The sequence below is a fragment of the Hemitrygon akajei genome, chromosome 12 (assembly GCF_048418815.1).
Source record: "Hemitrygon akajei chromosome 12, sHemAka1.3, whole genome shotgun sequence".
In the NCBI taxonomy this organism is placed as follows: Eukaryota; Metazoa; Chordata; class Chondrichthyes; order Myliobatiformes; family Dasyatidae; genus Hemitrygon; species Hemitrygon akajei.
Window position 1 is genome coordinate 107,073,432 of NC_133135.1, and position 288,358 is coordinate 107,361,789.

The 288,358-nt window shown below is 43.9% G+C and overlaps 1 protein-coding gene across 5 annotated transcripts; it reads right to left on the minus strand.

Moving 5' to 3' along the window:
• Window positions 1–4,672: 4,672 nt before the first annotated feature.
• On the minus strand, window positions 4,673–162,490 carry LOC140737347 (alpha-actinin-1-like). 5 transcript variants are annotated; one of them, XM_073063792.1, is made up of 22 exons: window positions 162,082–162,489; window positions 107,762–107,876; window positions 95,230–95,349; window positions 89,864–89,950; window positions 85,525–85,612; window positions 80,357–80,435; window positions 76,477–76,558; window positions 67,516–67,601; window positions 60,297–60,389; window positions 56,431–56,661; window positions 49,154–49,301; window positions 40,519–40,669; window positions 40,148–40,256; window positions 37,459–37,599; window positions 36,009–36,191; window positions 32,690–32,824; window positions 31,840–32,019; window positions 28,974–29,120; window positions 12,817–12,897; window positions 12,496–12,561; window positions 10,511–10,669; window positions 4,673–7,235 (listed from the first exon to the last, which is right to left on the minus strand). In XM_073063792.1, the coding sequence occupies exons 1-22, from the start codon at window positions 162,205–162,207 to the stop codon at window positions 7,077–7,079; spliced, it is 2,766 nt and encodes a 921-aa protein (XP_072919893.1). In that variant the 5' UTR covers window positions 162,208–162,489; the 3' UTR covers window positions 4,673–7,076. The 5 variants fall into 5 exon arrangements, with proteins under 5 accessions (XP_072919893.1, XP_072919892.1, XP_072919891.1 ...); XM_073063791.1 differs by lacking the exons at window positions 12,817–12,897; window positions 67,516–67,601 and adding an exon at window positions 67,225–67,310 and having other exon boundaries at window positions 162,082–162,490; XM_073063790.1 differs by lacking the exon at window positions 12,817–12,897 and having other exon boundaries at window positions 162,082–162,490.
• Between the last annotated feature and the right edge of the window lie 125,868 nt (window positions 162,491–288,358).

Here is a 288,358-nt window from a genome sequence, read left to right on the forward strand (position 1 = left end):
GAGCGGTGCCTCAGAAAGGTGACAAGGACCTCCCATCAGACAGAGCATGCCCTCTTCTCATTGCTACCATCAGGGACATGTTACAGAAGCCAGAAGGCACACACTCAGTGATTCAGGAACAGCTTCTTCCTCTTTGCCATCCAATTTCTAAATGGATATTGAACCCATAAATTATACCTCACTTTTTATAAGTATTTTTTTTTGGCACTCTTTTAACCTATTTAATATACATATATACTTACAGTAATCTATTTACTTTCTTTCTATATTATCACTGCTGCTGCTAAGTCAAATTTCACAACACATGCCACCAATAATAAACCAGATTCTGATTCCGGGATTGAAAAGATTGTCATATGAGGAGTGTTTGATGGCTCTGGGCCTGTACTCACTGGAGTTGGGAGGAATCTCATTGAAACCTATCAAGTGTTGAAAGGCCTTGATAGAGTGAATTCCTATGGCTGAAGAGTACAAGATTAGAAGGCACAGCCTCAGAATAGAGGGACGTCCACTTAGAACAGATGAGTAACTTTTTTTGCCAGAGGGTGGTGAATCTGTGAAATTCATTGCCACAGGTGGCTGTGGAGGCCAAGTTATTGGGTACATTTAAGGCAGAGATTGGTAGATTCTTGATTAGTTAGAGCATGGAGGGATACGGAGAGCAGGCAGGAGATTGGGGCTGAGAGGGAAAATGGATCGGCCATGATGGAACGGTGAAGCAGATTTGATGGGCCAAATGGCTGAATTCTATATCATATTGGCTAAGATCATGGGCCGAAGGGCCTGTGCTGCAACGTTCTTTGAAACATGTAGAGCAATAATGGGACAAACACAGGTGAATGCGGCTAGCTTAGATGGGACATATGGTGGGCATGGACTAGAGCCCTGAAGGGCCCGTCTCAATATCCTGAAAAGGTGGAAGCTGAGAAGCAGGACCTCAAGGGTAATGATCTTAGGATTGCTGCCTGTGCCACACGACAGTGTGGATAGGAACAGAATGTGGTGGCAGATAAATGCGTGTCTGAAGAATTGGAGCAGGGGGCAGGGATTCAGATTTTTGGATCATTACGACCTCTTCTGGGTCAGGTGTGTCGTGTACAAAAGGGATGGGTTGCACTTGAGTCTGAGGGGGACCAATATTATAGCTGTTGGGAATGGGTTAAACTAATATGGCAGGGAGATGGGAACTAGGATGATAGAGCTGAGGATGATCCAGCAGATTTACAAGTAGATGATGGATGTAACATCAATGTAAGGAAGGACAAGCTCAATGACTGGGTACAAATGCAGACAAAGCAAAGAGTTACATTGTACCAGAGGCAAAATTCAAAAGAGCAAAGAACGCAGGACAGAAGGTGCTGTATTTAAATGCGCGTGGCACTCGGAATAAGGTGGACTAACTGTGGAACAATTAGAGATTGGTCAGTATGACGTTGTGGGCATCACTGAGTCATGGTTGAAAGAAGGCCATAGTTGGGATATACTTTGTATTGAAAGGACAGGCAGGAAGGCATAGGCGGTGGTGTGGCTCTGTTGGTAAAAGATGGAATTACATCTTTAGGAAGAGGTGACATAGGGTCAGAGAATTTTGGATCTTAGTGGGTGGAGTTAAGAAACCGCAAGGATAAAAAAAAATTGTGGGAATCATATATAGGCCTCCAAATAGTAGCCAAGATGTAGGGTTTAGATTGCAAAGGGAGCTGGAAAGGGCATGTAATAAGGGTAATGTCACAATAGCAATGGGGGACTTCAATATGCATGGGGATTGGGAAAATCAGGTTGGTGTTGGATCACAAGAGAGAGATTTGTAGAATGCTTACAAGATAGCTTTTTAGAGCAGCTTGTGCTTGAGCCACTCAGGTAAAAGCAATCTTAGATAGGGTGTTGTGTAATAACCCAGATCTTATAGAGTGGATGGACAATGTCTCCCATCCACACCACGATGTACTGGTTGGGCACAGGAGTACATTCAGCCAGAGACTCATTCCACCAAGATGCAGCACCGAGTGTCACAGGAAGTCATTCCTGCCTGTGGCCATCAAACTTTACAACTCCTCCCTTGGAGTGTCAGACACCCTGAGCCAATAGGCTGGTCCTGGACTGGTTTCCACTTAGCATAATTTACTTATTATTATTTAATTATTTATGGTTTATTTTTGCTATACTTCCACACTGTTCTTGGTTGGTGCGACTGTCTGTAACAAAACCCAATGTCCCTCGGGATCAATAAAGTATGTCTGTCTGTTAATGTAAAGGAACCTTTAGGAGACAGTGATCATAATATGATTGAATTCATACCGCAATTTGTATCAGTATTGCATGGAATAAAGGGAATTACAGAGGCATGAGAGAGGAGTTTACACAAATGGATTAGAGGATACTGGCAGGGATGACAGCAGAGCAGAGATGGCTGAAGTTTCTGGGAGTAGTTCACAAGGTGCAAGATAGGTATGTCCCATTGAAATTGTTCTTAAATGGCTGACAAGGGAAGTTAGGGACTGGATATAAGCCAAGGAAAGGCATATAAGGAAGCAAAAGTGAGTGGGAAGTTGGATGATTGGGAAGCTTTTAAAATCCAACAAAAGGCAATTACATGCCATAAAAAGGGAAAAGATGAAATAGGAGGGCAAACTAACCAATAATATAAAGCCTTTTCAGTTACATAAAGATTAATAGGGAGGTGAGAGTTGATATTGGACCACTGGAAAATGATGCTGGTGAGCTAGTAATCGGGGACAAAGATATGGCGGATGAACTGAACAAGTACTTTGCATCAGTCTTCATTGTGGAAGATGTGTGCAGTGTGCCAAAGGTCTGTGAGCGATGATAAAATAACTCAAAAGTCAGCATGGTTTCTGTCAAGGGAGATCTTGCCTGACAAATCTGTTAGAGTTCTTCAAGGAAGTAACAAGCAGGGTGGACAAAGGAAAGGTAATGAATGTCATTTACTTGGATTTTCAGAAGACATTTGATAAGTTGCCACACATGAAGCTCCTTAGCAAGTTAAAATCCTATGGCATTACAGTAAAGATACAGGCATGAATAGAGGACTGGCTGACAAGCAGGAGGCAGCAAGTGGGAATAAAAGGAGCCTTTTCTGGTCGACTGCCAGTGACTAGTGGTGTTCCTCAGGGGTCAGTATTGGGACCTCTACTTTTCACATTGTATGTTAATAATTTGGATAACAGAACTGATGTATTTGTGGCAAAGTTAGTGGGTGATATGAAGATAGGTGGAGGGGTAGGTAGTGCTGAGGAAGCAATGTGATTGCAGCTGGACTTAGACAAATTGGAAGAATGGGCAAAAAATTGGCAGATGGAATACAGTGTTGGGAAATGTACGATAATGCATTTTGGTAAAAGGAACAATAGTGCAGACTATTATCTAAATGGGGAGAAGGTTCAAACATCAGAGGTGCAGAAGGTGTTGGAAGCCCTTGTGCAAGACTCCCAGGAGGTTAATTGTCGTCTCACCAGAATGCCAGCTGAACTACACCATGATGTCCTGGAACGTTACCATCACCATCTGTACGGGATTTGCAAGGTATTTGACCGCAAGACCCTGAAAAAGATTGCAAGGACTGCAAGAGGATCATCAGGGTCTCCTTCCCACCCACCAGGAGTGCTGTGTACGCAGGGCCAAGAATCCCTCCTACCTGTTCAACAATCTCCTTGATTCCACCCCCCCCCCCCCCCCCCCACTGTCAAGCAAGGAGGCCCACTGCATTAGGACATGGACTGTTAGCAAGGTTTCCCAATCTGGGAGTCCACAGATACCTTGCTTAATGGTATTGGTCCATGGTATTAAAAAAAAAAGTTTGGGAACCCCTGACTGTTAGGCTGGGAAACAGCTTCATCCCACCAAGCCCTGAGGCTACCAAACTCTCTGCCACCACCTAGGTCACATCACTTATGAAGTGCCAGTAGTGTGAAATTGTTGATTTTTTAAACTTGTGTTGTAAATGCACCTTATGCTAAATATCAACCTTCTTGAATATATTTTATTGTTTGTTAATTTACCCGTGGTACAATTACTTTGTGTGTTTGTGAATTATATGATGTGCACGTTGGTCTGGAAGATTGCTTGGCAGTATACGTTTTTTGCGGTTGAATAACAATAGACGTAGAGAGCATTCTAACTGCCTGCATCACTGTCTGGTATGGGGGGCGGGGGTGGCTCCTACATAGGATCAAAGTAAACTGCAGAGAGTTGTAAACTCAGTCAGCTCCATCAGGAACACTAGTCTCCACTATGTTCATCTTCAAGGAGTAATGCTTCAGAAAGGCAGTGTCTATCATTAAAGACGCTTATTACCCAGATCATGCCCTCTTCTCATTGTTACCATCAGGTAGGAGGTACAGGAGCCCGAAGATACATACTCAGCGATTCAGGAACAGCGTTTTCCCTTCCGCCATCGGATTTCTGAATGGACACCACCTCATTTCTTTTTAAATTTCGATTTTTGCACTACATATTTTAATTTAACCACTATATATTTTTTTAAACTGTAATTGAGATTTTCTGTATTTATCATGTATTGCTTTGTACTGCTGCTGCAAATTTAACAGATTTCATGATGAATGCCAGTGATACTGTACTTGACCAGGCTCTGTATCACAAGAAAGAAAAGTGAATGCACCTTCAAAAAGTCTAAAATAACGAGTCTGGGAGCTTATTCTCAAAAATAGTGAAGATTTATTTCATCTACTAGGGCTAAGGTAGCAGAAACCCACTGAAAACACCTTTAGATCAAATACAGAAAGGCAGCCTCTGCTTACCAAGGCAAGCTGGCTACAGAGGGGTATGAAATATTGACAAAATCTCTAATATTCCAGAAAATTCCATTTGTCCATTGAAATGTTTTATTCAGAGAATGTTCCCTCTTTAAAAATTAAGCAGTAATTACAGTCCATGAGAGTTTCAGATGATATATATATTGTATAGCAAATCCCCATATTAATCTAAACAGCAGAAGCCCCTCCATTACCACCAAAACCTGCAGATACACTCCGTCAAGGCCAGCCTATATATCACAGCGACAATAATTCAATGTCTCGGTCCCAGGAGCAAGGAGAATCAAAACTATTAAAAATAAAACCCAGAAAAGCCCCCACCCCCACCCCTGTTTCCACCTCTTCCCCACCCTCTCCCAGGACTTCTTCCTGCAAAAAAAAACACAGTACCTTCACAGAAAAAGCCCAGCTTTGTATTTTTTTAATATTTAAAAAGGCAGTCATTCAAATTATAGATCACTGCAGTATATACACGAAGATTAAATATGGAGAGATAAATATTTTTCCTACCTCAAAAATAATAACCTAGTTTGCCTCTTGGCGTAAGTATTTAAATGGGGGGAAACATTCTCTCCTGGTGCACAATTTTAATTCATTTTGGGGGTCAAGTTACAGATCACCACAGCCAGTAAGGGTTGCACTTTTAGCTTCCAGCATGGGGCTTGCTCCACAACTGCACTGCAAATGTCAGGATGCAAACTGAGACAGTCCCAGCTCATCTCCACACTAAATCACACCACTTAAACCACCCCGCCAACCCATCAATCAACAACTGCACTGAAAACGTCAGGCCGCAAACTGAGACAGTCCCAGCTCATCTCCACACTAAATCACAGCACTCAACCCCCTCCCCCAATCAACAACTGACTCTTTTGTGATGTGCTTCTGGTAGGCATCTCTCAAATTTCCATACAAATTCATTCCTGGCCGTGCAATCTGCATGGCTAACTCTACTCATTGACAACGATTGCAATTTCATGATTTAGGATTAAGCAGATTTGGTCAGAATTTTAGCAATTTTATACCCATCTCCTTTGTTTATTTTTATAACCAATTCATAATAATGATTCGGACTTCCCAGCACAAATCGGCTTAACATGATGTAGAGATTTCACTGGGTACAGGAAGAGGGTAAATTATTGCCTTACTCACTCTACCTTGGAAATGTAACGTGGTAGCAGAACACTCCAGCTCCTACTTCAATCTCTGTTCCACTTCCACACTGCCTCTGCTGCTCTTTCTGTACAATGGTAAGTGAAGCCCAACGTTATTTTAATAAGCTAATCACAATAAATAGTGGGCAATTATACTGGAACTTGGAGCTCCGCTAGACCTCTCTAGTCCCGTGGTTTAGTTAGGAGGCCATCAGAAGAACGGCCACATAACCTGTTTAATATCTACCATCAGCAATTTATTCCACCCCCGCCTCCGTTTTAGAAAAAGGCCACATTTTTAGCACGTGTCCAAACACTCTTGAAGCCTAGATTCAAGGGCAGTGTGGGCAATGCTGGAACACTGAATGACGAAGAAATCGCAAAAGAAAAATCAGATCAGTCTTGATTTTTCAGTAAAAACATTGCCAGGTAACCCCTCCCCCCCCCCAAACCTCCTTTAAAGCATATACTGCACTGTAGAACTAAATACCTTAATTGATTAAAAAAACTGCATTGAATGCATTGTGCTCGTCAATAAATGGTGCGGGTTATTCTAGATATTGGTCGTCGAGAGTACTGATTAAATACCTCTTCAATCACACCTCGATGTGGAGTGCTGGGGGTGGGGAAGGGAGGGAAGCGGGAAGTGAAAGCAGGGGTACTAAATATTCAAAATACAAAAATATTTAGTTTTACAGTATCGAGTATGTGTTGGGAAAATACAAGGGAGTCAGTTTCCTATGGAATTTTTAGAATTTAACATCAAAACCGCCAAATTCTTGTGAGACAGATTCATATGTGGCACTTATGATTAATAGCCGACGTGCTCTGAATGGTGCAACCGTGCAGAATGTTCAGAGAAAATAAAAAGCTTCACTGTTCTGCACCCCAGTATAGAAACGCAAAATGGAAGTTTGCATAGATTTAGGACTAACAAAGTAGTAAGATAAGACACGTTATGGAATGTACAGCAAAGAGTTCCTTGGTAAGAATATACGTCAACTCCAAACCGCCGCCTTACCGCGCTGCTGTGTGCAGGTGGTGGAGGAGAGAGTGCGCGCGCATGCTCTGGGGGAGTTTTTAAAAAAAGAGTGGGCTGGCTATGGGAAAAAAAGAGGCTGTGATTGGATTACAGATCGCTTTCGCCGTACAGAGCTGTGGAGAAAGACATATAATCCAGAGCACCAGGCACTGCATCGGGTCCTCTGTACGGAGCCATCCGGGCAATACAGTATTCAGCTTGGTCAGGGGGTAGCTCCCGGCGTAGCTCCTCTGCTGTGATGTAGTTCTGGAAAAAAAATTAACACAGCTTGTCAGACCCCATCTATTACATCCAATTCTACCCCTTCTCTCTTTTCACTGCTACCAACAGCAAGGAGGTACAGGAGCTTGAAGACACACACTCAATGATTCAACACCATCTTCTTCCCATCTGCCATCTGATTTCTGAATGGACAATGAAGCCATGTACACTACCTCACTATCTTTTGTTCTTTTTGTCCAAATTAAATTAATTGTTTTTATATATTTTTTTCTTATTCTCACGTTTCTATTGCTATGTTAGCACTGTACTGCTGCGACAAAGCAAAGCTGCCCTAAATACCAGCAGCATAACGGGCAGTAAGTGGTTCTATTTCACATCTTCCCTCAACTTTCTACTGGATAGGTAAGCCGTTAGCGTAACACCTTCCAGTGTCAGCTCCAAAGCCGAGGTTCAATTCCCATCACTGACCATAAGGAGTTTGTACATTCCGTGTCTGATGCTTCCACATTCCAAAGGTGTACGGATTCGGGTTAGTGAGTTGTGGGAATGCTTTCTCGGTGCTGTTCCTGCCCCAAGTGGGCTGGCCGTTGACAGAAAAAATGTGTTTCACTGTATGCTTCAATGTACATTTGACGAATAAAGCTAATCTTTATCTCTTCTTCAGCAGGAGTCGGGAGATATACAGCACAAAAGCAGGCCCTTTGATTGGTCCATCATCACCAAGGTACACACTCAAGCTTTGTCCATTTTCCTGTATTTGGCCCAGATCCCTAAATCAGGGGTTCTCAACATTTTTTATGCCATGGATCAATACCATTAAGCAAGGGATCCATGGACCACAGGTTGGGAACCCCTGCTCTAAACCTCACCTATCCATTTACCTGTCCAAGAGTCTTTTAAATATTAGGACTGCTTCTATCATTTCCTTTCACACCTTGTTCCACACATCCCCCACCGTCCGTATGAAGACGTTGTTCCTCATGTACCTCTTACACATGCACGTTCCAGTAATAATACTGGGAAAAGCAGCAATGTATTCATCCTTTCTCTTATGGTGAAAAGCATCTTCTGAACGGTCTCTCTCTGGCAATGTGGCACTCCCTCAGGAAAACCTTTTTTCAGTTAGATACTCCATCTGAACTGTCTCTCTCTGTATTGCAGCATTCCCTCATGACTACCTGTCAGCTGTGAGATGCCTCTTCTGAACTGACTCTCTGGCAATGCTGCGCTCCTACAATAGAACCTCAGACAGTGAGATACTTCTTCCGAACTGTCACTCGCTGGCAATGTGGCACTCTCTCAGGAGTTTCCTGAAGATACATCTCTACCAAAGGAGGTGTAAAGCACTTCTTCCCTCTGCTAGTCTGTAGGTCACCCTTGGGCAAGGTGTAGCATCTGCTTACCCTCCCCACCCTCCCCTGGATCAGGGTCACATGAAACCATGGGAGCAGGTGGTGGACGGTCGTATGAGCAGCCGGTGCAGATCACAAATCCTGGTTATGTGACAACTGACGCCAGGCAGACAATCTCTGAAGAGTATTGATAATGGCTGGGGTCACCCGTCTTGTAAAGACTCTGCCCAGAAGGCGGCAATGGCAAACCACTTCTGCAGAAAAATTTGCCAAGAAGAATGATCAGAAAGACCATGATTGCCCACAACATAATAGTGATGACGATTTTTTTCAGTCTGCCAAGGTAGTGAGGCTGCAGGGGCATCAACAAAATTAATTGCTATTATTTGCCTACAACTGTAGCAGCACCTCCCAAACCTACAAGCTCTCCTAATGAGGATGGCACCAGAGACCTGAGAACAACGTCATCTCCAAGTCACACACCATCCCAGCTTGGAAATCACTGAACCGAAATCCTGCAAGTTCCTGACTTTGGCAGGTCTGCAATAGTTCAAACAAGTGGGCGGCACGGTGGTGTAACGGGTCAGCGCTATGCTTTACAGGACCAGGATACCTGCACAGTCTGTTGTCTTCTGCACTCTGGCTGAACACTCCCATTTGGTGGCCTTTTGTTGATCCTGATATAGTTACTATTTTATAGATTTACTGTGAATGCCCACAAGGAAAAGAATCTCAGGGTTGTATATGTTGACGTATATGTACGCTAATAATAAATTTACTTTGAAGTTTGACTTTGATTCACGCCGATATCTGTACGGAGTTTGTACTTGCTCCCTGTGACCACAGGGGTTTTCTCTAGGTGCGCCAGTTTCCTCCCACATCCCAAGGACATACAAGTTAGGGTTAGGAAGTTGTGGGCAAGCTATGTTGGCACCAGAAACGTGGTGACACTTACATAGAACATAGAATAGTACAGCACTTTACAGGCCCTTTGGCCCACAATGTTGTGCCAACCCTTAAACCCTGCCTCCCATATAACCCCCCATCTTAAATTCCTCCATATACCTGTCTAGTAGTCTCTTAAATTTCACTAGTGTATCTGCCTCCACCACTGACTCAGGCACTGACTTGCGGGCTGCTCCCAGCACGATCCTGATCTGATTTGATGGAAGGTGAAACACTTAAATGTATGTTGCAATGTATATGTGACAAATTAAGCTCATCAGATCTACAGAAGTGGTTTGCCATTGCCTTCTTCTGGGCAGTGTCTTTACAAGACGGGTGACCCCAGCCTTCATCAATACTCTTCAGAGATTGTCTGCCTGGGGTCAGTGGTCACATAACCAGGACTTGTGATCTGCACCGGCGACCATCCAACACCTGCTCCCATTGCTGTAGTGGCAATTCCAGATCACAAAACCACGGGAAGCTTGTTTCTGTCCCTGCCTCCAAACAGAACTGAGCAAAGGCTTTTCTCCGAGGTTCAGATACTCATTTGATTGAACCAAACCAAACCTGTTGGGACAGTTGAAGACATCAAGCAACAACAATATTCAGGCCGGGAGCTGTCCTCCAAATCACCTTTAAATCAAAGGGATTTTTAAAAAATAACTTAACTTCAAAGATGGTATCTGGTCTCCAAAGCAAAAGTTAATAAATCAGCACTTTTAATACACTGGTAAGAGACAGTGTGGCTGATAGCAGATTCCCACTTCACAAAAGATTAGCGTTCTACTTCAAAAACCCATCCGTCTATTCAGCACTTTCAGCTCATCTGTAAAGACTTTACAGATAATTTTAACCTTTGTCATCTGGGTGCGAATTTCAAATGGATTAGTAATTCAAAAGAAGAAAAAGTGCCTTTCCAAACATGTTTCACTTTTAAAACAACAGATTATTCTACCTTGCAGCAAGTTATCTTGGAACTTTTCAACTACAATCGTTTACCTTGTCGCCTGCCAAAATCTTGAAGGAGGCCATGACTTGTTCAGCTGTATCGGTGTCTGTTGTCTCCTGTGACATGAAGTCGATGAAGGCTTGGAATGATACTTCCTCGGTGTTGTTGGGGGCAACAACGCCCATTATGCGCGCAAACTCAGCTTCACCCTGGGGGAGAACAGCAATGAAGTGAAACACAAGAAAATGGGAGTAGGCCCCCAGGCCCTTCAATCCTACCCCATTTAATCTGATCGCAACTGAAATAAAGGCTCGCCTCAACACTTCTGCTTTTTCTTCGCGCCCCTCTATTCCTCAAATCTTTACCCACCTCCACTGAACACTAATTTCCACCACTCTCGCAGGCGGAGAATTCAAGACATTCACCACCAGCTGAAAAAAGAGATTTCAACATATCTCATTTTTAAAGGACCAGCCCCTATCAAGTATGTCCCCTCATTTGAGAGTCTCTCACTTGTAAAAAAAATCCCAATATCCACTCTGTCAAAGCCCTTAGGATCTGATGTTTGAATCAGGTTAATCTCTAGGAGTCCAGGTGCAAACTATTCAGTTCTTTGTTAGGCCAACCCTCCTGTCTCAAGCCTCGCGAATCTTCTTTGTACTAAAACAAGTGTTTGGCAAAAAAACGGCAAGAAGTAAATTGTAGAATTACTTCCTTGCCATCATGACTTGCCCTTATACATGGGAAACTAGGCAGGTCAAATTTAATGCACCAAGGTGCACACTCAGCTGGCCAGTAAGACACTCATTTGGAACTTGCAACTGAGGAATTCCAGACTGCAGTTGACTCTGAACAGAAGCTATGCCAAGACTTTATGGAAAATAGGCAACTGTTGACTAGTCATTGCCACACTGAAGTGAAAATAATATTCTATTTTCTACCCCCCAAATTTTTTGCCATTTTTTATCCAAAATCCTCAACATAATTTGTCCTTTGTTTGAGAATACAGAGGTTGAATTTCATGAATAATCAGCGCTGTCTATGGACTCAGTTTTGTTTTGAATGCTGTTGCTTGCTTAATTGTTTGCATGATTTGTTTTTTTTTCCCTCTTTCTGCGCATTGGGTGTTGGTCTTTCATTTAAACTGGGTTCTTTCAGGCTTCTTGCTTTACGGCTGCCTAAAGGCGAAGAATCTCAAGCTCATATAATTTATACATACTTTGATAATAAATGTACTTCTGAACTTGGGTGTGAAACAGAAATTGAAACAGAGCTTCCCCAATCCATATCTTGAGTATACTTTGCCTTCTTGTCGTCAGGAAATCCATACTGAGCAGGGAGCTTTTTTCACCTCGCATTTCAAGTACAATTTTAGAGAGTAATTCTATTTGGGAATCACACCATGATTCCAGCTTCACCTTACTTCTGAAAAATCTTTAGATTGTCACCAAAGCAGCCAGCCAATAGATTCATGTAACAGTCAGTGCCAAAACATGATATGAATGTCTGGAACCAAATTGACTACATTTCCAGAAATTAGAGTGGGACTCAGCTTATTTGATGCAGGCAAAGATGACCAAGAACTTGGGCAAAAAAAACCTTCAAAATTATTCAGCAATTGAGAGGGGTTTGACAGTAAGATGTCTTGGATTAAATTTTTGCTGAATTTTCTGTTTCATTCCACCTCAAATTTCCTCTTAAACCATCACGCATCTGCAGAGCAGAGACTGCATGTTTAAGTGAAGTAGATGAAAATATCTGCACACTAAAACCAACTGCCTCGTTTTCAGTAGATCTCAAGAACAAAAACTGGGAATGCTTTGAAAGAATAACCCAGTGTGAGGTACTTTGGAATAATTTATCTGGCCAGTTGAAGTTACAAATTATTGCCCAATCTGAAACCTACTTATGTATTGGGCACAAAGAAATTTTACGGTGTGACTGAGTAAGACTACCTTTACAAGAGATTTACTGAACACAGGTCAAACGCCAGGTATTGCTGGCTGAAGATGTGAAGGAGGAACAGGAACCGTACCAGACTGTAGCCCGTAGAGATAAGCAGAGCCCGGAAATCATCAGCGTCCATCAGCCCGGTTCGCTTCTGAGCGAGCAGGAGAAAAATACATGCACACAGAGGGCATGGTACCATGAACAAGGGTTTACATATCAGACGAGACAGGTACAGAACCAAATCCAGAGGAGCAGGAAAAGAAAACACAAATGTAAAAGAACAGGTGAGGGTAATTTAAAAAGGAATTCGGGGACAGGCCAGGACACAGAATCCAGGAGAGAAGTGGAGGAAAAAAAAACATAGTTAGCTATTGACGGACTCATAATTCATTCAAATCATCTATACCTGCTGGTCATTTCCAACATCGTAGCCCAAGCTGATAAGGCAGGCTTTAAACTCTTCAGGTCCCAGTTTCCCGCTATGGTCCTATACGAGGTCGCGGTGCAGACCAGAGCATGCAGGTGACATGATGTGTGCACACACAGTGGGGGGGGGGGGGGGGGGGTAAATCAGAGGTAGGGAGGAATGGAGGGGGAAAACAAGGGGAAAGAGGAGGGCGGCATTTTGGTGCAGTCGGTGATCCGGCACAGCATGCACCATGCACAAAACATGCAGATGGAGAGAAGGGAAATAAAACTGTTAGACAACGAACAATGGAAAACACTTAAATGAAAATCAAATTCCAAACGAAATCATGAATTTAAAACAAACCCCATCTTAAAACAGTACCAAACAATTATATAATGAGCAAGTCAGTAAACATATCACTCTCACTGAAGTTATTTCTGTCACTTTTTCATAAGTTAACTATCTCATTAAAAATTTCAAGAAGTATTTTATACCCATTTAATAAGGATAATATCAATCTCGTCCTTGATCCGTTATTTCAAAATAAAATTAAAACCACATTTGGCAAATCAGTGAACAATCTAAAGTTGTACTTCTAGAATTATCAATGGGCAACATTAAATGGAACAAATGAATGCCTAAAATTAAATTGGACCAAAATTTTAAGGTTAGAAAGCCTGAGGAATGATTGATTTTAACACTACTAATGTGACGGCTGTAATTTGCACTGTGCCAACGAAAGCAAGTATGACCTCAAGGGAATCGGTGAGGTAGAATTCTCTTAAACTCAGTTGCTCAGTTTTAAAATACAGCTCACAGGATTTGAACAATGTACCGTAGCCCACCAGACACTCAAATCATTCAATATCATTTCCCCAAAGCTCTCAATTCCTTGATTTTTCAATCCACCTCCACCTTAAAATCTACCTAATGGTCTGTTCTTCACCATCCTTGGATCCCTTGTGGTGATAGTGGGGGGGGAAGCAACAAATTTCCAAGGTTCATTACCTCCCCGAGGAGAAATTTTGTCCATCTCAGTTGACAAGGTGATGAACCTGCCAGGCGTATTGGTAGGAACAGATATATTGGGGATATTTAAGAAACTTAAATAAGCATATGGATGATCAAAAAATGCTGGGAGATGTGGGAGGGAAGGATTAGATTGACGTTGGACTAGGTTAAATGGTTAGAACAATATTGTGGGCCAAAGAACCTGTACTGTTCTACATGTAGTTACGCAGGATATTGTCATTGAAAACCACGTCCCCTTACCTGGGACTCTCCCACTAGTGAAAACATCTCAACATATTACCTGCCAAGTACCACAACTGTCCCCCCTCCCCATTAGGATCTTGTGTCACCCCTCATTCTTCAAAACTCAAAGAATTCAAACTGAAACTATCCAGAGCAGGGGTCCTCAGACCCTTGCTTAATGGCATTGGCCCATGGCATAAAGAAATGGTTCAGAACCCCTGGTCCGGCTTCTCTTTCGATAGGACAATCGTCTCATTGCAGGAATTGGCCTGATGAATCTACTTTGGACTCCAGTACTACTGTAGGTGCCATGCATGTGTTTTCTATCTGCAGTGTATTCTGTTGCATGTTTATTATGGTAACAAGTCATGTGGATTTGGGGCAGGGAGGCACAGTAAAAGTGAAGGGAATAAGTTACATATGCATGCTTTGTTCTGGGCAGTTTAATTTGGCAACTGCTGGGTGTCATGTCTTTTGTTGACCACTTTATATTGGCTTTGTTACACAGCTTCAAGATTGTTTGTTTCACAAGTTACTAATAAAGCGTCAGTTCATTTCTTCCACTTGGTGGAACATTATTATTGTATGATTGGAAGGTGTGATAACAACTTGTGCTAGGTTGCCAGCAGTGGCATTGGTTTGTTAAATTTGCTGCTAGTAAAGGGACCAAAACACTCAGTATTTCAGCTGTAGCCTCACCAACATCCTGTTAACCTTCTGTAACTCACAAACTAGAACACTCAGTTCCATCTGAACTTCACTTACTTCAGGTCACTTCCCATTTAAAACATCTGTCTTTTGATTTTCCTCACCAAACCACAGACTTTCCTGCATTAAACTTCAGTTGTTAGTTTTTTGGAACATCACCCAGCATCCATTCTGTTCTAGAATCACTGTGGCCTCATCACAACAACCCCTTCCACTTCCTTTCACACTGTCAGCCAGCTCGGAAACTTTATATTTTGTTTTCCCCTCTAGGTCATTAAAGCAAGTAGTCATCAATTGAGGCCAAGAAACAATCACGGGGATACTCCTCTAGTTACATTCCTCCAGCCTGAAAGAACCCATCCACTCCTCCCTAGTGTGACAGACATTTCAGTCCATGCTGACACTTCCTTAGGAGTTCATGAACTTTCTGCGTGACATCTAAAACTTTGACAAACTTTAATAGATGTGCAATGGGGAATATACTGACTGACTGCATCACAGCCTGGTATGGAAACACCATTGCCCTTGAATGGAAAATCCTAAAAAAAAAGTAATGGATACAGCCCAGTTCATCAAGGGTAGAGCTCTCCACTCTCCCCACCATTGAGCACCTCTACACAGAGCGCTGTTGCAGGAAAGCAGCCTCCATCATTAGGGATCACCAGCACCCAGGTCATGCTCTCTTCTTGCTGCTGCCATCAGGTTCAGGGACAGTTTCTACCCTTCAACCATCAGGCTCTTGAACCACAATCTATGGACTCACCTTCAAGGAGTCATCATCCCATGTTCTCAATATTATTTATTAATTATTATGTTGAAGTTGGTGAAGCCTTTCATTGATTCTATTATGGTTATTATTCTATCGCAGACTTATTGAGTATGCCGGCAAAAAATGAATCTCAGGATTGTACATGATGACATGCATGTGCTTTGATAATGAATTTACTTTGAACTTCCTCCAGTAGGTTTGGGCTCTCCGGAGGCTAGTACGATGTGCCACCTTCTCAAATGCCTTTCAAATTATCAATTCTCATTGCCACATCCTCAGAGAATTCAATCAAATTTTTCAAACATGATTTATCTTCCATAAAACTACTTTGACTATATTTAATAATTTACAGCTTCCCCAAATGATTAGTCATTTCCCTTTTGATCTGACTCTAGCATCCTGCCAACAGATGTAAAACTCATTGCTCTGCCTTCCGGTCTTCCTCTCTTTCTGGAAGGAACCACCACTGACCATTTTTCTATCCTTCTGATGCTCTCCCAAAATTTGGAAAGTTTTAAAAACGTTTTCAACCAACAGGCCCACTATTTTTGTCGTCACATCCTTAAAAAAAATCCATCGGGTCCCAACAATTTGTCTGCCTTTAGCCCCATGGATTTCTCTGATGCCTCATCCCTTGCCATTGGGATTTATTTATTTAATTTAATCTTTTTTCTCCACAAATTTCTTGAATTGAGCCCACCTGTAATCTTAGTGTTATTTCAAAGTTCAAAGTAAATTTTATTATCAGAGTACGTATATATCAACATATATATATTGTGTTGGCACTTGAGCAAGGAACTTAACAACACATTGCTCTGTGACGACACTGGTGCCAAGCTGCATGGGTCCTAGTGCCCTTCCCTTGGACAACATCGGTGGCGTGGAGAGGGGAAGGCTTGCAGCTTGGGCAACTGCCGGTCTCCCATACAACCCTGCCCAGGCCTGCGCCCTGGAAACTCCAGGCGCAGATCCATTGTCTCCCGAGACCGACGGATGCCACAACACAACACAACAACATATAACCACATACAACCTTGAGATTCATTTTCCTGCAGGCATACTGAGCAAATCTATAGAATAGTAACTCTAACAGGATCAATGAAAGATCAAGCAAAGTGCAGAAGACAACAAACTGCAAATGCGAATATAAATAAACAGCAGTAAGTAACAGGAACATGAGATAAAGAGTCCTAAAGTGAGATCATTGATTGTGAGAACATCTCGATGAATGGCAAGTGAGTGTAGTTATCCCCTTTTGTTCAAGAGCTTCATGGTGCTGGGGTAGTAACTTTTCTTGAACATGGTATCCTCCATGGTGGAGTGATGCAAAAAAAAAATCATTGGTATGACACAACAGCCATTTCTTTATCAAGCAAGCAGCCTCATTCTCCAGATCTGTTTGCCACAGAAATTTCTGATATCACAAGGCTCTTTAAAAATCAATTTCCACCCTTGTGAGCTGCTTTGTCATTCACTGTATGATGCAAAACTTTACTAGTCACCTTGTATATCCTCCTTTGCAAAATAGAACATTACTCTCCACCTCCTTTGTCAACCAAACTAACCTCTAAGATGTTTTAAAATCTTGCCAAACTTGCTTGCAAATATATTGTTTCTTAAATCTGGAGAAAGGGAACAAGCTTTACTTTTCTAAATCCAATATGGGGACATGAAGAGAGTGAAAGCCTGTCCGTCCTTAAGACGCGAGGCTTGGAGAAGCGACGCGAAAGAGTGTAACATTGGAGCAGCAAGTTGGTCTCTGCTCTCGCTGTTGCAGCAGGGAACTTTCTCTCCCTTGTTAGAGAAACAGCCTGTCTGAGATAGCGAAGTGCTGGTTTGTGAACTGTAGTCTGATGGACTCTGGAGGGGTTGGTGCAGGCGGGGGTGGAAGTGGCGGTTTTAATGCTTTTGCTGCTGCTTGTGCGAAGGGGAGGGGGCTTCGATGTTTCAATCGTTCTGTGGGGTATCTTTGTTTTGTGGATGTCTGTGAGGAGGACAAATTTCAGATTGTATATTATATACATACTCTGATATTAAATGTACTTAGAAAGTTTTGAAAATGGCATTGCAAAAATTCGATGTTGACTAAAACCAAAGGCATGCTGCTATGTCACCCACTTAATGCAAACAATCCCTGCATGAATTTGATGTCCTCTCCCCGCAGCTCTGCTTGGAATTTTCTAAATCCCATATGACCTATACATTAAAATCACATCAACTGAATATTTAAATATGTCATTGGAATATTAAATCTGAGCAAAACTACAATACTGTGCAAAACTCTTAGGTACATATATACAGCTAGGGTGGCTAGGACTTTGTACAGTACTGTATTTGTCATCGTGGAGCAGATAGTGTTTGTAAACCTGGCAGGAGCAAAGGATGTTGGGAATGGTGAGGGTGGAACACCACGATGGGGGCGATGGCGTGGCTGCAGACACACCCAGCCCTGAGACACCAGGCAAGGTCACTTGATCCCAAACAATTGGTTTATTGATCATTACAGAATGTCTCTCTGGTGCCTTCCACGCCCTCCCCTGTCCTTTCCACTTTTCCCAACCATGATTCCCCTCCCCCTGTCACCTTCTCATTCTCAGTCCACAATAGAGAGCCATATCAGAATCAGGTTTATCGTCACTCACACGTCATAATTTTTTGTGGCAGCAGTACAGTGCAATACATAAAATTACTAAGGTACTGTGCAGAAGTTTTAGGCATCCTCACTACATACAAGTGCCTCAGACTTTTGCACAGTACTGTACTTTAAAGAAAGCTACTCCAAGTTTTAGGCACGGATCAGGTGCAGCTGCAGTCCCACTGCATGCCCGGTGGTACTAGTCACTGCAGGCTCAGCAGCAATGCAATACTAAATATACAACCCAAAAGCAATATTTTCTGCATTCTTCTCTGTTTTGTCACTAATTCCACATCTTGCAAAAACAAGGGCTTGGAATACTGACAGGCTCCATAGTAACTCGATAATCACCAAACTTTCTGGCAAGATTTTTGGAATAATAATTACTGGGCAGAGAAACAAAAAAACATCTACTTTAAAGTTGCAGTTAATGGATTCACATATTCACGTCTATTAGACACACTGAAAGGAACTTGGTTAGAGGCCTTGTTCTTAATTTCTTATGCTGGTAATGTTGGAAACCACCGTTTTCTTTTTAATACCACTTTTTATAAGATATGTACTTTTTAAGAAACTCAAGTATTTTCACACTCACTGTTATTCTGCTTTCTGCCAGCTAAATCAGCGGTTTATCACCTTTAATGCTGGAGGAAGTCAGCAGGTTGGGCATACTTCCCATTCTGACGTGTCAGTCCATGGCCTTCTCTACTGCTGCAATGAGGCCACACCCGGGGTTGGAGAAGCAACACCTTACATTCCGTCTGGGTAGCCTCCAACCTGATGGCATGAACATCGATTTCTCGAACTGCCAGCAATTGCCCACTACCTTCACTATTCCCCATTCCCATTTTTCCCTCTGTCACCTTATCTCCTTACCTGCCCATCGCCTTCCTCTGGTGCTCCTCCCCCTTCCTTTTCTTCCATGGTCTCCTACCCTCTCCTACCAGATTCACCCCCTCCACCAGTTTCACCTATCACCTGCCACCCTGTACTTCTTTCACCCCACCCCTAACTTCTTACTCTGACTTCTCTCCATACTTTCAAGTGCTGACAAAGGGTCTCAGACCGAAATATCTACTGTTTACTCTTTTCCATAGATGCTGCCTAGCTTGCTCAGTTCCTCCAGCATTTTGTGCACGTTTTTCTTAATTTCTTCTCTTGGTAATGTTGGAAACCACTATTTATTTTTTAAATATGAGATTTGTAGTTTTTAACAAACTCGTGTATTTCTCACACTTACTGGCAGAAGGCTATATAGCAGCTAAACTGACAGCTTCTCTCCTTTCTCATTGGCCAAGTATCAGCATATTACCCACATGATGTGATTGTTTTAATTATGTAGCCTGTTAGCTAATTCATTCCTATCTAAGGAATTACCTTTCTCTCATCTATGAGAGTGGTAAATTTTTCAGAAGCACTATCTTTTATTCCTTTGTCTTACACCCTTTAGTATTAATTCGCCTCTTAGCATAATTTCTCAGCTCTTTATTCAGTTTGCTTTGTATTTGTTTGTATGTTTGTACTCAAAAACAAACTGTAATCTTGGAATTAAGACAGTTCACCATTTTTGACTCCCGAAGAACCCCAAGGATCGGAAATTAAGCAGAGATCCAACATCACGTTTTGACAGTAAAGGAGAAAAAAATTAACATTCCTTGTTGTCAATAAGAGTAGACTGACCATTTTATGGTTTTAAACACAAGGAATTCTGCAGATGATGGAAATCCAAAGGAATGCACACAAAATTCTGGAGGAACTCAGCAGGTCAGGCAGCATCTATGGAGAGGAATGAACTGTCGATGTTACAGACTGAGACGTAATTATCGGTAAATCAATCCTGACGAAGGATCTCAGCCTGTTTACTGTTTATTTCTCTCCAAAGATACTGTCTGACCTACTAAGTTCCTCCAGAATTTTGTGTCCTGATTTTAAATCCCTTCCTTCCCCCCCTAAAAACAAGGCTTTCCATCAACAATTCTGGTAAGAGTCAAAAATCAGCAGTGAACAAACGTGCCCAGTTATGCCAAGCTGTGTTGACACATTGCGACCAGTTTTTTTTCTATGACAAGACAAACTGAATTTCTGAGTATCTGTTGTTCACATTTTGCATGGATGAAAAATTCTGGTCCTTTCATTGGCCTTTGAACTAATTGAAATGGTCAGTCTTACTGGAATAAAAGCCAACCAATTGGAAGAGCAGAGAATCTATTGTCCTCTTTTTGGCCAAACAATCATGTAGTCTTGAATGAAGGGGATGGGAAGGATGTGGGAAGAGGGGGAAATTAATGTTCATATGGATCCAATTGTTTTACTGCATTAAAAAGTTAATCTTTGTGAAACAAAATATTCAACTTGAGTGTAATCTAATTTCTTACTCTGCTATTGTTCAAAAGTATATACCCAGGAGTAGAATGGTTATTAAAGTAATACAAATGGTCAGGGAGAGCTTTAAGATTAGAGAACTGCAACAATTGGGGAAGTGTGCAATGAAATCCAAATACAGAGTAGCAAAAGATCATAAGGCACAGGAGCAGAATGAGGCCATTCAGCCAAGCAAGTCTGCTCTAACATTCCATTACTGTCCCTCTCAAACCCATTCTCCTGCCTTCCTGTAATCTTTGATGCCCTTACCAATCAAGAACCTATCAGCCACTGCTTTAAATATACCGTGGCAAAAAATTCCAGATTCAGCACCATCTGGCTAAAGAAATTCCTCCTCATCTCTGTTCTAAAGGCACGTATCTCTATTCTGAGGCTGTGTCCTCTGGTCCTAGACTTCCCCCATTAGGAAACATCCTGTCCACACCCACTCTACCTAGGCTTTTCAATATTTGATAGGCTTCGATGAAATCCTCCTCCCCCATTCTTCTAAATTCCAGCAAGTATACACTCACAGCCACCAGACGCTCCCCTCATACGTTAATCCATATACAGCTGGCATACAGTAAACCCGATTAACCCATAACCATTATGCAACATACCAATTTAAGATGACATAAAATGCTTTAAAAAAAATCAAACCATAACTAGAATTACAGCACCAAACTGTTTCCCACTAAGCTATGTTCAACCTACAGCACTGCAGGTCGCGTTACCGCTGTTTGTCAGCATAGGATACAAGAGTATGGCTTCATTTACTCCACAGCTTATTCATTCTTTGCTGCTTTCAACATTTGCTCCAACCCTGTATCGTGTATATTGACCACAAGTAGACACCTGAAATTTAGTGTAAGTTTTCAAAACTAATTACAATAGCCCTCTGGAACAAAGACTGCATTCTCATAGGGAGAATGGGAGTCTTGTGGTAGGGTGGTAGAATAGTATCAGTACCAGGGAATGTAACTGCCCACTAGACTTTAATTCCCTTCCTAGCCCCCGTCGTCACCACCACCACGGCAACAATCCTTGACTTCGTTTCCTACCCATTAGCTGCAAAATTACTTTTTCCTCCAATTAACATCACTCCTCAATTCTCTTCAATCTTTTTTACTCACCACTCACGTGGTCTTGATTCCCTTCATCCTCTCCCTCCAAAACACAAAAATAACCTGCAGTCAAACACTTTGAAACTTCCCCTGCAGGCCATTCCTCTCCTATAACTGGATAGGGTTTTCCACTGTTTGATTTCTGTTAACTCCTGATCCTTAGGGTTCTTCTGGGAATCAGGAATGATAAGTAGAGTGCAAAAACTAAGCAAACTAAATAAAAAGTTAGAAACATAGAAAACACACAGCACAAAACAGGCCCGTCGGCACACAAAATTGCCTCGGGTTACCCATAGCTCCCTATTTTTCTAAACTCCATGTTCCTATCCAGGAGTCTCTTAAAAGACCCTATCGTATCCACCTCCACCACCGTTGCTGGCATGCACTAACCACTCTCTGCGTAAAAAAACTTAACCCTGACATCTCCTGTGTACCTACTTCCAAACACCTTAAAACTGTGCCCTCTCGTGCTAGCCATTTCAGCCCTGGGAAAAGTCCTCTGCCTATCCACACGAAAAATGCCTCTCATCATCTTATACACCTCTATCAGGTTACCTCTCATCCTCCATTGCTCCAAGGAGAAAAGGTCAAACCCACTCAATCTATTCTCGTAAGGCATGCTCCCCAATCCAGGCAACATCCTTGTAAATCTCTTCTACATCCATTCTATGGTTTCCACATCCTTCCTGAACTGAGCACAGTACTCCAAGTGGGGTCTGACCAGGGTCTAATACAGCCGCAACATCACCTCTCAGCTCCTAAACTCAATTTCACGGTTGATGAAGGCCAATGCACCATATGCCTTCTTAACCAGAGTCAACCTGCGCAGTTGCTTTGAGTTGTCCTATGGACTCAGACCCCAAGATCCCTCTGATCCTCCACACTGCCAAGAGTCTTACCATTAATACTATATTCTACCATCATATTTGACCTACCAAAATGAACCACCTCACACTTATCTGGGTTGAACGCCATCTGCCACTCCTCAGCCCAGTTTTGCATTCTATCAATGTTCCGCTGTAACCTCTGACAGCCCTCCATACTATCCACAATACCTCCAACCTTTGTGGCATCAGCAAACTTACTAACCCATCCACTTCCTCATCCAGGTCATTTATAAAAATCACAGAGTAAGGGTCCCAGAACACATCCCTGAGTCACACCACTGGTCACCAATCTCCATGCAGAATATGACCCATCTACAACCACTCTTTGCCTTCTGTGGGCAAGCCAGTTCAGGATCCACAAAGAAATGTCCCCTTGGATCCCATGCCTCCTTACTTACTCAATAAGCCTTGCATGAAGTACCTTATCAAATGCCTTGCTAAAATCCATATACACTGACTGCATCTACTGCTCTACCTTCATCAATGTGTTTAGTCACATCCTCAAAAAATTCAATCAGGCTCGTAAGGCATGACCTGCCTTTGACAAAGCCATACTGACTATTCCTAATCATACTGCGCCTCTTCAAATGTACATAAATCCTGCTTTTCAGTTGTGAAACAATGCTAAGATGGCATTTCTGAAAAATATAGCACTTTTATAGATGAGAGAAATCCCTTAAAGAGATAAATTAGTTAACAGGCTCCAATTAAAACAATTATATCACGTGGGTAATGTGCTTATGAAAAATGAGAAAGGTGATAAACCGTTAGTTTAGCTGCTATACCGCTTTCTGCCAGTGAGTGTGAAAAATACTCAAAATTTGTTAAAAAGTACAAAACTTATAAAAGTTTCTTTTGGTGGGAGCAACTAGTATCAGAGGACACAGAATCAGAATAGAGGGGCATCCTTTTAGAACTGAGATGAGGAGGAATTTCTTTAGCCAGAGGATGGTGAATCTGTGGAATTTGCTGCCGCAGGCAGCTGTAGAGGCCTTCGTTGGATATATTTAAAGTGGAGGTCAACAGGCTCTTGATTAGCCAGGGTGTGAAGGGATACAGAGAGAAGGCAGGAGATTGGGGCTGAGAGGAAAAATGGATCAGTGTGATGAAATGGCAGAGATAACTAGATGGGCTGAGTGGCTTAATTCTGCTCCTGTTTCTTATGGTCTCAAGTACGGAATGTAATATATTCTAGAAAGAATGAGCCAAACAGTGAGTTCTGCATTTTGTTAATCAATTAAAAACATGTTTTTAATTCTAGTTGTTTTGCAGTCATTTATATCAAGACCAGATCAATAAAAGCTTAGGCACACCATTTGTAGATGAGTCAATGATATAAATACATCTACATTTGTCAGTGGTTACCAAACCGCATTAGCTCAGTTTTGTGACTACACAAACCCTCAAAATATGCAGCCAATACCAGCCCTAAAAGATTCCATGATTATTTATTGTTCTAATAATGTATGGCTTTGTCATTCAGCTGGTAAGATTACAACAGAACAGGTTAAAAATGTAGAGAACATTTTAAAAATATATATCTGAGCATCAGGAAGAGACCTTACAAAAAAAGTGTTGAAGCTAGTTAAAATGGTTTTCATAATCCAAGGTCCTGATACACAAGGCAAAAAAAAATTACACCCCATAGTCACTAAAGGGCAGCTGGCTTCCAATAAAACTGTTACAGGAAAGAAGGAAAAAATGAAAAGCATTTTGGCTGAACTACCTCCTTTCTGCTTACTAATTCACTCCCCTCTTTTGATGGTGCTAGTGCTTGGGTGAATTATTTTACAAAGTAGCTAAGTATAAGCTTTGGAGAGCAGAAGCAAGGGCTTTGTGGTGACAGCAGTATTTCATTAGTAGGAAACAAACAAATTATTGGAGTACCTTCTTTCTCTTACCTACTTCTGTTAACAATGGTCAAAACCTAGCAGCTTTCTGTAGTGCACAACTAACACTGGGTCTCCTTCTCTCTCTCTCCCCCTCTTTCTCACTAAGAGGATGTTTCCTATGGTGTAAGTCCAGGACCAGAGGACACAGCTTCAGAATATAGAGGGATGTCCCTTTAGACTAGAGATGAAAAGGAATTCCTTTAGCCAGAGGGTGGTGAATCTGTGGAATTCATTGCCATAAATATCAGTGGAGGCCAATTCATTGCATATATTTAAGGCAGAGGTTGATAGGCTCTTGATTACTATGGGCATCAAAGGTTACAGGGAGAAGGCAGAAGCACGATGTTGAGAGGGATAATAAATCAGCCATGATATCAGGACGGGATAGACTTGACGGGCGAATTGATTAATTCTGCTGCTATGGTCTTATGGAATGCTTTTTGAATGTTAAGGAAATCTCAACTGGAGTTTCAAAAGCACCAGGGATCCCCAAGCATAATGCAATGCCAGTGACTTAAGATGCATACAACAGCTAAGAACTAGTTAAGCCCACTCATTTATGTGCCAAGTTTGAAAAATATCTTGACAACCCAGCGAAGTCTAGTAATTTTTTCCCCTTTGGAACAGAGTAGCTTTTCAACAGCAGAACGAAATTGCTGATTGAGGTAGTAAGATGATGAAATCCCTTCAATGTAACAGACAAATCAGGCTAATATACAAAATACAGGCTTGTCAAGAGATGTCAATGCTGTTAATTATGTAAGATCATACAGAGAAGAGCTCCTGAAATTCAGTGGATACAGATCAAAGATGATCTATACTTGAAACAAAAGACTGGAAGATGACTGAGTTTACAACTTTCTGCAGCTTATTTCAATCCTGTGCAGTAGCCCCCCACCCCATACCAGACAGTGATGCAGCCAGTCAGAATGCTCTCCATGGTATTTCTGTAGAAATTTAAGAGTGCTTTTGGTGACATACCAAATTTCCTCAAACTCTAATGAAAGATAGCTGCTGTTGTGCTTTCTTCGCAGCTGCATCAATATGTTGGGTCCAGGATAGATCCTCAGAGATATTGATACCCACAGGAACTTGAAACTGCTCACTCTCTCCACTTTTGATCCCTCTATGAGGACTGATGTGTGTTCTCTTGTCTTACCCTTCCTTAAGTGCACAATCAGTTCTTTGATCTTACTAATGTTGAGTGTAAGAGTATGTAAATTAATCTGGGTCAGAGGCTCCCAATTCAGGATCCGTGGTGCCCTCACTTTGGTTGTGGTAGACTAGATTTTCTGGACGTGTACAATGCTGAAATACTTGCTCCTGCATGCAACACAGTGTTGTAATAGTGAACTCAGTGCATTTACAGGCAGCAAGTTTCAGCTTGCAAGCTCAGCATACATTTCACCCTGTGGCACTCCTAACACAAACTACAAAGAGAATCAAATCAAGTTTATTGTCATTTAACTACACACATGTAAACTGTCAAATGAGACAATGTTTCTCCAGACCAGGGTGTAAAATACTGAAGTACACAGAACACAGAATAACTTAAGGAAGGAAGGATAAAATCTACAGATGGGTTACAAGTAAATAAACAAAGTGCATAAATTAAATATTGTAAGGTACAGAACAAATTAACCATTGATACTTCGAATACGATGTGACAGGAAATTCAAAAGCCTAATGGTCTGGGGGAAGAAACTGCTTTCCATCCTGAACGTTCCTGTCTTTATGCATTGGAGACTTCTGCCTGATGGTAGAAAGTCAAAGAGGATGCTGGATGGACATGGGATCCTTAATAATTCTAAGGGCCCAATGAACGCAGTGTTCCTGATAAATATCTCTGATAGATGGTACGATCTCACAGACCTTTGTAGGGACTTCTGGTCTGATGCTCAGCTACTCCCACACCAGACAGAGATACGACTAATCAAGGCACCTGACTCCCTAAATTTCTAACCCCAACTGCACACCCAGTCCACAGTCCGGATGCCATCTCTAGCCACAAACCTACCAAATTCCTCAATACATGACCAGCTTCGTTGGTGGTGAACAATCAAGACTGAAATACTTGATTGAGTGCTTTAGATGCCATATCATTTAGATTTCTGAACTGAATACCAATGCAATCAGCAGGAAGTGTGCCTTGCTCCTACACAGCAAATACGTATATACTGAAGTCCTGTCAAATAAAATCTTTCTGATTCATTAACCACAAGATGATGAAAGCTAACAAATGTTTTTTTGAAGTGCTCTGCAAGCCACATAGTCCAAATTCATTCAGAGTGACGACACTGGATACATAAAGGAACCTCCCCCATCCCCAACTACAAAAAGAATTAAACAGCCTTGCTTCAAATTCAGTTTTCTCCATTCAAAATTAAATATTAATCATGTCTCCTACCCACTCATATGCTGCAATGAGAGTTCAGTGCACAACTGCTGTCAGCAGAACCTGAGGTGGAGACGAGGTGGCGTACAGGAGCGAGATAGCTCAGCCGGTTGAATAGTGTCGCAACAAGTTTGCTCTCAATGCTAATAAGACCAAAGAATTGATTGTGGACTTCAGAAAATAGAAGTCAAGGGAACACACACCAGGTCTTATCAAGGGATCAGCAGTAAGCAGTTTCAAGTTCCTGGGAGTCAACATCTCTGAAGACCTATCCTTGGCCAATGTGTGAATGGAATTACAAAGAGGGCACGCCAGTGGCTATACTTCATTAGGGGTTTGAGGAGATTTTGGACGTCCCCAAGGACCAACAAATTTTTGCAATGTACTGTGGAGAGCATTCTAACTGGTTGTATCACCATCTGGTATGGAGGAGCCACTGCACGGATCAGAAAAGACTGCGGAAGGCTGCAAACTCAGCGGCATCTTCAAAGGCAAAGCCTCAAAAAGGACTGTCACCACCGAGATACGCCCTCTTCTCATTGCTACCATCAGGGAGGAGGCATAGGAGCCTGAAGAAACACACTGTTTTAGGAACATCTTCCCACCGACAGATTCCTGAACAATGAACATTACTACACTAGCTTTGCTCTCTTTTTGCACTATTTTACATATATTTATAACTTACACTTTATTTTATGTATTGCACTATACTGTTGCTGCAAAACAACAAATATCATGACACACATCAGTGATTATTCTGATTCTGTACTGTGGAGAACTTCAATGCACCAAGTACCAGATGCCTTGCAAAGCTGATCAGTTAACAGTATTAGCTCCCCACACAGGAGAAGTGGCTGCTATTCCTGCTGACCTGTAGAGCAGACTCACCACAAAAACTCCTACCCTTGCAGTAACCTAAGCAAACAGCTGCCAGAAAGCCACACCCTTGTGACTGCAGCCTGGCAGATTAAAAACACTGCATTCAATAGAAACTCCTCCACTTGCACAGTGATTTGGCTGCACTCAGCTAACCATTGCAGATTATAAATTAGAAAATTCTTTGAGACTGGGCACTGGATTATATACATTTAAACTCTTTAATCCTTTTGATCGTCATAACACATTAATAGGCAATTATTCTACTGGTGAGTTTTTGTGTAAGAAGTGGCCACATCCCCTCTCCAGTCCAAACTTACTCCATAACTCAGTAAATCAACTCCACTTTCCTAACCATTTCCACATAACATCCTCCTACAGCCCATAAACTATGGCAACCCTGCTTACATTCAACATTAGTCCAGAATTCTTAAGATTCACAATCCCAGAAATCCTCATCTCCACAGAGTTGGTCCATCAACTCAGCTCCAACATTTCATCATTGCTGATCCATTCTCCTCTCAGCCCCATTCTCCTGCCTTCTCTCCATAAGCCTTCATGCCCTGACTAATCAATAATCTATTGGGGGGGGGTGCACTGGGACCAGTACTCTCCACTGGTTTGATGTGGCATGGTGTCTGGGCTGGAGTCAGAGCTGCCTCACCAGTGTTCGACGGCGCAAGCTTTGGACCCTTTTATTATGTGAATGTGATATCTTTGTGCTTGTGATTCTTCGTGCTGCACGTGACTGTTGGTACTATGTTTTTCACCTTGACCCCAGAGCAACAAAGTTTGTTTGGCTGTATGCATGGGCATTCATGTGTAGTTGAATGACAATTAAAGTGGAATTGAAATGAAATTAAATTGATATTCTAGACCTCTTGAAAAGAATGTTAATATCATATTTGCCTTCCTCACCACCGACTCCACCTGCAAATTAACCTTTAGCAAGGACTCCCAAGTCCCTTTGCACCTCAGATTTTAAAATTTTCTCTCCATTCATGTACGGTTGAATGACAATTAAACTGGAATTGATTTGAATTAAATTAATTAAGCCTCAAGTATATCTCAGTGCGTACATCTTCAGCATGCTCTACGTTGGAAGTGCAGGTGATACAAGGTTTTTAAGCATTACAAAGTCTATTATAATCAAACTCTTTGCAATTCCATCACGTAATATAGACCCCAGTGTCATAAGCAGCAAGCCACCTTGTATTCATTGCGGTATGCACAGACGCAGTTACAAAACATACCTTGTCAAAGTGATTGAACGATGACCGAAATTCGTTGAGTTGGTCCTGGCTGATGCCCTTTGCATCGCGGGTGAGGATCTGGTTTTCTACTTCATTAATAGTTCTGGCAATCGTTGTCAGCAGCTGTTCCCAGCCAACTCGGATGTGCTTTTTATATTAAAAACAAAAAGCAAGCCAAGGAATTAATATATTCAATTTTGGCAGCAAGTAAATAAAGAAAAATTTCAGATCAAAACAGTACTCCATATTCTACTCAATATGGGCTTTCACTACTCACAGCCTTCCAGATCAAAGATGCACTCTGCCTTTGCTGCATTGAAAAAGCTAGCATTAGGCTCAAGGTGTAATCTATTATCCAAGTATCAATGCACAAAGCAGTGTATAATCTAGAGCTATCAAACTGAGTAAATTTTCATCTGACATTCAAGCGTAAATATATCCACGTATCTGTTGATTAGCATATGTATACTGCAGCACTGTTCTCCAATTTTCCTTACACAAAACATCAACTATACATTGAATACTATGAAACAGCAGCTCACTTGGGTATATTATGAACTCGCAAGTTTACGAACTGAATGCCAAACTATCTTTGAAATTAAAAACCATCTAACCATTACTAACTTGAATTCACCTCAGTTGCCTTAAGCACAGGAAAGACCAAACTCAAACCTGGACAGCGACAATTTCCAGTAGGACTGAAGCTACAGGTTTGATAAGACAGAAGATACATCGCAGAACAGGCCCTTCTGGCCCAATGAGCTGGAATACCCAGTAATCCACCTATTTAACTACAGCTTATTACAGGACAATTTACAGTGACCAATTAACCTACTAACTGGTACAGAAACCTATCCATTCACGGGAAGAACATATAAACACCTTCCAGATGGTGCCTGAACTTAACTCTGAAATGCCCAGAGTTGTAATAGCATTGGGCTAACCGCTATGCTACTGTGGCACCCTAAGTTAAGAACACAAACTTTTCTTCTAAAAAAATTGCAATCTTCAGCACATCAGTAAGCTTCACCTGGATATAAAGGTATCCACTTCTAAGGGCCTTGCTGTAGAAATATAAGAGCAATAAGACACTCACTAAATTAAAGGTCTGAGGAAGTGTGGAGGGACTAGAGAAGCTAGTGGTGATTCCGTAGACCAAAGGAGACAATAATAACAGAATGGAAGTGTTCAAAATTGTGAAGGTCTTAGATCAGACAGTTTAAAAAGTTTGAATCAGACAGAAAAATAAAGATTAAACCGAAATTTAAGAAAATCAGAAAAATTGATGTAGTGTTCGCCAAGTTTGGCAATTAGCTTGCAGACGTTTCATCGGGAGTTGAGAAGACACCCTCAGCATGCGGTTGTTGGTGTTTCTCTCTGGGAGTGCTTGCATTTATACAGCACCCTCCAGAACTGCTCACTTAGAAAAAATACACAGGGGAGTTGGGGTGGGGAAAGACTACTAGGGAGAGGGAGAAGAGGAAAATGTTGCACTGATTATCATTGGAATTCACTGCCTCAGTGTTGGTGGAAGTAGATTCAATAGTATTGCAAAAGGAATCAAGCATGGATATGCTTAAGTATTGCCATGACTGGGTAGTTCAAAGCATCAGCACAGGCATAATAATAGGTTGAATTACTATCTATGTGTATTTCAAACTGATACAATAACTTCCTCAATATTTTGGAAGGGCTCAAACAAATTCTTCAAAACACATTGCTGCTGCTGAAATGTAGCAACAGTGAACGTTCAGGTTATTTAAACTTGCTGTCAAATCTTCAGATTTTTGGTCCATAATCAGTGTTTATTCAGTCCAAGTGGAGAATTAACAGCACTTTATTTTTGCAGTCTGTGCCAGTGGTGTAGTGGTACCACGCCCAGGCTTCGGTGCGAGTGGCCCTGGGTGCAAACCTGGCCAGCTCCTTGCACAAGTTCCACCCATGCTGGGTTGAGAACTGAGCTAGCAACAAACAACAGACAAAATGCTAAAGAAACTGCAAGGCTTGAAGGCGAGGGGAGGGGCTTCATTTTTGCAAAGGGAAAATCCAAGGAAAGACAGGTCAGCAGACTAACCTTCCTCTTGAGAGATAATAATTTGTCATGGAATGTGTATGATAACTCATAAAACAGTTTCACCAGAGGGAGTGGGAAGTAATGCTGGTGTCTATACCAAGCTCCAAAGATTCAGCATCCTGTACTGTGGGCATAGTTCATCATTATTTTGTTTTTATTGTGTGACGTGGGTGATCATGGTCTATGACCATGATTGCTCTTGGCAAATTCTACAGAAGTGGTTTGCCACTGCTTTGTTCTGGGTAGTGTCTTTACAAGATGGATGACCCCCAGCTACATCAATACTTTTCAGAGATTGCATGCATCTGTCATGACATAACCAATGTGACAGCGTTTTTTCGGGTTAGCACTTGTGGCAAATAACTGCAGCCACGGATCTTCAGATCTGAATATGGACTGTAGATTAAATCTAAAATGCAGCTCTGAACAATGGGTTCCTGTGACCGTGAACCACAATAATTGTAAGACCAGACAGTCCAGACAATGCTGATTTGGGTGTCTGTAGCACTTCTCTCCAATTATTTCATTCACATGACAACGACCAGAACTTGTCATATGCACCAGTTGCTCATAAAACTTTCCTTCACCTGCTCCCATGACTTCTCGTGACCCTGACTTTGTGGGGGGGGGGTGTGCCGGCTAAGCAGGTGCTACACCTTGCCCAAGAGTGACCTGCAGGCTAGCGGATAGAGTGAGCACCTTACACATCCTTTGGTAGAGACCTATCTCCTCCCATAGTTACTGATTTTAAATGCAAGATGAACTCATCTGAAAATAGAGCATAATTATTACCTCCATGGTATAATTGGTATGCTTGTTGTCAAAGATGAGGGCCTCTTGAATGAGTTGATGGTCCTGCTCCAGTCTGTCGATATTGGGCTTATAATTGATGATACTGTTCTCATACTGCTTCAGTTGATTTAGCTGATCCTCCAGTGTACCGTGCATTTCAATAGAGATCCGTCCAATCTCCTAATATAAATACACAAAATAACAGTCAACAACTCGTTTTCCACAGCCAGGTGTTACCCTGGTCTTGGACTGCATTGCTGAATATTTTCAGAGTGCAAGTTGTGTAACCTTCCCCTTCACCTGGTCTCACCAATCACTTGTCAGCCTGTCCCTACTTCCCCTCCCCACCACTTTCTCATTCTGCTTCTGACTTTCCAGTCCTGATGTAGGGTCTCGGCCCAAAATGTTGAATGCTCATTCCCCTCCATAGATGGTGGCACCAGTAACTTGTGTGTGGAAATCTTAACTTGACTGACTCCCAGCATAATTCAAGCACAATGGATCTAATTCTTACTACAAGGAACTCTCTCAGATAAGAGTGGTCCATCAGTCCTTCAGGTTCGGGAATTCAGTTCAGGAACCCTGACTGGTCAAACAAAATTATTATGAAAACAGCAATGAAAAATCCTACATCAGAGTGTGACGTATTCCTGAGTCTCTACCCCGTAATGAAAACTGAGAGGAAGTTACTGACACATTGAACACCTGTACACCGCCAGAGATGGAGGAACTTCATTGCTGCCTTAAACGCCAGCAGAGTAACAGACTAACTGGAAACAGAATGATTTTTATTGAAACAGAGAATATCCTCAAAACCAGTAGTTCTGAATGCCAAAAGAATTTTACCAACCTGCATCTTAGTCTGAATCCAGGGACCAACAACATTGGCCTTATTTGCAAACTGCTCACGCAGGTTTTCATTTGATTGCTGCTTGTTAAACTCTGCTTGCAAAGCTTGATCTCGAGCTGGCACCAGCTGCTGAACCTGTAAACACAAACACAGCGGTAAGTTTTGATATTATCAATAGCATATTCATTTGCCCACCCTGCCAAGAATTCCTTCCCTCCACCAAACCTTCGCTCTACCATGATTGTTTTCATGCCACTGCATCTTTCTTTTGATAGTCTCAAGAAGCATTATAGACGATACGTATTCACTTTTGACTTTACCCACGTCACCATAAGTACCTCCACCTTCCAAGTTCCTAGCGTGACACAGAAGCCTAACAGCTAGCTTAACACTTTATAGCGCCAGTGATCAGAGTTCAATTTCCGCTGCTGCCTCTAAGGAGTGTGTATGTTCCCCCTGTTACTGCGTGGGTCTTCTCTGGATGTTCTGGTTTCCTTCCACATTCCAAAGACATACAGGTTAGGGTTAGTAAGCTGTGGGTATGCTAGGGTGACATTGAAGGTATGGCAACACTTCCAGGGTGCAGGTCATTAATGCAAAGAATACATTTAACTGTAAGTTTTGACATACAAGTGACTAATAAAGCTAAGGAGAATAAAGGGAAGGGGTGACAGAGGTAAGTTAGTTAGTGTTTTTTTTTACAGAGTGGTGGTAGAGGCAGATACATTAGGTGCATTTAAGGTACTCTTAAGAGATATGCACTTGGATGATAGGGGGAAAAAATGGAGCGCTATGCATGAGGGAGGGGTTAGCTTCAGAGAGTGCTAAACTTAGTTGGCTCCACCATGGGCACTAGCCTCAGTATCCAGGACCAATGCCTCAAAAAGGCATCAGCCATCATTAAGGGCCCCCATCACCCAGGTCATGTCTTGTTCTCATTGCTACCATCAGGGAGGTGGTACAGGAGGCTGAAGACACACACTCAACAATTCAGGAACAGCTTCTAGTGCTCTGCCATCCGATTTCTGAATGGACTTTGAACCCATGAACACTACCTTACTACTTGTTTTATTTCTATTTTTGCACCAACTTAATTTAATATATTTATTAAATTAATATTAAACATCAAATATATTTATATTTTTCCTCCCTTAATATTATTATTATGTATTGAATTGTACTGCTGCCGCAAGGACAGCTATTTTCACGACATATGCTGGTGTTATTAACACTGAATCTGATCATAGAGTAGATTAAAGGTCAGCACAGCACCATGGGCTGGAGGGCCTGTACTGTGCTGCAGGTCCATCTCAATCTTTTCTATTGTAATGGTACAATAGAAGACCAAGTAGAACTAGTGCCTCACATGTTCGTGACCCGAGTTCAGTGCCGATCTCTGGAGCTGTGTTAAGTCCACACATATTCTCCCTGACCACATGGACTTCCTCCGGCAGTTCCAATCTCTTTCCCACATCCCAATTAACTTGGTTACTATAAACCACCCATAATGTGGTGGATGGCGGGGGGGATAATATCAGGAAGAGCTGATGGTAATGTGAGAAAGAAACAAGTGGGAGAACCATGAGGCAGCAGAGACTTGATGAGTCAAATGGTCTCCTAGGAGCTGTAGAGCCAAACATCAGGTGCCCATTCAGAAGTGGCAGCATCACAGCTGGTAGAGCTGCACAAACAGCATCAGGGGCCTGGTTTCAATCCCAACCTCTGTGTGGAATTGTCACGTTCTCCCTGTGACAGTGTGGGTTTTCTCCTGGTGCTCCGATTTCCTGCTGCATCCCAAAAAGGTGTGTGGAATGGAGGGTTAATTGGCCACCACAACTTGCTATTAATGCACGATGACACGACAGAACCTGAGAGGAGGTTGATTTGAATACAAAGGGAACAAAATGGGGACTGGGATTACTTCATGAACAAGCGATGACTTCCTCCCATATCATAGGAAATATTCTGAGTAATACCCACATCCATGACGTTAGTTTGAAAGGTTGCTTGGAAATTCATTTCAATGGTACAGCTCCAATCAGAAACCAGTGGTCTATAGAGTATTTGAACCCAACCAAATTTTTAATTGGACCCACTTGTTCTTATGAAATCTGCCTACCATAATAAAAGCAAACTTCATTTTATTTCCTCTGAGAAGACCACAACCTTGTTGCTGGGTTTGGAGGTTTGTGTGCCTCAATGACCCAAAGAGCTATGTTGGATGGAGTCCGGGCCTTGTGTTTTGGCTCTTCGTAGGGTCACCCATGCCAAACAGGTCAAAGGGTAGAGGCTAGAGTAAGAGTGGTCCATCAGTCCTCCAGATTCTGAGGTTCAGTTCAAAGCTAACATCTCTGACTGGCCAAACTGTTATGGAAATAGCAATGAAAAATCCTTCCACATCGGAGTGTGATGGTATTCCTGAGTCTCCACACCGGCTTGCATGACTGACAGTAGTGAAAACCAAGAGGAAGCTACTGACATGATGCAGGACCTTACATTGCTGCCCTAAACACAGTGGAGTAATGGGCAGTACAGAAGTTATTTTATTTAGAGATACAGCATGGTAACAAGCCCTTCCCTGTCCAACGAGGCCACACCACCTAATTATATCCATGTGAGCCATATACTTCTGGTTTAAGATGACATTGCTGAATGTGGGCAGCAGCTTAATGCTGGTTTTCAAAGCAAAAAATTCAACTAAATACTTTATTAATAACCCTTTTATATGGAAAATTGTGGGACGAGAGACAAGGGTCGAGTTGGTTTGGCTCTGTGATGTTTCACTCCGCTCTCCTCAGCGCCGAGGTTGTGAACCTGCTCCGGCTGCTACGTGCTTCGTGGCGATTTGCCCCACTATATGATAAACTGAGGCCAAGGCCATGGGCTTGCTCCTGGCTTCGTGTCTATGGACTCAATTTAGTTAGGAATGCTGTTGCGTGCTTTTATTATTTGCATGATGTGTTTTTCTCTGTTTATCTCTACAAGTTGGGCATTGGTCTTTTTTTAAAAATTGAATTATTTCTTGTTTCTTGTTTTGTGGCTGCCTGTAAGCAGACGAATCTCAAGATCGTACAGTTTATACATACTTTGATAATAAATATACTCTGAACTTTGACCAATTAACCTACTAAATTGTGTATCTTTGGAATGCAGGAGAAAACCCACACAGATTCCTTACAGACAGCAGCGTCACTGGTGCTGTATTAACATTACGCCAGCTGCTGTACTACCATGTTTCCCCACTACTTCTCAACAGGAAGAGCATAACCTCTTTTGGTAAGTGTATTTTAGATATTGACAAGCTTTAGGAGTCCCTTACCTTATCCCACTTATCATTAATGTCCTGCGAGGTAATGGACGTGTATGGATTTACTCCAGAGAGTTTAATATTGTAAGACTGAGCAATTTTTGCCATTTCGGTCTGGATACCCAGAATTGCCTCTCGCTCCTTATCGGCATCTGGCAACGTTGCTTTGAATTGCTCGTGCGCCGCGATGAGACCCTGAAAAAAATCAGAGGGAGAAAGCCAATGAGAACACTTGGGCGTCAACATCACTTAGGAGTCTACAGAGATTCAGCATGACATCAAAAGACATTGACAGACTTCTCTAGACATGTACTGGAGAGTGTACTGACTGGCTGCATCACAGCCTGGTATGGATACACCAATATCTTTGAATGGAAAATCCTATAGAAGGTAGTGGACTCAGCTCAATACATCACAGGTAAAGCCCTCCCAAACACTGAGCACATCTACATGAAACGCTTTCGTAGGAAAGCAGCATCCATCATCAAAGATCACCACCACCCAGGCCATACTCCCTTCTCACTGCTGCCATCAGGTAGAAGGTACAAGAGCCTCAGGACTCACACCACCAGGTCAGGAGCAGTTGATAACCCTCTACCATCTGGCTCTCGAACAAAAGGGGTAACTACACTCACTTGTCCAACAACTGAGATGCTCTCACAACCAATGATCTCACATTAAGGACTCCTTATCTCATTATCTCATGTTCTTGTTACTTATTGCTATTTATTTATATTTGCACTTGCACAGTTTGTCTTCTACACTCTGGTTGATCTTTCATTGATCCTGTTATGGTTACTATTTTAAAGATTTGCTGAGTATGCTGCAGGAAAATGAACCTTAGGGTACGTGGTGATATGCACGTACTCTGCTAAAATTTTACTTTGACCTTTGATGCAGCTACAAAGAAGGCACGACAGCAGCTATACTTCATTAGGAGTTTGAGGAGATTTGGTGTTTCACCAAAGCAAATTTCTACAGATGTACTGTGCAGGGCATTCTAACTGGTTGCATCACCATCTGATGTGGGTGGGTGGGGGGGGCACTGCACATGATCAGGAAAATATGGAGAAAGTTGTAAACTCAGCCAGAAACATCATGGGCACTATTGTCCCCAGCATTGATGCCACCTTTTTGATCATTAAGGACTCCCATCACCCAGGGGATGCCTTCTCAGGGTGGTGGCACAGGAGCCCAAATCTCTCTCTCTCTACATTTTAGGAACAGCTTCTTCTCTCGTCAGATTTCAGAATGGACAATGAACCCACGTACACTACCTCAGTATTTTTGAATGCCTTCTTTTGCACAGCTTTATTGAATTTAATTTCCAATGCTTTTTACTAAGTATAACACTGTACTACTGCTGCAAAATAATAAATTTCTCAACATATGCCAGTGGTATCACATCTGATTCTGACATAAGCCACGCTTTAAACTAATCCATGTCGTTCTCACACTGTACCTGAATCTCTTCAGTAGTGTGGACAATAAACATATCCTGCAGGTCTTCCATTGCGCCCTCCATCCAGTTGTTGAAAGGTGCAGCTCTTTTTGCATATTCCAGATATAATTGGTCAATTGTTTCCTGGAGCTTTTCAGTCCTCTGTTAAAACAAAGTAAGCAAAAAGAAAGTTACACACGCAAAATGCTGGAGGAACTCAGCAGGCCAGGCAGCATCCATGGAAAAGAGTAAACGGTCGACGTTTCAGGCAGAGACCCTTCATCAGGACTCAGTGGAGAAGGAGACAGTAGTCAAGGTAAGAAGGTGGGGAGGAGGGGAGGATGAAGTACAAGGTGATAGGTGAAACCGGGAGAAAGGGGGAGGGGTGAAGTAAAGAGCTGGGAAGTCGATTGGTGAAAGAGATAAAGGGTTGGAGAAGGGGGAATCTGATTGGAGAGGAGAGAAGGCCATGGAAGCAAGGGAAGGGAGAGGAGGGAGATGATGGGCAGGTAAGGAGATAAGATGAGAGAGGGAATGGTGAAAGTGGGGAGGGAGCAGTTACAGGAAGTTCAAAAAAAAACAAATCGACGTTCATGCCATCAGGTTGGAGGCTATTCAAGGTGTTGCCCCTCCAACCCGAGTGTGGCCTCATCGTGGCACTAGCAGAGGCCATGGGCTGATATGTCAGAATGACAATGGGAAGTAGAATTGAAATGGGTGCTCACTGAGTGATTCTATTTTCTCTGGGATCATTGCAGAGCCAGGACTCAAACATATCACGAGGCTCTAATCACCTAAGTACTCATAAACACCAGAATGAAGGGTATCAAATTGGAAGAGTTTGGCTAAATTTTGCTGGATCTTGGAATTAGTGTTTTGCAGTAATACTGCAACATCAGATAGAACTCGGCCATTATTGCCCAGTCTATGTGTAGAATCACAATTAAGCAACATAATGGATTTTCCAAACATGTTGTAGTTCACAGTAGCAATTACAATTTAATTCTTTCAGTACACGCATTTTAGACTAAATAGCTTCAGACACTATTCAAATACAGCCTGGTATGGAAACACCAATGCCCTTGAATGGAAAATACTCCAAAAAGTAGTGGATATGACTCAGTCTATCACTGGCAAAGTTCTTTCCACCATAAAGTACTCATCATCTCATGTTCTCAATATTTATTGTTTATTTGAAGCTAGTCTGATGCTGCCCTCTCAGTGAGTCACCTGCCTACAGGAAAGATGTCAATAAGCTTGAAAGAGTACAGAGAAAATTTACAAGGATGCTACTGGGTCTGGAGGACCCGAGTTATAAAGATTTAAGATTGAATAGGTTAGGACTTCATTCCTTAGAACGTAGAAGATTGAAAGGAGATTTGATAGAAGTATACAAAATTATGAGGGGTACAGTTAGGGTAAATGCAAGGAGGCTTTTTACACTGAAGTTGGGTGGGACTACAACTGGAGGTCGTGGGTAAGGGTGAAAGGTGAAAAGCTTAAGGGGAACATGGGGGCGGTAGAGGACTTCCTCACTCAGAGGGTGGTGAGAGTTTGGAACAAGTTGCCATTACAAGTGGCACATGCCAGCTCGATCTCAAATTACCGTAGATTCCGGATTTTAAGCCGCTACTTTTTTCCCACATTTTGATCAGCTTTGAACACTGCGGCCTTTACTACGGTGCGGCTAATGCATGATTTTTTTTCATGCCGCCAAAAACATTTTGCCTCGTAACAGTAGACCAATAAAATTGATGAGTAGTTCACAGAGGTCCAATGAAATTATACGATAAATCAAGCGCACTTTCACAATTAAATTATTGTAAATCAGTCATTTGTACTCACCCTCATCAACATGGAAAACACTCGAAGAAAAGCATTGTGCTGCCTTTATGACAGTTATTTAGTTTATAATATTTTCGCTTAGTAATTCATTTGTTAGTATGTTTTCTGTACTACTAGACGTCACATCCGGTTTCGCCGCGTCTTGTGGGAAATACCGGTTTGTGATAAACGGGAAGGTGGGGGGGGAGCGGCGGAGCCAAAACGCTGCTTTTAAGTTAAAGGCGATCAATAAATTTTCCTGGTAGGCTGCAGTATATATATTTTTACCAGTCGCTAGGAGATATTGGAATATATATGCAACGTAATTTGTGTGTTACCGATACGTATGTATATTTAAAAGTAGCCATATTACAGGCACGGTTCGAAAAAAAGCATTTGCAATATGTATTTGTTTGTTACCATATGGATTTAATTAAAAGTTAAAAAATCCTCACGTGTAATATCTTTCTGTGTAAATATCTCATATTACAACGTGGGACACCTGCGGCCTAAAATCCGGTGCGGCCTGTACAAGTACAAAATTGATTTTCTTTCTAAAATTAGAGCCAGCGGCTTTTAATCAGGTGTGCTCTGTAGTGCGAAATCTACGGTAAGTCAAGTTTAGGTAGATACATGGATGGCAGGGTTTTGGAAGGCTATGGTCCTGGTGCAGGTTGATGGGAGTAGGCAGTTTAAATGGTTTCGGCATGAACTAGTTGGGCTAAAGGGCCTTTTCCTGTGCTGTACTTTTCTATAATACTTTGATTCTATTAAATGACAATTATGTAGGGAATCCAGGATTAAAATTCCTATTGTGACTGTAGAAATGGATAAACCCCACACATTAAATCCACTACAAAATAAAAGTCAGCAATTTAAGTCTCACCTCCAGGGCATCTCTCCTGCTTTGTGTTAAAGAGCCCAGAGTGTCCCAGTGGTCACAAATGCTCTGGCAGCGAGCATTTACATTGGGAGAATCATAATAATCCAGATCACTACAGAAGGAAAAACGGAAAGATTAATACAAATCTGAGCTAAAACATCACAAGACTCAGGATATTTCTCTTCACAAACATTTGCATACACAATTCAACTTGCCGGAAATGTTCACTTTACTTTTTAAACTCATTACAACATAACTGTTTGCAAATTTCTGTCTGTAGAAAGATCCAAATAATAATGGCATCAGTTACAAAATCTGGCCTTTAATGTTGAATGCAGTGTGGTTGGTGCAAACAATTATATTATTGTACGTACTTGAGCTCTTGTGCGATGGCGGCGATCTGCTCCACTCTGTCTTGGTGGGCTGCCAGATCACTCTCAAATGCTTCATGTTTCTTAAGCAAGGCCTTGATGTCAGCCAGTGCAGCGGTTTCATAGTCTTTCTGTGTCAACATCACTTCTTTATCTACATGAAAAGGAAGCAAAAGTTAACTTCACCTTTCCATCTAAGTATCAAGCAAAGGTACTGATCAAGTGTCAGCTGTAACCTGGTTTAAGGTACAATTATTATCAATGTATGTACACAGAATAAGCCGGCTGGTGATGTAACAACATCAGTACCGGACTTAAGAGGTGAGTGGTCCCATTTGAATCCAACCGGCTCATTGCACGCCTTCCATTCGTGCAGGAGCTAACAACTCAGGCTTCTAAAGCGCAGACAAAATGCTGAGGAAACGGGCAAGGCTGCCACCTGGTGCGCCACAAGGCATGGAGAGGAATAGCAGCAATGCAAAATAGCAAAAAAAAATATTAATCTCATAGATAACTCTATGTGATTAATCTCCAGGCAGCCACGAAACTAAGAAAACCATGGAGCCATTCAAAGAAAACCAACAACCTCCCCTCTCCCCATGCACAAAAAAAGACGAATGACCCAAACGGCAGTAAGAACATCAAAACGTTACCCATGCAACCAAAAAAAAAGGAAAAAAAAAATCGCTCAATTTGAACTACAGTCCAATCCATAAATTATAGATGTTGAACTTTGGTAACATCCTCTGAAGCATCGCGGGAGAGAGAGACCATCTGAACACAGAGGCCTTCCCATGGGAGCAGCGAGTGAGATCTGTCACATGCAGACACCATCTCTGGCAGCAGTGAGCAGGAGGCTGGTAGTCAGCACTGAACACTTGTTCGCCTTCCACATTCGTTTCAACCTTCCTCCATCCTTAAATAGTCGAGAAATGCAGTTGACCGTGGCCTCGAGGCCACTCGCCTCCTGGAAGCGTCTCAAGACAAATGCAATCCAAAGTTGTAATTCTCATTATAGGCATGAGCACAAGAAGCCCAGCTGGCCAGTGGAGTGCTGCATTGTCAGAAGTGCCATCTTTTGGGTGAGAGAGTGACAAGGCACAGCCTGCCCAAAGTTAGAGGGAAACAACCGCATGATATTACATCTAGAAGAACGCACTTAGCAATAGATGGATTGGATCGTCACCGACACCATTTTCAAACACTCCCATTCCCACCTATATGAATGTGAAAGTTAGCAAAGGGCAATTGCTTTGATGATGATAACATTCCAGAATTCCAAAGTGCAAAAGCTTCAGATATGGACGTTCCTGAGGATAAAGCTCACAATACAGGTTCTTCTTTATCTTTGTTCTAATGACTCGATAGTGCAACAGCGATGCCACACAATTACTTTGCACTGTGAAGTTTAGACCCATCCTTAAACTTGTGTTGAGAAGAGCACCAGACACTGTTGTAAATTAGTGCCTGTAGCTTAATCAACATTATCACAACCACAAGCTATTGAGGTGCATGGGAATTTCTGTACACTACTAAATGAAGTAAACATGTTCATGTCTAAATTTTGTATTTGCTTTTAGCTCGGACTCTTTAAAAAGATCAAAACGGTGAGGAAGGCAAATGTGATATTAGCATTCATTTTGAGAGGACTAGAATATAAAAGCAAGGATGTAATGTTGAGGCTTTATAAAGCTTTATGAGTGAGACCTCATTTGGGAGTATTGTGAGCAGTTTTGGACCCTTTATCCAAGAAAGGGTGTACTGACATTGGAGAGGGTTCAAAGAGAATTCATGAAAATTATTCCGGGATCAAAAGGCTTACCATATGAGGAGTGTTCTGAGCCTCTAGTCACTGGATTTCAGAAGAATGAGGGGTGACCTCTTTGAAACCTATCAAATATTGAAAGGTTTCAATAGAGTGGATGTGGAGAGGGTGTTTCCGATAGTGAGGGAGACTAAGACCAGAGGATACAGCCTCAGAATAGAGGGGCGTCCTTTTAGAATGGAGATGAGGAGGAAGTTCTTTAGCCAGAGAGTGGTGAATCTGTGAGATTTGTTAAGGCTTCAAAGGGGGTGCAAAGAGGTTTACTAGGAAGCTGCCTGGTTTAGAGGGCACGTGCTATTATGAGAGGGTGGACAAACATGGGTTGTTTTCTCTGGAACAGCAGAGCCTGAGGGGAGATCTGATAGAGGTTTACAAGGTTATGAGAGGCATATACAGAGCAGATATGGAATATCTTTTTCCCAGAGTAGAAATGTCTAATACCAGAGGGCAGGCATTGAAGGTGAGAGGGGGCATATTCAAAGGGGCTGAGGGATAAGTTTTTTTTTATTCAGAGAGTGGTGGATGCCTGGAATGTGCTGCCTGGTCTGGTGGTAGAGGCAAATACATTTTTAAGAGACGTTTTGGATGGGCACATGGATATGAGGAAAATGAAGGGACATGGACATAGTGTAGGTAGGAGGGATTAGTACTGGGGTGTTTTTGATTTGCTTTTTAGCTAGTTCAGCACAACATATAGGGACAAATGGTCTGTTCCTGCTCTATGTTCTATGTTTTATGTTCTGTTTTGTTTTACACTTTGCAATAAAAATACAAAGAAAATGTAAATATAAGTTACGAGCTTTTATCCTTTAAGCTTCCTGCAATCCAGAGGTTTTCCAATATGAGGTCCACAGACTCCTCAGTTAATGGTAAGGCTCATTGGCATAAAAAAGGTTGGAAAAGGTTGACTCTAAAAAGTAGAAAGCAAAACTGGGGTTGCTTTTCTCTGGAGTGTAGGACACAGAGCAGGTGACCTTATAGGGGATTATTAAATCATAAGGGGCATAGACAGGTGGGGCAGCAGGGTAGCATAGTGATTTACAGTACCAATGGCCCAGGTTCAATGTACCATGAGTTGGTAGGTTAACTGGTCGTTGTAAATTTCCTGTGATTGGGATAGGATTAAATTGGGGGTTTGCTGGGCAGTGTGGCTCGAAGGCCTGATTCTGCGGTGTATGTCAATGAATAACTAAAATTTTTTTTTTTTCTCAGGATAGGGGAGTCAAAAACTAGATGGCATAGGTTTAATGTAAGAATCTGAGAGGCAAGTTTCTGCATAGAGGGTGCTGGTTATATGGAATAAGCTGCCACAAGGGGGAGAATTACAACTTTTAAGTCATTTGGACAGATACGAATGCAAAAAGCTTACAGGTATAGAGAACACTGGAGGAGCAGGCTTTTGTGACGAACACTGAGATGGGTCGAGGTCCTTGGTGGGAGATGAAGAGAGAAGACACTGGAGAGAACCAGCTGTAGGATTTGATCCGGTGGGAAAACACAATTCGATGGGAGCCCAAGGCCCGAAGATCAGTGAATATGGCTTTTGGAAGATTTGAGCTCCAACATTTGACTGTTTAATTATAATGGGCCCTTTTTGTTTTTTTCTTTCTTTTCTTTTCAGTTAAGGTCCAAAAATATACTTTCTTTATAGTTGTATGTAGTGTATGATCTGCTATTTCATGCCGACGGGCGATTGCAGGGGCCAGTAAATCACACGGCATGCACACGAACCTGGGTTTGGGTGAGCAAGACATCCCGATCACAGATTTGGCGGTACCAACGGTGTACACACCCTAGACATACGAAGCCTGAGAAAGGTGGGTTTCCTCACCGCGGAGTCCAGTGGCTGTTAGCGAGGGACTAACAAGCTGTTTCTAGAGGTGCCTAGAGGTTTCGTGAGTTATAATGAGCATCTGCTAGTTTAATTTCTTAACATCTGGCAAGAAGCTTGGAGGAGTTCATCAGCCAGCACTTATTTAAAAAAAACATTTCCTAGAGGGACAACTGAGCTGTATATCCAGTGGACTTAAAATCCCCTGGCCCTGAAATTGCAGTCAACAAAAACAAATGGGATTTATCCACCTCAAAGAAAGTGTCCCACTAAACAAGTCACAGTTCTCATGTGGATCTCCCTACACCCAAAATCTGTTGCTTAAATCAGAGTTCTGAGGGCAGTCACTAATATCCAGCAACTGTGACTATTGAAGTAGGTAAGCAGCCAACCTGACAGGCAACTGGAAAACAACCAATTTCATAAACATTTTTACAGTTTACAGAGACAGGCCCTTTGGCCTATCAACCTGCACCAGGACGATAGCCGTCCATACCCCTACCATCCATGTATCCATCCAAACTTCTCTTAAAACATTGAAACTGAGCTCACATGCACCACTTACGCTGGCAACTCGTTCCACACCCTCATGACCCTCTGAGTGAAGAAGTTTCCCCTCAACTTTTGACCTTTCACCCTTAACCTCGAGTTGCAGTCTCACCGAACCTTAGCGGGAAAGAGACTGCTTGCGTTTACCCTATCTACACCCCTCATAATTTTGTATCTCACTAGCAAGTCTCCCCTCAGTCTTCTAGTCAGATGACAATTCACAATAACAACAACTTCCCATCAGAATCTTAGCTGAACTTCATGCAATAGGACATTTTCAGTAGATTTACAGCAAGGATTAAGTTGTCAACTTTAATATTTTCCATGATTGAAGGCTGTAAAAGAGGAAACTGCAGCCAGAAACCTTGTGCTTAATGGTGCCAAGAGCAATTTCATGAAACTGCTATCAGCTACCATTGCTTATTTGCTCAACTTTAACTTCAAATCATTACTTTTTTTTTTGGTCTTTTTGCACTGCTTATTTTTTATATATACTTCTATCATAGCTTACATATGTACTGTATTTAAAATTGGGTATTGCAATGCACTGCAGCTGCAAACCACACAACATATGCTAGTGATATAAAGTCTGATTTTGATTCTGATCACGGCAACATCTAGGAGAGATGCATTATCCATTTTTACGTTTCTGATGAATCATTTCCAGCCATGTTCAGCCTGTACTGATTTGACTGACAGCACCGCCGAGAAGACTTATTTTTGCTTCAGCATGCATAGCTGGCTCTTGTAAGCCAGGGCCTTTACTTCTTTGAACCAGGGTTTAATCTTTCACTTGATGGCATTTGCAGAGCAAGCAATGTATTGTGCTCCTGCCTGTGTCAGAGATTGCTGGATTGTTAATTGCGGCCTTGTAGACTTAAAAGAGATTGATGTATGATTAGCACTTTGTCATAATCTCACCAGCATCCTGCTGATGAGAGTTTGGATTTGTTTCTTGATAAAGAACATGTTACGGTATTGGGAGAGGGGACCAGATTCTCTGGGTCAAGTCCATTATCCCTGGACATCATTTACAGCGTGTAGTCTTGTAACAGGAAATAAATTCAAGTTAATACTCCTAATCATACTCTATCTCATCATCTCACGTTCATGTTATTTATTGCAATTTATATTTGCATTTGCACAGTTTCTAGTCTTCCACATTCCAGTTGATCTTTCAGTAATCCTGTTATAGCTACTGTTCTGTAGATTTGCTGAGTATGCCTGCAGGAAAATGAATCTCAGGGTTGTATATGGTGACATCTATGTAATTAGCTAATAAAATTTACTTTGAATTCTGTACTAATATTTCTGAATACGGTCAAACTGACAAACACCAATTTCCTCACCACTGACAGTTTGTATTTACTTGCAACATAGTTTGCCATCTGACTCATCCAATCGATGCGAATGCTCAGAGCGATTTCATACCCCCCACCCAAAAATATGGTCCTATGACCTAATTTCACCTCTTTTCCCCACTGTTAAAACCTTCTCCACCACACACACTTGGAGCAATCCAGAGTGGCCAATTAACCAACTCATCAGCAAGTCTTTAGGTCTGAAATGAAACCGGAGCAAGAACGGGAAGCAAGCTATTAGCTAACTCGAATCCCTCTAAGTCACGAGGTTTTGTTCAGCTCAGTGCAAGAGTTCTTTCACCTTCTGGCCTGATTTATGTCAGAGCAATTATATCAAGAAATTGGTTAAAGTAAAAATATTTTTGGAAGCTGCTACAAGTAGAGAAGCAGAAGGTGAATCTTCAAAGGGAGATAATTTTGCTGAGGTAATTAAGGACCCGTCATCCTCAGTGGGATAGAAGCTGGAAGCTAAAGCTCAGGGACATGCAAATAATGGAGGAGACTGGATACGTCAGAAAATCCGGTGGCGAGTTCAAAGATTGTAAAATAAATGCACTAGGGATTGAGATTTCAACAGCACACTACACACAGGCTGTATAGTTGAATGGTAATTAAACTGGAAATGCAGCTTATCCTCATCATAACCCAGATCTCACTCTAAGACATTGCCTTTAGTCTACTGAACATTACCCACCCTTTAGACAACTGTTTCCTTTCCCAGGCCTCACAGGGTCATTAACTGCTTCTCTTCCAGGGTGCTGCCAGACTTACTGAACTTCCTATTTCAGATTTCCAACATCTAGACTTTATTTTTGAAGATTACCAAAACCAAAAATCTTAAGTAACACACAGAAAATGCTGGAGGAACTCAGAGATTAGGCAGCATCTATGGAAAGGAATAAACAGTAGGTGTTTCAGGCCAAGACCCTTCATCATGACTGGAAAGGTTGGGGGCAGAAGACAGAATAAGATGGGGGTGGGGAGGGAGACTACAAGCTGGCAGGTGATAGGTAGGTGAGACCAGGTTGGTGGTGAAGTAACCTGCTGCTGGGTGGAATAGGTAAAGAGCTGAAGGAGAGGAATCTAATAGGAGATGACAGTGGACCATGGGAGAAGGGAAATGTGGAGTGGAACCAGGCAGAGGTAATGCTCAGGAGAAAGAGATAGAATGGAACCAGAATGGGGAATGGAAAAAACAGAAAATTGCTGGAAGTTAAAACAATCGATGTAGCTGAGTTAACATTTGTAGCATTAAAATCTATCTTCTGAAAATTACTAGGCTTATAGGAATGCAAAGTGTTAACTGCAACCTGTGTAAAACTGCAAAACGGTCATTTAGAGACAAGAATCCTGTCATGTTAGAATAGCTAGTGTGATAAATATATACAAAAAAACCCACATTAATCTGCTCAGCAGTAAAAGATACAAGAATCTACCATCGCTTTCTAGTCAACAATGGGATAATTCCCAAAACATGAAGCAATCGATTTCCAGATCAATTCTTGTGGAAACTATTCATTTACTTGTAATATCAGATAAAGCACTAGACAGTGGCTATATTTCATTAGGAGTTTGAGGAGATTTGATACATCACCAAAATCACTTGCAAATTTCTACTGATGTACCATGGCAGCATTCTGACAAGTTGCATCATGGTCCAGTGTGGGGGTGGGGGGGGGCTAATGCACAGGACTGAAAGAAGCTACAGAAAGTTGTAAACTCAGTCAGCTCCATCATGGGCATTAGCCTCTGTAGTATGCAGGACATCTTCAAGGAGCGATCCCTCAAAAAGGTAGCATCCATCATTAAGGACCCCATCACCCAGGACATGCCTTGTACTCATTGCTACCATCAGGGAGGAGGTACAGGAGCCTGAAGGCACACACTCAACGATTCAGGAACAGCTTCTTCCCCTCTGCCATCCAATTTCTGAATGAACATTGAACCCATGAACACTACCATACTACTTTTTTTTTAACTACTTATTTAATCTAACTATTTAATATTTATTCATACTGAAATTCATTTTTTCTCTATTATTATGTATTGCATTGTACTGCTGCCACAAAGACAACAAATTTCACGACATATGCCAGTGATATTAAACCTGGTTCTGATTCAATGTTTTCCCCATTGTTACCACAGAAATATTAAGTTTACACTGAGGATCACAGATAAGTTGTTCCCATTCCCTGTGTACTGCACCCTTCAGGTGGTCTCACCCAATGTCAGGAACTGTCACATCGTTAATTACAGTGTTTACTGTTTGGTAGCTGAGATTGTTTCCAGTAGAGAACCGCTGGACAATTTGATTATGAATCCCACTGCAAATCTAACTGAGAGAAAAACAGACTTGGGCTTCAAGTGTCAGTTATGTTTTTAACTTGGGATGACTTAGCAAAATATGCACTATTCGGCTGGCTTGCAACCACAAAGTCATCAATTTTACTGTTTTCCAGTTGGTAGACAAGTAGTTTTTGATTAACACCTCGTGTACAAACTCTGCATGAGGTGATCACTTTAAACCTGCAGACTGCTATACAAAAGGTTAGTGGACTTGGCCCAGTCCATCACGGGTAAAGCCCACACAACCACGGGACACATCTACATGAAATGCTGTCATAGGAAAGCAACATCCATCAAAGATCCCCACCACCCAGGCACGCTCTCTTCTCACTGCTGCCATCAGGTAGAAGATACAAGAGCCTCAGGTCTCACACTACCAGGTTCAAGAACAGTTAATACCCCTTAACTATTAGGCTCTCGAACAAAAGGGGATAACTGCACTCACTTGTCCCATTATTGATATGTTCCCACAACCAATGATCTCACTTTAAGGACACTTTATCTCATTAGCTCATGTTCTCGTTATTTATTGCTATTTATCTATACTTGCACTTGCACAATTTGTTGTCTTCTGCACTCTGGTTGATCTTTCATTGATCCTGTTATACTTACTATTCCACAAATTTGCTGAGTATGCCCACAGGAAAATGAATCTCAGGGTTGTATGTGGTGATATCTATGTACTTTGATAATAAAATTTACTTTTGAAATATGTTGGAACATCACCTTTGGTCCAATCTTCATGGATGGTTGCTTTCTGTCTGAATTTCTCTGCCAAATGATCAAGCCTTTCCAGCCTCCTGATCTCATTCAGTAGCCACTCCTCATAACCTTTTTCGGCCTGCTCCAGACCTTGCCAGGCGGTGTTAATATCCTTTATGCAAAAAAAAGATTTCATTACTCTCCAAATGTTTACAGAATTACTTGCACAGGTATTATTAAATTTAAAATCATACAGAAACACGATTCAAAAGACTAAAAAAACTTCCTTCAGCTATAGCTCGACTAATCTGATACAAGACATATGGTAAAGAGAGACACTGAAAACCACAAGTCAGAAACAGGCCCTTTGGCCTGTTTAATCAATGCCAAGCCACTTAAACTGTCTACTCCCCATTGACCTGCACTGGGCCCATAGCCCTCCAAACCCCTACCATCCACGTACTTATCCAAACTTCTCCTAAATGTTTAAGTAAAGCTCACACAGCCCACTTCCACTGGCAGCTCATTCCACACTCTCACCACCCTCTGAGTGAAGGTTTCCCCTCATGTTCCCCTTAAACTTTTCACCTTTCACCCTTAACCTCGAGTTGTAGTCCCACCAAACCTCAGTGGAAAAAGCCTGCTTACATTTACCCTACCTAAACTCATTATAACTCTGTATGCCTCTATCAAATCTCCCCTCAATCTTCTATGTTCCCAGTTATAAAGTCCTAACTTCTTCAATCTTTCCTTACAATGCAGGTCCTCCAGACAGTGCAACATCCTTGTAAATTTTCTCTGTACTCTTTCAATCTTGTTTACATCTTTCCTGTAGGTAGGTGACCAGAACTGCACACAATACTCCAAATTAGGCCTCACCAACGTCTCATACAACTTCTGGGAAGAGCGTGTAACTGCAGGCTCATGTTCTAAAACTGTCCACCAACAGCGGCCGTGTGGCCACTGGTTTGGAATTGCTGGCCATAATTAGTGAACTTCATTTTGCCACTTCACCCACTAATGCATCAAACCAGATGATCCTTAGTCTCATCTCCAGAAATTTCTCAAATTGCAGACAGTCCCCTGAGAATTTCACAATTACAATTTCTTGAAGTATTTGATCCCTGTGAATAGGCGAAGTAGCCATGTCATGTTGTTCCTTAAGGTTGTTATAGTCGGGGGGATAACCTCCCACTACCTATCAAATACACCCAATGGCGTGCATCTCAAATAGCCTCTGACAACCAACTCCAGTTCCTAGCCTTCACTACAAAGCCTAGCAGAACCGCTTCTACTGGCAGGAGAAGTGGCAAAGGATGATTATTGGCTTTGGGCAACTGGGGCTTATCAGCCGTGGTTGGCAGCTCATCTAGGAGAAGGAAAATTCTGATCTCAAACCCCCACTGCCTTGTGGTTATACCCAGTCATGGGAAAGGCTTCAGGAGTAAATCCAAGAGGGAAAAATCTGGAGCTGGCAGTCTTACTTTGGGTTCATCACTGACTCGCAACTCCTGCGACACATCTGGTGCCAAACGATATTGGTCTCTGCCATTCTTTTGGGTTCATAAGATGTGTAGAGAGGGGGAACTTGCTACATGGTCAACAGCTTCCTTTCCATTGCCCTGGCTTGAGTATCTAGACAGCAAGGATGCAACATCCATGGTCAACCCTGACCAGTGGAGGCCTCATATTAAGTATTACAGCTGCTTCCAAACATCTCTTTAGCCAGAGGGTGGTGCAATCTGTGGAATTCATGGCCACAGAAGGCTACGGGGGTCAAGTCATTGGGTATATTTAAAGCAGAGTTGAATCGTTTCTTGAATAGTAAGGGCGTCAAAGGTTACGTAGAAAAGTCAGCAACTGAAAGATCATGAAACCATAAGATTCAGGAGCAGAATTAGGCCATTTGGCCCATTCAGGCTGCTCTGCCATTACATCATGGCTGATCCATTTTTCTCTCAACCCCAATCTCCTGCCTTCTCCCTGCATCCCTTCATGCCCTGGCTAATCATCAAGCTCTGTCTTAAATATACCCAATTTCTTGGCCTGTGACAACAAATTTAACAGATTCACCACTCTTAAGCTCAAGAAATTCCTCCAAATCTCCGTTCTAAATGAACGTCCCTGATTCCCCTCTATTCTGAGGCTGTGTCCTCTGGTCTTAGATTTCCCCATCATAGAAAACATTCTCTCCACATTCACTTTATCAACATTTGATAAGTTTCAATGAGGTCCACCCACATTCTTCTAAATTTTAGTGAGTACAGGTCCAGAGCCATCAAATACTCCTCCTATGATAAAGCTTTCAATCCCAGGATCATTTTTGTAAACATCCTTCTGAACCCTCGCCAATGTCAGCACATCCCTTCTTAGATAAAGGACCCAAAACTGCTCTCATGGTCCAGCTGAGGCCTCACTAGCAATTTACAAAGCCCCAACATTACATCCTGTGGGTAGTGAGGGGTTGTAGGGGAAAGGGAAATACTCCAATCAGGAATGTCTCTTGTACAAAATCGGCAAAAAAAAGTAAAGAACTATCCCCTTCCCACCCTTGTCAAATTTATACCCAATTCCCAATGACCAATTATTCATTTTAACTATTTTTAAGTGTCACTGGAAACATTTCACTATAAAAAGAATTTATACACACAACCTACTGACTCTCACAGCAAATCTTTCACTATGTAAGGATCACTTTTAGTTTGAGGGTTTAGGGGAAAAAGTTAGTGCACCAAGTATAAAAGTAGTATTAGGTGGTTTTCATTTGAGAAATCCCCAGATGACAATAAAATGCAGCAAGTAAACGGTGCATGTCAAGCAAAATCAGTTACTTCGACTTTTGCAAAAGAACCAGTACAAAGAGCTATTCACTTTTGGATACTTTGTCTCTTATGTAAGAAAACTGGGAGTTTGCTATTTACTAGGAACTTAATGACAGTCACAAACCCTATAGTGACCAGGATGTAGACAGGGCATCCTAATGAATACTGCAAAGTGACTCAGTTGCTGATACCCAAAGCCTTCCACCTACAAATGCATAAATTAGGAGATGGGATGTTCTGTTGAAATTTTGTAAGAGATTGGTAAGGCCTAATTTGGAGTATTGTGTGCAGTTTTGGTCACCTACCTACAGGAAAGATGTAAATAAAGTTGAAAGAGTACAGAGAAAATTTACAAGAATGTTGCCAGGTCTAGAGGACCTGAGTTATAAGAAAAGATTGAATAGGTTAGGACTATATTCCTTGGAACATAGAAGATTGAGAGGAGATAAGTTTTACAAAATTATGAGGGCTATAGACAGACCATAAGACATAGGAGCAGAATTAGGTCATTCGGCCCTTCTGCCCTGCCATTCAATCATAATTGATCCTTTTTTCCCCTCCTCAGCCCCTCTCCCCAGCTTTTTCTCCATAAACTTTGATGCTGTGTCCAATCAAGAACCTTAAATACACCTAATGACCTGGCCTCCATAGCTGCCTGTGGTAATAAATTCCATAAATTCACCATCTTCTGGCTAAAGAAATTTCTGCACATCTCTGTTTTATATGGATGCCTCTCTATTCTGAGGCTGTGCCCTCTTATCCTTGACTTCCCCCACCAAGGGAAACATTCTTTCCACATCTACTCTGTCTAGGCCTTTCAACATTCGGAAGGGTTCGAAAAGTTTCAATGAGATCCTCCCTCTTCTTTCTAAATATCAGCAAGTACTGATGCAGAGCTATCAAACGTTCCTTGTATGATAACCCTTTCATTCCCAGAATCATCCTTGTGAACCTCCTCTGAACCCTCTCCAATGCCAGCACATCTTTTCTTAGATAAGGGGCCCAAAACTGATCACAAAACTCAAGGCAAAGCCTCACCAGTGCTTTATATAGTCTCAGCATCGTATCCCTGCTCTTGTATTCAAGACATCTTGAAATGAATACTAACATTGCATTTCCCTTCCTCACCACCGACTCTACCTGCAAGATAACCTTTAGGGTGTTCTGCACAAGGGCTCCCAAGTCCCTTTGCATTTTAGATTTTTAGATTTTCTCCTCATTTAGAAAATAGTCTACACATTTATTTCTACAACCAAGCTGCATGTCCATGCATTTTCCAACATTGTATTTCTTTTGCCACTCTCTTGCCCATTCTCCTAATCTGTCTAGTCCTTCTGCAGCCTTCCTGTTTCCTCAACACTAACTGCCCCTCTGCAATGTCCACATCATCTGCAAACCTGGCAACAAAGCCATCTATTCCATTATTTAAATCATTAATACACAGCAACACTGACCCTTGTAGAACACCATTAGTCATCAGCAGCCAGCAAGAAAAGGATCCTTTTATTCCCACTCACTGCTCTCTATCAATCAGCCAATGTTCTAACCATGCCAGTAACTTTCCTGTAATACCATGGGCTCTTAACTTGGTAAGTAGCCTCATGTGTGGCAATTTGTCAAAGGCCTTCTGAAAATCCAAATATACAACATCCACTGCATCCCCTTTATCTATCTTACTTGAAATCTCCTCACAGAATTCCAACAGGTTTGTCCTGAAGGAAACCACGCTGACTTTGTACTACCTTGTCACCAAGTACTCCCATCACCTCATCTGTAACAATTGATTCCAACATCTTCCCAACCACGGAGGTCAGGCTAACTGGTCTATAATTTCCTTTCTACTACCATCCTCCTTTCTTAAAGAGTGGAGTGACAATTTAATAGGGTAAACGCAAGCAAGCTTTTCCCACTGAGATTGGGTGGGATTACAATCAGAAGTCATCGGTTAAAGGTGAAAGGTGAAAAGTTTCGGAGGAACATACAGAAAGCTTCTTCACTCAGACGGGGGTGAGAGAGTGGAACGAGTTGCCAGTGCAAGTGGTGCATGTGAGCTCGATTTCAGCACTGAAGTTTTGATAAGTACATGGATGGTAGGGACATGGAGGGCCGTGGTCCTGGTGTAGGTCGAAGGGAGTTGGCAGTTTAAATGGTTTGGCACAGACTAGATGGGTCAAAGGGCCTGTTTCTGTGCTGTACTTTCTTAACACTATTAACTCAGGGGTTCATGGATCCCAGGTTGGGAACCCCCCGCATAAATCATGGTGTGATGAACACTTCCCTTTTGTTTATTTGAGTACAACTCCATCAATACTGACACCTCAGTTAATTCACTTCCTTCCTGAACAGTCACAGTGAACTTCACCATTCCACATCACCTTCCTACCAATTCCTCTTTTACTGGTCTCAAAAGAACCTCCAAGACCACAAACTTGTCGCAGGGTTTGTAGGCTTGCATGCCTCAATGGCCCAGAGAACTATGTTGGTTGGGGTCAGGGCTTTACACTTTGACTCTTGGTAGGGCCACCTATGTCAAAAAGGTCACAGGGTAGAGGCCAATGTAAGAGTGGTCCACCAGTCCTCCAAGTTCAGGGGTTCAGCTCAGGGTTAACAACCCTGACTGGTCCAACAAAACTGTTACGGAAACAGCAATGAAGAATCCTTCTGCATCTGAGTGCAACGATAGGAATGAGTTTCTACCTGGGACTTACATGACTGACAGTAGTGAAAGCCGAGAGGAAGTTACTGACATAATGAAGGAAGCCCTGAACACCACCAGAGATGGAGGACCTTCACTGCTGCCCTAAACACCAGCGGCATAATGGGCAGTAAGTAAGTTGTTCCAAAACAAAACATCCAAATCAGGCTTATCCATGCTAATGCCAAAGGATCATAAGGCCATAATGAAAATCTGACCATTACACCCAGGCCATACTCTCTTCTTGCTGCTGCCATTACATACAAGATACCGGAGCTGCAGACTCACCAAGATCAAGAACAGTTACTACCACACAATCACCAGGTTCTTGAATAAAAGGGATAACTACACTCACTTGCCCCATTGTTGAAATGTTCCTACAACCGATGATTTCACCTTAAGGATGCTTTATCTCATTATCTCACGATCTTGTTACTTATTGCTATTTATTTACATTTGCATAGTTTGTTGTCTTCTGCACTCTGGTTGATCTTTCACTGATTCCCATTGTAGTTACTATCTTATAGATTTGTCGAGTATGCCACAGGGAAATGAATCTCAGGGTTGTATATGGTGACGTATAATGTACCTTGTTAATAAAATTTACTGTGAACTTTGAGATTCCAACTCTCCCCAGACTGCACAAGGGAACACCACTACCCACAGAACCCTTTCAGGATTCAGTACATGGACACTCGACTACCTCTATTTCTCTAGTCGCCAGTAATCCTAAATCTTAAAACCTTAGTGAGGGTGGGGGGTGGGAAGAGAAATGAAAATAACCTTTCTCAGGTGGTTCACGGGTTTGGTAAGTGAGACAGAAGACACTAGTTACGAATAAGCACATTAACCATTTATCTACAAACAGTAAAACACTCGACCAAACATCTAAGCCACCCTAAATTACAAAAACAAGGATACTAAACATTCAGTAACACTTCAAATTCAACAGGCACCTCATTAGATCTCCCCAAGTTACATAATTAAAAACTAACCATTCAACAAACAGATACTTCACTAAGAGTGCATGTGAGCCCTCCTGTATTTTCAGGATAGTTTCCCAATGGTTCTTCAGCACTGGTTGCAACCTCAGCCTGAAGCAGGCCCTGGGGATAAAGGAGAGAGACCGAGCCTCCCGCACCTGTTATTCTTATACCCCGAGGTGCCTGAAACAATATACACAAGGCAACCAATGCGAAAGAGTTGCTGTGATCTTCAAACGGGCCAATTGGTGACCGGCATGGTAGAAAAGGCTTTTGACCAACAAGTAAGCACCACGCACCAGCCCCCCATGACGCAAGGGCAATCGGAGAAAGGTATTAAACCCACATCTCAAAGTCAATGGAAAAAACAATATACCTCACATTGTAACTGATAAGGAAGACACTGTTACATACCAACCAGACATCCCCTCCCCTCACACTGTAACTGATCAAGGAAGTCACTGTTACATACCAACCGGACATCCTGCTACAAGTTTATTCTCAATCTACACCAGGTAAAGAAATTTCAACCAAGAAGCTGCTGAATGTGTTCTAACTGAAAAACTTTTATACAGGAAAAAAAGAATAATTTCAATAGGATATCAAAATACAAGCAGGATTGTATTGTGTTTACAATACAATGTGTAACTGAATGAAGAGGAAGTTAAATTTGTAGTTAGCTGGGAGCAGGTGAGAGGAACAAGAGAATGAAAACTGAAGAGCCAAATTTACACAAGTCAGAAACCATAATTTACCAATTTCATCTGAGCTCAAGTGGATAAAATCTTAAGTATTTCTTACCGAGACCATCTTCCCTTCAGAAGGCATGAATGCTGGCCGATTGCTGAGACGGAGTTTGGTCTGAAGGGTATTGAAGTTGATCTCGAGCTGACACTTCTCCTGTACTTTTGGAGGTTTGTGGACACGCCGGTAATCACGGAAGTCTTCTAGTTTTTGCTGCATGGCTTGCATTGTTTTCTCAGGTTCTCTGTTCTCCAGCCAGGGTTTGGTTTGGCGAATCCATTCCAACAACTGGAAACAGGAAAGAGAAGAAAATGGAAATGTTGATCATATAATAAATACTTAAAAAATTGGGGGGGAAAGGGACAGGAGTCGGGGGGAGGAATTTGAGTTGAGGAACTTGAAATAAAAAGCAAAGTTTTAAACTGTGACTGTAACATTGATACAGTGACTGTTTTATCTCCCCTCCCACTGGAATGAGTGATATCTATCTATCCCTTGTTTGTGTCAGATCACCTGGAGATGTCAAGTTGTTGGAATGAATAGTTTGTTTGCTAGAATGAATGGGAGGGAGATGAGTTGATGCTTGCACATCGGGGGGGAGGGGGGGAGTGGCAAGATCTTTGGGGCTCTTAGTTTTTTTTCCCCCCTGTTATTCATTCTTTGGGTTTTTCTTCTGTTTCGTGGATGCTGCAGAGTGAGAATTTCAGGCTGTATATTGTATGTATTCTCAAATATTAAATGGAACTATTGAACTTCCCCAGCAAAGTGTCATGGCGATGAGAATTCCATCACCTTCCTTCCAATCTCCCTTCACTGACTTAAACAGCTAAATGAGAGCTTTCAGTAATCAAAATGCTTCCTAGTGGAAATTAAGAGATCCAGGATGAGTTCTCAGAACCAAATCTCCCTATATTTATCAAGAGGAGGTTATATTATTTTAAGCCAACAGACACAAAATGCTGGAGGAACGCAGCAGGTCCAGGCAGCATCTATGGAAAGTTAACATTTTGGGCCAAGACTCTGTTTTTTAGGACTGGGAGGGAAGGGGAAAGATGCCGGAATAAAAAGGTGGGTGGGGGTAATGGGGGCTGGAGAGGAAAGAATCAAATAGAAGAGGAGATTGGACCATGGGAAAAAGGGAAGGAGGAGGGGGCCCCAGTGGGAAGTGATAGAAACATAGAAAATAGGTGCAGGAGTAGGCCATTCGGCCCTTCGAGCCTGCACCGCCATTCAGTATGATCATGGCTGATCATCCAACTTAGAACCCTGTACCTGCTTTCTCTCCATACCCCCTGATCCCTTTAGCCACAAGGGCCATATCTAACTATGAGATAGGCATATGAGAAAAGCTAAGAGGCCAGAGAGGGGGAACAGAATATTATATTAATGTTTTTTTTTTCAAATTTTAATTTTTAGAGATCCATGTCATCAGCCAGGCCTGCATTTACTCCTTCTCTCCAATTGCCCCCAAAGTCAGTGGCTTGCTAGATCATTTCAAACTCAACCATCTGGTGAATTTGGAGTCACGTGCAGGCTAGCCCAGGTAAGGGAAGATTTCCTCCCCTTAACTACATTCATGAACAAGATGAGTTTTAATTATATTCTACTAGCTTCTTTTTAAATAAAATAAATTTAATTCTAAGCAACTGAATTTAAATTCCACATTTGGACCCAACACTCTGGATTACGTGTCTGATAAACGTTAGTGGATGTAACATTGAGGCTTTATAAAGCACCAGAAAAGCCGCACTTTAAGTACTGTGAGCAGTTTTGGGGTCCTTATTAAAGGGAGGATCTGCTGACATTGGAGAGGGTATAAAGGAGGTTCACGAGAATGATTCCGGGATGGAAAGGTTTGCCATATGAGGATGGCTCTGGGCCTCTATTCACTGGAATTCAGAAGAATGAAGGCCTCGATAGAGTGGGTGACTCCTAAGGTGAGGGAGCCTAAGACCAGAGGGCACAACCTCAGAATAGAGAGGTGTTCTTTTTAAATGGAAATGAGGACAATTTTTTAGCCAGAGAATGGTGAATCTGTGGAATTCAGTACCACAGGTGGCTGTGGATGCCAAGTCAATAGGTATATTTAAGGCAGAGGTTGATGCACGAAGGGATAAGGAAAGTCGACAGAGACTGGGCCACGTGCGAAAATGGGTCAGTCATGATGAAATGGTGGAGCAGACTCCTTGGGTTAAGTGGCCTAATTCTGCTTGTATCTGAGTAGGTGAGTGTGTGTGAGTGAGTGAGAGAAAGTGAGTGAGTGTGAGTGAGAGTGAGAGAGAGAGAGAGTGAGAGTGGAGAGTGAGAGTGGAGAGTGAGAGAGAGTGAGAGTGGAGAGTGAGAGAGAGTGGGTGTGCATGAGTGGGTGTGAGCGAGTGAGTGTGTGGGAGTGAATGAGAGTGTGTGCATGAATGAGAGTGTGTGCGTGAGTGAGTGAGAGTGTGTGAGTGAGTGAGTGAGAGTGTGTGTGTGAGAGTGAGTGAGTGAGTGTGTGAGTGAGTGGGTGTGCGAGTGGGTGTGTGCACGAGTGAGTGTATGTGTGAGTGTGTGTGAGTGAATGAGTGAGTGTGAGTGTGTGAAAGAGTGTGTGAGTGAGTGTGAGTGAGTGAGTGAGTGAGTGAGTGAGTGAGTGAGTGAGTGAGTGAGTGTGTGTGTGACTGTGTGTGTGAGTGAGTGTGTGTGAGTGAGTGAGTGGGTGTGTGAGTGAGTGAGTGTGTGTGTGTGTGAGTGAGTGTGTGTGAGTGAGTGAGTGTGTGTGAGTGAGTGTGTGTGAGTGAGTGAGTGAGTGTGTGTGAGTGAGTGTGTGTGAGTGAGTGAGTGTGAGTGAGTGAGTGTGTGTGAGTGAGTGTGTGTGTGTGTGAGTGAGTGACTGAGTGAGTGAGTGTGTGAGTGAGAGTGAGAGTGAGTGTGTGTGAGTGAATGACTGAGTGAGTGTGAGTATAAAATAAAATTGCAACTCGTGGAAGAGAAGGTTATTAGCATTTAAATTATGAGACATATAAACATAACAATATAAAAATTCCATCTCCTTCCCTTCACATTAAATCAGATGGTTTATAAATACATCTGTAAAAGTGTAAATTATTAAGTCATGTTCTTTTTGTCTTAACTAGTGGTTACAGAGAAAAAGCACTGGAAAGATTCAAATATTTAAAGACCTAGATAGAGTGGATGCGCAGAGGATAATTCCTACGGTGGGGGAGTCTGAGAGAGGAACAGCCTCAGAGCACAGAGGTGAGGAGGAGTTTCTTCAGCCAGTGGGTGGTGAATCTGTGGAATTCATTACCATGGACGACTGTGGAGGCCAAGTCATTGGGCATATTCAAAGCGGAGGTTGATAGATTCTTGATTAGTCACGGCGTCAAAGATTATGGGGAGAAGGCAGGAGAATGAGCTCAAGTGGGATAATAAATCAGCCATGATGGAATGGTGGCGTGGACTCAATGGGCCAAATGGATTAATTCTGCTACTAGTCTAAAGAATAAAGTCATGAAAAATCCAAAACAGGCTTGTGCATCATCTCCTGCACAATTTGCAGCTCAGTAACATTGAACATGCATTAACATGGATCAGCAAAAATGACAGTACAGCTGTCTTTTTGTTCCACAAATCCTCAATGTAAGATGAGCTAACTGAAATTGTTTTATGCTCCTGCCAAAGCCTTTTAATTGGCTGATGTGTAAAAAAAAAAGCCTCTTGATGGATCAAGCCCGAAAACCAATCCACAAAATATGTTCATTTATTGTTAAGAAATTTAAGACTACTAGCTACTTGAACTTGCTTTTGGTCTGGTTATAAAATGATGACCATCCATAAAATACATTAAATACTTTTTAAAACGAACATGCATTCCTGTAGACTGTGCTCACTGCAAGTCATTCAGTAACAATTATTTCCTTAAAGTACAAATGTGATATACATACATCGCTTGCCAACTTTTCATAATCTTCCATAAGGTGTTCATTCTCTTGGTTAACTGCCAGAACTTTGCAGATCCTGTTAGCTGCAGTCTCGGCCTATCATGAAAAAATACACAGTTAGAGGTGCCAGAAAGCTCAAAATTGTGGAAAAAGTTATGCAAAGCTTGAACGGAATCTCAGATTGGTGAAGTCGTTGGGGCAACAATATCGTGCAATTCCACGTGCAAACATTACATATAGAACTGCCACTCTGCAGGTTATGTAGAAGTGTTGATGCTCACAATGAATTTAGTCCAGATTTAAAAAGTGGTATCAGTGTCATTTAAGCAGACAGAGATGGATCCAAGCGAAAAAATTGAGTGATTTGAAATGGAAGAAGTAAGGTTTTACTTCTAAATAGGCTTTAGATGTATGTAAAGCACTAGATTTGTCCGGGAGGGGCTTGCCTCATCTTGAAGACAGACAGGCAATTATAGATCTGGCTACTTAAGTATAAACATGCATTGTTACGATCAGTGCTATCTTAAAAATGCCACAACACCTATGCCAGTCCTAACTAACATGAGCGTCATGGTAGCATGCAAATGAAGCTCTCAATTTAATACAACTAAACCAAGCTAATGAAAACATGCCAATTGGTGTTCTATTTCATTGGAAATAGCAAAGCAAACTTTAGTCTATTGGTAAGGTTGGCACACTAGTATAGTGGTTAGCACAAAGTTTTACAGTAGAGGCAGCTGTTGCCTGTAATAATGTTGTGTTAACAACTACGTTACTGCTCCTCCTTTTCTATGTACATCCAAGCTCCTACATTGCACAATGCTTAATGCAAGAGTCCTCATTGCAGTACGGCATGAAAATTTGCTCTGCGCTCTTTATAGGGCCTTTATTTTTATTTACTTGTTAAAAAACTGCACAAATAGGCCCTCACAGGCCCTTCAACCCGTGCTGCCCAGCAAACTCCGATTTAACCCTAGCCTAATCATGGGACAACTTACAATGACTAATTAACCTACCAGCCGGTATGCCTTTGAATGGTGGGAGGAAACCAGAGCCCCTGGGGGAAACCCATGCAGATCACGGGGAGAACATACAAGCTCCTTACAGGCAACAGCGTGAATTAATCCAGATCAGTGGTACTGTAAAGCTTTGTGCTAACAACTATTCTACTTCCCAACTTTTTTTATACCATGGCCTAATAACATTAAGCAACCCCAGGAGCTTCAATGCATATACAACGGGTGGCATGGTATATTTCCACCACTGTCTGTAAGGAGTTTGTATATTCTCATCACCACACGGGTTTCTTCCAGATTCCAAAGACGTATGGGTTAGTAGGTTTAATTGGTCACATGGGTAAAATCGGGTAGCAAGGGCTTGTTGTGCCAGAAGGGCCAACTACTGAGCTCTATCTCTAAATAAATTAATAAGGATTGACTAGTTGCCAGCTCACTAACTATTTCAGAATGAATTTGAAGAAAAATTTATTTAAAAGAGGATGAAGTCTTCTGTTGCTTTTTTTTTTGGTTTATATCAGAAACAATTCATGCAGTAAATCAAACCACAACCTTCAAAGCCTGTTAAGAGACAGAAGATGAAGTGGTGGGGGGGGGAGATACGGGTCCAAAAACAGACACTCACAAAAGCACAGTGCCATATCATTCATGCCCAAGAGACAACAGAGAGCAAAAATCAGCAAAGGGAGAAGTCCTTTATACCTGTTAGACCGCAAAATAAAAGTAAAGGCAGAACAAAAGCAGATGAGAGTGGTGTCATCACTGATGGAAACACAAAGGGTCTACACAGGAAAAAAAGACAGCAATGGTTGACAGACGAAAATAAGTTTGAGACTTGTCATAAAAGAAATAAAATTAAATGTAAAGAAACCATTTTTTTAAAATTCAACGCTATCCTTAGGGTTAACAAGATTGGAAATATGCACAGAATGACTTGAACTATTTCTTGAAGACATTGTTTTATTCTATAGATTAAAAAATAGATGGGTGCAAATCAAATTTTGAAGCTCATTTTAAAATTATATCCTTCAAGTTGTCCTCAAGGAACTGCTGAGCATCCTGACAACTATTAAGAGAAATTTATTGAAAGCCAGGTAAAACTATGTTATGTTTATTATAGAGATAACCATTTTTTACCCTGCTGAACTGCGCATCCAATGATGTAAAAGATAGGATTGGAGGATACGTACAATTAGTATCCAATATACAGTGGATTCTGGTTAATTGGGACCAGTATGTTTTGGCCCAATTAAATGGCTGTCCCATTAGCTGAAGTTTCACAGAAATAGTTGCAAAGCTATAAAACAGACAAGCTACCATCTAACTGAGTAACAAGTTATGTATTTAAATAAAACACAAAACAAATTAGAACACTATCAATATTTTATTCATTGTCTGTTACACGCTGGCATTCAGGACAGCAAACAAAGGTCCATTTCTGGGCGGAGTTCAAGGCTTCCTTCATCATGTCAGTAGATTCCTCTCTGTTTTCACTACTGTCAATCATGCAAGTCCTGGGTGGAGACTTAGGAATACCGCTGCACTCAGATGTAGGGTTCTTCATTGCAGTTTCTGTAACAGTTTTGTTTGACCAGTCAGGGTTGTTAGCCCTGAGCTGAACCCTTGAACCCGGAGGACTAGTGGACCACTCTTAGCATGTCCTCTACCCTCTGACCAGGTTGGCATGAGTGAGTCTGCGAAGAGCCAAAGCATAAAGCCGTGACTGCGAACAACAGAGCTCTCCGGGTCATTCAGGCAAACAAGCCTCCAAACCATGACAACAAGGGTGATCCTCTTGGAGAGTCAATATTACTACAATACTATAAACTTCGTAATGGTTACCAACAGAAGAAATTATCAAGTGTAAACTGTTGTGTTCTTTTGATTGACTGTAATTGAGCAAAATCAGCGCAGACACTTAATGCAGATAATGACTGCCTTCATACGATGCTTTTGACAATTACATCCATCATTGTAACATTCAAGATGATTGCCTTCCTGCATGAAGTAATATTGTAATCCAACAATAAGTTACCTGGCATCTTGTGTAGTCACTAGCTCAGATTCAGATATGCACAACTCAACATTTTCGTTTCCTGCATCTTCAAGCCTGAATGCTCGAAACTGCAGTGAGCAAAACAGTTCTGAATTGTCTTGCTGCTTACTTCTCACCAACTATCACTACCAAACTGTACTGCTGGTAACAGGTTAACTCCAAGGCAGAGCTTTGGAGGGTTAATGGCACCTAACAGCGACTCCTTTGCTTGCATCTTCGGAAACAGCTCTTTTTCCACTGTTAATATCTTTATTTTTCCCTTTCAGGGTTCTTTTGAAGACCTTGATCTGGAATTACACACAGGATTCTGTACTTTGTGGGAATGAGACCCATTCTTGGGGTTCCACGACCAGCCGTTATTCGACATGCCAAGGGTTTGGCCTGAGAGCCTTGCTCGTGTTTGGAAGCCTAAGATCTCGGGACTCTGGAGATGGGCGAATCGAGGGTCGGTGTTATGGCACGAGACCCGTACGTCGTTGGGGAGGCCGGAAAATCTTTTGCTGTGGGCCCAAAGACCTGAGGTCTTTATGATCTTTGGACACAGAGCTCGAAAAAAGCAACGAAACGGACTTTTAACATCATAAACCAGCGGGTTGCTGTTAAGTCTCCCCCTCACTGTGAAAATGGGGGACACATCCCTCTCCTTTGCCAGGGAGAGAGAGAACATGTGGCTTGTTGAATGTTGCATGAAATGCAAAGCCTTTGGGGTAACTTTGGTCTGTGCCTTTGCTATTGTTTAGCACACGCTTGGGCTCAGTGACGATATCCATTCGCCTTTTTTTTGCTGGTGGGTTGCTTGCTGCCGCTTACATGCAGGAGGGGGGACATTTAACTGTCTCACATTTAACTGTCATTCATTCTTTGGGGTACTTCTCTGTTTTCATGGATGTTTGTGAAGCAAAAGCATTTCAGGATGTATATTGTATACATTTCTCTGACATTAAATTTGACCTTTGAACACTCACTTCCTTAGCTGCAAGGAGAAGTTGTTCTTTTCTTCCCCAATTACTTTAAGAATTTGGTTCACCAATTTTGAGCAATACAACGGCTTTAAATTTTTTTTTTTAATTTCCATATCTATCTACCAAGGATATTGCACTGGCAGACAGAAATTCCATCTGGATGCTTCTCATTCCACATTAGAGTGTGCTGCACAATTATCAGAAGTAAAAGAATTTTGCTTGATTTCCTCTGTTTGCTCAACACCAACTTCTTAAAAATTTCAGAAGCCATCCACACATTACTAGCAGAGTACTCGAATGGTAAACTATCCAATTTTCTTAGCTCCTTAAAGGCATCCAAGTCTAACACTTCTAATAACCAGTTTCTTTTTATCAGTTGCTGACATGTTTGCACAACACAGTTACGCAAAGAATTCCTTTCTTTTAACCTGCCAGTGTTGTGTGCTTGTAGCAAAGGGAACTGTCCGTCACATTACGATAAAAAAAGGCCTTTTTCGTCAGCATTGCAGATATCATCTGGACAAAATTTCTGAAGTTGGGGAGCTTCGTAGATCTCCGTACTTCTGCACTTACAGTATCAGCACTCCCTTTCTTGCTGTGTGCTTTCTTGAATTTAATGTGGCGCCTAAATTTCCATCGAGACAATCAATTTGTTGCTTTGAAATTTTCATGACCCAGCTTCTTGGCTAGCTCTTCAGACTTGTTTTTAACATCGGTCCACTGACATGCACACCTCATCCAGCTACAATAGAAAACCATTGATTGATGGCCTCCAACATATAAATCCCTATCTTCACACTTTCGATTTTGGGACATCCCCTGCCTTCCCTTGCTTTCTGTCCATTCTTCTTGCAGTTTTCCTTGCTGATGCATCATGAGTGAAATCATAGATTTTAGCACTCCCATTATCACCAGCAGCTGACGATGAGCGGTGTTTGGTCCAGTAGGGTTAATTTTGGGGCTAGTGTCAAATCTTTTTGTGGCATCTTGGCAAAAGTATCAAATATTCTTTAAAGACAAGAAATTTAAAAAATCACTGCTTTTTGAATTGGCCTCCAATGGCCCAAATAGATAAAGTAATACAAGGAACACACAACTGCCACAACTATTCACTCTATGCACAGTGTAGTGTCTAATGGCCACAATTACACGTGACTGTCTCTCTCTTGTCCTAATTAAGCGGCAGTGTCCCAAATAAAGGGAACTCCTGCTATTTTCTCAACTTATTTTCGTCTTCTAAGAGTTGCCTTCAATAAACAGCTGCCCCAATTAACTGATGATCAATTAACCGGAATCCACTGAATTAGAAAAACATTAACAAAGGAAGCTCAGTTTCTGTCAAAAATATATGAGAAAAGACATCACTTAACTAGTGAAAACCTCATTGGAAACCATCTCCATATACAGCACAGTAGCGGTTAGCACAATGCTTTACACTAACAGTGACATGGGTTCAATTCTCGCTGCTACCTGTAAGGAGTTTGTACGTTCTCTCCGTGACCATATTCCTCCAAGTGCTCCAGTTTCCTCCCACTTCCAAAAATGGACCAGTTGGTAGGTTAATTGGTCATTATGAATTGTCCTGTGATTAGGTTGGGGCTAAATTGGGGGATTGCTGAGTGGTGTGGCTCGAAGGGCCAGAGGGGCCTATTCTGAACTGTATGGCAATAAATAAATAAACTGAAATTTGAATCCTTCCTTGAAAATCAAACTCATTTTCCTAAGAACGTCATGCACTGTGCTAGAGTTCATCTCGTTCTGATTCTGACAAAGTAGATCAAACTTAATAGTTCAGTATTTTGGTCATCCATCCATAAAATGATTTCTAAGTGTACTTCATAACTTTTTTCCCCCTGCACTACACAATATAAAGGTTAATATGAAATTTAGTTTTCTGGAATTATGATTTGTAATCTTGAACATGGGAAAATAATAAGCTTCCGAATGTAAACTGCAGATACATAGCAAAAATTCAAGTACTGAGAATCTAGTTAGAAGTTTGGAAATTGGGACAAAGTAGTGAAAGACTATTTTAACAAGCCAGTAAAGGAGCTGGGAAAAACATGCAGACAGTATCAATAAATTCAGATGTACTGCTGTACAGAGGGAAAGATAAAGAGGACAAGAGTTGACTTGAGGTAGTCAATGGGCTTAGCTCAAAATATTACTGCTTTAGAACAGTTCAATTGCAGATAACAACAGCATGCTAACTTACACTCAGTGGCCACTTTACTGGGTACACCTGCTCATTAATATCTAATGTAACAATCGTGTGACAGCAACTCGATGTATAAAAGCACGCAGACATGGTCAAGCGGGTCAGGTGCTGTTCAGACGAAACATCAGAATGGGGAAGTAGTATGATCTAAGTGACTTTGACTGTGGAATGATTGTTGGTGTCAGACAGGGAGGTCTGAGCATCTCAGAAGCTGCTGATCTCCCGGGATTTTCACACTCAGCAGGCTCTGTAGTCTATAGAGAAAAGGCATCCAGTGAGTGGCCTGACGATCTGTGGGCGAGAGCACCTTGCTAATGAGAAAGATCAGAGGAGAATGGCTAGACTGGTTCAAGATGACAGTAACTCAAATAAACCACATGCTTCAACAGTGGTGTACAGAAGAGTTTCTTTGGATGCACAGCACTTCGAATCTCAAAGTGGATAGACTACAGCAGCAGAAGACCATACCGGATTCCACCAGTTACCTAATAAAGTGGTCAATGAGTGTATATGCATACCACATAACCTTAAAAGTGACACTAGTCAACCTATAGAAAATACATTTGCACCATATACAAAGAAATATCAAGTGTGTATCACCTCACAATAAGATACGAGCGCCACAGAAGACCAAAAGCACGCAGGCAGAGAGAATGTTTGCATGAGGGCAAGAGCTCACCTTTTGAGCACCTGAGAAGGCATGGTAGTAGCAGGAAACGTAAGTCATAATAGCCTTTTCGTCTGGCCTGAGAGTGCCTACAATATCTGTGCAGAGAGAAAGTTAGCAGAGTAAGGTTGCATCATGCCACAAGCAGAAAAAAAACAAGTACTCTCATCGTACGGTTTATGCAAGAGCACAGGGGGCAGCATCATGCCTGGAACCAAGAAATTTAAAAATCTGAAGGATAGCTGAAAGAGAAGCGTGAGATCAGTGCTGCAGGAAGAAGGGGGCTCCTTGATGACATGGTACCTTCTGCGCTCCTGAAAAGGCATGGTAGAAGCAGGAGACATAGGTCATGATAGCCTTCTCGTCAGGACGGGCAGTGTTCACAATGTCTGTGGGTAAACAGAATTATTAGAGGCTTCCAAATCAACATCTGGTGCAGGTTATTAAATATTTGCATACTTTTATCCACGGACCAATCAAAATGTACAAATCTTACCATCGTAGAAGGTAAATGCAAATTGGCACACTTACAGCGTTCTACCCCACAAATCTATTTGGAGCCCACAAAATGTTCTATAAAAATACATACAAAACAGCTGCATTTCTCCATTATCAAAAAAAGAACAACATACTGATGAAAAATGAACAAGTGATACACTGGACTCAATAACGGAAACTGACTGACACTGTTAGATATGTGGGTTATGACCAAAGTAAAAATGGCTGGAGTCGCTTAGTACTTTAGTGTAAGGGTCTTATTAGGTGCATCACGAATCAAACTTACAAAAATTAGCAAAATAGTGAAAAGAGAATTTCCAATAATACAGCTACCAGAAAACACAATAATAGCTCCACACTTGTTCAGTGTGAACCAATGGTGGCCCCCATCTCTCTCCCTTACTGGCAATCAGCTCCTTTTCTTTACACTAGGACATACAGTACCACCACTAAGTACCCACAAAGTTAACTTAAAACTACACGAATTAGAATATGATGCATCCCACAATGCAGTTACAATTATATTACAAAATACACAGAACTATCTACCTTAAATACAGTGTGCAATCAACATCTACATACTTACATAGCTCCATCACTACAGAAATAGAATATTCCACCTTGCATGTCGCTAAAGGCACCATAAAGACAACCTGAGCCCATCAGCTCAGTTTAGGACCCATTGTGAGAGTATATGGGGATAGACATTGAAGTACATGCATTCAGCATTATGATAGCAGAGTGACAAGATTGTGTGTATGTGCGAATGTGTATGTGTGTGTGTCAACATGTGTGTTCATCTGTGTGCAGTGTGCTTACTGAGTGCTCTCAGTCACAGACACCAAGGCATTAATTTTTCAGAACACTTTTGTCAAAAGGCATAAACCGCGATTGTGTTCCTAAATCTATAAACGTTGTACAAAATATCTACCAATATGTACTCTGCAGTACTTTCTATTTTCTACAGGAATTGAGGGGAAATTCTCATTAAATAAGTTTGTTTAATCTAAACTCTAAAGCCTCTAGTATAATAGATCCCAATTAGATTCATGACAAAATTAATTTAACAAAACAAAAAGAATTTTGCAGGTGCACTAAGACATTAGTACTTCAAATATTGTCTACTGACACTTAAATCATTGGCCATCTATTAAATTCACCCACATTTAAAAAAATTATGTTGGAACAAAAATTACATATTTCAATATATGGAAAAGGAATAATTGACCTTAACAAAAATATACAATTATACCCAAAACTGTTGCACCACTGAATGCATTGTGCATTCGTTATGTGCCGTGTCGTAAGACGTGGGCAATCAGGCTCTTTCCATGGCCATGATTGTTCTTGGCAATTTTTCTTTACAGAAGTGGCTTGCCTTTGCCGCCTTCTAGGCAGTGCCTTTACAAGATGGATGGCCCTAGCCATAATCAATACTCTTCAGAGATTGTCTGCCTGGCATCAGTAGTCACATAACCAGGACTTGTGATATGCACCGGCTGCTCATACGATCATCCACCACCTGCTCCCATGGCTTCACATGACCCTGATCTGGCGGGGAGGTGGGGTGCTAGGCAGGTGCTACACCTGCCCAAGGGTGACCTGCAGGCCAGCAAAGGGAAGGAGTGCCTTACACCTCCTTTGGTAGGGAAGATTCTGCATCCCACCACTCCACTGAGTGAATAGGTTCACTTAAAAATAGAAAGTGTCAGAAACATTCAGTATCTGTGTTTCTGAACTAAGGAGAAGAAAAAAATTCTAGGTGACATGAGGGGAGCAGAAAGGATGAAGCCAAAGGCATGAATTGGAGAGGTTTGTTTAAGGTGAGTGGAGAGACGTTTGGGGAGGCATCAGAAGTAGTTTTTTTAAATACGGAGAGGAGGTTGGCTGGAACATTCTGCTAGGGATGGTGGTAGAGCCTGATACAACAGTGATGTTTAAGAAAATGAAGGGTTATGGACTATATTGGAGGGAAGAATTACATTGGTTGTTGAGGTTTATACAACTCAGGACAACATTGTGGTTCGATGGTCTGGGATGTTGTTTCATTTGGCCATATACATGCATATGGTTGAAAGACAATAAACTTGAACTGTTTTACGTTTTAGGTCATTCTCCCACTTTTTCAGCAATATTGCATCATCTTGACTTTCCTTAACAAAGTGTTTTCAACCTGACACAGTGACCATTTCCTTCCACAGATGTGCACTTGACCTGCTGAACACGACTCTTTTAAAAACTTGAGAACAGCAACATCTAAAGTTTTCAAAGATTTTCACATTCCAGTATTCCAGTTTATAGACATAATTTATAAGCACATTTGCACAAATGTGTAAAGAGTAAGGTGAAACAAATACAGAAACATGGAAGTTAACCTACATTTTCTACAAATATCTAGGCATACAACATTACACAAGAATAAAACAAATGTATTACATCATAATTAAATAAGGAAAGAATAAACTTAAAAATGTGGTTTAAAAAAACTATAAATTAATTACATTATCAATTCTATTGGATTACAGCAGCCTGCATCAAAAACACAACTCTGCCCTGCCTCGGAGTCTCCAGACAGCTGTTTTTCACATTTTTGCCACAAAGATCCTAATAGTCCAGTGAGATCACCATTTGCAAATTCTGCCAATTAATGGGAAAATATAAACTCTACGCTTGGCTCTTGTAGCCACACCTGTTACAATTTCACTGAAAAGTTTGGGCCTTCCTGCTGTGGGTTGAAGATTCATTACTTTGGCAATATAGATGAAAGGAGTGTGTGTTTTTTTAATTAAACAGGAAACTGTGGTTTGAAATTATAAAATGTTGGAACAGCAGAACATCATGAAGGAAGTAAGAATAACATTAAGCTTAACACCCACTTACAATACAAAATCACCTCTCAAAATTCTTTCAGTAGAAAGGTAGTTTAATGCAACACCCACCACCCCAGCACTAATCCCTGCACTCCACAAGATTGCTGCAATGTCGTCAACTATGTAAAGTAGCTTTAGGTTTGCAGAGTAGCTTAACAGTCTTCAAATCAAACGGAAGGCAGATTTCCCGGCCATACCCAAAAAAAAAATGCAGTCTCACATTCCAGTGAAACTCACGAGCCAAATCTCACCCTTGCCTGGCATCCAGGACTGCATTTCCAACTACTTAAACAGAGTAACAGTTTGGCACAGACTAGATGGGCTGAAGGGCCTGTTTTTGTGCTGTAGTGCTCTGTAATTCTACTATATAACCATATAACAATTACAGCATGGAAACAGGCCATCTCGGCCCTTCTAGTCCGTGCCGAACCGAACATCACATAATGCTTTACAGTACAGACAACCTAGGTTCAATTCCCACTGCTGTCTGTAATGAGTTTTTAATATTCTACCCCATGACTGTGTGGGTCTCCTCCAAGTGCTTCCACATTATAAATTGTCCATTGATTAGGCTAGGATTAAATCAGGGGTTTGCTGGGCGGTGTGGCTCGCAGGGCTCATAGGGCCTGTTCCTCATTGTCTCTCAATAAATAAATAAGTAAACTGAGAGAAATCCATAATGAGTCTACTGGGGAATTCAAGTGCAGGTAAGTTAACATATGTATAGTGCATACATATGGACGATTTAAGAGCTGGGCAGATTGAAAAGGTCGGGGTGACGGGGCCAGAAGTGAGGTAGGGGCCAGTTCAGCTCCCTGCTCTGAGGTTTACTCATCTCTGCACTGAACCGAGGCAGTGGCCTGCGACTAACGGGCTCCTGAATAAGCCGCATTGATGACTTGTTTTGTGTCCACTGACTCACTTTCGTGAGATTCATGGTACCAAAACAAAATCAAGCCCTGGGACACTGAGGGCACTGAGGAAACTGCAACAGGCAGTGATGTAACACAAAACATGGAAACGGCCTCATTCTATCCAAAAACAGAGACACGTGACCAGTGCTTCTGTCCCAACTCTTCACAGAGGAGGGTGTCCTAGGTGTCTTGTGGTTTGATTGATCTGGGTGCTGGGCTGACTTGGAAATGTCCAGAACCAGAGCATTTCAATGCAACAGGGCCCAGGTCCTAGAGTGAGTAACGACTCGATATCTGGACAATTTAAGCACCAGACCAGATGGCTCAAAACGGCAAGGTGTCAGAACCAAAGGCGAGGGTTTTGGCCGGTTCCGCAACGTTTGCTCATCTCTGTGCTGAACTGAGGGGCAGCCCACTCCAGCTGCACGGGGCTTCATGTCTGTGGACTCCCTTCTGTTCTTTTATTGTTTGCACGATTTGGTTTTTTCTCTCCTCTGAACTTGGGTGTTTGTTTTTTTTTTGAATGGGTTCTTTTGGGTGTCTTTGTTCTGTGGCTACCTGTAAGGAGATGATTCTCAAGGTTGAATAAAGTATACATACTTTGATAATAAATGTACTTTGAACTTCATTTCCTTGTTTATCTGTTTGCTTCAGTACCGGAATTGATAAATACTAAAATTTGGGGGGGGGGGGGGGGGGGGGTTGGAAATGGCTCACTAACTAAGTATAAGATTTTGCTACAGCTTTACCGTTAACATTCAGTAAACAGAACAACTTAACCTTTTAGCATCATGTGTATACATTAGTGTGTACTTGGCAGGGAAACATCTGCATCTTCTTCACCTAATAGCATCCATTTCCTACACTAATGATGTTCACAGTTTACTGAAGTCAGTTTAAAGAGCTTCCCGCAAGTGCTGGCATCAATAACTCAATTTCCGAAAAGATTCTTTACGTGGAGTTGACTTGCTCCACAGGCTGCATTCAGAATGAAGGACCAAAATTATTAGATGGGTGGTCTTTCTGATGCAAGTAACAAAAGAATTTCCATGTCATTAATAGACAGCGAATTCCCAAGATTTCACTCTGCAAAGACAGATTAGAAGAATGGGCAAAGAAGTAGCAAATGGAATACAGTGTCGGAAGAATACTGTCATGCACTTTGGTAGAAGAAACGAAAGTGTAGACTATTTTCTAAATGGAGAGAAAATTCAAAAATCTGAGGCGCAAAGAGTCTTGGGAAGTTGTTGTGCAGTGTTCCTTAAAGGTTAATTTTCAGGCTGAGTCAGCAAATGTGATGTTGGCATACATTTCAAAAGGACTAGAATATAAAAGAAAGGTTGTAATGTTGAGGCTTTATAAAGTACTTGTGAGGCCTCACTTGGAGCATTGTGAGCTGATTTGGGCCATTTACCTTAGGAAAGGATGTGCTGACACTGGAGAGAGTTTAAAGGAGGTTCACAAAAATGACTCCTGGATTGAATGGCTTGTCATATGAAGAGCATTTGATGGCCCTGGGCCTGTATTCACTAGAATTCAGAAGACTGAAGGATGAGCTCATTGAAACTTATTCAATGGTGCAAGGTTTCAATAGAGTGCATGTGGAGAGGACAGCCCCTATGGTGGGAGAGTCTAGGACCAGACGACACAGCCTCAGAATAGAGGGGTGTCCATTTAGAATGGAGATGAGGAGGAAGTTCTTTCGCCAAATAATGGTGAATTTTTGGAATTCATTGTCATAGGCAGCTGTGGAAGGAGTTGGGTATATTTAAGGCAGAGGTTGATAGATTCTTGATTGGTCAGGGCATAAAGGGATATAGGGAGAAAGGCAGGAGATTGGGTCTGAGAGGAAAAATCAATTAGCCACGATGAAATGGCGGACAAGACTTGATGGGTCAAATGGCCTAATACTGCTCCTATATCTTATGGCCAACTACCCTAATTCCTTAACAGCCATGTTTTTGCTCCATTAGCATTTACAATCAGAAATTTTTGTGAAATCCTCATTTTTACTGGTAAAAGTACATTGCAGACTGGCACAATAGCATAGTGGTTAGCACAAGCTCTTTACAGTGCCGGTGATTGTCAATCAGTGTTCAATGTCTGCCACTAAGGAGCCTGTATGTTCTCCCTGTGACCACAAAGGTTCCCTCGGGTGCTTCAGTTTCCTCCCACATTTAAGACAAACCGGTCAAGGTTACGGATAGTAAACTGTGGGCATGTTACATTCTTCTGGTTTCCTCCCATATTCCAAAGACCAGGGTTAGGGTAAGGATTCGGGTTAGGAAGTTGTGGGAATGCTATGTTGGCACTGGAAGCATGGCAAAACTTGGGACCTGCTCCCAGTACAATCATCATTGATCTGTTTTGAAGCAAATGACACATTTTACTACATGTGACAAATAAAGCTAATCTTAAAAATCAGTCTCAACATCACAATCAAAGAGCCACAAGCAAGACCACTACAATAATCTAGAGGTGACTTCTTAGAAACAGTGTCAACAATTCAAAGAAATGTCTACATATTTTTGGCAGTGCTACAGAGACAAGGCACATGTACACATTACCTCCTATCACCACAAATATAAGCCACATGGGACACAGACCTCACATCAGGAATAAGATGCAAGTTTCAACTACCCACTTAATCTGCTTGCTTGTATCAATTCATTAGAATGAGGAGGAAAATGCAACTGCCCCAGTGCAGTGGAATTGGGTTCAAAGAGAGAGTAAATCGGCCAGGATGAAATGGCAGAGCAAACTCGATGGGCTGAATGGCCTAATTCTGCTCCTTCATCTCATGGTCTACATGGGGTGAGCAGAACAGGAACATTTAACCTCACAGATGACGATGACTGTGACAAGCTGGGTGGTCTTTAAAATTTGTGCCAGAGAACTTGTGCAAAGCTGCACTTAGGAAAGTAGCAGCCCAAGTTCGGGCTCGAGTTCAGGAAAGCGGCAGTCCACCTGGATGGATGACTGACTTTACTAGATCATCAAGATGTTCAACTCATTTTGTGCAGGAGTACCCTTATGCAATAACTGTATTTTATTTTGTCCCGACCATGTAGGAAAAATATATATTTTTTAAAAAGTGCTTGTTATTTGCATGTTTCTCTCAAAGGACACTTCCCACACACATAAACTGGTTCCATTTCCTCCCTGTCTGCCATTAATAGCTACCAGATTTCACTCATATGTTTTTCCCTGTCTCTAAAAGAATAAAATTTGGAAAAGGTGCCAAGGCAGGGTCCGTGGCTCTGTCTTACAGACCAGAACAGGGAAGAGGGAGAGGGGGGAAATGTTACCTCTTCTTCCATTCCCTTCTCTAGCTTTCTTCTTACCTCTTCTCCTCACTAGCCTTTCACCTCCCCTTGGACCTCTTCCTCCTCCCTTTTTCCACCACTCTGCTCTCCTATCAGATTCATTCTTCTTCAGCCCTTTACTTTCTCCACTTAACACTACACAGATTCTCACATATCCCACATATCACATGTGCTGCTTTGGATTTCCAGTATCTGCAAATCTTCTCATGTTTGAGATTCTGCAGGTACTGGAAATCCAGAGCCAAACACACAAAATGCTGGAGGAACTCAGCAGGCCAGACAGCATCTATGGAAAATGGTAAACAGTCGACATTTTGGGCAAAACCCTTCATCAGGACCTTCTGCAGAACCTCGTGTACATCAAGTTGTACTTCAGGTCTGCAGCTCTGCCTCCTGTCACAAGCCCCCTTCTTTTATTATATATATAAATGGAGTTGAAGCTGTCCTGAGATTCCCAGGAACCAATTTCACAATTATAATGAGGCAGCTAAGACAGTTGTTCTCATGGGAGTGTGGGAAAAGCAAGTGTTTGCAGGCTCTGTAAGCTGCAACGACAGAGCAGGAAGTTGGAAGTCAAGGCTGGAACTTAACTGTAAAGGACAATACTGCCAAGTGAGAATTGCTTTTCATCAAAACCTTTACATAAATGCAAATACCATGAATGCAAACATATGGAATTTTTATTGTATTAAGAAACTCTATTAAAGAAATAACTTCAATTTAAATACTGTATGATTCTCTTAGTTTCTGTTGTCAAACATTTATAGAATATTCAAGTGATACTACTTTTAAATATTTAAGAAAAACTTAAATGTTGATTAGTGTTGAGACACTGGATCCTAACAAACCAAAAGCAAATGTTCACTGCACAGAACGCTCTTGTAGCTGCAATCAGAATTAAGGTAAATACACCACCAAAAAGTATTTCTAATACATATCAATCCAAAAATTGGGGTGGCATGATCGCATAATAGTTAGCACAACACCTCACAGTACAGCGACCTGGGACATGGGGGGGCGGGGGTGGAAGCAAGACTGGGGACTCAATAGCTACCCTCAAGATCTTGGTCATTATTTAAAATTTTAAATATATTACCCGAGTAGTAAAGGTTTAAAAACTGACTTCCTGCTATTTTTCTCACAAACCACTGCAGTTAAGAGGCTAATTACTCGAGGAGTAAAACCTTCATATGAAAATTAGATTTTTATCTAGATTTCTGCAGGGAAAAACACTGGGTGGAGGAGTGCCAAGAAGCCCTCAAGAGCAACAAGCACTAAAAGGCCCATTAACTCTCCTGAAACTGTTCTGAGACAACTATTTGCATTTCTGTAGCTGAGGCTCAAGTTCTTTCCGACATTCCCTACTGGTAAAAAGAATGTGAGTGGGCTGTCACTTGAGCACTAGCCTACAAAGTCTTTCTTGACAATAACCTGTTAGCGCAGAATTAAAATTTAGTGAATTCTACAGTAACAACTTCAGTCTTTATTTCCAAAAACACCCTGCAATTAAAATTGAAAAGCCATCCAAAACTCTTATAAAAATATAGCAAGACCCAAGGAAGAATATTCTGTATTAGTAAACAAATTACAGCAAGCTTGTAAGTGGACACCAAGGATAGCCCCTTCAGTAATCACACACAAAAAAAAATCACTCACCTTCTGCGTCCAACATCTTAGGTATATCTAAATATTTCTCTGCCACTTCGAAGGCATTGTTCAGATTTGAGAGAGGATCGTCCTGTCAGGATGAAAGAGGCACCAAAAAGTCAAACAACCAACATTACAGATTAGAGAAACACCTTTTTCCTCTTTCTCAAACAACCTTCAACATATACAAATTATAATTCAAGCCCAGAGCCATCAAACGCTCCTCATGCGATAAGCCTTTCAATCCTGAATCATTTTCATGAACGTGCTTTGAGCCCTCTACAATGTCAGCACTTAAGGGGTCAAAATTTCTCATTGGTTATTATTCTATTATGGATTTACTGAGCAGGCACACAACAAAATGAATTTCAGTGTTGTATATGGTGACATACAGGATATTCTTTGATCATAAATTTACTTTGAACTTTTGAAGTATTCCCAATTTGATACGCCTAATAGGATGGCAGAGTGGCCAGTAGCTCCAAGTTCAGTGCTCTTCTCCACGTGTTGTTCAATATGAATGCTCACTGATCAACTGGGAGAGGTCAGCAGATGACACACTGATGGCCAGGGGTTGGTGGGGGGGGTGGAGAAGGAGTGAGACAGCAGGATGTTTTCTGGATCCTCTGGTGAGGAAGGTAACTGCAATGTTAGCATTCATTTCTAGAAGACTAGAATATTAAAAAAAGGATTGATGTTGAGCGTTTATAAGACAATGGTGAGGCCTCACTTGGAGCACTGTGAGCAGTTTAGAGTCCCTTATCTAAGAAGTGATGTGCTGACATTGGAGATGGTTCAAGGGAGGCTCACAAACATGATTCTGGGATTGAAAGGGTCGTCATATGAGGAACATTTGATGGCTCTGTGTTTGTACTTACTGGAATTCAGAAGAATGAGGGGAATCTGATTGAAACCTATCAAATGTTGAAAGGCCTCAATAGAATGGATGTAGTCAGGAAGGTTCCTATGTTGGGTGAGTCTAAGCCCAGAGGACAGAAATGAGGAGGAATTTATTTAACCAGAGAATGGTGAATCTGTGGAATTCGTTGCCACAAGTGGCTGTGGAGGCTAAGTCATTGGGTATATTTAAGGCAGAGGTTGAGAGTTTTTTGGTTAGTCAGGGCATGGAAAGAGATTGGGGCAGAGAGGGGAAATGGCTTTATTCTGCTCCTATATCTTATAGTCTTATGGAATCAAAGTTCAAATTAATTTATTATCAGAATACATATGTCACCATATACTACCGAGAATTATTTCAATATTGAGAACTTAAAGGGGTACTCTCTGCAACGTACAAATAGAGTGGCACTGTAGCACAGCAGTTAGCACATCGCTTCACAGTGCCAGCAATCACCCATCGGGGTTCAATTCCTGCCAAAGTCCTTCAGGGGTTTGTACGTTCTCCCCATGGCTCATGGGCTTCATCTGGGTGCTCCAGTCTCCTCTGACATTCCAAAGTTGTAGGGTTAGTGAGTTGTGGACATGCTACATTGGCACCAGGAGCATGATGACACTTGTGGGCTGCCCAGTAAAAGCCTTGCTGATTGATGCAAATGACATATTCTTTTTATTTGTGTATTTATTGTGAAACTGTGTGGAACAGGCCCTTCCAGCCTCGAGCCACACCGCCCAGCAACCCCTATCTAACCCTAGTCCATTCACGGGACATTTACAATGACCAATTAACCTACTAACCCATACATCTTTTGACTGTGGGAGGAAACCAAAGCACGTGAAGGCTACCTTCAGTGTCTACTTCTGCCAATAGTAGTGGATACATCCAGGAACCACGAGAGAAGAGCCTGGCACATCATCCGTAAAATAACCTTCTCAATTTAATCTCTAGTCCTCAGACATTTGTGAAAAAATGTACAGCTAATGAATTTAGTGTCTAGGTGATCATTTCGGAGGGCATTTAATATTCAATCACACACTGGAGGTCAGTGCTCGCACAAAAGCCAGGTGAGTATTGTAGATTTCTCCCCAAGAGGATCAGTGAACCAGAAGGATGTTTATGACAATCTAGCAGTACAGGTTGAATACTCCTTATTTGAAATGCTTGGGGCTGAAAGTGCCTCAGATTTTGAATATAATGAGATGAATTGGGATTGCCATCATTTCTGACTCTGAATTTATGTGCTACTGGTAAGAACTCTGTCTTGTACTTGTTCACCACGCGTATGTACTAATGCGGTTGTTCAGCATGTTAAGATTTTCATTAGCAACAGTCTTGGCAAACTTATAAATGAATTTCTCTGCAGCTTTGTGATCAGCAAATGCTTTATCACCACAAATCTTTAAAAATTTCATGCTGTGTCTTTTTTTAAATTTCTGCAACCAGCCTGCTGAATATCCACAATTATCCACAGTTCATCGCCATAGATCTTTGCTTGTTTCATGATCAGCATACTGCTAAGCGGCACATGCTCACTCTGACGCTGACTAATCCACTCTTTCAATACACTCACTAGATCTTCATTTTTCACTTTATGCCATGTGTTTCTGTTTTTCCATTAACTGCTGTTCATTACTTATCTGAGGTCACTTCTCAGAACTGTCTGTAATACACAGAGATCTGCGCATCACCTGGGAAACTTCCTTGCTCCTTGTGGAATTTTTCTTTTCTGATGGCACGTCAGTGCTCAAAAAAAAAAAAAAAATTTCGGAGATTTTTGGATTTTGGAATTTCGGATAAGGGGTACTCAACCTGTCCTGTAATCAGGAATTTGCAAATTCTAGACTTGTAACTGAAATTTAAATTTCAGAGCTGCCATGGTTATCTGAACTCTTAATCCAGGCCTCTAGACCCACTAGAGTCATAGAAAACTACAGCACAGAAATAGGCCCTTTGGCCCAACTAGTCAATGTCAAACCATTTAAACTGCCTATTCCCATCAACCTACACAGGGATCATAGCCCTCCATATCCCTACTATCCATGTACCTATCCAAACTTATCTGAAAAGTTTAAATCAAGCTCGCATGTGCCACTTAAGCTGGCAGCTCGTTCCACACTCTCACCACCCACAGAGTGAAGAGGTTTCCCCTCATGATCCCCTTAAACTTTCCACCTTTCACCCTTAACCTATGACCTCCAGTTGTACTCTCACCCAACCTCATGGAAAAAAGATGCTTGCATTTACCCTATCTATTCCCCTCATAATTTTGTATGACTCTCAAATGTACCTTCAATCTTCTACGTTCCAACAGATAAAGTCCTACCTTAATCAATCTTTCCTTATATCTCAGGTCCTCCAGACACAACAAAATCCCTGTAAATTTGGTTTGTCACCTAAAACACTTGAAAACTTCTGCAGATGTACCATGGAGGAGAGCATTCTGACTGGCTGCATCTCTAACTGGTATGGGGGGAGGGGTGCTACTGTACAGGATCGAAGAAAGCTCCATCATGGGCACTAGCCTTCATAGCATCTAAGATACCTTCAAGGAGCAGTGCCTCAGAAAGGCGCCGTCCATCATTAAGGACCCCACCACCAAGGACATGTCCTGTTCTTACTGCTGCCATCAGGATGGAGGTACAGCAGCCTGAAGTGATTCAGGAACAGCTTCTTCCCCACGCCATCAGATTTCTAAACTGACACTGAACCCATAAACACTACCTCACTACTTTTTAAAATTTGTTTTTGCACTACTTATTTCAATTAAATTATTTAATATACATATATACTTATTGTAATTCACAGTTTTTTCTCAATTATCATGTACTGCTGCCGCAGAGTTAACAAATTTCATGACATATACCGGTCATATTAAACATGATTCTTATTCTGAATTGTTATAATTTGCACTTCTGTTGAACCTGTAACTAAGATACAAGTTATATGGAAGATTATAAAAAATTACACAATAAGGTTAAACTTGCAACATACCTTCCTCAACTTGTCATAATCAATGAGTTCTGGCCTGTGTCTATGAATGAGGGCATTGAATGCCAGACCATCTTTCCAACTGCAAACAGAATCCAAATTGGTAGTGGCGATGGGGGTGGTGGTGGTGGGGGGGGGGGGGGGAATAGGAAGAGGAGGAAAAAGAGAGGTATATTATTTGTTACAATAAAACTACAAAATGTTGATAAAAAATATTTTTCTTAACATCTTGGGACACATGCTAAAGCTATTCCAGTTACAGAAATTGCTCAGAGTGCTCTACATCAAGGGAAAGACAATGAAATTTAATGAGTATTGTCTGTGTGAACCCATTTACATTTAAGTACATTTCCATTAAGCTCAACATTTTCTGCGAACAGTTGTCCCTTGAAATTGACTTCTGGTTCAAAGCAGAAAGCTAACTCATCTGAAGAGCCCAATGAAACATGCATGTAAATTTGATGACTTTTTTTCATAGAGCCATCACCTAGGGGAAGATCCCTTTCAAAATGGCCTAATTCCCACACCATAACTACAGAACTGCTGCAAAAGAATATAAGCTATAAAACTCTGCAAGATGTTCATGCCGATTGGCCATGCTAAAAGCTGAAATTTGTATTATCAGATCTGTATTTTGTTTTTGCACCTAGTGAGTTAAGTCTGTGTGTACCCATTCTGTTAAAGCAATGGAAAAGTACAGGAGAGAAAATGGCTCCTCAATCTAGTCTCTCTGTAATTCAATAGAATTACAGCAAAATAAAATGTAATAGACTTGCCAGAGGACCACAATCTTGTCATGGTTTGGAGGCTTGTGTGCCTCAATGACCTGGAGAGCTATGTTGGCTGGAGTCAGAGCCTTGTGCTTTGGCTCTTGGTAGGATAACCTGTGCCAAGCTGGTCAAGTGCTAGAGGGCAGACAAAGAGTGTCTGGTCCTCTGGGTTCAGGGGTTCAGCTCAGGCACAACAACCCTGACTGGCCAATCAAAATTATTACGGAAACAGCACTGAAGAATCTTTCTACGTCTGCGTGCAACAGGATTCCTGAGTCTCCACCCAGGACTTGCATGACTGACAGTAAACTGAGAAGAAGCTACTAACACGACGAAGGAAGCCGGGAACGCTACCAGAGATAAAGGAACTTCACTGCTGCACTGAACACTAGTGGAGTGATGGGCAGAAGAATTAGAAAATGTGATAGAAACCTGAAATTGTATTAATATATTTTAGTTTAGAAATGAAGGCACGGGGAGCAACAGTACTTTAAGAAAGATTTTGAGCCCAGTTATAAAGCTCCTGAAAGGTATTAAAACCAAACTACAGAGGAGTGCAAAAATCAGATTTGCAGTAACTGACCATTTCCAGTGGAGTTAAGAAACCAAATGGGTGATGTATTACAAGTGAAATATGGAGAGTCCATTTCCTTTAGTCAAAGGATGAGGAGTCATAAATTTTAAATTTATTTTTATTTCACAATGGAATTTTCCCTACAGGCTGGTGCCTGGAGGGAAAAATCAAGATAAGACTGCCACATCTTCAAGAAAAGTATGGATAAGTGATTGGAGGCCCACAGAGATGCTAGTAAGGGGATTAGACGTTCTGAATTGTTGCAGGAATAAACTCAGCACCGTGGCCTCAGAAGTTGTAAACTTTCATGAACATCTGAATTGCATTGAATTGGCTCTATTACATACATCCTTCATGAGGAGTAAAAAACTTTATGTTACATCTCTAAATGTGCAATTTATAGTAATTTATAATAAATAGTATATACAGCAGAATATTCAATGTAATATGAAAATACAGCTGTGTCAGCACGAGTTAAGCAGTCTGATGGTCTGATAGAAGAAGCTGTCCCGGAGCCTGTTGGTCTTGGCTTTTATGTTGTAGTATCATTTCCCAGAATGTAGCAGCTGGAACAATTTGTGATTGGGGTGACTTGGGTCCCCAAAGATCCTTCGGGGCCTCCTTACACACTTGTCTTTGTAGATGTCCTGAATAGTGGGAAGTTCACACCTACAGATATGCTGGGCTGTCCCGCACCACTCTCTGCAGAGTCCTGCGATTGAGGGAAGTACAGTTTCCATACCAGATGGTGATGCAGCCAGTCAGCATGCTCTCAATTGTGCCCCTGTAGAAAGTTCTTGGGATTTGGGGGCCCACACCAAACTTCTTCAACCGTCTGAGGTGAAAGAGGCGCTGTTGTGTCTTTTCATACGCAGCCAGTATGTACAGACCACATGAGATCCTCAATGATGTTTGTGCTGAGGAACTTAAAGCTGTTCACCCTCTCAACCCCAGATCCATTGATGTCAATAGGGGCTAGGTGAATCAATTGCTGTAACTGCATGACCCAACCCATTAAATATTTACAGAACAAAATTCAATGGATGTTCTAAATAGCACTTTTGTAAAAAGCATTCAATTCAGTATCCATATTAATCCGTAATAAACTGTAAGTATTCAGATTACTTTTAATAAATAAAATAATTTCAGATGATGACAATGAGGAGCGAGAGACATCAGTGATATTGCAGCAACAACCTTGCACTCAATGGCAGTAAGACCAAGAGATTGTATGTGGACATCATTAAAGGAACTGTGACAGAACAGACAAGTCATCATCTGGGGATCAGAAGTGCAGAGGGTGAGCAGTTTCAAATTCCTGGGTGTCAACCTCTTTTAAGATTTATCCTGGGCCCAACTTATTGATGCAATTGCAAAGAAGGTACGACAGTGGCTATATTTCAATAGGAATTTGAGAAGATTTGGTATGACATCAAAGAATCTCTACAGATTTCTACAGATGTACTGTTGGAGGTATGAAGGTGCAGAAAGTGGTAAACTCAGCCAGCTCCATCATGGGCACTAGCCTCCCCAGAATCGAGGACACCTTCAAAATGTGATGCCTCAAAAAATGCTGGAGGAACTCAGCAGGTCAGGCATCTATGTAAAAGAGCAAACAGTCAATGTTTCAGGCCAAGACCCTTCTTCAGGACTGAGGAAGGGGGAAGATGTCAAAATAAAAAGGTGGGGGAGAGGAAGGAGGCTAGCTGGAAGGTGATTGGTGAAACCAAGTGGTTGGGAAAGATCAAAGGCTGGAGAAAAAGGAATCTGATAGGAGAGAAGAGTGGACCATAGGAGAAAGGGAAGGGGGGAGGAGCCAAGGGAAAGTACTAGGCAGGTGAGAAGTCGTCAAAGGTCAGAGTGGGAACAGAGGTGAGACAGAGGGTAAACACAAAGTACACTGCAGATGCTGTGGTCAAATCAACACGTACAAAAGCTGGATGAACTCAGCAGGTCGGGCAGCATCCGTTGAAATGAGTGATCAACGGTTCGGGCCGAGACCCTTCGTCAGGACTGAAGAAGGAGGGGGCAGGGGCCCTATAAAGAAGGTGGGGAGAGGGTGGAAAACCAATCAGAGGAAAGATCAAGGGGTGGGGGAGGGAATAGGCAGGAGAGGTGACTAAGGAATCTAAGGGGAAAGCACTATGGGTAGTAGAAGAAGGCAGAGTCATGAGAGAGGTGATAAGCAGCTAGAAGAGGAGACAGAGTGAAGGTGGGATGGGGGAAGGGAGAGGGAGGGAATTTCCAGAAGTTGGAGAATTCGATGTTCATACCAAAGGGCTGGAGACTACCCAGACGGTAGATGAGGTGTTGCTCCTCCAACCTGAGTTTGGCCTCATCATGGCAGTAGAGGAGGCCACGTATGGACATATCCGAATGGGAATGTGAAGCAGAGTTGAAGTGGGTGGCAACCGGGAGTTCCTGTCTGTTGTGGCGGACGGAGCAGAGGTGCTCGATGAAGCGGTTCCCCAATCTGCGTCGGGTCTCGCCGATGTAGAGGAGGCCGCACCGGGAGCACCGGATGCAATAGATGACCCCAGCAGACTCACAAGTGAAGTGTTGCCTCACCTGGAAGGACTGTTTGGGGCCCTGAATGGTGGTAAGAGAGGAGGTGTAGGAACAGGTGTAACACTTACACTTGCAGAGGGTGGAAGTTGTTCACCGGAAGGAGAAATCGATATTCGTGCCATCAAGTTGGAGGCTACCCAGATGGAATACAAGGTATTGCTCCTCCGATTACATAGTTGGATACCAAACTAAAAGTGACCAAAAGTGACCTGTGATATGTTCAATTGCAACTCATAGCAGATACCTTAAACAAATCTTTTGATTGAAATTTACACCGTCCACCTCAGAGGCAAAGTTTACAGAAATGCATAATGAGCTTTGTGATGGTTTCAGGTCCCCAAACAGTCCTCCCAGATGAAGCAACACTTCCTCTATGAACCTGCTGGGGTCGTCTACTACGTTCAAGTGCTTCTGATGCAGCCTCCTCTACACTGGTGAGACCTGTCATAAATTGGGGGGACTGCTTCGTCGAGCACCTCTGTTCCATCTGCCACAAGTGGAACTTCTCAGTGTCCAAACATTTTAATTCCCATTTCCATATGTTGGTCCATGGCCATCTCTTGTGCCAAGATGAGGTCACCCTTGGGGTGGAGGAGCAACAACTTATACTGGAGTCTGGGCAGCCTCCAACCTGATGGCATGAATATCGATTTCTCCTTCTGCTAATTTCTCCCCTCTCCTCCTCTCCTATTCCCCTCTCTGGCCTCTTATCTATTCTCACCTGCCTATCACCTCCCGCTGGGTCCTCTCCTCATATGGTCCTATCCTATCAGATTTCTTCCTCTCCAGCCTTTTACCTCTCCCACCCACGAAGCTCCACCTATCAACTTACAGCAAGCTTCCTTCCCCTCCCCCCAACATTTTTATTCTGGCGTCTTCCTTTTGGTCCTGTTGGAGGGTCTCAACCCGAAACATTAACTGCTTATTCATTTCCATTGTTGCTGCATGACTTGCTGAGTTCCTCTGGCTTTTTGCGCGTGCGTGTTGCTTTACATTTCCAGCACAGGCAGACTTCCTCATGTTTACATATTGCGTAAATTTGTCGCTATTCTGAAAGCTGAGGGAACGAGCATTGAAATGTACAACAGCTGGATTATAAAATAACCATGGCGTTTAAAAGTTTGCATGAACATTAACAGCAGGATGCAAGTAACAGTTACCAACAAACAAAGGCTTTTATCTATCACTCCAGTTTAAGAGATCACATTCCTTCCTCTCTCCCTTCTCTCCCAAGTGATATGTTATGCTGAACACATTACCTGATGTGGAAGTTCTGCACGTTCACATTCTTGTATGGCGCAGTCTTCCTCTGGCACCACAGCAGCAATCCCTCCTTGGCAGATGTTTCTAAAAAGTTTTTTCAGCAGCAGGAAACAACCATTAGAATTGCTAAGCCATTGTAAAAGAGTCCAAAAATAATTAGACAATCAGCTTAAAATGAAAGGTTTGCTGGTTTGCAGTCGGCAGCAAAACAGAGCTACTGTTCAGAGCCACCCAGTTTCCAACTCATTTACATATGACATAGAACACTTCAAATTACAAACTGCCTAGTTACTGATGGCTTCCTGTCAGCTTCATACTTAGGAACAATTTCAATACATTACTTAGTATGGAAAACATCCGTGTAGCAACAAAAGTTTATTCTACGATAAAGGCTCTCATCCCAGTCCCCAGAGTTAATAAAAGTGAATATATAGACCAACAGTTGTAATTGTACAGAAGAATTTTATTGTACTTTTATTCAGTAGAAAACTCGATGCAGGAATATCAGTATTAAGCAAAGGCTACACAGTGGGTTTTCTTTTAAACTTCTATCAAGATACATATTAGTTATTTATTGAGATACAGTGCGGAACAAGCGCTTCTGCCCCTTCGAGCTGTGCTGCCCAGCAATCCCCTGGTTTCATCATAGCATAATCACGAGACAATTTACAAATGACCAATTAACCTACCAACTGGTATGTCTTTGCACTGTGGGAGGAAACTTAAGCGATCACGGAGATAACGTACAAACTCCTTACAGGTGGGAATTGAATCCCTGTCGCCTAGATGTAATGCATAGTGCTAACCATTACACTACCATGTCACCTCACTGAAATCATCAACCTACTTCCAATGTTTCAAATTATTAACTGTTAGTAATGTTGGTAACTACTGTCTTTTTAAAATACTTTTTATAAGACTTGTACTTTTTAAACAAACGAGTATTTTTCACACTCGCTGGCGGAAAGCAGTATAGCAGCTTAACTAACGGTCTCATTTTCCATTGGCTAAATATTACCCACATAATGTAATTGTATTACAATTAACTAATTTACCTCTATGTAAGGTACTTCTCTCATATATGAAAGTGATAGATTTTTCAGAAGCACCATCTTTTATTCCTTTGTCTTAACACCCCCCCCCCCCCAGCATTAACTTCTCGCTTAATATTGTTTCTCAGCTCTTTATTTAGTTTGCTTTGTATTTTTGTTTGTACTCTAAAATAAATTCAAATGTTGGAATTAAGACCGCTCGCCATGTTTGGCTCCCAAAGAACCCCAAGGATCAGAAATTAAACAGAGATCCAACAGGAAGTTCTGACAGTAAAGGGGAAAAAAATTAACATTCCTCCTTGTCAATAAGAGTAGACTGATCAGTTTATAGCTTTAAACACAAGAAATTCTGCAGATGCTGGAAATCCAAAGTAACGCACACAAAATTCTGGAGGAACTCAGCAGGTCAGGCAGATCAATAAATCAATCCTGATGAAGGATCTCCGCCCAAAACTGCGACTGTTTGATCCTCTCCAAAGATGCTGCCTAACCTGCTAAGTTCCTCCAGAATTTTATGTCAGGGTCTTAAATCCTTTCCCCCTCCCCTTAAACACCAGGCTTTCCATCCACAACAATTCTGGTAAAAATCAAAAATCAGCTGTGAACAAACGTGGTCAGTTCTGCCAAGCTGTGTTGACGCATTGCAGCCAGTTTTATTTCTATGACAAGGCAAATTGAATTTCTGAGAATCTGTTGTATACATTATGCATGAATGAAAAATTCTGGTCCTTTATTTGGCCTTTGAACTAATTGAAATGGCCAGTCTTATTGAAATAAAAGCTAACCAATTGTCCTGTTTTTGTCAATCATGAATGGGGGGGGGGGGGGTCAGGAGGAGGGAAAAATTAACATTCGTATGGATTTTACTACATTTTGTTTTAAAAGTGAAGCTTTGTCAAACAAAATATTCTAATTTGAGGGTGTAAACTCATTTCTTCTGCAATTATTTAAGCATACTTTTTAACAAACTCATGCATTTTTCACTCACTGGAAGAAAGCAGTATAGCAGCAAAATTAACGGTTTATTGCCTTTCCCAATTTTTATTGGTTAAAAATTAACCACATGACGCAGTTGTTTTAATTATGTACCCTATTAACTAAGTTAGTTATTTAGTTTGCCTAGTATTTGTATGTTTGTTTGTACTCAAAATAAACTGAAATCTTGGAATTAAGACTGCTCGCCATTTTTGACTCCGCGAAGAATCAGAAATTACACAGATCCAACAATAACAAAGCGAGATTTTTAACTCTATGCCAACACAAATTCAGCAAATAATTAGAAAGTTAAGCAATTATACCAAGCCACACAATTGAACAATCATTGTGCATCACTATATAGCATTTTTGAAGACAAACTATTTCAATATTCTGCCCCTGCCTTACAAGATTGGTTAAATTAAAATACAATCATAGTCAGTCTAGCAAAATGGGAATAGGAAGGTTTCCAATTTAAGTTTATCTGACATCGACCACAGTCCTCCTTCATTGAGATTTTACCGTTAAGCACATCTCTCCTGCACCCCCCTGCCCCCAACTTTCACAGGGATTGCTCCCTACACGAGTCCCTTGTCAACTTGTCCCTCCCCACTGATATCTCTCCTGGCACTTATCCTTGCAAGCAGAACAAGTGTCACACCTGCCCCTACACCTCCTCCCTCACTAACATTCAGGGCCCAAAACAGTCCTTCCAGATGAGGCAACACTTCACCTGTGAGTCCGTTGGGGCCATCTACTCTATCCAGTGCTCCTGGTGTGACCTCCTGTATACCGGTGAGACCTGACATAGATTGGGAGACCACTTTGCTGAACACCTACACTCTGTCCACCAGAAGGAGAGGGATCTCCCTGTAGCCATCCATTTCAACTCCAGTTCCCATCTCCATTCCAACATGTCAGTCCATGGCCTCCTCTACTATTACAATGAGGCCACACTCAGGTTGGAGAAGCAGCACATTGTATTCAGTCTGGATAGCCTCCAACCTGATGGCATGAATAGACTTATTGAACTTCCAGTAATTCCCCCCCCTCCCCCACCACCTTCACTATTCCCCATTCCTCACCCTCATCTTATCTTCTTACCTGCCCATCACCTCACTTTGATGCTCCTTCCCCTTCCTTTTCTTCCATGGTCTTCTGTCCTCTCCTATCCTATTCCCCCTCTAACTCTTTCACCAATCAATTTCCCAGCTCTTTACTTCATCCCCTATCCCTCTCCTGGTTTCACCTATTACCTGCCACCTTGTATTTCTTCCTCCCTTCCGTCCACCTTCTTACTGACTTCCCCTCTTCCTTTCCAGTCTCGACGAAGGGTTTCAGCCCAAAACGTCAACTGTTTACTCTTTTCCATGGATGCTACCTGGCCTGCTGCATTCCTCCATCATTTAGTGTGTTGTGCTTTGGATTTGAAACCAATCTAGTGGATACAAAGCATTAAGCAGATGTGCCAGTGCATAAGAAATTCATCTTGAATCATAAATGAGGTGATAAAAAGTAACAATGAACAAATATAACAAAGAAAACACTGATAAAATGCTGGAGGAACTCAGCAGGTCAAGCAACATCTGTAGAAAAGAGTAACTGGTTAACATTTTGGGCCAAGACACTTCATCAGGACTGAAAAAGAGATGAGAAATCAGCGCAAGATGGGAGGAGGGAAGGAAGTAGTACAAGGTCACGAACACAAGAAAATCTGCAGATATTGAAAATCCATGCAACATACAAAATGCTGGAGGAATTCAGCAGGCCAGGCAGTGCCTATAGGAAAAAAGTAGTTGCCGTTTCGGGTCAAGACCCTTCAACAGAACTTGCTGAAGGGTCTCTATCCAAAATATTGACTGTTCTTTTCCCCCCATCCCCCCTCCATAGATGCTGCCTGGCCTGCTGAGTTCCTCCACTTCATTATGTGTGTTGAGTAGTACAAGGTGGTAGGTGATATATGAAACCAGGAGAAGGGAGAGGGGTGAAGTAAAGAGTGAGAAGTGATTGGTGAAAGAGATAAAGGGCTGGGGAAGGGGGAAGAACACCTGAGGGAGGTGATGGGCAGGTAAGGAGATGAGGGAGAGAAATGGGAAATGTTGAAGGGAACTGGGCCCAGAAGGTTGGCATTAGGTTGGAGGCTACCCAGACAGAATACAAGGTGCTGCCCCTCCAACCTGAGAGTGGCCAAATTTAACAGATTATTTACAATTCCAACACCAAGTACTGACAGCATAAAAGATGCTCACCCACACAAAAATTCAGATTAAGCTAGTGGTTACCGTGAGGTTTTAAAAAATCAGCTTACCTTCAACAGATATGTCCTGAATAGCAAAACGAAGGATGATTGTCCAGATCATACCCAAGGTCATCTTAACATTACCATCCACAATTTCTGGGGGGAAAAAGCACATTAAGGTTTTCTTAAAGAAAACTATACACAGCTCGTCTTGATCAGTAAAAATTTCTAAATTGAAGTAAAAGGTGTATATTTAGACAGGGGTTCCCATCCTTGGCTCCACAGAATCCTCAATTAATGGTGAGGGTCCATGCATTTAAAAAAAGGTTGGGAATTCCTATCTAGAACTTTATGGACTGAGCCAATAGAATATGACACTGTAACAGATCTCAGCAATTCTAAATATATACAGAATATCACATTTCAGAAAATTTACACTATTTAAGAAAAATAAAACCAAGGCACCAAGCTGAGCCAAAATAAATATAACAAAAATTGGCACAGATTAGATGCCTTTTGCAAGATGTCAGATGGAGCACCTCATAATTCACAATTAGAGGAAAGCAGCTTTTCTAGAAGGACAATTAGTCAAGTTCAAGAAACAGCCAAATGTCAATAGAATTTCATACATCCAGGATAAGTGGAAATATCAAGAATAAATGACTACAACACAGGATTACCTAGCTCAAAACCAGAGTGATCCAAAATAAACCTTCACCAATACTTCTACAATTATGAATTAGATGTTAATTTTAGCCAGAGTGGAAAGGGAGAAGTGAATCTTAAAGCTACTGAGACAGTCATTGAAGCAAAACAAAACAGATTCTAACTGCACTTCAAGACAACCATATTCTAAAAGAGAAATCTTCCGCATTTTTTATTTATTTAGTTTTTTATTTGGGCCACAGCAAGTGTATGGCTCCCAGTCAAGATGGCACCTGCATACAACGCCCCTGCAGTTGACATCTTCTAGATAGACCATGAAACCATATATTCCACTTCTGTATTTGTGTTTTTTTCAAAATGTGATTCTGGAACTGATAGAGCCTGTGATTTGCAATTTGGAGACCGTTTGAGTGTTCCAGCACTCTGCAGTCTCCGAGAGGATTCCGGAAGGCAGAAGCAGCGTGCGCAAACCTCATGACGAGAAGGCTGCAGGACGAGGTGTGAGCCAATGTTCGATTCCATTTCGCTGATTAAAGCATCCATTGTTCAAGAATCTAGTGCTTTCCCAACATATATGACGAATAAACTGATGAAGATGGCAGAGTTTGTCATCAAAATGATGGCCAAAATCAATACCTGTACCCAGCTGGAAGCCTGAGAAGAATTTATTCACTTTCCATTGTTCAGCGGTTAAACTGACAAGAGAGACAGAAACATTGAGGCGAATGCGGAGGGTAAGTGCTGACTGCCTGCCTTTTGACTGCTGGTGGGATTGTTCTGCTGCTGGAAAGGGGAGGACTGCTTTTTGACTGCTGGTGGGATCACTCTGCTGCCAGACAGAGAAGCTGTTGCTGTATCTAGAGAATGTTACCAAGGTTTTCTGGATATGGACTTGGACTACAGAGTTTTTCCGGTCTTAACAGTTTTTTTAAAAATTGTGTTTCTTGCCCAATCTTTCTCAGGTTTTTTTCTGTGGGACTGGGATTTGGGGGCTCAATGTGCCTGTTCTATTTTAGTTTGGTTTTTTTGTGCAGGGAGGGGGGATTTGGGGGTCGATGACTGTGTTGCTGTTCTTTCTTGATTTCATGGCTATCTGAGAAGAATTTCAGGGTTGTATTCTTTGACAGTCCTTCTTGCCCTTCAAACCACACCACCCAACACCCCCAACTTACTTACTTACTACCCATTACACCGCTGGCATTTAGGGCAGCACTTTATTAAAGGCCTTCTGAAAACCGAAATAAACAACATCCACAGAATCTCCTTTGTTTATCCTGCCCATTATTTCCTCAAAAAATTCCCCCAACAGATTTGTCAGGCAAGACTTCCCCTTAAGGAAACCATGCTGACTTTGGGCCATTTTCTCTTGTGCCTCCAAATACCCCAAGAAGTCATCCTTCCCCAATGATCCAGAAATCTGAAACCCTACACTAGTTCTCAGCCATTCATTCATCTGTACTATCATCCTATTCCTGCCCTGACTAGCACATGGCACTGGGAGTAATCCAGATTACTACTTTGGAGGTCTTGTTCCTCAGCCTTTTCCCTAATCCCCTATATTCACTATACAGAACCCCTTCCTCCTTTCCACTATATCATCGGTGCCATTGTGCACCGTGACCTCTGGCTGCTCAGCCTCCCTCATGAGAACCTCTTGCAGCCACACTGAGACATCCCGGGCCCTAGCACCTGGGAGACAACACGCCATCCAGGCTTCTCTTTTGCTGCCACAGAATCTCCTGTCCATCTCCCTAACCATCGGGTCTTCCATCGCTATCACTCTGCCTGATTTTACTCTTCCCTGCTGAGCTTCAGAGCTGGCCACGGTGCCATTGGCCTGGCTGCTGCTGCCATGCCCTGATAGGTCATTCAACTTCAGCAGTATCCAAAGGGGATACTTGTCGCTGACAGGAATAGCTACAGGGAACTCTACACCGACTGATTACTCTCCTTACTTCCCCTGGTTATCACCCATTTACTATCTGAAGCCTGCACTCTGGGAATGACCACCTCAGTAAAAGACTCTAAAGTCGTCAGCCTCTCTGATAGTCCTGACTGCATCCCACTCCAGTTCCTCGACCTTGTCAGGAGTTGAGGTTGGGTGCACTTTCTGCAGATGTAGTCACCAGGGAGACCACCAGGTAGTAACCCTGAGTCCCACATCCCATAAAAGGATCATTTCACTGCCTGAACTGCCACCCTGCCTACACTTGTGATGTCTCTGACTTCTCAACCTTAAGATCTAGCCTGTGCCTATTCTTGCCCAAGCTTGTTGAGCCAAAAGCCTATCCATTCTAACTCTAACACTGTCTACTCCAACAATGGCCATTCTACTCAAACCCTGCTTCTTTTTATTGGCCCTTGTTAGTTAACCCTAGTTAAAATTAACCCAAGCAGTCTTCTGCTCCACAGCCAAGTCTAGAAAGGACCCGCTCATTTTTTAAAACTGGCGCATAAAGTCCACAAAGAACTTTCCCCAATTCACTTGGCAATCTCCTGCTCTGCAGATTCCCAGATAACAGATATTATCTGCTAGAGACCATCAGCATCCAAGAGCTTCATTATCAAATTACCTTAACTTCATGCACCAACTTTAGTGGGGCTTCACAACCAACTTCCCTCCATTGGACAAGAATAAATAAATCAGGATTACAAATCTCTGAAGATATGGTGTGATCAGGATCAGTCTGGGTCATGATGTTTCCAGCATGGCTGAAGCTATATTCAAGCATAACCGTTTGGAACACCTCAGTGTTTCAAACTATATACCACAACAAGCCAAACATACGCAAGTAGAAGAGGAAATGCAGCTTCATTGAGATCAAATTTTCAGACAACTTAGCATATTTTAAAAGGGTCAGGACAAAACTGGATTTCATCAGCACAAACAGGCCAAAGACAGCATGGTCTCCCTAAGGAGGAAACCTTGCCTGTCAAATCTGTTGGAATTCTTTGAGGAAATTACATACAAGATAGACAGAGGAGTCAGCAGATTGTTAATACTTGGATTTTCAGAAGGTCTTTGACAAGCAGCTGCACATGAGATTGCCAAACAAGATGAGAGCCCATAGGATAAGATATCAGCAGATGGTAAAGAGTGGGAATAAAGGGGCTTTTTCTGGTTGGTTGCAAGCATCGTTCCACAGGAGTCGGTGTTGGGTCCACTACTTTTCATGATGGAATTGATGTCATTGTGGCCAAATTTACAGATTATACTAAGATAATTGGAAAGGTAGGTACTGTTGAGGGATCAAGGAGTCTAAAGGAGGTCTTGGAGAGATTACAAGAATGGGTAAAGAACTGGCAGATCGAAAACAGTGTAAAGAAATGTATGATCATGTAGGTTGATAGATGGAATAAAGATGTAGACCATTTTCTAAATGGAGAATGAATTCAGAAAACTGAGGCACAAGTGCAGGATTCCCTAAAGGTTAAATTTCAGATGTAGAGTTAGTAAATTAGTAAAAATGTAATATTAGCATTTATTTTGAGAGGACTAAAATATAAAAGCAAGGATGAACTGCGGATACAAGGCATCGGTCAAACCACATTTGGAGTGTAATGAGCAGTTTTGGTGCCCTACACCTAAGGAAGGACGTGCTGGCATTGGAGAGGGTCCAGTAAAGACTTACAAGAATGATTCCAGGAATGAAACAAGCAACATATGAGGAGTGTTTGATGACTCAGGGCCTGTACTCATGAGAGTTTAGAATAATAAAGGGGGAAAGATCTCATTGACACCTACCGAATACTGAAACACTTAGATAGAGTGGACACGGACAGGATGCCACCAACATAGAAGAGCCTAGAACCAACCATAGGGCTCAGAATACAAGGTCACCACTTTAGAACACAGATGAGGAGGAATTTCTTTAGCCAGAATGGTGAATCTGTGGAATTCACTGCCACAAGTGGCTACAAAGGCCAAGTAATTGGGTATATTTAAAGCAGGTTGATTGGCTCTTGATTAGTCAGAGCGTCAAAGCAGGAGACTGGGGTTGAAAGGCAATCCTTTAGAACAGAGATGAGGAGGAAATTAAAGTTGAAGGCAATATGTACTTTATAAGTAAGGGTGACAAAGGTTACAGGGTAAAGGCAGGAAAATGAGATTGAGAAGGAAAACTAACAAGCCATGATCAAATGATGGAGACTAGATGGGCTGAATGGCCTGGCTCTGTTTCTGTGTCTTACAAGACCATAAGACATAGAAGCAGAATTAGACCATTTAACTCACTGAGTCTGCTTTACCATTTCATCATCCATTTTTCTTCTCCACCCCAAAGTCCTGCCTTCTCCCCGTATCCCTTCATGCCCCGCCCAATCAAGAATCTAACAACGCTTCCCTTAAATATACCCATTGACTTGGCATGAACAGCTGTCTGTGGCAACGAATTACAGAGATTCACACTCTCTGGCTGAAGAAATCCCTCCTCATCTCCATTCTAAAAGGACGCCTCTCTATTCTGAGGCTGTGTCCTCTGGTCATAGATTCTCCCACCATAGGAGCCATCCTCTCCACATCCACCCTACCAAGTGCTTTCAAAATTCAATAGGTTTCAATTAGGTCACTTGTCACTCTTCTAAATTCCAGTGAATATATAGCCTAACATTAAGCCCCAATGAAAAGCTGCCAAGTCCAATTCCCAAAAGACTACATTTTCAGTCTAAGGACTGCCGATCTGCTGTAATGCTTATGAACACCACAAATTCCATACCACTTACAGATATAATTACGTCTGTGTTACGTAAATGGGAAAATATTCTCTTACCTTCTGCTCCGATGGAAACTAGCTTCACACCTTTAGATGCGATAAAATCCAAAGCCTTGTTGACATTGTTTATCTTGTGCACCCTCATTTTCCCACGCTCCGGTTTCGGTAATCGCTCCCCTAGGGAAAAGAAGAAGATTGCTTGCATTTTTGTTCTTACTAAATACTAGGCTCAAGATTCAAATGACAAGTAAGGTCCAAAAACTTGTATTAAAAATAGAAACCTCAAGAATTTTGGTTCATTTACTCCAACTACATCATTTAAAACTAAAATGGCAAATAATGATAATTGGGAAACTCACGCAGGCATTATGCATTAATAAGCAGTAGAAAAGCTGCAGATGCTGATAATCCAGAACAACATGCACACAAAAATGGTGTAGGAACTCAGCAGGACAGGCAGCATCTATGGAAATGAATAAACAGTCGATGTTTCGGGCCAGAACTCTTCATCAGGACTGGAAAGGAAGGGGGAAGACACCAAAATAAAAAAGGTGTGGGGTGGGGAAGGATGATAGCTAGAAGGTGATAGGTGAAGTCAGGTGGGTGGGAAAGGTAAAGGGCTGAAGAAGAAGGAATTTGATAGGAGAGGAGAGTGGACCATTGGAGAAAGGGAAGGTGGAGGGGACAAGCAGGCAAGTGGACTGACATGTCAGAACGGGAATGGGAATATCGTCCTCACACGTGGGAATATTGCATTCATATTATCAATTATTTTTGGAAAACTTTGAAACTTTCCCTTTTTGGGAATATATGTAGTCAAAGTTGACAGCAGTGGTAAGTAAATAGTAGGCCTCCGTTAGTCTTGATAGACCATGGATTTGCGCCTTGGAAAGTTTCCAGGGCGCAAGCCTGGGCAATGTTTTTTTTTAAGGAAGACCAGCAGTTGCCCAAGCTGCAAGTCTCCCCTCTCCACACCACCGATGTTGTCCAAGGGAAGGGCATTAAGGTCAGTAAATACAAGGACAATGAAACAAATCAAGATTCCAGGGCTTACAGTGCCTTTCTAAAACCTCAGGACACCCCCCAATGCTTAATTTTTTTTTTTAAATGTATCCTTTCCGATTTCAATACCCTGCTGGACATTAAGAATTTAAAGTACTGTAGGTTTATCCCATCAGCATTGTTGTTGATCATGCTGCTGCTTGCATTGGAGGTGGAGGAGTTGGTGTGTGAAGGGGGGTGCAGTCTAACAATGAGCGATAGTCTTAGTCGCTTTTCTTGTGATCGTAAGACCCTATTGTTAATGTAGAATGAAGCATGTCTGATTCTTTGATTTATCAGCGAACAGTGGGGAAGCTGCGTGGCTTCGATGGTAGTGAGGACTATGCCTCAAGTCGCATTGTTGCCCAGGATAGAGGCAGCGGAGTCGGTATTAGTGTGGCGTGCCAACCAAGCTGGAGTCAGCACAGTCCCCAATGTTCGTTCGGTGGAAGCCATATTGTATTCGATTGCAGACAGCAGCAACATTCATGGACTCAGAGACTTTTTTGTGTGACTGTGTTTTACTGATATCTTATATATGCCTGCTAAATATGTGCCGTGCTGCGCTTGACCGTTAGTACTGTGTTTTGCACTTTGTTCCTAGAGTAACACTGTTATGTTTGGCTGTATTCATGTATGGTTGAATGACTATTAAACTTGAACTTGAAAGATGGTGCCCATTTAATAATTCACCTTATTTAATAATTCATGGCTCTTCAGGATACAATGTAATGTCAGCAAAGATATTGTGCCCAAGTCTTTGGAGCAAGAACTTAAACAACAATCCAACTTGAAATAAATGTACTATCATGGCTGAATCCCAGCTTGTCCATTTAGCTTCCAGCTCTGTTTGGGACAGCACAGAAGCATGGTGGTTAGCACAACACTTTATAGTGCAGGCGACCTGGGTTCAATTCTTACTGCTGCCCGCAAGGAATTTGTACGTTCCCCCCACGAGTTTCCACTGGGTGCTTCGGTTTCCTCCAACAGTCCGGTTGGCAAGTTAATTGGTCATTGTAAATTGTCCCAAGATTAGACTAGGGTTAAATCAGGGGACAGCTGGCAGCACGGCTCAGAGGACCGCAAGCGACTATTCTGCCGTATCCCAATAAATAAATAAATCTCCTTCCCTCCCCCCCCCACACCTTTTTATTCTGCAATCTTCTCCCTTCCTTTCCAATCCTGAAGACGACTCTTGGCTTGAAATGTCAACTGCTTATTCCTCTTCATAGATGCTGCCTGGCCTACTGAGACCCTCCAGCATTTTGTGTGAGAGTTGCTCTAGATTTCCAGCATCTGCAGACTTCACTCATGTTTATTCATTGTTCCTGATACCTTCTCAGCTGTTACAGCTTGCAATGCATGGCAATTTTAGTCAACCACGTTCAAACAGATGAACACGGCCAAGAATTGAATACATCTTCAAAACTATGTTGAACCAAGTCTACACGAGTGAATCTGCAGATGCTGGAAATAAATAAAAACATAAAATGCTGGCAGAACTAAGCAGGCCAGACAGCATCTATGGGAGGAAGTAGTGACAACGTTTCGGGCCGAAACCTGATGAAGGGTTTTGGCCCGAAACGTTGTCACTACCTCCTCCCATAGATGCTGTCTGGCCTGCTGAGTTCTGCCAGCATTTTGCGTTTTTATTGAACAAAGTCTGACAGCTTTCTTTCTAAACAGGATTGGTAAGTATGGTTTCAGCTACAATATCAAACCCCCACCTACTGAGCTGAATCTCAGTCGAGGTGCAAATGGTCACAATGGATGTGAATAAACACAGGTCTGACACAAAGTCCAAACAGTTCTTGTTGCATGGGCGCACATGAACAAGCTTAATAAGTCACAGGACATTTCATTTTACTAGGCCGAGCCAGTTACTTTTCTTTTACTGCCAAGGCTGTCTAGCATTTTATTGGCATAAAGCATCACCGTGCTACTGCTACTAGGTTTGCAATCTGGTTTAAGATTGTGCTGCTAAAGGCAAGTGATTACTTACCAGTGGTTAACAAAACAAAGGACTGAACTAAATATTTTACTAATAACAGTTTTTCTGTAAAAAAAAAATTATGGTAGCAACACCACAAACAATGAAGAGGCAAGCGAAGGCAAGGCTGAGTCAAGGGTAGAAGCAGGCAGGTGCAAGGTGAGCTCAAGGCAAAGTCAGGGCAAGGTCGAAGCATGTTCAAGATGAAGTCGTGGAGAGTGCAGCACAAGAATGAATGGCAGATTCAAGGCCCATTCACCTAAACCGAGTTAAGTTTTGAACGATCTAAACGCCAGGCTGATTTGGAAAGCTCAGGCCCAGAACGTATCAATGGCCTGAGTCTTACAGCGAGAAATGACCTAACATTTGGACAATATAAATGCCAGACCAGTTGAATTGAAATGGCAGGGTGTTGATCCAGAGGCAAGGATCCGGTGAGTCCACTCCACTCTGCACTGCACTGAGGCAGAGGCTGTGGGTGCTCCTGGCTTGGTGTCTGTGAGCTCCGCAACGTTTTACTCCACCATGTGCTGAACTGAGATGGAGGCTGCGGACTGTTCCAGCTGCTCCAGGCTCCGTGTCTGAGGAAATTCTGAATGCTTTTTGTTTATTTCTATTGTTTGCATGATTTGTTTTTTCTCTTTTTGCATATTGAGAGTTTTAGTCTTTTTTTAAATGTGCTCTTTTGGGTTTCTTTGTTTTGTGGATACTTGTAAGGAGAATCTCAAGGTAGTATAACATATACATACTTTGATAATAAATGTATTTTGAAACCAAAGACAAGAACATACAATTCCACGACAAATGCTAATTCCAAAGCAGCTGGGAAATTTAGTTAAGTAATTTACAACTTTAAAAAAATACTAGTACTAAGAATGGGACTGTGAAACTAATGAAATCCTAAGTACACCATATGCTTCAAGAAGGGAACTTAATTGCCCTTTGTATGTCTTATAAGCAACTCCAGCACAAGAATATCTGAGAAAATGGTTGAGCAATCCATTCAGTTGTAGCAATCCTTAAACCATAGTACAAGAATACCTTTGCACAGACACTGACACCAGTCAAAGCACACTGTCAATTTAGGAAAGCACATTCCACACCTGCATCCCAACAGCAAATTATGTGGGCACATACCTGTACTGAGCAAGGGGTACCACAGATTGGACAAGACACGGCCTGGCACTATAATACTCTAAACATTCTCTAAAATGTTTAAAACATTCTCTAAATACTCTAAAAACTCTAAACAATCTCTCCCAAGCAAAAATTTTGCAGCTGACAGGAGTTTCAAGATGAGCTGTCCAAGAAGCACAAAGAAACAGGCAAGGTTGAGAACCAGAAACCAGTGGTTGGTCATAGAAACTGAGTGCAGCAGATGAGACATACATCAAACTGGCATCCCCTCTAAATCAGAAGAAGTCCAGCATTACTGTCAGCTCAGAACTCACCAAAACCACTGGAATTCAACTACACCCTCTACAGTCCAGAGAAGCCTTGTCAGAAGCGGTCTTCGTAGAATAGTTGCTGTGAAAAAGCCATTTGTCTGAAGTGAAAACAAAGCCATGACCCTCATCTACACACAAAAACACAAGGACTGGGGTGCTGAACAATAACAGCAAGTGCTGTGGTCTGACAAGTGCAAATTTGAAATTTTTGGATCAAACAGGAGGTCTATCCGTAGAAAAGCTGGACAGCACTACGTGGACAGGTGTTTGCAACCAACAGTGAAGCACGGTTGAGGTTCCCTGCCAGTTTTGGGCTATATTTCTGCAAATGGAGTTGGTGATCTGGTCAGAATCCTCAATGCTGAGAAGTACAAGTAAATTCTCATCCATCACATAATACCATCAGGGAGCCATCTGATCAGTACCAACTTCCGTCTGCAGCAAAACAATGATCCCAAACACATGGCCAAGGTCATAAAGAACTATCTTCAGTAAAAAGTACAAAGGAGTTCAGCGACAGATGTCATTCCCTCTACAGAGCCCTGATCTCAACATCATTGAGCTATCTGGGAATACCTGGAGAGACAGAAGCAAGCGAGACAGCCAAAGTCCGCAGAAGAACTGTGGGAAGTTCACCAAGATGCTTGGATTTTCTTATAAACCTGCACTGCACCTAACAATTGATGCAGTTCTAAAAGGCAAGGGGTGGTCACAACAAATATTGATTTGATTTAGTTTTTTTTTAAAACTGTTTTCTGCTCTTTATAGTAATTTTTGATATTCACAAACTTTGCATCTCATTTTTTAAAGCATCTTTACAGAATTGTCTTTATATGTGCTGAAGACATTTACACAGTACTATCTGTCTATAAAAAAAATAAATTAAATAAGTAGTGCAAAATGAGAGCAAAAAACATGAGGTAGTGTACATGGGTTCACTGTATGTTCAGAAATATGATGGTGGAGGGGAAGAATATGTTCCTAAAATGTTGAGTGTCTCTCTTCAGGTTCCTATACCTCCTCCTTAATGAGAAGAGGGCATGGCCTGTGTGATGAAGTTCCTTAACGATGGATACAGCCTTTTTTTGAGGTAGTGCCTTTTGAAGACATCTTCAATGCTTGGAAGCCTAGTGCCCATGATGGCGCTGGCTGGATTTGCAACCCTTTGCAGCTTTTAACGATCCTGTGAAGTGGCCCCTTCACACCAGATGGCGATGCAACCAGTTACGATGCTCACCACAGTACACAGATAGAAATTTGTGAATGTCTTTGGTAACACAAAAGCCAATCTAATTAAATCAACTTTTAAATAAAATAGTATGCACCAAGTAGAGTAAAAAGCTAATCAGCGCCAACATCCCAGCATGTTCTATTACTGTTTCTTCTTGGGGCCTTATCTCCCAGTGAAGCATAGGCCATCAATGACCTCTGGGCTCCACCATCCTGTTCTGAGCCAGTGTCTACAGGGTGGATCAGGACTCTCCCCTCGTCTAATTTTGACCTTGACATCCCCCCTACATGTACTTTGGAAATCCCTTTTTTCCTCTTTTTTTGAGGATTCCATTTTAATGCTCCTCTGGTGATACTGGTTGGCTTCCTCAAGTTGTGGCCCATCCATTTCCATTTCCGTTTGCATACTTGTATCTCTATGGATTCCTGGTTGGAGTTTTCCCCACCGTGCCTGGTTGATTACTTTGCCAATCCATCTGACGTTTAGGATCCTTCTCAGGCACTGGTTGATGAAAGTCTACAGTTTTTGTAGTGTCTTCTTTATTGTTCTCTAGGTTTCAGAGCATGCTCTACTAGCTGTGCCTTTAATCAATTTGCTTCAGAACAGTTAGATTACCATTTACCGAACAATGTGGAAAATGGCCCTGTTTAAAAATGAAGCAGGACAAAACCTAAACTGCCAACTTCATAATCTCAGTTAATGGTAATATTTCATAAAAATATTTTGAACCCCTTGTCTAGTGGACTTAATGACCATGGATAATTTTGCTGTCAGATAACAAAAATGTGAACAGTGGTTTTCAAACTTAGGCTCTGCAAGAATCAGTGTAGGAGCCAATCATCTGTTTTCTATCTGCATTGTATTCTGCGTTGCTTGTTTATTATGTTAACTAGTCATGTGTATTGGTGGCATGGTAAAAGCAAAGGGTTTAGTTACATATTCATTCTTTGTTCTGGGCAGTTTAGAGTTGGGGATTACCGGGTGTCATATCTTTGGTTGACCACTTAATTACATTTGAAAACACTTAACTCTACTTAACTTTGCTTAAGTCCACTTAAGTGCATTTAATATTGCTAATTTTAATTTCATCATTTCAAGATTGCATGTTTTGCTCATACTAATAAAGGATTGAATATATTTCAACTTTTTTAACATTATTAAGATGACAGAACACACACTAGACTTCATAGAGGATTCAGAAGTGGAAAGAGTGCGCTATTTCAAGTTCCTGGGTGTCAATATCTCTGAGGATCCAACCTGGTTCCAACAAGTGCAGAGAGAGTTAAAGAAGATCAAGGTGGCTAAAGAGGAATATAGGAGAGAGCTGGAGAACAAACAAGCAGAGCAGCTCACAGGAGGTGTGGAGAGGCACGAAGAGCATCACTGGCTTCAATCTGCCTAGATGTAGATCCTTGGAATGCACCTGTGAATGGGCTAATGGGTTAAACCAATTCTTCAATAGGTTTGAAAATTCACACCCCTTAGCACATCAGTCCAGGTACAGAGGTGCCCAATGCTTCCTCAGCACCAATGCCTCCCCGCCAACACATAGATGTACATCACAGGCTACCACTGTCTACATCCCTTCCTTGCCCTGCACCTACCATCCACACCTCCACATAGCAGCTGCTATCATCCCAATATTTACCTCCCTCAGCCCCTACCTTCCACCAACTGCCCAGTGATCATAGACTCCCCTTCACTGCTAGGCAGGTGAGAAGGGCTCTGGGGAAACTCAGACACGGCAAAGTACTGGGACCGGACGGTGTGAACCTCAAGGTCCTGAGGGAGTGTGCTGAGCAGCTGTGTGGAGTTCTCCAGCACATTTTCAAACCTGTGTCTCAGCCTGGAAAGGGTCCTGACTGTGTGGAAAACATCATGTGTGATCGCAGAACCCAAAAAAGGGTCCAGTGGCCCTGACTTAACATATCACGAAGACCCGTCCTGGCTCACCTCCGACCCCTGGTCAGATCAGTCATTGATCCCCTGCAGTTTGCCTACCAGTAGCACACTGGAGTCAACGATGCTGATATCTACCTGCTGAACAGAGCCTACTCCCATGTGGATAAGCAGGGCAGCACTGTGAGGGTCACGTTCTTAGATTTCTCAAGTGCCTTCAACAACATACAGCCCTCACTGCTGGGAGAAAAGCTCCATTCAATGCAGACTGGCACTTCCATTGTATTCTGGAAAAGACTTCCTGACTGGCTGACTTCCTGACTTCCAAAGGTCATAGTTTGTGCGGCTTCAGAGCTGTGTGTCAGACATAGCTCTAAGCAGCACTGGGATCCCACAGGGGAATGTACTAACTCCTTCCTATTTACCCTGTATACCTCAGACTTTAGATACAACACTGAGTACTGTCAACTGCAGAAATTCTCTGATGACGCAGCAATAGTTGGATGTATAAAGGGAGGACAGGAAGATGAATACAGGGCCCTGGTGGAGGACTTTGTCAAATGGTGCAAGCTGAATTATCTGCAGCACAACATCAGTAAGACCAAAGAGATGGTGATGGACTTTAGGAAGACTAAGCCTCTGTTGCTCCCTGTTACTACTGATGGTGAGGATCTACAAGTACCTGGGGGTGCACCTGGATGAGAACCTTGAGTGAAGCACCAACAGAATCTGTGTACAAGAAGGGACAGAGTTGCCTCAACTTCCCGAGGTCCTTTACGCAGACCTCTACTTCACGTTCTACCAGTCTGCTGTTGCCAATACAATCTTCCATGTGGTGGTGTGCTGGGGCAATGGCATCAACACAGGTGATGCCAACAGACTCAATAAACTGATTAGAAAGGCTGGCCCTATTATAGGAGTCAAGCTGGACACACTGAAGGTTGTGGTACAACAAAGGACCCTACGGAAAATCCTGGCAATTCTGGACAATATTTCTTGCCCTCTGCATGCCACCTTACTGAACAAAAGAGCAGTTTTAGTAATACACCAAGACAACTGCACTGCTCCAAAGAGCGTTATATGAGGTCATTCTTACCCTTGGCCATTAGGCTCTATAATGAGTCAAACTATAGCCGGGGAAGTTATGACCCCTTCCTGTTAAACTTTTTGTGGTAACTTGTTTTTTGTTCTTTCTACTTCTCTTCTAATATTTATATCTCTGCACTTGTAATGCTACTGAGACAATGTAATTTCCTTTGGGATCAATGTAGTATCTATCTATCCATATTGATGCAGCTACAAAGCACAACAGTGGCTATACTTCATTAGGACTTTGAGGAGACTTGGTATGTCACCATAGACACTTGAAAATTTCTACCAAAGTACCGTGGAGAGCATTCTAACTGGCTACATTATTGTCTGGTATGGTGCAGGGGAGAGGTGGTGAGGGATGCCACTGCACAGAATCAGAATAACCTGCAGAGAGTAAACTCAGTCAGCTCCATCATGGGCACTAACCTCCGTAGTATCCAGGACAGCTCAAGGAGCGATGCCTCAAAAAGGCGGCATCCATCATTAAGGACCCCCATCACCCAGGTCATACCTTGTTCTCATTGCTACCATCAGGGAGGAGGTACAGGAGGCTGAAAGCACACACTCAACAATTCAGGAACAGCTTCTTCCCCTCTGCCATCAGATTTCTGAATAGACATTGAACCCACAAACACTAGCTCACTACATTTTTTTTTATTTCCATCTTTGCACTACTTACTTAACCATTTAATATATATACTTACTGTAATTCAGGTTTTTTTTACTATTATTATGTTCTATGTGGTACTAATGCCTCAAAGACAACAAATTTCACAACATATCCTGGTGATATTAAACCTGATTTGGATTAATAACAGACTGATTATTATTTTAATATTATAATTATTATTGGGCATCTCTTCACAGAGCCCTCAGCACATTGGAAATTGCTGGTGCAAGGAGGCAGAGAGCCTCTGACAACATCACCAAGGCATCAGAGAAAGCCTCAAGGTGGCTCTGGATAAAGAGAGCAAGTCCATGGGGATCTGCAGCACATGCTATCTGAACACAAGTCGTGGCTTGATCAACCACAGCTGGGTCGCCAGGGTGAGGGTGTCTGATGTTGAACAACCCGAAGCACACAATGACCCCAGGATACATCACTGATTATGTGTTCAGAGCATCATGAGATATATTTTTCAAATTAGAGTGTGCGTCATACAGGATAACTCCCCATGCCACATGCTTGGTTGAGTTGCTGCTACAATCAATAAAATCAATATCTCGTTATAGCTTTGCCCCAGAAAGATTTTTTTTAATAAAAGCAGAATTCCAGAGGAACAAGAAACTACTCAGCTGACAAGACAGCCATATAATGTGATATCAAGGATTAAGTTAAACTGGTCAATAGAAAAATCAAGAGCAGTGGTGGTGATGAAAGAGGAGAAATCTCATTTACGGGAACACAAACTAGTGGTACAGAGACATGATCCACTGTCACAGATCTCAGTACATGAAGACCGAGAGGACACCACTTTAACCAGGACATCAGAGGTTCTGGCTCAGGCAAACATGAAGCAGGCACGAAAATTTTAAGAAGCATGGTTCACTTCTTATAATTCTGTAAAGAAGCATATCAATATAGATGCCATCTACGTACCCCTAAGAGCCAAAGAAACCTTAGCCAATAGAATTCAAAAGTTAATTGAAGGGGTAGCTACACAGGACCGAGGTATGCAAGGGGGGGGGGGGGGGGGGGGATATATAAACGTGAGCACAACCAGAAAGAAATGGCAACTACACACTGAGATGTCACCTCGGCTAGCTCACTGAACAATGCAATATCAAATGCGTCAACCTGAACTACCAATATTCATCACTGTCCTGGAGGAAAAATAAGTCAAGGATTCCCAGACAACACACACAAAATGCTGGAGGAACTCAGCAGACCAGGCAGCATCTATGGAAAAATACAGTCAACATTTTGGGCTGAAGGGTCTTGGCTCAAAACGTCAACTGTACTTATTTCCCAATAGATGCTGCCTGGCCTGCTGACTTCCTCCAGCATTTTGTGGGTTTTGCTTAGGTTTCCAGCATCTGCAGATTTTCTCTCGTTTAAGTATTCTCAGACGATATTTTTCAGGGCATAATAAAGCAGTTTACCAAACTGAGAATAAATCTCGTGTCTGGTACATACAGCAGTATAGCACAGGAACAGGCCCTTCAGCCCACAATGCTGTGCTAGATCAGCTAAACAGTATAGTAGGCAACCACGGAATCATCAGCCTCTGGGGGACTGTGTCCTCTCCAGGGCACAAGCCTGGGCGAGAAGATTCAAAGAACCGGCCGTTCCCCCTCTCCATGTCACTGATGTAGTCCAAGAGAAGGGCAAGCACTAATACAGCTTGGCATTAGTGTCGTCTCAGAGGTTGCCAAAGCGAAGTTGTAAACAATATCAAACTGCCTCAGGGACCCAGCTCTGGATTTCTTCCTCTGGGTTTAGTCTCAAAGACTATCCCATGGGTGGGTATGGCCACAAAGCAGTGGAGGTTTAAAACCAGGGTTTTCCTTCTCCTAGGAGGGCTGTTGTTATTGGCTGATGAGCCCCACATGCCCCAGTATTTGTTTGAAAACTAATTGCTCCTACCTACAAAATGTCCATATCCCTCCATCTTCCTCAGATTCATCTGTTATAAAATAATTTATGAATATAATTGCATTTTGATTGTTACAATTATTTTGTATGAATAAATGTAAAGTATGAACTTTCTAAACTACTTTTTACTACTGGCAAATTAGTATCTTTTAGATTAGATGGAAATAAAATTATCCATATATAACTGACAATTTAATGTGGAAGGAACTCAGCAAGTCAGGCAGCATCTATAGAAAAGAATAAACAGTTTCAGGCTGAGGTGCTTCAACAGGACTGGAAAGGAAGATGAGAAGTCAGGTTGAGAAGAAGTACAAGATGATAGATGAAACTGGGAGAGGGGGAGGGGTGAAGTGAGAGCTAGGAAATTGGTTGGTAAAGGAGATAAAGAGCAGGAGAAAAGGGGAATCTGATAAGAGAGGACAAAAGACCAGGGAAGGGAAGGGAAGGGAAGGGAAGGGGGAGGAGCACCAGAGGAAGGTGATGGACAGGTAAGAGGAAAAGGCGTGAGGGGGAAACAAGAATAGGGAATAGAGAGGGGCGGATTGCAATTACTGGAATTTTGAGAAATTGAAGTTCATGCCATCAGGTTGGAAGATACCCAGACGAATACAAGGTATTGTTCCTCCAACCTGAGTGTGGCTTCATCCCGGTAGTAGAGACGACATTGTGGAGATGTCTTGGTTCCGTAAGTTCTATGTTCTATGCCTTGCTTCATGCTGGTGAAACTTTAAAATGGTTAATCCTGGTTCATAATAATGGATCATGCTGGTTAAATGGGGAAATGGTTACATCCTTCCTAAATGGGATCACTGGCTTGGATATCACTTTGTAACCACGAAGTCTTCCACAATCGTCAACACTATCAGTCTCCTAAGCAGGTAACTTAGGTTTTTTTCACAAGTTTTCCCAAACAATAACCTTTAGTAGCAAGCACAGGAAAATTTGAAACTCTGAAAATAATTCGGAAAATGTGTAGTTTGGGTGGCTGATGGTTGGATTGAGTTGTTCTCTGATCTTTGCAAGTTACTTGCAAACATTTTGTCACCATGTGAGGAGACATTATCAGCCCGCTGTTCACTAACCCTAACACAATTAAACAGTGCACTGATAATGTCTCCTCATTTGGTGACGAAACTTTTGCAAATGGATTGCCAAGATCGAGAAACAACTCAACCCAACCAACTTGAAACTTAAAAATAGAATTAGATTCATTAATAACCAACCTTAATTGAACACAAATAGATCCAACTGAGAATGGTTCTTATAGGCATAAAAGCAAAATCATTCCTCACCTGATATCACCTCCAAAAGTAACATTAGTTTGAGGCCATCCCTAAAATCTTCTTCAATTACTTCAATTTGTGTTCCTGCCTTCCGTAAATGCGAATTGCACCATGCTGTAAAAGTCTGCAAGAAAATAATACATGTCCAATCAGTATAAACAATATAGGAGGTAACCCACACTTAAATCAACAAATCAACAGGAACTCTGCATTATTTCCCAGATATTATCTTTGGGGGGGGGGGGGGGGGAGAGAGACTGGCATGGGAGGTGGGGATGTATTTCATTGCTATGTTAATGTCATAACAGCCATGGTTTCTATTTGTTCCTTAATGTGGACAACACTGGCAGGAGCTGCCCTTCCTTTTGAATTTATGAGAACAAGGTTCCCACCATTCTACACAATGATAGTTGATGTAATTAGCTTCATGTGGTTGTCTTCAAATTCAATGTTCAAAAGTAAACTTGTTATCAAAGTACATGCATGTCACTATTTACAACCTTAAGATCCATTTACTTGCAGACATTTACAGTAAATACAGAGACATAATATCAGATAAAAGAACATGAGATGAAGAGTCCTTCAAAGAAGATTGTGGGAACAGTTCAGTGATGGGGCAAGTGAGGTTGAATGAAGTTATCCCCTTTGGTTCAAGAGGCTGATGGATGAGGGGTAATAACTATTTTTGAACCTGAATCTTGGGGCTCCTGTACCTTGTTGCTGATGGCAGCAGCAAGAAGAGAGCATGGCCTGGATGATGGGGTCCCTGATGATGGATGCTTTGACAGCATGTAGATGTGCTTAACGGTGGGGAGGTCTTTATTCACGATGGACTGGGTCACTTCCACTATCTTTTGTAGGCTTTTCTGTTTAAGGACATCGGTGTTTCCATATCAGGCTATGATACAACCAGTCAATACACTCTGCACACACATCTGTAGAAGTTTGTTAAGTTTTAGATGTCATGCCAATTTTTTGCGAACTTCTAAGTAGCAATGCTGATGTGCCTTCTTCACAACTGAACTTCCACGCTGGGCAGGGCAGATCCTTTGAAATGATAACACCAAGGAATTTAAAGTTGCTGACCCTCTCCACCACTGATCCCCCAATAACGACTGGCTCATGGACCTCTGGCTTCCTCCTCCTGAAGTAAGTAATCAGCTCCTCTGCAAGAGAAAATCTGCAGATGCTGGAAATCCAAGCAACACACACAAAATGCTGGAGGAACTCTGCAGGCCAGAAAGTATCTATGGAAAGTAGTAGTCAACATTTCGAGCTGAAACCCTTCGGCAGGAACTCCTTGGTCTTGCTGACATTCAGTCAGAGATTGTTGTTGTGGCACCACATGCTAGGTTTTCAATCTCCCTCCTCTGTACTGATTTGCCACCACCTTTGTTTCAGCCAATGGCAGTGGTGCCATCAGCAAACTAAAGTAAGCATTGAAGCTGTGCTTGCCCTCACTGGTCATAAGTATAATGCGAGTAGAGTAAGAGACTAAGCCCACAGTCTTGTGCTGCAACTGTGTTGATAGAAATTATGGAGATGTTGTTGCCAATCCAAACTGACTGGGGTCTACAAGTGAGGAAATTGAGGAGCTAATTGCACAATGAGGTATTGAAGGCAACATCTTGGAACTTATTGACTATTTTTAAAGAGATCATTGTATTGAATGCCAAGCTACAGTCGATAAATCTTAACAGATCAGTTTGCCGAGCACCCAGATTAGTACGTACGCAAAGCAAACCTTTGAAAATGGCCTTCAAACAGCTCATGTTATTCAGTATTGGGCTAGTATGACAATGTAATCTCAAGACACGATTTCCGAGGTAATTCCTGAACTAGCAAACTATTTGAAAACCTGCATAGGTCACTAATGTCTTTCAGAGGAAGTTTGGACTGTGTGCTACTCTAGACCCAGAACAATGCAATTCTTACCACAACCTAAATATATCTGGAACATTCTGGGGACTATGTAATTTGTACTCCTGGGTCCTTGGCTCTACAATGCTCTCCAGGACCCTTACATTCACTGTGAATGTCCCTCCCTGGTTTGACTTCCCAGTTAAGGTCATCTACTTGCGTAACCTTCACATCCCAGCAGTTTCAGGCTACAAAATGGAAGTATACAATCTTAACACAGAGGTACAAACTACAAACTTGTCTTCTTTGTTTAATCTCACACATTAGACTACACACAATTCACTGCTTTCACTTGACAAAGACTGTTTTAGGAGTGAATTAAAACTTCCAGCATCTTTCCTATCTTCATCTCAAGCATATCACCTGAGCATGTAGTTTCCACATTCATGAAAGAAGAATATATCCATTTAAAATAAAACAACACTTTACAGTACCAACAAACTGGGTTCAATTCCCGTCACTGCCTGTAAGGAGTTTGTACGTTCTCCCCATGAATGCTCTGGTTTATTCTCACAGACCAAATATCGGCTGACAGGTTCAATTGTAAATTATTCCACGATTAGGCTAGGATTAAATCAGGGTATTGCTGAGTGGCACGGCTTGAAGGGTTGGAAGGGCCTATTCTGTGCTATATCTCAATAAATAAAATTAAATGTTTCTAAATAAAACATGGAATTTTTTTTAATGCAGATTTATCCTTTACTGGTAGAATATCAAAAGCCAACTGCTATTTAGCCTATTAAATAATGAAGATGAGTATATGGTGTTCATTACAACAGAGCAGGTCAATTCACCTTAAATTGAGTTTTACTGGATCTTTTTTTAAACCATAACGGGCTTTACAGACCCAAAACAAAAAACTGAATACTGAAGAGAATAATAATGTGATTGCATGATTACATTTTACCAATTTAGTTTTCCCAAGTATTCAGAAAGCATTATGCGATAAATCTTTCACACAAAGTAAATATTTCCACCAGACAGCATTCACCATTCATGCCACTTAATTTTACTTACTATAGTCAAATGCACAAAGGCTCTATTCAAATACATATAGTAATCCCATTTAACTAGGGAGTCTGTGTGTGCAGCTTTTGGAGGTCTCTCCCCCTCTCCATTTACCATTATTAGAGACAGAGCGAGAACCTGTGGCATGTTGGAATGAACGATGTTTTTTGGTGGACTCTAAATCATGGTCTCTTTGGGGGCTTTGCTATTGCTTGCTTGTCAGGTTGGGGGGGGGGAGGACTGATGCTTTTGCAGAGGCAGGTGGGGGAAAGCTTGATGCTTTTTGCATGGGGAGAGGCTTTGCAGTTCTAACATCTTTCTGTCATTCATTCTTTTGGGGTTTTCTCTCTATTTCGGGGATGTTGTGTAGAGAGCAAGAATTTGACGTTATATACTGAATACATTTTCCGATATTAAATGGAACCATTGAATCTGCAGTTTTGTGGAATATTCAACTCAGATCAACGACTTTCACAAATAATTTTAATCCTATACACAGTCTCTGTAAAGTGCTACAGAAGTCGATTTTTTTTGGCGAGAACTGCCAACTAAAATCTAAGGTAATTGCTTTCAGGTCAGTACCAATCTCACATAACACAGAGAACACTTAGCTGCTGGAAAGATGGTAGCAATTACATGCATCATAACTGTTAAATCAGATCTACCAGTGCCTCCACTAGTTTCCAGAAAGAATTAAGAAAATACCAGATGTGACAAAGCTTATAACAAACAACAGGTCTTTGAACAGATGTTGATGAAGACCATCCTACTCAGAAACAGCAAGGCATGCTAAGAAATACACATGAAAATTAATATGTCACCCCTTCCCTGCTGTATCCTACTCATTTTCCAGCTTACAGAATCAGAATCACTTTTAATATCACCAGCAAATACTGTGATATTTGTGGCAGCATTACAATGCAATACATGGTAATATAGAAAAAAAAACTGAAGTACATTAACTATATATATATATATGTACATTAAATCGTTAAGTAATATAAGCAGTGCGAAAACAGAAATTAAGGTAGTGAGGTGGTGTTCCTGGGTTCAACGTCCATTCAGAAATCAGATGGCAGTGGGGAAAAAACTGTTCCTGAATCCTCACTGATGATAGCAATGAGAAGAGGGCATGTCCTGGGTAATGGAGGTCCTTAATGATGGATGCCACATTGTTGATGCAGTGCTCCTTGAACATGTCTTAGATACTTCAGAGGCTAGTGCCCATAACAGAGATGACTAAGTTTCCAACTCTCTGCAGCTTACTTTGAACCTGTGCTGTAGCCGCTCATCCCCAATACCCAACAGTGATGCAGCTAGTCAGTATGCTCTCCATGGTAGAAATTAGCAGGTGTTTCATGTGATATACCAAATCTCCTCATGGACAATGATTTATACCTAGGCAACTTGGGCAATGCAATCAATGTTTTGATCAGTATGCTCTATCTGGTGCATTGCCAGCTACATGAAGTTAATATGGCCTAATTCAAAAATTTGAAATTTTGTGACACAGACACTAAAATCTATTTTGTGTTCATTTCTGAAGCTAGTTGGTTGCTTTTATTGTTCGTAAGGTTTATTTTTTTTTTGCACACTGGGTGTTCCATGGTTTTTTTCAGAATGGGTACATTTTGGTGGCTGCTGTAAGGAGATGAATCTCAAGGTTGCATATCATATATATATATATTTTGGAGATAAATGTTATTAATGCATTGTAACTACACCAGATATTTATTCTTCCAAGAGGTCCACAACCTTATCGTAAGGTTTGAAGGCCTGAATGCCACAATGACCCGGAGAGCCTTGCTGGCTGGCCTTGTACTTTGGCTCTTGGTAAGGTCACCCATGCCAAACAGTCAAAGGGTAGAGGGCAGATTAGTCTGCTGGTCCTCCAGGTTTGGGGGTACAGCTCAGGACTAACAACCCTGACTGGTCAAAAAGAAACTCACAGAAACAGCAATAAAGAATCCTTCAACCTCTGAGTACAATGATATTCCTGAGTCTCCACCCAGGACTTGCATGACTGATAGTAGTGAGAAATAAGAGGAAGCTAAAGACACAATGAAGGAAGCCCTGAACACCACTAGAGATGGAGGATCTTCATTGCTGGCCTAAATGCCAGTGGTGTAATGAGCAGTAAGTGAAATATTTAATAGCAAGCCATCTTGTTTTTTGAACAAAGCAGTCTTTAAATGCTGGAATGGGCAATTGAGAGAGAGAGAGACACCCCCCCCCCAAAAAAATATGATACAGGGGACTTCAGGCATATGGCAAAGGGTGAACTCTGATAACAGAGTTTAGAAACCATGGTGAATATTGAAGGAAATGTACTGAAGATCAAGATGCGTATACATGATCATGATTGGGTAGTGCTGGGGCTAAAACGGAGAGGAAGGTTAAAAGGTGATTCAATAATACAACTATTTTAATGGCAGCCTCAACAGAAGGAAATTGGATACCTCAGACTCTCTGGAAACAGCACGAGTGATGTCGTGTACTCTCAATCAGCTCCATTATGGGCACTAGCCTCCATAGTATCCAGGATATCAAGGAGCAATGCCTCAATAAGGCAGTATCCATTATTAAGGATCCCCCATCATCAAGGACATGCCCTCTTCTCATTCCCACCATCAGGGAGCAAGTAAATTGAATTGAATTGAATCTAATTTTTTGGGTAGTTGAATTAAGTTAAAAAATCCATAAATGTATTGGGTGTCAAAAAGATGAGATAGGGAGGAGAAAAGGTATTGGAGGAAATGCTTGCCTTTCACAATGACCTGACAAAGGGGAACTAAGATCAAAGGATGGTCAAGCAAGATCAGAGATTGGAGAAGTCCAACTTGCCCGATAGATAAAGCTCAGAACAGACTCGTCTGGCCCAACGAGCTGCACTGCTCAGCGAACCACTTACTTATTGAGAAGCAGCGTAGAAAGGGCCCTTCCAGCCCAGCAATCCTCCGATCTCATCCTAGTCTAATCACAGGACAATTTACAATGACCAAATAACCTACCAAATGGTCCATCTTTGGACTATGACAGGAAGCTGGAGCACCCAGAGGAAATCTACATGGTCATGGGGTAGAACGCACAAACTCCTCACAGTCAGTAATGGGGATCGAACCCAAGCACCTGTACTGTAAAGTCCCGTGCTAACCACTATGCAACTGTGCCATCTTACTATACCACTTGTCTCTTGATCTACTGTGGTGGTAGATTAGGACAGTAACAACTTTGATACCTACAAAATACAAATGAGGGGAAAAAGAAACATGGAGAGTGGTGAATCCCTTGAGTTAAAGATAGGCACTTGAACTGATATGAATTTAAATTAAATTAATTTAATCTAATCTACTTGATTGAGGGGTGTATGGGGTGTCTAAGGAGGAGTAGCATCTCTGGTGGGGGGCCTGCCAATCCCTTTTTCAGGGCAGCTCGTCCACCTTTGGTCCCCACCTGGCACTCAGCTCTCACCTGTGGCTCCAAGTAGCTGTAACACGTGCAGCAGCCACACCCCAGTAAACCGTCTCAGCAGACGGGCCAAACCAGGTGAGGGCAGCCAACGGGTCTTCGACCCTCTGTGAGGTAGGGAATCGGTCTGTCCCAGCATGTGAAGTCTGGCCCTGACAGATTGAGCGCAGGAGACTGATTAATGGTCATGGTCCAACGGTCAAGAAGGCAGACCAGCAGGCGTTGGTGGAGCGCTAAGAGCACAACAAAACACGTAGACATCCTGGTCATCTACACTGCAGGAGGTGGTAATCTCTTTTAACTCACCCAGCAGAAGGCAAAGGTAAACCACTACTGTAACCTGCCAAGTACATGAATGGCGTGGAGGGAAATCGTCCGCCAACTGGAAATTCCAGATGCGACCTAACGACGACAACGACTACTTTATTGAGCAGTTGAATTGAGTTTAATTGAAGATAAAAATCCATAAACATCGTAATTAAACTCTGAAATCAAAAGCTGTAATAGTGATGCACTAACCACTATGCTAGTGTGGTGCCCACTGTACGAGTGTCCAGTATGAGCACCCATTCCTGCAGCCCATGATTTTAGGAAACAGTGGCAGCTGTTGTTCTATATTGGCATATGGATTCCAAATATCTAATGGCCAAAAAAGGCCACTGAATTCAAAAATAAATTCAGAACAAGGAACATAATAATAAATACAAGAGAGTCTGCATATGCTGGAAATCCAGAGGAACACACAGGGAAAACGCTGGAATAAAAAGGTGGGGGCGAGGAGGCTTGCTGGAAGGTGATTGGTGCAGCCAGGTGGGTGGAAAAGGGCAGGAGAAGAAGGAACCTGATAGGAGAGGACAGTGGATGACAGGACAAAGAGAAGGCAGGGGTCCTGGGAGGAAGTGGTTGGCAGCTGAGAAGTAAAAGGTCAGAGTGGAGAAAAGAAGGGTGGGGGGGCAAGAGGAGGAGTTTGTTTCCCAGACAGAGAAATTGATATTCGTGGCATCAGGTTGGAGGCTACCCAGACAGAATATAAGGTGCTGCCCCTCCTCCCTGAGGGTGGTCTCAGCTTGGCACAAGAGGAGAAGGTAAGACGTTGATTTAAATTTCAGTCAATAATTACTTTAAAACAGCTTCTTTTTTTGTCGTTGCAGAGCAAGATGTTAGGTGTGCTGCCAAGCATGGCAAGTGGACAAAAGAAATAAGGGATTAGTTAGAAGTGGCCTATTTATCATCCTGTGGATTCCAATCAGAGAGCAATATAACAAGCACTTACATCTACATCTAGATGTAAAAACATCTCCTTCATTTCAGTTACAGCAAGAAACCTTTCAAGGCAGCCAGTGATTATAGAGTCAATAATTATTGCAGCTGGTTGTTAATATGCTTCAAGCAAATCAAACAGGTCATCAATGACAGGCAATTCAAAGTACTGCCTAGTGGGACCAGAGAAAAATCACATGGAAGGTATTCAAGGATTTTGTTGAAAATTTTCTTGGCAACTACAGAGCAGCAAACTGCATGCAGCTGGTTGACAACATGCTTCAAGCATACAAAAACCATGAGTGCAACATGTCACTAAAGATTCATTTTCTGCATTCCCATTTGGACGTCTGCAAATCTTGGTGCCTTCAGTGACCAGCATGGTGAAAGATTTCACCAGGGCATGGAGAAACGGTATCAGGGCAACTGGAATCCATCAATGCTGGCTGATTATTGTTGAACACTTAAGTGAGAAGCCTCAGACACTGAGTATGAACAAAAATCATCAACATTTTTAGCTCAGTTGAACTAATGCAAAGCATCATCACAGTTATGCAATCAGGTGCATTATATTGAATAAAAGTTAAATTCTTGTTTTTCCAAATTCCTACATGATACAAGCAGTCTGAAATTATATTTGTGTTCAGCTTCAAGCAGCCTATTATAAACAAAAAATTCTGAGGAAGAAACATTTTCGGAAAAATTTGTTGTCTAGTGTAATTAGAACCAGTAGTGACTTACATTATAACTATTAGTTACAGCAACAGAAAAAAATATACATCCCTAAGAGTTTACAATGAATTGCTCTGAGAATTACAAAACAACACTACATCATATTCAAGTGCCTATAAACCACCCATTAAACCATGTCGAAGAATCTCACATTCCAAGTAAATGAGAGAGAGAGTCATCTCTAAATTCACTTGGTCCACTTTGGACACGTCTCTCCCTTTTGTCTATCTTGCTGTCTCCATCTCTGTCTACTGATTCCTTTTAAATATCTATCCATTCCCACAGCTATTTTGACAATACCTCCTCCCACCCTGTCTCCTGTAAAAATGCCATTCCCTTTCTCAGTTCCTTCGTCCATGTCGCATCTGTTCCCAAGATGAGGCTTTTCTTTCCATGACAGGGATGTCCTCCTGCCTCAAAGAACAATTTCCTTTCCTCACCTGCATCTCAGTTCCCAGGCATCCACACTCACCCCATCCTCCTGATGCCTTACAGCATATATGTCAAACTCAAGGCCCGGGGGCCAAATCCAGCCCGCGGTGGAATTATCTTTGGCCCGCGAGATAATATCTAATTACTATTAAAGCTGGCCCCAGTAATCGAAGTGCCTATGGCGTATGATATGGCTAATGCTGAGTTTATTCAGGTACCAGGTTTTCAGGGTTTTTAGTGTTTATTCGGCAGTCTTGCTCGGCAGTCTTCTTCATAAGAAACGGAATTTGTAAAGTGAAACACTTTGTAGTTATAGCAGAGACTGAGACACATGAGAGCAGGCTGAAAAAACGGAGGCAACGAAAGCTGCGTTCGCACGCGTCCGACTGATCCGGCCCGCATGAAGCTGCATTTTGCTCAATCCGGCCCGTGACCTAAAATGAGTTTGACACCCCTGCCTTACAGGGACAGAGTTCCTCTTGTCCTCACCTACCACCCCAGAAGCCTCTGCATCCACACTTCATTCTCTGGAACTTCTGCCATCATGTCGTTACCTCCCCTCCCTGCACTTTTCACAGGGATTGCTCCCTCTGTGATTCTCTTGCCCACTTACCCCTCCACACTAATCCCTGCAAGCAGCTAAAGTGCTACACCAGATTGTTCACCTCTATTCAGGGCCCCAAATAGTCCTTGTGGATGAAGCAACACTTTCCCTGTGAATCTACTCTATCTGATGCTCCCAATGCAGCCTCCTTTATATTGGTGACAGCTGACATAGACTGGGGTACCGCTTTATCAAGCACCTCCGCTCCATCCACAAAAAGCAGGACTGCTTGGATTCAACCATTTTAATTATTACCCACATTTTAACAGTTAGTCCATGGGTTCCTCTTCTGCCACAATCAGGCCACTCTCAGGTTGTGGGAGCAACACCTCATTTTCCATCTAGGTTTGCCTCCAACCTGATGGCATGAACATCAGATTACTCCAACTTGCAGTAATTATTTTCCCCCTCCCCCTTCTTCAATCCCCCACTTTGGCCTCTTACCTCTTCTCCTCACCTGCCTCTTGGCAACCCTCCTCCTTCCCTTACTCCCACAGTCCACTCCTCTCCTGTCAGATTCCTTCTTTTCCAGCCCTTTAACTTTTCTGCCAATTACCTCCTAGATTCTTACTTCAATCCCCCCTCTCATCCATACAACTAGCTTCACCCATCATCTTCCAGCTTCCACTACCCCACCTTCTACCACTGGCATCTTCCCCCTTCCTATAAAGTCTTGATGAATGGTCTCAGCTCGAAATGTCAACTGTTTATTCATTTTCATAAAAGCCACCTGACCTGCTGAGTTCCTCCAGCATTGTGTCTGGTGCTCTGTAAATATCCACAATCAATTCAGATGAATTGTGTCATGGTAGCGTAGTGGTTAGCACAACGCTTTACAGTACAGGTCACACAGGTTCAATTTCCACCGCTGCCTTGTAAGGAGTTTACACGTTCTGGGTTTCCTCCATGTGTCCTAGTTTCCTCCCACAGTCCAAAGTCATGCCAGTTGGTAAGTTAATTGCTCATTGTAAACTGTCTCATGATTAGGCTAGGATTTCTGGGCAGTGCGACTCGTTGGACTAGTAGAGCCTATTCTGCACTGTATCTCAATAAAATGAAAAACAAACTGATGAAGGTCTCTCATTTTTAAAATAGAAATTAGTGGCAAGTTCTTAACAAGGTCTTTTTCTTCAATGCCTTAGTCAGCCAGCTCCATGGCAAATTTGCTCATTTCATGACTTCCAGTCATAACAATCCTGGTTACAGCATTCTCGGCTGATGAGATCATGGACTGAATTTAAGCATCCAGTGCACCATGTGGTTTTTGCACTAGCCCGCCACCCATGTCATGAAGCAGTTTTCAGGAGCCACAAGGTTTAACAATGTTTTAAATAGTTAAGAAATGCACCCTTCACTAAATATTAGTACAATAGCAATGTCTATGCATTCACCATGTCAAAAGTTACTTGTTTATACTGTACCCACCAAGTAGCGATTAAGTTCAAGGAAAAGAATTCTCCCCCCCACAGCCCCATCTCAAGCCAAACGTAAATTACAATGTTCCGGAAAAGACAGGAATAACAAGTCATTTTTTTATCAACAATTCGTCAGGCACATGATTATAATTTGACTAAGTAGTTGATTAAAATTGTGATGAAGGCAGTTCAACGTGGACAAGTTGAAGTCATCCAACGCCACCAGGAGTGATAATCATTTTCTTAATATTAAGAAAGCAGAAACAAGAGAGTGAAGAGAGACTGCAATACAAATACCGACACTGAAGCCTTGCAGAGAAAATTTTAAAAGACCAAATTTTGGACTTTATTTTCAAGATGATGCTGAAACATAGTAAATGCATTTAAAGGATTCTATACAAATAAAGCACAATCTAATCTTGAGCTGGATCCTTGAGGGGTGGAAATGGGGATAAGCTCCTGGCATCTATTAAATGCTCTCAATGGTGTGCACCTCAAATAGCCTCTGACAACCAAGTGCCACTCCTGGCCTTCACATGTTGCTTAGCTACTAAGCCCAGCAGAACCACTTCTACTGACAGAAGGGGCAAAGGTGGATTACTGGCGCCTTAAAACCAGTTGTATCAGGCAAATGATGCTCATCAGCTGTGGTCAGTAGCTCACCTAGGAGAAGGAAAACTCTAATTTCAAACCTCTGTTGCCTTGCGTCTATATCCACTCGTGGGGAAGGCTTTGGGAGTAAAACCAAGGGAAAATCCAGATCTGGAACCCTTCAAGCAGTCCTACGTTTTGTTCAATGCTGACTATCATCAGATGCCTGGAGAGGGGGAGCTTGCTACATGGGCAACAGCTTGCTCTCCATTATCGTACTGTACTGCCAAAGCTTGTGTACCTAGACAACTAGGACACAATATTCACAGTCAACCCTGACCGATGGAGGCATCAATCTTGGTGCAGCACACTTTTCAAAGCCAAACTTTGCTGTGATTGTGGGATTTTTTTTGCTCTTATACAACTGAGTTATTAAATACAACAGGCTTATTCTCAAAGCCCCAGCTCAGAATGTATTTCCACAGTTTCTCAGAAATTTGGAACACTTCCTCAATGTCTGAACACCAGAGAAGTTAGAACTTACAAAAAATAATTAGCAAACACGAGGAAATCTGCAGATGCTGGAAATTCAAACAACACCACACACAAAATGCTGGTGGAACACAGCAGGCTAGGCAGCATCTATAGGGATGCGCTGTCGACGTTTCGGGCCGAGACCCTTCGTCAGGACTAACCGAAAGGAAAGATAGTAAGAGATTTGAAAGTAGTGGGGGGAGGGGGAAATGCAACATGATAGAAGACCGGAGGGGGTGGGATGAAGCTAAGAGCTGGAAATGTGATTGGCGAAAGTGATACAGAGCTGGAGAAGGGAAAGGATCATGGGAGGGAGGCCTCAGGAGAAAGAAAGAGGGGGAGCACCAGAGGGAGATGGAGAACAGGCAAACAACTAAATATGTCAGGGATGGGGTAAGACGGGGAGGAGGGGCATTAACGGAAGTTAGAGAAGTCAATGTTCATGCCATCAGGTTGGAGGCTATCCAGCCGGTATATAAGGTGTTGTTCCTCCAACCTGAGTTTGGATTCATTTTGACAACAGAGGCAGCCATGGATAGACATATCAGAATGGGAATGGAACGTGGAATTAAAATGTGTGGCCACTGAGAGATCCTGCTTTTTCTGGCGGACCAAGCGTAGGTGTTCCGCGAAACGGTCTCCCAGTCTGCGTCGGGTCTCACCAATATATAAAAGGCCACATCGGGAGCATCGGACACAGTATACCACACCAGCCGACTCACAGGTGAAGTGTTGCCTCACCTGGAAGGACTGTCTGGGGCCCAGAATGGTGGTGAGGGAGGAAGTGTAAGGGCAGGTTTAGCACTTGTTCCGTTTACAAGGATAAGTGCCAGGAGGGAGATCGGTGGGAAGGGATGGGGGGGGGGACGAGTGGACAAGGGAGTCGCGTAGGAAGCGATCCCTGCGAAAAGCAGAAAGGGGGGGGGGAGGGAAAAATGTGTTTGGTGGTGGGATCCCGTTGGAGATGGCGGAAGTTACGGAGAATTGTATGTTGGACCTGGAGGCTGGTGGGGAGGTAGGTAAGGACAAGGGGAACCCTATCCCGAGTGGGGTGGCGGGTGGATGGGGTGAGGGCAGATGTGCGGGAAATGGGAGAGATGCGTTTGAGAGCAGAGTTGATGGTGGACGAAGGGAAGCCCCTTTGTTTAAAAAAGGAAGATATCTCCTTCGTCCTGGAAAGAAAAGCCTCATACTGAGAGTAGATGCGGCAGAGATGGAGGAATTGTGAGAAGGGGATAGCCTTTTTGCAAGAGACAGGGTGGGAAGAGGAATAGTCCAGGTAGCTGTGAGAGTCTGTAGGGTTATAGTAGATATCAGTAGATAGGCCGTCTCCAGAGATGGAGACAGAAAGATCAAGAAAGCAGAGGGAGGTGTCGGAAATGGACCAGGTAAGTTTGAGGGCAGGGTGAAAGTTGGAGGCAAAGTTAATGAAGTCGACGAGCTCAGCACGCGTGCAAGAGGCAGCGCCAATGCAGTCGTCGATGTAGTGAAGGAAAAGAGGGGGATGGATACCGGTATAGCCTTGGAACATGGACTGTTCCACAAAGCCAACAAAAAGGCAGGCATAACTGGGACCCATACGGGTGCCCATGGCTACACCCTTGGTTTGGAGGAAGTGGGAGGAGCCAAAGGAGAAATTATTGAGAGTAAGAACTAATTCTGCTAGATGGAAGAGAGTGGTGGTAGAGGGGATTTGGTTAGGTCTGGAATCCAAAAAAAACCAAAGAGCTTCGAGACCATCTCGGTGGGGGATGGAGGTATATAGGGACTGGACATCCATGGTGAAAATAAGACGGAGGGGGCCAGGGAACTTAAAATCATTGAAAAAATTCAAAGCATGAGAAGTGTCATGAACATAGGTGGGAAGAGATTGAACAAGGGGGGGATAAGACAGTGTCAAGGTATGCAGAAATGAGTTCAGTTGGGGCAGGAGCAAGCTGAGACAATAGGTCTACCTGGACAGGCAGGTGTGTGGATCTTGGGTAGGAGGTAGAAACGGGAAGTGCAGGGTGTGGAAACTATGAGGTTTGTGGCAGTGGATGGGAGATCCCCAGAGCTAATAAGGTTGGTGATGGTATAGGAGACAATGGCCTGGTGCTCCTTAGTGGGATCATGATCAAGGGGTAAATAAGAGGAGGTATCAGAGAGTTGTCGCTGTGCCTTGGCCAGGTAGAGGTCAGTACGCCAGACAACAGCAGCTCCCCCCTTATCAGCAGGTTTTATAGTGAGGTTGGGATTGGTGCAGAGGGAGCGGAGAGCAGAGAGTTCGGAAGGAGTGAGGTTGGAATTGGAACAGGGTGTGGTGAAGTCAAGACGGTTGATGTCCCATCGGCAATTAGCAATAAAGAGATCCAGAGCAGGTAGAAGACCAGAGCGGGGTGTCCATGAAGAGGAGGGTTGAAGACGGGAGAAGGGGTCATCAGTGGGTGTAGGAGAGTCCTTGTCAAAGAAGTAAGCTCAAGAGACAGAGCCGGCGGAAGAAGAGTTCAGTGTCATGGAGTACGCAGAACTCACTGAGGTGTGGGCGAAGGGGGACAAAGGTGAGACCCTTAATGAGGACAGAGCGCTCCGCCTCAGAGAGTTGAAGGTCGGAGGGAATGGTAAAGACCCGGCACGGATGAGAGATGGGATCAGAGTGGGGAGGGAGGCTGGTAGTGTCAGTGGAGAGGGAAAGGTTATTAAAAAATAATTAGTTTTAGTTCATATCTTTGAACAACAGTGGTAAAGATATTTTAGAATTGGTAAAATTCAAAACAGTATGGACATCAACCATCATAAAATTGTGAAATAAATAAATTGAGCAAAATACCAGCCATCTCCACACGCAGAATGGGTATCTCAGAAATTAAAGGTTTATTATTAAAGTAGAGTATTAAATGCGGCTGAGCTACGAGACCAAGTCCCCCACCCACCACCATCAAAGTTCAAAATACATGGTAGTGTAGTGGTTGGCATAATGCTTTACAGTACAGGAAACCCTGGTCCAATTCCCGCCACTGCCTGTAAGGAGTTTGTATGTTCTCCTAATGATCATGTGGGCTGCCCCCGGGTGCTCCGGTGAGCACCTGGAGACTGACCGGTGGGTAGGTTAGTTGGTCAGTGTAAACTGTCCGGTGTTTAGGCTCAGGTTAAATAGGGTGATTGCTGGGTGGCAGGGCTGGAAGGGCCGGAAGGACACATCCATGCCGTATCACAATAAAAAGTAAAACACAAGAAAAATTCTTAAATTCTAGTAACTCCCACATGGACTGCTGGATTAGAATAACTGAAATCATTCTTTCCTATTGACTAAAGGGAGGGATATGGAGAAAACAGGCAAAGCAGCAGTCCAGCACTAATAACCCAATCTACAGACTATCCTTGACAAGAACCAAGGACAATTTACAAATAACACATAACTTCTTTTCAAGTATTAAAAGTAATATTGTTCCTCAGGGTGTAGGAACATTTCATAATCTGTCTGGTTAGCCTCCACCCTGGTAACACGAGGATCGATTTCTCATTCTGGTAAAAACAAAGTTCCTTCCCCCTCCGCTCTTCTTCTATTCCCCACTCTGACCTTTCACTTCTTCTCACCCATCTATCACTTCCTCCTGGGCCCCCTCCTCCTTCCCTTTCTCCTATGGTCCACTCTCCCCTCCTATCAGATTTCTTCCTCTCCGGTCCTTGACCTTTCCCACTCACCTGGCCTCATCAATCATCTTCTAGCTATCCTCCTTCCCTACCACCACCTTTTTATTCAGGCATCTTCCTCCTCCTTCTCCAGTCCTGAAGAAGCAGCTCAGCCCAAGATGTTTATTCATTTCTATGGATACTGAATTAAGACCATAGATAGAGTATTAGGCCATACGGTCCATTGAGTCAGCTCCACCATTTCATCACAGTTGATCCATTTTTCCACTCAGACCAATCTCCTGCCTTCTCCCCATATCCCTTCATGTCCTGACCAATTAAGAAACTATCAACCTCTGCTCTAAGTATACCAATGACTTGGCCTTAACAGCCACCTGTGGCAACGAAATCCAAAGATTCACCACTCTCTGGCTAAAGATATTCCTCTGCATCTTTACTATAAAAGGGCACCTCTCTATTCTGAGGCTGTGTCCTCTGGTCCTAGACTCTCCCACCATAGGAAACATCCCCTCCACATCCATTCTATCAAAGTCTTTCACCAATCGATAGGTTTTAACGAGGTCAGCCATCAAACGCTCTTCTTAACAAGCTATTCAATCCTAAAATAATTTTCATGAACCTCCTTTGAACCCTCTCCAGTGGCAGCACATCCTTTCTTAGATAAGGGGCCCAAACCTCATGAAGTCCTTCAGTCAGTCTGATTTCAGTCTCCCTGATTTGCAACTTCAGAGCTGCAAATCAGGGAGGTCAGGTAAAATTTCTATGGGTTCCAGCTCATGTAGGGGAGAAGGGGAATGAGAGGGCAGATGAGTTGGCAAAGAGGGTGTTAAAGAAACAAAAAATAGAAATGCACATTAGTATCAGTAAAGCAAAGGCTAAGTGTGTAATCTGGGGAAAAATCATCCAAATGTGGCAAGAAAGATGGGACAGAGAGGGGAAAGGGAGGCAATTGTATCAAATACAAAAGAATGTTACAGGTACTAGGGTAGGCAGTGGATACAGAAGAGAGGAAACTGTGTGGACTAGGTTAAGGCTGGGGCACTGTGCACTAAACATTGAAAATGACAGGTTTATGTGAGGAATGTCAGGAAGAGGAGTCAGTAGAACATGTAGTTCTGAGTTGCAGGAAGTATGGGATACAGAGAGAGATGATGAGAATTAACCTAAGGGAATTGGGGGTGCAAGAATTCATATTAAAAGGGTTACTGGGCATGGGTGAGAGGGCACAGGTCAGGGTACTTTTAGCTTTCTTAAGGGATACAGGGGTTTTTTTTATATATAGGATATGATGGCTAAGCAGGAATAGGGTACTAGGATGGCCAAAGAAGAAAGGATAAAGTGTAGATTAGGGTATGTGTGTGTGTGAATGGGTGAAAGGATTTAGAATGTAAGTCTATTGTCTGATCCACACTCCAGAGCAGAAGGTGGCGGTAATGCACCAGTAAGCTGGGTGCCAACCGCCATAAAACAAGAAGAAGAAGAAGAAGAAGGGGTCCAAACTACTCATAATACTCCAAGTGAGGCCTCACCAGTGCTTTAGAAAGCCTCAAGCATTTTGTGTGCATTGCTAACTACTCATTCAGTTTATGAAAAATCAGAATTCAAATTCAGGTAACATGGCTTTTAATCAAAACTTTGAAATGATCAGCTATGTAGTCACTGCCATTCTGCAAAGTGGACTCCTTTTCCCCTAACTGCCCTTTCAGCAGTGTTCATTAGATTTGTCACTTTGCTTCAAGAGGCTAGCAAGTTTCTCAGGCAGTCACTTGTGTATGGAAAATGAGTTGTGAATTGTTATTGGCAATAAGCCAGTTTCCATTCATGGTTAAATGGAATCCCTGTCAGGATTAGCTACTGTGGCCAGCCAAGAACATGGTAGGGTGCCCTTTGAAGGGGAAAAATTTATTTACAAATAAACAGCAATCATATCTAGAGCTCCTGCCCGAATGGAAGTGCCTTAATGAGAATTCATTTCTCTCCACCGATCCCTTTCACAGCCATGGTCAAATAGTCACCTAATATGAATAGATTAATGGGGCAGTGGTTACAATTTATTTATTTATTTATTTATTTATTGAGATGCAGTGCAGAATTGGCCCTTCCAACCCTTCAAACCACACAGCCCAGCAATCCCCAGTTTAATGCTAGCCTAGTCATGGGACGATTTACAATGGCCAATTAACCTACCAACAGGTAGTTCTTTGGACTGTGGGAGGAAACCCGGGCACCAGGAGGAAACCCACACTTTCACAAGGAGAATGTACAAACTCCTTGTTGGCAGTGGCGGGAATTGAACCTGGGTCGTCTAAACTGTAAAGCATTGTGCTAACCATAACATTACTGTGAAGAGAGAAATAGCAGAATTCGAATATTAAAAACTTAACGTGCAGTTACCTTCTTCAGAAGGCACAGCAAGTTTCATGACAGCTATGCACCATGTGCAATTATTAGCAGTATAAAACAACTAATTCCATACACGATTAACTTCATCGATGCCATCTGCACAGGATGCTTTTGAAGGGACTATTTGAAGGAATTGTTATTGATTTTTTGTGCTGGGGAGGATGTGTGGGGGTTAATGGTATTTTGTACGGGGATGGTGATTTGGGGGTTGATGCTCTTGTTGCACTTTGTGCAGATAGAGATGTTTGGGAGTTGATGATCGTGTTGCTGTTCTTTTTTTGTGCCAGGGGTGTGTTTGCTGTTTTCCTTTCAACAACTGCCATGGTTTTCTCCGGATAGCCATGGAACAAAAAAAAAAGAATCTCAAGAGTTGTATACTGCATAGATACTTTGATAATAAATGAATCTTTGAACTTTTTTGGGTAGTTTCACACAGCTTATAACAAAATGTGCTGAGGGGAAAAAAACTAAATTCACAATGGAAAAGGTAGTTTATTCTAAACTAGTGAACAGGATAAGCAAAAGTTTCCAAAAGAGACTTTTCTTTTAAAGTTTCCAATTTAAAGTTGTTACCAAGTATTTAGGGGGCAATGCAAATCTCTGTGGACTATGTGAGTGTGGAGCAGCTACCTCAAGGAGAGCACAATTAAAAGTATTAGTAAAGCCGAATGGAGGAAAGTGCAAAGCTATGACGATACAAAGCTTTGGATATTTCTAATGAAGGCAGAAGTCATAATGGGCCTATTGAGCCTTATTTAACTTTCAACTCAGGACAAATTCAACTGTCACAAATACACACTGAGTTAGCTTTCTACAGATCACTTTTTGCAATAGTTAATTCCAATATTCAAAACCTGCCTTAGAAACCAACACTGTGGCAATGCAACTGGGATAGTACTAAAGGAACTATTTCGAAGTTCAAAGTACATTTATTATCAAATTATGTATACATTATACAACCTTGAGATTTGTCTCTTTACAGGCTACGAAACCAAGAATCCCAAAGACACCTTGACCTTTCTGATACAGCCAGTGCTTAAATTATTGACCAAATACTTCTAAACACTCTGGGGCCTGGACTCCGCCACCTTGATTCGACCTGCACCTGACCTCTCTGATTCAGCTTGGCGCTTAAACTTATAGAACCTGGGATCTTCCTTGCTCTTGGTGACGGGCCCACGGCCTCGCCTCACATTGGTTCTGCTGCATCGAATTGCTTCCAAGTCCAAAAGGAAGCTACAGGCTATTGCTTACCAGAAAAAAGGAGTGATTAACAAAAAAGGTAGTTGTTTTCTTTGTTTCATTGGCTATCAGCCAGAAGTCACTAAGATTCACCAGCACCATTTTAAAATTATATATTTAATGGTGTTTCGGAATACATCAAAGTGAAAAATTTAAGTCATTTTGTGTAAAGGGCATACAAAAATCTTTATTGTAGTATTCAAACAACATTTCTATGTTAATGAAAGTACTGGCCCATCATTATTCCAATAAAGGCTCTCTCCCTCTGTCAGCCAGACAGGTCTCTCACGAGTCTAATAAAAAGCTAAAATATGTGGTTCTGATTTGCACTTTTTCCTTCCATCAGTCCTGCAGTAAGGAAAACTTACTTCCACTCCAGTTACCTGGAATATAAGAAGCTATTGAAGCCAAGACAGATTTGCAAACTTTTTAGATTCAGCTACTGGTGGTCGGCAGGGCAGAATGATTTATGGTACTACTCATTCCTTCCACCAATTACACGAACCTTGCATGCTAATCGGCAATACCATCCCAATGCTCCTTCTTCCCTTCAAGACACACTCACTTAACGTCTATTTTTATCATGTAAGATCATGTACACTTCTAAAAGGTGACACTGAAGAATGCGAAAATAGTTCTTCAGAATAAGGTAATAGTCCCATCCTAGGAATGAGCCTAGTAAATCCCTTCTGATGGACATCAGTGTCCTGCTGAAGGGTTTCAGCCCGAAATGTTGACTGCTCTTTTTCATAAATGCTAACTGGCCTGCTGAGTCCTTCCAGCATTTTCTGTGCATTACTTTGATTTCCAACATCTGTAGATTTTCTCATTTGAAATCCCTTCTGGATTGCCTCTAATGTTAGTATACCCTGTCCTAAATAAGGGAACCAAAACAAATGTGAAGCTGTTCCACCAACATAAACTACATTCTAGAGCTAAGGTGCAACAACACCTTTGCAAAGTGCAGACAACTGCTGGCCTAGTCTCTGCCCCTCCACGGACCCCTCAGTTAATGGTAAGGCTCCCCGGCGTAATAAAAGGTTGGGAATGCATACTTTAGAATAAAGATGTGGAGGAATTTATTCAGCCGGAGGGTGGCAAAACTGTGGAATTCATTTTCAACAGTTGACTGAGGAGGCCAAAATACCAGTTATATTTAAAGCGAAGATTGATAGGTTCGTGATTAATCAATGGTAATGGGGAGAAGGCAGGAGAGTGGGGTTGATAATAAATCAGCCATAATTGAATAGTGGAGCAGAGCTGCTGGACCAAATGGCCCAATTCTGCTTGTGTCTAATGGTTTGAAAATCATGCTTCAATTTCTAGAAATCCACACACCCTATTCTTTATAGGTGGTTTCTAAACTATCACCCTATTCCTGTCACTCTAGTCTTTGGTCTTCGCCGTTCATTTTAAATACTCAGCCTGCATTTTTAAACAAATTAATCAAGATCAATTCAAATGGATGGGCTTGATGGCTCCTTGATTCATTCTTTCTACTCTGAACTAGAGCAGTAGAAATAACGCGAGTTGAAATTCCACTTAAAGCAAGGTCCAAGGAGAGTGTTCAAAATCATTTTTAAAGTCAGGAGGTTATGCTGCAACTTTATAGAACTCTGGTTAGGCCACGTCAAAAGTATTGCACACAGTTCTAGTCACTCCACTATAGGGAGGATGTTGAGGCTTTGGAGAGGGTGCAGAAGAGGTTTACCAGGATGCTGCCTAGCTTAGAGGGCATGTGCTGTCACTAGAGGCTGGATAAACTTGGGTTGCTTTCTCTGGAGCGGCAGAGGCTGATTGGAGATCTGATAGAGGTTTACAAGGTTACGAGAACATAGAGTAGACAGGGAGCATGTGTTTCCCAGGGTAGAAATGTCTAGTACCAGATGGCATATATCGAAGGTGAGAGGGGATAGGTTCAAGGCATACGTGAGGGTGAAGGTTTTACTCAGAGTGGTGGATGCCTGGTATGGTGCAGAGGCAAGTTCAATAGTGGCTTTTAAGAGACACTTGGATAGGCACATGGATTTAAGGAAAATGGAGGGATACAAACAAGGATTAGTGTTTGGGTGCTTTTAATTAGCTTTTCAGCTGATTCAGCACAACACTGTGGGCCGAATGGCCTGCTCCTGTGCTCTGTTGTTCCATGTTCTATGCTTAAATTATAACCCCATTGCTCAATTGTCTTTTCACTGCCTCAAACATTATCGCCTTCTTAGTTAGTTACACAAACTCATTGACTACATGCAAGAAGTAAGCAGAGCTACTGACAAGCATTTGTACAAAAAAAACCTTTTGTTAAACGGCAGGACATTTATTCCACAGCACTGTGTACTCGTAGACTGCCCTGGTATCAATGTCTCAACACATTCCTGTCCAAACCAAAGGAGGGTGTTTCCATTCTCAATGCCTTCTTTGTAGAACATCTGACTGAGGGGGAAAAATATGAGTAGTCGCCTTTCAGTAGTGATGATTTCACAGCCAACCTCAGATTCAGCTATGCAGATAACACCGTCCCTCACAAAAAGCCACTCCCCTCAGGTAATGCTTCAACAAGATTACCTTATAAGGTTAAGCTGCTCACTCTCTGAAGTGAGTATTACGTAATCTAGGTGTGGCATACCAGAAGTAGCTGCTGTACAGCCATTTAATTCAACAAGACTAGTGGTAGACTTCTTACACAATTCAGATGACGAATGTAATGTCTCACGCTACAGTACTTAATAACTTACTCTGGTAAATAATACAACCTTTTTTTTAAAATAAAGGTTTCCACATACAAAGTCAAAAGAAAACACAGAAAGACCGCGGAACCTTGCCACAAGTGTTGTAAATCCATTAGCAGACACCACAGTCTTTGTGCAGAACAAATTGGAAAGTCTCTCAGTATCAGTCACTGAATTTAAAGTCAATTCAACTTTTGAGAACAATTTTACAACAGCAATTCGCAAATACATCAGGTCAAAAATGTGGTAGGTTGTTAGAATCAATTTGCAAGTTAAAATACTGATTAATAAATCTAATATAGTGACTGTAAACAATCATTTTTGGGGGCAAGTGAGAAAAGGTCACCAAGTAACCATGAGAAATAGGAAACAATACCTTAGAGAATAAAACTTTGTCAATTACAACACACCATAAAGGCAAATACTTTCCACCACCCATAAAGATCCTAAACTAGCACTCCTGCATTTGCATCAAACAATATTGCTATAATAAAACTATTCAATTCCATCTTAAAGAGCAAAGTTTTTAAATCTTAACATTATTAGAGAAGCATCATTGCTGCTACTTTAAAAATAAACACCGAGCTGATTCAGCTTAAGTTGCTTAGCAATTGACCATCATGGTTCCAAATAATGTCAGCGCCTGGGCTACAATCAAATCCTCAAAACAATAAAAAAAAAGTTCATGACAACACAAAAGAGTAAAGAGTCAATGTTTTGGGCCAAGACCTTTCATCAGTACCCAATATCTGTCCTGATGAAGGGCCCAAAATGTCAAATGTTTATTCATTTCCATAGATGCTGCCTGGGCTGCTGAGATCCTCCATGGTTTGTGTTTTTTACTGAGTTAAGTATTGTATGTAATTAGTTTTGCTACAACAAGTGTATGGGACATTGGAAAAAAAAAGTTGAATTTCCCCATGGAGATGAATAAAGTATCTATCTATCTATCTATGTTTCTGGATTTCCAGCATCGACAGAATTTCTCGTGTTTGTAATTCGTGACCCTAAGCGAAGAATTAGAGTCAGTCATAGAAAGGTATAGCAGAGAAACAGGTCCTTCAGCCTATCTAGTCCATGCTGTACAATTTAAAATCCGATCAACCTCCACTGGGACCACAGCCCTTCATTTAAACATTGAAATCAAGCTCACACATGCACCACTTGCACGAGCAACTTGTTCCACACTTTCACCGTCTTCTGAGTGAAGACATTTCCCCTCATGTTCCCTTAAACTTTTCACCTTTGGCCCTTAACCAAACTCACCAGTACCGATTCCCAAATTATGACTCACAAGCAAGAAACATTGCTATAAAAATTAGCTGAAGTGGACTTCAATATATAAAAAAACAGCCGCATTCACGAACTGTCTGTCAGAACTAGTTTCCCCCAAATAACACACTCTAAGTGGTGCTACATCCATTAAAAAATGGCAAAAATGAACAGTCACGTGTACTATAAAATTACTCTCCCTGATTTCACTCATCTCTAAGAAAATTCTGCAACTGGAGAAATACAAATCCCTGAGCAGATTTTGTGGAAAATAGGGATTTACAATGTCACTTTTGGCAGCCACAAAAAAAAAAGCTTACTTAAAGATAATCTTTACAACAAAACTTTGGCAGAGGGGGACTTGAATTAGGTTAAATAATAGTTTTTTTTCCCAAAAGTGCTGCTTCCTCAGACTTTTTTTGTTTATGGTAGACTCTTGAAACGGAACACAAATATAATTTCAGACTATTTGTATCACGTAGGAATTTGGAGAATCAAGAAATTAACTTTTATTGCATATAATGTGTTTAATTGCAAAATGGTGCTGACACTTTGCAAAGGTTCAACTAAGCTAGAAATGTTTTTTGATGATTTTCATTTGTATTCATTGTCTGAGGCTTCTCACTTAAAGTGTCTAACAATGATATCCAGCATTAATGGATTCCAGTTGCCCTGATACCATTTCTCCTCGACTGCAATCTCCTGGTGAAACCTTTCACCATGTTCGTCACAGCGCCAAGATTAACAGAGAAGTCCAAATGGGACTGCAGAAAATGAAACTTTATGACATGTTGCACTCATGGTTTTGTATGCTCGAAGCATGTTGTCAACCAGCTGCATGTAGTTTGATGCTCTGTAGTTGCCAAGAAAATTTTCAACATCCTTGAATGCCTTCCATGTGATTTTTTTCTGATCCCACTAGAAGTTCTTCAAATTGCCTATTTGATTTGTGAACCAACAAAAATGCCTTCCTTAATCTTGGCATCAGTCATTCTGACTTGAATTATAAATTGAAATAGCAAAAAATATATTGTATGATAGGGGAATTTCATGGTGAGTTTCATGACCAACATCTCAAAATACATAAGATATACCCAAAAATATTCAGGAAGCAAAATTTTTGTGGTCCAGCAGAACAAGAATGTAGTCACCTTGGACACTTTACATGGTTATGATTAGGTGCTTCCCAACCTCTTCTATGCCATTAACAGAGGGGTCCATGGAGCCCAGGTTATGATAAATATGCTGTGTTCTCTGGATTTAAGTACAAATGGAAGCAAAATATCAAGGGTAGCTGGTCCAGGATTATGTTGCTATCTCAGCAACATCACAAAATAAACTAACTAGTCATCACACTGATTATTGGGACACAATGCCTGCAAATTGTCTGTTTCCCATGTTGTATGTCTGCATTTCATTGATGATAAAAGTATTCTAGGACAACCTGAGATTATAAAAGCTTCCGATACCGTGAACAATGAAACTGAAGTTAGTTGTATACAGTCTTTGCAAAATGGTAAATACATTCAAACCCTTCCCCCGCAATTATTAATTTGAAACTCCAATACAGCGCCTTGCTGTTCCCAAGAAAATTCCGGAAAGCGAACATGTCTTCAGACAGACTCTAAGCTAAGAAACTTTGAAAATGGGTGCGAGTCAATGTTCGACTCCATTTTGCTGGTTAAAATGTCCATTAATCACCAATGAAATCTGAGACATAAAGGAGAATGTGAAAGATGAGCAAGTGTTCAGCGCCGACTGCCTTCATCTTCATCATTGCCAAAAAGTATTTTCCGAGCGGCCTGTCACTGTGTGGCTCACTGTGGCAGGCGGGTAGGCCAATCTGCCTCATGTGGTGTCCATCTCTTTCAATGAATATCAGTGATATCATAAGGTGGTATCATGGTTCTGTGTTTATGGACTGTGGACTTTTTCAGAATTAGTTTTTCTATTCTGTGTTTTTGTTAATCGTCCGGTCATTTTCAGTTTTGTTGTGCGAGGGGAGGGGTCGATGTTCTTAATCCGTTTGTGTGGCAGAGGGGTTTTTGGGGGGGGTTGTTGATCAGGACGCCATTCTTTTATGTGCAGTGGGGTGGAGGGGCAGTTTGATGTTTCTCTCTGAACTTCAATGTTCTTTCTTTGTTTCATGGCAAGACAAATTTCAGAGTTGTATATGGATACATACGTTGGTAATAAATAAACCTTACATCCTCCAAGAGGACCACAACCTTGTCATAGGGCTTGGAGGCTTGTGTACCTCAATGACCCAGAGACCTCTGATGGCTGGAGTCGGGGCTCTTCATAGGGTCACCCATGCCAAACAGGTCAAAGGGTAGAGGCCAAACTAAGAGTGGTCCATCGGTCCTCCAGGTTCAGAGGTTCAGCTCAAGGCTAACAACCCAGACTAGTCAAACAATGCATGTGAGTGCAACGGTATTCCTGAGTCTCAACCCGGGACTTGCATGACTGAGTAGTGAAAACCGAGAGGAAGCTACTAACATGTTGATGGAAGACCTGAATGCTGTATTCATTGCTGGTCTAAATGCCAGTGACATAATGGGCAATAATAATAATACCTTACAGAAAAATGACTGTTTGATGCGCAGTTATATTTAAGGTAAACAAATTCCTAAAGGGTCTTGGCCCAAAACATCAACTGTTTATTCCTCTCCACAAAGGCTGCCTGACCTGCTGAGTTCCTCCAGCTTGCGTGTGCATTGCTTAGATTTCCAGAATCTGCAAAATCATTTGTGTTTATAAATTCCTCCATTAGACTGTAATATGACACTGACCATTTGCCATTCAACACAAGTAAAGGCAATGCTGGGGGAAGAAATGCATTGACAATTCCTCTTTGCCCTAAATCAGGGGTTCCCAATCTTGAATCTACAGACCCCTCCATTGATGTAAGGCTCAGTGGCATAAAAAAAAGTCGGGAACCTCTATTCTAAATTGATAGGATCCTGTCAAATACTGGAAGAGATTGGTGCAAGAAATTTGGACTCAAGAGCTGGATAACAATCATGACTCATGAAAATCTAGAAGAGATAAAGCAAAACCTAATTAAATCTTTTAATGTCAAGGCAGAAGGTAGACAGATCAATTCCACCCCCCACCCCCCGCAAGGCCAGCAAATAGAAATAGATTTAATATGGGATACTAGGACGTATTCTGGAGTAATAGTATATAGCAAATACTAATTTAAATACCAGCCATGAACAAAAATTGTAAATTAAATTTAAAATCCAGCTCTGAACAATAGCCTTCTTGGAGCTGTAGACTGGAGTTGAGTGCCAACCAGGCAATGTTGATTAACATTCATTCTGGATATCTGGAGAGTGGATGCAAAAATAGGTGTTTGCAAACTACATGTAATTCAAAGGAAGTATTGTAGACATATTGTATATATAGAATTGTCCTGCTGTTACCTTTAATCTTCAGCATATAAAAATGTCATATAGTATTGGGTCGGGAGGCCTCTTCCTCCAAGAGGGGGTCGAATTATGGTGCCTGCTGCTTGTTTTGTTGAATAAACACTTTTATATCCACTAGTTTCAGTGTCTCTCTGGTGACATTGTTCACATCATGACAATACCTGGTGTCATTTAATAACTCTGTAATGTCAAATTTAAAGTGTGCACCTGAGAGTCAGTTTTAATAAATGCAGCTGCTATAATTGAAGCTAGTGTGTATCACTAAGTCTAAAACAACCGGATGTACAGGGGAATGGAGGCCGTTTTTAAAGCAGCTCATGTCACTTTATAAGATTACTTACTTGAAGGTCTCATTTTAAAAAAAAGCTCTCTTAAATAGTTAGATTAACAAGCCTTAAAGCATTTACCTCTCCCTTGAAAGACCAAAAATTATATTTGCTAGCAAAATGCCAAGTTTTAAGAACAAAAATACAAGTTCCATGTATTTGCAAATTTGCGTCTGCAGCCTTTGTTCCTTTCCTTGCTCATTCAATTTGAACACTTCGGCAACCCCAATTCTGGACATTTTACCCTCACCCAAGGCTATATTCTACTGCAAAATAGATAGTTCAATACAAAACTGAAGCACTGGTATTGTAGTCATTTAAGTCAATTAAATAAAGATTGTGCCTCTCAAAATCCATCCCTACATCCTTGTCGTGAGAGGTGGAAATGGGTAAGGCCGGCCTAAAGGGCTCTGGTGAAGCTGTACAGTAGATACAATGGATCACAGAAACATTGATGAAATCCAACCATACCATCGACTTCAGAGGACGATGGAGACAGGAGGTCATCGATGGCCTATGGCCTATGCTCCACTGGGACTCAAGGGCCCAAATAAGCTAAAGACCATATGACTTAGCAGCAGAATTAGACTATTCGGCCCATGAGACTGCTACACAAAAATTCTGATAACATTTCAAACTTGAATATCGAATGCCTTTGACTTACTTTTAGAAGACATCCCAAAAGAAGTGATACAGACAGCAGGCACACCAAAATAATTTCTTGGTAATTGTGCACAATATCATGATGTATCACATTTCAAATGTGGTGGCACGGTAGGGTAGTGATTAGCACAACACATTTGAGAACAGGCAATATACATTCTATGACACAGCTATAGAAATTGGTCAAGGTTATAGACCACAAACAAGAGAAAATCTGCAGATTCTGGAAATCCAAGCAACACACACAAAATGCTGAAGAAACTCAGCAGATCTCACAGCATCTACAGAAAAGAGTACAGTTGATGTTTCAGGCCTAGACCCTTCATCAGAACAATGGAGAACATTTGAGAGCTTTTTTTTTAAAAAAAAGAGGCCTTCAAGTAACTAATCCCATAAAGTGACATGAGCTGCTTCAAAAACGGCCTCCATTCCCCTGTACATTTGGCTGTGTCAGACTTAGTGATACACACTAGCTTCAATTACAGCAGCTGCATTTATTAAAACTGACTCTTAGATACACACTTTAAATTTGACATTACAGAGTTGGTGTTAGAAGTGTCCCATAATGTGATGTGAAAAACGTCACCAGATAAACACTGAAACTAGTGGATATAAAAGAATGTTTTCAACAAAAACAAGCAACAGGCCTCATATTGAGACATCCTTAGAAAAAATGCCTGCTTGACGCAGTATTACATGACATTTTTATATGCTAAACATTAAAGGTAACAACAGGACAATTCTAGTTACAATGTAGCTACAATACTTCCTTTGAATTATTTAGTTTTCCAACACCTTTTTATTCACTGTTCCTTGACACCAAAAAAAATTTTTGAGGCATAGTTTGCACCAGGGGCTATAGATGGGTCTCTGGAACTGTTACCAGCCAACCTCAAATCAAGATGTTGGATTTTTTTTTGGAAAAGTTAGTTAAATTAAGAATTCAACAGTATTAACATACAATGGTGATCTTGGTAGGAAATGAATGCAAATGTTCTCATGTTGCCAACTGAACTGCAGAAACAATGAGGTATATTTTCAACTGTATAAGCAACTAGTGTAGGTTTATTGTGAATGATTTGCTGAACTCTATATAGTACAGATTCTTATATATACCATTAGAAAAGCACAAAATAGAGGTACACTTTCTGAAACAAAAAGAGAGGTACTAAATTGCCTTCTTCATAATTGCACTTATGAGCCCAGAACTCTGAAGTGATAACACCTAGGAATTTCAAGTTGCTAACCTTCCCACCACAATCACCTCTAACTTTCCCCAATGAGGACTGGCTCATGGGCCTCCAGTTTCCTCCCCCTGAAGCCATTAATCAGCCCCTTGGTCTTGCTGACATTGAGTAGGAGGTTGTTGTTGAGGCACCACTCTTGCAAGTTTTCAGTCTCTCTCCAATTCGTGGATTTCTCACGACGTTTGTTTCAACCAACAACAATCAGCAAATTTTGAATTGACTTATTTCTTACATCATTCACATGCATGGAGTAAAAATCCTTACATTACGTCTCCATGTAAACGTGCAATCATAGTAATTTATAATAAATCGAACAGTCAATGTTATATAGAGTACATTCAAGTCAGCGTGAGTTCATCAGTCTGAGCCTGTTGGTCCAGCTTTTATGCTGCTGTACCGCTTCGTGGACAGTAGCAGCTGGAGTAGATTGTGGAAAGGATGGCTTGGGTCCCCAGTAATCCTACGGGCCCTTTTTATACACCTGTCTTTGTAAATGCCCTGAATCATGGGAAGTTCACAACTACAGATATACTGGGCTGTCCACACCACTCTCTGCAGAGTCCTGTGATTAACGGAAGTACAGCTCCCATACCAGGCAGTGATGCAGTCAGTCAGAATGCTCTCAATTGTGCCCCTGTAGAAGGTTCTTAGGATTTGGGGCCCCATACCAAACTTCCTCAACCATCTAAGGTGAAAGAGGCACTGTTGTGCCTTTTCACCACACAGCTGGTATTTACAGGCCACGTGAGGTCCTCGGTGATGTGGATGCTGAGGAACTTGAAGCTGTTTATGGCATTGGCGATGAAGTTGTGCTTAGCCCCGCAGTCATAAGTATAAAGCAAGTAAAGCAGCTGGCTAACAGCTTTGAGGTGCACATGTGGTGATGGATATTGGAGATGTTTGCCAATCTGACCTAACTGGAGTCTGCAAGTGAGGAAATCTAGAATCCAATTGCACAAGGAGGAACTGAGGCCCAAGTCTTTTAAGTTTATTGATTAGTTTTAAGGGGATGGTGGTATTGAATGCTGAGCTGTGGTTGATAAAGACCATTCAGGTGTAGGCATCTTTGCTGTCCAGATGTTCCAGGGTTGAGTAAAGAGCCATTGAAATGGCATCTGCTGTGGACCTGTTGCGCCGGTAGGCAAATTGGAGCAGATCCAAGTCACTTCTCAGACTTCAAATTTACGTTGAACTTTGATTTCAGATCAACTATTTTGCAAATGTTCACGGTATCAGTACAGCAAATCCTCAGAAAACCATTAGTTAATTACAGGAATCCAGAAGAATTTACATATGAAATTTGCATTATTAACAACCTGCCATCTGTGCCTTGACGTCATTATAAAAAAGTAGATTTTTAAAGCACTACTTGCCCAGGAACAGCACCAGGGCTACAGATGGCTACAGTTGCACCAGGGGCTACAGTTTTGTTTTGGAAAGTTAGTTAAATCAAAAGTACAACAGCATTAACATACAATGGTGATCTTGGTAGCAAATGTTCTCAAGCTGCCATATGAACTGCAGAAACAAACCATAAGGTATATGTTCAACAACTGTATAAGCAACCAGTGTAGGTTTATTCTGAATGATTTGCTGAACAATATAGTACAGATTCTAATATTTACACCATCAGAAAAGCACACAATAGAAGTACACTTTCTGAAAAAATAATTAGCACTAGTTTCAAACCGAATGAAAGATCTCAGCCTGAACTACCAATTCTTTATTCACCTCCACAGATGCTGCCTCACCTGCTGAGTTCCTCCAGCAATTTGTGTGTGTTGCTCCAGATTTCCAGCATCTGTAGAATCTCATATTTGGGAGACTAGTTTGAGCTTATTGTCTACCCACATTGCACTTTCCAGCTGTAACATTTTATTCTGTGTTCTGTTATTGTTTCCCATTGTACTGACTCTGGCTGGTGGGGTGGAGGTGTAAGGCACTCCTTCCCTCCGCTAACCTGCAGGTCACCCTTGGACAAGGTGTAGCACCTACTTAGTCCACCTCCTTCGCCCCCACCCCAATCAGGGTCACATGAAGCCATGGGAGCAGGTGGCAAATGGTCCCTGCTTATGTCCTGGTTATGCAACCACTGATGCCAGGCAGACGATATCTGAAGAGTATTGGTAATGGCTGCAGTCACCTGTCTTGTAAAGACACTGCCCAGAAGGCAGCAATGGCAAACCACTTCTGTAGAAAAATTTTCCAAGAAGAATATTGGTCATGGACTCTTTATTCCCCTCCACAGTGGCTGCCTGACCTGCTGAACTCCTCCAGCATTTTGCGTTTATTGCTCTGAAACACTAACTGCCTCTCTTTCTATGGATACTGCATCGTCTTTCTAACATTAACTTTGCTGAAGGGTGCTACGTGAAGTGTGAAAACAGTTAAGGGAAGCAGGCAGGGGAATGGAGTCTAGGGGGAAAATGGATCCAGCATGATGAAATGGGGAAGACTCAGTAGACTGAATGGGCCTAATTCTGTTCCAGTCTATCATGGTCAGACATGCTGTGGTTCAAATGTTCAGCCAGAGAAAAAAATTCCCACCCAAAAGCTGTCGATGAACCAGCTTGGGAACAAGCCACAGATGTCAAAGGTCACTTTTTTTTAAAAAATCAGACGTTATCATTCAATAACATTCCAGGCACCCTAAACAGGCAGCCAATCTTGACCATCTAGTGATTACGAAGAACCTCCGCTACTCCCTGAGCCTCAGGTAAAGTAACTATCCAAATTTCTATCCTAATGTATACCACTGGGTGTTGGAAACAGATTAACATTTATTGTAACAGATACATCAGTTTGTACCACATCTCAAAGGAGCCAACAAACATCCAATTCTATTGCATCCCCGTTGACTGTAACAAGCAGTTATCTGAAGGTGTGGATTAATAGTTAGAATTTTAGTCCAATAACGAAGTTAGAAGTTTAAATGCTGTTTTAGAGAACATGATTTGGTTGTGGCAATTATACTGTTTTATATTCAGTGTCAGCACTGGTCTTGTGCACCCAAAGGATTCAAAGTGCATTTATTATCAAAGTATGTGTGCAGTACACAATCCTGAGATTCATCTTGCCCACAGACAGCCACGAAACAAAGAAATACCATGGAATCCTTTAAAAAAAACATCAACTCCCTCTCACACAAAAAAAACAAATTAAACAAATGGCAACAAGAAAGAATGAGCTGAAAAAAAACAGAAAAAAAAATTCAGAGTCCAGGTTCAGTTCAATTTGTTGTTCATCATCTAAAGGCCGACCCAATTCAAAGTTGCCCAAAATAACAGCAGAAAAAGGAGTGACCAGGACACATCAGAACGTGAACTACCGAATTCAATCCACAAACTGCATCAATTAAACCTTACTGCAGCACTACAGCACCATCGAGCAGAGACCTTCATTTTAACGCAGGGACCTTCCCTCGGGAGTGCAGGCCGACAGACAATGACAGAGACACATGCGGACACCTTCCGGCAGCAGTGAGCAAGAGGCTGATAAGATGGTGCCGAACAGCTGTTCACCATCCACACTTGCCTTGATGTTTCAATCTTCCTCATCACTTTAATGGGTGAAAAATGGAGTCAATGACGGGCTCATGCCCTGTCTTAAGCTTCTTGGCCTTGAGGCCACTTGCTTCCTGCAATCTTCTTGGAGACAGCAAATGCCAGATTGCCCAATGGGCCCAAAAGCACACCATCAAACTGTAGATCACAGATTCCAACAGAATCAGAACCACATTATACACCATTATAAAATCTTGGCAGAGATCACCCTAGTCTTTAAAAATATTTATAAAAGCATATCATCTTAACATCCATATACTCAATACAGAAAATGTGTTAATATTCACTCAATTGAAAGGCATTCTGTTAAAAATCACTTTCACATTCTTGAGAGAAAAAATATCTGAGCTACATATTTCTGTAGCTACTGAGCTACATATTTCTGGAAGTTCATACTCTGCAAAGGAATTCCTCTGCTAGAACCCCTGGAATCTGCTCTCAGCTTCTCCAGGGGCCTGGAGGATATACCAGCCAGTACTCAGTGGATTGTGGGATGAATGATGTGCTTGGAAATGCACACGCTTCATATAATATTCAAAATTCTGCTCAGGGTCTTCCGTGAAAACTCCATATTTTTAAGGATGTTACTAACAATTAAAATAAATGAAATGCAAAGATTTTATGCCTTTGCACTGTGACACAACAAATTTCATATCATGGAAAGAGAGAAAACACAAAGAACTGAGCTATCCTCCTTCCCCTGCCCTCCACCTTTTAATTCAGACATCTCGCCTCTTCCTTCTCAGTTGAAATGTCCATAGATGTTGCCTAACCTGCCAAGTTTCTCCAGCATATTGTGTGTGTTGCTTTGGATTTCCAGCATCTGCAGATTTTCTCATGTTCATTACTATAATAGGTTGGCTTTTTGGTAGCTTTCCCACCAACACAGCAGAATATTCAATTTTTTTTTCAGTAACCGGGATATATAACTGCATACATGTTGTTTGTACCCTGTATTTAATGTCGATACTTCTATTTATTTTGTAATATGCTTGTAACTACATTGTGGGGTGCATCATATTCTAATTCATGCGTGGTCTTAGTTAACTTTGTTGGTGAGTAAAGTTGGTATGTCCTGGTGCCTACAAAAATGAGGCAGATTACTTCTGGTAGGAGAGAGAGACCAGGCTGCCAGGAGTTCATGCTGGACAAATAACATGGAGCTATTTATTGTATTTTCTGGTAGATCTCTCTTTGTAAATATCGGCAGTTTTCTTTTCGCTATTGCTCGCAAGTTTTGATTTTTAATGCACCTAATAATCACAAAAGTGCTAAATGACTCCAGCCATTTTTCGCTTGGGCTGTTACTCACAATCTAACACCCCCAAACATTAAATTTGTAAGTTTTAGTATAATTTAGTCATCATTTTATAGGAAACATCCAACAATTCAAGTTAAATTGACAGTGAAAAATGTCACTAACATTTCATTCCTTATAATACATATTAGAATGCAAATTTCTACAAAGAATGCAACTGATTTCTAACTTAAAATTTCCAAAATATAAAACTATAAATCTAAACCACATTTTTGATAGCCAGTCAATCTAATCAAAATAACTTCCTCTCCTATCACGAAAAAGATTTTTCTACACTGTGGTAGAGACTGCCGAAGGTCTGCATGTTAACGCAGTAGCTACAGCTAAGAACCAAACATAGCCTATTAAGGCAGAAAAATTTGAGGCATTTTGTAGGGAAATTCTGTTAATAGCTTCTCTGTGCCTTTGGCTGTAGTTCAGAAGATGCTGGACAAAAGGTGACAGGCTGCACTGAAGCATTGGGGAAACAACATTACAGAATGTTCTGGCAGAGACATCTGGGTATGAGCATTCACTTTCAGCTGTACAACACACAACAACTGGTTCACAAGTAAGACAGATGTATTCCTCTAGCCTGCATTATCAACCTTGTGGCAGTGTTGGCACAATAACCAGCTTCTGGGCTTCAGCATAGCCCAGTGCCAGGAAAGGAGCAAAGGAAATTTATACCAGCTTTACTCTGACTCTCCAACTCAAGCAAGAAACAAACAGTATTGCAATCTATTATATACTGAAGTCATGTTATTAAACTAGCTTTGAAGATGGTGCCACTGAACAACGCAACCAAAAGTGATGTCCTTCAGACAGTTCATGAAACAACTTCCTTCAAATATGATTCTGCTACTAATCGGTGCACAAATTACATCTTGTGGTGTGATTCCAGACCGACTGAGCAGTTTGGCATTTTGTGTCTCCACGGGAGTTTGGCAAAGTTTTGAGCAGAGTGTTCGGCCTTCAGACCAAGGTCAACTCCTTTCCTCGTCGATTAAAACACTGAGCAAGATCAAGATAACAGGGACGAGAGTGAAAGGAGAGCATGTGTACAGCACCATCTGCCTGTGTTTGACTGGTCTCCCTCTCATTCACTGATCCCAGAGGAGGATGCCTGCATTTGACCGACGTCTCTTTCTCTCCATCTCTCTCTCGATATTACAGCAGTCTAGGGACTTGTGAAAGGTTTAATTGACATACTTTGTGGATTGCCTCTGCAGTTCATGTTATATGTGTTTCTGGTTACACTTTTTTTTTAATTGTTATTTTGTGCAATTTTGATCGGGGCGGACTGGCTCTGCAGCCTGCTGAAGGCGAAAGTCACAACGCTAAATTGAACGGCACATTCCAAGACTTTTTCTAATGACTCTATGGTGTGATGTTCTATTTTTTGCACGTTTTTTGCCATTTGTGCAATTTGTTATTTTTTTGTGCACTGGGTGTTTGATGTTCTTTTTTGAACGGGTTCCCTGGTTTTCCTTGTTTCATGGCCATCTGTGGAGAAGATGAATCTCAGGGTTGTACACTGCATAATAGATGATAATGATAAACATACTTAGAATTTTGAATCTTTGATAGCTGCCTTAAAGTTTTTCATTAAAATAAACAATGGCAGAAAATTGCTATATTCAAGTAAAACTTTGTATGTCACACAAGTGTGCAGAAGATTTCAGTTGGGCCAGTGTGCTCACAGCCTATTCAGGAAAAGGACGGTGTTTGCAGTTGTCAGGATACAGGATGCAGTATAAGCATATGGGGGGGAAAAGGGCACTGAATTGTAACAGGTAGGTTAGTGAGAGTACTGCCTGATTGAGTAGTAGGATGCCCCACTGGATCATTGGTGAGTGATTATGGTGTCAGCACACATGTCTCTAAACACTACTTCATCATTTATCACCATTATGTGCCAGGTTGTATGACATAGCTGATCATGGTCTTTGGCAAACTTCTACAGAAGTCTCTTGCCATTGCCTTCCTTTGGGCAATGTCTTTGCAAGAAGGGTGACCCCAGCCATCATCAATACTCTTCAGAGATTGGTGCATCAGCGGCTGCATAACCAGGATTTGCAATATGCACTAGCTGCTCATATGACCATCCACTGCCTGCTCCCATGGCTTCACATCACTCTAATCTTGAGGGGGTGGGGGGGAGGTGCAAAATGGGGGAATGCTAGGCAGGTGACCAAGGGTGATATGCAGGTTAGCAAAGGAAAGGAGCACCTTACACCTCCTTTGGTAGAGACGTGTCTCCACTCCACCGCAAACACAATTGTCTTTCCAGGAATCTACCACATTTAAAGTTAACCCTCCACCCTGGAGTCAGGGAGTTAGGACTAAGCGTTCAAATCTATGCTTTAGATGTGCAAACATATTTAGACAGGTTCATGGATAAAACTGGCTTAGAGGGATAGGAAACAAACTGCCCTACCTCAGGTAAGCACCTTGGCATGGATGGACAATTTGGGCTGAGAAAATTATTTATGTATATAACCAAGGTCTTTTGGTCTGGTTGATCAGATTATTTTTGTTTCAATTTATTGAAATAGAGAGCAAAATAGGCCCTTCTGACCCGCCGAGCCATGCCAGCAATTCTCTGATTTAACCCTAGCCTAATCACAGGATCCACACCAAGGTGAAGTTGTACCGGAGCTGTGTTCTGTCCAATGCCTGTATGAATCAGAATGCTGGTGCATGATAGAGTGACCTTGCCAAGCTTGTCAGAGAGTGACCTTGTCATTCCACACCATGACCCTCTGGAAGATCCTCTGTATTTTCTGGCTATGAAAGATCTCCAACCATGCCCTACTCCTTCAGTGTCACCAAGAGGACACGGCCACAATCATCATGAGGAAATGCTGCAGATTGATTGGGCACGTGATGAGAAAAGAGGGCCAATCTATCAAGACAGCATTTCACTGGGCCCCTGGAGGGCAGAAGAAAGACCAAAGACAAGTTGGCGCTGTACCGTAGAGACAGAAATGAGGACTCTGAACCACACCTGGGGCACAATAGAGAAGGTGGCCAGGGACAGACAGAGCTGGAGGACGTTCATTGCTACTCTGAATGCCAGCGCCGTAACAGGCAGAAATAATAATAATCATGGGACAATTTTCAAATAAACAAATAACCTACCAAATGGTACTTCTTTGGACTGTAGGAGGAAACTGGAGTACCTGGAGGAAACCCACATGGTCACGGGGAGCTCCTCACAGGCAGCAGCAGGAATGTTATCCAGTTGGTTTAATCTTGATAATCAAAACATGGAACAGGGACATTTAGTCAAACTAGCAGCATTAATGTTGTCTATTAAGATCATTGAGATTTTCCATAATGAATCTACATTGTTCTAGTTATTCAATTCTGAATACCAACGACAACAAAATTTTTCAAGTGATGCTTTCTCAGAATTTTATTTGGTTATGATAGACCACTTGAAGCTGAACACAAATAGAATCTTAAACTACTTGTATCTCATAGGAATTTGGAGAAAGAAGAAATTAACTTTTATTGAATATAATGTGGTTAATTGCATAACGGTGCTAACACTTTGCAATAATTCAACAGACCTAAAAATGTTTTGTTGATTATTTTCGTGTGTCTGAGGCTTCTCACTTAAGTGTCCAACAACAATTGATGATTCCAGTTGCCCCAATACAGTTTCTCCATGAATGCAATGTCTTGGTGAAACCCTTCACCATGCATGTCACTGACAGCATCAAGATTTGCAGGGAAGAAATCTAAATGGGAATGCAGAAAATGAATCTTTAGTAACCTGTTACACTTCTTGGATTTGTATGCTTGAAGCATGTTGTCAACCAGCTGCACATAGCTCGGTGCTCTGTAGTTGATAAGAAAATTTTCAAAATCCTTAAATAACTTTTATGCAATTTTCTCCAGTTCTTTGAATTCCCTGTTATCGATTACCTGTTTGGCTTATGGACCAACAAAACTGTCATCCTTAATCTTGGTATTAGTTATTCTGACTTAAATTATGAATTTAAAATCACAAATGTAGACTTTTTTTTAAATGGCATGTGATAGGGGAAATTCAATGGTGATTTTCATGATCAATAGCCCACCATCCTTAAGACACACCCAAAAGTATTAAGGAAGAAAAATCTTGGTTGCCCAGTGTTATTCAATGTTTTATGGTAAGTGCTACAATGCTTCAAATAATACCCATTTTTAAAAGCAAAGAAAATTTAAGCAGGGCTTTCATTTTCAGCAGCTAACGTTAAAGAAACAAGTTTGGGCACCGATGTGTTTAATGGAAATATCGGAACTGCAATAGTTAAATACAAAATACAAGCCACAACTTTTTTCCAGCAGCATCAGTCTTCAATTTAAACCTGTGCATAGGCTAATTGTAATGCAGTGGGATCAGTAATCCCTGAAACAAGAGTGAAACAGTGTATTTAGCAACTTTAAATCCAATGAAATTAATATCCAGAAAGTAACTCAGTTCTTAAAGCATGTCATTTAACTTGCAAATAAAGTATCAGGTACCAATGAGGAAGACGACATTCTCTATAATCAGATCTAGACAGACTGCTGCCATTTTTTTTAAAAAATCAGTAATTAAACATAAATTAAATATTTTGCAAAAAAGAAAATGGGTGAAACTAGCAGCTGACTTAATAATCATTCCTTGGCTTCCATTTATATGTCACACTCCAAGACCAAACTTAGAGCAACCTTGACTCAGCATGAGACTAAATGTGCACTTCAATAATCCATAAATTTCTATTAAGTGTGGATACAAAGTGCTGACGGGCTGCTGATCTCAGTTGAAACTCCCAGACTAAAAAGGTAGGCTTTATTGTATTCATGGAGTTATAAAATCAACAGCACAAGCTTATTAGCAACTTTAAACTCCTGGGTATCATCAACTGTCCTGGACCCAGCACATAAAATTCAATTACAAAGAAAGCACAGCACCACCTCTACTTGCTTAGGAGTCTGCAGAGATTTAGCATGACTTCTAACATTTTGACAACTTCTACGGATGTGTAGTGCAGAATGTATTGACTGGCTGCATCACGGCCTGGTATGGGAACACCAACGCCCTTGAATCAAAAATCCTACAGAACGTAGTAAATTCAACCCAGTACATCATGGGTAAAGCCCTCCCAACCATTGACCACATCTACATGAAACACTGTCATAGGACAGCAGCATCCATCATCAGAGATCCTCACCACCTAGGCCATGCTATTTTCCCACTGCTGCCATCAGGTAGAAGGTACAAGAGCCTCAGGACTCACACCACCAGGTTCAAACAGTTACTACCCCACAACCATTAGGCTCTTGAACAAAGGTGATAACAACACTCATTTGTCCATCCATTGAGATGTTCTTACAACCAATGATTTCACTTTAAGGACTCCATCTCATTATCTCATGTTCTCAATATTTATTGCTATTTATTTATAATTGCATTTGCACAGTTTGTTGCCTTCTGCACTCTGGTTTATCTTCATTGATCCTGTTTATAGTTACTATTCTATAGATCTGATGAGTATGCCCACAGGAAAAATAACAATAAAATTTACTTTTAACTTTAGTAAGAGGGAGATGGAAATCCATTAGGCCTTCTATATAAACAACAATCTAACACAACATTGAATAAAAACAGATGGAATTTTATAATTTAAAACATGCAAGCATACAACTCCCACTTCTTTCTTCAAACTATGTTGGCTACAACCCAACATTCAACTAAGTCAATACAATAACGAGAAGCTCAATTCAGTGCCATTTCTGAGGAGCTTGCAGTATTCAAACTGGGTGCCAAGTATTATTAATCAACAACTACAATACAAAAGCTATTCACTGGATGAACAGTACTTCTGAAACTTTGATATGTGAAAAGGTGCTACATTAAGTAGGCACCAAATGAGGTTAAAAACAAAAGGATCAGTCAGTATCTGCACAAATGCAGCGGTTACATAAAGATGATAAAAATATCTGCTTTAACGTAGGTAAAGTATTGTTCATTTCACAGTACCAAAATAAAAATCAAGACATTGAGAAAGCCGACATTTGAGGTGGTCACTAGAAAAATACCAATAGGCCAGTATTGAATCCATATTAAAAAGTTCTAACAGTTGGATTTCAACAACCCATGGAAGCGATACTCCAATTTCCATTCATTTATTATAGATACAGCATGGAATAGGCCCTTCTGGCCTTCAAGCCACGCTGCTCAGCAATTACCGATTTAACCCCAGCCTAATTTTGGGACAATTTACAATGACCGATTAACCTACCAACCAGTAGGTCTTTGGACTGTGGGAGGAAACTGGAGCACCCAGAGGAACTCACACTGTCAAAGGGAGAACACACAAACGCCTTACAGGCAGTGGCGTGAATTGAACGTGGTTCACAGGTACTGTAAAGCATCATGCTACCTCCACACTACTGTGCCGCTCACAATTATATCATACTGCAAGATCCCATGGCTTATTCATCCAACAGACTTTGATGGAGGAGCATTAAAGTTAAAAGTACATTTATTATCAAGGTATGTACTGGAAATAATATACTTGAGATACGTCTCCTTACAGGCAGCCACAAAACAAGAAACCCAAAATAGTCCATTATAAAAAAGACCAACAAACACACAATATCGAGGGGAGGGGTGTCAGAGAGACAGACATTGGAGGACAAGATACAGTAAGGATACTACTTGGGATGCTCCAGAGATCAATATTATTTCCAATTTGTATCAGCCTGTACTGAAAGACATAACAAATGAGGAAAACAGATTTTTTCTGTTCTGATTCAAATCTCCAGCCTTAACAGCACAATTTAATGTCACTTTCTTTTACTTAAAAAAACAAGAGGGAGAGATTGTTGTACCTGTGAACAAAGTCACCCAAGAGTCACTGAAGCTAGTGGATATGAAAGCCTTTATTCTAGCAAAACAAGTCTACAGGCATCATATTGAAGACTGCTACTTCAGGAAGGCTATTGTTGTACATTCAATCTACAATCCACTCAAACAGGAAGATTGGTTGCTGCTGAAATTAATGTTTATATATACCCTAACTCCAGAATTTACCTGAACAGAGATAACGCGAACTCAATTTATTAGGAGACAGTTTCGAAATGCACCAAATCTCTCTGCTGTTGATTAACACATCAACCAGCTTAATGCCTTGGCACCATCAGCTCAACATATAGGTGTTACAGGTAGCAAAGATTAAAACAAATTATTATAATTCAGACCTTACCCAGTCATTTAAGGACCCAGTCATCATTGTGTCTTTGGAAGTGCTTATATTACCTGTACCAATGCATTGGTTTTGGCTGCAAAGTTTGAGAAAATGCTTTGATGTTTTAGTGCCCGGGTCACAAAGCTACACTTTAAAATAACTCATGTAACTTCATAACCAATTTGTTGAATGCAATTGTGAATTTCCACCAATGTGCCATGGAGTGTATTCTAACTGGCTGCATCACTGTCTGTTATGTGGGGGTGGCGGATGGCTACTGCACAGGATTGAAATAAGCTGCAGAGGGTTGTAAACTTAGTTAGCTCCATCATGGGCACTAGCCTCCCCAGCATCCAGAGTGATATCTTAGAAAGGCAGTGTTCATCATTAAGGACCCCTATCACCCAGGACATGCCCTCTTATCATTGCGACCTTCTGGAAGAACTACAGATGCCTGAAGGCACACATGCTACTTTTCAGAAACAGCTTCTTCCCTGCTATCCAATTTCGTAATGGACACTGAATCCACGAATACTGGCTCACAACTTTTTTTTAATCTTTGCGTGTGGACATTGAAACACTGAAGCACTTGAGATTAAAACGAAATATTAAAATGGCAATGTGGTTAAGTAACTGCCGTTCAACGGCAACCAAACACAAACTTGCCCCTCCTGTTCCCTTCCTGCTACTGATTTGGACTGACTAAGATGTATTGTTCTGGTCACCACACTAGGAAACAATGCGATTATTCTGGAGACAGTGGAGGATTCTGGCCTTTGAACCCATGAACAGTCAGCTGAAAGGACAGTGATGTATGTCTATGACAATTATCACTATCTCCCTTCCCTACCTCAGCATATAATAGTGCAGTTATGAAATTATACACAAACAACTAACTCAGCCTCCTAGGCATGGAGGGGGTGTGGATCAAAGCTACCGGTGAAAGCCTTGCTCTGGAGCAGCTCTTTGGATCAAAAAGTTCAAAGTAAATTTAATTATCATAATGCACCATATACAACCCTGAGATTAATTTTCCTGTGGGCATACTCAGCAAATCTACAGAATAGTAACTATAGCAGAATCAATGCAAGATCAACCATAGTGTAGAGGACAACAAACTGTGCAAATGCAAATATCAATAAATAGCAAAAATAACAAGACTTGTGATATTGAGTCCCTAAAGTTAGATTGGTGGTTGTGGGGCAAGTGAGTGTAGCTAACCTCTTTTGTTCAAGCACCTGATGGTTGAGAGACATTAACAGCTCTTTAACCTAGTGGAGTGAGTCCTGAGGCTCTTGTATCATCTACCCAATGACAGCAGTTAGAAGACAGCATGACCTGAATGTCAGGGATCTCTGATGATGGATGTTCCTTTCCTATGTCAGGGTTTCACGCAGATGTGCTCAATGGTTGGGAGGGCTTTACCCGTGATGCACCGGGCTAAACCTACTACCTTTTTGTAGAATTTTTCCATTCAAAAGCATCGGTGTTTCTCTACCAGGCCATGATGCAGCCAGTCAATATACTGTCCACTACACATCTATAGAAGATGTGTAGTGTAGACTACATTGACTGGCTCCCTTTCCCACTTCAGCACATAATACAGAGACAATGCAGTTAAAAAATTATACAAATGCAACTAACTCAGCCTCCTAGACAGTGGAGGACCACAAGTGAAAGTCTTCCTCTGAAGCAGCCCTCTGGATCAAGAATTACTTACTTTCATAACCAAAAATAGCAGCAGGAATGTGTGACAGGCCCTTCATTAGATGAACCTCAACTTCCACCTTGGTGCAGATAAGTCTCCATTTTTCATCTCAGTGAATGGGCTTCTATAGCCTCAGGTCAAAGAATTTACTACCATCCAAATAAAGAAATGTCTCAACAATTTGTAACTAGCTTACTCGTTATTCTAAGAATGACCCAATTCCAGACAATTTAGCCACAGAAAACATTCACGGCAAACCCTGCGGGAATTTTGTGGCAATGAGATCATTTCTCATTCTGTAAAACTCTACATAACACAGGGCTCTCCCACTGAAGTTGTATAAGACATTGGTGAGGCCTAATCTAGAGTATTGTGTGCAGTTTTGGTCACTTGCCTACAGAAAAGATGCAAATAAGGCAAGAGAGTACAGAGAGATTTACAAGGATGGTGCTGGGTCTGGAGGACCCGAGTTGTAAGGAAAGATTAAATAGGTTAGGATTTTATTGCATGGAATGTAGAAGATTGAGAGGAGATTTGATAGATGTATACAAAATTATGAGGGGTATAGGTAGGTTAAACGCAAGTCGGCTTTTTCCACTGAGGTTGGGTTGGACACCAAGTAAAGGTCATGTGTGAAAGGTGAAATATTTAAGGGGAACAAGAGGAGAAAACTTCTTCACTCAGCAGTGTAGAGCGACCTGTCAGCACAAGTGGAACAGTCAGGCTCGATTTCAATGTTTAAATTAAATTTGGATAGGTATGTTGATGGTAGAGGTATGGAGAGCTATGGTCCCACTGCAGGTCATTTAAATAGTTTGGTATGGACTAGTTGGGCCAAAGGGCCTGCTCCTGTGCTCTACTTTTCTATGACTCGTAGATACCTCTCATATACTGCCTGAGATTCATTATCTTTCAGGCACACTCAGCAAATCTATAGAATAGTAACTATAACAGGATCAATGAAAGACCAACCAGTGCATACAACAACAAACTGTGCAAATGTAAATGTAAGTAAATAGCAATAAATAATGAGAACATGAGATAATGAGATAAAGAGTCCTTAAAGTGAGATCATTGGTTGTAGGAACATCTCAATGGATGGGCGAGTGTAATTAGCTTCTTTTGTTCAAAAGCCTTATGGTTGTGGGTAGTAATTATTCTTGAACCTGGCGGTGTGAGTCCTAAGGTTCCTGGACCTTCTACCTGATGGCAGCAGCAAGAAGAGAACATGGCCTGGGTGGTGGGGATCTCTGATGACGGATGCTGCTTTTACGACAGCAGTTTCATGTAGATGTGGTCAATGGTTGGGAGGGCTTTACGCGTAATGTACTGAGACAAATCCACTACCTTTTGTAGGATTTCAATAAAATAATGATTAAATATCAGTGACCAGAATTCATTTTGAACAACACTGGTATCATATGTTACAGATCTGTTTAAAGTTCACAACCAGGTACTAGAAAAATTCCAAAAAAATGCAAAAGTGGCGTTTCCATGCTGTATTGAGAGCACTACAATATCATTATGATTTTCCCAGATGCACTGAGCAGGGCTGAAAAGCTTGCCCAATTTAAATAGTTAAAACAGATCCTAAGCATATTTTCAAAGACCACAGATTGTCCGCCAGGCAACATTATCCTCTCACCAAACAGCTCTTATTACAACAGCTAGTTAAGCCAATTAGGACCTACTTTAAAAAAAGCTGTTAGTGTCCGAATCTGCAGAGGCAAAGCAAAACCAAATATAAATTTGTCACGAAGAAAAACCTTAATTTTAAAAGTTGACTGACAAACAGAGGAAACGACAGGATGTAGAGTCAGGTATAGCAACTGCCCTGGTGATTATTTTTAAACAAAGGCTTGCAGAGGTTCTAATGGCATTTCAAAATAATTTTAAATCAGCCAATGAAAAGGCATGTGGTTGTACTACATTTTAAGCATCAATTTGCTTCCTCCTCCACATTAACTAAAGTTCAAAGTACATTTATCATCGAAGTATGTATGCAGTATTCATTGAACATAAAAGAGTACAGAGCAGGAACAGGCTGAAAACCTCCTACCTACATCATATTCATATCCCTCAAGCTTCCTTACATCCATGTGCCTATCCAAACATCTCTTAAAAGCCTCTGATGTATTTGCCCCTACCACCATACCAGGAGATACATTGCAGGCATCCACCACTCTGAGGAAAAAAACTTACCCCTCACATACCCCCCCTCACCTTCAATGCATGCCATCTAGTCCTAGACATTTCAACCCAGGGAAACAGATACTCTCCATTCACTCTATCTATGCCTTTCATAATCTTGTAAACCTCTATCAGATCTCCCCTCAGCTGTCACTGCAGAGAAAACAACCCAAGTTTATCCAGCCTCTTGTGATAAACCAGGCAGCACCCTGGTAAACCTCTTCTGGGCCATCCTCAAACCCTCACCATCCTATAGTGGGGCAACCAAAACTCTGTGCAACTAAGATTAGTCTACTCCAGAGAACCGCAAAACAAAAAAAAACCATGGAACCCCATACGTGAAAAAATAAAATCATGCAATCAGCAGCAAGAATCTAATACTAAACTCTAAATATTTTTGCTTTGCAGGATCGGCAAAGAGTACGGCTGTGGAAAATACATCTGGTTAATTCTCCACTTTGTCAGCTAACCCACTTTATACTAGCTCAATCATCCTACATTTGCTATGCTCTTTACAAAGGAGGTACTTAACAGGCGAGGCAAAAAGAGAAGAGGTTAATTGGGCAATGAGGGCTGAGGTACTAAGATTACAATCATATAAACACTACAGGCTGGTTGGACATTGCTTAAATTCCTGGAATTGATTACAGCAATTCAACAAGATTGCAGCTTAAACGATGATGCAATATTCTTTACAAGGTAACTTGGACCTCACAAAGCCTTTTTTTTTGCTGCAACACTATTACTTTGTTCCAAAAGCTTTAATAGGCAGCCAATAGGAATACTTTTCCAAAAATAGGGTTTCCGGAATGACATCTGACTAACGCTTGAAGTATACCACTGAATCATGTTTATACCTGATAAGTAAGGAGGATATTCCTCTCCACACTTAAGGCGCATCAGGCTGCAACCTTGCTATTTCTTTAGCAATTTGTCTGCTGTTTTTCCGCAAGAAAGAGTTGCTAGTTCGACATTCAGCCCCAGCATGGGTGGAAAGGGTGCAAGGAGTCGGCCGGATTCAAACCCGGGGCCACTCGCCTCGTAGTCTGCTGCCAATGCCACTACACCACTGGACAGCTGCAAGTAAGAGTAGAGTAATACAACTCTACCGGCCAAGAGGACAACCACCTTGTTGCCGGGTTTGGAGGCTTGCGTGCCTCAATGATATGCTCAGTATTATTTAATTTTTGTATTTGCACATTGGTTGTTTGTCAATTTTTATGTATAGCCCTTCATAAATACTATTGTTTATTTTACAGTACAAGTGACGTGGGTTCAATTCCAACCACTGCCTGAAAGGAATTGGTACATTCACCCGTTGACTACATGGGTTTCCTCCAGGTGCTTCAATTTCCTCCCACAGTTCAAAGACATACCAGGTAGGTTAACTGGTCATTGTAACTGTCCCGTGATTTGCTTAGGGTTAAATCAGGGGCTGCTAGGCAGCACAGCTTGAAGGGACAAAAGGGTCTATTCTACACGGTATCTTAATAAATAAATAAGTGCAGAACAAGCTGCCAGCTGAAGTGGTGCGGGGCGCAGGGAGCTATGGTCAGGGTCAAATAACAGTTCAGCACAGACTAGATGGGCCAAAAGGACTGTTTCTGTGACTGCAATGTAAACAGCATCCATCAAGGTAGGCAACAAGCATCTTCACAGCAATGACTACATCAACGAACCTCAGGGTTGAATATTGCATACATACTTTGATAATAAATGTACTCTGAAACTCTGAGTTGGCCATTTATGACTGAGATAATAAATTTCTTCAACTGGAGGACAGCAAATCATTGAAAACTCTCCCAAGAGATTTTAGTAATGTCTTGAAATTAACGAGCAACATATAGGGATCAACCAAGTAGAGCATCCACACCAAGGTGAAGTTGTATCGGAGCTCTGTTCTGTCCACACTCTTGTACGGGTCAGAATGCTGGTGCATGACAGACAGTGACCTTGCTAAGCTGTCGTCGTTCCACACCATGAGCCTCCAGAAGATCCTCTGAATTTTCTGGCCAAGAAAACTCTCCAACCACCCGCTACTCTTCAAGAGGAAATGGCCACAATCATCACAAGGAAACATCGGATGAGAAGAGAGGCCCACTCCATCATCAAGACTGCACTTCATCAGAATCCTGAAGGGCAGAAAAAACACAGGAGACCAAATCTAACTTGGTACCCTACCGGAAGGCACGAATGAGGACCCTGAACCACACCTGGCACACAATAGAGAAGATGGCCAAGGACAGAGAGATGGAGGATCATCATTGCTGCCTTAAACACCAACCATTCTTAAAGGAAGATGGCTTCAAGGTCACAATCAGCTACCATGTCACTAAATAACAGAACAATAGGCCAAATGGACTATTTTTGCATCCAATTCTTTTATGTTCCACCCTTGCCGCAATATTGCACACAATCTCTAAAGTTTCCTCCACAAGACTGGGGTTAACCTGCAGGGATAAACAGAGCACTATTGTACACCCTCATTCTAGAACCAAGATAATGCCATCCTCAGTCAGAGATGCAATATGGAGATCACCCATGCAGGTTAATCAGACACATGCCATGAACCAGTTACTGAAGCATACAAGAAACAGACCTTATACAGTACCAATCACCTGTAAGAAAAATGACAGTCTATCACTCTGCTCATGCTCCAGAATATCACCCTGAGGAAAAAAAAGTCCACAACGAGATCCTAAAAAGCATTAAGAAGATTATTCCTCATACCTCAAGAGCCACCTTCTACAGTCAAAAATCACCACCACTGGTTAGAAGGTCAAATGGGGGGGGGGGGGGTCAAACAATGTAACCCATCAAGCACCTCCCATGGTTCATGTCTAAGACTGCTTTAGGTATCATTAGGTATTATCAGCCAGCTCAAAGTTCAAAGTATATTTATCAAATTATGTACACATTATACATCCCTCAGATTCACCTCCTTACAAGCAGCCACAATACAAAAAAAATTTGAAAAAAAATCCAACAAACTCCCAATGTGCAGAGAGAGCAAAAAAATACAAATCATGCAAACAATAAAAGCAAGCAACAGCATTCAGAACAAAAGTAAATCCATAGACAGGAAGCCTAGAGCAGGCCTACAGCGTCAGCTCATCACACAGTGGAGCAAATTGTCACAGAGCTCTCTGACACAAAGCCTGAAGCAGCCCACAGCCTAATGGAGCAAATGTCACAAAACAGCGAACTGAACTGGCCTAGCCCTCGCATCCAGTCCCAACACCATCTGGCCTGGCATTTAAAATGTCCAAACATCAGGTCGTTCCTGTACTAGGACCTGGGTCCTGTCACATTAATATGCTCTGTGCCTGGACCCCGCTACCACTCTTTTCAAATTGGTCTGAAGCTTAGATCAATCAAACTTCACCCTCAATTTAGGTGGAAGGGCTCTAGAGCTCCTCGCAATGACACCCAATCTCCAAGTTATCAATACTAAGCAACTATCATTGACAAATCAGTTTTCTCTACCAAAAGTCAACCAGACACTTTACACTTCGCCAGTAAATCTTCCCCGCCACTGAAAAAAAATTTGCACTAAAATCTGTTTTTATCAGCTGCGTACTTGCCTTTGATTTCACACACTACACCGGATGAAGTACTGACAACTCCAGATCTATGAGAAATTGCAACTTCATAAGATGCAGAGACAAAGTATTAAAAAATTCAAAGTTCAAAGGAGTACATATTTCACATCATTGTTGCTCCTTTCCATGCTTTGTGGCACATCGAGCAGTATTTTTTGCTGTTTCTTTAGTCTTTTTTTGAAAACAAGGCTGAGTTGCTAGCTCAACGCTCAACCCAACACAGACAGAAAGCGTACAAGGAGCTAGCTAGATTCAAACCCGGGACCACTTGCCTCGAATTCCAGTGTAGATGCCACTACACCACTGGCCAGCACATCACTCCATACAACCCTGAGATTCAATTTCCTGTGGGCATACTCAGCAAATCTATAAGAATAGTATCAATAAGAGCAAGAACATTGAAGACAAACTGTACACATGCAAATATGAATAAATAGCAATAAATAACACAAACATGAAACAAGAAGACCAAGTCCTTCCAGTTAGATCAGTGGATATGGGAACATGTCAAAAGATGACTGTAGTTAACCTCTTTTGTTCAAGAGCCTAATGGCTGAGGGGTAGTAACTGTTCTTGAACCTGTTAGTGCCTTATTTTCATTAGAAAAACAAATCAAGAATAAAACACTCCAGCAAGAATGGTCTTAATCAGTGACCTCGTGAATAATGGAAGTGCACATAAGATTAAAATGCACGTTATGGCTATAAACAAATGCTAAAATTTATCACCAATTGTGCTGTTGACCCATCATAAAGTTCTAATAAAAAGCTGACATCACTGCAAACTCGATAACTAGTTGGAAAAAAACAATGATTACTAATGTTACTAATCATGCAACATTGTTGTTTGAATTTCCAAACATTAGCGGCAAATCTTCAACATTAATTGCACACTGATCACAAGTTGTTAGTCACCAGACTTACAAGGACACCAACTGATTTTAAAAAATTGCTCCCTCTGCACTCACACCGACCCCCAACTTCATCTTGCATCTTATCTGGTATGACAGACACAAAGATAAACGCACAAAACCTGCATGTGGTGGTTTAAGATTTTACATTTCAGTCACAAGATGTTTCATAATGAAAAAACATTTTTGCAATGATTAAGTGCACATAGACATCTGGAATTCTTTTTAAAACTCATTCACTAGTTTGTGCCTGAAGTCAAATCTTCAACAAAAGGCAAAACTAGAGTGCAAAGCCTATTAGTTATGACTAAAACTTTGACCGTCACATTTTAAACAGGAAGCAAACGACCCTAACATCTAGTAAAGCCAGAGTTAGACTTTGTTCCCAGTTGCATTTGACTACAAATGTGTTCAAGTACACTATTGGCTTTGAGGGTAAGAAAACAAGACCATTTCCCGACTTGCTTTAGACTTCCACTAAACTGAAAAAAAATTTCTTTAAAAAAAAACACATGCTTGGAAGTTTTTTGACCCCTTGCAAGTACAAAACTAACTTTCTAACCACAATACGAGAAATCCATCTTGCTGAAGTATAGATTTTTCATAAGTTTTAGAGACATCATGTAGCCAGCCTCAAGATGTCAAACTTACTTAGAGTCAAGTTTATTGTCATTTAACTATATTCTGTCAAATGAGATGGCATTTCTCTGGACCGGGCATAAAGAACAGTGGCACACACACCAATTTAAAGGTTAAAATCTACGGACGAATTACGCATAAATTAACAAAGTGCATAAATTAAGTATGGTCAGGCATGTGTTCCTTTTTTTTAAAAAAAGGTTTTTAAATTAGTGAAGAATTAAAACAAGTCAGGAAATGGCCTTGTTTTCTTACCCTCAAAGCCAGGAGAATACTTGGAACACATTTGTAGTCAAATGTAACCTGGAACAAAGCCCAACAGATTAACCAGTGACACTTCGAATGTGATGCAGCAGGGAGTTCAGAAGCCTAATGGCCCGAGGGAAGAAACTGTTTCCCATCCTGGCCGTTCTTGTTTTAATGCATCGAAGTCTCCTGCCTGATGGTAGAAAGTCAAAAGGTATGCTGGATGGGTGGGATATGCAGCACTCCTGATAAATGTCCCAAATGGATGGTAGGGAGACCCATGATCCTCTCAGCCATCCTCACAGTCCTTTGTACAGGCTTCCAGTCCAACGCGCGGATGCTTACATACCAGATGAAGATGCAGCTTGTCAAGACATTCTTATTAGTAAAGATTAGTAAATCCTCAAAACTAATACTGTAGAAACCTTTAAGCAGAGTAGTAACAGTGTATAAGTATTAAACTAAGACTACAGGCTCAATACGATGTATTGTAGCACTAGAAAGTTTGCCCAAAAGTCTCAGTAACTAATAAAACACACATACAGAATGTTAGAAGAACTCAGCAGATCAGTCAGCATCTACACAAAGTTGTGTGCAATCTACTGCGGAAAAAAAGACATTTTAAGTCTCACTATACTGGCAAGCTACCATGTCTGCCGTGGGCATTATAACTGCAGTAACAGTGAACTTCAGACCTGAAGCTCACCATTACCTGGATGACTTCTCAAATTAGTGGAATGACATGGACAAACTAGACCAGAGTTTGTCTTTTATTTGTGGCAGCAGGTCATTGCAATACATAATAATAAACACTATCTATGTTAATTTAAATAAGTAATGCAAAAAATTATGAGGTAGTGTTCATGAATTCAATGTCCATTCAGAAATCTGATGGCTGCTCCTGAATTGTTGAGCGTGTGCCTTCAGGCTCCTGTTCCTCCTCCCTGATGATAACAATGAGAAGAGGGCACTGTCATACCTCAGGGATGTGTGCTTAGCCCACTGCTCTACACCCACAACTATGTGGCTAGGCACATCTCAAATGCCATCAATAAATTTGCTGATGATACGATTGTTGGCAAACTATCAGACGGTGTCAAGCAGACATACAAGAGTGAGATAGATCAGCTGGTTAAGTGGTACACGAACAACTTTGCACTCAGTGCCAATAAGACCAAGGAAATGATTGTGGACTTCTGTACTAGGAAGTTGAAGGAACATACATTATTCCTTATCAAGGTAACAGAAGTGGAAAGGGTGAGCAAGTTCTTGACTGTCAACAGCTCTGAAGATCTATCCTTGGCCCAAAATATTGATGCAATTACAAAGAAGTTACAAAAGCGGCTATAGTTCATTAGAAGTTTGAGAAAACCTGGTATGTCACCAAAGACACTCTCAAATTTCTAAAGATGTACTGTGGAGAGCATTCTAACTGGTTGCATCACAATGTGGTGTGGGGGGGGGGGGGCACTGCACAGGATTGGAAAAAGCCTCAGTTAGCTCAGACATGTCAACTCAGTCAGCTCCATTATGTACAATTGCCTCTGCAGCATCAAGGGCATCTTCAAAATGCGATGCCTGAAAAAGACAGTATCCACCATTAAGGACCCTCACCATCCAGGACATACCGTCTTCTCATTGCTACCATCAAATTTCTGAATGGACATTGAATCCAGGAATACTAACTCAGTACTTTTTCCTCTTTTTGCCCTAATTAATTGTTTATATATACTCATTGTAATTTATAATTTATTTATTACAATGTAAGGCTGCACAAAGCAACAAATTTCATGACATATGCAAGATACATCAAATCAAATTCTGATTTGGGCTTTGATATTGCACAAATATTTTTGTGCTACAGGTGAATGCATGACAATTCCAATGACGTCCTTGGAGAGGGATAAAGGGGATTGTGTAGGCCACTATTTACAAAGACAGGAAAAATCTATTCACAGACAGATTGTGTTCATATTTTCAATTGCAAGCCAGGGAGGGCCATATCAGAAAACTCTAGATTAAAGATATGCATTAAACCCTGGAATGTAGTGTAGTGTCATAAATTAAAAAGACTACACTTTTGATTTACAAAAGATAATTACAATTACTAAACCTCAAGCATAATTTTAAAAATGAATACCAAATTTAGCTAGCTCTACCTTTTAATTGACTTTCACAAACTTCTTCACATTAATCTAGACAGTCAGATGCTGTACTGAAACTCAGTGTTAAGTTAATTCATGCTTTAAAGAAAATTTAAAACATTCACACATTTGCATCAGGAAAAATTTTGGAACAGCAAAAGGTGGAATAGTTATAAACACAAAAGTCTGCAGATACTAGAAATCCAGAGCCACACACACACACACAAATTCTGCAGGAACTCAGTAGGTCAGGCAGCATCTATGGAAATAAATAAACAGCCAATGTTTTGGGTGAGAATGGTCTTCAGGTCTGGAAGGGAAGGGGAAAGATGCCAGGGTGCGGGGAGGATAAACCAGACGATGACAGGTGAAGCCAGGTGAATGAAGTAAACATGTCAAAGGAGAGGAAAATGGACCAAAGGAGAAAGGGAAGGAGGAGAGTCACCTAAAGGTGACAGGCAGGTGAGGAAAAGAATAAAAAATGGTGGGGGGAGAGGTGAAGGAGGCTACCTGGAAGGATATAGGTGAAGCCAGGTGGGTGGGAAAGATAAAGAGCTGGAGTGGAAGCAATCTGAAAGGAGAGAAGAGTGGACGATAGAAGAAAGGAGGAGGGAACCAAGGGGGTGATAGGTGAAGGCAGGTGGGTGGGAAAGGTATAGAGAGGAAGAAAAATGCTAGGACAGGAGAGTGGACCACAGGAGAAAGAGGAGGAGGAGGAGACCCGGGGGAGGTGATAGGCAGGTGAGAAGTGGTAAGAGGCCAGACTGGGAATAAAAGGGGGAAGGGAGGGATTTTTTTTAAACTAGAAGGACACAATATTCATGCCGTGAGGTTGGAGACCTGGAGTACAAGGTGTTGCTCCTCCACCCCAAGGGGTGGCCTCATCTTGGCACAACATAGATTTGCAAGCACTTTATAAACAAATAACCCACTCTATATTGCAGTATCAAATCTACCCACTTGCAATTTGCTTTCCCTGGCTCATATTATAACTCATTGTTATTATTGAAATCACTAAAATGGACTTTAAAAAAAAGACCAGAGTGCTCAAAGATATTTGAAATTAATAAACAACATCCCCTGTATTCCAGACGGAATTTTTAAAAATCTACCCGCTTGCAATTTGCCTGCCTTGGTCCATATTATAGCTTAATGTATTATTGAAACCCCTGAAACCACAACGTACTTAAAAGTTCAGAGTGCTCAAAACAATATTTGACATTAAGTAAAATCCTCTGTACACTAGACAGTACATTGTTGTGTACAAATAACGTTGGTTTGCAATTCAACTTAAACACTAGATCACAAATCTTCAGTGCCCCAGTCTTTGCAGGAGGAGAAAGCAAATGCCGTTCTTAAGTAAGGCGTTGTAAGGGGCGGGGGTGTGGGGGTAAGGAAAGCAAAATCCGATCTACATGCGGTGTACAAGGAGAGTTACTGGAGAAATATTTACAGCTCTGGGTTAACAGGCGTGTCACATAACTATAGTAGTTGCGTGCACGGCCTGTAACACACCTAGAAATTTATGGGAGCTGCAGGAATTTAAGGCACTCTGATTGCAAAGAGCCGATGACGTTTACAGAAGGGTGCAGGCTAAGTACAGTTCAGGAGTTTTCTCATGAGGGGGGAAAGGAGGAAAAACCTGGGGGAAAGGAGGGCAAATTAGGGGAGCAAGAGAGGGCAAATTCTGGGGGGGCAAGAAAGGGGGGCAAATTCGGGGGGGGGGGAAGAAAGAAGGGCAAAACCTGAGAGGGGTGTAAGAAAGGAAGGCAAAACCTGGGTGAGATGCCCCGTCGATGTGCAGAGAAAGAGCCTTGCCCCCATCCCTGGGCCTTTATATACCCTCGCTTACCCTCCCCAGGGTTGCGCGCACCCCCCACTGCTGTCTCACCTTCCGCTGCTGCCGCTCCCAGGCCGGGTCGAGCAGCAGATCGCGGTCCCAGTCCTCCTCAGGCTGCATGTAGTCGCCATGGTTGGGCTGCTGCAACTGCGAGTTGGCTTCGTGGTAGTCCACCATGTTCCGGAGGGGAGGAGGAGGAAGGGGGGCAGTAGCTGCTCCAGGTGTCTCCGAATGTGACACGATTAATCAACAAAAAAAATCACAACCAAACCGAGATCAAAACTCTTTGTTGTCTCCCACTATGTAGTTTTTTTAAATAGACGCACACGGTAGATCAGGAAAGCCCTTTTTTTTCCCCCGCCGGCGATAGCCGTGACAAGCCGACGATCCTCCGCGACTGTCCGCCAAGCAGGCTCTGCGCTCGGCTTCTTGTGAGTGTGTATGTGTGTGTGCCTCTCCACTTCCGCCCGGGGCGCGCGCGCGCGCGCTCTCGTTCGCGCGCACGCACCGCCGCGCGCTCCCCACTCCTGCTGCTGCGGACGGCCGGTCAGGGCGGCGGCGGTGCACACGCTCAAGCTCGCGCGCCAAAAGGCGCCAACCTGCTCGCCGTCCACTCCGGGAGCCCCTTGCTCCTCACTGTGCGCGTGCGCCGTTCCTTATTCCACCCCTCAACCTCACCTCTCTTCCCCCCCTCCCACGACGAGCACGCCGGGAATTGTCCCTCCCCCGTTCTTCACTGTGCGCCTGCTTGGTTCGTTCTCCCCTTTTCTCCTCCCTTCCCCCCTTCCTCCTTTCCCCTCCCTCCCATCTTCCCCCTTCCTCCTTTTCCCCTCTCTCCCATCTTCCCTTCCTCCTTCCTTCTTTTCCCGTCCCTCCCACCCCCCGTACGTGGATGGCAGGCTCCTTAAAGTTATTATATCCAGGAGTGATAATAGGGTCAAGCTCCCACTACTTATTAAATGTTCCCAATGGTGTGCACCTCAAATAAGTCCAGCTCCGGACCTTCACATCAGTCTTAGCAACCAACTAAGTCCATTTCTGCTGGCAGGAGAGGCGGCAAAGATGGGTGACTGACACTTCAAAACCATTCACTCTGGGCAGATGGGGCTCGTCAGCTGAGGTTGGCAGTTTGTCTGCGATAAGGAAAACTCTGATCTCAAACCTACACTGCCTAATGACTATACCCACTCACAGATAAAGCTTGTGAGTGAACCCTGAGGAAAAAAATCTGGAGCTGGAGTCCCTACCTATGAAGAGTTCAATGCCAACTGGCAACTTCTGCAACACGGCTGGTGCCAAACTGCATCGGCCTCTGTCGTTCCTTTGGATTCATCAGCTGCGTGGAGAGGAAGATCTTGCTATGTGGGCCACAGGTTGTTATCCATATTGCGTTGCCCTGGCTTGCATATCTAAACTACTAGGACACAACATCTATAGTTGACCCTGACCAATGGAAGCTTAAGACAGGGAATAAAGTCCTGACCTATTTAACCTTATAACTCAGTCCTCAAGACCCGGTAACATGTTTGTGAATTTTCAGCTGTACTCTTTCAATCTTAGTAGGATCTTTTCTGTAGGGAGATAATCCAAATATAGCCTCACCAACATATTATACAACTTCAGAATAACATACAAACCCCTATACTGAATACTCTGATTTATGAAGGCCAATACGACAAACACTCTCTTTATGGCTTTACCTACCTCTGACACAACTTTCAAGGATTATGGATCTGTAATTTCAGATCCCTTTACTCCACTGCACCCCTCAGTGCCCTACTGTTCACTGTTGTCGTACTACCCTGCTTGTTCTCTGAAACAGCAACACCTCACACAGTGAACTTAGAACATGGAAGTGTACAGTAGAGGAACAAGCCCTTTGGCCCACAACACTGTGCTGAACCAGCTAAAAAGTAAATTTTAAAAACCCTCCTACCTGCACAATATCCATACTCCTCCATCTTTCTCATATCCATGAACCTATCTAAACGTCTCTTAAAAACCTCTAATGCATTTCCCTGTACCACTATACCGAGCATCCACCACCCTCAGAGTAAAAAACTTACCCCTCTCATCCCCTTTAAACTACCCCCCCACTTTCAATGCATGCCCTCTGCATGCCACTACCATTCATGCATGCATGCCACACACACAGACCGTTCCATTCCAACAATGCATTGAGGTAATATGAAAGTAAACAATTATGGAATGCAGAATAAAATATTTTAGTTACAGACTAAAGTGCAGTGAAGTCAGATAATAAGATACAAGATCATAATGAGGTTGATTGGTCAAGAATTCATCTTATTGTTCAATAGTTTTATAGCAGCAGCATTGAAGTTGTCATTGAGTTTGGTAGTTTGTTCCGCCAGATTCCATCTTCTGCATTCTCTTGAACCCCTTCGCAGCCCTCAATCCCGGATCTTTCAGAAATGCCTCTGCTGCTTCTTTTAAATACTCCCAATGATATAAAGTCCACAACTTTCTGGGGTAAATGCTAGACCAACTGGAATGAAAGGCAGGGTATTGGGACCGAAGACAAGGGTTGAGCCAGTCCTGCTCCACAACATTTTACTCCTTGTCACTGAGGCTGTGTCATGCCCCAGCTGCTCTGGTCTTAGTGTCTGTGAGCTTCACGGCAATTTGCCTCTTTGTGAGATGAACTGACACTGAGACTATGGGCCTACTCTGGCTGCTCCGAGCTTCGGGTTTATAAGCTCAGTTTTGTTCTGAATGCTGTGGCTTGCTTTATTGTTTGCAGGATTTTTCTCTCTTATTACACATTGAATGTGGGTCCTTTTTTAAAATTGGGTTCTTTCAGGTTTCTTGTTTCGTAACTGATTTAAAGATATTTATGATACAGCAGGGAATAGGTCCTTTCAAGGATCTGTAAAAGGAAAACAGGGAGGGGGATTGTGAAAATGACCAGAGTGAAAGGGATCCTTAATTATGTTCCAAAGGTAGCAGGAATTGTAGCTGGAATCAATAGAGGGGAGGTTTGCGTAATGGATTGGGCCACGCTTACAACTCACTGTAATTTCTTGTGTTCCCGGATACAGCAGTTTCCATACCAACCTGTGATGCTACAGATAGTATGCTTTCTATGGTGCATGTGCAAAAGTTGGTGTGAGTCATCGGGATGTGCTGAATTTTATACAGCACAGAATATGCCCTTCTGGCCCTTCGAGTATTCTCTCGATTGAACCCTTGTCTAATTGCAAGACAATTTACAAAGACCAACTAACATACCAACTGGTAGGTCTTTGGACTGTAGGGAGAAACCGGAGCACCCTGAGGAAACTCACAAGATCATGGGGTAGCGCGCACAAAGTCTTTACAGGCAGTGGTGTGAATTGAACCTGGGACACCTGTACTGTAAATCATCATGCTAACCATTACGCTACCGTGCTGCCTTATTATAGCCACTTTTCTCTTGATCTGTGGTGCTTGTAGATTAGGAAGGTTACAACTTCAATGCCTACAAAATACAAATAAGGGCAAAAAGTAATATGGAGAGTGGGGAACCCCTAGAGCTAAAGATAGGCAGTTGAATTGTATTTAATCTAATTTATTGGGCAATTGGATTGAGTTTAATTGAAAGTTTAAAAATATCCATAAATGGGTGTCAGAAAGACGAGATGGGGAGGAGAAAAGGTATTAGAGGAAATGCTTGCCTTTCACAATGACCTGACAAAGGGGAACTAAGATCAAAAGATGGTCAAGAAAGATCAGAGATTGGGGAAGTCCAACTTCCTCAATAGATACAGCTCAGAACAGATTCGTCTGGCCCAACGAGCCGCACTGCTCAGTGAACCACTTACTTATTGAGATGCAGCGTAGAATGGGCCCTTCCAGTCCTTCGAGTCACGCCGCCCAGCAATCCTCTGATTTCATCCTAGCATATTCACAGGAGAATTTACAATGACCAATTAACCAGCCAAACGGCACATCTTTGGAATGTGGGAGGAAACTGGAGCACCCAGAGGAAACCCATGTGGTCAAAGGGAGAACGTACAAACCCCTTGCAGGTAGCGGTGTGAATTAAACTTGGATCTCTGCTGCAATAAAGCATTGCGCTAATCACTACGCTACCATGTTGCTTTTCCCTCTTCTGAGGTAATAGATGCATTTCTTAGATGTACAGTAATATACACATAAGTAGACCAGGGTAAATGTTTTGTCATATTTCTGACATGGCAACAGTTGGCACACAGAGTCAAAGAAAAGTACAGCACAGATACAGGCACTTTGGCCTAACTAGTCCGTGCCAAACCATTTAAACTGCCTACTACCATTGAGTTGCACCAGAACCATAGCCCTCCATACCCATACCATCCATGTACTTGTCCAAACTTCTCTTTAATGTTGAAATTGAGCCTGCATCCATCACTTGCGCTGGCAACTTATTCCACACCTGCTGAGTGAAGAGTTTGCTCTCATGTTCACCTTAAACTTTTTCACCTTTCACCCTTAACTAATTACCTCTGGTTGCAATCCCATCCAACCTCAGTGGAGAAAGCCTACTTGAATATACCCTATCTTTTCCCCTCATGTTGTTGTTAAGTGCCATCAAGTCATCGGCGACTCATGGCGACCTTATGGATAGATGCCTTAAGTGAGTTCTGATCCTGACAAAGGCGGCTCATTGTTGATAACATTGCATTCATAGCCGTCCTTATTGTGCCCATCCAGCTGATTGGTGGCCTTCTTCTCTTCCATTGTCCTTCCACCTTGTCGAGCATGATATCCTTTCCCAGGGAGCTGTTTCTTCGCATGATGTGCTCAAAGTATGATAGGCAGAGACTTGTCATTTGAGCCTCCAGAGAGAGACTTGATTTAATTTCATTGTGGACTGATTTGTTTCTTCCGTGAGAGGTCCACGAGATATGAATATTTTTTTCTCCAGCACCACAGTTCAAAGACTTCGATATACTTCCTATCCTTTTCTTTACTGTCCAACATTTGCATCTATATAATTCACAAGTCGAATCTTTGCTTGTAGAGACAGATTCCTGTTCCCGAGGATCTTCTCTAAATCCTTCATGGCTGCTCTGCCAAGGGCGATTCTTTGTTGGATTTCTTGACTGTTTACCACTTCAGTGTTAATCGTTGATCCAAGTAAGTTGAAACAGACAACCACTTCAGCTTCCTCTCCATTGAAATTGAAGTTGGTTGTACTGCCAGTAGTCATAATCTTAGTCTTCTTCAGGTTAAGGTGCATTCGAACTTAGAAATAGGAGCAGGAGTAGGCCGTCGGACCTACATGGCTGATCTGGCCATGGACTCATCTCCACCTACCTGCCTTTTCCCCCTAACCCTTAATTCCCCTACTCTGCAAAACTCTATCCAAACTTGTCTTGTATATATTTATTGAGGTAGTTACCGCTGCTTCATTGGGCAAAGAATTCCACAGATTCACCACTTTCTGGGAAAAGCAATTTCTCCTCACCTCCTTCCTAAATCTACTCTCCTGAATCTTGATGCTATGTCCCTTAGTTCTAGTTTCACCTACCAGTGGAAACAACTTTCCTGCCTCTATCTTATCCCTTTCCTAATTTTGTATGTTTCTATAAGATCTCCTCTCATCCTTCTGAATTCCAGCGAGTACAGTCCCAGGTGACCAATCTCTCCTCATAGCATAACCACCCCCCCCCCCCCCCAATCTCTGGAATCAACCTGGTGAACTTCCTCTGCAACACCTCCAAAGCCAGTATATCCTTCTTCAAGTAAGGAGACCAGAACTGCATGCAGTACTCTTGGTGTGGCTTCACCAGTACCCTGTACAGTTGCAGCATAACCTCTCTGCTCTTAAATTCAATCCCTCTAGCAAAGAAGACCAACATTCCATTTGCCTGCTTGATAGCCTACTGCACCTTCAGACCAACTTTTTGTGATTCAACCCCATCTAGCATCTAAAGGCTATGTTCCTTGATGTTGGTTAGCAGTATTTTCAGGTCTTCTTCATTTTCAGCCAGTATTGTATCATTAGCATAATTTTACTTCTACCAAATCTCTTCTCAATCTTCTACGTTCTAAGGAATAAAGTCCTAACCTATTCGATATTTCCTTATATCTCAGGTCCTTAAGACCCAGCATCATCCTTGTAAATTTTCTCTGTACTCTTTCAATCTAAAGTATTTTACTCAGATGTTTCTTTTTAGATCTGATTGTATGACAACACAACAGACTTAAACAGCTGACTCACATACTCAGAAAATGGGAAACTATTGTTTGATAGTTATTTACCATCCTCAATGATCAGTCACTTCTCAGGAGATCTGTTAAGAGTGATATTATATAATGTCAAGCTTGATTTTTCTTCATTATTATCATTATATGTCATGTGGCATGGGCAATCATGGTCTCATGACTATGATTGTTCTTGGCAATTTTTTCCACAGAAGTGGTTTTCCATTGCCGCCTTCTGGGCAGTGTCTTTTCAACACACACAAAATACTAGACAAACTCAGCAGGTCATGCAGCGTCAATGGAAATGAATAAACAGTCGATGTTTCGGGCTGAGACCCTTCTTCAAGACTAGAAAGGAAGGGGGAAGACATTTTGTATGTGTTGCTTTGGATTTCTAGCATCTACTGACTTTCTCATATCTATAAAACAGAGAAACCCAGGCATTATTAATAATCTTCAGAGATGGTCTGCCTGTCATCAGTGGTTGCATAACCAGGGCTTGTGATATGCACGAGCTACTCATATTACCATCCACCACCTGCTCCTATGGCTTCACTGACCCTGATCAAGGGGGCGGGGCTAAACTGGTGCAAAATCTTGCTTCAGTGTGACCTACAGACTAGCGGAGTGGAGGAAGGCCTTGCACATCCTTTAGTGGAGATCTATCTCCACCATGCAACCCATATCTTTCTTAGTCTTTGGATTATTTGATATTTTTCCTTCCTTTTTTAATTTTGCTGATGCCTGTACTCTTAAGACAGTTCCTAAGAATAGAGAAGGAGGAGTCAATGGGTTGATTTTTAATTTTCTTGCGGTGGAGAGGACTATGTCAGATATTCAGAGCTATTGATAGAGCGAGGAAAAAGGAAAAGTGTTTTCTGCATGACGAGGGCTTGTTCAAGTCAATGTGACAGGTCAGACTGAAGATGTGTAAAGGCACTGAAAAAGGTAACAGACCAGAATCAGGTTTAATATCACCAGAATATATTGTGAAATATGTTGTCTTTGTGGCAGCAGTACATTGTAATACATAATATTAAAGAAAAACGTGAATTACGGTAACTATATATATTAAATAGTTAAATTAAATAGGTAGTGCAAAGATAAAAAAAATTAAAAACCACATGAAAATCATGAAATATGTGAATGAGGCTTTTACTTCCAGAGTCTGCTTTTACTTTCTTCTCAGCTGCTTTCCTTTTGGTTTATATCGCCAACATCACTCAACGACTCTTTATAAATTGAGTTGCTTGGATCGAAGCCCAATGAATGGAACTCTTAATGTACTCTATATATCACCGAGACAGAAGCACACTTTTATAGTGCAAACTGTAGTAATTATCTACTTATAAAACCTAGTTTATATATTCATCTCACTAACATAACTATTTAATGTAATATTCAATAAAACAAAATCTTGGCAAACTCATTGTCTGCCACCTTGTTTATTGTAACTAAAGATTCCGATCTGTCGGTAGCAAAGTTCCACTGCTTAATATCATACATTGCCTCCTTTAATCCTTAATCATATTCTCACAAGATTTCATAGAACACTAGCATCATAAATAGCTTTTGGGAGATTTGTACTTGGCCTGCACATGGGATTGTCATTCTGGGTGGTGCTAATTCATCAAAGGAGATGTAAGCTCTCCCTCCCTCCGCTGCACCTGGACTGCCCCTCCCACCCATGTCCACATTTATCTCAAATGTTCAAATTGAATCCACATGAGAGGAGTTTTGATAGAGGTATACAAAATTATGAAGGTTGCAGATAGGGTAAATGTAAGCAGGCTTTTTCCACTGAGGTTGGGTGAGATTACAACTAGCAGTCATGGGTTAAGGATGAAAAGTGAAAAGTTTAAGAGGAATATGAGGAGAAACTACTTCACTCAGAGGTCAGTGAGAGTGTAGAATGAGCTGTCAGCACAAGTGGTGCATGCAAGCTCAATTTCAGTGTTTAAGAGAAATTTGGATAAGTACACAGATGGTAGAGATATGGTGGCCTATGTTTCCGATGTAGATCAATGGGAGTAGGCAGTTTAAACAGTTCAGCTTGGATAAGATGGACCCCCATCTGAATGAAGAAGTTCCCCCTCACTTTCCCCTTAAAATTTCACCTTTCACCCTTAACCCATAACATCTAGTTCTAGTTTCACCCCAACTCAATGGAAAGAGTGAGAAACATTTTCCAGAATTGCCAGAATTTTCCATAGGGTCCTTTGTTCTACAACAACCTCCAGTGTATTCAGTTTGACTCCTATAACAGAGCCAACCTTTCTAATCAGTTTGTTGAGCTTGTTGGCATCAGCCATGTTGATACCATTGCCCCAGCACATCACCGCATAGGAGATTGTATTGGCGCCAACAGTCTGGTAGGACATGTAAAGGAAAGGCCGACATACTCCAAAAGACCTCAGTCTCCTCAGTAAGTAGAGGCGACTCAGTTCCTTCTTGTACACGGCCTCTGTGTTGGTGCTCCAGCCTCTGTGAGGTGCACTCTGTGGGGGTGCACCCTCAGGTACTTGTAGGTCCTCACCACATCCGTGTCCTCACCACCAATAGAGACAGGGAACAACAGAGGCTTAGTCTTCCTAAAGTCCATCTCCTTTGTCTTACTGATATTGGGCTGCAGATGATTCAGCTTGCACCATTTGACAACATCCTCCACCAGGGCCCTGTATTCACCCTCCCGTCCTCCCTTTATACACCCAACTATTGCTGAGTCAACAGACAATTTTTACTGATGACATAACTCAGTATCTAAAGTCCGAGGTATACAGGGTAAATAGGAAGGGAGCCATTACAGCCTTGTCTGCCACACAGCTCTGACTTGAATTGAATTGACTTTATTACTTACATCCTTCAAATACGAGCAGTAAAAATCTTCACGTTACATCTCTGTTCAAATGTGCAATGTGCAATTATAGTAATTTATAATAAATATTACGTACAACAGGGTAGGCAAAATAACATAGAAATACAGAAATAGAAGTTGATCAGTCTGATGGCCTGGTGGAAAAAGCTATCCTGTTGGTCCCACCTTTTATGCTGCGGTACCGTTTCCTGGATGGTAGCGGTTGGAACAGTTTGTGGTTGGGGTGACTTGGGTTTCCAATGATCCTTCAGGCCCTTTTTACACACCCGTCTTTGTAAATATCCTGAATAGTGGGAAGTTCACAACGACAGTTGTGCTGGGCTGTCCACACCACTGTCTGCAGAGTCCTGTGATTGTGGAAAGTACAGTTCCCATACCAGGCAGTGATGCTCTCGATCGTGCCCCAATAGAAATTCTTAGAATTTGGGGGACCATACCAAACTTCTTCAAACGTCTAAAGTGAAAGAAGCACTACTGTGCCTTTTTCACCACACAGCCGGTATGTACAGACCACGTGAGATCCTTGGTGATGTTTATGCTGAGGAATTTAAAGCTGTTCACCCCTTCAACCCCAGATCCATTGATATCAATAGGGGTTAGCCAGTCTCCATTCCGTCTGTAGTCCACAAACAGCTCCTTTGTTTTTGCGACATTGAGGGGGAGGTTGTTTTCTTGACATCACTGTGTCAGGGTGATGACTTCCTCTCTGTAGGCTGCCTCATTATCATTTGAGATTAGGCCAATCAGCGTTGTGTTGTCGGCAAATTTAATTAGCAGTTTGAAGCTGTGGGTGGTGATACAGTCATGGGTATACAGAGAGTAAAGGAGGAGGCTTAGTAAACAGCTCTGAGGGGCACCTGTGTTGAGGGTCAGGGGCAGAGGTGAGGGAGCCCACTCTTACCATCTGCCGCACAAACTATGGGCTGCCAGGATACAATGGAAGTGCCACCCTGCAGTAAATGGAGCTTCTCGCCCAGCAATGAGGGCTGTACGGTATTGAAGGCGCTTGAGAAATCAAAGAACATGATCCTCACAGTGCTGCCCTGATTATCCAAATGGGACTAGGCTCTGTTCCCTGCACTAGCCTGCAGGTCACTCTTGGGCAAGGTGTAGCACCTGCTTAGCCGGCACACCCCCCCCCCCCCCCCAGATCAGGGTCACGTGAAGCCTTGGGAGCAGGTGGTGGTGGGTGGTCGTATGAGCACCCACCCAGTGCATATCACAAGTCCTGGTTATGTGACCACTGATGCCAGGCAGACCATCTCTGTAGAGTATTGATAACGGCTGGGGGGGGGGGGGGGGGGGTCACCCATCTTGTAAAGACACTGCCCAGAAGAAGGTAAACTACTTCTGCAGAAACATCTGCCAAGAACAATCATGGTCAAAAGACCATGATCACCAGCGTCATATGACACAGCACATAATGATGATAATGGTGTGTCCTGAAAGATCTGATCATGTGACATCTGGTTACATGATATTACTCCTACTGTTTGATCTTGGTTGGGTGCATACTGTTAGATTGGGGTCCAGAATTGTTATTTTTCCTTATATTTTAGCTTTACTATGCTTGCTTGTATTTTTAAATTTCAAAGTTCAAAGAAAATTTTTTTCTCAAAGCACATGCAGTATATGTCACCACATACAACCCTGAGATTCATTTTCCTGCGGGCATACTCAGCAAATCTATAGGACAGTAACTGTAACAGGATCAATGAAAGATCAACCAGAATGCAAAAGACAACAAACTATGCAAATGCAAATATAAATAAACAGCAATAAATAACGAGAACATGAGATAACAAGAGAAAGTGTACTTAAAGTGAGATAATTGGTTTTGAGAACATCTCAATAGATGGGCAAATGAGTGCAGTTAAACCCTTTTTCCATCTTTTTCTATCTTTGATATCTCTTTTCTCGTTGCTGATGGGTTGCATGGCGAACTTTGTGCATGGTCAGGAATTTTGCCTGCATTGGCCTACAAGTGGGATTGAGGTTTACACGTCTGTTTAGAGAATTGTTAGCAGAAAACCACACTTCTAGGAGTTCTCTTGCATGCTCCAGTTTGCTTGTGCCACAACTTTCACTGATGCTCAGTTTGAATCTGTGCCCACCTCGATCTTCAAGGGTAGAGACCAGGGAGAGTTGGTCTCGCTGCTTCACAGCCAGTTAATGTTCATAGATCCCAGTTTAGACAATGTAACAGTGCATTGTCGACCTTAAAGCCATCTTTGTATGAAGTTACGTCACAATTGAGTTTCCGTAATGGTGACCAATCAGCTGATGGAAAGTATATAAAAGCCAAACATTCGAAGGTCACAACACATGTGAACAACGCACTGATGATGTCTCCTCGCATGGTAACAAAATGTTTGTAAGTGAGTTGCCGAGATCGGAAAATAACCCAACCCAACCATCAACTGCCCAAGCTACACATTTTCTGAGTTATTTCAGGAGTAAACAGTCAATGTTTCAGGCTGAGACCCATCATCAGGACTGGAAAGGGAGAGAAGAAGGTGGAAGGAGGGGAGGAAGAAGTCCAAGGTGGCAGGTGAGAGGTGAAACTGGGACGGGGGGACGGGGTGAAATAAAGAGGTGGCAGGTTGATTGGTGAAAGAGAAAAAAGGGCAGGAGAAAGGGGAAACTGATAGGAGAGGACAGAAGATCGTGGAAGAAAGGAAAGGGGAAGGATCACCAGAAGGAGGTGAGGGGTGATAACAGGAATAGGGAATGGTGAAGGAGAGGTGTGGTCAATTATTGAAAGAAGTACATATATTAAAAAAGTAGTGCAAACAAAGAGAAAAAATAAGTGAGGTTATGTTCATGGGTCCAATGTCCATTCAGAAATCGGATGGCCGAGGGGAAGAAGCTGTTCCTGAATCATTGAGTGTGTGCCTTCAGGCTCCTGTACCTCCTCCCCGATGGTAGCAATGAGGAGAGGGCTTGTCCTGGATGATGGGGACCCTCAATGCAGGACTTTGCCTTTTTGAGGCATTGCCCCTTTAAGATGCTTTGTGATCTTCTTTGCTCTTGTAACATATAATAAAACAATTATAAGCAACGAGTTTTATGCCTCAGACTTTCAAAGAACCTTTGGATTGCAATAGCCATCAAGATCCAACATTACTGATACTGGTAACAGTCAGATTTCTTTTATAATCCTGAAGAATGCCGGAATCCACTATTAAGAAAGTAGCAGCAGAGTGTTAATAAAATTATAGGTAAGGCAACTTCATCATGAACTTATGGAAAGTTCACATTTGACAACTGTGCTGGAATCCTTGAGGCAGAACTAGTAAGGATAAACAAGTTGAACCAGTTGATATGACACAGTTGGGCTTTCAAAAGTCCTTCGATAAGACACCACACAAGAGATAGTTAAACAAATTTAGAGCAAATTATATTTGGGAGTATGGTGCTGACATGAAGCCTTAGGTCCCACACCAGCAGGTTCAGGAACAGATGTTACCCCACAACCATCAGGCTCCTGAACCAGTGTGAGTAACTTCACTCACACAATGAGCCTCAGGTCCCACAGCACCAGGTTCAGGAACAGTTATTACCCCACAACCATCAGGCTCCTGAACCGGTGTGGATAACTTCACTCACCACAATGAGCCTCAGGTCCCACACCACCAGGTTCAGGAACAGTTATTACCCCACAACCATCAGGCTCCTGAACCAGCGGGGATAACTTCACTGACCCCAAGATTGACCTGTTCCCACATCATATGGACTCATTTTCAAGGACTCTTCATCCCAGGTTCTTAATATTACTTAGAAGGTTTACTGGGATGCTGCCTGGTTCAGAGGGCATGTGCTATCACCAGAGGCTGGATAAATTTGGGTTGTTTTCTCTGGAGTGGCAGAGGCTGAAGGGAAATCTGATAGAGTTTTGCAAGATTATAAGAGGCACAGATAGGGAGAACAGAGAGTATCTTTTCTCCCAGGGTGAAACATCTAATACCAGAGGGCATGCATTGAAGGTGAGAGAGGCTGGTAGGTTCAAGGAGGATGTGAGGGGTTAAGTTTTTTACTCAGAGAGAGTGGTGGATGCCTGGAACGTGCTGCCTGGTGTGGTGGTAGAGGCAAATACATTAGAGGCTTTTGAGAGACGTTTGGATAGGTACATGGATGTGAGGAAGATGGAGGGATATGGACATGGTGTAGGGAGGAGGGATTAGTGTTTGGGTGTTTTTGATTTGCTTTTTAGCTGGTTCGGCACAACATTGTGGGCCAAATGGCCTGTTCCGGTGCTGTACTGCTCTACGTTCTATGTTCTACTCTTTTATTTATTATTTTTGCAGTTGATCTTCTTTTTCACATTCATTTATCTGTGCATAATTTGTCATTAATTCTATTGTATTTATTTTTTCTACTGTGAATGACTGCAAGTAAATGTATCTCAGGGTAATATTTTGCAATATATACCTGCTTTGATAATGGTAGCATACTGGTTATCCCAAGGCTTTACAGGGTTGATTTCCCACCACAGCCTGTAAAGAGTTTGTACGATCTCCCTGTGATCGCATGAGTTTCCTCTGGGTGCTCTGGTTTCCTCCCACAGTCCAAAGGTGGACTGGTTGGTAGGTTAGTTAGTCAATGTAAATTATCCCATGATTAGGTTAGAGTTAAATCAGGGGTTCCTGAGTGACGCACCTCAAAGTGCTGGAGGGGCCTATTCTCAAAAAAAACACATTTACTTTGAACTTGAACTTTGGTCAACAATCAATACATTCAGGGAATAATAGTTAGTTACTGCCTGTTATACTGCTGGCGTTTAGGGCAACAATGAAGGTCCTCCACCTCTGTTTGTCCTTGCCAACTTCTCCACTGTGCCCCAGATCTGGTTCAGGGTCCTCATTTCTGCCTCTATGGTACAGTACCAAGTTGTCTTTGGTGTCCAGCATTTCCTCCAGGGGTCCAATGAAGTGTTATCTTGAAGATGGAGTTGGCCTCTCTTCTCACCACGTGCCCAATCCATCTCTAATGCTTTCTCATGATGATTGTGGCTGTGTCCTCATGGTTAGAAACGCAAACACAAGGAAATCTGCAGATGCTGGAAATTCGAGCAACACACACAAAATGCTGGTGGAACGCTGCAGGCCAGGCAGCATCTATAGGGAGAAGTACCATCGACGTTCCAGGCCGAGACCCTTCGTCAGGACTAACTGAAAGAAAAGATAGTAAGAAATTTGGAAGTTGGGGGGGAAGGGGGAAATCTGAAATGATAGGAGAAAAACTGGAGCGGGAGGGGTGAAGCTACGAGCTGGAAAGGTGATTGGCAAAAGGGATACAGAGCTGGAGAAGGGAAAGGATCATGGGACGGGAGGCCTAGGGAGAAAGAAAGGGGGAGGGGAGCACCAGAGGGAGATGGAGAGCAGGCAAGGAGTGATTGTGAGAGGGGAAGAGAAAGAGGGGGGAATAAATAAATAAATAAGGGATGGAGAAAGAAGGGGAAGAGGGGCATTAACGGAAATTAGGGAAATCAAGGTTCATGCCATCAGGTTGGAGGCTACCCAGACGGAATATAAGGTGTTGTTCCTCCAATCTGTGTGTGGCTTCATCTTGACAGTAGAGGAGGCCATAGATAGACACATCAGAAAGGGAATGGGTCATGGAATTAAAATGTGCAGCCACTGGGAGATCCTGCTTTCTCTGGTGGACTGAGCGTAGGTGTTCAGCGAAATGGTCTCCCAGTCTGTGTCGGGTCTCACCAATATATAAAAGGCCGCACTGGGAGCACCGGACGCAGTATATCACACCGGCTGACTCACAGGTGAAGTGTCGCCTCACCTGGAAGGACTGTCTGAGGCCCTGAATGGTGATGAGGGAGGAAGTGTAAGGGCAGGTGTAGCACTTGTTCTGCTTACAAGGATAAGTGTCAGGAGGGAGATCGGTGGGAAGGGATGGGGGGGGGGAACGAATGGACAAGGGAGTCACGTAGGGAGCGATCCCTGTGGAAAGCAGGAAGAGGGAGGGAGGGAAAGATGTGCTTGGTAGTGGGATCCCGTTGGAGGTGGCAGAAGTTACGGAGAATTATATGTTGGACAATGTTGGAGATACATTGGAGATCTTTCTTGGCCAGAAAATTCAGAGGATCTTTCAGAGAAAATTCATATGCTCATGGTGTGGAATGATGACAGCTTGGCAAGGTCACTGTCTGTCATGCATTAGCATTCTGACCTGTACAAGAGTGTGGACAGAGCACAGCTCCGGTACAACTTCACCTTGGAGTGGACGCTGTACTTGGATGATCCCCATATGTTGCTCATTGATCCGAGGATGGTGCTAGCTTTACTGAGTCTGCACTGGATGTTGTCTTCGGTCCCACCATCCTGCTGGGCCGGTGGGTGAATCTGCCAGCAATGGGTAAGTCGATGCTATATGCCTTGACGGGAGGAGGAGACTCTTCTTTGAAGGTCATGCTCTCAGTCTTTCTCTGGCAGACTCTGAGTGAAGAATTAGTTAACACAGGGATTAAACCAGCTCATTTTTGGGGCTTTGGAAATCTGCAGTGACGTCTGGAAAAGACACAAAATAGAACCTTCAGTTGCCAAGAGTTCAACACTTCAGAATCAGAATCAGGTTTAATATCACTGGCATATGTTGTGAAATTTGTTGACTTCACAGCAGCAGTACAATTCAATACATAATAATAAAGAAAAAAACTAAATAACAGTAATATTGTGCATATATACAGTATATATAAAATAGTTAAATAAGTATAGCAAAAATGGAAATAGAAAAGTGTTGAGGTAGAGTTCATGGGTTCAATGTCCATTCAAAAATCAGATGACGGGGGGAAGACGCTGTTCTTGAATCATTGAGTGTGTGCCTTCAGGCTTCTGTACCTCCTCCCTGATGGTAGCAATGAGAATAAGACATGACCTGAGTGATGGGGGGTCCTTAACAATGGATGCCACCTTTTTGAGGCACCGCTCCTTGAAGGTATCCTGGATACTACAGAGGCTGGTACCCATGATGGAGCTGACTAATTTTACAACTCCCCGCAGCTTATTTCAATCCTGTACAGTAGCCCCCCTCCACCCCGTCCCCCCACCAGACGGTGATGCAGCCAGTTAGAATGCTCTCCGTGGTACATCTGTAGAAATTTTTGAGTGTTTTTGGAGACATGCAAATCTCCTGAAACTCCTAATGAAATAACGCTTTTCTAAAACACCTCAACTCAAATACTTCCTGTGGAGAAGCATTTCAAGTTCGCACAACCTGAGACCCGTTAGTGGCAAGTTGTTGAGAACAGCTAGAAGGTCAGAATGAAACAGACAGGAAATGATTGGTTTTCTCCGAATACTTTTCACACTTTGAACGAGTACAAGGTACACAAGAAGCAATGATACTTCAATGGAATTTATCAGTCGCAGTTATGTGGCGAGACTAATCTCGTTACTCACGTGTGTTATTTATGGTGCACAGCAGTGCACATTTCATAACTTTCCCTAGGATCTGTCTTTTACCATTTTGGTCACAAACCTCCAGCGCCCACAGATTTTCTCTCACTGCTCCCCCTCTGTGATCTCTGCTGCCCTCGAACTCTTCACACCTTCCCGCTAGCCTCGTTCCCACCCCCCCCCCCCCAGCACCTTTTCATTCAGGCATCTTGCCCCTTACCTCTCAATCCTGAAGAAGGGTCTCAGCACGAAACATTGACTGTGTATTCTTTTCCATAGATGCTGCCTGACCTGCTGAGTTCCTTCAGCATTTTGCATGTGTTGTTTAAGGTTGAAAGAGTGCAGAAGAAATTTACAAGGATGTTGCCAGGACTTGAGGACCTGAGTTACAGGGTAAGGTTGAATAATGGGACTATTCCCTAGAGCGTAGGAGAATGAGGGGAAGTTTGATAGAAGTATACAAAATTATGAGGGGTATAGATAGGGTAAATGCAACAGGCTTTTTTCCACTGAGGTTGGGTGAGGCAAGAACTGGAGGTCATGAGTTAAGGGTGAAAGGTGAAATGTTTATGGGGAACCTAAGGGGAAGCTCCTTCACTCAGAGGGTGGTGAGAGTGTGGAATGAGCTGCCATCCGAAGTGGTGAATGTGGGTTCAATAGAAATATTTAAGAGAAATTTGGAGAAGTAGATTAACGGGAGGGGAATGGAGGGCTATGGTTCAGGTACAGATCAATGGGACTAGGCAGATTAATAGTTCAGCACAGACTAGATGGGCCAAAGGGCCTGCATCTGCACTGTGGTATTCTATGATTCTACTAATCCATGTTTGCATTGAAGAGAATTCATCTATTTGAATTTTAATTGACTTTAGTGAGGTCCTTGTTCAGCCATCACTCCAGTCTGGTTTAAGATTGTTTCAGAATTACTCCTCAATGACTAACACCCTCATTTTCAAATGAATATGAATATGAATGATCTTTATTGTCATTATACATAGATACAATGAAACTCTGTTTGGCTTCCTCTCAGGCAATTAAATAAAGTGGTAGATAAAAACAAGACAGTAATAGAAAAACAGTATTAAATAGATAAGTAGCAGAAAATAAGTTGCAGCAGCACCAGAATGTCACAGTAATGCACAAAGTGCCGTTAGTGCGAGTATTTGAGTCCTTGTGTGTGCTCACAGTTTCAGTCATTGTTCTGTGGGAGTGGTGTGATGGAGGCCACAGCTCTGGGGTAGAAGCTGTTCCTCAGTCTATTTGTTCTGGCTTTTAGTGTCCTGAACCTTTTGCTGGACGGAAGCGGGTCAAACAGGGAGTGGCCGGGGTGTGTGGTTTCTCTGGTTATGCTGATTGCTTTCCTCCTGAGTCTGCCTATTTCCACCTATCGATGCCTCTTCAAAACAAAGCGGGTTCTAGTTTTGACTTGATGAGTGCAGCAGGAGCGAGGAACAGAGGGATCTTGGAGTCCATAATAGATAGCTCAAAATTGCAGCACAAGGTGATTATGTTTTTAAGAAGGCCTGTGGTGTATTGGTTTTTATTCAGGAGATTGAGCCCAGGAGCCATGTTGCAGCTCTCTTTAACCCTGGTTAAACCACACTTGGGATAATGTATTCAATTCTGGTCACCCCATTATAGGAAGGATGTGGAAGCTTTAGAGAGGGTGCAGAGGAGATTTACCAGCATGCTGCCTGGATCAGAGAGCATGTCTTATGATCAAGCTAGGGCTTTTCTCTTTGGAGTGAAGGAGGATGAAAGGTGACTTGATAGAGGTGTACAAGGTGATACGAGGCATAGATCGAGTGGACAGGTAGAGACTTCTTCCCAGAGCAGGTACGACAAGGGATCAGAATTTTACGGTGATCAGAGGAAAGTATAGGAGGGATGTCAGTGGTAGGTTTCTTACACAAACCTGGACTTGGAGAGGGCAGATGCAGCCAGAAACCAAATGGTGATCGAGGTGGCCACAACAACACAATCAATGATGGCTGAGCAGAAATTCATCAGGATGTGCCATGGGATGCTAAGTTTCCTAAACTGGTGTAGGAAGAACAATCCCTGCTGGGCTTTCCTAGTGTGGAGCGTAACGTGCTATTTACTTATTTATTGCAGCTTGGGGTAGGTCCCTCCGGCCCTACGAGCTGCACTGCCCAGCAATCCTCCTACTTAACCCTAACCTAATCACGGGACAATTTACAATGACCAATTAACCTACCAACAGGGATGTCTTTGGACTGTGGGGGGAAACCAGAGCACCCAGAGGAAACTTACGCGGTCACAGAGAGAACGCACAAGGTCCTTACGGGACAACGGCGGGAATTGATCCCCAGTTTCTGGAACTGTAAAGCGTTGTGCTGACCACTACGCTACTGTGCGGTCATCCCACTTCAATGTTTTAGTAAGGGTAGTCCCCAGGGATTTGAATGCCTCGACCAGGGACACAGCCTGACTGTGGTTCTATGTTCCAAAAACCAACAAAAGCATCTTTTCCTGTGCGGGGAACACACGAGTACAAGAAACAGAAACACTGTTCCACCAGTTTGTTAGATCATGACTAATCAAGTCAGCCTCAGTGGCTGTGTTTGATTCAATTCAAGTTTAACTGCCATTCAACCACAGCCAGACGAATCAGCGTTACTCGGGGGTCAAGGTGGAAAACACAGTACCAGCAGTCACACACAGCATGGGGCACGCACAATTTAGCAAGCACAGATGGTATCACATTCAGGCAATAAAAGAGTCCAAAACTTATGCCATCGAACTGTGGGGGGGGGGGGGGGGGGCAGCACTGACTCCAGCCTGGACAGTGGAGCACATTGCCCCCAGTGGAGCGCCTCTGGCCCCGCCGGCCCCCTCCCTCCAGGCAACACCACGGCTTGAGGACCTGTCCTCGCATATACAAGATAAACAAGCACATACAGAAGATCTGCAAAATATGCCTCCATCCATAAAGATAACCAAAGTCTCTTGATTTCTGACTTGCAAATACTTAGCAATTGAGCCTCCGGTGTCAGACTTCCTGTTCACACAGAAGTCAAGTCAACTTTTATTGTCATTTCGACCATAACTGCTGGTACAGTACATAGTAAAATTGAGACAACGTTTTTCAGGACCATGGTGTTACATGACACAGTACAAAAACTAGACTGAACTACGTAATAAAAAAAAACACAGAGAAAGCTACACTAGACTACAGACCTACACTGGACTGCATAAAGTGCACAAAAACAGTGCAGGCATTACAATAAATAATAAACGGGACAGTAGGGCAAGGTGTCAGTCCAGGCTTCGGGTATTGAGGAGTCTGATAGCTTGGGGGAAGAAACTGTTATATAGTTTGGTCGTGAGAGCCCGAATGCTTCGGAGCCTTTTCCCAGACGGCAGGAGGGAGAAGAGATTGTATGAGGGGTGTGTGGGGTCCTTCATAATGCTGTTTCCTTTGTGGATGCAGGGTGTAGTGTAAATGTCCGTGATGGCGGGAAGAGGGACCCTGATGATCTTCTCAGCTGACCTCACTATCCGCTGCAGGGTCTTGCGATCCGAGATGGTGCAATTTCCGAACCAGGCAGTGATGCAGCTGCTCAGGATGCTCTCAATACAACCCCTGTAGAATGTGATGAGGATGGGGGGTGGGAGATGGACTTTCCTCAGCCTTCGCAGAAAGTAGAGACGCTGCTGGGCTTTCTTTGCTATGGAGCTGGTGTTGAGGGACCAGGTGAGATTCTCCATCAGGTGAACACCAAGAAATTTGGTGCTCTTTATGATCTCTACCGAGGAGCCGTCGATGTTCAGCGGGGAGTGGTCGCTCTGTGCCCTCCTGAAGTCAACAACCATCTCTTTTGTTTTGTTCACATTAAGAGACAGGTTGTTGGCTCTGCACCAGTCCGTTAGCCACTGCACCTCCTCTCTGTAAGCTGACTCGTCGTTCTTGCTGATGAGACCCACCACGGTCATGTCATCGGCGAACTTGATGATGTGTTTCGAGCTGTGTGTTGCAGCACAGTCGTGGGTCAGCAGAGTGAACAGCAGTGGACTGAGCACGCAACCCTGGGGAGCCCCCGTGCTCAGTGTGATGGTGTGGGAGATGCTGCTCCCGATCCGGACTGACTGAGGTCTCCCAGTCAGGAAGTCTAGGATCCAGTTGCAGAGGGAGGTGTTCAGATGTTGGGGTAAATTAACCTTTTGCCCTTAATCACTAGTTTTAAGTCTGTCCCCTAGCAATCCTTCCCTCTTCTTGTTCAAAAGGTTCCTTAAGGTTGTGATAGCTGGGGGTGGGTAAGGGGTCTAAGCTGCCACCTACCTAATACCTGCTCCCAATGGTGTGCACCTCATTTAGCCTCTGACAGCTCCTGGCCTTCACGTCTGGCTTAGCTCCTAAACCCAGCTGAAATGTTGCTACTGATAGGAGAATGGGCAAAGGTGGGTTATGGGCGCCTTAAAACCAGTCCCTTTGAGTAAAAAGGGCTTGTCAATCATGGTTAGCATCTCACCTGGGAGGAGGAATTAAACCCTGAGGGAAAAATCTGGAGCTGGAGTCCAACATTGTGTTCAATAATGACTGGCAACTCCTGCAATGCTGCTGGTGCCAAGTCATGTCCGTCTCTGTTGTTCTTTTGGGTTCATTGGATGTGTGTAGAGAGGGAGCTTGCTACATGGGCAACAGCTTGCTCTCCATCTTGTACTGCCCTGGCTTGCGTATCTAGACAGTTAGGACACAACATCCATGCTCCGCCCTGACCAACAGAGGCCTATATGAAATTAAATCAGTGTTCATGACCTTGGTGTTTTGTGACTCTGACGCAAGGTTCAAATATCATTTCCACAAAAACTACATATTTCCAATTTTATAACATTGCTACACTCATAATCCGATGAAACCCACATCCATGCCTTTGTTACATCGAGCCTCACTTTTTCCATCACACTTCTAAATGGTTTCACATATTCTGTCTCCATAAACCCAATGCTATCCAAAACCTTACTGTCTGTATTCCAACTGGTACCAAGTCCTATTCAGCCATCATCTCTGCACTTGCTGATGGACGCTGATCCCCGTTTAAACAACATCAGAATCAGGATTAATATCACCAGCATAGGTCGTGAAATTTGTTAGCAATATCTCATTTTAAAAATTCTCACTTTTGCTTATAAAACTCTCCCTGATTTTATAATTTTTAAATTCTACAACCTTACAAGACAATTTTAGCTGTGGCTTCTCTATCCTTTCTGAATTTAATTGCTCTAACTTGGGTGGCAGGGCAGAGGTACATCTCTACCGAGGAGTTAAAAGGTGGATTTCCCTCCACTCGCCAGCAGGTCACCCTGGGTAAGGTGTAGCACCTGCTTAGCCCCCCCACTCCACCCCGATCAGGGCCACGTGAAGCCATGGGAGCAGGTGGTGGATGGTCATATGAGCAGCTGGTTCATTTCAAAAGTCCTGGTTATGCGACCACTGACGTCAGGCAGACAATCTTTGAAGAGTTTTGATAATGGCTTGGGGGTGGGGGGGGGGGGGTCACCCGTCTTGTAAAGACACTGTCTAGAAGAAGGCAATGGCAAACCACTTGTGTAGAAAAATTTGCCAAGAATAATCATGACGCTTAATAATGATCATGATAATGATGATAACTGGCACCATGTCTTCTGTTGTTTGGGTCTTAAGCTCCTGAGTAGTCTTCCTTGACCTCCTTCCCTCTCATCTCCCCTTTAAAGTGCTTTATAAAAACTATCTTATTAGGTAACGTTTGAACTCGTTTTTGGTTCTCCTAAGATCTCAATGTTAAATTGTGTGTGAAGCTATTCCTCTGGAGCGCCACAAGATGGTTGACCGCCTCAGAGATGTTCAAAGTTCAAAGTAAATTTTAACATCAGAGAATGTACCAACCCTGAGATTCGTTTTCCTGTGGGCACAGTCAGCAAGTATCTATAACAGGATCAGTGAAAGATCAACCAGAGTGCAGAAGACAGCAGACTGCAAAAATGCAAATATAAATAAATAGCGTTAAATAACGAGAACATGAGATAATGAGATAAAGAATTCTTAAAATAAGATCATTGGTTGTGGAGCAAGTGAATGTAGCTATCCCCTTTTGTTCAAGAGCCTGATTGTTGAGGGATAATTACTGTTCCTGAACCTGGTGGTGTGAGACCTGAGGCTCTTGTACCTCCTTCCTGATGGAAGCAACGAGAAGAGAACACGTCTTGGGTTGTGGGATCTCTGACGATGGATGCTACTTTCATGCACAGCGTTTCATGTAGGTGTGCTTAATAGTTGGGAGGGCTTTACCCATGATAGACTGGGCTGGATCCATTACCTTTTGTAGGATTTTCCATTCAAGAGCAATGGTGTTTCTATACCAGGCTGTGATACAGCCAGTCGGTACACTCTCCACTACGCATCTCTAGAAGTTTGTCAGCTTTTGATGACATGCCAAATCTCCACAGACACTTAAGGAAGTGGAGGTGCTGCATGTGATTTCTTCGTAATTATATTTGCATGCTGGTTCTAGGACAGGGCAGGTGCAGTTGAAACTGGAGGTTTTGACCTAGAAACTTGATCACAAAATGTTTTCTTTCAACACTCTCTGAGTGGGAATTAATTTAACCCGGAGTGAAATGCAGTATCAGCCATTTCTGGGTCATTTCACAAAACTCTGGAAAGTTGACTTTGCACTTTCCATGACGTGATTTCTGTCAGCTGCACGTGAGATGATGTTGTTCCTCCTCCTACTATACTTTATTTGTAACATTGTGAGTGACATGACTGTTGTTGAACTTTCCTGAGACAAGCATATTTTACTAATGCAGCAATAGATTGGGATCTATATTAGGCAAGGTTTATTTATTGAGATACAATGCGGAACAGGCCCTCTGACCCTTCAAGCCAAGTTACCCAGCAATCTCCTGATTTAACCCTAGCCTAATCTCGGAACAATTTTCAATGACCAAGTAACCTACCGACTGGTACACCTTTGGAGTGAGGGAGGAAACCGGAGCACCCGGAGGAAGCCCATGTGGTCACGGGGAGAACGTACAAGCTCCTTACAGGCAGTGGTGGGGATTGAACCTGTGTCACCTATACTGTAAAGGGGTGTGCTAACTACTACTTTGTTTATCTTTCCTTCTCATTGTTTCACCTTGGTTTTGCTCAAAGTTCAAAGTAAAATAATGATCAAAGTACATCCATGTTACCATATACAACCCTGAGATACAGTTTCTTGTGGGCATACTCATTAAATCCATAATAGAATCAATGAAAGACTGCACCAACGTAGGTGCTCAACTAGTGTGTAGAAGACAACAAACTGTAAAAATAAAAAAGAAAGAAATAATAATAATAAATAACGAGAACATGAGATGAAGAGTCCTTGAAAGTGAGCCCACTGGTTGTAGGAACATTTTAATGATGGGGCAGTTGAGTGAAGTTATCCGCTTTAGTTCATGAGCCTGATGTGTGAGAGGCAATGACTGTTCCTGAACCTGGTGGAGTGAGTCCTGAGGCTTCACTAATTTCTTCCTAATGGCAGCAACAAGAACAGAGCATGTTGTGGGTGGTGGAGGCCCCCGATGATGGATGCTACTTTCCTGCGATAACGTTTCATGTAGGTGTGCTCAGTGGTGGGGAGGGCTTTACCTGTGATGTACTGGGCCATACCCCCTACTTTTGTAGGTTTTTCCGTTCAAGGGTATTGGTGTTTCCATACCAGGCTGTGATGCAGCCAGTCAATATACTCTCCACTACACATCCATAGAAGTTTGTCAAAGTTTGGAACGATCCTGACCCATCTGCCATCTACAAGCTCACCCTGAGGCCAAGCCGGGGTATACCATTCAAGTATGCGGTTGCCACCATATACACTCTGAATTCCCTGTATAGGATTCTCAACTCATGGTAGCATGACGTTATCACAGCTCAGGGTATTGTAGTCCTCAGTGCAATTCCGCATCCTCTGTAAGGAGTCTCTGTACGTCTTCCCCGTGGAATACGTGGGTTTTCTCTGGGTGCTCTGGTCTCACAGTCCGAGGACATACCGGATAGGTTAATTGGTTATGTAAATTATCCCGTGATTAGGCTGGGATTAAACTGGGGCTGTCAGGGTTTGCAGTGGTGGTGCTGCTCAAGGGGTCTAAACTGTGAGTATCTATCAATAAATAAATAAGTCGATTGACGGATAGATAAGTAAATACATAGAAAGATAAATGAATAAATAGATACACTTGCAAATTTCTACAGATGTACAGTGGAGAGTATTCTAACTGGGTGCATCACCAATTGGTATGAGGATTGGCGGTGGGGGGAAGCCACTGGACTGGATCAAAATAAGCCGCAGAAAGTTGTGAACTCAGCCTGCCCCATCATAAGCACTCGCCTCCCCAGCATCCAGGACATCTCCAAGGAGTGATGCCTCAAAAAGGCAACAGCCATCGTTAGGTCGAGGAAGTCTGCAGATGCCAGAAATCAAAAGCAACGCCTTCCCGATGAAGGGGTGTGGCCTGCTGAGTTCCTCCAGCATTTTGTGTGTGTCGCATCCATCATTAAGGACCCTCATCACCCAGGTCATGCCTGATTCTCATTGCTACCATCAGGAAGGAGGCACAGGAGAATGAACATTGAACCTGTGAACACTGCCTCACTACTTCTTTTCCTCTATTTGCACAATGTAAATAATTTAACTTATTATATAGATATATATATACACGTATATATACTTACTGTAATTTGGAAGGTTTTGTTATCCTGTATTACATTTTACTGCTGCTGCGTAACATCTAATTTCATGATATTAAACCTGTTTCTGATCCAGACCCTTTTGATGTTCAAATTATTACACTGGAAAACAATTTTATTTTAATGTGTTGCTTCCTCAGAAATTTGTATCATGTAGGAACTTGGAGAAGCAATAAAATAACTTTTATTGAATATAATGTGTTTAATTGCATAATGGTGGTGACGCTTTGCAATAGTTCAACTGAACTAAAAATGTTTTGTTGTTGATTTTCATTTGTACTCAGTGTCTGAGGCTTCTCGTTTAAGTGTCCAACAATAATCAGCCGGTATTGATGGATTCCAGTTGCCGTGATACTGTTTCTCCATGACCGCAATGTCCCGGCGAAACCTTTCACCGTGCTCGTCACTGACAGCACCAAGATCTGCAGGGAAGAAGTCTAAATGCAAATGCAGAAAATGAATCTTTAGTGACATGTTGCACTTGAAACATGTTGTCAACCAGCTGCACGTAGTCTGGTGCTCTGTAGTTGCCAAGAAAAATTTCAACAATGCCCTTGAATGCCTTCCATGTGATTTTCTCTGGTCCTACTAGAAGTTCTTTGAATTGCCTGCTTGATTTGTGAACCAACAAAAATGCCTTAATCTTGGTATCAGTTATTCTGACTTGAATTATGAATTAAAATAACAAATATAGGCAATTTCAAAACAATGGTGCATGATAGGGTAATTTCATGGCGATTTTCAAGATCAGCAGCCCAAAATCCATAAGATATACCCAAAAGTATTCAGGAAGGAACACCTTTGTTGTCCAGTGTAATTAGTACCCAGTGCTCAAATGATCATTAGTCACAGGCATGAAAGTCGATGATGCCTAGTTGCTTACAGATATGGTCTACTGCTCAACTGCTGAGTCGTTGTCAATGGAATTGAATACTCTACAGTTAACAGCAAGCATCCCTACTTCTGACATTATGATGATGGTCATTGGGCCAGGTTACTGCCCGAAGTAATGTTCTCTGGTTGACCTCCATCACAATAGTCTTTTCTGCAAAGCATGGCTCGAAGCACTGGGACAATTTCTTTTCAATGCCCATAGATCAGTTTATTTCAGGGCATCTTGATGGCACATTTGGTCACATACTGCCTTGATGTCAAAGGTGGTTACTTCTACATAATTCCTGGAATTCTTTGGTCTTTACTCTGTGTTTGATGTTGGTGGGACTTGCAGTTAGTGCAATCTCATCCTATAAATACTTTTCACATTCTTAAACTTCATGACGAAATAAAACAGTCAGAATCATAAGTAGAAACGGGTTGAATATCTCTGGTGTACGTCACGCCGGCTGGTGGTGTAGTGCCATCCACACTGGACTTCAAGGCGAGTGGTCATGGGTTCGAATCTGGCTGTCTCTTTGCACGCTTTTCATCCATGCTGGGTTGAGTGTTGAAATAGCAACTGAGCCTCGTAAAAAAAAAGACAAAAATGCTAAAAAAAAAATAGCAAGGTTGCCACTCAAAGTGCCACAAGGTGTGGAGAGGACCAAAAAACACAACGTATGTTGTGAAATTCGCTGTTCTTGCAGCATCAGAACAACACAATACATAATAACAGGAAAAAACATAAATTACAGTTAGTATGTATGAATTAGATGAATAAATAGTACAAAACCAGGCATAAAAAAGTAGTGAGGTAGGGTCCATGGATTTAATGTCCATTCAGAAATCTGATGGGTGAGGGGAAGAAGCAGTTCCTGAATTGTTGAGTGTGTGCCTTCATGCTCCTGTACCTCCTCCCTGATGGAAGCAATGAGAACAAGGCAGGATCTGGGTGATGAGGGTCATTAAAGATGGACACCATCATTAGGTTAAAAGTCATCAAAAATGGGTGCATTATTGTACATGTTTTTGGATAAGGGCACAGAAGTATCATAAGACAAGATATAGGAGTAAAATTAGGCCATTTGGCCCATCGAGTCTTCTCCGCCATTTCATGATGACTGACCCATTTCCCTCTCATCCCCAACCTCTTGCCTTCTCCCTGTAATGCTTCATGTCCTGACTTATCAAGAACCTGCAACACACACAAAATGCTAGTGGAACACAGCAGGCCAGGCAGCATCTATAGGGAGAAGCGCTGTCGACGTTTCGGGCCGAGACCCTTCGTCAGGACTAACTGAAAGGAAAGATAGTAAGAGATTTGAAAGTAGGGGGGGGGAGGGGGAAATGCGAAATGATAGGAGAAAACCGGAGGGGGTGGGGTGGAGCTAGGAGCTGGAAAGGTGATTGGCGAAAGGGATACAGAGCTGGAGAAGGGAAAGGATCATGGGACGAGAAGCCTACAGAGAAAGAAAGGGGGAGGGGAGCACCAGAGGGAGATGGAGAACAGGCAGATAGAGAAAAGAAAAAAAAACTAAATATATCAGGAATGGGGTAAGAAGGGGAGGGGCATTAACAGAAGTTAGAGAAGTCAATGTTCATGCCATCAGGTTGGAGGCTACTTCTCCTATCTTTTCACATTTTCCCCTACCCCTCCTACTTTCAAATCTCTTACTATCTTTCCTTTCAGTTAGTTCTGACGAAGGGTCTCGGCCCAAAACATCGACAGTGCTTCTCCCTATAGATGCTGCTTGGCTTGCTGCGTTCCACCAGCATTTTGTGTGTGTTGTTGTTTGAATTTCCAGCATCTGCAGATTTCCTCGTGTTTGCTAATCAAGAATCTATCAACTTCTGCCTTAAATGTACCCAGTGACTTGGCCTCCACAGCTGCCTATGGCAACGAATTCCACAGATTCACCACCCTCCGGCTAAAGAAATACCTTCTCATCTCCATTCTAAATGGATGTTCCTCTATTCTGAGGCTGTGCCCTCTGGTCCTAGACATCCCCAGCAAACAAAGCATTCTCCACATCCACTCTATCTAGGCCTTTCAATATTCAATATGTGAAGGGATTTGGTAATTGGTAATGAATAGGAGAGAAACTTAAGAGAATTTATGTCAAACTGCCACAGGGTGTAGTGTTAAGAACTTCAGTTTCACAGACAGGAAGCAGTAAATCACTTTCTAATTATTGATTACTTGAAAAGTATAACTAAGCCATTGTCCTATGGACACTGTCATGGAGCAATAGTTTACCTTTTTTTAATATACCATTCCTTAGTAGAGGAACGGATCTCAAAGTTCAAAGTAAATTGATTGTCAAAGTATGTTGGGTGGTCGGGAGTTCAGATTTCAATTCCAGCGCCGTCTCGATGGAGTTTGCTCCGCACCTTCTCCCCATCAAGTGTGGGTTTCCTCTGGGTACTCCTGTATTCTCTCACAGTCCAAAGACTCACTGGTTATTAGGCTAATTGGTTATTGTAAACTCCTCCCCACTACCATCCAATTTCTGAATGGACATTGAGCCCATGAACACTACCTCACTACTTTTTATTTCTATTTTTGCACTACTTACTTAATTTAACCATTATAAATACTTAATGTAATTCACAGTTTTTTCTATATTATCATATATCGCATTGTACTGCTACTGCAACGTTAATAAACATATACCGGTGATATTAAACCTGCACTGGGTGTATCTCAAACTGTAAAGCACAGAACAAGCCTTCCCAGTTCACTAAAGCTGTCCGGCTGCAGAAAAAATGTGTTTTTCCAGTTTCTAACCACATTTATTTGGTGTAGCCGTGGGTTGCGTGAGTTATGTACTGGTACATAACAGTAACAAAAGTGCCACTGTACCAACAGCATTTATTTCTGTTTGCATGTTTTGTTGTTCTGATTATTTTCTGTACATTGTGTTTATTTTTTTGCTCTACGTGTTCAAGTGATAGTATTTTTCCTGGATGAGGGTAGTAACAATCTTCCGCACTAAGCACACATGAATACAGATACAAATACCTATGTCGGGCTGCTGTTTACTGACCTCAGCTTGGCGTTTAACACCATCATTCCTACAGTTCTGATCAACAAGCTCCAGAACTTGGGCCTCTATACCTCCCTCTACAACTGGACCCTTGACTTCCTAACCATCAGACCACAGTCTGTGTGGATCGGAAATAACATCTCCACTTCACTGACAATCAACACTGGTGCACCTCAGGGATATGTGCACTACTCTCTCTACACCCATGACTGTGTGGTTAGGGACAGCTCAGATGCCATCTACAAATCTGCTGATGATATACCGAAGTTGGCAGAATCTCAGATGGTATCAAGAGAGCGTACAGGAGTGAGATATATCAGCTAGTTAAGCGGTGTCACAGCAACAACCTTGCACTCAACATGAGTAAAACCAAAAGAGCTGATTGTGGACTTCAGAAAGGGTAAGACGAGGGAACATCATCGAGGGACCAGAAATGGAGAGAGTGAGCAACTTCAAGTTTCTGGGTGTCAGTATCTCTGAGGATCTAACCTGGGCCCAACATATCGATGCAGCTACAAAGAAGGAACAACAGAGTCTATATTTCATTGGGAGTTTGAGGAGATTTAGTAGGTTACCAAAACCACTTGCAAATTTCCTTAAATGTGCCATGGAGAGCATTCTAATTGGCTGCTTCATTGTTTGCTATGGTGGGGGGGGGGGGAGGGCTACTGCACAGCATTGAAATAAGCTGTAGAGAGTTGTAAACTCAGTCAGCTCCATCATGGGCTCTAGTCTTCACGGTATCCAGGACATCTCAAGGAGTGATGCCTCAAAAAAGCAACGTCTATCATTAAGGACCCCCATCAGCCAGGTCATGCCTTGTTCTCATTGCTACCACCAGGAAGGAGGTACAGGAGCCTGAAGACACACACTCAGCGATTCAGGAACAGCTCCTTCCCCTCTGCCATCAGGGAGGAGGTACAGGCGCCTGAAGGCACACACTCAGCGATTCAGGAACAGCTCCTTCCCCTCTCTCAAATGATTTCTGAATGGACGTTGAACCCATGAACACTACTTCATTACTTTTTTATTTCCGTTATTGCACTTCTTAATTTAACTATTTAATATGTACAGTATATATAGTGTTTTGTATTGCAATGTACTGCTGCTACAAATACAACAAATTTCACAACATATGCCAGTGATATTAAACCTTATTCTGATATTTTTTTAGAAATAGTAGAGTACAGCACAGGAACAGGCCCTTCGGCCCACAATGTTGTGCCAAACCAACTAAGAAGCCAATCAAAATCACCCAAACACTAATCCCTCCTCCCTACACCAGGTCCATATCCCTCCATCTTCCTCACATCCATGTGCCTATCCAAACCTCTCTTAAAAGCCTCTAATGTATTTGCCTCTACCACCATTCCAGCCACCCACCACTCTCTGTGGATGATCTTTCTTTGATCCTGTTATAGTTACTATTCTATAGATTTGCTGAGTGTGCCCACAAGAAAATGAATCTCAGGGTTGTATATGGAGACATATATGTACCTTGTTAATAAAATGTACTTTGAACTTTTAAGTACTCCTTATACTATCATTCAACTACAATTCACGATTCAAGGTTGTTTAATGTCACTTCCAGTATACTGGTGTAAACAAGAGCGAAATAATCCGATGCAGCACAGAAAAAAACACAATAATTTTAAAACATACTTAAGTTAACATATATATATATATAAAAATTGATTGTATGTCCATAAAGTGACTGATGGGAAATGACAAAGTAGTGGCGGTGGTAGATATTTTTCCCTCTGAACAGAATCCTTTTCAAAAACAGAGTTTCACTAAAAGAAACTTCACTTTCTCAAATGTTTCAGGTTAAAACATGCATGTATTACTGTCACACCCAAAGGAAGATAATGACATAATGACTACCCGAGTTGCCTGGATACCTGGCTCCAGGCTGGTTAACACCTAAGCAGTCATTGTTGTTTTCTCTGTAACAGCTACTACTGCAAAAGAGAAACAATTTTCATTGGGTGCATAGTCAGTACACAGATTTAAAATAATCGCCAAAGTCATACAGGAGTATTGAGAGATATGTTTTCAAGCAATAATTTTCTAAAACCTGAAATTCACAGTCTGAACTGTGGCATAAACTGATTCAAAGTCAAATTCAAAGTAACTTATTCTGAAAATAAGTGTATGTTACTATATTACTACCTTGGGATTCATTTTCTTGAATTTACTGGAAAATAAAGAAATACAACAGAATTTATGAAAATGTACACATAAACAAAGACTGCCAAACAACACACACAGAGTGCTGGAGGAACTCAGCAGGCCAGGCAACATCTATGGAAAAGAGTAAACAGTTAACATTTCAGGCCGAGACCCTTCTTCAGGACTGAGAAGGAAGAGGGAAAATACCAGAATGGAAAAGGAGGGGGAGGGGAAGGAGGATAGGTGGGAGGTGATTGGTGAATCCAGGTGAGTGGGAAAGGTCAAGGGCTAGAGAGGAAGAATCTGATAGGGAGAGGAGAGTGGACCACTGGAGAAAGGGAAGGAGGAGGGGACCCAGGGAGAAGTGACAGGCAGGTGAGAAGAAAGGGGAGGGAAATTTGTTCACCAAAAAGAGAAATTGAAAATCATGCCATCAGGTTTGAGGGTACCCAGAAAGAATATAAGTTGTTGCTCCTCCACCTTGAAGGTGGCCTCATCTTGGCACAAGAGGTCATGGATCAACATGTCAGAATGGCAATGAGAAAGGGAATTAATATTTTTGACCATCGGAAAATCCCGCTTCTGAGGGGAGTGCTGACAAAGAACCGATGTGCAAAAGAAAACAAATTGTGCAAAAAAGTACTGAGGACATGAGTTGTAGAGTCCTTGGATGGTTGTGGATTCATTTTCGAGTTGTGGTGAGTGAAGCCTGATGGTTGTGGGGTAATGACTGTTCCTGAACCTGGTGATGTGGGACCTGAGGCTCATTGTGGTGAGTGAAGTTATCCACACTGGTTCAGGAGCCTGATGGTTGTGGGGTAATAACTGTTCCTGAACCTGGTGGTGTGGGACCTGAGGCTCATTGTGGTGAGTGAAGTTATCCACACTGGTTCAGGAGCCTGATGGTTGTGGGGTAATAACTGTTCCTGAACCTGGTGATGTGGGACCTGAGGCTCATTGTGCTGAGTGAAGTTACTCACACTGGTTCAGGAGCCTGATGGTTGTGGGGTAATAACTGTTCCTGAACCTGGTGATGTGGGACCTGAGGCTCATTGTGCTGAGTGAAGTTACTCACACTGGTTCAGGAGCCTGATGGTTGAGGGGTAATAACTGTTCCTGAACCTGGTGGTGTGGGACCTGAGGCTCATTGTGGTGAGTGAAGTTATCCACACTGGTTCAGGAGCCTGATGGTTGTGGGGTAATAACTGTTCCTGAACCTGGTGGTGTGGGACCTGAGGCTCCTGTACCTCCTGCAAGAAGAGAATGTGGCCTAGAATCGAGGGGTTCTTTGATGATAGATGCTGTTTTCTGTGGCAGTGCTCCAGGTAAACGTGTTTAATGGTAGTGAAGGCTTTGCCTGTGTTGTGACTCCATAGATGATTTAATAATAACTTCTAAAAGGAATTGGATAAATATTATATAAAGACCAGTAACAATGGGCCCAGTTCAAGTTCAAGTTTATCGCAATTTGACTGTACATATACACAACCAAACCAAACAATGTTTCTCCGGACCAGGGGGCACCCACAACACATACCTTATCTCACAAACAGCACAAAAAAACAAAATATTACCACAATTAAGTTAATAAAATATAATTCCAAATGCACGTGAGGTAGAGAGTAAACAACTGGCTGTCCTGGGGACGAGACCCCGGGGGTGGCAGGGTATTCATTAGCCTCACAGCCCGAGGCAAGAAGCTGTTACCCAGTCTGGCAGTCCTAGTCCTGCTGCTCCTGTACCTCCTTCCTGATGGTAGTGGGTCAAAGAGGTTGTACGATGGGTAGTAGGGACCCTCAACAATGCTTTGGACCCTTCGTATGCAGTACTCCCGGTAAATGTCACAAATGGGGGTGGGGGGGGGAGGAGGGAGATGAGAATCAGAATCAGGTTTATTATCACCGGTGTGTGATGTGAAATTTGTTAATTTAGCAGCAGCAATTAAATGCAATACATAATCTAGCAGAGAGAGAGAAAAAATAAAATAAAACATATTAAATAAACAAGTAAATCAATTACGTATACTGAATAGATTATTAAAAATATGTGCAAAAACAGAAATACTGTATACTAAGAAAGTGAGGTAGTCTCCAAAGTTTCACAGTCCATTCAGGAATCGGATGGCAGAAGGGAAGAAGCTGTTCTTGAATCGCTGAGTGTCTGCCTTCCAGCTTCTGTACCTCCTACCTGACGGTAACAGTGTGAAAAGGGCATGTCCTGGGTGCTGGAGGTCCTTAATAATGGACTCTGCCTTTCTGAGACACCGCTCCCTAAAGATTTCCTGGGTACTTTGTAGGCTAGTGCCCAAGATGGAACTGACTAGATTTATAACCTTCTGCAGCTTCTTTTGGTCCTGTGCAGTAGCCCCTCCATACCAGACAGTGATGCAGCCTGTCAGAATGCTCTCCACAGTAGATCCATAGAAGTTTTTGAGCATATTTGTTGACATGCCAAATTGCTTCAAACTCCTAATAAAGTATAGCCGCTGTCTTGCCTTCTTTATGACTACATCAATGTGCTGGGACCAGGTTAGATCCTCAGAGATCTTGACAGCCAAGAAGTTGAAACTTCTCACTCTCTCCACTTCTGATTCCTCTATGAGGATTGGTATGTGTTCCTTTGTCTCACCATTCCTGAAGTCCACAATCAGCTCTTTTGTCTTACTGACGTTGAGTGTCAGGTTGTCGCTGTGGCCCCACTCCACTAGTTGGCAAATCTCACTCCTGTACGCCCTCTCGTCACCACCTGAACTTCTGGTTGTATTGTCAGCAAATATGTAGATGATATTTGAGCTATGCCTAGCCACACAGTCATGTGCATACAGACAGTAGAGCAATGGATTAAGCACACAGCCCTGAGGAGCACCAGTGTTGATCGTCAGCGAGGAGGATATGTTATCACCAATCCGCATAGACTGTGGTCTTCCAGTTAGGAAGTTGAGGATCCAATTACAGAGGGAGGTACAAAGGCCCAGGTTCTGCAACTTCTCAATCAGGATTGTGGGAATGATGGTGTGAAATGCTGAGCTGTAGTTAATGAACAGCATCCTGACGTAGGTGTTTGTGCTGTCCAGGTGGTCTAAAGCCGTGTGGAGAGCCATTGAGATTGTGTCTGCCATTGACCTATTGTGACAATAGGCAAACTGCAATGGGTCCAGGTCCTTGCTGAGGCTGGAGTTCAGTCTAGTCATGACCAACCTCTCAAAGCATTTCATCAATGTCGATGTGAGTGCTACCGGGCGATAGTCGTTAAGGCAGCCCACATCCCGATGATCGTCTCAGTGGTTTGACTCTCCTCTGTAGGGTCATACGGTCCGAAGCTTGCAGCTTCCGCACCACACAATGATGCAGCCAGACAGGATGCTCCCGATGGTCCAGCAGCAGGCCAAATGGCTTCCTTAAGTACTGGAAGGTTCTAAAGGCAGGGAAAAAGAACAATGGAACAGCAAATTACAATAACTTTAAGGCCACGGCATTTGCAATTGTATGTCACCAAGCCTCTTCCTGAGAGGAAGGTCAATGTGAACACACACATTAAGGGACTGTGACTGTGTGTGTTCTTGGGTGGGTGACGAGCCCACTTAATTCTAGCCTGAGGTTATCACACTCCTTCAAACCTTCTAACTTTCTGAGTATCCAATGAGACCAAGTTACATTTCACTAAAGCTTACATGGCAAAACTGGAGCCTGTGTAAACAGGAGCTGGCCACTGTGTTACCAAAGCTTACAGTCCTGGCGTGCATCACATGCATTACAGTGGGTAAAAGGAACTTGACCTTCACAAACAAGCTTCAAAAGGCATTTCCTGTTTTTGCCATTCCTCATTTTGTTTTTAATTTCTGTAATTTAACAAGAAGCTACCACTTTCATACTGCTTTTGGGACCCAAAGTTTGCACGCTCTGCATGTATTTCCCCTTTAGTTTTGCAGAAATCACTTCATTCCGAAGATGCAAAATGTTTTGCTGAAGCTGTTAGTTTGATTCTTACCCTGGCTCCAAAGTGTTTACTCAGCCCCTGTGGCCTGTGGTATAATGCTAAGAGCAATATATTCCCTGCGAATAGGGTGGGGCCTTCCGCCTTCAAACTGCCCAGAAAGCAGTGGGCAGATTCCTGTGTTGCTGGAGCAAGTCCTAACAGCAGCTGAGGATTCTCCATTCAATCGAGACCTTTAAATTGAATTACATCCTGCTGTTGTTAAATTGCCTGCATAGTCTGTGGTGTGAAGCGGCGGGGGTGGGGGAGGTGGTGCGGGAAGAAAGTCAGTGCTGGACCTGTTGAAAAAACTTCCGAAATGCTTGCAATTATTCAGATTCACAATCAATTCGTTTCAAGTTTAATTGTTATTCAACCATACATGAATACTCATGAATACAGACAAACTGTAGGGTTGAGGGCTAGTAATTGCTCGCACCACCAGATTCAAGAACAGTTACTATCCCTCAACCATCAGAATAAAAGGGGATAACTACACTCATTCTACTTCTGATATTCCCACAACCGATGGTCTCACTTTAAGGGCTCATTATCTCGTTATTTCATACTCGTTACTTATTGCTATTTATTTATATCTGCTTTTTTTAAATCCATTATCCTGTTTACAGTTATTATTCTATAGATTTGCTAAGTATGTGCACAGAAAAAGAATCTCAGGGTTGTACGTGGTGACGTGTGTACTCTGATATAAATTTTACTTTGAACTTTGAACTCAAAACAGACAGCACTGCTTTGGGGCCAAGTTACTTAAAACACATTACCAGTCACACACAAGAACACATTAACAGAATAAAAGATCCCAACGCCACGACCCCCCCCCCCCACCCTCTGCAAAACCACGGCTTGGGGCACAGTCAGTCCTCGCACATACAAATTTTAAAAACCCATATAAAATATCAGTAAAATACAGCACTGCAGAGTATACAGGTATATATTGCAGACCACCCCCATAGCCCACTGATGTCATCTACCTGCCCCCACAACCACTAGGCGACACCGTGGCTTTCAGGCCCAGCCCTTGTATGTACAATCAAATATAGAATGTCAGTAAAAATATGAACACAGTCCATGCACGTATATAGTCCAGACCTCCCCAGCCCACTGAGATCATTTATAGAAAGGCCCCGACACCTGACGCCCGCTATGCAATACCGCGGCTTAGAAGCCCAGTCAAGTAGAATAATTAGTTAAAGCACAGCCAGACTAATATACGTGCATGTAGTCCAGGCCTCTCAGTCCAATTTTGGACTGAAAACTCCTCAGAATCAGAATCAAGTTTAATATCACTGACATATGTTGTTATGCAGCCACTGTACATACATGTAAGCGGTAAGGCATTGTCAACAATCAGGCTTAGGCGGAATGGTCGTCTGAATACTTATTTTATTTATTGTTTATTGAGATACAGTACAGAGTAGGCCCTTCCATCCGTCAGCAATCCTCTCATTGAACCCGAGCCTAATCACGGGGCAATTAACACCGACCAATTCACCTACCAACCTTTGGAACGTGGGAGGACACCCGTGCGGTCACAGAGAGGACGTACAAACTCCTTGGACCTGGACCTGGAATTGGACCTGGGTCGTCTGTACCGTGAAGTGTTGCGCTAACCGCTACTTTGGCGTGCTGCCCCCATCAAAAGGATCAGAATCAGAATCAGGTTTAATATCTCCGGTATATGTCATGAAATTTGTTGTTATGTGGCTGCAGTGCTTTGCAATACTGAATAATAAAAATTGTAAATTACGGTAAGCATATGTGTATAATGTGTTAAATTAAATAAATATTGCATAAAGAGAGAGCAAAAAAATAGTGAGGTAGTATTCATGGGTTCAATGTCAATTCAGAAATGGGATGGCAGAGGGGAAGAAACTATTCCTAAATCATTGAGTGTGTGCTTCAGGCTTCTGCGCCTCCCTCCTGATGGTAGCATTGAGAAGAGGGCATCTCCTGGGTAATGTGGTTCCTTATTGATGGACACTGCTTTTTTCAGGCATCTCTCCTTGAAGATGTCCTGGATACTACAGAGGCAAGTACTCATGATGGAGCTGACTGAGTTTACAACTCTCTGCAGCTTATTTCAATCCTGTGCATTAGCCTCCCCACCCCACCCCCCAAATAACAGACAGTGATGCAGCCAGTTCAGATACTCTCCATGGTACATCTGTAGAAATTGTTAAATGTTTAAATATTTCCATGGCATTCTCCATGCATACTGGCTTCAGACTTGTCAGTCTTTGTAGGTAGCTTCACAATTAATCCATTCTATTTCTCTGTTCTACTGTCAATGCCCGCAACAAAATGAATTTCAGGATTGTATATGGTGGCATATATGTCATCATCATCATCATCATTATATTGTGCCATGTCAGATGACGTGGGCGATCGTGGTCTTTCCATAACCATGATACTTCTTGGAAAAATTTTCTACAGAAGTGGTTTGCCATTGCCTTCTTCTGGGCAGTGTCTTTACAAGACGGGTGACCCCAGCCATTATCAATACTCTTCAGAGATTGTCTGCCTGGTGTCAGTGGTCACAAAACCAGGACTTGTGATCTGCACCGGCTGCTCGTACGACCATCCACCACCTGCTCCCATGGCTTCACTAAGCAGGTTCTACACCTGCCCAAGGGTGACCTACAGACTGGTGCAGGCTATGTACTTCGATAATAAACTTACTTTGAAATTTGAACTTTGATACCTGCTATTCTTAAGTAAATATTAAATTTTTAGGAAAGGTTTAGCAGTTTTCCCTGATACGTTGACAGTGAAATACAAACCATGTTTTATAATTCCGTTTACATCGTAAATTACCGATGCCCTCCGTTGGTCAGGGTCAACTATGAGTGTTGAGTCTTTGCTGTCTATGTGCTATGCAAGCCAGGGCAGTGTGATATGGAGAGCAAGCTGTTGCCCACGTAGCAGGCTCCCCCTCTCCACGCAGCTGATGAACCCAAAGGAAGAACACAGACCAATACGGTTTGGCACCAGCGGCATTGTAGGCCTTGGACTGCTTCAGGGACTCCAGTTCCGGATTTCCCTTCGGGATTTGCTCCTGAAGACTTCCCCATGAGTGGGTATATCTGCAAGGTAGCAGAGGTTTGAGATCAGAGTTTTCCTTCTCTTAGATGAGCTGCCAACCATGACTAACGAGCCCCAACTACCTGAAGCAACTGGGTTTAAAGCACCAGCAACCTGCATTTGCCCCTTCTCCTGTCAGTAGAAATGGTTCTGCTAGGCTTGGCAGCTAAGCCACACGTGAAGATCAGAAGCTGGACTTGGTTGTCAGCGGCTATTTGAGACGTGCACCATTGGGAGCATTTAATAGGCAGTGGGAGATTGTCCCTATTGCCACCCCTGGCTATAACAACCTTAAGGAATCAGCTTAACATTATTGTTTCAGATTTTTGGCAACCATAGTTTTTTCTTTCTTTCCATTGGCTATAATTGAGGCTGTTTCAGAATAACCTCACTGCCTTGTTCCATGTAGATCTACTTTTTCTTTCTGCTGGTTCCCACGCCTGTAACAGAGAACAGTGAGTTCATTATCACTGACTGAACAGAGTGGTGACAAACGTAGGGTAGGGTTTACTTCCTCTCCTGGAGGTGTTGAGTCATGTTGCCTATAGTCAGCGATATAACTGAATGTAAACTTGGAAAGATTTAACACTTACTTCGACTCTCAGTGACCACTTTATTAAATACATCTAGTTGAGTGGTGTCAAAGCAACAACTTTGTACTCAACGTACGGGAGGGGGAGACATTATTTTACCGGAAGGAGAAATTGATACTCATGCCATCAGGTTGGAAGCTACCCTGACAGAACAATAACCCAGAGGCTCCTATTAAGACTCGTTCTTGAGCAGGTTCAGGAACAGTCGTTACCCTTCAATCATCAGGCTTCTGAACCAACGGGGACAACTTCACCCATCTCAACTTTCAACTGAAGCAACCTACAGATTCCCTTTCAATGGCTCTACAACTTATACACATGAGGAAGTCTGCAGATGCTGGAAATCCAGAGCAGCACACAAAATGTAGAGGAACTCAGCAGGTCAGGCAGCATCTATGGAGAAATGAATAGGTAGTTGATGTTCTGAGCTGAGACCTTTCTTCAAAACTGAGGAGGAAGGGGGAAGATGCCAGAAATAAAAGGTTGGGGGAGGAAACAACTCATGCTTTCGGTATTATCTATTTACACATTTACACTTTATACTTGTACAGCTTCTCTTCTTTTGCAAATTGGTTGCTCTTTTCCCTAGTCTCTGTGTGTAGTTTTTCGTAGATTCTACTGCTCTGCTGTGAATACCTGCAAGAAAATTAATCTCAAAATAGTGTATTCTGAAATTAGGTGCCTCAAAAATAGTTCACTTTGAACTTTTGAATTTTGACGGTGTCGTTGTGCACAAGAGAAATGCAAAGCATAAATATGCGAGCAGCCGCATTACTGGCTGTGTCAGGCTGTACAATGTGACTAACCATAAGGAAGTATGCGGATCGCAATGTTAATCAGCATGCATTGTTAACTTGAAACTAGTGCTCCTATTTTGGAGTTCAACTCTCCTCTTAACCTCGCAGAGTCGAAGTTCGACTCGGCAGCAGGAAACCACACTCTCACCCCACTGGCGTCCAGTCACATCAACAGCTTGGAGCTATTTGAAGCAACCCCACCTTCTCAGACAACTCACCCATCCACCCTATCAAGCAGCTCTTGCGGTAAACCGTCCCACAATTTACACAGCTAGATTAGCGTCAGTGGCTCTCGAGCATATGAACTGCTGAAGAAGAAGACTTGAAGGTGTCATACGCCGTTATGTTTTGTAACTGCAAAGCATTAAACCAATTCAAAGGAAGACTCAAGGGTCTGAAATGCAGGTGTAACTTCATGCTTATTTTAAGCGAGACATGGGCAGATTATGTGGTTGCATGATGACGTTCACGGTTCACATATTTATGCATATAACTCGTAATGAATTATTTAAACGAGCAGGAAAGCTTGATCAAACAATAGATTATACGATTACTCAAATGTCACTGAAATGTTAAAGACACAACACCCTCGGCCTCTGACGCTCCAGAGAAATCAACCAATGTTTGTCCAAGTGCTGGAAAATGGGATTGGTGTAGGTCCTTGCTTGGTTAGTACAGACATGTTGGCTGAAGGGTCTGCTACTGACCACAGTGAGAAAATGTGTGGACCAGAATCACCTTTCTTTTACTGAAGTTGTACAACAGAATAGAAAAGCCTCCAAAATATGATGGATGCAGCCCAGTCCATCACAGGCAAAGCCCTCCCCACCACTCAGCACATCGACAAGGAGTGCTGCCACTAGAAAGCAGCATCCATCATCAAGGATTTCCCCCCCCCCCCACCTTCCAAACCATGCTCTCTTCTTGCTGCTGCAATTGGAAAGAAGGCAAGCAAGAACAACTTAGGCCTGTATTATAATAAGTTATTATTTCTTTTATGAATTTGTATTATTATTATTTTTATTATTTTGTTTTGCACAGTTTGTCTTTTGCACACTGGTTATTTGTCAAGTTCAGAGTAAGTTTATTTTCAAAGTACATAAATGTCAGCGAGGCTTTGTCATGGGCAGGTCGTGCCTTATGAGCCTGATTGAATTTTTTGACGATGTGACTAAACAAATTGATGAAGGAAGAGCAGTAGATGTAGTGTATATGGATTTCAGCAAGGCATTTGATAAGGTACCCCATGCAAGGCTTATTGAGAAAGTAAGGCGGCACGGGATCCAAGGGGACATTGCTTGTGGATCCAGAACTGGCTTGCCCACAGAAGACAAAGAGTGGTTGTAGACGGGTCATATTCTGCATGGAGGCCAGTGACCAGTGGTGTGCCTCAGGGATCTGTTCTGGGACCCCTTCTCTTCATGATTTTTATAAATGATGTGGATGAGGAAGTGAAGGGATGGCTTAGTAAATTTGCTGATGACACAAAGGTTGGGGCTGTTGTGGATAGTGTGGAGGGCTGTCAGAGGTTATAGCAGGAGATTGATAGGATGCAAATCTGGGCTGAGAAGTGCAGATGGAGTTCAACCCAGTTAAGTGTGAGGTGATTAATTTTAGTAGGTCAAATATGATGGCAGAGTATAGCATTAGTGACAAAACTCTTGACAGTGTGGAGGATCAGAAGGATCTTGGGGTCCGAGTCCATAGGACGCTCAAAGCTGCTGCACAGGTTGACTCTGTGATTAAGAAGGCATACAGTGCATTGGCCTTCATCGATTGTGGGATTGAGTTTAAGAGCCAAGGGGTAATGTTGCATTATATATGACCCTGGTCAGACCCCACTTGGAGTACTGTGCTCAGTTCTGGTTGCCTCACTACAGGAAGGATGTGGAAAGCATAGAAAGGGTGCAGAGGAGATTTACAAGGATGTTGCCTGGATTGGGGAGCATGCCTTATGAGAATAGGTTGAGTGAACACGGCCTTTTCTCCTTTCTTCCCGATAGAGGTGTACATGATAGTGAGAGGCATTGATCCTGTGGATAGTCAGAGGCTTTTTCCCCGGGCTGAGATGGCTATGAGAGGGCACAGTTTTAAGGTGCTTGGAAGTAGGTACAGAGGAGATGTCAGGGGTAAGTTTTTTATGTAGAGAGTGGTGAGTGCATGGAACGAGCTGCCGGTGAAGCTGGTGGAGGCGGATACAATAGGGTCTTTTAAGAGACTCCTGGAGAGGTACATGGAGTTAAGAAAAATAGAGGGCTATGGGTAAAGCCTAGGTAGTTCTAAGGTAAGGACATGTTCAGCACAGCTTTGTGAGCCGAAGGGCCTGTACTGTGCTGTAAGTTTTCTGTGTTTCTATATACAACTCTGAGATTCACTTACTTGTGGGCATACTCAGTAAATCCAAGAACCTCAGTAGAATCAATGAAAGACCACACCCAACAGGAGGGACAAGCAACCCATGTGCAAAAACAAAAAAATACAAATGAAATAATAATAAATAAATAAACAATAAATATTGAGAGCATGTGATAACAGTGTCCTTGAAACTGAGTCCATAGGTTGTGGGAGTAGTTCAGTGATGGGGCAAGTGAAGTTGAGTGAAATTGTCTCACTGGTTCAAGAGCCTGATGGTTGAGGCGTGGTAACTATTCCTGAACCTGGTGGTGTCAGTCCTGAGGCCTCTGTACCTGTTTCGAAATGGCAGCAGTGAGAAGACAGCATGACCTGGGTGGTGGGTTCCCTGACGACGGATGCTGCTTTCCTGCGACAGTGCTCTGTGTAGATGTGCTCAGTGATGGTGAGGGCTTTGCCTGTGATGGACTGGGCTGCATCTGCTACTTATTGTAGGTTTTTCCGTTCAAGGGCATTGGCGCTTCCACACCAAGCGGTGATGTAACCAGTCAATATTAAATACACAACATACAGTCTGTTTGAAGTTCAAAGTAGATTTTATAATCAAAATACATATGTGTCCATGTATAGACCCACCTCTTAGGCTGTTGGAAGAGGTATTTGCTATAACCAGAGAGTTAATTTAGCAAAATTCTACCAGCCAATGTCCTGCTTCATTCATACTCCAAGGCCAAAGTTGCCCATTACTCTAGGCATTCTGTGGTTTTCAACTTCGGCATTTCAGTCTCCAATGATAAATGTAACATCCTTTTTTGTGTCATATTGGAGGTGTAGTGGACAGTGAGGAATGTTTTCAAGGCTTGCAGAGGGATCTGGACCAGCTGGAAAAATGGGCTGAAAAATGGCAGATGGAGTTTAATACAGACAAGTGTGAGGTATCGCACTTTGGAAGGACAAACCAAGGTAGAACATAAGGGTGAATGGCAGGACACTGAGGAGTGCAGTAAAACAGAGGGATCTGGGAATACAGATACAAAATTCCCTAAAAGTGCCGTCACAGGTAGATAGGGTAGTAAAGAGAGCTTTTGGTACATTGGCCTTTATAAATCACAGTATTGAGTATAAGAGCTGGAATGTTATGGTGAGGTTGTATAAGGCATTGGTGAGGCCGAATTTGGAATACTGTGTGCAGGTTTGGTCGCCAAATTACAGGAAGGATATTAATAAGGTTGAAAGAGTGCAGAGAAGGTTTACAAGGATGTTGCCGGGACTTGAGAATCTGAGTTACAGAGAAAGGTTGAATAGGTTAGGACTTTATTCCCCGGAGCGTAGAAGAATGAGGGGAGATTTGATAGAGGTATATAAAATTATGATGGGTATAGACAGAGTGAATGCATGCAGGCTTTTTCCACTGAGGCTAGGGGAGAAAAAAACCAGAGGACATGGGTTAAGGGTGAAGGGGGGAAATGTTTAAAGGGAACATTGGGGGGGGGGCTTCTTCACACAGAGAGTGGTGGGAGTGTGGAATGAGCTGCCAGATGAAGTGGTAAATGCGGGCTCATTTAAGAAAAAATTTAAGAAAGACTTGGACAGGTACATGGATGAGAGTGGTATGGAGGGATATGGTCCAGGTGCAGGTCAGTGGGACTAGGCAGAAAAATGGTTCGGCACAGCCAAGAAGGGCCAAAAGGCCTGTTTCTGTGCTGTAATGTTCTATAGTTCTATGTTCTATATCCAGGAGGTGCTGCAGTTCTTCATAAAACTGGATAATTTCATCCTCTTTGGTATCTATGGATAGAAGTAAGGAGCATTATACAAGAGGTGACAACAAAAAATATTGCAAACAAAAAGATCAGGAGAGCAAAATGGCTTTCTGCGGAGGGTGAGCAGTGAAGCGAAGCGATGGCCAATGGAGATTGGAACAAGTACCTCCAACTGAACACAAAGTTCAAGAAGAAAGCAAGGAAAGATAAGGAAACTTACTCAAAGGAGCGATACAACAAAGCTAAAGAAGCCAACAGAACTGGAAAAACAAGAGATCTATTCAAGAAGATTAGAGAAATCAAAGGAACATTTCATGCAAAAATGAATATAGTAAAATACAAAGAAGGGAAGGACCTTACAGAAGCAGAAGGCATCAAAAAGAGATGGCAGGAATACAGAGAAGAATTGTACAAGAAAGATCCCAACAGCGAAGATACCTGCAATGACTTCCTTATTGATCTGGAGCCAGACATTCTGGAAAGTGAAGACAAATGAGTGATAGAAAACATTGCCAATAATAAGGCTGCAGGATGTGACAGGATTCCAGTTGAATTGTTTAAAACTTGAAAAGGTGATGCTGTAAAAGTGTTGCATGCAATTTGCCAGCAGATCTGGAAAACCCAACAATGGCCTTTGGACTGGAAAAGATCACTTTATATCTCAATTCCCAAGAAGAAAAATATAAAGGAATGTTCAAATTACCGAACAATTTCACTAATTTCACATGCTAGCAAAGTAATGCTAGCGATCATGCAAGCAAGACTCCAGCAATATGTAGAACGAGAACTGCTGGTTTTAGAAGAGGCAGAGGCACCAGAGACCAAATTGCTAACCTGCGCTGGATAATGGAGAAATCCAGGGAATTCCAGAAAAGTACTTATCTATGTTTTATTGACTACTCTAAAGCCTTCGACAGTGTTGACCATAAGAAACAATGTCAAATCCTTAAAGAAATGGGGATACCTGGACATCTGACCCTCCTTATGAGAAACCTGTATGAAGATCAAGAAGCAATAGTTAGAACTGAATATGGAACGCCAAACTAGTTCAAGACTGGGAAAGGAGTACGACAATTCTGCATACTGTCACCCTACTTATTTAATCTATATGCTGAACATATCATGAGGAATGCTGGTCTAGAGGACTCAAATGTTGGAATCAAAATTGCCGGATGAAATATTAACAGCCTCAGATATCCAGATGATACCACTCTATTGGCTGAATGTGAGGAGGATCTGAGGAGGCTTCTAATCAAAGTAAAAGAGGAAAGTGCAAAATCTGGTTTGTTGCTCAATATTAAGAAAACCGAGATTATGTCGACCAGCCTAATAAATGGAAAGGAAGTAGAAGCAGTGACAGAATTTATCTTCCTCGGTTCAAAGATATCTACAGATGATAACTATTGCCACAAAATTAAACAGCATTTACTTCTGGGGAGGGCAGCAGTGGTAAATTTAGATAAAATGCTGAAGAGCAGAGACGTAACATTGTCTACGAAGATCCGTATAGTCAAGTCTGTGGTAGTTCCAGTTGTGATGTATGGCTGTGACAGCTGGACTATTAGTAAGGCTGAATACAAAAGAATTGATGCCTTTGAACTTGAATGCTGGCGGCAAGTGTTAAGAGTTCGCTGGACAGCAAGAAGATCCAACAAGTCAATACTTGAAGAAATATAGCCCGACTGCTCAGTAGGAGGCTTGATTATGAGACAAAAGCTCAAATATTTTGGCCACACCATGAGAAGAGAGGATGACAGAGGCTGCGATGGATAGATAATAATACTCAGACAACGCACATGACCTTGAGGGATCTTAGAGAGGCTGTTTCCGACAAGAAGGCTTGCTGTGCAGGAGTCCATGAGGTCACAGAGAGTTGGACTCAACTTAATGACTGAACAACAATCATATATGTCACCATTTACAAACCTGAGAGTCATTTTCCTGTGGGCATACTCAACAAATCTATAGAATAATAACTATAACAGGATCAATGAAAGATCAACCAGAGTGCAGAAGACAACAAATAAGACAACAAAGGCAATAAATAACGAGAACATGAATTAACAAACAGAAGATCACTTACAGTGAGATCATTGGTTGTCGGAACATCTCAATGGACAGGCAAGTGAGTGTAGTTAAATCCTTTGTTCAAGAACCTCCCGATTGAGGGGTAGTAACTGTTCCTGAACCTGGTGGTGTGAGTCCTGAGGCTCCCTTAGCTTCTACCTGACGGCAGCAGTGAGAAGAGAGCACGGCCTGGGTGGTTGGGGATCTTTGATGATGGATGCTGCTTTCCTACGACAGCATTTCATGCAGGTATGCTACTTATAGTGACACATCACACAAAATTCTGGAGGAACTCAGCAGGTCAGGGAGCATCTATGGAGAGGAATAAAGACATCTTAGGCCAAGGCCCTTCGTTAGGACTGCCCATGAGGGAGCAGGGTACAGTGAAGTTTAGTGTATTCTCAACAATATAAATTACCATTGCAGTAAGGGCAGCTGCTATTAGACCTTATAAATGTAGTCCTCTCCAGCATTGAGCACACCTACACAAAAGTTGTCGCAGGAAACTAGCATCCATCAGCAAGGCCCCCAACACCTGGGATGTGCTCTTGTCTCGCTGCTGCCATCAGGAAGAAGGTACGAGAGCCTCTGGACTCATACCATAAGATTCAGGAACAGTTATTACCCTACAAATATCAGGCTCTTGAATCAAAGGGGATAACTTCACTCAACTTCATTTGCCCCATCATTGAAATGTTCCCGCAACCAATAGACTCACTTTCAAAGACTCATGTTCTCAATATTTATTGCTTATTTATTTATTAATATTATTTCTTCTGTTTGTATTTGCACAATTTGTTGTCTTCTGTACTCTGGGTGGCCTTTCATCGATTCTGTTACGGTTATTATTCTATGAATTTATTGAGTATGCCTACAAGAAAATGAATCTCTGGGTTGTATATGGTGACATATATGTACTATTATAATAAATTATTTTTGAAGTTTGAACTTCGAATTAGTCGCGATGTGGGAACAAAAGTTGCCATTCCACTGAGTTCTACTGAAAGTGAAGCTCAGTACTTTATACATTCCTCTCTCTACTGCCCATCGCGTCACTGGCAGCAACAAAACTCCTCCATCTCTGGCAGCATTCAGGGTTTCCGTCATCATTTCAGTAGCGCGGTTTTCACTCCTGTCAGCCATGCAGGTTCCGGGTGGAGACTGAGGAATACCGTTATGCTCAGATATAGAAAGGTTCTTCACTGCTGCTTCCGTGACGATTGTGTTTTGACCACTCAGGGTTGTTAGCCCTGGGCTGAACCCCCAAACCTGGAGGACCAGTGGACCACTCTCAGTCTGCCCTCTACCCTTTGACTAGTTTGGTGTTAGTGACCCTACCAAGAGCCAAAGCATAAAGCCTTTACTCCGGCCAACAGAGCTCTCTGGGTCATTGAGGCACACAAGCCTCCAAACCCTACGACAAGGTTGAGGTCCTCTTGGCAGTCTCTCAGATGCACATGCCCCTATTTTGATGAATTGAATCCATGCTGTTGGTCCGGGAGTAATGCTTCAGCTACTGACCAGGCCCCTGGCAATGGCTTTTTTTTTGCGGTGGGCAGCAGGGAGTTCACTCTGTAGATCTCACAGTTGGATCATAAACACAAGAAATTCTGTAGATGCTGGAAATCCTAAGCGTGTCACACAGGATGTTGGAGGAACTCAGCAAGCCAGGTGGCATCTTGGAGGGGAATAATCAGTTGACATTTTGTGACAGAATGGCAAAAAAATGAGTGAATAACACACAGAATATTACACATCAAACCACAGAGTCCTTGAAACAGTGTAAGAGTGTTTAGCTTAGTTCAGTTCAATATTGGCGTTTATTTCAAGAGGAATAGAACATAAAAGCAGGGAGATAATGCTGAGGCTTTATAAGACATTAGTCAGGCCACGTTTGAAGTATTGTCAACAGTTTTGGGCCCCCATATCTCAGAAACGATGTGTTGTCATTGGAGAGAGACTAGAGGAAGTTCACAAGGACGATTCCAGGAATGAAGGCGTTAACATTTGAGGAGCGTTTGGCAGCTTTGGGCCTGTTCTCACTGGAATTTAGAAGAATGCATGGTGATCTCATTGAAACCTACTGAATGTTGAAAGGACTACATAGAGTGGATGTGGAGAGGACGATTCCTATGGTTGCGGGCATTCAGAACTAGAGGGCACACCCTCAAAACAGAGGTAAGGAGGAATTTTTCTTTTAGCGAAAGAGTAATGAATCTGTGGAATGCTCTGCCACAGAGTGCGGGTAAGGCCAAGACTGTGGGTATATTTAAGGTGGAAGTTGATAGTTTTCTAATTGGTCAGGGCATCAAGGGATATGGCAAGAAAGTAGGTGTATAGGGTTGAGTGGAATCCAGGATCAGCCATGTTGGAATTCAGCTCCTAAGTCTTATGGTCTAACCTGAGTATGGCTTCATCACAGCAGTAGAGGAAGCTATGGACTGACATGTTAAAATGGGAATGGGAAGCGGAATTGAAATGGGTGGCCACCAGGAGACACTGCTTTTCCTGCTAGACAGAGTGTAGGTGCTCGTCAAAGCTGTCTCCCAATCTACGTCAGGTCTCATCAATGTACAGGAAGCCACACCGGGAACACCAGATGCAGTATATGACCCCAGTAGACTCACAGGTGAAGTGTCAGCTCACCTGGAAGGATTGTTTGGGGCCCTGAATGGTAGTGAGGGAGGAGGTGTAGGGGCAGGTGTATCTAAGGTATGGCAGGTATGTCACATGCCCTGGGCGCCACTTGAAGGAGGGCACCACTGAGCAGTTCCTATCAAAGTCAGACAAGCCACCCTTGGATAGTGAGAAAAGAATTTTCTTCAGGTGTATGATCTGTCTTTGGTTATCATGGGTGAGAAGCACTAGGATGGCTTTATTTCAGAGCATTGTGTAAGAAGACCATGAAACGTTTCTTCACGAAGAAGAATGAAAGTGGAGCTGAAGGATGGAAGAGACGAAAGTTGGAGGCGGAGGAAGCCAAGAAGAGCAAGTTCTTCATTCCCTTCTTTGAAAAGCCCGGAACAAGTAGTTCGACACGTTCCATGAAGTTGCCTGCACCTTCTACAAGTTTGATAGAATCCGAAGGTGGATCAAGTACGAATATATCACAAGCCAAGGAGGAAGCCAAGTCAGATAAGTCCGAGTATGACGAGATTAAAAGTGAGGCTGCCACAGAGAACATGGACATGACAGGAGGGGAAGACGGTGGTGGTGGTGGTGATGTTGAATTTATTGACGAGATTTTACCTGACGAGATTGAACCTGACGACACTGAAGCTAGTGAACTGGATGGTGTCAAAGAGCCTCGAACTGTCATACCAGAAGTGATTGAATAGCATGACATTGGACTTCTGAAGTTCGACAAGGATACTGGAAAAACAATTCTGCCTGACGCGTTGAGAACAGAAATAATAAAGCTGGGTTCGAAATATTTCTAGAACAGTGAGGGGCCTTTCCTACCAACAAATAACTGCTCAATGAACAAAACTTGGTTCAAGAGAAAATTGGGAAATGGTCGTGGTGAGGAAGTGACTGGTCTATTCCCCTTCTAAAAAGTCTGCATTTTGTATCTACAACACACACAAAATGCTGGTGGAACACAGCAGGCTAGGCAGCATCTATAGGGAGAAGCGATGTCGAAGGGTCTCGGCCCGAAACGTCGACATCGCTTCTCCCTATAGATGCTGCCTAGCCTGCTGTGTTCCACCAGCATTTTGTGTGTGTTGTTGTTTGAATTTCCAGCATCTGCAGATTTCCTCGTGTTTGCATTTTGTATCTGTTGTCTTCTCTATTCTCAGTCAGACCATCAATCCTCATTGGAGCAGGAAAGTGGATTCAACCAGTGGAAAGCACCTGAAAGGATTAGTGTTCATGAAAATGCCAAGAATCATCGGGAATGCTTCACACAGTGGAAAGAAATGGAAAGAAATTTTGCTGGAAACAGAGGAGCTATTGACACGATATTTCAGTTACAGATTGAGAAGGAAAAGCAGAAGTGGCGTGATATCTTGACGAGAATCCTTCACTGCATAAAATTCCTTGCGACTCAGAACCTGGCTTTGCGAGGGCATAGGGAGTCACTTCAGCTAGACGATGACTCCAATGTGGGAAATTTCCTTGGCTTACTGAAACTACTGTCCATCTTTGATCCTGTCAAAAAAGAACTCCTCATCCTGGATCCATGTCTTATCTTTCACCGGGTGTCCAGAAAGAATTTATCCACATGATGGCATCCACTGTTCGCCAGAGTTTACTGAGAAGCATTCGTAAGACCAAGTACTATGGTCTCATGTTCAACTCGACTCCTGAGGTTTATTTTGAGAGGAAAACAGTCCATGTTAGAGAGTCCTTCCTTGGTTTTATCCAGATCAGCCAGAAGGATGCTGAGAGCTTGGTTGAAGACATCTTGAAACAGCTAGGCAAGGACGAAATGGAGCTACAAGATTGCCGGTCACAGTGCTATGACAACGCTGCTGTGATAGCTGGGCACAGAAATGGTGTTCATCAAAGAATAAGTGGGAAAATCAACCTGGCAGTGTTTGTGAATTGCGACAATCACAAACAAATTACTCATTCGCATTGACCATATTCAAAAAAGGCTGCAGGATCCTAGCATGAACTTTCATGATGCTGCCCTGGATTTGAAAGGCCTCTGAGATAATTTTTATGATGAAAGATAAGTGTTGGTCAGTGAGTCACTCAAAGAAGGGGTCAGTCTCTGTCAAGAATGGAATATTGAAGTTGAAAGACTTCAAAGACAGAGACAAAAAAACGAATGGCTGATGAGAAATCAAGAGACGCTGAGTTATCAGTTAAGGAGGAAATGGAAAGAGTCATGAAGGGAACACTCGACCATCATCACAGAGAAATGGACGAAAGGTTTGCTTGTTTGCACAACACTGACGCCAAGTTTGGGTTCCTTCTCAATGTCCAGGGACTGTGTTATGGCGCCAACAGTAACAACTTAAAGAAGAAGTGTGAAAATTTGGGCAAATTGTACAGCTCTGATGTTGATGGACAGCAGCTATATGAAGAAATTTTGGATTGCAGAATGTTGCTATCAAGGCAGGTCAACATGAAAATATCAAGACCTGAAGAGCTTCTTGAATTTATTGTTCAGTATGGAGATGAGAGCATCTTACCCAATCTTCGCATTGCTATTCAGATAATGCTAACCATCACAGTTTCCATCGCCAGCTATGAGAAATCATTCAGCAAGTTAAAACTAATACTTTCATATTTGAGAGCCTCCACGAGTCAAGGCAGACTCTGTGATCTTGCTCTGCTGAGTGTAGAAAGAGAAGAAACTGAAAAAAACTGACTTTGGTCACATCATAGACCGATTTGCATCAGTGAAAGCAAGGAAGGTGTGGCTATAATTTTCATAATCTGTTAATTAAAAGATTAACGAGCTGGACTTGTATTTTTGAGCTGATATTATGGTAAAGTTATTTAAAAGATGGGTGTCAGATATTTGGACAGGGGTGCATTTTCAGTGCTTGCCATAGGCGCTATTTTCTGTAGATACGCCCCTGGGTGTAGCACTTGTTCCATGTGCAAGGATAAATGCCAGGAGGGAGATCAGTGGGGAGGGACGAAGACAAGAAACTGGGGGGAAGGAAAAGATGTGCTTGGTGGTGAGATCCCATTGGAACTGGCAGAAGTTATGGAGCATTATGTGCTAGACGCAGAGGCTAGTGGGTAGTAGACGAGGACAAGAGGAACCCTATTCCTGATGTGGTGGCAGGAGGATGGGGTACGTGCGAAATGGAAGAGATGTGGTTGAGGGCAGCATTGATGGTGGAGAAAGGGAAGCCCCTTTCTTTGAAGAAAGAGGACATCATTTAAGTTCTGGAATAAAAAAAAAACTTGTCCTGAAAGCAGATGCTGTGGAGGTGGAGGAACTGAGAGAAGGGGATGGTATTTTTACAAGTGGCAGTGTGTGAAATGGTATAGTTTCCAGAGAAAGAGATAGAGAGATTGAGAAAGGGGAGGGAGGTGTCGTAAATGGACCAGTTAAATTTGAGAGCAGGGTGGAAGTTGAAGGTAAAGTTGATGAAGTCGACGGGCTCAGCATGGGTGCAGGAGGCAGCACCGATGCAGTCACCGATGCAGTCACCGATGCAGTCACCGAAGCGACATAGGAAAGGTTGGACAGTGATGCCAGTGTAGGCGTGGAGCATAGACTGTACCACATAGACGACGAAAAGGCTGGCATAGCTGCGACTCATGGCTATACCTTTGGTTCGAAGTAAGTGGGAGGAGCTGGAGGAGAAATGATTGAGAGTGAGGACAAATTCTGCCAGATGAAGGAGAGTGGTGGTGGTGGTGGGGAACTGGTTGGGCCTGGCATCCAGAAGGAAGCAGAGAGCTTTGAGGGCCTCCTGATGGAGGGTGGAGGTGTACTGGACAAAGTCATTGAAAAGATCAAGAGCATGTGAAGTGTCCCAGATGTAGGTAGGAAGGGACTAAACCAAAGGGGGATAAAACAGAGTCGAGGCATGCAGATATCATTTGGTGGGGCAGGAACAAGCAGAAACAATGGGTCAACCTGGACAGGTGGGTTTGTGGATCTTGGGTAGGAGGTAGAAGCAGGAGGTGTGGGGAAGGGAACTATGAGGTTGGTGGTGGTGGATAGGAAATCCCCAGAGTCAGTGAGGTCGGTGGTGAAGCGGATGGCAATGGCCTGTTCAAAGGGTAAGTGAGAGGAAGAGCCTGAGAGTGGTCACTGGACCTCAGCAAGGTAGAGGTCAGTCCACCAAATTGCTACAGTGCCCCCCTTATCTGCGAGCTTCAAGGTGAGGTTAGGACGAGTGCAGAGAGAGTGGAGAGCAGTGTATTCGGAAGGACTGAGAATAGAATTAGAGAGAGGAGTAGTAAAGTCAGAACGTTAATGCTCGTCAGCAGTTAGCAATGAGAAGATCCAGAGCAGGCAGAGGACCAGAGCAGGGTGTCCTGGAAGAGGAGTAGGGTTGAAGATGGGAGAATGGGTCATTGGTGAAGACTGGAGAGTCCTTGCCAAAGAAGTAGCTTGGAGATGGAGGCTACAAAAAGAGAGCTCAGTATCGTGGTGGGCGTGGAATGCACTGTGGTGTGGGCGCAGGGGAGAAATGGAGGACAGAACATTCTGCCTCAGAGACAGGAAGGTCAAAGGGAATTGTGAAGACCTGGCACAGATGAGGACTAGGATTGGTGGGGGGGGGGTGTCGAGAAGAGGGTTGATGGTGTCTGAGGAGAGGGGAAGGTAGGGAAGTGGGTTGGGAGGAAAATAGAGTCTCCAAGGACACTGATGCACCATCAATAACTCACGCTGAGATGTAGGAAGCGAGGTATCGGCTTTTATTGACTGGAAGAATGAACAACACTACATCCTGGGGAATGAGGCTGGGCAACAGGCCTCAGTCGCCTTTATACAGGGGTCTGTGGGAGGAGCCACAGGAGCAGTCAGCAGGGGTCTGTGGGAGGAGCCACAGGAGCAGTCAGCAGGGGTCTGTGGGAGGAGCCACAGGGGCAGTCAGCAGGGTCTGTGGGAGGAGTCAGCAGGGGTCTGTGGGAGGAGCCACAGGAGCAGTCAGCAGGGGTCTGTGGGAGGAGCCACAGGAGCAGTCAGCAGGGGGTCTGTGGGAGGAGCCACAGGAGCAGTCAGCAGGGGGTCTGTGGGAGGAGCCACAGGAGCAGTCAGCAGGGGTCTGTGGGAGGAGCCACAGGAGCAGTCAGCAGGGGGTCTGTGGGAGGAGCCACAGGAGCAGTCAGCGGGGGTCTGTGGGAGGAGTCACAGGAGCAGTCAGCAGGGGGTCTGTGGGAGGAGCCACAGGAGCTGTCAGCGGGGGTCTGTGGGAGGAGCCGGGGTCTGTGGGAGGAGTCAGCAGGGGTCTGTGGGAGGAGCCACAGGAGCAGTCAGCAGGGGGTCTGTGGGAGGAGCCACAGGAGCAGTCAGACAGGGGTCTGTGGGAGGAGCCACAGGAGCAGTCAGCAGGGGTCTGTGGGAGGAGCCACAGGAGCAGTCAGCAGGGGGTCTGTGGGAGGAGCCACAGGAGCAGTCAGCAGGGGTCTGTGGGAGGAGCCACAGGAGCAGTCAGCAGGGGTCTGTGGGAGGAGCCACAGGAGCAGTGGGTCTGTGGGAGGAGTCAGCAGGGGTCAGTGGGAGGAGCCACAGGAGCAGACAGCAGGGGTCTGTGGGAGGAGCCACAGGAGCAGTCAGCAGGGGGTCTGTGGGAGGAGTCAGCAGGGGTCAGTGGGAGGAGCCACAGGAGCAGTCAGCAGGGGTCTGTGGGAGGAGCCACAGGAGCAGTCAGCAGGGGTCTGTGGGAGGGGCCACAGGAGCAGTCAGCAGGGGTCTGTGGGAGGAGTCACAGGAGGAGTCAGCAGGGGGTCTGTGGGAGGAGTCACAGGAGGAGTCAGCAGGGGGTCTGTGGGAGGAGCCACAGGAGCAGTCAGCAGGGGTCTGTGGGAGGAGCCACAGGAGCAGTCAGCAGGGGGTCTGTGGGAGGAGTCAGCAGGGGGTCTGTGGGAGGAGCCACAGGAGCAGTCAGCAGGGGGTCTGTGGGAGGAGTCAGCAGGGGGTCTGTGGGAGGAGCCACAGGAGCAGTCAGCAGGGGGTCTGTGGGAGGAGCCACAGGAGCAGTCAGCAGGGGTCTGTGGGAGGAGTCACAGGAGCAGTCAGCAGGGGGTCTGTGGGAGGAGCCACAGGAGCAGTCAGCAGGGGTCTGTGGGAGGAGCCACAGGAGCAGTCAGCAGGGGGTCTGTGGGAGGAGCCACAGGAGGAGTCAGCAGGGGTCTGTGGGAGGAGTCAGCAGGGGTCTGTGGGAGGAGCCACAGGAGGAGTCAGCAGGGGTCTGTGGGAGGAGCCACAGGAGCTGTCAGCAGGGGGTCTGTGGGAGGAGCCACAGGAGGAGTCAGCAGGGGGTCTGTGGGAGGAGCCACAGGAGCAGTGGGTCTGTGGGAGGAGCCACAGGAGCAGTGGGTCTGTGGGAGGAGCCACAGGAGCTGTCAGCAGGGGGTCTGTGGGAGGAGCCACAGGAGCAGTCAGCAGGGGGTCTGTGGGAGGAGCCACAGGAGCAGTGGGTCTGTGGGAGGAGCCACAGGAGCAGTGGGTCTGTGGGAGGAGCCACAGGAGCTGTCAGCAGGGGGTCTGTGGGAGGAGCCACAGGAGGAGTCAGCAGGGGGTCTGTGGGAGGAGCCACAGGAGCAGTCAGCAGGGGGTCTGTGGGAGGAGCCACAGGAGCAGTCAGCAGGGGGTCTGTGGGAGGGGCCACAGGAGCAGTCAGCAGGGGTCTGTGGGAGGAGCCACAGGAGCAGTGGGTCTGTGGGAGGAGCCACAGGAGCAGTCAGACAGGGGTCTGTGGGAGGAGCCACAGGAGCAGTCAGCAGGGGGTCTGTGGGAGGGGCCACAGGAGCAGTCAGCAGGGGTCTGTGGGAGGAGCCACAGGAGCAGTGGGTCTGTGGGAGGAGCCACAGGAGCAGTCAGCAGGGGTCTGTGGGAGGAGCCACAGGAGCAGTCAGCAGGGGGTCTGTGGGAGGAGTCACAGGAGCAGGGGGTCTGTGGGAGGAGCCACAGGAGCAGGGGGTCTGTGGGAGGAGCCACAGGAGGAGTCAACAGGGGTCTGTGGGAGGAGCCGCAGGAGCAGTCAGCAGGGGGTCTGTGGGAGGAGCCACAGGAGCAGTCAGCGGGGGGTATGTGGGAGGAGCCACAGGAGCAGTCAGCAGGGGGTCAGTGGGAGGAGTCAGCAGGGGTCTGTGGGAGGAGCCACAGGAGCAGTCAGCAGGGGGTCTGTGGGAGGAGCCACAGCAGTCAGCAGGGGTCTGTGGGAGGAGCCACAGGAGCAGTCAGCAGGGGTCTGTGGGAGGAGCCACAGGAGCAGTCAGCAGGGGGTCTGTGGGAGGAGTCAGCAGGGGTCTGTGGGAGGAGCCACAGGAGCAGTCAGCAGGGGTCTGTGGGAGGAGCCACAGGAGCAGTCAGCAGGGGTCTGTGGGAGGAGCCACAGGAGCAGTCAGCGGGGGTCTGTGGGAGGAGCCACAGGAGCAGTCAGCGGGGGGTCTGTGGGAGGAGCCACAGAAGCAGTCAGCGGGGGTCTGTGGGAGGAGCCACAGGAGCAGTCAGCAGGGGTCTGTGGGAGGAGCCACAGGAGCAGTCAGCGGGGGGTATGTGGGAGGAGCCACAGGAGCAGTCAGCAGGGGGTCAGTGGGAGGAGTCAGCAGGGGTCTGTGGGAGGAGCCACAGGAGCAGTCAGCAGGGGGTCTGTGGGAGGAGCCACAGCAGTCAGCAGGGGTCTGTGGGAGGAGCCACAGGAGCAGTCAGCAGGGGTCTGTGGGAGGAGCCACAGGAGCAGTCAGCAGGGGGTCTGTGGGAGGAGTCAGCAGGGGTCTGTGGGAGGAGCCACAGGAGCAGTCAGCAGGGGTCTGTGGGAGGAGCCACAGGAGCAGTCAGCAGGGGTCTGTGGGAGGAGCCACAGGAGCAGTCAGCGGGGGTCTGTGGGAGGAGCCACAGGAGCAGTCAGCGGGGGGTCTGTGGGAGGAGCCACAGAAGCAGTCAGCGGGGGTCTGTGGGAGGAGCCACAGGAGCAGTCAGCAGGGGTCTGTGGGAGGAGCCACAGCAGCAGTCAGCAGGGGGTATGTGGGAGGAGTCAGCAGGGGGTCTGTGGGAGGAGTCAGCAGGGGGTCTGTGGGAGGAGTCAGCAGGGGTCTGTGGGAGGAGCCACAGGAGCAGTCAGCAGGGGTCTGTGGGAGGAGTCAGCAGGGGTCTGTGGGAGGAGTCAGCAGTGGTCTGTGGGAGGAGCCACAGGAGCAGTCAGCAGGGGGTCTGTGGGAGGAGCCACAGGAGCAGTCAGCAGGGGGTCTGTGGGAGGAGCCTCAGGAGCAGTCAGCAGGGGTCTGTGGGAGGAGCCACAGGAGCAGTCAGCAGGGGGTCTGTGGGAGGAGCCACAGGAGCAGTCAGCAGGGGGTCTGTGGGAGGAGCCACAGGAGCAGTCAGCAGGGGGTCTGTGGGAGGAGCCACAGGAGCAGTCAGCAGGGGTCTGTGGGAGGAGCCACAGGAGCAGTCAGCAGGGGGTCTGTGGGAGGAGTCAGCAGGGGTCTGTGGGAGGAGCCACAGAAGCAGTCAGCGGGGGTCTGTGGGAGGAGCCACAGGAGCAGTCAGCAGGGGGTCTGTGGGAGGGGCCACAGGAGCAGTCAGCAGGGGTCTGTGGGAGGAGCCACAGGAGCAGTCAGCAGGGGTCTGTGGGAGGGGCCACAGGAGCAGTCAGCAGGGGTCTGTGGGAGGAGCCACAGGAGCAGTCAGCAGGGGTCTGTGGGAGGGGCCACAGGAGCAGTCAGCAGGGGTCTGTGGGAGGAGCCACAGGAGCAGTCAGCAGGGGGTCTGTGGGAGGAGCCACAGGAGCAGTCAGCAGGGGTCTGTGGGAGGAGCCACAGGAGCAGTCAGCGGGGGTCTGTGGGAGGAGTCAGCAGGGGTCTGTGGGAGGAGCCACAGAAGCAGTCAGCGGGGGTCTGTGGGAGGAGCCACAGGAGCAGTCAGCAGGGGGTCTGTGGGAGGGGCCACAGGAGCAGTCAGCAGGGGTCTGTGGGAGGAGCCACAGGAGCAGTCAGCAGGGGGTCTGTGGGAGGAGCCACAGGAGGAGTCAACAGGGGTCTGTGGGAGGAGCCACAGGAGCAGTCAGCAGGGGGTCTGTGGGAGGAGCCACAGGAGCAGTCAGCGGGGGGTATGTGGGAGGAGCCACAGGAGCAGTCAGCAGGGGGTCAGTGGGAGGAGTCAGCAGGGGTCTGTGGGAGGAGCCACAGGAGCAGTCAGCAGGGGGTCTGTGGGAGGAGCCACAGCAGTCAGCAGGGGTCTGTGGGAGGAGCCACAGGAGCAGTCAGCGGGGGTCTGTGGGAGGAGCCACAGGAGCAGTCAGCGGGGGGGGGGTCTGTGGGAGGAGCCACAGGAGCAGTCAGCAGGGGTCTGTGGGAGGAGTCAGCAGGGGTCTGTGGGAGGAGTCAGCAGTGGTCTGTGGGAGGAGCCACAGGAGCAGTCAGCAGGGGGTCTGTGGGAGGAGCCACAGGAACAGTCAGCAGGGGGTCTGTGGGAGGAGCCACAGGAGCAGTCAGCAGGGGGTCTGTGGGAGGAGCCACAGAAGCAGTCAGCAGGGGGTCTGTGGGAGGAGCCACAGGAGCAGTCAGCAGGGGGTCTGTGGGAGGGGCCACAGGAGCAATCAGCAGGGGTCTGTGGGAGGAGCCACAGGAGCAGTCCAGACAGGTATATGTAGTTCACCACAGACACAAGAGCTAAAGGTGAGACCTGAGAGAGAAGGGATTGCAGTCTGATGGTGGGGAAATGAAAAATCCTTCTACATCTGAGCCCAGTGTTTTCTCTGGATTTGAATGACTGACAGTAGTAAAAACCAAGAGGAAGCTACTGACATGATGAAGGAAGCCCTGAACACCACCAGAGATGGAGGACCATCATTGTTGCCCTAAATGCCAGCAAGTATGTAAGTGAAAAACTGAGGAGTGGCCTTATAGAGGTGTGTAACATCCTGAGAGGGTGAGTGCACGCAGTCTTTTTCCAGAGACAGTCAGTATTACTCATTGAAGGACCAATGGGTGACAACAGTGAGGATGGGCTTCCGAGGGGTAGGTGAGGTGTCATAAGCCCTTGAGAGAACAAACACAGTGGACTATGGGAGGAGTGAATGTGCTCAGCCTAATTTTATGGCCTTTAAATTCCACTGAAATTTGTGATCGAACAAAGGTTAAGTAGTCCAAAATAACATGGAATGTGTCTGAATTTTTCAGAACTACAGGAAGCTTCACTTATAAATATCTCACAAGCATCCGGATTTGGATTTTGTTTTTCCTTTGGCAGCTTTACAATACAGCAGCCAGATTTTAGACACTGAATCATGGGGTGGTTGGGGGTGGGGTGGGGGGGTGGTGGAGTGCAGTCTGATCTCTCCCTCGATCAGCAAGCTGGGGCCTACAAAGTAGGCTTAAACTGAGAGAATTCTGAAGATTTGCTTTTTGCTGTTTTGAGCTCAATTCTTTTCTTACCCCAAAATTTATTTAAGATAAAACAGCCTTGTACCTTTTCTCACCTGTCTATCCCCTCCTCCTCCCCTTTCTCCTATGCTCCACTCTCCTCTCCTATCAGATTCTTTCCTCTCCAGCCCTCCACCTGGCTTCATCTATTGTTGTGTAGTTAATATTTCAATCATACTAGAGTAATCTTGTATATATATATATATATAGTTTAATTAAGGTTATTTGTTCATCATGGGATGTATGTATAAATACGTCGATTGCATACATCACCACACAACCATGTGATACGTATGCGCCTCGGTTAAAGGAAACTCAGAGCCAGACCCGCATTCCCACGTCTCCTGTGTTTTCATTTCCATTAGTTTAATGTTTTAAAGTTACAAAACATAAACACCAATCACCTTCCAGCTGACCTCCTTCCCCTTGCCCCAACTTGTAATTCTGGCGTCTTTCGCCTTCCCTTCCCGTCCTGAAGAAGGTTCTTGACCCAGAATGTCGACAGTTTATTCATTTCCATAGAGGCTGCCTGACCTGCTGAGTTCCTCCGGCACCTTGTACGTGTTGCACAAAACGTAATGTTCGTTTTTCTCTGGTTTCTGTGACTTTGCTAACGAAAGATGGCTAACACGTTCCCCTGCATGAAGTGCTTTGATGCATTCGATTGATTTAATCTTACATCTACAAGGAGCTCCACCTCAAGAAAACAGTATTCATCATCAAGAAACCCCTCCATCCAGGCTACGCCCCCACTGCTCGCTGCTGCCATCGGTCAGGAGGTACAGGAGTCTCAGGTCCCACACCACCAGGTTCAGGAACAGTTATTACCCCACAACCATCAGGCTCCTGAACCAGTGTGGATAACTTCACTCACCACAATGAGCCTCAGGTCCCACACCACCAGGTTCAGGAACAGTTATTACCCCACAACCATCAGGCTCCTGAACCAGTGTGGATAACTTCACTCACCACAATGAGCCTCAGGTCCCACACCACCAGGTTCAGGAACAGTTATTACCCCACAACCATCAGGCTCCTGGACCAGTGTGGATAACTTCACTCACCACAATGAGCCTCAGGTCCCACACCACCAGGTTCAGGAACAGTTATTACCCCACAACCATCAGGCTCCTGAAGCAGTGTGGATAACTTCACTCACCAGAACACTGAACTGATTCCACAACCTACGGGCTCACTTTCAAGGACTTTTAGGACACCCTCAGGAAGTGATCCCTCAAAAAGGCAGCATCCATCATTAAGGACCTCACCACTCAGGACATCTGACCTTATCATTGCCACCATTGGAGAGGGGATACAGGAGCCAGAAGGTGTACAGTAATGTTGGATCCTGATGGCTATTGCAATCCAAAGGTTCTTTGAAATTCTGAGGCATAAAACTTGTTGCTTATAATTGTTTTATTATATGTTACAAGAGCAAAGAAGTTCACAAAGCAGTCTGGACATCTTAAAAGGGGCAAAAAGGTGAAGTCTTTCTTTGAGGGTCCCCATCACCCAGGACATGGCCATCTCTCATTGCTACCATCAGGGAGGAGATACAGGAGCCTGAAGACACACACTCAATGATTCGAGAACAGCTTCTTCCCCTCGGCCATCCGATTTCTGAATGGACATTGAACCTATGAACACTACCTCACTACTTTTTTTCCTGCTACTTAACTATTTAACTATATATGCAGTGTAGTTACCATAATTCAGTTTTTTTCTCTGTTATTATGCATTGCATTCTGCTGCAGCAAGGTCAACCAACCTCATGAGAAAAGCCATGATCATTAAATCCGATTCTGATCCTCCAGAACTCAAATTCTCAGTCTTATTTAATTTTTGTATCTGTGTGTTTTGTCTTCTTTTGCACATTGGTTGTTTGTCAGTTTTTATTTATGTATAGTCTTACATAAATTGTATTGTATTTCCTTTTTTATTGCAAATGCCTGCAAGAAAATGTATCTCAAGATAGTATGTGGTGACATATACATACTCTGACAATATATTGACTTTGATGATGAAAATATAGGAAATGAATTCTATAAACTTCTTACTCCTTCACCTCAAACGTGTCTGTTTATTACCCAATGCAAACCATTTTCTTAATGAAGGTGGTTTTTGATTCCATGCCTAATTTTAACAATAATTATATAGTCAATAAATGTATCAAGTCCTTCAAGAGGACTACAACCTTGTCGTAGGGTTTGGAGTGTAAAAGACAACAAGCTATGCAAATACAAAAAAAAAAGTATAATAATAAATAAATAAGCAATAAATATCACGGACATGAGATGAAGAGTCCTTGAAAGTGAGTCCATTAGTTGTGGGAACAGCTCAATGATGGGCCAAGTGAAGTTATCCCCTTTGGTTTAAAAGTCTGATGGCTGAGGGGTAGTAACTATTCCTGAACCTGGTGGTGCAAGTCCTGAGGCTCTTGTACATTCTCTTTTGGCAGTAGTGTGAAGAGAGCATGTCCTGGGTGGTGGTGGGGTTTCCTGACCGGGGATTGGGCGGTGGTGGGGGTTTCCTGATGGGGGATTGGGCAGTGGTAGGGGTTTCTGACGGGGGATTGGGCGGTGTTGGGGGTTTCCGATGGGGGATTGGGCGGTGGTAGGGGTTCCTGATGGGGAATTGGGTGGTGGTGGGGTTTCCTGATGGGGGATTGGGCAGTGGTAGGGGTTCCTGATGGGGGATTGGGCGGTGGTAAGGGTTCCTGATGGGGGATGCTGCTTTTGGTTTTGCTGAATGTTCTGGTAAGAAGCACTTTCTGAAAACCCATCTGAACAATCGAATTTGGCACAGGGTGACGGACACAAGAACTGCTGCCTCAGAACTCCAGCAGCCCAGTTTAATTCTGATCGGCACTGCCTCTGTAGAGTTTGCATGTCCTCCCACGTCAGAACATTGCAATATTGTGCCAATTTTTTTTACCTACTCTAATATCAAGGTGACTCTTCCCTCCCACATAGCTCTCCATTTTTACTTCAACCTGGTGCCTATTGAAGAGTCTCTTTAATGTACTTAATGCATCTATAGACCTCCAAGAGGACCACAACCTTGTCTTAGGGTTTGGAGGCTTGCGTGCCTCATTGACCTGGAGAGCTATGTTGGCTGGAGTCAGGGCTTTGTGCTTTGGCTCTTGGTAGGGTCACCCATACCAAACACGTCAAAGGGTAGAGGACAGACTAAGAGTGTTCCATTGGTCCTCCAGGTTCAGGGATTTAGCTCAGGGCTGACAACCCTGACTAGTCAAAAGCTTATTGTTACAGAAACAGCAATGAGGAATCCTTCTACAACTGAGAGCAACAGTATTCCTCGGTCTCCGCCCGGGACTTGCGTGGCTGACTGTAGTGAAAACTGAGCGACTGTCAAAATAACAGAAATTAAAAAAAGTAGCGAATTAGTGTTCATGGGTTCAATGTCCATTCAGAAATCGGATGGCAGAGGGGAAGAAGCTGTTCCTGAATCGCTGAATGTCTTCAGACTTCTGTACCTCAATCCCAATGGGGATAAATATCTCAATCCCAAGCGTTTAATAATGGATGCCATCTTCCTAAAGCACCGCTCCTTGAAGATGTTTTGGATACTGCAGAGGATGGCCCCTACAGTATGCTAGAGCTGACTAATTTTACAAGTTTCTGCAACTTATTTCAATCTTCATTGGATGCCTGAAGGGCGGAGGAAACGCAGGAGACAAAGACAACTTGGCACCATATGTAGAAGCAGAAATGAGGACTCTGAAACACACCTGGAGCACAATAGAGAAGATGGCCAAGGACAGACAGAGATGGAGGATCTTCATTGCTGTCCTAAGCACTATTGGTGTAATGGGCAGTAAGTAAGTAAGTGAGAGTATGCAGAGGTATAGTTCTTTCTCCTATAATTATCCATGAAAATGTATACAAGGCCGTGGATACACGACACACACCATCTTATAATATTAAGACACATGCATATCTCAAGATTCAAGACTCAAGTCTGTTTGTCAAGTGTCCATCGAAACATACAGTGAAATGCTTTGCTTACGTTAACAACCAACAAACCCAAAGGTGTGCTGGGGCAGCCGCAAGTGTCACCACAGATTCCAGCGCCAACATACAATGCCACACACTGCTTGGCGGAATTCCCACCGCTGTCTGTAAGGCGGTTTGCACATTCTTCCTGTGGCCACCTGGGTTTCCTCCCACTGTCCAAGAGAGTACCAGCTGGGAGGTTAACTGGTCATTGTAAGTTGTGCTGTGATTAGTCTAGGGTTAACCGGGGGACTGCTGGGTGGCGTGGCTCGGTGGGCCAGAAGGGCCTGTTCCGTGCTGTATCTCAATAAATAAACACCACAGGACGCAAGCATGAGAAAGACTGCAGATGCTGGAAATCCGGAGCAACACACACAAAATGCTGGAGGAACAGCGGCATCAATGGAAATTAATAAACAGCTGACATTTCAGGACGAGACCTCTCTTCAGGACTCTGTAAAACAGAGCACAAAAAGCAAGAAAACAATGACAGCAAAACAAGCCCCGTTCCTCCCAAAAGCACAGCTGTTTAACCCCAGACCAGATCTCCAATGGACATGAATTCAGGCCCGCTGACTCCGGCCTCAACTTCTGGTCTGCTGATTTGTCCTTGGGCCTCAATCATCTGCGTCGATCCCAGTACGCTCCAGTCACCGAACAAGGTGGGTCGGGATCTCACAATCTATCTCAACGCGCCTTTGCACCTTGTTGTCTGCCTGCAATGCAACACTTTGTTCTGCATTCTGTTATTGTTTCCCCTTGTACTCTTCCTAAAAACAGACAAACCTGAACTCCTGTTTTAAAAAAAAAACATCTACTTTGTGCCCTACTATGGTTGACGGAAGACTCCAATGGACTGAGGCTCCGGTCATGTATTTATACTGTGTGTGAATGTACTTTACTGATATTCTACACGCATTTGTTATCTTGTAGGTGTGAGCGCTGGGCCTCAAGCTGCAGTGTAGCCTGGGGTGGGGGGGGATGATGCACCATCAATAACTCACGCTGAGACGTAGGAAGCGAGATATTGGCTTTTATTGACTGGAAGAATAAACAACACTACATCCTGGGGAAAATGAGGGAGAGCAGCAGCCCACAGTCGCCTTTATACAGGGGTCTGTGGGAGGAGCCACAGGAGCAGTCAGACAGGTATATCTAGTTCACCACAGGGGATGTGCGAGGTTTCGGGGCCAGTCCGCTCCACTGGATGTGACGTGGTGTGTGTCCAGGCTGGAGCCGTTGCTAGCTGTCCTCCCCCCCCCCCCCCACCCCCCAGTGTTCATTCTGCAGAAGACAAGCTCTACTGAAGATTTTGATGGGCTGCTGGGGGTGGGGAGCGGAGGGGGTCTGACTACATACGAGTATATTTTATGTGGTCATATTTTTACTGCTTTACGATTTGGGCTTGTTGTCTTGTGTGTACAAGGACTGATCCTCAAGTGGTGGTGTCACCTGGGATGGGGGGGGGCCTCGGGGTCGGTGTGGTGTGGAGTCCAGGCTGGAGTTGGTGCTGCTCACTCAGCCAGTGTCAGGCTACATTGTGGTTAGAGGGAACATTGCTGATCCAAGCTGACAGGAAGGCAACAGTAACTCATATAACCACATGTTACAACAGTGGTGTGCAGAAGACCTTCTCTGAATGCACAGCACATCAAATCTTGCAGCGGATAGGCTACGGCGGCAGAAGACCATGAACATACATAACTGTGCAAAAGTCTGAGGCACATGTAAAAAAATTCTGTAAAGCCAAGTGCTTTCAAAAATAACAAAATAAAAAAGTTTCTAAATATCAAAAAATGTACTCTAAAGAGCAGTAAACAGTAAATAAAAAACTAAATCAAATCAATATTTGGTGTGCCCATCCTTTTCCTTTAAAACTGCATCAATTCCCTCAGATACACTGTTGTGCAGTTTTATAAGAAAGTTGCTGGTAGGTGTTCGAAGCATCTTGCCACAGTTCCTCTGCAGACTCTCATTTGCCTCTGGTTCTCCAGGTAATCCCAGACAGCCTCGATGATGTTGAAATCAGGGCTCTTTGGAGGCCATACCAACTGAAACCTAATAAAAAAAATCTAGGGTGCCCAAGACTCTCGCACAGTATTGAGCACTCAGTGGCTCCTTACAGAAGGCACCAGAATAGGTAGGAGGGATTAGCTTTTGGTGGATTTCAATTTGCTTTTCAGCTGGTCCAGCACAACATTCCTATACTGTACTGTTCCAATTTCTAACTCTGGAACGCCCTGAGCTGTAGTCGTGTTCTACTAACCATGGCGCCATATTGGAACTCGTCAGCAACTAAGTAAATGTTATGGAAAGGTTGCAGGTTCACGGATAAACTTTGGTGCAGAGAGCGGGGTGGAAGGTCATTTTCTGAAAAAAAAAGCACCCATAAAGCAAACATCCTGTTTCTGAGAGAGAGAGAGAGAGAGAGAGAGAAACAAACCAAGTTTTCATTCAGTGGATGCATATCTCTAAAGTGAACGTCGGGGTCAGTGACGTTCTAAATAAGGACATTAGATTAACGATAATGATCTATTTTTGAATGTTGGACTGGAGAAAATTCAACAATATTACGGGCCAACGTGATCTCTGGAACTGCTGTCCACCCTACTATTTTAACATTAAGGAAATATTGCTACTGTCCACACAAAAAAAAGTGGGTAAATCAGGGTTAAAATTTCTACTCAGAGAGTGGTGGATGCCGGGAATGTGCTGCCTGGTGTGGTGGTAGAGGCAAATACATTAGAGGCTTTTAAGAGACATTTGGATAGGTACATGGATGTGAGGAAGATGGAGGGATGTGGACATGGTGTAGGGAGGAGGGATTAGTGTTTGAGTGTTTTTGATTTGCTTTTTAACTGGTACAGCACCACATTGTGGGCCGAATGACCTATTTCTATGCTGTACTCTTCTATGTTCTATGTTTATTGGGGTGCCCTTATTTTTTTTTTGCTTTTCTTAAGGTTGTATGCTTGGAGAGGAAGGAGTTTTAGATTGGGTTTCAGATTTTTTTAATGCCACGAACCAATACAAACAAGGGGGTCCATGGGCATTTGGTTCACAACAGGGTGGGGTGCTACTTCTTCACAGCTCTTCAGTTCTGTATGATCATATATCAAAGGACCCCACAAATCAAGGAACAACCTTTTCCACAATGTTGTTTGTCCTTCGGAGTCAAAGACGACCACGACTTCTGTCAGGTGGAGGGTTTGTGACTGTGGGTCCGGAGGTGACTGGTGAGGCCAATCCGGGCCCTGAAAGCTCGCCCACATGTGGGACACATGAGGGTAGGTGCTGCAGTGGAAATGGAGGTAGCTCGAGCCTCGCGCGTGGCGCATTTCCTCTGAGCCTCTGCGGTGCGTCTGATTTCTGCTGCATACGCTCCTTCAGTGGTCCTGCTCCACCAGGTTGGGCGGTCCAGAGCAAGCGATTCCCAGCTACTGGGATTGATGTTGAGGTCTTTGAGGGACACTTTGAGGCAGTCTTTGAAACGTTTCTTCTGCCCTCCAACTGAGCGCTTGCCCTGGCTCAGCTCTCCATACAGCAGCTGTTTTGGTAGTCGACTGTCAGACATCCTGACGACAAGGCCAGCCCATCTGGCTTGGGCTTTCTGTAGGAGGGTGTAGACGCTGTGGGTGCTAGCCCGCTCTAGGACCTCCGTGTCTGGGACTTTGTCCTGCCAGTACTGTGTAAACCAAGTGGAACCAGATATTCAGAACACTTTGAAACAAAAGCGCGTTTAAAAGATTACTGAACTCTTAAGAAAGGGGAGATACCAGGTAGACTACTTGCTAAACAGGGAGAAATTACAAAAACTAGAGGTGGAAATGGACCTGTGAGTTCTCGTGCAGGATTCCCTAAAGGTTAACTTGCAGGCTGAGTTGGTGGTGAGGAAGGCAAATGCGATGTTAGCATTCATTTCAAGAGGACGAGAATATAAAAGCAGGGATATAATGCCAAGTCTTTATAAGTGCTATTGGATTTAGGAAATGGAATGGAACACTATCTAATGCATTCTCTATGAATGTAGCAAAGAAAGGCGTCGCATGGTTTATTGTTGTCACTAAATTATTATGAGTAAAGTTTATTTTGATATACAGTTCTGTGCAGAAGTCCTACTTTAGAAGTCTTTGACTTTGCGGATGACCTCGCATTACTATAACATTCACACAGCACCTGCAAGAGAAAACTCAGTGCCTGTGTACCTTTGGTGGACTGGTTGGACTCGGAGTCTGGTTGCCCAGAGAAAGACTGAGACCGTAACCCTCAACGTAGAGTGTCCACCCCCCCCCCACCCCCGTCAAGGCATATGGTGTCAATTTACCCAGCACCGGCAGATTCACCTTCCTGGCAGAATGCTGGGACCAAGGATGACTTCCGGTGCAGATTCAGCAAAGCTGGAAAAGTCCTCAGATCAATAAGCAACACGTGGGGATCAACCGAGTACAAAGGTGAAGTTGTACCAGAGCTGTGTTCTGTCCACACTCTTGTACGGATCAGATTGCTGGTGCATGATAGAGAGTGACCTTGTCATTTCACACCATGAGCCATTGGAAGATTCTCCGTATTTTCTGGCCAAGAAAGATCTCCAACCACACCCTACTCCTTCAGTGTCACCTAGAAAGCATGGCCACAATCATCATGAGGAAACGTTGGAGATGGGTTGGGCACGTGATGAGAAGAGAGGTCGACTCCATCATCAAGACAGCACTTCATTGGACATCTGAAGGGTGGAGGAAACGCGGAAAACCAAAGACAACTTGGCGCTGTACCGTAGATGCGGCAATGAACACCCTGAACCACTTCTGGGGCACAATAGAGACAATGGAGGACCTTCATTACTGCCCTAAATGCCAGCGGTGTAACAGGCAGTATCTGCATATCATTCCGGTCAAGATAGCGCCAGCAAAAATTGATTCCACGGGCGACATCGTTCCAATGATTCCACTTTTTCTATGCCTTCTGCTTCTTCTTTTTCTCTTGTCTGTGTTACGGAAACTGTCGGAGCCAGTGGCCTACAGGTGGAACCTCCATCGAAGGATCCAGCGCTGTGCTGTGTCCAGAGAGCTGCCTCGTGGAGATCAGAGACGAGACGGGGTGGGGGGGGGGGGGTGTTGGGGAACCGGAACGTTCCGAGAACACAAGCTGCCTCATAGAAAAGACCAGAGACGGGGCATGGGGTGATGAACAACTCCATCTCAAAGCGGCGAGGAAGATTGAAGAGTGAGTGTGGAGGGGTCAACGATGGCTCCCAACAGAGGGGGTCAGCAGCCAGGTCGGTGCATTCTACCCGGATCACCGGCGTTTGGACCCCAGCCAGCCATCACTCTTTACAGAAGGACTGAGTTTGTGTGGTGATCTCCTCGTATGCAGACAAACAGACATTTACCATGTTCTGAGATTTATGTGATTATTGGACTGCATTTAATTGTTGGTGTCCTTCAGTTTCTCAGTGTTTTTCTTCTTGTGGACGATTGGCAGATGGTGATTTTTGTGTGTGTAAGGGGGTTGGGGTTTGGAACTACTCCTCCCGTTCTGTTCTGCGAGTGAGGAGTTGGGGATTGTTATCGATTGTTGTGGCTGTGTTTTTGCTGCGGGAGAGTAGGGAATTTGGGGGTCTGCAAGTTTTTTTTTCTTTCTCGTTCAGGTGGGGGGAGAAGTTGATCTCTTTCATCAACACCCGTGGTCTTTCTGGAGCAGGCAAATATCGGAGTTGCAAACTGACAATAAAATGCAACTTTGAACCTTTGATATATGTCACTAGGTGCTTAAGACTTTTCCAGTGTTGCAGAAACTGTTGGGGCACGACTTCAGGATTGAAGGACGTCCATCTATAACAGAGATGCACAGAAATTACTTTAGTCAGAGGGTGGTAAATCTGTGGAATTTGTTGCCATGAGCGGCTGTGGAGGCCAAGTTACTGGGTGTATTTAAGGCAGAGATAGAGAGGTTTGTGGCGACCCAATTACTAGCACACACGAACCGGCTGACAATTAGCCAGCATGCAGGCACAAAGGCTAGGTCCGGAACACAGGGAGAAAGCCTGAGGCGGTGTCAGTACGTGCCTCTCGAGGCATCCGGCGGGGAGGGAGAGTTTAAAGCAAGACTGTGAAGTTGGAATAAACTTTATCTTTGACTGCAGTTTACCGACTCCGTGTCATTATTTTAGCGCTGCGTGTAGCACACCGCTACAATTGGTGACCCCGACGGTCCAAACGTTTTTGGACCGGAGATGAACGACGCTGCATCTGTTCATGTGGTTTCCTTGAAACTGCCAAGCTTCTGGACGCTACAACCTCACCTATGGTTTCAGCAAGCAGAAGCCCAATTCCACGTTCGGCAGATAACCTCAGAGGACACCCGTTACTACTACGTGGTGAGCTCCCTCGACCAGGACACAGTGGCCCAGGTCGCAGAGTTCGTACAGTCTCCCCCGGCGGACGGCAAGTACACGGAATTCAAAGCCCTGCTCATAAGGACTTTCGGGCTCTCCCGCCGCGAGCAAGCTGCCCGTTTACTGCACCTGGATGGCTTGGGAGACAGGCCTCCATCAGCTTTAATGAATGAGATGTTGTCTCTAGCCGACGGACACACACCCTGCCTCATGTTTGAGCAGGCATTCCTGGAGCAGCTGCCCAAGGACATACGCCTGCTGCTGTCCGACGCAGATTTCAGCGACCCCTGGAAGGTGGCAGCCTGGGCGGACTTGCTGTGGAACGCCAAGAAGGGGAGTGGGGCGTCCATCTCACTGATCACCTGGCCACGCTCCCAGCAGCAAACCAGTCCAGGCCCGGCCACAGAGCCCGCTAAACCCAGAGGCCAGGGTGTGGAGCCCAACGGGCAGTGGTGTTTCTACCACCAGCGGTGGGGCACAGAAGCCCGCCGTTGTCGCCCACCCTGCCAGTTCCTGGGAAACGCCAGGGCCAGCCGCTGCTGATGGCTACGGCGGCTGGCCATCGGGATAGCCTCCTGTATGTGTGGGACAAGAGGTCGGGACGCCGGTTTTTGGTCGACACCGGTGCCGAGATCAGCGTCTTACCTCCGACGAGTTACGACACCCGCAGCAGGGCGCCGGGTCCCCCCCGCAGGCCGCGAACGGCAGCACAATAAGGACTTATGGCACCCGTCCGGTGCAGCTATGGTTCGGCTCCAGCCAGTTCACGTGGGACTTCACACTGGCCGCCGTAGCCCAACCGCTTCTGGGTGCGGATTTCTTGCGGGCTCACAGCCTACTGGTCGACCTGCCCAGGAAGAGACTGGTCCATGCCGAGACCTTTCAGACGTTCTCCCTGGGAGAAGCCCAGTTGCCAGCCCCACACCTCGGCTCCATCACGCTGTCCGACAACGACTTCACCAGAGTCCTGGCGGATTTCCCATCGGTTCTGGCACTGCAGTTCACGGCAGCCATGCCCCGACACGGTGTACAGCACCGCATCCCGACCCAGGGACCACCCCTCCACGCCCGTGCTCGGCGGCTTCCCCCGGACAAGCTCCGACTGGCGAAGGAGGAGTTCAAGAGGATGGAGGAATTGAGGATCATCCGGCGGTCCGACAGCCCATGGGCCTCCCCCCTGCACATGGTGCCCAAAGCGACAGGGGGCTGGAGACCATGCGGCGACTACCGCAGGCTGAACGAGGCTACCACACCGGACCGCTACCCTGTGCCACACATTCAGGACTTTGCAGCAAACCTGCACGACGCACGGATCTTCTCCAAGGTAGACCTCATCCGCGGATACCATCAAATCCCGATGCATCCGGACGACGTCATCACTCCGTTCGGCCTTTTTGAGTTCCTCCGCATGCCGTTCGGCCTGAAGAATGCCGCACAGACGTTCCAGCGGTTGATGGACGCGGTGGGACGCGACCTGGACTTCGCATTCATCTATTTGGACGACATCCTCATAGCCAGCAGCAGTCGTCAGGAGCATCTGTCCCACCTCCGACAACTCTATGCCCGGCTGAGTGACTACGGTCTAACAATCAACCTGGCCAAATGCCAGTTCGGGCTCGACACCATTGACTTCCTGGGCCACAGGATTACCACAGACGGGGCAACCCCTCTGCCCGCTAAGGTAGATGCGGTCCGCCATTTCCCCCGACCCACCACGATCAAAGGCCTTCAGGAATTCGTAGGTATGGTGAATTTCTACCACCGCTTCCTCCCTTCAGCTGCCCGGATCATGCGCCCGCTGTTCGCCTTGCTGTCCGGTTCGGGCAAGGACATTACCTGGGACGAGGTGTCCGCCGCCACTTTCATTCAAACGAAGGATGCCTTGGCGAACGCCGCGATGCTAGTGCACCCCAGAATGGACGTCCCTACCGCCCTCACAGTGGACGCATCTAATACGGCAGTCGGTGGGGTACTGGAGCAGCTCATCGCGGGCCGCTGGCAACCCCTGGCGTTTTTCAGCAAACACCTGCGGCCACCCGAGCTCAAATACAGTGCTTTCGACTGGGAGCTGTTGGCGCTATACCTGGCAATCCGGCATTTCAGGTACTTCTTAGAAGGTAGGCCCTTCACCGCATTCACGGACCACAAACCTACCTTTACATTCACGAAGGTGTCCGATCCCTGGTCGTCCCGCCAGCAGCGCCATCTGTCCTACATCTCTGAATACACGACGGATGTCCGACACGTCTCGGGTAAGGACAATGTCGTGGCGGATGCGCTCTCTCACCCCAACATTCACGCCCTTTCCCAAGGGGTAGACTTTGAGGCGCTGGCAGATGAGGAGATCCCGAGTTACAGGACCGCAGTCTCCGGTTTGCAGCTCCAGGACCTCCCCGTAGGCTCAGGTGAGAGGACCCTACTCTGTGACGTCGCCACCGGCCAGCCCCGTCCCGTCGTCCCGCCACCTTGGCGGCGACGTGTTTTCGACTCCATTCATAACTTGGCGCACCCCTCCATCCGCACTACCGTCCGGCTGGTGGCCAACAGGTTTGTTTGGCACGGACTCCGCAAGCAAGTCAGTGAATGGGCCAAAACGTGCATGCACTGCCAGACGGCCAAGGTGCAGCGACACACCAAGGCCCCGCCACAGCAGTTCCACCCCACCCACCGGCGTTTCGACCACATTCATGTGGATATCGTGGGCTCCCTGCCAGTGTCGCGCAGAGCGCGGCACCTCCTGACTATCGTGGACCGGTTCACAAGATGGCCAGAGGCGGTCCCACTCACCGACACCACCTCTGAATCTAGCGCCCGGGCACTGATCGCCACCTGTGTGTCCCGCTTTGGTGTACCGGCCCACATTACCTCCGACAGAGGCGCCCAGTTCACCTCCAGCCTGTGGTCAGCGATGGCCAGCCTGTTGGGGACTCAGCTGCACCACACCACTGCCTACCACCCACAGTCGAACGGACTGGTGGAGCGTTTCCACCGTCACTTGAAGTCGGCTCTCATGGCCCGCCTGCGAGGAGCTAACTGGGCGGACAAGCTTCCCTGGGTCCTACTCGGCATCCGCACGGCGCCCAAAGACGATCTGCACGTCTCGTCAGCCGAGTTGGTGTACGGCGCACCCCTGGTCATCCCCGGGGAGTTCATACCAGCCCCAAGGGGGCACGAGGAAGAACCCGCAGTGGTCCTGGGCAGACTACGCGAGAGGCTCGGTGCCCTGGCCCCCATACCCACTTTGCAGCATGGGCAGAACCCGACCTGCGTACCCAAAGACCTGCAAAACTGTAAGTTTGTGTTTGTACGACGGGACGGGCATCGGCCACCGCTGCAACGGCCCTATGAGGGGCCGTTTACGGTGATCAGAAACGACAGGTCCACGTTCGTGCTGGACGTTGGGGGGAGAGAGGAGGTTTTCACGGTGGACCGACTCAAACCGGCCCATGTGGACTTGGCGCAACCGGTCGAGTTTCCGGCACCGCGGCGCAGAGGCCGACCTCCCAAGCAGGGTCCGGCCCAGACTGTGGACATTGGGGGGTGTATCGCTGGTTCTGGGGGGGCGGGGGTTATGTGGCGACCCAATTACTAGCACACTCGAACCGGCTGACAATTAGCCAGCGTGCAGGCACAAAGGCTAGGTCCGGGACAAAGGGAGAAAGCCTGAGGGGGTTTCAGTACGTGCCTCTCGAAGCATCCGGCGGGGGAGGGAGGCTTTAAAGCAAGACTGTGAAGTTGGAATAAACTTTATCTTTGACTGCAGTTTACCGACTCCCCGTCGTTATTTTAGCGCTGCGTGTAGCACACCGCTACAGGTTCTTGATTAGCCAGGGCATCAAAGGGTATGGGGCGAAGGCAGGGGAGTGGGGATGACTGGAAGAACTGGATCAGGCCATGATTGAAAGGCGGAACAGACTTGATGGGCCGAATGGCCTACTTCTGCTCCTATATCTTATGGTCTTATGGTTATGCAGTAATTTTATGTATTGCACTGTACTGCTGCCACAAAAAAAATCATGGCATATGTGAGTGATGATAAACCCGGTTCTGATATGGGTCTCTGTTGTGGACCGATAGTGGAAAAGGGGACAGGGAGAAGGGAATCGTGGCTGGGAAAGGGGGAAGGGAGAGGGGAGGGAGCGGGAAGCACCAGAGAGACACTGCATAATGATCAATACTGTATACAATCGTTTGGAATCAAATTACCTTGCTTGGTGCCTCAGACCTGGGTGTGTCTGTACCCATGGCACTGCCCCCCCGCCCCTGGCACTCCTTCCCTGCCAGCTGTCTTAAACATCTCCCACGGCGCTCCACCCTCACCAGTCCTGACATCCTTTGCTCCCACCAGATTTACAAACTCGCTCTCCGCTCCACATTGACAAATGCGGTCTCAGGTGCCCTAGCTATAAGGTTTTGCTTGGTACCGTATAAAAATGGGTTGAAGTACTGCAGTCAGTGCAGAGGCTCTGTGGGGAAGGACCACGGTCTGGGATCCTTCCTCTACCACCCGCAGAAGGGATGAGGTGAGCGGGAAAGCCCTTTTGGCAGTGAAAGGGTGAATCGCGCCAGGAACCCACGTAAGTGACAGTGGTTTACACTACAGTGATTCTGCAGACGCTGGACATCCTGAGCAACAAGCGGACAACGCTGGAGGAGCACAGCAGGTCAGGCAGCATCTGTGGAGAGCAATAAACTGTTGATGCTTCAGGCCGAGATCCTTCATCAGGACTGGAAAGGAATGGGATAGAAGCCAACCCACCTTATTCTGACTTCTGCTCAAGTTAGCACTAAAGAATGTACTAACCAGGAAAGGAAAAAAAAAGTCTTGCACTTTTGCTCATTTATGTCTAATTTAAATCATAACACTGGACAGCAATTTTTTTCGGAAGTGTTACTTCCTCAGAATTTATTTGCGGTTAAGATAGATTGCTTGAAGCTGAAGACAAATATAGAACATAGAACATAGAAGAGTATCGTACAGGAACAGGCCACTCAGCCCACAGTGTTGTGCTGTACCAGCTAGATTGCAAATCCAAAACACCCAAACACTAATCCCTCCTCCCTACACCGTGTCCATATCTCCCCATCTTCCTCACATCCATGTGCTGATCTAAACATTTCCTAAAAGCCTTGAATGCATTTTCCTCTACCACCATACCAGGCAGGGCATTCCAGGCATCCACCACTCGCGGAGTAAAAAACTTACCCCTCATATCCCCCTTGAACCTATCCCCCTTTCCCCTTCAAAGCATGCCCTCTGGTACTGGGAAACAGGTACTCTCTGTCAACTCTATCTCTGCCTCTCATAGTTTTGTAAACCTCTGTCAGATCTCCCCTCAGCCTCTGATGCTCTGGAGAAAACTTTTATTTATTGAATGATCAGCAGGCCAAAATCCATAAGATACACCAAAAATTATTCAGGAAGCAAAATCTTTGTTGTCCGGTGTAATTTTCATTTTTGAAATTAAAAAAGGCTGAAGTACTTTAACCATCCTTGAAATAAAGGCTCCAATTATTTGGATGCACGGGACCGGAAGCTAGAAGTGAATCACTTACAGGTGATAGAAACTGCATTTATATAGCACTATTCACCTCCTTGAGATATTGCAAAGGCTCAAAGCTGAGCAAATTCCCCCAGAACACAAAACGCCTACATTCCTACAGCACCGACATGCCCAGGCTCTAGAGCAAGGCATGAGCCAATGTGGCCATTGCTGGAGTGGATTTGGAGGTGATTTGATGTGGCAGCACTGAGGCGAGGCAGAGATGAGGCAATGGGGCTCGAGCCTGGGCTTAAGAGTGAGGAAGTCTGATCAATTTAAGTGCCATGCTGAATTGGAAAGGTCAGGCAAGGGCCAAATCAAGGTGGTGTGGCCCAGGCACGAGAGCATATCGAAGAGGTAGGGCCCAGGTCCGAGAGCGAGGAACATCCTGAGGTTTAGGTGACTTAAGCGCCAGCCAGATTGAAAAGGTCAGGGAGCTGGGGCCAGAGGTGAGGAACAGGCAGTGTTCAGCTCGCTGCTCCACGAGGTTTACTTGTTGCTATGTTGAACCGAGGCTGCGGCCTGCAGCTAACGGGCTATTGGGTCGGCTGCAGTGATGACCGGCTTCATGGCTGTGGACTCACTTTCGTGAAGTTTGGTTGTCTGCTTGTTTTGGTTGTTTGTATGATTTATTTATTTTTCAGAACATTGGGTGCTTGACGGTCTTTTTTTAATGGGGTCTGTTGGGTTTCTCTGTTTAATGGCTGCTGGTAAGGAGACGAATCTCAAGGTTGTACTTAGAATCCATACTTGGTTAAGGAACATACTTTGAGCTTTGAGCCTTTCATAGAAGCTGCCTGACCTGCTGAGTTCCTTCAGAATTATGTGTGTTACTCAAATCAACACTAAAGATTGTATTAACCAGGAGTGTAAAAACATCTTGCACTTTTAATCTTTTGTATCTACCATCAACACAGAGAGCGAAAGACTTGGCCTAACATTAAACAAAAATAAAACTGAAATTGAAAAGAAAGGTTGAATAGCTTAGGACTTCATTCCCTGGAGTGTAGAAGAATGAGGGGAGATTTGATAGAGGTATATAAAATTATGATGGGTATAGATAGAGTGAATGCAAGCAGGCTTTTTCCACTGAGGCTAGGGGAGAAAAAATCCAGAGGGCATAGGTTAAGGGTGAAGGGGGAAAAGTTTAAAGGGAACATTAGGGGGGGGCTTCTTCACACAGAGAGTGGTGGGAGTGTGGAATGAGCTGCCAGATGAAAGGATCACTTTTACCATTTAAGAAAAACTTGGACAGGTACATGGATGCGAGGGGTATGGAGGGATATGGTCCAGGTGCAGGTCAGTGGGACTAGGCAGGAAAATGGTTCGGCACAGCCAAGAAGGGCCAAAAGGCCTGTTTCTATGCTGTAATGTTCTGTGGTTCTAATGGTAACGTCAAAGAAACCTGATATCCCAAACTGTAGGATCGTATTGGGAAATGAAATCCTGAAACAAGTTCACAATTTCAAGTACCTTGGATCATGGGTAACATCTGATGGCAAATGCGAAACAGACATAAAAGCAAGAATAGCAATGGCAAGAACAGCATTTACAGAAATAAGAATCATCCTAACGAACAAGAAAATAGCAATTGACATCCGCCTTAGAACTCTGAGCTGCTACATTCTTTCTATATTGATGTATGGCTGCGAGTCATGGACCATCACAAATGCAATGGAAAAAAGAATCAATACAGCAGAGATGTAGTTCCTAAGAAGAATGCTATGCATATCATATACGGACAGGATAACCAACGAAGAGGTTCTACAGAGAACAAAAACAATACGTATATTACATTAAAAAAATCAGAAAACAGCAATCAGAATTCTTTGGACACTTCATGCGAAGAGAGACATTGGAACATTCAGTTACAACTGGAAAGCTGGAAGGAAAAAGAAGCAGAGATAGACAGAGAATGAAAATGATAGATGGATTAACCGTTTCAAGCCCAAGATCCCCTACCTCAGCCTTAGTGAAAGGCAAGATTGACCTACTACTTTGATTAGTCACACACATGCGCACTGGGCAGAAAAGACCGGAAGTAAAACCCCTCAAACTAGAAGTAGAAATAATGTATGTACACCAGGGGTCACCACCCTTTTTTGCACCGCAGACCGGTTTAATATTGACAATATTCTTGTGGACCGGCCAACAGGGTGGGGGGAGGGGGATGTTAATCACGACTGGAATACAGTGATATTCGAAGGAGGTTCCTTATGTCCAGTCTGTTCCGCAATTTAGTTTACGTGGCTCTCAGCACTTAGCTTCTGTCCCGCTTGCTCACGTTTTTTCCCTGCTGAAAAAACTCAACGAGTTTGTCTTTAAGTGCAGGGTACTTGGTCTCAAGGTGCCAAAGCAGTTTTGAGAGCATCATTGCCTCATTAGACAGCCTCCGGGCCTGAACTCCAGCCTCCCGCCCACCCACCGCCAGACACTTTGGCCGGGTGCGGCTGGTCGTGGGTGGGGTGAGAGGACAAGGTAAGGGGTAGGGGTCCCCGTGCCGGAGCCGTGGTGATTGCAGTCCGGAGAGAGCGACGGAGCGAGAAGTGCGACAGGGCGCACGCCCGCCCCCCCCCCCTTGTAGGATCTATCGACCGACAAAAGTTTGTTTCAGTAGATCGCAGCGAGTTAGTTGCTCTGCTACTTACGAAACGCTGAGCCCAAATTAGGTCAGCTGCAAATATTTTAGCACCGGGTTCCACACGAGCATTCAGTGTGCTAAACAGGTTTAGAGGCAGCGCCCATCTGTCCGCTCTCCAGTACAGTAGCAACGGCACTTCCCGCCGTTACCCAAGGCCAACCAGTGATCCCTGGCGCGAAGGTATCACTGCGTTTAGGCAACTGATGACCTCACGTGCATTCAAGTTCAACAGTGGCCGTGACAGGGAATGAGGAAAGGTGCAGCTGACTATTGTTTCATATTGCCAAATAATATCGTTTCCTCGTGGCCCGGTGGTTGGGGACCACTGAAGTACACCGTGTAGTGCGTGGCGGGGGAGCTACACGCATGCGCACTGGGCAGAAAGAACGGAACTAAAACCCCGCAACCCGGAAACAATCTCTCAACAGTATTTGTGTATTTATTTTTCATTTTGTTGGGGATCTACTGGGAAAGTCTCAAAGATCGACCAGTCGATCGCGATCGACGGGTTGGCGACCACTAGTTTACAGATTCCAGACACTTCTTTGCAATCAGGTTTAACATCACCAGTGTAGTCGCGCGCAACGCGCTACTAAAGAAACACATGGAGGCAGAGAGAGCGGAGCTCAGAATGCCTTTACTGATTCAAAATCGCGCGCTTAAATCTCCCCTCCCATGGGCCCCTGCGGGGCGGAAGTGATGTCAGACTGTCCCCGGAAGGTTCGCCCCGAGCGGGTAGTTCCAAACGCGCTTCTGCGTGTCTGCCCGCGGCTCCCGATGGCGGTTTGAGTCCTGCATGTGCGGGCCGCCGCACCGGCATACGTCGTGAAATTTGTTGACTTTGCGGCAGCAGTATGATGCAAAACATAATAAAAGAGAAAAAAATATGAATTACTGTAAGTGTATATGAAGTAAATAGTTAAATAAGTAGTGCAAAAATATAGATTAAAAATAAGTAGTGAGGTAGTGTTCATGGGTTCGATGTCCATTCAGAAATCAGATAGCAGAGAGGAAAAGCTGTTCCTGAATCATTGAGTGTGTGCCTTCAGGCTCCTGTACCTCCTCCCTGACGGTAACAATGAGAAGACGGCATGTCCTGAGTGAAGGATGTCACCTTTTTGAGGCATCGCTCCTTAAAGATGTCCTGGATACTATGGAGGCTAGTGCTCACGATGGAGCTGGCTGAGTTTATAACTCTCTGCAGCCTGCTTCAGTCCCATGTAGTGGTCCCCACACCAGACGGTGATTCAGCCAGTTAGAATGTCCTCCACGGTATATCTGTAGAAATTTGCAAGTGGCTTTGCTGACATACCAAATCCCCTCAAACTCCAAATGAAAAACAGCCACTGCCTTGCCTTCTTTGTAACCTCATCGATATGTTGGGTCCAGGTTGTTGACACCCAGGAGCTTGAAATTGCTCACTCCTTACACTTCTGATCGCTCAATGCGTTCCCTCATCTTGAACAGAAACTGTGTTTATATAGCACCATTCATCTCTTTGGGATATTGCAAAGGCTCAAAGTTAGAACTGTTATTAGTCGAAGCATTGAGTTCAAAAGTCCAGAAGTTATAGTACAACTTTATTAAAAAATTTGTTAGGCCACATCTGGAGTTTTGCATACTGTTCTGGTCACCACTATAAGAAGGATGCTGAGTCTCTGGAGAGGGTGCAGGTTTGCCAGGATGCTGCCTGGTTTAGAGGGCGTGTGCTATCATGAGAAGCTGGACAAACTTGGGTTGTTTTCTCTGGAGAAGTGGAAGCATAAGGGAGATTTGATGGAGGTTTATAAGATTATGAGAGGGATAGTTAGAGTAGATAGACAGGGAGAATCTGTTTCCCGGGGTAATCCTAGTGATCCTTGGAAAGGTCAATTCCATAAATATCTTTGGACTTCTCTTCCCCAGAAGGTTGTGGACTCTATATTATTGGGAGTATTTCAAAGAAGCAGCAGAGGCATTTCTGAAAGATCTGGGATTGAGGGTTACGAAGGGGTTTCAAGTGAATGCAGAAGATGGAATCTGAGGCATCAAGCTGCCAATCTCAAGGAAACTTCTGCTGTGATCCTGTCTGATCCTGCTGGAATTCTGCTGTTACAAGACTATTGAACAATAAGATGAATTCTTGACCAATCAACCTCATTGTGATCTTGTCTTTGTCTGACTACTTTGTCTGACTGCTCTGCACTGTTGTCTGTAACTAAAATATTCTATTGTGCATTCCATAAATGTTTACATTTGTATTACCTCAATGCATTGTTGGAATGGAACGGTTTGTATGCGTGGCATGCATGTATTAATGGCAGTAGCATGCAGAGGGCATGCATTGAATTGAGGGGGAGTAGGTTCAGGGGAGGTGAGGGGTAAGTTTGATAGTGAGAGAGTGAATGCCAGGTGAATGTCTGGGATGTACTCTCTGGTATGGTGGTAGAGGCAAATTTAAGAGACGTTTGGATAGGCACATGGATGTGAGGCAGATGGAGTGATATGGACGTTGTGTAGGTTAGAGGGATTAGTGCTTGGGGTGGGGGGGGGGTTTGATTAACTTCCTAGCTGGTTTCTCGGACTATTGAGTGGGTGTGTGTTTCGGACTGTTGAGTGGGGGTGTGTTTTAGACTGTTGAGTGAAGATTTGTGTGTTTGGGGCTGTTGAGTGTGGATGTGTTTCGGACTGTTGATTGGGGTGTGTTTTTTGGACTGTTTAGTGAGGAAGTTTTTGAGACTGTTGAGTTGGGGTGTGTTTCGGACTGTTGAGTGTGGGTATGCTTGCGACTGTTGAGTGCGGGTGTGCTTCAGATTGTTGAGTGGGATGTTTTTCGGACTGGTGAGTGGAATGTGTTTCGAACTGTTGACTGTGGATGTGTTTCGGACTGTTGTGTGGGATACGTTTAGGACTGTTGAGTGGTATGTTTTTCCGACTGTTGATTGGGGCCGTGTTTCGGACTGCCGAGTGGGGTTGTGTTTCGGACTATTGAATGGGATATGTTTCAGAATGTTGAGTGGAGGTGTGTTTCGAACTATTGAGTGGGGGGGGGGGGTGTTTGAGACTGTTGTTTGGGGATGGTGTTTCGGACTGTTGAGTGGAGTTGTGTTCTGGACTGTTGATTGGTGTGTGTTTTAGATTGTTGAGTGGGATGTTTTTCGTACTGGTGAGTGGAATGTGTTTCGGGCTGTTGAGTGGGGATGTGTTTCGGACTGTTGATTGGGGCTGTGTTTCAGAATGTTGAGTGGAGGTGTGTTTCGAACTATTGAGTGGGGGGGGGTGTTTGAGACTGTTGTTTGGGGATGGTGTTTCGGACTGTTGAGTGTGTATGTTTGCCACTGTTGTGTGCGGGTACGTTTTAGATTGTTGAGTGGGATGTTTTTCGTACTGGTGTGTGGAATGTGTTTCGGGCTGTTGAGTGGGGATGTGTTTCGGACTGTTGATTGGCGCTGTGTTTCGGACTGCCAAGTGGGGTTGTGTTTCGGACTGTTGAATGGGATGTGTTTTGGACTGTAGAGTGGAGGTGTATTTCGAACTATTGAGTGGGGGTGTGTTTGAGACTGTTGTGTGGGGTGGTGTTTCAGACTGTTGAGTGGATGTGTGTTTCGGACTGCTGAGTGGACATGTGTTTTAGACTGTTGAGTCAAGGTTTTTGTGTTTAGGACTGTTGAATGGGGGTGTGTTTCGGACTGTTGATTGAGGTGTGTTTCGGACTGTTGAATGGGATGTGTTTCAGAATGTTGAGTGGAGGTGTATTTCGAACTATTGAGTGGGGGTGTGTATGAGACTGTTGTGTGCGGGTGGTGTTTCAGACTGTTGAGTGGAGGTGTGTTTCAGACTGTTGATTGTGATTTGTTTCGGACTGTTGAGTGGGGCAGTGTTTCAGACTGTTAAGTGGAGCTGTGTTTCGGACTGTTCATTGGCGTGTTTTTCGGACTGTTGAGTGAGTGTGTGTTTCGAACTGTTTATTGGGTCTGTGTTTTGTACTCTTGTTTAAGGTGTGTTTTGGACTGTTGAGTGTGGATGTTTGCGACTGTTGAGTGTGGGTGTGTTTCGGATCAATGAGTGGGATGTGTTTCGGACTGATGAGTGGGATATGTTTCGGACTGTTGAGTGGAATGTTTTTCCGACTGTTGATTGGGGCTGTGTTTCGGACTGCCGAGTGGGGTTGTGTTTCGGACTGTCGATTGAGGTGTGTTTCGGACTGTTGAATGGGATGTGTTTCGGAATGTTGAGTGGAGGTGTATTTCGAACTATTGAGTGGGGGTGTGTATGAGACTGTTGTGTGCGGGTGGTGTTGCAGACTGTTGAGTGGAGCTGTGTTCTGGACTGTTGATTGGGGTGTGTTTCGGACTGTTAGTGGGTGTGTATGTCGGACTACTGAGTGGGGGTGTGTTTTCAACAGTTGAGTGGGGGTATGATTGCGACTGTTGAGTGTGGGTGTGTCTCAGATTGTTGAGTGGGATGTTTTTCGGACTGTTGAGTGGAATGTGTTTCGGAATGTTGACTGGGGATGTGTTTCGGACTGTTGAGTGGAGGTTTGCTTCGAACTGTTGAGTGGGTGTGTGTTTTGGACTGTTGACTGGGGGTGTATTTCTTACTGTTGATTGGGTTGTGTTTCGGACTGTTGAGTGGGATGTGTTTCGGACTGTTGAGTGGAGGTGTGTTTCAAACTGTTGACTCGGGGTGTGTTTTGGACTGTTGACTGGGGGTGTATTTCTTACTGTTGATTGGGGTGTCTTTCGGACTGTTAATGCGGGTTGGTTTTGGACTGTTGACTCGGGGTGTGTTTCGGACTGTTGAGTGGGATGTGTTTTGGACTGTTGAGTGGAGGTGTGTTTTGAACTGTTGAGTGGGGGTGTGTTTCGGTCTGTTGACTGCGGTTGTATTTCTTACTGTTGTTTGGGGTGTGTTTTGGAGTGTTCAGTGGGTGTGTGTTTTGGACTGCTGAGTGCGGGTGTGTTTTAGACTGTTGAGTGAAGGTTTTTGTGTTTAGGACTGTTGAATGGGGGTGTGTTTCGGACTGTTGATTGAGGTGTGTTTCGGACTGTTGAATGGGATGTGTTTTGGACTGTAGAGTGGAGGTGTATTTCGAACTATTGAGTGGGGGTGTGTTTGAGACTGTTGTGTGGGGTGGTGTTTCAGACTGTTGAGTGGATGTGTGTTTCGGACTGCTGAGTGGACATGTGTTTTAGACTGTTGAGTCAAGGTTTTTGTGTTTAGGACTGTTGAATGGGGGTGTGTTTCGGACTGTTGATTGAGGTGTGTTTCGGACTGTTGAATGGGATGTGTTTCAGAATGTTGAGTGGAGGTGTATTTCGAACTATTGAGTGGGGGTGTGTATGAGACTGTTGTGTGCGGGTGGTGTTTCAGACTGTTGAGTGGAGGTGTGTTTCAGACTGTTGATTGTGATTTGTTTCGGACTGTTGAGTGGGGCAGTGTTTCAGACTGTTAAGTGGAGCTGTGTTTCGGACTGTTCATTGGCGTGTTTTTCGGACTGTTGAGTGAGTGTGTGTTTCGAACTGTTTATTGGGTCTGTGTTTTGTACTCTTGTTTAAGGTGTGTTTTGGACTGTTGAGTGTGGATGTTTGCGACTGTTGAGTGTGGGTGTGTTTCGGATCAATGAGTGGGATGTGTTTCGGACTGATGAGTGGGATATGTTTCGGACTGTTGAGTGGAATGTTTTTCCGACTGTTGATTGGGGCTGTGTTTCGGACTGCCGAGTGGGGTTGTGTTTCGGACTGTCGATTGAGGTGTGTTTCGGACTGTTGAATGGGATGTGTTTCGGAATGTTGAGTGGAGGTGTATTTCGAACTATTGAGTGGGGGTGTGTATGAGACTGTTGTGTGCGGGTGGTGTTGCAGACTGTTGAGTGGAGCTGTGTTCTGGACTGTTGATTGGGGTGTGTTTCGGACTGTTAGTGGGTGTGTATGTCGGACTACTGAGTGGGGGTGTGTTTTCAACAGTTGAGTGGGGGTATGATTGCGACTGTTGAGTGTGGGTGTGTCTCAGATTGTTGAGTGGGATGTTTTTCGGACTGTTGAGTGGAATGTGTTTCGGAATGTTGACTGGGGATGTGTTTCGGACTGTTGAGTGGAGGTTTGCTTCGAACTGTTGAGTGGGTGTGTGTTTTGGACTGTTGACTGGGGGTGTATTTCTTACTGTTGATTGGGTTGTGTTTCGGACTGTTGAGTGGGATGTGTTTCGGACTGTTGAGTGGAGGTGTGTTTCAAACTGTTGACTCGGGGTGTGTTTTGGACTGTTGACTGGGGGTGTATTTCTTACTGTTGATTGGGGTGTCTTTCGGACTGTTAATGCGGGTTGGTTTTGGACTGTTGACTCGGGGTGTGTTTCGGACTGTTGAGTGGGATGTGTTTTGGACTGTTGAGTGGAGGTGTGTTTTGAACTGTTGAGTGGGGGTGTGTTTCGGTCTGTTGACTGCGGTTGTATTTCTTACTGTTGTTTGGGGTGTGTTTTGGAGTGTTCAGTGGGTGTGTGTTTTGGACTGCTGAGTGCGGGTGTGTTTTAGACTGTTGAGTGAAGGTTTTTGTGTTTAGGACTGTTGAATGGGGGTGTGTTTCGGACTGTTGATTGAGGTGTGTTTCGGACTGTTGAATGGGATGTGTTTTGGACTGTAGAGTGGAGGTGTATTTCGAACTATTGAGTGGGGGTGTGTTTGAGACTGTTGTGTGGGGTGGTGTTTCAGACTGTTGAGTGGATGTGTGTTTCGGACTGCTGAGTGGACATGTGTTTTAGACTGTTGAGTCAAGGTTTTTGTGTTTAGGACTGTTGAATGGGGGTGTGTTTCGGACTGTTGATTGAGGTGTGTTTCGGACTGTTGAATGGGATGTGTTTCAGAATGTTGAGTGGAGGTGTATTTCGAACTATTGAGTGGGGGTGTGTATGAGACTGTTGTGTGCGGGTGGTGTTTCAGACTGTTGAGTGGAGGTGTGTTTCAGACTGTTGATTGTGATTTGTTTCGGACTGTTGAGTGGGGCAGTGTTTCAGACTGTTAAGTGGAGCTGTGTTTCGGACTGTTCATTGGCGTGTTTTTCGGACTGTTGAGTGAGTGTGTGTTTCGAACTGTTTATTGGGTCTGTGTTTTGTACTCTTGTTTAAGGTGTGTTTTGGACTGTTGAGTGTGGATGTTTGCGACTGTTGAGTGTGGGTGTGTTTCGGATCAATGAGTGGGATGTGTTTCGGACTGATGAGTGGGATATGTTTCGGACTGTTGAGTGGAATGTTTTTCCGACTGTTGATTGGGGCTGTGTTTCGGACTGCCGAGTGGGGTTGTGTTTCGGACTGTCGATTGAGGTGTGTTTCGGACTGTTGAATGGGATGTGTTTCGGAATGTTGAGTGGAGGTGTATTTCGAACTATTGAGTGGGGGTGTGTATGAGACTGTTGTGTGCGGGTGGTGTTGCAGACTGTTGAGTGGAGCTGTGTTCTGGACTGTTGATTGGGGTGTGTTTCGGACTGTTAGTGGGTGTGTATGTCGGACTACTGAGTGGGGGTGTGTTTTCAACAGTTGAGTGGGGGTATGATTGCGACTGTTGAGTGTGGGTGTGTCTCAGATTGTTGAGTGGGATGTTTTTCGGACTGTTGAGTGGAATGTGTTTCGGAATGTTGACTGGGGATGTGTTTCGGACTGTTGAGTGGAGGTTTGCTTCGAACTGTTGAGTGGGTGTGTGTTTTGGACTGTTGACTGGGGGTGTATTTCTTACTGTTGATTGGGTTGTGTTTCGGACTGTTGAGTGGGATGTGTTTCGGACTGTTGAGTGGAGGTGTGTTTCAAACTGTTGACTCGGGGTGTGTTTTGGACTGTTGACTGGGGGTGTATTTCTTACTGTTGATTGGGGTGTCTTTCGGACTGTTAATGCGGGTTGGTTTTGGACTGTTGACTCGGGGTGTGTTTCGGACTGTTGAGTGGGATGTGTTTTGGACTGTTGAGTGGAGGTGTGTTTTGAACTGTTGAGTGGGGGTGTGTTTCGGTCTGTTGACTGCGGTTGTATTTCTTACTGTTGTTTGGGGTGTGTTTTGGAGTGTTCAGTGGGTGTGTGTTTTGGACTGCTGAGTGCGGGTGTGTTTTAGACTGTTGAGTGAAGGTTTTTGTGTTTAGGACTGTTGAATGGGGGTGTGTTTCGGACTGTTGATTGAGGTGTGTTTCGGACTGTTGAATGGGATGTGTTTCGGAATGTTGAGTGGAGGTGTATTTCGAACTATTGAGTGGGGGTGTGTATGAGACTGTTGTGTGCGGATGGTGTTGCAGACTGTTGAGTGGAGCTGTGTTCTGGACTGTTGATTGGGGTGTGTTTCGGACTGTTAGTGGGTGTGTATGTCGGACTACTGAGTGGGGGTGTGTTTTCAACAGTTGAGTGGGGGTATGATTGCGACTGTTGAGTGTGGGTGTGTCTCAGATTGTTGAGTGGGATGTTTTTCGGACTGTTGAGTGGAATGTGTTTCGGAATGTTGACTGGGGATGTGTTTCGGACTGTTGAGTGGAGGTTTGCTTCGAACTGTTGAGTGGGTGTGTGTTTTGGACTGTTGACTGGGGGTGTATTTCTTACTGTTGATTGGGTGTTTCGGACTGTTGAGTGGGATGTGTTTCGAACTGTTGAGTGGAGGTTTGTTTCAAACTGTTGATTCGGGGTGTGTTTCGGACTGTTGACTGGGGATGTATTTCTTACTGTTGATTGGGGTGTCTTTCAGACTGTTAATGCGGGTTGGTTTTGGACTGTTGACTCGGGGTGTGTTTCGGACTGTTGAGTGGGATGTGTTTTGGACTGTTGAGTGGAGGTGTGTTTTGAACTGTTGAGTGGGGGTGTGTTTCGGTCTGTTGACTGCGGTTGTATTTCTTACTGTTGTTTGGGGTGTGTTTTGGAGTGTTCAGTGGGTGTGTGTTTCGGACTGCTGAGTGGACATGTGTTTTAGACTGTTGAGTCAAGGTTTTTGTGTTTAGGACTGTTGAATGGGGGTGTGTTTCGGACTGTTGATTGAGGTGTGTTTCGGACTGTTGAATGGGATGTGTTTCAGAATGTTGAGTGGAGGTGTATTTCGAACTATTGAGTGGGGGTGTGTATGAGACTGTTGTGTGCGGGTGGTGTTTCAGACAGTTGAGTGGAGGTGTGTTTCGAACTATTGAATGGGGGTGTGTTTGAGACTGTTGTGTGGGGGTGAGTGGAGGTGTGTTCTGGACTGTTGATTGGGGTGTGTTTTGGACTGTTGAGTGAGTGTTTCAGACTGCTGAGTGGGGTGTGTTTTAGACTGTTCAGTGAACGTTTGTGTGCTTAGGACTGTTGAGTGGGGATGTGTTTCGGACTGTTGATTGAGATTTGTTTCGGACTATTGTGTGGGTTGGGTTTCGGACTGTTGAGTGGGATGGTTTTCGGACTGTTGAGTGGAGGTGTGTTTCAGACTGTTGATTGTGATTTGTTTCGGACTGTTGAGTGGGGCAGTGTTTCAGACTGTTAAGTGGAGCTGTGTTTCAGACTGTTCATTGGCGTGTTTTTCGGACTGTTGAGTGAGTGTGTGTTTCGGACTGTTTATTGGGTCTGTGTTTCGGCCTGCTGAGTGGGGTTGTGTTTTGTACTCTTGTTTAAGGTGTGTTTTGGACTGTTGAGTGTGGATGTGTTTTGGACTATTGAATTGGGGTGGGTTTCGGACTGTTGAGTGGAGGTGTATGCCTGACTGTTGATTGGGGTGTGTTTCGGAGTGTTGGGTGGGTGAGTGTTTCGGACTGCAGAGTGGGGGTGTGTTTTGTACTCTTGTTTAAGGTGTGTTTTGGACTGTTGAGTGTGGATGTGTTTTGGACTATTGAATTGGGGTGGGTTTCGGACTGTTGAGTGGAGGTGTATGCCTGACTGTTGATTGGGGTGTGTTTCGGAGTGTTGGGTGGGTGAGTGTTTCAGACTGCAGAGTGGGGGTGTGTTTTAGACTGTTGAGTGAAGGTTTTTGTGTTTCGGACTGTTGAATGGGATGTGTTTCGGAGTGTTGGGTGGGTGAGTTTTTCGGACTGCTGAGTGGGGGTGTGTTTTAGACTGTTGAGTGAAGGTTTTTGTGTTTAGGACTGTTGAGTGGGGATGTGTTTCAGACTGCTGATTGTGGCGTGTTTCGGACTGTTGAGTGGGGGTGGGTTTCGGTTTGTTGTGTGGGGGTGTGTTTCGGACTGTTGATTGGTGTGTGTTTTTTGAACTGTTTAGTGAGGATGTTTTTCGGACTGTTGAGTGAAGGTGTGTTTCGGACTGTTGAGTGTGTATGTTTGCGACTGTTGAGTGTGGGTGTGTTTCGGATCGATGAGTGGGATGTGTTTCGGATCGATGAGTGGGATGTGTTTCGGACTGTTGAGTGGAGGTGTATTTCGAACTACTGAGTCGGGTTGTGTTTGAGACTGTTGTGTGGGGGTGGTTTTGGACTGTTGACTGGGGGTGTATTTCTTACTGTTGATTTGGGTGTTTTTCGGACTGTTGAATGGGGCTTGGTTTCGGACTGTTGACTCGGGGTGTGTTTTGGACTGTTTTGTGAAACGTGTTTCAGACTGTTGACTGGGGGTGTATTTCTTACTGTTGATTGGGGTGTGTTTCGGACTGTTGAGTGGGTGTGTGTTTTGGACTGCTGAGTGGAGGTGTGTTTTAGACTGTTAAGTGAAGGTTTTTGTGTTTAGGACTGTTGAGTGGGGATATGTTTTGAACTGTTGATTGGGATTTGTTTTGGACTGTTGAGTGGGTTGGGTTTCGGACTTTTGAGCGGAGGTGTGTTGCAGACTGTTGATTGGGTTGTGTTTAGCACTGTTGAGTGGGTGTGGGTTTTAGACTGTTGAGTGGGGATATGTTTCCAACTGTTGAGTGCGGGTGTGTTTCGGACTGTTGAGTGGAATATTGTTAGGACTGTTGACTGGGGGTTTGTTTGGACTGTTGATGTGGGAGTGTGTTTTAGAATGTTGAGTGAAGATTTGTGCATTTGCTCTGTTGAGTGGGGATGTGTTTCAGACTTTTGATTGTGGTGCTGTTTCGGACTGTTGATTTGGGTGTGTTTAGCACTGTTGAGTGTGGGTGTGTTTCATACTGTTGATTGGGGTGTGTTTTGGACTGGAGTGGAATGTGTTTCGGAATGTAGACTGGAGATGTGTTTCAGACTGTTGAGTGGGATATGTTTGGGATTGTTGAGTGGTATGTTTTTCCGACTGTTGATTGGGGCTGTGTTTCTGACTGCCAAGTGCGGTTGTGTTTCAGACTGTTGTATGGGATGTGTTTCGTACTGTTGAGTGGAGGTGCGTTTTGAACTATTGAGTGCAGGTATGTTTCAGACTGCTGTGTGTGGGTGATGTGTTGGACTGTTGAGTCGAGGTGTTTTCTGGTCTGTTGATTGTGGTGTGTTTCGGACTGTTGAGTGGGTGTGTGTTTAGGACTGCTGAGTGGAGGGAGGTGAGTTTTAGACTGTTGAGTGAAGGTTTGTGTGTTTAGGACTGTTTAGTGGGGATGTGTTTCAGTCTGTTGATTGGGATGTGTTTCGGAATATTGATTGTGATTTGTTTCAGACTGTTGAGTGGGATGTTTTTCGTACTGTTGAGTGGAGGTGTGTTGCGGACTGTTGATTGGGGTGTGTTTCGAACACTGTTGAGTGGGTGTGGGTTTCAGACTGTTGAGTGGGGGTATGTTTCTGACAGTTGAGTGCGGGTGTGTTTCGGATTGGTGAGTGGGGTGTGTTTCGTACTGTTGAGTGGGGATGTGTATCGGACTGTTGATTGGGATGTTTTTCGTACTATTGAGTGCATGTGTGTTTCGGCCTGTTGAGTGGGGGTATGTTTTAGACTGTTGATTGAAGGTTTGTATGTTTGGGACTGTTGAGTGTGGATGTGTTTCGGGCAGTTGATTTGTGTGTCTTTCGGACTGTTGAGTGGGGTTGAGTTTTGGATTGTTGAGTGCGATGTGTTTTGGAATGTTGATTGAGTATGTGTTTTGGACTGCCGAGTGGGGGTGTGTTTCGGACTGTTGATTGGGGTGTGTTTAGCACTGCTGCGTGGGGGTGGGTTTTAGACAGTAGAGTGAAGGTTTGTGCGTTTGCACTGTTGACTGGGGATGTGTTTCGGACTGTTGATTGTGGTGTGTTTCGGACTGTTGATTGGGGTATGTTCCAGGCTGTTCGGTGGGATGTATTTCGTACTGTTGAGTGGGTAGTGTTTCAGACTGTTGAGTTGGGGTGTGTATCGGACTGTTGAGTGGGGAGTGTTTCGGACTGTTGATTGGGGTTATTTTCCAACTGTTGAGTGGGTGTGTGTTTCGGACTGTTGATTGGGGCTGTGTTTCTGACTGCTTAGTGGGTTTGTGTTTCGAACTGTTGATTGAGGTGTGTTTTGGACTGTTGAGTGGGGGGTGTGTTTCTGACTGTTGATTGGTGTGTGTTTCAGACGATTGAGTGGGGATGTGTTCTGGATTGTTGAGTGGAGGTGTGTTTCAGACTGTTGATTTTGGTGTGTTTAGCACTGTTGAGTGGGGGTGGGTTTTAGACTGTGGAGTGGGGGTATGTTTCCAATTGTTGAGTGTGGGTGTGTTTCGGACTGTTGAGTGGAATGTGTTTAGTACTGTTGACTGCAGGTGTGTTAGGAATGTTGAGTGGGGGTGTGTTTTAGACTGTTGAGTGAAGGTTTGTGCGTTTGAACTGTTGCGCGGGAAAGTCTTTCGGACTGTTGATTGTGGTGGGTTTCGGACTGTTGATTGGGGTTTGTTTCGGACTGTTGAGTGGATTGGGTTTCAGACTGTTGAGTGGATGTTTGTTTTGGGCTGTTGATTGGGGTGTGTTTCGGACTGTTGAGTAGGGGTGTGTTTTAGAATGTTGAGTGAAGATTTGTGTGTTTGCACTGGAGTGGAGATGTGTATCAGACTGTTGAGTGGGGGAGTGATTCGGACTGTTGAGTGCGGGTATGTTTTAGACTGTTGAGTGAAGGTTTGTATGTTTCGGACTGTTGAGTGGGATGTTTCTTGGACTGTTGTGTGGAGGTGTGTTGTGGACTGTTGATTGGGGTGTGTTTCAGACTGTTGAGTGGGTATGGGTTTGAGACTGTTGACTGGATGTGTGTTTCGAACTGTTGAGTGTGGGTGTGTTTCAGACTGTTGTGTGGACATGTGTTTCAGATTGTTGAGTGGGGGGGTGTTTCTGACTGTTGATTGGAGTATGTTTCAGATGGTTGAGTGGGGATGTGTTCCGGACTGTTGAGTGGAGGTGTGTTTTGGAGTGTTGATTTTGGTGTGTTTAGCACTGTTGAATGGGGGTGGGTTTTAGTCTATGGAGTGGGGTATGTTTCCGACTGTTGAGTGCGGGTGTGTTTTGGACTGTAGAGTGGGGTTGTGTTTGAGACTGTTGAGTGAAGGTTTGTGCATTTGCACTGTTGAGTGGGGAAGTGTTTCGGACTGTTGATCGGACGTGTGTTTCAAATTGTTGAGTGCGGGTGTGATTCGGACTGTGGAGTGGGGTGTGTGTTTCGGACTGTTGATTGGATGTGTGTTTTGACCTGTTGTGTGGGGGCATGTTTCAGACTGTTGAGTGGGGGATGTATTTCGGACTGTTGAGTAGACGTGTGTTTCGAATAGTTGAGTGGAGGTGTGTTTTGAACTATTGAGTGGGGGTGTGTTTTGAACTGTTCAGTGGGGAGTTGTTTCGGACTGTTGAGTGGTGGGTGTATTTTGGACTGTTGAGTGGATGTGTGTTCCGGACTGTTGATTTGGGTGTACTTTGGACTGTTGATTGCGTATGTGTTTAGCACTGTTGAGTGGGGGTTTGTTTCGGACTTTTGAGTGCGTGGTGCGTTTCAGACGGTTGAGTGAGGATGTGTTTCGGACTGTTGAGTAGACGTGTGTTTCGAATAGTTGAGTGGAGGTGTGTTTTGAACTATTGAGTGGGGGTGTGTTTTGAACTGTTCAGTGGGGAGTTGTTTCGGACTGTTGAGTGGTGGGTGTACTTTGGACTGTGATTGTGTATGTGTTTAGCACTGTTGAGTGGGGGTTTGTTTCGGACTTTTGAGTGCGTGGTGCATTTCAGACGGTTGAGTGAGGATGTGTTTCGGACTGTTGATTGTGGTATGTTTCGGAATGTTGATTGGGGGTGGGTTTCGGACTATTGAATGGGGGTGGGTTTCGGACTGTTGAGTGGAGGTGTGTTTCAGACTGTTGAGTGGGTAGTGTTTCCGACTGTTTAGTAGGGGTGTGTATTTCGGACTGTTGAGTGCGTATGTGTTTCGGACTGTTGAGTGGGGGTGTGTTTTAGACTGTTGATTGCGGTGTCTTTCAGAATGTTGATTGGGGGGGGTTTCGGACTATTGAATGGGGGTGGGTTTCGGACTGTTGTATGGACGTGTGTTTCGGACTGTTGACTGGGGCTGTGTTTTTGACTGCCGAGTGGGGTTGTGTTTCGGACTGTTGAGTGGATGTGTGTTTCAACCTGTAGTGTGAGTGTGTGTTTCAGACTGTTTAGTGGGGGTGTATTTTGGACTGTTGAGTTGATGTGTGTTTTGGACAGTTGATTTTGCTGTATTTCGGACGGTTGTGTGCGTATGTGTTTCGGACTGTTGACTGGGGGTGTGGGTTTCAGTCTGCTGAGAGGGGTGTGTTTCGTACTGTTGAGTGGAGATGTGTATCAGACTGTTGAGTGGGGGAGTGATTCGGACTGTTGAGTGCGGGTATGTTTTAGACTGTTGAGTGAAGGTTTGTATGTTTTGGACTGTTGTGTGGAGGTGTGTTGCGGACTGTTGATTGGGGTGTGTTTCAGACTGTTGAGTGGGTATGGATTTGAGACTGTTGACTGGAGGTGTGTTTCGGACTGTTGAGTGGGGGAGTGATTCAGACTGTTTAGTGGATGTGTGTTTCGAACTGTTGAGTACGGGTGTGTTTCGGAATGTTGAGTGGGGGGTGTATTTCGGACTGTTGAGTAGACGAGTGTTTCGAATTGTTGAGTGGAGGAGTTTTTCGAACTGTTGATTGGGGTGTGTTTTAGATGGTTGAGTGGGTTGGGTTTCGGAATTTTGAGTGGAGGTGTGTGTTGGACTTTTGATTGGGGTGTATTTCGGACTGCCGCGTGGTGATGTGTTTTGGACTCTTGACTGAGGTGTGTTTCGGACTGTTGATTGAGATTTGTTTCAGACTGTTGTGTAGGTTGAGTTTCAGACTGTTAAGTGGGATGTTTTTCGGACTGTTGATTGGGGTGTGTTTAGCACTGTTGAGTGGGTGTGCGTTTTGGACTGTTGAGTGGGGGTATGTTTCCGACTGTTGAGTGGAATGTGTTTAGTACTGTTGACTGGGGTTGTGTTTGGAATGTTGAGTGGTGGTGTGTTTTAGACTGTTGAGTGAAGTTTTTTGCATTTGCACTGTTGAGTGGTGATGTGTTTCGGACTGTTGATTGTGGTGTGTTTCGGACTGTTGATTGTGGTGTATTTTGGACTGTTGATTGTGGTGTATTTTGGACTGTTGATTGGGGTTTGTTTCAGACTTTTGAGTGGATTGGTTTTCAGACTGTTGAGTGGGATGTTTTTCGTACTGTTGAGTGGAGGTGTGTTTTGGGCTGTTGATTGGGGTGTGTTCTGGACTGTTGAGTGGGTGTGGGTTTCGGACTGTTGACTGGAGGTGTGTTTCAGACTGTTGAGTGGGTAGTGTTTCCGACTGTTTAGTAGGAGTATGTATCGGACTGTTGAGTGTGGGAGAGTTTTGGACTGTTGTGTGGACGTGTGTTTCAGACCGTTGATTGGGGCTGTGTTTTGGACTGCCAAGTGGGGTTGTGTTTTGGACTCTTGATTGAGGTGTGTTTTGGACTGTTGAGTGAGATGTTTTTCGGACTGTTGAGTGGACGTGTGTTTTGGACTGTTGAGTGGGGGGTGTGTTTCGGACTGTTGAGTGGATGTGTGTTTCGATTTGTGTGGGTGTGTGTTTCGGACTGTTGAGTGGGTGGTGTATTTTGGACTGTGGAGTGGATGTGTGTTTTGAACTGTTGATTTTGGTGTATTTCAGACTGTTGAGTGCGTATGTGTTTAGCACTGTTGAGTGGGGGGGTGTTTCGGACTGTTGTGTGCATGTTGTGTTTCAGACGGTTGAGTGAGGATGTGTTTCGGACTGTTGATTGTGGTGTGTTTCAGACTGTTGTCTGGGGGTAGTTTCGGACTGTTGATTGGGGTGTTTTTCAGACTGTTCAGTGGTGGTGTGTTTTGGAGTGTTGATTTTAGTGTGTTTAGCACTGTTGAATGTGGGTGGGTTTTAAGCTGTGGAGTGGGGGTATGTTTCCGACTGTTGAGTGCGGGTGTGTTTTGGACTGTTGAGTGGAATGTGTTTAGTACCGTTACCTTGGGGGTGTGTTCAGACTGTTGAGTGGGGGTGTGTTTCGGACTGTTGATTGTGGTGTGTTTCGGACTGTTGATTGGGGTTGTTTCGGACTGTTGAATGGATTGGGTTTCAGACTGTTGAGTGGGATGTTTCTCGTACTCTTGAGTGGAGGTGTGTTTTGGACCGTTGATTGGGGTGTGTTTCAGACTGTTGAGTGGAGGTGTGTTTCAGACTGTTGCGTGGGTAGTGCTTCAGACTGTTGAGTTTGGGTGTGTTTTGGACTGTTGAGTGGAGGTGTGTTTAGTACCGTTACCTTGGGGGTGTGTTCAGACTGTTGAGTGGGGGTGTGTTTCGGACTGTTGATTGTGTGTGTTTTGGACTGTTGATTGGGGTTGTTTCGGACTGTTGAATGGATTGGGTTTCAGACTGTTGAGTGGGATGTTTCTCATACTGTTGAGTGGAGGTGTGTTTTGGGCCGTTGATTGGGGTGTGTTTCGGACTGGTCATTGGGGTGTGTTTCAGACGGTTGAGTGGGGATGTGTTCTGGACTGTTGATTGGGGTGTGTTTCGGACTGTTGAGTGGAGGTGTGTTTCAGACTTTTGAGCGGGTAGTGTTTCAGACTGTTGAGCTTGGGTGTGTTTTGGACTGTTGAGTGGAGGTGTATTTCGAACTGTTGACTGGGGGTGTGTTTTGACCTGTTGAGTGAGGGTGTATATCGGTCTGTTGAGTTTGGGTATGTTTCCGACTGTTGAGAGCGGATGTGTTTCGGACTGTTGAGTGGATTGGGTTTCAGACTGTTGAATGGGATGTTTTTCGTACTGTTGAGTGGAGGTTTGTTTTCAGCTGTTTATTGGGGAGTGTTTCGGACTGTTGAGTGGGTGTGGGTTTTGGACTATTGAGTGGAGGTGTGTTTCAGACTGTTGAGTGGTTAGTGTTTCTGACTGTTTAGTGATGGTGTGTATCGGACTGTTGATTGGGGTGTGTTTCGGAATGTTGAGTGGATGTGTGTTTCGGTCTGTTGATTGGGGTGTTTTTCATACTGTTGAGTGCGTGTGTGTTACAGGCTGTTGAGTGTGTTTATGTTTTAGACTGTTGAATGAAGGTTTGTATGTTTGGGACTGTTGAGTGTGGATGTGTTTCAGATTGTTGACTGGTGGTGTGTTTCGAATTGTTGAGTGGGATATGTTTCGGACTGTTGAGTGGGGGTCTGTTTCGGACTGTTGAGTAGGTTGGGTTTCGGACTGTTGAATGGGATGTTTTTCGGACTGTTGAGTTTGGGTGTGTTTCGGACTGTTGAGTTTGGGTGTGTTTTGGACTGTTGAATTTGGGTGTGTTTTGGACTGTTGAGTGGAGGTGTATTTCGAACTGTTGATTGGGGGTGTGTTCCGACCTGTTGAATGAGGGTGTATATCGAACTGTTGAGTGGGGATATGTTTCAGACTGTTGAGTGAAGGTTTGTACGTTTGGGACTGTTGAGTGGATTGGGTTTTGGACTGTTGAGTGGGATGTTTTTTGTACTGTTGAGTGGAGGTGTGTTTTCAGCTGTTTATTGGGGTGTGTTTCGGACTGTTGAGTGGATGTGTTTCAGACTGTTGAGTTTGGGTGTGTATCGGACAGTTGAGTGGGGGATTGTTTTGGACTGTTGAGTGGAGGTGAGATTCGGACTGTTGAGTGCGTGTGTGTTTCAGATTGTTGACTGGGGGTTTGTTTCGAATTGTTGAGTGGGATGTGTTTCGGACTGTTGAGTAAGATGTGCTTCGGAATGTTGATTGGGTATGTGTTTCGGAGTGCCTAGTAGGGGTGTGTTTCAGACTGTTGACTGAGTTGTGTTTTGGACTGTTGATTGGGTGTGTGTTTCTGACTGGTCATTGGGGTGTGTTTCAGACGGTTGAGTGGAGGTGTGTTTCAGACTTTTGAGTGGGTAGTGTTTCAGACGTTGAGTTTGGGTGTGTTTTGGACTGTTGAGTGGAGGTGTATTTCGAACTGTTGACTAGGGGTGTGTTTTGACCTGTTGAGTGAGGGTGTATATCGGACTGTTGAGTTGGGGTATGTTTCCGACTGTTGAGAGCGGATGTGTTTCAGACTGTTGAGTGGATTGGGTTTCAGACTGTTGAATGGGATGTTTTTCGTACTGTTGAGTGGAGGTTTGTTTTCAGCTGTTTATTAGGGTGTGTTTCGGACTGTTGAGTGGATGTGGGTTTTGGACTATTGAGTGGAGGTGTGTTTCAGACTGTTGAGTGGTTAGTGTTTCTGACTGTTTATTCATGGTGTGTATCAGACTGTTGAGTGGGGGAATGTTGCTGACTGTTGAATGGAGGTGTGTTTCAGACTGTTGATTGGGGTGTGTTTCGGAATGTTGAGTGGATGTGTGTTTTGGACTGTTGATTGGGGTGTTTTTCATACTGTTGAGTGCGTGTGTGTTATGGGCTGTTGAGTGGGGGACTGTTTCAGACTGTTAAGTGCGGGCATGTTTTAGACCAGGCATGGGCAAACTACGGCCCGCGGGCCATATGTGGCCCGTTAAGCTTTTTAATCCGGCCCGCAGAACTTGATGAAATTATATTAATAAACCTTGTTAACACCTCAGATCCATCCTGAGAATCGCCACAACAAAACTAAATCCAGACTTTGATGCGCTGGCTAAAAAGGGAGACCAACAACACTGTTCCCACTGAAATTAAAAATAAGTTTCTTCATTGTGTTATGTAAAAAATGCATTTGAAAATATTTTTTTCAATAAGCCTTACATGTTACATGTCATTTCTGTTAAGTGATGGACATGAGTAGTGCGCAGGTGCACGTACGTTCTCAAAATAAAAAATGCGCTCCAGATCAAATAACGCGCTCCGCATACTGGCGCGCTGTCACTGTTCTGTCCTTGTGCTGGTCGTTGCTGAGTTTTGGCACAGGGGACAATTGAATAAGAAGGAGCAGGACAAGTAGACCTGCATCTCCTACCGTTTTTGAAATAAAGACAGTCAGGAGGAGAGTGATGATGATAATATCTTGAAGGATAACAGAATTTTCAGTGCTTTAAAATAATAACTGTTGCTATTAAAAAAAGCTGTATTTTATTCATTTAATTTTCAGTGTTATAAAAGTCATTTCAATAAATAGCAAAATACCATGGGACTTCAAAGACAGATATTTTGTTGTAATGCATTTGTTCATTTTCAATTGAAATTAAAGCACATGTTTTCTACATATCCCATGATATTTTATTTTCTCTTATGAGGTGTATTACCAAAACACTCCGTCCATCTGCTCCTGGTCCGGCCCCCCTGTCAAATTTTAGAACCCTTTGTGGCCCACAAGTCAAAAAGTTTGCCCACCCCTGTTTTAGACTGTTGAGTGAAGGTTTGTATGTTTGGGACTGTTGAGTGTGGATGTGTTTCAGATTGTTGACTGGGGGTGTGTTTCGAATTGTTGAGTGGGATGTGTTTCGGACTGTTGAGTGGGGGTCTGTTTCGGACTGTTGATTGAGATTTGTTTCGGACTGTTGAGTAGTTTGGGTTTCGGACTGTTGAATGGGATGTTTTTCAGACTGTTGAGTGGAGGTGTGTTGCGGACTGTTGAGTGGAGGTGAGTTTCGGACTGTTGATTGGGGTGTGTTTCGGACTGTTGAGTGGATGCATGTTTCGGACTGTTGATTGGGGTGTGTTTCGGACTGTTGAGTGGATGCATGTTTCGGACTGTTGATTGGGGTGTTTTTCGTACTGTTGATTGCGTGTGTGTTACGTGCTGTTGAGTGTGGTTATGTTTTAGACTGTTGAGTGAGAGTGTATTTCAAACTGTTGATTGGGGGTGTGTTTCGACCTGTTGAATGAGGGTGTATATTGGACTGTTGAGTGGGGTATGTTTCCGACTGCTGAGAGCGGATGTGTTTCGGACTGTTGAGTGGATTGGGTTTCAGACTGTTGAGTGGGATGTTTTTCGTACTGTTGAGTGGAGGTGTGTTTTCAGCTGTTTATTGGGGTGTGTTTCGGACCGTTGAGTGGGTGTGGGTTTTGGACTATTGAGTGGAGGTGTGTTTCAGACTGTTGAGTGATTAGTGTTTCCGACTGTTTAGTGATGGTGTGTATCAGACTGTTGAGTGGGGGGATGTTGCGGACTGTTGCGTGGAGGTGTGTTTCAGACTGTTGATTGGGGTGTGTTTCGGACTGTTGAGTGGATGTGTGTTTCGGACTGTTGAATGGGATGTTTTTCAGACTTGAGTGGAGGTGTGTTGCGGACTGTTGAGTGGATGTCTATTTCAGACTGTTGAGTTGTTAGTGTTTCCGACTGTTTAGTGATGGTGTGTATCAGACTGTTGAGTGGGTGAACGTTGTTGACTGTTGAGTGGAGGTGAGTTTCGGACTGTTGATTGGGGTGTTTTTCGCACTGTTGAGTGTGTGTGTGTTACGGGCTGTTGAGTGGGGGACTGTTTCAGACTGTTAAGTGCGGGCATGTTTTAGACTGTTGAGTGAAGGTTTGTATGTTTGGGACTGTTGAGTGTGGATGTGTTTCAGATTGTTGACTGGGGGTGTGTTTCGGACTGTTGAGTGGTTTGTGTTTCGGACTGTTGAGTGAGATGTGTTTCGGAATGTTGATTGGGGTGTGTTTCGGACTGTTGAGTGGGGGTCTGTTTCGGACTGTTGATTGAGATTTGTTTCGGACTGTTGAGTAGCTTGGGTTTCGGACTGTTGAATGGGATGTTTTTCAGACTGTTGAGTGGAGGTGTGTTGCGGACTGTTGAGTGGATGTCTGTTTCAGACTGTTGAGTTGTTAGTGTTTCCGACTGTTTAGTGATGGTGTGTATCAGACTGTTGAGTGGGTGAACGTTGTTGACTGTTGAGTGGAGGTGAGTTTCGGACTGTTGATTGGGGTGTTTTTCGCACTGTTGAGTGCGTGTGTGTTACGGGCTGTTGAGTGTGGTTATGTTTTAGACTGTTGACTGGGGGTGTGTTTCAAATTGTTGAGTGGAATGTGTTTCAGACTGTTGAATGAGATGTGCTTCGGACTGTTGATTGGGGTGTGTCTTTTGGACTGTTTAGTGAGAATGTTTATCGGACTGTTGAGTGGGGGTGTGTTTCGGATTGTTGAGTGGGATATGTTTTGGACTGTTGATTGAGGTGTGTTCCGTACCATTAAATGGGATGTGTTTCGGATTGTTGAGTGGAGGTGTGTTTCGAACTATTGAGTGGAGGTGTGTTTCGAACTATTGAGTGGGGGTGTGTTTTGGACTGTTGAGTGGAGGTGTGTTCTGGATTGTTGATAGGGGTGTGTTTTAGACTGTTGAGTGAAGGTTTTTCTGTTTAGGACTGTTGAGTGGGGATGTGTTTTGGACTGTTGAGTGGATGTGTGTTTCGGAATGTTGATTGGGGGTGGGTTTTGAACTATTGAGTGGACGTGTGTTACGAATTGTTGAGTGCGAGTGTGTTTCGGACAGTTGAGAGCGGGTATGTTTTTGACTGTTGAGTGAGATGTGTTTTTGAATGTTGATTGGGTAATTGTTTTGGAGTGCCGAGTGAGGGTGTGTTTCGTACTGTTGATTGGCATGTGTTTCAGACTGTTGAGTGTGGGTGTGTTTCTGACTGTTGTTTGGGGTGTTTTCAGACTGTTGAATGCGTGTATGATTCGGACTGTTGAGTGTGGGTGTGTTTTTGACTGTTGAGCGAAAGTTTTTGAGTTTGGGACTGTTGAGTGGAGGTGTGTTTTAGAGTGTTGATTGGGGTGTCTTTCAGAATGTTGATTGGGGATGGCATTCGGACTATTGACTGGGGGAGTGTTTCAGACTGTTGAGTGGGATATGTTTTAGAATGTTGATTGGTGATGTGTTTCGGAGTGCCGAGTGGGGGTGTGTATCGGACTGTTGAGTGGGGGAGTGTTTCGGACTGTTAATTGGAGCTGTGTTTCGGACTGTTGATTGGGGTGTTAATTGTACTGTTGAGTGTGTGTGTGTTTCGGACTGTTGATTGAAGGTACGTTTTTGACTGTTGAGTGAGATGTGTTTTGGAATGTTGATTGGGTATGTGTTTTGGACTGCCAAGTGGGGTTGTGTTTCGGACTCTTGATTGAGGTGTGTTTTGGACTGTTGAGTGAGATGTGTTTCGGACTGTTGAGTGGACGTGTGTTTCAAATTGTTGAGTGGGTGTGGGTTTCGGACTGTTGAGTGGAGGTGTGTTTCAGACTGTTGAGTGGGTAGAATTTCAGACTGTTGAGTTGGGGTGTGTATCGGACTGTTGAGTGGATGTGTGTTTCGGACTGTTGATTTGGGTGTATTTTGGAATGTTGATTGGGGGTGTGTTCCGGACTGTTGATTGGGGTGTGTTTTTTGGACTGTTTAGTGAGGATGTTTTTTGGACTGTTTAGTGAGGATGTTTTTTGGACTGTTTAGTGAGGATGTTTTTTGGACTGTTAAGTGGGGGTATGTTTGTGACTGTTGAGTTCGGGTGTGTTTTGAACTGCTGAGTGGGGGTGTGTTTTAGACTGTGGATTGAAGGTTTTTGTGTTGAGGTCAGTTGAGTGGGGATGTTTTTCGGACTGTGGTTTGGGATATGTTTCGGACTGTTGATTGAGATTTGTTTTGGACTGTTGAGTAGGTTGGGTTTTGGACTGTTGAGTGGGGGAGTGTTTCGGACTTTTAAGTGCAGGTATGTCTTAGACTGTTGAGTGAAGGTTTGTATGTTTGGGACTGTTGAGTGTGGATGTGTTTCAGATTGTTGACTGGGAGTGTGTTTCGGACTGTTGAGTGGTTTGTGTTTCGGACTGTTGAGTGGTTTGTGTTTCGGACTGTTGAGTGAGATGTGTTTCGGAATGTTGATTGGGGTGTGTTTCGGACTGTTGAGTGAGATTTGTTTCGGACTGTTGAGTAGTTTGGGTTTCGGACTGTTGAATGGGATGTTTTTCAGACTGTTGAGTGGAGGTGTGTTGCGGACTGTTGAGTGGATGTCTGTTTCGGACTGTTGAGTGGGGGTATGTTTCCGACTGCTGAGAGCGGATGTGTTTCGGACTGTTGAGTGGATTGGGTTTCAGACTGTTGAGTGGGATGTTTTTCGTACTGTTGAGTGGAGGTGTGTTTTCAGCTGTTTATTGGGGTGTGTTTCAGACTGTTGATTGGAGTGTGTTCGGATTGTTGAGTGGGGGGTGGGTTTTAGACTGTTGAGTGAAGGTTTGTACGTTTGGGACTGTTGAGTGTGGATGTGTTTCAGATTGTTGACTGGTGATGTGTTTTGAATTGTTGAGTGGGATGTGTTTCGGACTGTTGAGTGAGATGTGTTTCAGAATGTTGATTGCGGTGTATTTCGGACTGTTGAGTGGGGGTCTGTTTCGGACCGTTGATTGAGATTTTTTTCGGACTGTTGAGTAGGTTGGGTTTTGGACTGTTGAATGAGATGTCTTTTGGACTGTTTAGTGGAGGTGTGTTGTGGACTGTTGATTGGGGTGTGTTTCGGACTGTTGAGTGGATGTGCGTTTCGGACTGTTGAGTGGAGGTGTGTTTCAGACTGTTGAGTGGGTAGTGTTTCAGACTGTTGAGTAGGTTGGGTTGGACTGTTGAATGGGATGTTTTTTGGACTGTTTAGTGGAGGTGTGTTGCGGACTGTTGATTGGGTTGTTTTTCATACTGTTGAGTGCGTGTGTGTTACGGGCTGTTGAGTGTGGTTATGTTTTAGACTGTTGACTGGGGGTGTGTTTCAAATTGTTGAGTGGAATGTGTTTCAGACTGTTGAATGAGATGTGCTTCGGACTGTTGATTGGGGTGTGTCTTTTGGACTGTTTAGTGAGAATATTTATCGGACTGTTGAGTGGGGGTGTGTTTCGGATTGTTTAGTTGGATGTTTTTCCGACTGTTGAGTGGAATGTGTTTTGAACTGTTGACTGGGGATGTGTTTCGGACTGTTGAGTGGGATATGTTTTGGACTGTTGATTTGAGGTGTGTTCCGTACCATTAAATGGGATGTGTTTCGGATTGTTGAGTGGAGGTGTGTTTCGAACTATTGAGTGGAGGTGTGTTTCGAACTATTGAGTGGGGGTGTGTTTTGGACTGTTGAGTGGAGGTGTGTTCTGGATTGTTGATAGGGGTGTGTTTTAGACTGTTGAGTGAAGGTTTTTCTGTTTAGGACTGTTGAGTGGGGATGTGTTTTGGACTGTTGAGTGGATGTGTGTTTCGGAATGTTGATTGGGGGTGGGTTTTGAACTATTGAGTGGACGTGTGTTACGAATTGTTGAGTGCGAGTGTGTTTCGGACAGTTGAGAGCGGGTATGTTTTTGACTGTTGAGTGAGATGTGTTTTGGAATGTTGATTGGAGGTGTGTTTCAGACTGTTGCGTGGTTAGTATTTCAGACTGTTGAGTTTGGGTGTGTTTTGGACTGTTGAGTGGACATGTTTTTCGAACTGTTGATTGGGGGTGTGTTTTGACCTGTTGAGTGAGGGTGTATATCGGACTGTTGAGTGGGGGTATGTTTCCGACTGCTGAGAGCGGATGTGTTTCGGACTGTTGAGTGGGATGTTTTTCGTACTGTTGAGTGGAGGTGTGTTTTCAGCTGTTTATTGGGGTGTGTTTCGGACTGTTGAGTGGGTGTGGGTTTTGGACTATTGAGTGGAGGTGTGTTTCAGACTGTTGAGTGGTTAGTGTTTCTGACTGTTTAGTGATGGTGTGTATCGGACAGTTGAGTGGGGGAATGTTGCGGACTTTTGAGTGGAGGTGTGTTGGACTGTTGATTCAGGTGTTTTTTGGACTGTTGAGTGGGTGTGTGTTTCGGGCTATTGAGTGGGTGTGTGTTTCAGTCTGTTGATTGGGGCTGTGTTTCTGACTGCCGAGTGGGGTTGTGTTTCGGACTCTTGATTGAGGTGTGTTTTGGACTGTTGAGAGAGATGTGTTTCCGACTGTTGAGTGGAGGATTGTTTCGAACTGTTGAGTAGGGCTGTGTTTCGACCTGTTGAGTGGGGTTGTATATCGGACTGTTGAGTGGGGGTATGTTTCCGACTATTGAGAGCGGGTGTGTTTCGGACTGTTGAGTGGAGGAGTGTTTCAGACTGTTGAGTGGTTAGTGTTTCAGACTGTTTAGTGGGTGTGTGTATCGGACTGTTGAGTGAGGGAGTGTTGTGGACTGTGAGTGGAGGTGTGTTTCAGACTGTTGATTGGAGTGTGTTCGGATTGTTGAGTGGGGGGTGGGTTTTAGACTGTTGATTGAGGTGTGTTTTTTGGACTGTTTATTGAGGATGTTTTTTGGACTGTTGAGTGGGGATGTGTGTTTCTGACTGTTGAGTGGGGGTATGTTTGCGACTGTTGAGTGCGGGAGTGTTTCAGACTATTTAGTTGTTTATGTTTCAGACTGTTGAGTGGAGGTTTGTTACGAACTGTTGAGTGGTGTGTGTTTCATACTGTTGAGTGCGATATGTTTGAGAATGTTGAGTGGTATGTTTTTCCAACTGTTGATTGGGGCTGTGTTTCTAACTGCTGAGCGGGGTTGTGTTTCGGAATGTTGAGTGGGTAGTGTTTCAGACAGTTGAGTTTTGGTGTGTATCGGACAGTTGAGTGGGGGATTGTTTTGGACTGTTGAGTGGAGGTGAGTTTCGGACTGTTGATTGAAGGTACGTTTTTGACTGTTGAGTGAGATGTGTTTTGGAATGTTGATTGGGTATGTGTTTTGGACTGCCAAGTGGGGTTGTGTTTCGGACTCTTGATTGAGGTGTGTTTTGGACTGTTGAGTGAGATGTGTTTCGGACTGTTGAGTGGACGTGTGTTTCAAATTGTTGAGTGGGTGTGGGTTTCGGACTGTTGAGTGGAGGTGTGTTTCAGACTGTTGAGTGGGTAGAATTTCAGACTGTTGAGTTGGGGTGTGTATCGGACTGTTGAGTGGATGTGTGTTTCGGACTGTTGATTTGGGTGTATTTTGGAATGTTGATTGGGGGTGTGTTCCGGACTGTTGATTGGGGTGTGTTTTTTGGACTGTTTAGTGAGGATGTTTTTTGGACTGTTTAGTGAGGATGTTTTTTGGACTGTTTAGTGAGGATGTTTTTTGGACTGTTAAGTGGGGGTATGTTTGTGACTGTTGAGTTCGGGTGTGTTTTGAACTGCTGAGTGGGGGTGTGTTTTAGACTGTGGATTGAAGGTTTTTGTGTTGAGGTCAGTTGAGTGGGGATGTTTTTCGGACTGTGGTTTGGGATATGTTTCGGACTGTTGATTGAGATTTGTTTTGGACTGTTGAGTAGGTTGGGTTTTGGACTGTTGAGTGGGGGAGTGTTTCGGACTTTTAAGTGCAGGTATGTCTTAGACTGTTGAGTGAAGGTTTGTATGTTTGGGACTGTTGAGTGTGGATGTGTTTCAGATTGTTGACTGGGAGTGTGTTTCGGACTGTTGAGTGGTTTGTGTTTCGGACTGTTGAGTGGTTTGTGTTTCGGACTGTTGAGTGAGATGTGTTTCGGAATGTTGATTGGGGTGTGTTTCGGACTGTTGAGTGAGATTTGTTTCGGACTGTTGAGTAGTTTGGGTTTCGGACTGTTGAATGGGATGTTTTTCAGACTGTTGAGTGGAGGTGTGTTGCGGACTGTTGAGTGGATGTCTGTTTCGGACTGTTGAGTGGGGGTATGTTTCCGACTGCTGAGAGCGGATGTGTTTCGGACTGTTGAGTGGATTGGGTTTCAGACTGTTGAGTGGGATGTTTTTCGTACTGTTGAGTGGAGGTGTGTTTTCAGCTGTTTATTGGGGTGTGTTTCAGACTGTTGATTGGAGTGTGTTCGGATTGTTGAGTGGGGGGTGGGTTTTAGACTGTTGAGTGAAGGTTTGTACGTTTGGGACTGTTGAGTGTGGATGTGTTTCAGATTGTTGACTGGTGATGTGTTTTGAATTGTTGAGTGGGATGTGTTTCGGACTGTTGAGTGAGATGTGTTTCAGAATGTTGATTGCGGTGTATTTCGGACTGTTGAGTGGGGGTCTGTTTCGGACCGTTGATTGAGATTTTTTTCGGACTGTTGAGTAGGTTGGGTTTTGGACTGTTGAATGAGATGTCTTTTGGACTGTTTAGTGGAGGTGTGTTGTGGACTGTTGATTGGGGTGTGTTTCGGACTGTTGAGTGGATGTGCGTTTCGGACTGTTGAGTGGAGGTGTGTTTCAGACTGTTGAGTGGGTAGTGTTTCAGACTGTTGAGTAGGTTGGGTTGGACTGTTGAATGGGATGTTTTTTGGACTGTTTAGTGGAGGTGTGTTGCGGACTGTTGATTGGGTTGTTTTTCATACTGTTGAGTGCGTGTGTGTTACGGGCTGTTGAGTGTGGTTATGTTTTAGACTGTTGACTGGGGGTGTGTTTCAAATTGTTGAGTGGAATGTGTTTCAGACTGTTGAATGAGATGTGCTTCGGACTGTTGATTGGGGTGTGTCTTTTGGACTGTTTAGTGAGAATATTTATCGGACTGTTGAGTGGGGGTGTGTTTCGGATTGTTTAGTTGGATGTTTTTCCGACTGTTGAGTGGAATGTGTTTTGAACTGTTGACTGGGGATGTGTTTCGGACTGTTGAGTGGGATATGTTTTGGACTGTTGATTTGAGGTGTGTTCCGTACCATTAAATGGGATGTGTTTCGGATTGTTGAGTGGAGGTGTGTTTCGAACTATTGAGTGGAGGTGTGTTTCGAACTATTGAGTGGGGGTGTGTTTTGGACTGTTGAGTGGAGGTGTGTTCTGGATTGTTGATAGGGGTGTGTTTTAGACTGTTGAGTGAAGGTTTTTCTGTTTAGGACTGTTGAGTGGGGATGTGTTTTGGACTGTTGAGTGGATGTGTGTTTCGGAATGTTGATTGGGGGTGGGTTTTGAACTATTGAGTGGACGTGTGTTACGAATTGTTGAGTGCGAGTGTGTTTCGGACAGTTGAGAGCGGGTATGTTTTTGACTGTTGAGTGAGATGTGTTTTGGAATGTTGATTGGAGGTGTGTTTCAGACTGTTGCGTGGTTAGTATTTCAGACTGTTGAGTTTGGGTGTGTTTTGGACTGTTGAGGACATGTTTTTCGAACTGTTGATTGGGGGTGTGTTTTGACCTGTTGAGTGAGGGTGTATATCGGACTGTTGAGTGGGGGTATGTTTCCGACTGCTGAGAGCGGATGTGTTTCGGACTGTTGAGTGGGATGTTTTTCGTACTGTTGAGTGGAGGTGTGTTTTCAGCTGTTTATTGGGGTGTGTTTCGGACTGTTGAGTGGGTGTGGGTTTTGGACTATTGAGTGGAGGTGTGTTTCAGACTGTTGAGTGGTTAGTGTTTCTGACTGTTTAGTGATGGTGTGTATCGGACAGTTGAGTGGGGGAATGTTGCGGACTTTTGAGTGGAGGTGTGTTGGACTGTTGATTCAGGTGTTTTTTGGACTGTTGAGTGGGTGTGTGTTTCGGGCTATTGAGTGGGTGTGTGTTTCAGTCTGTTGATTGGGGCTGTGTTTCTGACTGCCGAGTGGGGTTGTGTTTCGGACTCTTGATTGAGGTGTGTTTTGGACTGTTGAGAGAGATGTGTTTCCGACTGTTGAGTGGAGGATTGTTTCGAACTGTTGAGTAGGGCTGTGTTTCGACCTGTTGAGTGGGGTTGTATATCGGACTGTTGAGTGGGGGTATGTTTCCGACTATTGAGAGCGGGTGTGTTTCGGACTGTTGAGTGGAGGAGTGTTTCAGACTGTTGAGTGGTTAGTGTTTCAGACTGTTTAGTGGGTGTGTGTATCGGACTGTTGAGTGAGGGAGTGTTGTGGACTGTGAGTGGAGGTGTGTTTCAGACTGTTGATTGGAGTGTGTTCGGATTGTTGAGTGGGGGGTGGGTTTTAGACTGTTGATTGAGGTGTGTTTTTTGGACTGTTTATTGAGGATGTTTTTTGGACTGTTGAGTGGGGATGTGTGTTTCTGACTGTTGAGTGGGGGTATGTTTGCGACTGTTGAGTGCGGGAGTGTTTCAGACTATTTAGTTGTTTATGTTTCAGACTGTTGAGTGGAGGTTTGTTACGAACTGTTGAGTGGTGTGTGTTTCATACTGTTGAGTGCGATATGTTTGAGAATGTTGAGTGGTATGTTTTTCCAACTGTTGATTGGGGCTGTGTTTCTAACTGCTGAGCGGGGTTGTGTTTCGGAATGTTGAGTGGGTAGTGTTTCAGACAGTTGAGTTTTGGTGTGTATCGGACAGTTGAGTGGGGGATTGTTTTGGACTGTTGAGTGGAGGTGAGTTTCGGACTGTTGATTGGGTTGTTTTTCGTACTGTTGAGTGCGTGTGTGTTACGGGCTGTTGAGTGTGGTTATGTTTTAGACAGTTGAGTGAAGGTTTGTATGTTTGGGACTGTTGAGTGTGGATGTGTTTCAGATTGTTGACTGGTGATGTGTGTCGAATTGTTGAGTGGGATGTGTTTCGGACTGTTGATTGGGTATGTGTTTCAGAGGGTCGAGTGGGGGTCTGTTTTGGACTGTTGAGTGGGGGTCTGTTCTGGACTGTTGATTGGGTGTGTTTCGGAATGTTGAGTGGAGGTGTGTTTCAGACTGTTGCGTGGTTAGTATTTCAGACTGTTGAGTTTGGGTGTGTTTTGGACTGTTGAGTGGACATGTTTTTCGAACTGTTGATTGGGGGTGTGTTTCGACCTGTTGAGTGAGGGTGTATATCGGACTGTTGAGTGGGGGTATGTTTCCGACTGCTGAGAGCGGATGTGTTTCGGACTGTTGAGTGGATTGGGTTTCAGACTGTTGAGTGGGATGTTTTTCGTACTGTTGAGTGGAGGTGTGTTTTCAGCTGTTTATTGGGGTGTGTTTCGGACTGTTGAGTGGGTGTGGGTTTTGAACTATTGAGTGGAGGTGTGTTTCAGACTGTTGATTGGAGTGTGTTTGGATTGTTGAGTGGGTGGTGGGTTTTAGACTGTTGATTGAGGTGTGTTTTTTGGACTGTTTATTGAGGATGTTTTTTGGACTGTTGAGTGGGGATGTGTGTTTCTGACTGTTGAGTGGGGGTATGTTTGCGACTGTTGAGTGCGGGAGTGTTTCGGACTATTTAGTTGTTTGTGTTTCGGACTATTTAGTTGTTTATGTTTCGGACTGTTGAGTGGAGGAGTGTTTCAGACTGTTGAGTGGTTAGTGTTTCAGACTGTTTAGTGGGTGTGTGTATCGGACTGTTGAGTGAGGGAGTGTTGTGGACTGTGAGTGGAGGTGTGTTTCAGACTGTTGATTGGAGTGTGTTCGGATTGTTGAGTGGGGGGTGGGTTTTAGACTGTTGATTGAGGTGTGTTTTTTGGACTGTTTATTGAGGATGTTTTTTGGACTGTTGAGTGGGGATGTGTGTTTCTGACTGTTGAGTGGGGGTATGTTTGCGACTGTTGAGTGCGGGAGTGTTTCAGACTATTTAGTTGTTTATGTTTCAGACTGTTGAGTGGAGGTTTGTTACGAACTGTTGAGTGGTGTGTGTTTCATACTGTTGAGTGCGATATGTTTGAGAATGTTGAGTGGTATGTTTTTCCAACTGTTGATTGGGGCTGTGTTTCTAACTGCTGAGCGGGGTTGTGTTTCGGAATGTTGAGTGGGTAGTGTTTCAGACAGTTGAGTTTGGGTGTGTATCGGACAGTTGAGTGGGGGATTGTTTTGGACTGTTGAGTGGAGGTGAGTTTCGGACTGTTGATTGGGTTGTTTTTCGTACTGTTGAGTGCGTGTGTGTTACGGGCTGTTGAGTATGGTTATGTTTTAGACAGTTGAGTGAAGGTTTGTATGTTTGGGACTGTTGAGTGTGGATGTGTTTCAGATTGTTGACTGGTGATGTGTTTCGAATTGTTGAGTGGGATGTGTTTCGGACTGTTGAGTGAGATGTGTTTCAGAATGTTGATTGCGGTGTATTTCGGACTGTTGAGTGGGGGTCTGTTTCGGACCGTTGATTGAGATTTTTTTCGGACTGTTGAGTAGGTTGGGTTTTGGACTGTTGAATGGGATGTCTTTTGGACTGTTTAGTGGAGGTGTGTTGTGGACTGTTGATTGGGGTGTGTTTCGGACTGTTGAGTGGATGTGTGTTTCGGACTGTTGAGTGGAGGTGTGTTTCAGACTGTTGAGTGGAGGTGTGTTTCAGACTGTTGAGTGGGTAGTGTTTCAGACTGTTGAGTAGGTTGGGTTTCGGACTGTTGAATGGGATGTTTTTTGGACTGTTTAGTGGAGGTGTGTTTCAGACTGTTGAGTTGTTAGTGTTTCCGACTGTTTAGTGATGGTGTGTATCAGACTGTTGAGTGGGGGAACGTTGTTGACTGTTGAGTGGATGCATGTTTCGGACTGTTGATTGGGGTGTTTTTCGTACTGTTGATTGCGTGTGTGTTACGGGCTGTTGAGTGTGGTTATGTTTTAGACTGTTGAGTGGAGATTTGTATGTTTGGGACTGTTTAGTGTGGATGTGTTTCAGATTGTTGACTGGGGATGTGTTTCGAATTGTTGAGTGGGATGTGTTTCGGAATGTTGATTGGGTATGTGTTTCAGAGGGTCGAGTGGGGGTCTGTTCTGGACTGTTGATTGGGTGTGTTTCGGAATGTTGAGTGGAGGTGTGTTTCAGACTGTTGCGTGGTTAGTATTTCAGACTGTTGAGTTTGGGTGTGTTTTGGACTGTTGAGTGGACGTGTTTTTCGAACTGTTGATTGGGGGTGTGTTTCAACCTGTTGAGTGAGGGTGTATATCGGACTGTTGAGTGGGGGTATGTTTCCGACTGCTGAGAGCGGATGTGTTTCGGACTGTTGAGTGGGATGTTTTTCGTACTGTTGAGTGGAGGTGTGTTTTCAGCTGTTTATTGGGGTGTGTTTCGGACTGTTGAGTGGGTGTGGGTTTTGGACTATTGAGTGGAGGTGTGTTTCAGACTGTTGAGTGGTTAGTGTTTCTGACTGTTTAGTGATGGTGTGTATCGGACAGTTGAGTGGGGGAATGTTGCGGACTTTTGAGTGGAGGTGTGTTGGACTGTTGATTCAGGTGTTTTTTGGACTGTTGAGTGGGTGTGTGTTTCGGGCTATTGAGTGGGTGTGTGTTTCAGTCTGTTGATTGGGGCTGTGTTTCTGACTGCCGAGTGGGGTTGTGTTTCGGACTCTTGATTGAGGTGTGTTTTGGACTGTTGAGAGAGATGTGTTTCCGACTGTTGAGTGGAGGATTGTTTTGAACTGTTGAGTGGGGCTGTGTTTCGACCTGTTGAGTGGGGTTGTATATCGGACTGTTGAGTGGGGGTATGTTTCCGACTATTGAGAGCGGGTGTGTTTCGGACTGTTGAGTGGTTAGTGTTTCAGACTGTTTAGTGGGTGTGTGTATCGGACTGTTGAGTGAGGGAGTGTTGTGGACTGTGAGTGGAGGTGTGTTTCAGACTGTTAATTGGAGTGTGTTCGGATTGTTGAGTGGGGGGTGGGTTTTAGACTGTTGAGTGAAGGTTTGTGCGTTTGCACTGTTGAGTGAGGATGTGTTTCGGACTGTTGAGTGCGGGTGTGTTTTGGACTGTTGATTGAGGTGTGTTTTTTGGACTGTTTATTGAGGATGTTTTTTGGACTGTTGAGTGGGGATGTGTGTTTCTGACTGTTGAGTGGGGGTATGTTTGCGACTGTTGAGTGCGGGAGTGTTTCGGACTATTTAGTTGTTTATGTTTCAGACTGTTGAGTGGAGGTTTGTTACGAACTGTTGAGTGGTGTGTGTTTCATACTGTTGAGTGCGATATGTTTGAGAATGTTGAGTGGTATGTTTTTCCAACTGTTGATTTGGGCTGTGTTTCTAACTGCTGAGCGGGGTTGTGTTTCGGAATGTTGAGTGGGTAGTGTTTCAGACAGTTGAGTTTGGGTGTGTATCGGACAGTTGAGTGGGGGATTGTTTAAGACTGTTGAGTGGAGGTGAGTTTCGGACTGTTGATTGGGTTGTTTTTCGTACTGTTGAGTGCGTGTGTGTTACGGGCTGTTGAGTGTGGTTATGTTTTAGACAGTTGAGTGAAGGTTTGTATGTTTGGGACTGTTGAGTGTGGATGTGTTTCAGATTGTTGACTGGGGGTGTGTTTCGAACTGTTGAGTGGGATGTGTTTCGCACTTTTGAGTGAGATGTGTTTCGGAATGTTGATTGGGTATGTGTTTCAGAGTGCCGAGTGGGGGTGTGTTTCAGACTATTGAGTGTGGGTGTGTTTCTGACTGTTTTTTGGGGTGTGTTTCAGACTGTTGAGTAGGGATATGTTCCGGACGGTTGAGTGACGGTGTGTTTCGGACTGTTGACTTGGGTGTGTTTAGCACTGTTGAGTGGGGGTCGGATTTAGACTGTTGAGTGGGGGTATGTTTCCGACTCTTGAGTGCGGGTGTGTTTTGGACTGTTGAGCGGAATGTGTTTAGTACTGTTTACTGGGGGTGTGTTCGGAATGTTGAGTGGGTGTGTGTTTTAGACTGTTGAGTGAAGGTATTATGCATTTGCGCTTTTGACTGGGTGTGTATTTCGGACTGTTGATTGGGGTGTGTTTCAGATGGTTGAGTGGGGATGTGTTCTGGACTGTTGAGTAGAGGTGTATTTTAGACTGTTGATTGGGGTGTGTTTTGGACTTTTGAATGGGTGTGGGCTTTTGACTGTTCAGTGGGGGTGTGTTTCAGACTGTTGTGTTGGGGTGTGTATGGGATTGTTGAGTGGGGGAGTGTTTTGGACTGTTTATTGGAGGTGTGTTTCGGACTGTTTATTGGAGGTGTGTTTCGGACTTTTGAGTGAGATGTGTTTCGGAATGTTGATTTGTTATGTGTTTCGGAGTGCCGAGTGGGGGTGTGTTTCAGATTGTTGATTGGGGTTTGTTTTGGACTGTTGAGTGTAGGTGTGTTTCTGACTGTTGTTTGGGATGTGTTTCAGACAGTTGAGTGGGGATGTGTTTTAGACTGTGGATTGAAAGTTTTTGTGTTTAGGACTGTTGAGTGGGGTTGTGTTTCGGACTGTTGATTGAGATTTGTTTAGGACTGTTGAGTAGGTTGGGTTTTGAACTGTTGAGTGGGATGTTTTTCAGACTGTTGAGTGGAGGTGTGTTGCGGACTGTTGATTGGAGCCTGTTTCGGACTGTTGAGTGGGGGTATGTTTCCGACTGTTGATTGGGTTGTGTTTCATACTTTTGAGTGGAGGTGTGTTTCAGACTGTTGAGTGGGTAGTTTTTCAGACTGTTGAGTTGGTGTGTGTATCGGACTTTTGAGTGTGTGAGTGTTTTGGACTGTTTAGTGGGATGTGTTTCAGACGGTTGAGAGGGGATGCGATCCGGACTGTTGAGTGGAGGTGTGTTTTGGACTGTTTATTTGGGTGTGTTTAGCACTGTTGAGTGGGTGGGTTTTAGACTGTTGAGTGCGGGTATGTTTCCGAATGTTGATTGTGGTGTGTTTTGGACTGTTGAGTGGGAGTGGGTCTCGGACTGTTGATTGGGGTGTGTTTCGGACTGTGGAGTGGGAGTGGGTTTCGGACTGTTGTTTGGGTGTGTTTTTTGGACTGTTTAGTGAGGATGTTTTTCGGACTGTGAGTGGGGATATGTTTGTGACTGTTGAGTTCGGGTGTGTTTTGGACAGCTGAGTGGGGGTGTGTTTTAGACTGTGGATTGAAGGTTTTTGTGTTTTGGACTGTTGATTGGGTTGTGTTTTGGACTGTTGATTGAGATTTATTTAGGACTGTTGAGTAGGTTGGGTTTTGGACTGTTGAGTGGGTTGTTTTTTGGACTGTTGAGTGGGTTGTTTCTCAGACTGTTGAGTGGAGGTGTGTTGCGGACTGTTGATTCGGGCCTGTTTCAGACTGTTGAGTGGGGGTATGTTTCCGACTGTAGAGTGGGTTGTGTTTAGCACTGTTGAGTGGGGGTGGGTTTTAGACTGTTGAGTGTGGTTTGTGCGTTTGCACACTTGACTGGGGTTGTCTTTTGGACTGTTGATTGTGGTGTGTTCCAGACTGTTGAGTGGATTGGGTTTCAGACTGTTGAGTGGGATTTTTTTCGTACTGTTTAGTGGAGGTGTGTTTTAGACTGTTGATTGGGGTGTGTTTCGGTCTGTTGAGTGGGGGAGTGTTTTGGACTGTTTATTGGAGGTGTGTTTCAGACTGTTGATTTGGGTGTTGTTCCGACTGTTTAGTGGGTGTGTGTTTCGGACTGTTGATTGTGGTGTGTTTTGGACTGTTGAGTGAGATGTGTTTCGGACTGTTGAGTGTGGAGTGTGTATCGGACTTTTGAGTGGGGTTATGTTTCGGACTGTTGAGAGCGGGTGTGTTACGGACTGTTGAGTGGAATGTGTTTAGTACTGTTGGCTGGGGGTGTGTTTGGAATGTTGAGTGGGGGTGTGAATTAGACTGTTGAGTGAAGGTTTGTGTGTTTGCACTGTTGAGTAGGGATGTGTTTCAGACTATTGATTGTGGTATGTTTCGGACTGTTGAGTGGAGTTGTGTTTTCAGCTGTTGATTGAGGTGTGTTTTGGACTGTTGAGTAGGTGTGGGTTTCGGACTGTTGAGTGGGGTGTTTTCCGGACTGTTGAGTGGGTGTGTTTTTTGGATTGTTGATTGGGGTAGTGTTTTGGACTGCCGAGGGGGTTTGTGTTTTGGACTGATGATTGAAGTGTGTTTTGGACGGTTGAGTGAGATGTGTTTCGGACTGTTGAGTGGACGTGTGTTTTGAATTGTTGAGTGTGGGTGTGTTTCGGACTGTTGAGTGGGGGTGTGTTTTAAACTGTTGATTGGGATGTGTTTCAGAGTGCCGAGTGGGGGTGTGTTTCGGACTGTTGATTGGAGTGTGTTTTAGACTGTTTATTTGGGTGTGTTTAGTAACGTTGAGTGGGGTTGGGTTTTGGACTGTTAAGTGAAGGTTTGCGCTTTTGCACTGTTGGGTGTGGATGTGTTTCATACTGTTGAGTGTAGGTGTGTTTCAGACTGTTGATTGGGGTGTGTTTTTTGGACTGTTGAGTGAGGGTGTGCTTCCAACTGTTGAGTGGGGGTTTGTTTGTGACTGTTGAGTGCAGGTGTGTTTTGGACTGTTGATTGGGGTGTTTTTCTAACTGTTGAGTGCGGGTGTGTTTCGGACTGTTGATTAGGGCTGTGTTTGGACTGCCGAGTGGGGTTGTGTTTCGGACTCTTGATTGAGGTGTGTTTTGGACTGTTGAGTGAGATGTGTTTCGGACTGTTGAGGGGCGTGTTTTTCGAATTGTTGAGTGTGAGTGTGTTTCGGACTGTTGAATGGGGGGTGTTTCGGACTTTTGAGTGGATGTGTGTTTCGGACTGTTGATTTTGATGTATTTCAGACTGTTGATTGCGTGTGTGTTTCGGATTCCTGGGCGGGAATCTGTAACACCCTGCTGCCATCACCTGGGGATACATACGGGGATTTGGACTCTGATTCTACAAACAAGCTTTGTGAACCTAGGGGGAGGGGACTCTGAGGTCTGTCGAATCACCCTGTCAACTAAGAAGCCTCAGGGCTCATTCTCAAAGCAACGTCCGGAGGAGATTGCAACACCCAGACGGGTCGAAGTCCCCTCTGTTTGCAAGGATTTAGAGGAGATCTTCAGCAAGGGAAAGGCCTCGACTCTTCCACCACACCAACCCTACGACCGTGCCATAGGCCTGCTGCCTGGTGCTTGTCACCCCGCGGGGTCTCAGGCCCAGAGAGAAGTGCAGTGGAAGGGTATAAAGGAAGCTCTTGCCCCAGGCTTCATTTGGCCTGCTGCCGCAGATCTTTTCTTTGTACAAAAGAAAGGTGGGGACCTGCGGTTACGCATTGATTACAGGGGATTAAACTGCATAAAGAATTTGCTATCCCCTTCTCCTAATGAATATGGCCTTCGAGATGCTCCAAGGAGCAAAACCAGACCTACGAAGTGCCTACAATCTGGTCCGGACAGGTGATGAGTGGAAAACTGCATTCAATACACCGATGGGGCACTACGAGTACCTGGTTATGCCCTTCGGCCTTCCGAATGCTCCAGCCATTTTCCAGGCCTTTATAAATTACGTCACTGGCTAGAGGGGGCCACAAAAACCTGGCTTATATTCAGGAGGCCAAGAGGCTGAATTCCAGGCAAGCTGGGTGGGTCTTAGTTCTTTAATCGCTTTGATTTCATCCTGACCTATTGACCAGGGTTGAAGAACCAGAAACCAGAAGCCTTGTCCCGCCAGTGTGACAAACCAGATCGAGAGCAGCAGCCTACCTCCAAAATTGCCCCAAGCCAGGGTGGTACTGCCAATTTGTTGGGGGATCGACACTCTTGTTCGTGGGCCTAAGCACAGGGGAGATTCCTAGGAACAGTTCTCTGGGTCGGCTGCTCGTCCCAAGTTCCGTCCCGACCCAGCTACTCCAATGGGGGCATTCATTGAGAATGACCGCTCACCCTGGAATTGCCAGGACCCTCGAGTTTATCAAGAGAAGGTATTTGTGCCCGAAAAGAAGATCGGAGTATGAGCAGGCATGCAAGGTGTGCGCCGGGAACAAGAATCACCATATCTGACCTCAAGGACCCTCCACCCCTTACCTGGGACATGTTTCCATGGACTGTCATGGGTCTTCCACCATCTAAGTGGAAGATGGTCATCGTCGACCATTTTTCAAAAGCCTGCAAGTTCATTGCCTTGGAGAAGTTGCCATCTGCGGCAGAGATTGTCCTGGACCAGGTCTTCAGGATCCATGGGCTCCTGGCGGACATTGCCTCAGGTCGTGGTCCCAAACTTGCTTCACATTTGTGGAGGGCTTTCTGCAAGCTGATGGGGGGGTGGGGGGGGGAACACCAAATCTTTCCACTGCAATCCAACGGCCGGGCGGAGTGGACCCACCAAGATTTAGAACGTACCCTGAGATGCCCGGCCTCAAAAAGACCTGATGAGTGGTGTGACCGTTTGACGTAGGCAGAGGTTGTACAGCATTCTGCGCACAGGATGTCACACATTTTGTGTGACGAGAGTCCTTCACAGCATTCTGTGCACAGGAAGCCGCTGTCTGAGTTTGGTTATGCTCCACCTCTCTTTCTGGGACAGGAGGCCGAGGTTGGTGTCCCTGTGGCCGAGAGTCTCATCTCAATGCTGCCTCGCTGGGTGGAATCTAGAAAGATGGTGCCCAAGTTCATCAGACCCTTCAAACTCCTGAGGATAGTAAACCTGGTGGCTTACACATTGCAGCTCCCCAAAACCTTAAAGATCAACCCTACCTTACACTTCTCTACATTAAAACCTGTCTGCACAGCCCCTTGGCCCCACTACCATCAGCCCCACCGACACCCAGGTTTATCAACGGGTAACAGGTCTTCACGGTGAGAAGACTTTGGACTCGCATACTGTTCGAGGACTTCAGCAATACCTTGTGAACTGGAAGGATTCAGACCTGAGGAGAGGCGGTGGGTGCCTGGAAAAGACACCTTGGATCCGCTGTCATCCTCAACTATCATTTCCAACTCTCTGAGCCCTGCAGGGCCATCAGGAGTCGGCCGTAGGAGAAGCGGTCTTCTTATGAGATGCTCCCAACTGTGCCAGCTTCTGCAATTTAGACGCTCTACCTGTCCGGTGTATGGGTAGCTGGCCCGGCTCCTTTAAGGGTCCCACTCATTGGCAATCATGTTTTGGGTGCCAAGAATTGAGAAATTAAAGAGCAAGTTTGGTGTTCAATCATAAGCCTAGTAGTGATATTGTCTCGTGTTTGTATTGTGCTCTGTTCTCGACCTAGTTTGATACTGTGTTTCGATCCTAACCTCAGATACTCCAGCATTTGGGTCTAAACTATCCCTGCCAAACACTCTCATCAAAGGCTCGAAGGTCCAATTTAATGTCAGAGAGATGTAAACAATATATATCCTGAAATGCTTTTTCTTCGCACAAAATGTAAAGATCAGCAAATGTGGTTCACAAGCCGAAGGCAAAATCAAGCAATTGTATATGTAACGAAGAGGTGGGAAGAAAGTAACCGGTGTACAGGAAAGAGTTTCTAAATTTAATCCTGGTTTTAAGTGAGGACTTCAGTTTAGCAGGCATGCCTCATTGCTGCCTTTCAACTTGAGGGTTGGAAGTTGCTAATATTTCCCACTTGTGAAGCACAAGGACCTGTATAGGGCCCCCTTCCCAATCAGGGTCATGTGAAACTAGGGGATCAGGTGGTGGATGGTCGTACGAGCAGCCGGTGCAGATCACAAGTCCTGGTTCTGTGACCACTGACGCCAGGCAGACAATCTCTGAAGAGTACTGAAAATGGCTGGGGTCACCCGTCTTGTAAAGACACTGCCCAGAAGAAGGCAATGGAAAACCACTTCTGTAGAAAAAATTTGCCAAGAACAATCACAGTCATAGACAATGATTGCCCATGTCATACAACACGGCACACGACGATGATGGTGCTATATGTGAGGTGGCATAGTGGTTTGCAACATCAGTGACCCAGGTTCAATTCCCACTGCTGCCTGTAAGGGGCTTCGTACGTTCTCCCCGTGACCACCTGGGTTTCCTCCGGGTGCTCCCGTTTCCTCCCACAGTCCAAAGGCATACTGGTTGTTAGGTTAATCGGCCCTGTCAAAGTGTCTTGTGAATAGGCTAGGATTAAATCAGGGGATTGCTGTATGCCATGGCTCAAAGGGCGATGGGTCTATTCCACGCTGTATCTCAATAAATAAATAAATATAAAACAAACAAATATTACAATCGTAGCTGCAGGCTTTCTTGTCAAATTCTGCATGTTAGTTTCTTTACTACCTAGTTTGGATGGCTGGGTCAGAAATAGAGCAACGGTCAGTTGTAACTCCTACCTAGAGGGGGTGGCCCAGTAGCATCATACTACTACGGTGCCAATGAGGAGTGTTCAATTCCCACCACTACCTGTAAGGATTTTGTATGTTTTCCCCGTGACTTCATTGGTTTCCTCCGGGTGTTCCAGTTCCCAATGACGTTCCAAAGATTCACGGTTAGTAGGTTCATTGGAAGAGGGGTGTAATTGGGCAGCGTGGCCTTGCTGGGCCAGGAGGGCCTGTTACCGAGCTTTAAATCGAAACGGGTAGATTCAAAGCAGCACACAAAGTGCTGGAGGAACTCTTCATCGGAACTGTTAAGGATAGAGATCCTTCATTTGCACTTGGAACCCTTCATCGGGACTGGTTTCCAGCTCTGGTAGATTAGCAGGATTAGTTAGTTTGACACCTCCCATTAACCCCACACCCATCAGTATAATGCAGTAAGAATCAATGGAGCTAGAACAATGCACAAAATGCTGGAGGAACTCAGCAGGCCAGGCAGCATCTATTTATTTATTTAGAGAACAGGCTCTTCCGGCCCAGTGAGCTCTCATCGCCCAATCACCACCATGTGACCTCCTAATCCAAGAGTCTAAACAACACACACAAAATGCTGGATAACTCAGCAGGCCAGGCAGCATCTATGGAGATTAGAGAATCAGCATTTCAGGCCGAAACCTTTCACAAGAATCTTGTGTGTTTACAATGGGTGTGACTAATCCATAACAAGTTGAATTTGTGTGGCAATGCTCCTCAGAAAGAAAATTTGTAAAATTAGAGTGCCATGGTAGGGTAGTTGTTAGCACAACAGTATTACAGCTCAGAGCCTTGGAGGTCAAAAATTCAAAGCTTTATTTAATATCAGAGAACGTATACAGTATATAACCTGGAATTTGTACTCTTCACAGACATCCACAAAACAGAATATACTATTAATAGATAGATAGATAGATAGATAGATAGATAGATACTTTATTCATCCCCATGGGGAAATTCAACATTTTTTCCAATGTCCCATACACTTGTTGTAGCAAAACTAATTACATACAATACTTAACTCAGTAAAAATATGATATGCATCTAAATCACTCTCTCAAAAAGCATTAATAATAGCTTTTAAAAAGTTCTTAAGTAGTTTACTTAAATACATTAAATACAATCAACCCCGGCACTTTAACATATCTTACTCCTGGCGGTTGAATTGTAAAGCCTAATGGCATTGGGGAGTATTGACCTCTTCATCCTGTCTGAGGAGCATTGCATCGATAGCAACCTGTCGCTGAAACTGCTTCTCTGTCTCTGGATGGTGCTATGTAGAGGATGTTCAGGGTTTTCCATAATTGACCGTAGCCTACTCAGCGCCATTCGCTCTGCTACCGATGTTATACTCTCCAGTACTTTGCCCACGACAGAGCCCACCTTCCTTACCAGCTTATTAAGACGTGAGGCGTCCCTCTTCTTAATGCTGCCTCCCCAACACGCCACCACAAAGAAGAGGGCGCTCTCCACAACTGACCTATAGAACATCTTCAGCATCTCACTACAGACATTGAATGACGCCAACCTTCTAAGGAAGTACAGTCGACTCTGTGCCTTCCTGCACAAGGCATCTGTGTTGGCAGTCCAGTCTAGCTTCTCATCTAACTGTACTCCCAGATACTTGTAGGTCTTAACCTGCTCCACACATTCTCCATTAATGATCACTGGCTCCATATGAGGCCTAGATCTCCTAAAGTCCACCACCATCTCCTTGGTCTTGGTGATATTGAGACGCAGGTAGTTTGAGTTGCACCATATCACAAAGTCCTGTATCAGTTTCCTATACTCCTCCTCCTGTCCATTCCTGACACACCCCACTATGGCCGTGTCGTCAGCGAACTTCTGCACATGGCAGGACTCCGAGTGATATTAATGGTAAGACTCTTGGCAGTGTGGAGGATCAGAGGGATCTTGGGGTCTGAGTCCATAGGACACTCAAAGCAGCTGCGCAGGTTGACTCTGTGGTTAAGAAGGCGTACGGTGTATTGACCTTCATCAATTGTAGGATTGAGTTTAGGAGCTGAGAGGTAATGTTGCAGCTATATAGGACCCTGGTCAGACCCCACTTGGAGTACTGTGCTCAGTTCTGGTCGCCTCACTACAGGTAGGATGTGGAAACCATAGAAAGGGTGCAGAGGAAATTTACAAGGATGTTGCCTGGATTGGGGAGCATGTCTTATGAGAATAGGCTGAGTGAACTCAGCCTTTTTTCCATGGAGTGATGGAGGATGAGAGGTGACCTGATAGCAGTGTATAAATTGATGAGAGGCATTGATTGTGTGAATAGTCAGAGGCTTTTTCCCGGGGCTGAAATGGCTAGAATGAGAGGGCAAAATTTTAATGTGCTTGGAAGTAGACAATAGACAATGGCTGCAGAAGTAGACCATTCGGCCCTTCGAGCCTGCACCGCCATTCTGAGATCATGGCTGATCATCTACTATCAATACCCGGTTCCTGCCTTGTCCCCATATCCCTTGATTCCCCTATCCATAAGATACCTATCTAGCTCCTTCTTGAAAGCATCCAGAGAATTGGCCTCCACTGCCTTCTGAGGCAGTGCATTCCAGATCCCCACAACTCTCTGGGAGAAGAAGTTTTTCCTTAACTCTGTCCTAAATGACCTACCCCTTATTCTCAAACCATGCCCTCTGGTACTGGACTCTCCCAGCATCTGGAACATATTTCCTGCCTCTATCTTGTCCAATCCCTTAATAATCTTATATGTTGCAATCAGACCCCCTCTCAATCTCCTTAATTCCAGCGTGTACAAGCCCAGTCTCTCTAACCTCTCTGCGTAAGACAGTCCGGACATCCCAGGAATTAACCTTGTGAATCTACGCTGCACTTCTTCTACAGCCAGGATGTCCTTCCTTAACCCTGGAGACCAAAACTGTACACAATACTCCAGGTGTGGTCTCACCAGGGCCCTGTACAAATGCAACAGGATTTCCTTGCTCTTGTACTCAATTCCCTTTGTAATAAAGGCCAACATTCCATTAGCCTTCTTCACTGCCTGCTGCACTTGCTCATTCACCTTCAGTGACTGATGAACAAGGACTCCTAGATCTCTTTGTATTTCTCCCTTACCTAACTCTACACCGTTCAGACAATAATCTGCCTTCCTATTCTTACTCCCAAAGTGGATAACCTCACACTTATTCACATTAAACGTCATCTGCCAAGTATCTGCCCACTCACCCAGCCTATCCAAGTCACCCTGAATTCTCCTAACATCCTCATCACATGTCACGCTGCCACCCAGCTTAGTATCATCAGCAAATTTGCTGATGTTATTCTCAATGCCTTCATCTAAATCATTGATGTAAATCGTAAACAGCTGTGGTCCCAATACCGAGCCCTGTGGCACCCCACTAGTCACCACCTGCCATTCCGAGAAACACCCATTCACAGCTACCCTTTACTTTCTATCTGTCAACCAGTTTTCTATCCATGTCAATGTCTTCCCCCCAATGCCATGAGCTCTGATTTTACCCACCAATCTCCTATGTGGGACCTTATCAAATGCCTTCTGAAAATCGAGGTACACTACATCCACTGGATCTCCCTTGTCTAACTTCCTGGTTACATCCTCGAAAAACTCCAATAGATTAGTCAAGCATGATTTGCCCTTGGTAAATCCATGCTGGCTCGGCCCAATCCTATCACTGCTATCTAGATATGCCACTATTTCATCTTTAATAATGGACTCTAGCATCTTCCCCACTACTGATGTCAGGCTGACAGGTCGATAGTTCTCTGTTTTCTCTCTCCCTCCTTTCTTAAAAAGTGGGAAAACATTAGCCATTCTCCAATTCTCAGGAACTGATCCTGAATCTAAGGAACATTGGAAAATGATTACCAATGCATCCGCAATTTCCAGAGCCACCTCCTTTAGTACCCTAGGATGCAGACCATCTGGACCTGGGGATTTGTCAGCCTTCAGTCCCATCAGTCTACTCATCACCATTTCCTTCCTAATGTCCTTCCTTTCCTTCCTAAGTAGGTACAGAGGGGATGTCAGGGGTAAGATTTTTATTCAGAGAGTGGTGAGTGCGCGGAATGGGTTGCTGGCGACGATGGTGGAGGCTGATACGATAGGGTCTTTTTAGAGACTCCTGGACAGGTACATGGGGCTTAGAAAAATAGAGGCTTATGGGTAAGCCTAGGTAATTTCTCTAGGTAAGGACATGTTCAGCACAGCATTGTGGGCTGAAGGGCCTGTATTGTGCTGTAGGTTTTCTATGTTTCTAAAACAACGAAACCCCATAGAATGAATGATAGAAACATCAAAGCCTCAAGGCCTTCCCCTCCCCCCCACACAATGCAAGCAACAGCAGAAGACCCCCAAGCCCCGAAAGCCCTTGACTCAGTTGCAACACCATCTGTAAAGAGACTGACTGTTCTCCCCATGATCGTGTGGGTTTCCTCCGGGTGCTCCAGCTTCCTCCCACAGTCCAAAGACGTACCCGTTAGTAGGTTAATTGGTCATTGTCTTTCCATTAGGCTCGGGTTAAAGGGGAGGGCTGCTCGTTGGGGTAGAAGGGCCCGTTCCACGCTGTATCTAAATAAATCAAAATAAGTGCAAAGGGGTACTAGAAGTAGGAGAAAAGGAGGAAGGTTCTCGAGGGTTTTTACATAGACTATGTTAAAAGTTCAAAGAACATATTTGTCACCATATACAACCCTGAGATTCGTTTTCTTGTGGGCATTCACAGTAAGTACAGGTTTCCCCCGCTATTCAAAGGGTGAGTGTTCCAATGAAACTGTCTGTAAGCCAAAATGTCAGAAAGCGAAGAAGCAATTTCCATTAACTCACATGGGGAAAATTTTTGAGTGTTCCCAGACCCGAAAAATAACCTACCAAATCGTACCAAATGACACATAAAACCTAAAATAACACGAACATATAGTATATTAAAAGCAGAAATGATATGATAAATATACAGCCTATATAAAGTAGAAGTAAAGCAGTATGTACGGTGTAGCTGCAATCAATTTAGAGAAAAAAAATCAGCACGTACACGCATGCGTACACAACTGCCCGCACAAGGCTTCACGGTCACGGTCTTTCTTGGGGTAAACACACGTATAAAGCGGGCGTCTTTTTTTTGTAAAAGCGAAAATCCTCTTTGGTTAGTGAAATCTGGTACTAATGTAGGTCTTTCGTAACAGCGAGCTGTCGTAAAGGGAACGTTCGAAAAACGGGGGCCACCTGTACAAAGAAACACAATAGAATCAATGGAAGAGCACACCCAACAAGATGGACAAACACCAATGTGCGGAAGACAACAAACTCTGCAAATTCAAAAGGAGAAAGAAAAACAAACAAAATAATAATAAATGAATAAACAATTTATATTGAGAACATGAGATGAAGAGTCCATGAAAGTGAGTCCATTGGTTGTGGGATCATTTTGATGATGGGACACATGAAGTTGAGTGAAGTTATCCCCTTTGGTTCAGGAGCTGACGATTGAGGCGTAATAACTTCCTGAACCTGGTGGTGTGAGTCCTGAGACTTCTCTACCTTCTCCCTGATGGCAGCAGCGAGGGTGAGCATGACCTGAGTGGTGAGGGTCTCTGATGATGGATGCTGCATCTGTGTTTCATGTAGTTGTGCTCAATGGTGGGAGGGGGGGGCTTTACCTGTGATAGACTGGGCTGTGTTCACTATTTTTCCATTCGAGGGCATGCGAAGTGCTCAAGAAAGGGGTGTTGTTCATTCATTCTGTGCCGTGTCGTATGACGTGGGTGATCATGTTCCTGAGATACTCCAACTACCCCATCTGGCACCAACAGTCATTCCATGGTCAAAGTCCCTTAGATCACTGATGCACCATCAATGACTCTCGGAGACGTGAGGCGAGAGATAGGCTTTTATTAGCTGGAAGAGAGCAGTCGGCAGCAAGAGACCATCACACAACATCCTGGAGACTGAGGGAGGAGCAGTGCCTCCAATCGCCTTTATACAGGGGTCTGTGGGAGGAGCCACAGGAGCAGTCAGCGGGGGTCTGTGGGAGGGGCCACAGGAGCAGTCAGCAGAGGGGGGGGCGTGTCCAGACAGGTATATGTAGTTCACCACAGTGGATGATCATGGTCTTTCCATGACCATGATTGTTCTTGGCAATTTTTTCTACAGAAGTGGTTTGCCATTGCCTTCTCCTGGGCAGTGTCTTTACAAGACGGGTGACCCCAGACATTATCAATACTCTTCAAAGATTGTCTGCCTGGCGTCAGTGGTCACATAACCAGGGCTTGAGATCTGCACCGGCTGCTCTTACGACCATCCACCACCTGCTCCCATGGCTTCACGTGACCCTGATCGAGGGTGGGAGGGGAATAAGCAGGTACTACACCTTGCCCAGGGGTGACCTGCAGGCCAGCGGAGGGACGATGTACCTTACACCTTATTTGGTAGAGACGTAACTCCACCCTGTCGCCCATGCAGGGGGAGAGATACATGGCCGGGTGGATGGTGTTGAACAATCTGAAAGAGGAGTCTGGAATTAGGAATAGATTACAGGGGCAAGATGAAAAGTTGAAAAGAATTTGTAAAGAAGAAAGAGAAGAAAATGAAGGCATACATCTTTGTAGTGCTTTTCACATCCGTTTCAGTCACCGTTGGAATGCAGGGAATGCAGTAGCCAAGCTCCAAAACAGGAATGCGATAATGACCAGATATCCTGTTTTCTTTTAGAAATGGTGATTGAGTGATACGTCTTGGCCAAGACGCTGAGGAGAACTACCCTGCTTGTCTTCAAAAGGATGCCTTGTACATCTGAGAGTGAGACAGCTGAGATCTTGATCCACCCATTTCATCTGAACTCTGACAATCGGGAGAGTGCGCCGTTCCCTCGGTTCTGCACTGATGGATCACCCTGGGATTCAGGAATGAAACTTGAAACCTCATTCTCTCTGACTCAGAGGCCAGCAGGCAGCTGATTTAAGCACTGTCAAAAGCACAAAGCACTTCACACAAGCATTGAACACACAAAAAATGCAGGCAGTGACTGGGGAACTGTACAATACAGCTCTAAAGAGAGAGATATAACAAGTCAGCGAGAGACAGAGAGTGAGAGAGAGAGAGAGAGAACGAGTCAGTGTGACAGAGAAACAATGAGAACAAGTCAGCGAGAGACAGGGAGGGAGAGGGAGTGAGGGAGAGACAGAGAGAGAGAACGTTAGTGAGAGAGGCGTGGGGAGAGAGAACAAGTCAGAGAGACAGAGAAATGGTGAGAGAGAACAAGACAGTGAGAGAGATAGAGGGAGAGAGGTGGAGAGAAATAGAGACAGAGACAAGCAAATAGAGAGCGAGAGAGAGAAAGAGAGAAGCAGAGAGAGAAATAGAGAGACAGACAGTCGAAGAGAAAGTGAGATAGAGAGAGAAAGAGAAGGGGAGAATGAGGAATGCAGAGAGAGGAAGAGAGAGGGAGAGAGAAGGAGAGAGAGGGAGAGAGAGGCAGAAAGAGGGAGAGCAAGAGAAAGAATGAGAAAGGGAGAGTGACAGAGACAGAAAGATAGAGGGAGAGAGGGGGTGAGACAAAGACAGTCGGAGAGAAAGAGAGGAAGTAAGAGAGAGAGAAATGAAAGACAGAGAGAGGGAGAGGGAGGGATGGAGAGAGAGAATGAGAGTGACAGAGACAAAAAGATGGGAGAGAGAGATGGAGAGAGTCAAAGACAGTTGGAGAAAAAGAGAGAGACAGGGAAGAGAAGGACAGGGAGAGAGGTAGGGGAGAGGGATGGGAAGAGAAAAATACTTGAATTGAGTGATTCGAACAAGGGAACAACAGTTAGAGCAGGACTGTTCGTAATGTCTGTTAGGTTTGTTAAAGTAACTCTTTTAACTGAATCAATGGAGGTGCCTCCTGAAGAAAGCAACATCTGACGTCACCACTTGGGCTGCTCCCTCTTCCTGCTGCTGCTGTCAGGTGGGAGGAACAGAAGCCTGAAGGAGCTCCATACCACCAGGTTCAGGAACACTAACTCTTCCACAGCCATCCAGTTCCTGAACCCCTGGTTGTGGTTCAGGGGTGGGGAGGGGGGGGGGGGGTGGCGTCCGACATGGTTACATAGCGACTAGAGTACCAGCAACCTGGGTTCGATTTCCACCGCTGTCTGTAAGGAATTTGTATATCTCAATTTAACAAATAAATTCAAAATAAACCCTAACGTTACCTTGGCAAAAAAAGCACCCCAGACTATCTCTCAAGCTACCATGGACATGTTTCTGTCTTTTTGATATAGAGCGACAGAGTGCTTCGGCACAAAAGCGGACACCAGCCACCTCGTGTGCACTGAACCAGGAGCCCGGTCCCGTCAGCCCGCACTAACGTGACTGTCATGAGCTCTGCAGGGCCTCTGGGGCTTGCTGTAGAGTGGAGAGCTTGAGTACCTCTATTTACTAATTGTTAACTCTGCCCCCCCCCCCTTTCCCCATTGTGACCTTTTATTTCTTCTCACTGTCTATCACTTCCCCCCTGGGTCCCTTCCTCCCTCCCTTTCTCCTCTGGTCCGCCCTCCTCTCCTATCAGATTCCTTCTTCTCCAGCCCTTGACCTTTCCCACCCACCTGGCCTCACCTAGCCTCCTTCCTCTCCCCCCCACCTTTTTATTGTGGCTTCTTCCCCCATCCTTGTCAGTCCTGATGAAGGGTCTCAGTTCAAAACATCGACTGTTTATTGATTTCCACGGATGCTGAGTTCCTCCAGCATTTTGTGAGTGTTGTCCAAGAGCAAGTGAGGCTGATAAACCATGTTATTCTTGTCTGTGAACTTTTGAAAGCACAGTACAAATTGATAAAATGGAATGGCCG

Bases quoted from the DNA above. Each gene is read 5' to 3' on its own strand.
- LOC140737347 (XM_073063792.1), bottom strand. From the start codon at position 162,207: ATGGTGGACTACCACGAAGCCAACTCGCAGTTGCAGCAGCCCAACCAT. The intron at 89,951-95,229 runs GTAAGAGAATAT...TTTTCCCCCCAG, and splicing joins AGTTTCCATCGGAGCAGAAG to AAATTGTGGATGGTAATGTT. The intron at 32,020-32,689 runs GTTGGTAAAATT...TATTTATATTAG, and splicing joins GGATTCAGACTAAGATGCAG to GAGATTGGACGGATCTCTAT.